Consider the following 283,759-nt stretch of genomic DNA (forward strand, 5'->3'; position numbering starts at 1 on the left):
CCATTTTCGTTGCTTCTGTTTTGTTTACCAACACATCTTTTCAATTAATTTAATAACACTTCCATTTCCCATTTTCATTACTGAAATACTAATTTCCTCTAAATTATAACATTTTCACCCTACTAATTCAACTCCTTACAGAACAAAAGGAAATAATGCAGAATATGTTGCTTCACAGAACATCTTTTTAATCACTGGAGATAAACACCTACACAATTTCAGATAACGTTATTATCCTCATCAATTCTCACACACAAATCCCAGGAAAATTATCAAAATTTTCCACAGGTTAGGTTGTTTGGTGGATGTTAATGGGAAGTATAAAAGTAGCGTAAGAAAAACCTGACAGTTTTCCCTCAGTGTAATTCTTCAGGTATTATGGATGGTACCGGCAAAACTACTAAATTTTTAAGGGGGTGGAGGGGTAAGCCAGCGGAAGGCCTCGGTCAGATGACCAAAACCTCCAGCAGCGGGTCATCATATGACTAATATCCACATCAGGAAACACTTGTCAAAAATCAGGCATGTTTTATTAATGTAACTAATATTCATATATTAGTTATGATTATTAGTAAAGTACTCCATTTTATATTTCTATTTGTTTCCAGTTTCTGCAGCCCATCATCCTGCCCTATATATTCTCTTCATGAGATTTACTATCTTCTTTTGGACATTTGTAATCAGATTTACTTTTTTTTTTTTGCTGGGAGAGAGAATCACGAAGAACAGGAGTATTTTGCATATCAAAAGAGCTAGACTCTTGCATGGCTGAGCTGGTAGACACTGTGTCTATAAACATAACTACTTGGTAATACAAAAAACATTCATCTGACATATCTGATAGCTGGAAATCACTTGAGTCTGATGAATTTGTTTGATGCATCTGGCAATTTACTTACAGATGATGTTGCAACAGTCGTGTAGCGTGAATTAAAACAATTTGCAGATGCTTCATGGGATGCCTCTTATAAGTATGTTAGAACGATCTGCTGGTTTATGGCTGTACCCCAAGGGCTTTCAGTTGTTGCCAGAACTTTATATTATTTTTCTTGTATATTTCAATACTAAATTTATTGTGCCTTACCTTAGCCCACTGTAAATCTCTCTACAATTACCCTATGAAATTCGTGGAGTGCTGTATCATCTTTTTCATTTAACCTCAACTTTCTCAACAATTTATCTCTGATGTCAAGGATTCTAGAGAAAGCAGTGTTTTGTAAAGCAGTTAAGTATCTTAATGACAAAAAACAATCTCCATAGTTACCAATCGAGTTTCGGAAGATCTTACTCGACTAGTATCTCTTTAATAATAAACTACCTGAAATCTCAAATGTAGTTAGGGAATTTCATAGGTATGGTGAACCCAGACCTGCAAAAGGCATTCAATACAGTTGATCATAATATATTGTGTAAGAGACTACATGCTGTCAGCATAGACTCTGTAAATTGGTTTAAGTCTTACCTGAGCAACATGAAAAAAATGCCAAAACCAATAATACAGGATTAAAACCCCTGTCGACAATGTGTGGGGTTCCCAAGGTAGTATCCTGGGTTCCTTACTATTTTTATGTGTATGATATGCCCTTCATTGTAAAGTGTAAGCTTCTGTTGTATGCAGATAACAGTGCTCTGATAATCTCAGGTAAAGACCCACAGGATATAATTATCACTGGAACTAGAAACCTGCAGCAAATGGTTAGCAGGCAACAGATTTTTGCAACGCCATACTCTTTAGCACGAAAGTAAATTGAGAAAAGTGAATACTTTTAATGTACAGAGTAATGGGGAATCCATCACTTCAGTACCTTCATTGAAATATATGAGAATTCCCTTTGACCAAGACAGGAGAATTGATAAGAGAACAATGTAGTAAAAAAAAGGAAATGCCGGGCTAGAGTTCCTCTACAGACAGACACTGCGTCTATTTAATGAGGTTCTTCATGGTACACTGCTCTAACCAAAAAAATAAAATGTGAAAGGCGGGTTGCAAATCACCCAAAACAAAAATGGTGAAAATCATCCTCTGCCTGGGTTCAAGAGAGCATGTAAGCCAGGGAGAATTACAACTCTGCACTCTGCCCCAGGCTCAGAAACCCCTTTCACGTGCCTTAAATATTCTATGGAGAGGGAGCATAAACACAGAGGTCATCCCGCAGTCACTAAAAACAACGGATATAGCCTCACTCCACAAAGATGGCAGTAATACAACTGTAAAGATTTACAGACCGATAGTACTAATGCCCCACATAATAAAAATCTTCGAAAGGATTCTAAGAAGCAAGTACACAACAGTTGCACAACCAAGGGTTAACTTGGTTTTAGAGCAGGTCGCTCCTGTCTCTCATAACTACGGGACCACTATGACATGGTCTTGGACGCACTGGAGGACAAATAAAATACAGACTTTGCGGAGGCCTTCGACAAGTGCGATCATGGTGTAATAGAACACAAAATGCGTGATAAAGGAATAACAATAAATAGAATACAAAAAGTAATAATAAACAGTAAAGTCAGAGGCAGCTCTGTTCCACAAGGTACTCGCTCCCATCCTTATCCTCATCCTCATATCTGATATAGACAGGAATGTAAGCCACAGCACCGTGTCCTCTGCTGACGATACCAGAATTTGCATGACTTGTCATCCATCGAGTACACTGCAAAATCTTCAAAGCGGACATTAACCAAATCTTTAAATGGGCCTCAGAAAACAATATCAAGTTCAATGAAGACAAAATTCAATTGTTCTGCTATGGAAAATTTGAGGAAACATAATTAATTAGCTACTATTGGTAATAATGTTTAATGCTGTAATTATTAATTTAATGTTAGGTCTAGCTTTTTTGTGGGAGTGATAGGGAGTGGGCATCGAGGGAGTGACAGTTTGGCGACCTACTGTGACTAAGTCCCACTTACCTCACCCAAATTACTTGCAAGTAATTTCCCACATAAAAAAAATCATATTATGTTTTGAAAATCCTAGAGGGGCTAATTCCAAATCCGCCCACGGAAATCACTCCTTGGCAGGCGGTGCAACATTCCCCCAATGGGAAGCAGGAGCACCATAAGTACACTAAGAGACAACACAGTGTCAGGGGCCCATGATTGTTCAACTGCCTCCCGGTATACATAAGGGGGATTACCAATAGACCCCTGGCTGTCTTCAAGAGCTGGACAGGCACCTAAAGTCAGCCTCTGACCAGCTGGGCTGTGGTTCGCACATCGTTCTACGTGCGGCCAACAGTAACGGCCTGGTTGATCAGGCCCTGATCTACCGAAAGGGGGCGTTGACCCCCGAAACACTCTCCAGGTATATGCTGAATGTTGTAGGTAGAATAAAGCGGCTGTAGTAAAATCATGTTAATAAACTTGCTCACGAGCAGTGTTCAATTATCTTGCTACGAATTTTGTCGAGATTAGGAACCAAAACCAGTATGGTACTAGCAGTACCTACTTATTTCCATTGGGGTCCTTGATGCCACGAGGCCATGGTGCCTGGTGGTAAAAGCTCTCGCTTCGTACGGTGAGGGTCCGGGTTCGATTCAGGGAGAAGGGATGGAAACATTGGACGTGTTTCCTTACACCGGTTGTCTGTGTTCACCCATCAATAAAATGGGTACCTGGGTGTTAGTGGACTGGTGTGGGTCGCATCCTGGGACAAAACTGACCTAATTTGCCCAAAATGCTCAGCATAACAAGCGGCTTTCTATATAGTAATATGTCATTGGTGTCAGCCATGGTCTGTATACCTTGTACATGTAAATAAAATTATTATTATTATTATTATTATTATTATTATTATTATTATTATTATTATTATTATTATTATTATTATTATTGGAGGCAAAGAGGGGAATGTATGAGAGTATAGTTTTACCAACGCTCTTATATGGGTGTGAAGCGTGGGTGATGAATGTTGCAGCGAGGAGAAGGCTGGAGGCAGTGGAGATGTCATGTCTGAGGGCAATGTGTGGTGTGAATATAATGCAGAGAATTCGTAGTTTGGAAGTTAGGAGGAGGTGCGGGATTACCAAAACTGTTGTCCAGAGGGCTGAGGAAGGGTTGTTGAGGTGGTTCGGACATGTAGAGAGAATGGAGCGAAACAGAATGACTTCAAGAGTGTATCAGTCTGTAGTGGAAGGAAGGCGGGGTAGGGGTCGGCCTAGGAAGGGTTGGAGGGAGGGGGTAAAGGAGGTTTTGTGTGCGAGGGGCTTGGACTTCCAGCAGGCATGCGTGAGCGTGTTTGATAGGAGTGAATGGAGACAAATGGTTTTTAATACTTGACGTGCTGTTGGAGTGTGAGCAAAGTAACATTTATGAAGGGATTCAGGGAAACCGGCAGGCCGGACTTGAGTCCTGGAGATTGGAAGTACAGTGCCTGCACTCTGAAGGAGGGGTGTTAATGTTGCAGTTTAAAAACTGTAGTGTAAAGCACCCTTCTGGCAAGACAGTGATGGAGTGAATGATGGTGAAAGTTTTTCTTTTTCGGGCCACCCTGCCTTGGTGGGAATCGGCCGGTGTGATAATAAAAAAAAAAAAAAAAAAAATATTATTATTATTATTATTCCTTGAATCTTGAATGCTTTCCATTTTCACCAGGTGCTGTATAAGCGCTTGGTTTAAATAATAAGATATTAAGTAAGTTTATTTAGGCACAAGTATACATAAGTACATTTATCATACATAGTGTAAATTACCTAGGATAACACCCCCCCCCAAAAAATCAAGTGACATATTTCCATTGGGGTCCTTAAGTCACCAAAAACCCCAATAGAAATAAGTCACTATAACTTTTTTGGGTTATCCTAGGTAATTTACACTGTGCATGATAATTATACTTATGTGTACCTATGCCTAAATACTTACTTAAGGCCCAAGGGTTCAGCGTGGCCGCATGAATGAAAAAAAAAAAAGTACTGCGAGGCTCTGGTGGCGGGTGTCTGAACTATGTTTGTTTTGGCGGGGAGTCACAGCTGATCCTCAGTCCCTGGCACCTCACTCCTGGCACTCCTCCTGGCACCTCACTACCCCCTGGCACTCCTCCTGGCTCAGTATTGTTTCCAGAGTTTATTATCTCACATTGTGTTGGTTATAACAACTGTGTTAAGAGTATTGTTGTCAAGGTCCACTATGGAAATTAGTCACTTCGTCTGACTCTTGGGTTATCCTGGGATTACGTTTATTCAGGTACATATAAATACACTTACATAAATTATCATACATAGCAGCATATGTGTAGATTACCTTGGATAACCAAAAAAAAGTCAATGTAACTTATTTCCATTGGGGTCCTGTCTAATGTAAAATTTACATATGACCCTTGTGGGTTTAGTGTTTTGTTCTGATTGGAATAATAATAATACATAATGTAATATATATATATATATATATATATATATATATATATATATATATATATATATATATATATATATATATATATATATATATATATATACATGTATATATATATATATTGTTGTGTACCTCCAAGATTATTGTAAAAAATTTGAAAATATGCTTAAAAAACATAAATTAGAACTTTATTCAGTTTTTTAATAAGTAAAATTTTTACTTGCATCACAGTATTAAACTTTACTTGCCAACAGATTGGGTATGAGATGCATAATAAAACTATTAACCCAACTCATTAACCCCAATGGAAATAAGTCAATGACTTTTGGGGCTAGTATGGGTAAATTATGCATGTGTTATTATGTAAAAATACCACAGTGAAAATAGGAAATAAAACCTGAGTGCCTTCATGTGCTTAAACATATTCCTCTGAAGATGTGTGTGTAAACACATGAAAGTGCTCAGGTTTTATTTTGTATTGCCACCGTGGTATTTTTACGTATTTGTAATCATGCGTTTTATTGCCATTTCTTCCATATGTTACTATATATGATAATTGTACTTGTGTACCTGTACCTAAATAAACGTGCCCAAGGGTTATCCTAGGTAATCTACACATATGCTTCTATGTATGATAATTTATGTAACTATTTATGTACACCTGTACCTGAATAAACTTTCTAAACTCACTAACCTTCAGGTTTAATAATCCAGGATAAGCCAAGCAGTGTGGCTTGGTAGGCAATGTTCTTGTCTCACACACTACGTGTCAGTAGTTCAATCCTCAGCCGGATGGAAATGTTGGGCGTATTCCCTTACACCTGTTGCCCGTTTGCCTTGCAGTAAGTAGGTACCTGGGTATTAGTTGATTGGTGTGGGTCACATCCTGAGGGACAAGATATAAAGACCACAGTGGAAGTAAGACAGTCCTCAATGGCACACTGACTTTCTTAGATTATTCTGGGTGGCTAACAATCCAGGGTTAAAAATCTCAACAAATCTTATCTTTTCTTCTCCTTTGATCCTCATCCCCTGGACCTCTGGAGGGAGGTTTCTTGATGCTTGTGAAGTGCTCTTGATAAAAAGGAAATAGAACTGCTTATCTTCCTTGGATCAAACCTAGTTGCCTCCCATTCCTTGGGTGGTCTACAACTGCTGTCTGTTTAGCTTTCCCATAAATATATTAATCTCTGCTAGGGTGTGCCCCAGGATAGTCTGGTAGCATTAAAGTATACCTGGAGAGGGTTTCAGGGATCAGTGCTCCCATGGCCCAGTCTGTGACCAGGCCTCGTACTGGATAAGGGCCCCATGGCCTTATCCACTACTAATTAATTAAAGTACTTAATTAATGCTTCTCATTCCCCCCAGGTGCTGTGTGGCTCATATGGGCTTAGCACTCCACTGTGAATATAATATCACTGCTAGGTGAACAGAGGCAGCAGGTGTCAGTAGTGGTGCATTACCTTTGTTAGATTTTACTGAGTTATCATAGGTTCGACCTACATATTGTACTACTTTGAGTTCCCACAAAAACTTCGGTACGCCGTATACAGTAAGTAAAAACTTAATGGAAGATTTTGGACCAGCAGTTGGATGCTCAAATAATATAAGCAGCGGTTGACCTGGCAAATATTTGAGGAGTGCTGCATTGCCAGATATGTCGTGGTCGTTCATTTTCGTTTTGCTTATTTGTGGGTAAATATCATTTTGTTTTTAGGTTTTTCTACTGTGGCCAAAAAAAAAAAAAAAAAAAAAAACTAGTTGCTGTCAGACCACTGCATTAATAACCTTTAAAAGGTTTGCCATGCAGCTGCCATAGTTAACTTTGCTCAGTCTTGCATACAGTCATTGAACATGTGCTTTCATAGGATTATATAACTTAACCAATAATTTGGTCAGTACTAGACTGCAGTGTTAATTGCATTTAACAAACTGTTGGCTGCCAGCCCAATAGATACTTAAAATATATAGTTTTCAAGAATATTGGGACTGGCTGAAATTGCATTTTAATTTGGCAGATGGCACTCAATTTTGTCATTGCTTAAATGGATTTTTAAAAAAAAATGACTAGCTGTGATCTCATTAATATTTTCATTAATTTGCAGGATTATAAGAAAAAGCTGAGATGTCTCTTGTGGCAGATGTTGTAGCATCAATTAGTAAGTATCCTAACTGAGATTCATGCAAACATTGAGAAAGTAAGAGACAGTAGGTAAATTAAAAGTTGGGGGGGGAGGGGAAGAAATAGAGATGTGTATTGGATTAAAAATAAAATGCTGAATGCAGGTCTACCTACTTAGAATCTAGCAAGAGGGCATTCTGGGGGTAAACGCCCCCACAGCTCAGTTGTTACCTTTGATATACCTTTGAAGAGTTTCAAGAGTTTCACTACTCTCGGAGCCCGGCCATGAGCTAGGCGCGTCAAACAGCCTGTTGCTGCTGCCCCACAGATCAGGCCGCCTGGTAAATCAGGGCCTTATCATCCAGACTGTTACTGCTGGCTGCATGTAGTTCATCATATGAATCACAGCCCAGCTGATTGGGTACTGACTTTAGGTATCTGACCAGCTTCTTCTTGAAGGCAGCCAGGGGTCTGTTGGTAATTTCCCTTATTCTAAAAGTTGGTGCATTTGTTCAGTGTATGCATGAAAGAAAGGAAGATACTTAAGGATTAGCAAAGAGCTTGTTTAGTGCTTTGTGTATGGGAAAATGAAGACGAGAGATTTTAAGAATTATAGAGGAATAAGTTTGTCAAGCATATGAATAAATCCTGTCATTCTGAGTGCAAAGATGTGTAGGTCTGTTGAGCATATGAATAAATCTTGTCATTCTGAGTGCAAAGATGTGTAGGTCTGTTGAGCATATGAATAAATCCTGTCATTCTGAGCACAAAAACTTGTAAATCTTCACTCTTTCTGATTTATTTTTATGTCTTTACTTCTGCATTTTTAGTATTTTTTGGATTGTTTACTTCAAATTGCCAGCCATCCACTTACCCAAAGACCAGTTGAGTCATTGTACTAAAGGAGAGATGGCTTGAGCTGCTATTGTTTTGGTTTTTAACTGCACTCTGCCACACTAGTCAGTCGATGCTCCCTCTCTTTTTTACACTTTGCTGACACAGCTTTTGTCTACACTTTAGGAGGTGATGATAACTTTCTTCAGGTTATCAAACATGAAGAGTCATTAACCCAGGTTTTATTCAGCCCTTCCGGTCCTCCTCCAGGTTACGACCCACATCAGCCAACTGCCTTAGGTACCGTACCTGTTTACTGATAAGTGAACATGGGCAGCATGTGGAAGGAGATTAACCTATACATCTCATTACATCTGGGAATCAAACCTGGGTCCTGAGCTACAATGCACATACTAATGAACTGAAGCACTCATGTGGCACACACTTATCACTATTTTAGAGAGATTTCAAATTTAAATACGTTAAGTTTTCTTTAGTAATTTTACACATGTATTTCAAGCAAGGGACTGTGTTAAGTGAGATATACATGCATAGGCTGTAAAGAAGCTTTAAGCCCTTGCAGTTTTGCAGGTGCCAGTAACAGTGTTGGATCTTTTGGTGCCATAGTGAAGACAGGATGTCTGGAGAAGGGTATTAAGGAAGTTTTGAGAGACAAGAGCTTGAGCATTAAGGAGGTATGAGTGAGCATATTAGACAGAAGAGTGTAGAAGAGTGCTTTTTGGAATTTAATGTAAACATTATAATACCTATTTAAGGGTTCAGGAAAATGGGTTAGCTGAACTCGAGTTTTTAATGGGGTAAGTGCAGTGTATATACATTAAAAATTGGGTGGGATTGTTGCAGTTTGGAGAACCCTCATTGGATTGTGATTAAGGATGGGACCATACCAAAATTTTTGTTGATAACATTACTTAATTTTAGGCTGATACTGAAACCACACAAATTAACCAATACCCACTGATACCAATACTGTGAACATCCCTAACTGTGATGTTTGTCTGGTAGACAGCTAGGGAATAAGTGAGGGGTTACATAGTTTGTTGTTTTCTTTGAGGAAAAGTGTGTGATGTGTTAAATATATATGCACTTGGAATATTTTTTTTTTTATATTTTATTTAAAACATGACATTACAAAAATATAATATATAAAACTCATTTAAGGCTATAAATTAACACAATCCTACCTACAGCTAACATTACACACCACACTTACAACTCCGTGTGGGTACACCCCCCCCCCCCCTCCCTGCTCCCTCATCCTATCACTTAACCCAAACCTGTTGGAGCTACCCAACAGAATTACATGATATGAACAACACTTTTATATACACATCCCTCGAAATGGTACTTAATAATCGACTACAGACCATGCAATTCATTGCACTGAACATATTATACAGACATATTACCCCCCCCCCATGGTTATCCAACCACCCCACTATTTACAACCTAACATACTATAAACAATGAATGTTGCCTAATCTAATGTCACACAGCAATGATCAAAACATTAATTTATGTAATTGTCCTAATGGTTCAGTTACATAACAATATGTATTACACAACAATGGTGATATAGAAAAGTCACAAAGACATACAAAATGACTACAAAGCCATAGGTATAAACTTAGTCTCAAAAATCCAACACATGTAAGCTTCTACACATTTAAACATGCAATTCCAGTGTTAAAAACAATAACACAGCTTCAACTATGACATTCAAGCTCTATACAGCTTATATGGACATAACATAGTGCTATTGACAACAGTACAAAAAATATAACCATGACATAAGTAACACATAAAGACTGTGCCTAGCATGCACCTAACCACAAAAACCTATAACACCACTGTTGCCCAACTTTATTTACACTATCTGACGTACATTAAACTCTTTACTCTCAAAACAAAACTGAAAATTGCAGGTCACCAGTGACGAACAATAATGCACAGACATTAATACAAACATATCACAGCATATCTCTGGACACCGTGCATGATCACAGCATCAACACTATGCAGTGCAAGGCACCTAGAAAACAAGTTGGAGCAAATACATGCAATTATTATAGCAAATCTCCAAATTACAATGTCTTTACCGTAAATCAATATTACCACACACAATATGTATAATAAGTGTATAGTCCATGTCACACAAAAAACTGGCCAGCTCCACAGGTGCTAGCACCCGTGGTCCACATATTATTCACTCACGCATCACTCATCCAACACTCACGCAAACATTTGTTGTCATCCATTACCAGGGAGGCGACCCTGTTTTCACCCATGACTTCCCTACCCCAGCAACACTTTCCAATCATACCCTCCCCTCCCTCGTATATTACAAGTCTAATAAAACCTGTAACGTAAGTTGCCTATATCCCTCTGAAAAATCCTTCACCCACCTCCTCCCATAAATTTCCTTATTTCTACATACCGTTTTATAGAACGTTACCGCTAACACCCTCCTCTTCACCTCAGTAACCTGTTTCCCCCGCAATCCCCACACTATATAGATATAATCTGCCATAATGTATCCCACAGCTCTGATTACACTTTCCTCCCAACCCCCCACGTCGAGACTTAATGCTCTCAATACAGAAATTCCTTTACCTCCTATCCTATTTATCACCCTATTTAACCACCCCTTGACACTCCTCATTCCATCACAAAAATATACTACATGAAAAGCCGACTCCTCCCCACCACATATCCCACACTCCCCCCCGACTCGTCTATCCCGTAGAACCACACTCGACGGTAAAATGCCGTGCAGAAAACGATACATTACATCCCGAACACGAGGTTGCAACCTCATCCTACTCAACCTATTCCATATACTTCCCCATGCATACATGGGGAAAATTCCCTCTACAGGCGCTACAACCCTCCCGGCTAACAATCTACACAACCATCCTATTTTAACCTTTGCTGGCTCTCGATCCCACGCCATAGCCCTCAAAACAGTTTCACACTAGTGCAACTCAACTCCTGTATACATCCGTTGCAATCTGTTATGGATCCTGGCCGAACCCCCCCCACCCACACTTTCCCTCATCACCTCCCTTTTAATGAAGACACATTTGACCCTCTGCTTTAAGTCCAGCAATCCCAGCCCCCCTTTACTAACAGGTAACATTACCACATCCCTTTTAATCCAATCACAGCTCGAACCCCACAAGAATTTAAAAACCTTCCTAAGTATGTTCGTTATTGCTGGCCCAGTTAATGGGAACACGGCTGCCACATGCCATACTTTGCTATACAGTAAGATATTAATAACAATGGCACGCTGCACAAGGGTCAAATGATAAGGTCGCAATGCACCCAAGCGTCCCTGAATCCTTTCTACCATCCTAAGCGAGTTTTCCATGCGTGCCACAGTTAAATCGTCTGCATAAATAAGACCGCAAATTTTTAACGAATTCACCTGCCTCCTCACAACTGCACTACCCCAATCAACCCTACCCGCCCAAGCTCCTAACCCCATGACCATGGATTTATCTGAATTTACTCTCATACCAGTTGCCCCTGCGAACATTTGTACTACCCCGTCTAATGTGTCCATTGACATCCCCTCCCTGATCAGAACAGTTGTATCATCCACATACCCAATTAAAACTGGCCAAACCCTCGCAACCTCACACCCTGGTCCCTCTACGTGACACATACGCTGCTCCATCAATCTATAAAAGGGGTCCTGTACGCACGCAAACAATAATTGTGACATAGGACACCCCTGCCTAAGTCCCCTACCCATTACAATCTTCCCACCCAATCGACCATTAATCTGTACCCTCGCCATTGCACCTCCATACAACGCCTCAACCCAACCCACTATTTCTTCCCCAAACCCCTGACCCCTGAGGATGGCTTTCAATGCTTTCTGATCCACTCTATCGTATGCCCCTTGCCAATCGAGTGTCACCAAACCTCCCTCCCTCCCCCCCCTTTTGCCTCCACGAAATCCCTAAGTAACCCATGCCCCTCCACCATAGACCTCCCTGGCAAACCAAACTGAGTTTTTGATACTACCCTCCCCACCACACACTTGACCCGATTTCCCAAAATTTTCGCAAACAATTTATAATCTGCGCATAACAACGAGATCGCCCGGTAATCCCGAAGCGTATACTGCCCCTTACCCTTCGGTACCAATACAACGACAGCCGTTACCTGCTTCTCACCCAGCTCACCTCTCTCCTTCATGCAATTTAATAACCTAACCAGAAAATGCCTCAATAATTCCCAATGCTGCTGATAAAACTCTGCCGGGAGTCCATCAATTCCCGGTGCTTTGCCCTTTCGCATTCCACTTAAAGCCCTCCATATTTCCCCCTCAGTTATTTCCCCACCCAGTGCTTCCCTATCACTGTTACGCAACTGACATACCACACTCCCACGCACCTGTTCTAAAACCCCATCCTCTACCCCTTCTCGTTGCCAGTACTTCTCATACCACTTGTCAGCAAACGCCCCCATTCCTTCCATAGCTTGTATGACCTGCCCCTCCCTGTACCCTCCTATCGACTCATGAACCTCCAACCATGGAATAGTCATTGCCTGCTGTCTTTGTTTCTGCCTACGCAATACGCACGATGAAGGTCTATCGCCCCATAGCACCTCTTCCACCCCCGCCTGTACCCGCACCGCTTGGAACCTCTCATCCTGTACCTCACGCAGCCTCCCTTTAATTACCATAATATCATCCATTGGATAAGTGCCCGCCACCGCCCCCCTCGCATAACAACTCCGTAATCTATCCTCCAAATAGTTAGCAAGCCCATATTTTAAAGAATTGATACATTTCCCTTCCTTTACGTAATATTGCTTAATCCGTTCTTTAACCACACCATCCCACCACATCACCACATCCTCTACCCCATTTGTCTCCGCACGTAACCCCTCCCACAGCGTTGCAAATCCCTCTATTCCCTCCTCATCACCTAACACACTTGGAAATTTCCAATAACCCCCAGATATACCTGCTAGTGACTCCCACGCCACCTCTGCTACTACCGCCCGATGATCCGAATAAGCTACTTCTATTGTACGGAAAAATGTCAACCCAACCCCTTGAGATATATACAGCCTATCCAACCTAGCAGCGTAACCCCGTCTTACAGAAGTGTGCTCTACCTCCCACGCCCCTCCTCCAACCGCATCCCACAACTGAATATCCCTCAAAAGATCTCGCAAGGCCGCCGACACGTGCCCCGCCCCTTTTGGTTCCACGTCAGCCCTCCTAATAACGCAGTTCCAGTCCCCACCAACGACGGCCACTGCAGGTAAACCACGTAAGAAGAAAACTAGTTCTTCACATAAAAAATCCCTTTTTACCCTCACATCATTTTCTGCTGGTGCATACACACTTACAAAAGATACCCTCTGCCCCATCCACCACCCATCCACGCGCAATACTCTTCCCCCCCCTCCCCCCTCACTTCTTAGCAACACAAACGGGCTTGCCTCCCTGATCAATATACCCACACCACCTTTCAGACGTGCAGATGGCAGAGTCATGACCTGAAACCCCTCCACCTCGAGCACTCTTCCCTCCTTGAAATTGTGTTCTTGCAGGAACACTACATCCACCCTATATTTATACAGAAACATTCGAAACCATTCCTTCTTCACACTATTACACAGTCCATTTACGTTCACAGTCATACACCTAAGGCCTCTTTATAGTTTCCAACCCTTCCTCCTCTCTTCATCCCAGGGCCTCCTGCCCCAGAGCCAGCACAAGGCTTCACACCATCAACCCTCCCCCCTTTTTTGCGATGCCTCTTATCGTGACTACTTCGACATTGCTCTTCCTTCCTCCCAGACCTCTGCGCCGGCGTCAGGACATCATCTGAGTCTGACGCCGCCGCTCTCTTCCTCGTGATGCCCTCTACATCCATGTTATCTTCTGAGGTTCCCTCACGATGTACCTCAACCTCCACCACGCCTCGTTCCACAGCACACGGCGACAACTCACTCTTACTAGTTGGCCCGTCAACCCTGCTATGGTTTTTATCATTACATTCCTCTAGAGGCAACGCCGTGCCTCTCACCAGCTCAGGAACAACATCCTCTGCAGGCGGCGTCAATGTCCTTAACACTTCCTGAAGCTCTTCCTCTAGAGCCTGCACTTGCACTTCTGCACTTTTCCCTTGTCTAGTAACAGATCCTTTTACATCACAGCTTACCTCACACATGCCAGTCTCCTCTTTGGAATCCTCCACCTCTTCACTCCACAAGCGCCCAAGCCCTTGCTTTCGCGTGGGGCTCTCAACAGCTATCACGCTGGTAACTGGTGCTTCACCAGTTTGTGCTGGCGCCCTTCTCAGCTTCACGCACTCTGCCGCCATATGGTCGTACGCCCCACATATTCTGCACGTACATCTCTGTCCGGCATACGATACCATAACTTGCGTCCTGAAGTCCTCCAACACAACGTAAGATGGCATGGGATGTCTCAGAGTCATCTTCAGGGAAAAGGTACCCTCCGGACGGCCCAAGGAAGCACCTGCCGTCCACTTGCCCTTTTGTGCCAGATGTACGGTTCCATATGTCTCAAAAACACTCCTGATGTCAGCCTCATCTGCCTCAAATGGGACATTACGTATCTTAACCCATGTAAAGTGGCGAGATACGTCGATCAAACGCACCTTCACAGCTGGAGTAGCGTCAAGACTCACGTCTTGGAATCTCGTCACCAAAGACTCGTACACGGACGTGGAATTCAGTTTGACGAAGATTCTGTAAGCCCCATTCAGGGCTATACCATACACCTCATCGTCCTGGATTCCATAGGTCTCCCTAATGATTGTTGGGAGTAAGACTTGCGCTGAAGAGGGTGAAATCGCCCCACGAAGCAGCTCAATACCAATGGTATTTACGCGCCTCCTCACACTTAGCGCCATGTTGATACAAGGTAGCTCGCCTGAAAACAGCAGAGGGGTGCAGAGCACAACCGCACTCTACCGTGGTCAGGCAGCGAATGTTGACTTTTAGTTTGTAAGATTGATACTTGGACTATTAAAGGTAAAGTTTTGTTGTCATGTTCCTAGCACCCATTCTACAAAAACCGATCCATTGGGCTGTTTGTGTTACTTAATACCTGATTTGACTTAGGTACAGTGGTTTATTGTTAAAAATTAGGGGCTATCAACTTGTAATCATTCAATTTCATAAACATATAGTGTAAGTATATTTTGGGTTAAAAATCCTGCCTTACACTGATTATTAGAACAAATGAAAATGAGGGGACTGAGCAAATCTCCTCTCAGTGATATCATATAAAATGACTAATTGGTTAGCAGGATAATTTGTATTTCATAATTTAATTTCTCTTTTACAATACGATTGTTATATGCAATAGTGTACAGTAATTATATTGTTAGATATTAAATGGGTAGGCTATCCATTTTTCGTCTACATACATCGGCAAAACTGGATTTCTTGCTGCTGTGAACATTGAAGGATGAACCAAGTTTTGCATAACTAAAGTAGTTTTATAATCCCAGTTTTGCTGGGTTTTAATTGATAATGAAGTTTATGTACAGCTAATGCATGATATGCTCACATGAACACATGCACGCATGTTATTCCCATAATATATAATGCAATTCTTTATTTGAGGGAGCAGAAGTGGACGAGATAAAACAGTCAAGGGAGTCGATGGACAACTGGAGGAGTTGGCAAAGCGAGCAGAAGAGGCACGTGAAGGGGTACTCCATGCTTTGGGATCACGCTACATAAAGCTAACTAACTCTTTATATGATACCAGTCATCTCCAAGAAAGTGTTAGTGCTGCCTTACATGATCTTACAAGTCTTCATGACTCTATAGATGAAGAGGTAAAGAAAAAATAGCTTATATTGATGAGATTGAAGGAAATGTACCATATTGCTGTGATCTTTATTGGTAAATATAATTTAAATTTGGTATCAAGTATTTTTTGTAAATCTGTTAATTTGTCATGTGATTTATATTTTGATGACATGATTCTCAGGTGGCTAATGGTGTTAAAGGCAGTATTGGTGAGTTTGGAGCATTGGTTCGCCGGTGGAGAGAAGTTCTTGTAGGATTAGAAGCTGCTAGCACTCTTCTTAAAATTCATACGCTTTTGGATGAAGCTCACCAAGCTCAGCTTAAACATGAATTTCTCACAACTGCAGAAAATCTGGCAAAGGTGTGATAAAATCATGAATGTCTGAAAATTAACAATGTTTTGTATCCTATATCTTTGTTGAAAGTGTTCTGCATAATACAATATTATAGTAAAGTTTTTATTGATTACAGTTGTAGATGAATGGTTACATGAATTGATTACAGTATCTGCAGCAAGCTGAACAGCAGTAAATTAAATGTTTATGTATTTTGCAAAGCACTAAACTCATATGGACCATTCAGTGATTTTATTATATAGTATGGGTATTTTTTTTTTTTTTTAACAAGTTGGCCGTCTCCCACTGAAGCAGGGTGACCCAAAAAGAAAGAAAATCCTCAAAAAGAAAATGCTTTCATCATCATTCAACACTTTTACCTCACTCACACATAATCACTGTTTTTGCAGAGGTGCTCAGAATACAACAGTTCAGAAGCATATACGTATAAAGATACACAATGTATCCCTCCAAACTGCCAATATCCCAAACCCTTCCTTTAAAGTGCAGGCATTGTACTTCCCATTTCCAGGACTCAAGTCCGTCTATATAAAAATGACCAGTTTCCCCTGAATCCTTTCACTAAGTATTACCCTGCTCGTGCTCCAACAGCTTGTCAGGTCCCAAATACCATTTGTTTCCATTCACTCCTATCTAACACGCTCATGCACACTTGCTGGAAGTCCAAGCCCCTCACCCACAAAACCTCCTTTACCCCCTCCCTCCAACCTTTTCAAGGACGACCCCTACCTCACCTTCCTTTCCCTACAGATTTATACTCTCCATGTCATTCTACTTTGATCCATTCTCTCTAAATGGCCAAACCGCCTCAACAACCTCTCTTCAGCCCTCTGACTAATACTTTTATTAACTCCACACCTTCTCCTAATTTCCACACTCCGAATTTTCTGCAAAATATTTACACCACACGTGGCCCTTAGACAGGACATCTCCACTGCCTCCAAACATCTCCTCACTGCAGCATTTACAACCCAAGCTTCACACCCATATAAGAGTGTTGGTACCACTATACTTTCATACATTCCCTTCTTTGCCTCCATAGATAACATTTTTTGTCTCCACATACACCTCAATGCACCAGTCACCTTTTTTCCTTCATCAATTCTATGATTAACCTTGTCCTTCATAAATCCATCCGCTGACACGTGAACTCCCAAATATCTGAAAACATTCACTTCTTCCATACTCCTCCTCTCCAATTTGATATCCAATTTTTCTTTTATCTAAATCATTTGATACCCTCATCACCTTACTCTTTTCTATGTATGTGTATGTTTATATATGTAAGTACGGTATTTATGTATGTACAGTATGTGATGTTATAAGTATACGTATCTTCTTTCAACAAACTGGCTGTATTCCATTGAGGCAGAGTGACCAAAAAAGAAAAACGCAAGTTTTTCTTATGAAATTTTGAAATTTATATAGGAGAATGGGTTACTAGCCCCTTGCTCCATACGTATATATAACATATTTATATTTTTTGCAGGTTGAAGTTTTATTACGGGAAGCATCAGAAAAGGAGGTGGAAGGGGAGTTAGAAATCTTAGCAACTGTACAGGAAAAAGTAATTGTTCGAAGGACGCAGCTGGTGTACACAATTGGAGAGGTAAGAAATTGCAAATGTGCTTCAGGTATATAAATGGTCTTGTCTTATAGTTGAGGTTTTATTGCAATATACAGTGCTGTTATATTGCTTGTTTTTTGTATTTGTATTTTGTTCAGAATAACTTAGTGCAATAAAAGAAACACCCCTCCCTCAAGGGAGGTTCCTTAATGCTGTTGAGGGGGCTCTTGATCTTAGGAATTACACCTATGTTCAGATTCCTTGAATTGAATCTGAATACCTTCCATTTCTCCAGGTGCTTCATAACCCCGATGGATTTAGTGCTCCCTATGAATATATTATTTATTATTATTATTAACACATCGGCCATTTCCCACCAAGGCAGAGTGGCCCATCATTCACTCCATCATTGTCTTGCTAGAGGCGTGCTTACACTACAGTTGTAAAACTGCAACACTAACACCCCTCCTTTAGAGTGCAGGCACTGTACTTCTCATCTCCAGGACTCAAGTCCGGCCTGCCGGTTTCCCGGAATCTCTTCATAAATGTTACTTTGCTCACACATCAACAGTAAGTGAAGTCATAAAAATCATTTGTCTCCATTCGCTCCTATCTAGCACACTCACGCATGCTTGCTGGAAGTCCAAGGCCCTTGCACACAAAACCTTTTTTACCTCCTCCCTCCAGCGTTTCCTAGGCCGACTCCTAGTTTGGCTTAGGGGCCGGCCAGGGAGTAATAATTGCTGATATTAATAGTGAATGTGTTTCTTTTTCAGGTCACCCTACCTTGGTGGGAGATGATAACTGTGTTAAAAATATTAATGGTGTAAAAAAGGACCAACTACCTGTATACATGTATGTATACAGTTTTGGAAATCAGTTAAAAAAAATTGCTATTACTGCATTCAATTTATAATAATGATATTCTTTTTAACACTCTAGATATCTTCTACCGAGGCTGGTTACCCTGCCTCAGTAGGAGACAAGTAATTTATACAGACTGGGTTATTAGCCCCTGTAATAATAATAATAATAATAATATAAAGTAATTATGTAAAATATCATTTTCATTTATTCGAGTATAGGTTAAGGTTTTTATAAATAAATTTCTCTAGCTTATTGATTGAAGCTTGGCAGATATAGTTGTCCTCCTTTGCTAAAGGTAGGGTTCATGATGAAATAAGATAGTCAGAATGTTATTGGATTAGACCAATCTATCTTTAGACTTAGCTGAAAGGCAGGTAAATTCATTTATTACTACAAATTATGGCTTTTCTATTTTTTCTCTATAATACAGAATTCTCTGCACACTGCTTAATTTAATGGAGACCCAGGCAGTTTTAAACTTCCATTGAGCTTCCACTCAACGGTAGTACAAGGTCTCGTCTCTCTTGTATAAGAAGCCCACTTCAATACGGTACATACTTGTGACTGGTCTCGAGTTTTCCAACTCCCACACTTTGACCAGGGACCAAGCTTCTCTGGTGCTTGCCTGGTCAACCAGGCTGTTGTTGGCAGCTTACTGGTCCAAATATCCATCACAGCCTGTTAAACTGTCACTTGGCAGAAGTAGTGATCCACTTTTCTTCCAGTTAATTATACCTGCAGTATTTCTGATAGCTGCTAACAACAGGTTGAATAGTCGAGCCTCATACTGTGCCTATGGCTTCTGTACTTTTCATCAAGTTTATTTTACATTTCTACTATATCTCTCACTCCAGTACATTACAGCCACTCCTCACTTTACAAGAGAGTTCCGTTCCTAAGACCACGTCAGTAAACAAATTCGTCGCTAAACAGAGTGTACTATAATGGTAGTGGGTTTGAGTCAACCATCTTTGGTATTGTTTTAATGTCACCTTTGCACCGTTTCTAACATTTTTAGTATATTTTTAAATGTTTATACAGTAGTGTACTGTATATTTTAATATACAGAATAGAGGAAATCAGCTCTAATATACATTATTTAGGTATGCATACTAGTCAGAGAGCCCGTCTTAAATCCAAGTCATTAGTAAACGAGTACGTCTCTAAGTGAGGAGAGGCTGTGTAGTGTTTAGGTTTGGAATAGGCCCTCCAGTACCTTCCATGTATATATGATCATGTATCTCCTTCCTCTGCTCTAGAGAATATATATTCAGTACATATTTTTTTTTTTCTTTTTGGGTCACCCTGCCTCGGTGGGAGATGGCCGATTTGTTAAAAAAAAAAGTATTTACATATTTAATATGGTATTTGAAGGCTGGAGGCAGTGGAGATGAAGTGTCTAAAGGCAATGTGCAATGTGAATATAATGCAGAGAATCATAGCTTGAAGATTAGAAGGAGATGTAGGGTTTCTAAAAGTAGTATCCAGAGGGCAGAGGAAAAGTTGTGAGGTGGTTTGAATATTTAGAGAGGATGGAACAAAATAGAATGACTTTGAGGGCACATAAATTTGGAGTGGAAGGAACGCAGAGTAGGTGTCATCTTAGGTAAGGTTGGAGGAAAGGGTAAAGGAGGTTTTGTGTGCAAGGGGTTTGGACTTTCAGCAAGCATGTGTGAGTACGTTAGATAGTAAGTGGAGACGAATGGTTTTTATGATTTGTTGGAGTGTGAGCAAAGTAACATTTATGAAAGGATTCAGAGAAACTGGTTAGCCAGGCTTGAGTCCTGGAGGTAGGAAGTACAGTGGACTCCCGCATAACGATATTATTTCAATCCAGAAGTCTGTTTGGGTGCCGTTATAGACCGAATTTGTTCCCATAAGAAATATTGTGAATTAGATTAGTCCATTTCAGACCCCTAAAAATACACCTACAAAAGCACTTACAAAAATAAACTTACATAATTGGTCGAGTTGGGAGCTGATCGTTATCCGGGGGTCCACTGTATAGTGCCTGCACTCTGAAGGAGGGGTGTTGATATATTGCAGTTCTTAAACTGTAGTGTAGGCATGCCTCTGGCAAGACTGATAGAATGAATGTTGATGAAAGTGTGTCTTTTTTTTTTTTGGGGTCACCCTGCCTCAATGGGAAATAGTTGATGTGCTAATAAAAAATAGTTACTGTTTTTAATTACAGTGATATTATATAGGTAATAATTTATGTATGTTAACCCATTTTAACCATTTTTTTTAGCATGTCAGCCGTTTCTTACTGAGGCAGGGTGACCCAAAAAAAGAAAGAAAAAACTTTCATCATTCAACACTTTCACCATCACTTGTACACTGTCTTTGCAGAGGCACTCAGATACAACAGCTTAGATGTCCCTCCAAACTGCCAGTATCCCAAACCCCTCCTTTAAAGTACAGGCATTGTACTTCCCATTTCCAGAACTCAAGTCTGGCTAACTGATTTCCCTGAAAGCCTTCACAAAACATTACCCTGCTCACACTCCAAGATCTCATCAGGTCCCAAAAACCATTCGTCTCCATTCACTCCTATCTAACACGCTCATGCACGCTTGCTGGAAGTCCAAGCCCCTCACCCACAAAACCTTCTTTACTCCCTCCCTCCAACCTTTTTGAGGATGACCTCTACCCCACCTTCCTTCCCCCTACAGATTTATACAGTTTCCAAGTCATTCTACTTTGTTCCATTCTCTGTAAATGACCAAACCACCTCAACAACCCCTCTTCAGCCCTCTGACTAGTACTTTTAGTGACTCCACACCACCTACTAATTTCCACACTATGAATTCTCTGCATAATATTTGCACAACACATTGCCCTTAGACAGGACATTTTTGCTGCCTTCAGCCACCTCTTTGCAGTAGCATTGACAACCCATGCTTCACACCCATATAAGAATGTTGGTACCACTTTACTCTCATACATTCCCTTCTTTGCCTCCATGGATAACATTATTTGTGTACACAGATATCTCAGTACACCACTCACCTTTTTTCCTTCATCAGTTCTATGGTTAACCTCATCCTTCATAAACCCATCCTAACACGTCAACTCCTAAGTATCTGAAAACATTCAATTCTTTCATACTCTCTCCCTCCAGTGTGATATCCAATTTTTCTTTATCTAAATCATTTGATACCCTCATCACCTTACTATTATTTATGTTCACTTTCAACTTTCTACCTTTACACACTGTGTCATACTAAAAAAATTAGAGGATTTAATAGGCTATTGTGGCTAGGGGCCAGTGAATCCAGAATGAGTCCTCCCTGTCACCCTGCCTCATTGGGATATGGCTGGTTTGTTGAAAAAAAAAATGAGTTATATATTTGAATTCATCTTGTACGACTTTCTATTAACACAGCCTTCACAGATGTTGATACTGTGCAAGATGTCAGTGTAATAAATGTTTAAAGACATTTTGCCCACCAGGGGATTTATAAACCTAATACAGTGGACCCTCGACATTCGATACTAATGCATTCCTGAGAGCTATCGAATGTCGAAAATATCGAAAGTCAAATTAATTTTCCCCATAAGAAATAATGGAAATCAAATTAATTTTCCCCATAAGAAATAATGGAAATCAAATTAATCCCTGCAAGACACCCAAAAGTATGAAAAAAAAAAAATTTACCACATGAAATATTAAGTTTAATGCAATAGAATAATTACAATAACAACAATAACAATAGAATAATTGACACTTATCTTTAATGAAGATCTGGTGATGATTGATGGGATGGGAGGAGGGGAGAGTGTCGAAGTTGTTACTGTTTAGAAGGGGAATCCCCTTCCATTAGGACTTGAGGTAGCAAGTCCTTTTCTGGGGTTACTTCCCTTCTTCTTTTAATGCCACTAGGACCAGCTTGAGAGTCACTGGACCTCTGTCGCCGTTCCTTTAAGATTTGTCTAAAATGGGCCATAACACTGTCATTGTAATAGTCACCAGCACGGCTTGCAATAGCTGTGTTTGGGTGATTTTCATCCATAAAGGTTTGCAGTTCAACCCACTTTGCACACATTTCCTTAATTTTTGAAGTAGGCACAATGGAGTCCAGAACTGGCATAGGCTTCTCAGGGTTAGCCCCAAACCCTTCAAAATCTTTCTTAATTTCCATACTAATTCTCACCCTTTTTACCACAGGGTTGGCACTAGAAGCTTTCTTGGGGCCCATGGTGACTTATTTTGCAGAAACAAGCACCAAAAACAGTGATAATATGGATAATATGGAATGTACTGAATGTATCCTTAGATGCGCGCACACTGGCTGGCTTGTAAACACTGGCACACACGGGGCAGTTCAGGCCACATGTGGACACGTCTCGTATGAATCGTATCGAATGTCGGGTTTTCCATCGAATGTCGAGGCGAAATTTTTGCATTAAAATGCATTGAATGTCAGATTTATCGAATGTCGATGCCATCGAATGTCAGGGATCCACTGTACAAAAACTTTATTTAGTGGAACATGATAGGATGTAGTACAGTGGTAGGATTGACATGTAATGAAGACGTAATAGTAGTAATAGCAGTGCCCAAGTAGGTGTGGGCAGTGACATTCCAGTGGACATGTGATTTTACCTGATTACTCTGTCTTGGCATGTTAAGGTTAATTGATTCAAAACTTAAGAGGCATTATTGGTTGCAATAATAAGCAAAGATTCTAGTCATGCATTTCTGGAGTTTGTCTTTTAATCATTTTGTTGTTCCATTTCATGATTTGTCTACTTAAACTTCTATATACAATGTACGCCTTTTTCATGTTCTCTCTCGTACATGCACACTATCTGTGTTCACTGGCTGCTGTCGCTGACACTGCTGCCGTTACTACAGCTGCTGATGCCGTCACCCCCACTGCTGCTGCTTCTGTTTCTGTTGCTGCTGCTTCTACTTCTGCTTTATCTTATTCTGCTGCTGGTGCTTCTTCACTCTTCCATATGCCAACTTTACTATCTCTACTACCTTCTGTTTCCCTAAAGTCTCCTTCTGTTGACTAGTGATAAAATCCCTGGTGGGACTTGATCACCAGGTTTAGCACAGGTGTGGCACATGTCTTATTCACCTTGCATTTCATGCTGTTTATGATTGTAGTGTTTCTAATTTTCCATGGTACTGCCTTATCAAGTGTGAAAGGCTGTGTTACTGCCGGAACGAAGGTGGAAATTTTCAAGAACCGGTTGGATTGATACTTGCTAGCAGTGCTAGATCAATCATGTTGTGATGGCTTTGTGTGCTTGTGGGGTGCTGGAAGCAAATGTATAGTTGACAAAGCAGTCACAGATGAAGTTTGGCCTAAAGCCAAGTTTCAAGAATACAGATCCTAAAACCATTGATACATATGTCACAGTAATTCAAAATTTTCTTTCATTTGTAGATTTGGGGTGAAACTGTCAAATGGGAGGAAGAGCGTTTAAAAGATGGATCATGTTCAGTGACACTTTTGATTTGCACTAGCGTGAATCAATCATCAGAAGACAGCCTTGAGAAGTTAAAACAAATGCTAGGAGCTTTCTACCTACTGGGTGAACTCCAGCGCAGAATTGTAGGACTTGGCAAGAATCTCATGAAGCATTTTTTTGGGTAAGGTTTATTTTTTTATACCACATAAATACTTTTGTTTCCCACAAAAGTATTTATATGATCATAAGAAAGTAGATACAGTATTGTTAAAACTATTTTCCTTGATAAGTTTTGCCTGATGAATTTTAATAATGGAATAGGAAGAATATGTATTTGTCTAGACCAGGGCTACTCAATTGGTGGCCTGCGGTCCAAATCCGGACCTTCTGAGTGTTCTAGTTGGACCGCGGGCTTCAGGAGAAAGCTTAGTTAAATAACAGCTGTTACCACTTTCAGGATCAGGTGGTACACAAGAGTGGGATTAATACATTATTCTTTCTCAATGGAATGCATACACTGAATGGAATACAGTATTCTGTCATGGCTAAATAGTGATATTTTCTTCCATTCAATGGCAATTCATATAGGTAATTATCACTTATGCAATAAAGTTGACTTTTTTGGCATTTTGGAAAAAGAGTTTTGGTCGCATATGGGCTGGGAAGTCTGGCGACCCTGGTGCAACTTTGAATTTTGGGAAAGGTGCATTTGGGTTTGTACAAGGTATGATTTTGGATTTTCTCATTTTCTCTTTAGCAAGTTTGATTTTAATTTGCTGTGCCCACCTCTTTTATGAATAATTACGTTGGTAGGGTATTTAGTATTGAATCATGTTGTGATCAAATTCTTCACATCAATGTTTAATCAAATTTGTTAAAAATTTTCCTCATTCTGGCTCTTCCTAATTTATGTAGAGTGGATATAAAGCATATTTTATTTTAATAAATACAGATAAATTTCAGTAATAAATACATATGATAATACAGAGGACAACTGCTTCACTATTATTTTATAGTCTAAATATGACTTACAGTTTTTGGGCTTTTTAATGCTCCAGATATATATTTCCATATCAAATGATATCTTTTACTAAACTAGTTATGTCTTTTTAAAGGAGATGTGGCATGTTCAAAAAGAAGTAAGTTTGATGATGAAAAGCATCAGTTCTAAGCTGTTGCCTCATATGTAGTGAATCAGTTGCCTTAGTGAAGAGCAATAATATGAAATGCCATTCTTTTTTTTTTTTTTTTTAACATAATGAAACTTTCTTTCAACACACCGGCTGTATCCCACTGAGGCGGGGTGGCCCAAAATAATAAATGAAAGTTTCTCCTTTTACATTTAGTAATATATACAGGAGAAGGGATTACTAGCTCCTTGCTCCCGGCATTTTAGTCGCCTCTTACAACACGCATGGCTTACGGAGGAAGAATTCTGTTCCACTTCCCCATGGAGAGAAGAGGAAATAAATAAGAACAAGAACTAGAAAGAAAATAGCAGAAAACCCAGAGGGGTGTGTATATATATGCTTGTATATGTATGTGTAGTGTGACCTAAGTGTAAGTAGAAGTAGCAAGACGTACCTGAAATCTCGCATGTTCATGAGACAGAATAAAAAGACACCAGCAATCCTACCATCATGTAAAACAATTACAGGCTTTCGTTTTACACTCACTTGGCAGGACGGTAGTACCTCCCTGGGTGGTTGCTGTCTACCAACCTACTTCTTTCTTTCTCTCAACACACTGGCCGTATCCCACCGAGGCGGGGTGGCCCAAAAAGAAAAACGAAAGTTTCTCCTTTTACATTTAGTAATATATACAGGAGAAGGGGTTACTAGCCCTTTGCTCCTGGCATTTTAGTCGCCTCTTACAACACGCATGGCTTACGGAGGAAGAATTCTGTTCCACTTCCCCATGGAGGTAAGAGGAAATAAACAAGAACAAGAACTAAGAACGTGTGACCTAAGTGTAAGTAGAAGTAGCAAGACGTGCCTGAAATCTTGCATGTGTATGAGACAGAATAAAAAGACACCAGCAATCCTACCATCATGTAAAACAATTACAGGCTTTCGTTTTACACTCACTTGGCAGGACGGTAGTACCTCCCTGGGCAGTTGCTGTCTACCAACCTACTACCTATACATAATGAAACATTATGTAAAAAAATGTATTCAAACCTTTGCCTACATTGGTACTTGTCCAAGTGGACCTTTGCTCATAGTAGTTGAGCAGCCCTGGTCTAGACCTTTCTTAACAGTGGAAGGTATAGACCTTTACATTTTTTTTTTTTTCAACAAGTTGGCCGTCTCCCACCGAGGCAGCCGACTTGTTGAAAAAAAAAAAAAAAGTGTGGAACAAAAATGTGGAGTTTCAGTTTCTTTCAAAAAAATCAGCTTATCTGAAATAACTGCAGAATGCTGATTCTGATCTGCCTCAAAATCTGAGGCTGATATATTTCAATTAGGGAATTCTATGGCCTGATCTTGGGCTATGTAGATGCTAGTTTGTTAATATTATTAAAAAATATGAACTTTTCCTATGCAATATGTGATATAAATGGTTTAGAAAACTGACAAGTTGAAGAATGAGACGTTTATGCAACATTTGGCAATCTTTATTGTTGAAACATTTCCACAATAAAGATTCCCAAATGTTGCACAAGTGTTTCAGTTGTCAACCCATGCAATATCTTAAGAGTGGAGCTTCTGAACAGCTTTAAGTTTAAGGTGCTAGTGTATTTTGCTTGAGGAAGGTATATACAATGCAGCCTCTCCTCACTTAACAATGGAGTTCTGTTCTTAAGACCATGTCAGTAAAGCAATTCATCGCATACTATAATGGTAGTGGGTGTGTGTCAACCATCTTTGATATTGTTTTAATGTCACCTTATCACCATTTGTAACATTTCTGGTATATTTTTAAATGTAATAAAGAGAATAGAGGAAATCAGCTCTAATATACATTATTTAGGTATTCTTATTGGTCAGAGAGCCCGTCATACATCCAAGTCATTGGTAAACAAGTACTTCGCTAGTGAAGAGATGCTGTATTCTTATTGGACTGTATAAGTCCTAATTTGCAAATTTTATAAAACAATTTGAGATATTGGCTTCTATGTTATAACTAACTAATGCCTCTTCTGACTAGCTTTGAATTTTCATAGCTGGTATTTCTTAGTGGAAAATTTGGATTTATTTTGGGCTGTGTACATGCCAATTTGCTATTTTTATTGAAGAGAATGGGACATTACATGTAGTTTCCATCCAGTAACTTTTGAATGCCTTCACGGATTACTTTCAAATTTGGAATGTTGATATTTAACTGCATTAGAGACTTATGCCACACTCAGTACTATTTTTTAATGTACATTGAGGCACAAGAGGCCATATTTATGGTATGTGGGGGCCACATTTATGGTATGTGGGGGCCACATTTATGGTATGTGGGGGCCACATTTATGGTATGTGGAGGCCATATTTAGAGTATGTGAAGGGGCCATATTTATGGTATGTGGGGGCTGTGTTTATGGTATGTGGGGGAATACCCTTTTCATATTACACAGGAACTGAAACAAGTCTGGTAATTTACATTATTTCAGACCCATCATCAATTGTAATGCTGAATTAAGAGAGATAGAGCGCAGTGATGGTTATGCCCTTCAAGTTACCCAGCCAGGAGGTTCAGTCAGCAAAGCTCCAGCAACTGTGGTGTTTAATCGCTTGCAGCAGGTTTGTTATCCTGATCTTGGTGTTCCAGTATTAGAAACAAATCTGTGCACCTCTGGCAAAACAGTGATAGTGTGAATGATGGTAAAAGTGTTTCTTTTTTTGGTCACCCTGCCTCAGTGGGAGATGGCCAGCATGTTAAAAAATAACAAGATAAAAATTAACACCATATTAATGGTAAATATTATACAAAGGTGTCTGTCTTGCTGCATATTTAGGTTTTTAACTTATTTTTGCTGTTTAACAGTCCTTTGGAATGATGTAATGAAGCAATGCAAGAAAGCTAAGCTTCTTTTTTGTAGAGAATAGATGAAGCAATATTTTGGACTACCATTTTTCCTCTTGATAGGTAATGTGAAAAAAATTGTTTAGGTGTTTGGAATGCTACATACAAGCTTGTTGAGTATCAAGATCCACACAGATGGCAAGGAAGGTGAAGCAGTGTCCCTGATGCAGCTTCTTGGTAAAAAGGTGAGTCACTGAACAATGTCACTCATGTATCCTTCTAGTACTGTACTTGTTAATCTTTATTATTATTGTTGTACCAAAGTACATGTCAGTTATTGCAACAAAGTTTTTAGGTGAAAGTTGGTATTGGTGTGCAGTACTCTTATTACTACATGGTTTTGCAAAAAAAAAAAATATATGTATATATAAAAATTCATTGATTCTATGAAGATTACAGTGTATTTAGAAATTAATCTTGGAATGATGTAATTTCAGATTGGTGCGGAATTTACAGAATTACTCATTAAAGATTGCTTAGCGGAAGCAGTACCTTATAGTAGAGCGCAGTTGAAAGACTACGAAGAAGTCAAACATACTACGGAAGACTTCCAAAAATTTCTTTGTAAAATGGGTGAGGCCTGTAATCATTTGATTTGTATTTACTAAAACCTTACAAATACAGGTACTGTAATTAGATTTTAGCACTGTATTTCTTGGTATATAACACTTTTTTTTCTTTTTGAGGATAGTTTCGTGATCTGAATGAATAATTCGGGTTGAATTTTTAAGCTTTATTAGACATAGGTATCCAACCTTTTATTCCTTCTATGAAAACTTGTTAGACAAAATTGCAGGAAACTAAACTCACTTTGGAAAACAGAAATTCCAGTCTACTTTCTGATTATCTCCAAGTTTTATTGAAACACCACCCAAAGCCCACCATCATAACCTATGATGGTGGGTTATCTGATGCCTGGCAGAGGTAGTGGGCTTGTTTCCTTTGCAAGACTTAATATAAATAATTTCCCTGTTTTCTTACTGTCACTGTCTCACTTCTTTCATAAACTCTCTATATCTCTCAACAGCTTATCACCTACAGTATTTCATACACTGGCATCACTTAACCCATTCTGTCATTTACCTTTTCCAAATGTGTGTTTCTAATTAGTAAAATTTGTTTGACATTGGCTTAATCATTCTTTCATTTGCTCATATATGGATAGATAAATTGTATGCTTTATATGATTAAGTTTTATATTTTATGTAAAAGTAAAGCATGGTCATGGCGACTATACTGTAATTCATGAGCAATATTATAAACGTGAAAGAGTTATACCAATTCAAGCAGTATGATAAATTACAAAGAATATGGCAGTAATTAAATATCTTGGATATTTGTAACCCTGCCTCGGTGGGTTACGGCCGGTTGTTGAAAAAAAATATTTGTAAAGTATTCTAGCAGGGTTATTAAGATATATATGTTTCTAGATCAATGTGATGTTGAAACTAATACTGTTAATAAGTTTTATTTCCTCAGGGTTTTATGATGTACAGGAAAAGTCAATAATAGAATATGCTGCCAATGTTGATGTTGTGTTTAGCAACAAAGCTTGTGCACATATATTAGAACAAGCTCGAGGACTGATGGAGAGACCTTTACACGTCACAGTGTGTATTACTCCAATACAAGTAGATGGCTCCCTCATTATACAGGTAATGTACCTCAAGAATATGTGGGTAATGATGATATTTCTGTGCTTTGAAATCATGCATTTAGTGTAATATTAGAGCTTCTCAAAAACTTATAATTTAAGCCAACAAGATAAACAATACAGTAGACCCTTAATTTTTTTAATAAGTCTATTTGTAGAATAAGTTTATAGAAATAGCTGGGCACTTCAGTATATGATGTGGTTTTAAGGGAACATCTTTTAAAATACAATATTGCATAAATTATAAATATGTTAAGATCTGTGCCTACCAATTCTTAATGTAAATATATATTACTTAAAATTTAATGCTTTCACTGTCTCCCATGTAGATGCATGTTATTGAGATCAGTAAATGGGTTATTGACATGAGAAAATGGGTCTGTTTGGTGGGTGTGCACAATAAAAAAAATATCCTGTTGGTTGCAGTGCATGATGGAAAATGCAAGCCTCTGGCCTTGTGTTTTGTTTAAAATGTGTATTTTGAGGTATTTTCTAGGATGATTTTTATGGTTTTATTAGCTGTTTCTTGGTATCATTTGATAAAACTGAGAACATATTAGTGAAATAGAGATGATTCTGGTCTGTTTCAGACTGGAAGTATCTTGAAATAAGCCTTGAGGGTGAGGTCAGGTGTATCATATCGACGTCTTTATTTTTCAACCGATTACGTTCATTTTTGGTGTACTATTAGAAGCTTATATTAAAGATCCTGTGCTGAAGTTTCAATCATATCGGCCAAAAAGTAAATGAAATATGCAAAATTTACGAAAAATTGCATTTGGCAGGGGGGTCCTACTCAGTGGTACTTGGAAAAGTGGTTTTGACACTTGCTGCTGATAGAACACCTCTAATTCCATCACTGTAAGTGTACCAATTCTAAAATAAACCTTATCTTCATGCTAAAAAAAAATAAGTTTCATAACTTTTTTTGTCATATTGGAAGATGTCGGTCTTGTTGCCCACATAAATCTAAAAATATTTTGGCTAGTTCAGAAAGGTACACTCTACCTTGTAAAGCAATCATTCTCCAATGTTTGTTGTGAAAATCAAGTCAATTCAATCATAAATAAAGATGGAGTGCCCCTAAATAGGTAAATAAGTTACTTTCGAGATATAGGCCGAAGCGCGCGGCACCCCAGCTGCCCGGGAAATAATTTTTTTCCCCGAAAAATTCGCTTTATTTTACAATTTTTGCGTGACCTACGAGTGTTTATTACAGTTAACCATTGTAAATTCGTTTTCTCTCATCACATGTACGAGAGAATGAACCTTCAGGGGATACACCGATAGAAATTTTTCCCTCTTGGGCATCATATTATGCTATATATTATTTTTTACGGTGTGCTTTTTATGTTTATATGCTATTATTATATTGCATATGTCATAATAGATCAATTGTGATAGATAAATAAGCCTTATAATTGATATTAGCGTGGGTATGGAATATTTATGGAACATTTTGTTGGCTGGAGGTGTCGGCCATTTTGAGTATTATACCCAGGGTACGTGACTGGTTACTTGATCATATTAGCTCCGCCCACTCTGGCATGATCTCAGATGGTGAATTTGTATTATATTAGACATAAAGATATAAGAAAACGATAAAAATAACACGGGGAAAAACGTAAACAAAGCCGAGTCAGCGCTTCTTACGCAATATGACGCGTCAGCACTGTCACCATGCCTGTTATAAATGGCTGTAATTCCTTTTAGAAACATCGTACAAGGATAATAATTATACCAGAGTGTAGCCAGAAAGTTCAGCTATTTTTTGGTAACAATAACTCCATTTTCATATTTTTTCGAATTTTTTTTTTGCTCCGCGCGCATGAACCTGACCGCTCCCTTGAAGTGGAGGAAATATTCACTTTTTGATGTTTTTTTTTTCTTCTGAGGAATAGTAGGGTCCTTTCCCATCTATCCTCTTGGCTTCTGCAGAACTTCATGAACTCTAGGAATGTAACCAGATCTTTTGCAGTTGGAAGCCTGTTAAAAAAACTATTATAAATTATAGAGTGCAATTTAAGCTGACTTTAGTCCTTGAAATACAGTTTCATATACAGTTATAGCAGTTTTACATGCTTTTAAGCTGGTTATTAAAGAATTTCCTAGGTAGTAGGTTGGTGGTCAGCAACCGCCCAGGGAGGTGCTACCGTCCTGCCAAGTGATTGTAAAACGAAAGCCTGTAATTGTTTTACATGATGGTAGGATTGCTGGTGTCTTTTTTCTGTCTCATAAACATGCAAGATTTCAGGTACGTCTTGCTACTTCTACTTACACTTAGGTCACACTACACTAACATGTACAAGCATATATATACACACCCCTCTGGGTTTTCTGGTATTTTCTTTCTAGTTCTTGTTCTTGTTTATTTCCTCTTATCTCCATGGGGAAGTGGAACAGAATTCTTCCTCCGTAAGCCATGCGTGTTGTGGGAGGCGACTAAAATGCCGGGAGCAAGGGGCTAGTAACCCCTTCTGTATAAATTACTAAATTTGAAAAGAGAAACTTTTGTTTTTCTTTTTGGGTCACCCTGCCTCGGTGGGATACGGCTGGTGTGTTGAAAGAAAGAAAGAAAGATTAAAGAATTTGATTGTATACCATGGAGCACTTTGAATTTTAGAAATTGTATTATGTCAGTGGAAGAGTTTGAAATGGAGCACTTTCTTTTGCATCACAGATGCAATAAAACTGCATTGTGTGATCAGTGAAAAGACCTCAGTACTCTCGTTGTTATATGGGCAATGATGGCACATTTCAAATCACTTGTGTTCTCATGATTTGAATAATGTTGTGTGTTCACAGTGCCTTTCAAGGCAGGAGAGATAACAGAGCTGGAAAGTGTACAGAGGTTGTATACTATCTTCATAGAACTAATAAAAGATCATAACAATTGGGAATGCATCAGACCACTTTGCTTGTTCTCTTTGAAAAAGAGAAATCTTATTTTTTCTTCTTTTAACAAACCAGCCATATCCCACCAAGGCAGGGTGGCCCCCCCAAAAATCAAAAGTTTCTCTTCTTAATTTTAGTAATGTATACAGGAAAAGGGGTTACTAGCCCCTTGCTCCTGGCATGTTAGTCACCTGTTATGACACACATAGCTTACAGAGGAAGAATTCTGTTCCACTTCCCAATGGAAATAAGAGGAAATAAACAAGAACTAGTAAGAAAATAGAAGAAAACCCAGAAGGGTGTGTATATATGTGCTTGTATATGCAAATGAAATGTAGTGTAACCTAAGTGTAAGTAGAAGTAGCAAAACGTACCTGAAATCTTGCATTTTTTTTTTTTCCTTCTTCAACAAACCAGCTGTATCCCACCAAGGCAGGGTGGCAAAAGAAAAACGAAAATTTCTCTTCTTAAATTTAGTAATTTATACAGGAGAAGGGGTTACTAGCCCCTTGCTTCCGGCCCAGTGAAGAGCAGGGGAGCCATAGATACTCTATAGAACACTGTCAAAATCTGTAGCTCAAACTCTTCAGCATATTCCTAGCAGATATCAAAAGGACAGCTGCATAGCTTCAAGTGCTGGATCAGCTAGATTATGATAGCTATGTGGGCCTACATGCTGCTAGGATGAACAGCCTGACTGACCAAGCAGTCAGCAGGAAAGCCTGGCCTAAGGATGAACTCTGGAGGTAGAATAGCCCTTGAAGCTGGTATTACATTTTTTCAGGAAGTTAGATAGCTATTAATATTAAAACTGTTTCCATTGTATTACTTATATGCATTTCATTGTTTCTCTCTTCACGCTTCCCGTCCTCTACCCTTTTAAATAGACACTTGTGTATAGTGTATACTATACTGTTTAACCTGGTTGCAGGATGAGACTGGAAAAAAGCTTGAGAAAAGCACATTGAGATTGGAGAAGTTACTTGCTGCAAAGACCTTTAATCTTCCCAAATGTCAGATTAGGTAAGCTACATTATACTTATGAACTGGTAGTGAATAAGTGGACAGATACATAGTATATTGAACTACAGTGCTTATATGCACTTAGATACAATTTTTTTAACCTAACATCTTGTAACTGCCAAGTTTTCTTGATGTATTACACAGTTATAAGTTTATCTTTTAACACATTGGCCATCTTCCACCAAGGCAGGGTGACCCAAACAAGAAGAAACACTTTCATAAAGTTTTTCTTTTTACATTCAATAATTTATTCTGGAAAAGCAGTTCCTAGCCCCTTGCTCCTGGCATTTTTGTTACCTCTTACGACATGCATAGCTTAAGAAAGAAGAATTCTCCACTTCCCGATGGAGGCAGTTATAAGTAAAGAACTCATATTTCATCTTTTTCGGACATCAGTGCTTCTGTTTGTGAGCTGGTCGAGCTCATATACGAGACAATGGAGGAAGCCTGCACCAGTTTACCTCAGTATGCTGGAAGACTGTTCTACACTGTACGCAACATCCTTACACTCTACTGTGAAGCTGTACCTACAGCCCATGCCTATGCACTAGCAACATTACCACAGCAAGCAGGTATGTTGTAGTTCAGATTAATAACTTCATTTGCTTTAGATATTGAACTATTGTGTCTTAATTTATGAAAATGATAACATTCTAACTATACAGGGATAACAGGAAGTTTTGCATATGTGATTTATGTCAGTGTTTTGGTCATACTTCTTTAAATTCAATATTGCTCTGATTACCTTAATATTGACATTTAAAGAAAGGAATCAGCACATTGGGTGCCAAGCAAATATGCAGGATCACATAAGCAATACATTAGGGATCATGAGATGAGCAGTTATGTGGCAATTTAAGAGATTGTATGCCAAATAAAAAAATACAATACACACACAAAAAAGATGTTATTAATCAAAGTTATCTGCAAAAAGGCCTGCAGTTAAAATTTTGTATAATCAAACCACACAAATTACAGAACATGGGAATTCTGGAGTTTCACTAATTAGAATTTCCTTTATTTTTGTCCTGAGGTTAACCATAAACTTTCAAGGAAGTGCTGTACTGCATGTCATATCTGCACTCTACCTTGGTGGGAGACAGCCAACGTGTTTAAAAAATATATGCAGTGGAACCTCGGTTTTCGTATGCCCCAGTTTTCATAGGATTAGGTTTTCGACGACTTTTTCTGTTGAAATTTTGTGCCAGTTTTTGTACATCACTTTGATTGTCATAGAGTTGAAAATGATCCGTACCAAACGTGTCCGCCTGCGCGCCCGCATCGTCACTTGGCCACTCAAGGGCCCACACAAAGCATCACATGCGTTTGTGACTCAGTCTGCCTTTGTTTCTGGTTGAGTGAATCCATGGGGTTGGATGTGAGTGGCCATGATGTGGAAGAGTTGGTAGATGACCACAGGGATCAGCTAACCACTGAAGAGCTGCAAGACCTTCAACTGGAACAGCAACAGGCTGCAGACGAGGAAATTACTTCAGAGGAGGAGGAAGAAAGAGAGGACAATGTGCCTTCTTCAGTGATTAAGGACATGTGTGCAAGGTGGAACGAGTCGTAAAGTTTTGTGGAGAAATATCACCCTAACAAAATTGTTGCAAGCCGTGTCTGCAGCATGTTCAATGACAATGCCTTGTTCCATTTTAGGCAAATCTTAGAGATGCCCGAAACAGACCTCTCTAGACAGATTTTTTGTGCAACAGGGTTACAGTGACTCTCAAGCTGGTCCTAGTGCCAGTAAAAGACAAAGAAGGGAAGTAACCCCGATAGGGCCTTGATACCTGAAGTCCTTATGGAGGGGGATTCTGCTTCCAAACAATAATCTCTCCTCCCTCTCCTCTACTCACCGTCTTCCATACTCCAACAAGTCTTCAATAAAGGTAAAAGTGATGTTAAATGTTCATTTATCCATTTCATTAGTTGCTTAGATTTATTTCTCATTGTTTTCTGTATGTAAAACTATAGTTATTCTCTATAAAATATATATATTTTTTTTTAATATTTTTGGGTGTCTGGAATGGATAAATTGGATTTACATTATTTCTTATGAGAAATATTGTTTCAGTTTTCATACAATTTGGTTTTCGTCAGACTTTTTAGAATGGATTAATCACGAAAACTGAGGGTTCACTGTATATCGTTTTTCATAATGAATGTTGCCTAGTATTATAAGTAAACAACTTGTCTTCTGAATAGGATGGGCATTTTCACAGGTATTACTGTTGTAGATTTCTCCCCATTCTAAAGATCTTCAGTACAGCAGTTACATATTTGTTATTGCAGGTTAGGCTAACCTTAACTAACTTTCACTATATTATATTATTGCTAACCTAAACAACAAAATACAGTACTATTATAGGTCATTTGTGACTATTATTCGATTTGAGATTTTTGTATAGCTGTAGGTGGCATGTGAGCTCAGTTATGATTAGCATCTCTAGTAAGGACAACTGTGTGGTTTGGCTTTGTTCTTGAATTTTTTTGTTACTTTTTTTTTGGACACTAACTTAAGCATCTCTCCAAAGTGACATGAAAAACACTTCTGTATGCTCAGAAAATAAAGCCTTTTATTGAGAATGATGTGCAGCTCTGACACTTGCTAGCCATTTCGGGATCAGTCTTTTGATCTTTTAAAGCTGGGCTTCATTTGTTTGTCATGCTGCAGCAGCAAGCAAGTGGAACTACACCAAACTTATTACATACATTCCTTTACACCAAATTGTACAGTATGTGTAATTGTGTATATCTAGTTGTTAAGTCATACAGTATATTGTATAAATTTTCAACTTTATACCCCTCTTTTTCACAGTTTTAAGTGTCAAATGCTGTAGTATTATATACTTTTTAGGATATTGGTTTTTGGTTAGTATCTCAAAAATGGGACTTGTGTATATGAAGTATGTTGTGATTCTCAGCAATTTTTTTTTATCCTCTTTTGGGCAAGCTCAGTAACCCATGCCTTCAGACTCATAACACATTTATAAAAGTAATAAATGCAGCATTCATTTATTAACCCGTAAACGGTCCAAATGTATATATATGTTTTTTCAACATTTGAAAGTATGTAAAAAAAGTGGATCTCCTTTTTGTTTTTCTACATTTGAAAATGTGTAAAAAACTTTGATCTACTTTTTTTTTTGTTATACAGTGGACCCCCGGTTAACGATTTTAATCCGTGCAAGAGGGCTCATCGTTATGCGAAATAATCGTTATGCGAATGAATTTTCCCCATAAGAAATAATGGAAATAAAATTAATCCGTGCAAGACGCCCAAAAGTATGAAAAAAAATTTTTTTTACCACATGAAATGTTAATTTTAATACACACAAACTGAAAAAGGCATGCACAATTAAATGACACTTACTTTTATTGAAGATCTGGTGATGATTGATGGGATGGGAGGAGGGGAGAGAGTGTGTTAGTGTTTAGAAGGGGAATCCCCTTCCATTAGGACTTGAGGTAGTAAGTCCTTTTCTGGGGTTACTTCCCTTCTTCTTTTAATGCCACTAGGGCCAGCTTCAGAGTCACTGGACTTCTTTCGCACAAGATATCTGTCCATAGTGGCCTGTACCTCTCGTTCCTTTATGACTTGCCTAAAGTGTTTCACAACATTGTCAGTGTAATAATCACCAGCACGGCTTGCAATAGCTGTGTGAGGGTGATTTTCATCCATGAAGGTTTGCACTTCAAGCCACTTAGCACAGATTTCCTTTATCTTTGTAGTAGGCAACTTCTTCAATTTCTCTCTCCCCTCCTCTGAACCAGTTTCCTCAGGTCTGGCCTCTTGCTCTTGAAGTTGATCTATCAGCTCATCAGTGGTTAGTTCTTCATTGTCCTCCTCCACCAACTCTTCCACATCCTCCCCACTAACCTCCAACCCCAAGGACTTTCCCAATGCCACAATGGATTCCTCAACTGGCACAGGATTCTCAGGGTTAGCCTCAAACCCTTCAAAATCCCTTTTGTCTACACATTCTGGCCACAGTTTCTTCCAAGCAGAGTTCAAGGTCCTCTTTGTCACTTCCTCCCAAGCCTTACCTATAAGGTTTACACAATTGAGGATATTAAAGTGATCTCTCCAAAACTCTCTTAGAGTCAGTTGAGTTTCTGAGGTCATTACAAAGCACCTTTCAAACAGAGCTTTTGTGTACAGTTTCTTGAAGTTGGAAATAACCTGCTGGTCCATGGGCTGCAGGAGAGGAGTGGTATTAGGAGGCAAAAACTTCACCTTAATGAAGCTCATGTCCCCATAAAGTCGCTCTGCCACGTCTGTAGGATGACCAGGGGCATTGTCTAACACCAGGAGGCACTTAAGTTCTAATTTCTTTTCAGTTAGGTAATTTTTCACATTGGGGGCAAATGCATGGTGTAACCAGTTATAGAAAAATTCCCTAGTGACCCATGCCTTACTGTTTGCCCTCCACAGCACACACAAATTATCCTTGAGGACATTCTTTTGCCTGAACGCTCTGGGAGTTTCAGAGTGATACACTAATAAAGGCTTCACTTTGCAATCACCAGTAGCATTGGCACACATCAACAAAGTAAGCCTGTCTTTCATAGGCTTATGTCCTGGGAGTGCCTTTTCCTCCTGAGTAATGTAGGTCCTGCTTGGCATTTTCTTCCAGAACAGGCCTGTTTCATCACAATTAAACACTTGTTCAGGTTTCAGTCCTTCAGTTTCTATGTACTCCTTGAATTCCTGCACATATTTTTCAGCCGCTTTGTGGTCCGAACTGGCAGCCTCACCATGCCTTATCACACTATGGATGCCACTACGCTTCTTAAATCTCTCAAACCAACCTTTGCTGGCCTTAAATTCACTCACATCATCACTAGTTGCAGGCATTTTTTTAATTAAATCCTCATGCAACTTCCTAGCCTTTTCACATATGATCGCTTGAGAGACGCTATCTCCTGCTATCTGTTTTTCATTTATCCACACCAATAAGAGTCTCTCAACATCTTCCATCAATTGCGATCTTTGTTTCGAAAACACAGTTGAACCTTTGGCAAGAACAGCTTCCTTGATTGTCTTTCTGGTGCCCACAATAGTAGCGATGGTTGATTGGGGTTTCTTGTACAGCTTGACTAGGTCGGCTATACGCACTCCACTTTCATACTTATCAATTATCTCTTTCTTCATCTCTATAGTAATTCTTACCCTTTGAGGTGTAGGGTTGGCACTAGAAGCTTTCTTGGGGCCCATGGTCACTTATTTTCCAGAAACAGCACCGAAAATACTGTAATAATACGAAATATTCCGAGTGTATGCTTGGATGTTACCGCGGAGGCTGGCTGGTAAACAATGGGACGGAGCGGCACATGTGAGGCTGGCTGAGGGCACATTGGACGCGTCTCGGACGAAAATCGGTATGCGGGTTTTTAATCGGTATGCGCGGCAAAAATTTTGCGATAAAAGTAATCGTTATGCGGAAAAATCGCTATGCGATGCCATCGTTATGCGGGGGTCCACTGTATTTGAAAATATGTAAAAAAAACTTAGATCTACTTTTGTAGCACTACACATGTGAACGTAGATCTGCTTGGACCGTTAATGGGTTAAGATTATAAAAAAAATTACTGAAATATAATGGAATCCTATCTGCAGTTAAGCTGTCAATAAATTATATCTAATTTATACGATTTATTTTGTCTTGTGTGTTATTCCAAATTCGTACTTTGAAATAAGTACTGCTTATATTAATTATGTAATAATTTTCACAGCTGTAGTCCACAACAACACCATGTACCTTGCTCATCATGCACTCCTCCTGGGCCACCAGTACAAAAACAGATTACCACAGGCACTCAGAGACAACACAGTTACCACTGTTGACTTGGCTCAACAGCTTCGAAAGATGGCTACTTCCACATTTTTGAAGGCTTTGAAAGGACATCGTGCCGCTCTTATTGATTCACTCAGAGAATCAGCTGGTTGGTTTTCAGTATTGTTCACACTTGATAATTTTTTTTTGGGGGGTGGGGAAGAGGCAGGATCTTGTGTGTTATCAGTTATTACATTCACTGTTGATGAAATTGAGACACATGTGCAACATCTGGGTATCTTTATTGTAGACGTTTCGCCAACCAGTGGCTTTATCAATACAAATTCCAGGACATAACTTGAAGACAGGAGAACTATGTACAGAAGATGAGGTAATCAGTCCCTCAACCTAGCAGTAGGTGCGAAGAGCACCATAGTCGTGGAGATTTTGAAGCAGAAGCAAGGCGCCTGATGCTTATATAGTAACGTCAGGTGGAAAAGGGACGGGTAGCAGACGAGAGCATAGTCACTGGTAGGCGGGATTCCCCAGTGGAAGTAGGTCCTACCCAAAGAGATGGGTTAGTTGTAGCAGTAGGTGTCGTAGTCGTGAAGGTTATGTACGTGTCCTCAGAATCAAGATTCCATGATGCTGCAGTGTCTGACAGGTTGTACAAGTATGGTATACAATACCGACAAGATGAAATTGAGACACATGTGCAACATCTGGGTATCTTTATTGTAGACGTTTCGCCAACCAGTGGCTTTATCAATACAAATTCCAGGGCACAACTTGAAGACAGGAGAACTATGTACAGAAGATGGTGCTCTTCGCACCTACTGCTAGGTTGAGGGACTGATTACCTCATCTTCTGTACATAGTTCTCCTGTCTTCAAGTTACGTCCTGGAATTTGTATTGATAAAGCCACTGGTTGGCGAAACGTCTACAATAAAGGTACCCAGATGTTGCACATGTGTCTCAGTTTCATCTTGTCGGTATTGTATACCATTCTTGTATTACATTCACTGGGGGTATAAACTTCAAGATTATTAATTTTTAATATGCAAGTCATATTATAGTTATCATAAGCACCATTTTCCACATTATAGGGAGAGTGAATATGAAAAAAAGGGGTTCAAGACATTTAAAATGACACCCATCCATCCATCTGCATTGCTTTTCCCTCTTAGCAACATCACCAAGAATCTGTACCACTACCACTCTACAGCAAATCATCCATAAATTATTTTAATTGCTTCATAGACAATTTGTGAAACATTTTTCTCCTGAGGTTTCATGGGTAAATTGTTAATCATTCACCCCATCCTAATAAACTTCTTCCACTTAGCTTTGCTCCTACTACTAAAGAGATGTTTATAGTCAGTAAATGCTTTCTCTCACACTCATGCTCAGGACCAATTATGTCTCTCTAATCTTTTTGACTTCTGTCTATTGGAAGGCTTTAAGGTACATAATAAACCTGGCAAGACAGTGATAGTGTGAATGATGGTGAAAGTGTTTCTTTTTTGGGTCACCCTGCCTCAGTGGGAGATGACCAGCATGTTAAAAAATAAACCTATAAAAATGTGTCACTGTATTTGCCCATATTCTTGGTCTTTCCACTTCTCTAAGCCTTAAAATACACTTCAGAGCATCATCCTCTCATCTCTTCATGACTTCATTATTGTCTGTTTTTCTAACACCACATCAAAATCTTTATCTGAAAAATTAGAATTACTTTGGATCTATATAGTGAAGCTTTGAAATTAATGTAGGACATAGAAATTGCTGAAATAAGGATAGCATGGTAGGGTTTGCACAAAATTAAACCATGTCACTAATCATAAATATTTATTCCTAAGTGCTAAATAGTTAACATACTTAATCTAAAAAATATTTCAGGTAAATTTTTTCATTTGTTTGAGAGCGATTTTCCTTTGAAATAATAATAATAGATTAATTATTTCATGTCTTTTGTTAATGATATTGACTACTGGAAGAGTGCAATGTGAAAATGCATTTATAACTTCATACATATAAGAGTGTTAGTTAAACCAATGTTCTTATATGGGTGTGAAGCATGGGTGGTGAATGTTACAACTAGGAGAAGGCTGGAGGCAGTGAAGATGTTGCTTTTGAGGGCAATGTGTGGTGTGAATATAATGTAGAGAATTTGTAGTTTGGAAATTAGGTGTGGGATTACCAAAACTATTATCCAGAGGGCTGAAGAGGGATTGTTGAGGTGGTTCAGAAATGTAGAGAGGATGGAACAAAATAGAATGACTTCGAGAGCGTATAAATTTAGTGGAGGGAAGGCGGGGTAGAGGTTGGCCTAGGAAAAGTTGGAGGGAGGGAGGTATGGAGGTTTTGTGTGCGAGGGGCTTGGACTTCCAGCAAGCATGCGTGAGTATGTTAGATAGGAGCGAATGGAGACAAATGGGTTTTAGGACTTGACGTGCTGTTGGAGTGTGAGCAGGGTAATGTTTATGAAGGGATTCAGCAACAGTGGCAGGCTGGACTCGAGTCATGGAAATGGGAAGTACAGTGCCTGCACTCTGAAGGAGGGGTGTTAATGTTGCAGTTTTATAACTGTAGTGTAAGTGCACCTCTGGCAAGACAGTGATAGAGTGAGTGATGGTGAAAGTTTTTCTTTTTTGGGCCACCCTACCTTGGTGGGAAATGGCCAATTTTTTTTTTTTTTTTATCACACTGGCCGATTCCCACCAAGGCAGGGTGGCCCGAAAAAGAAAAACTTTCACCATCATTCACTCCATCACTGTCTTGCCAGAAGGGTGCTTTACACTACAGTTTTTAAACTGCAACATTAACACCCCTCCTTCAGAGTGCAGGCACTGTACTTCCCATCTCCAGGACTCAAGTCCGGCCTGCCGGTTTCCCTGAATCCCTTCATAAATGTTACTTTGCTCACACTCCAACAGCACGTCAAGTATTAAAAACCATTTGTCTCCATTCACTCCTATCAAACACGCTCACGCATGCCTGCTGGAAGTCCAAGCCCCTCGCACACAAAACCTCCTTTACCCCCTCCCTCCAACCCTTCCTAGGCCGACCCCTACCCCGCCTTCCTTCCACTACAGACTGATACACTCTTGAAGTCATTCTGTTTCGCTCCATTCTCTCTACATGTCCGAACCACCTCAACAACCCTTCCTCAGCCCTCTGGACAACAGTTTTGGTAATCCCGCACCTCCTCCTAACTTCCAAACTACGAATTCTCTGCATTATATTCACACCACACATTGCCCTCAGACATGACATCTCCACTGCCTCCAGCCTTCTCCTCGCTGCAACATTCATCACCCACGCTTCACACCCATATAAGAGCGTTGGTAAAACTATACTCTCATACATTCCCCTCTTTGCCTCCAAGGACAAAGTTCTTTGTCTCCACAGACTCCTAAGTGCACCACTCACTCTTTTTCCCTCATCAATTCTATGATTCACCTCATCTTTCATATGTGTTCATAAAAACACTTTGGCCATCTCATTAATAGACTAATAGGGAAAAGGAGGTGTACAATAATGCTGATTGTCTGCAACTCCTGCATTATAAAATTAGTATTTCTTGATCGTCTAGTTGTCTTCTGTGGTGGACTTGGTCCACTGATGCAGAAGACAGCTGGAAACTAAGAATACGTTGATTGTAACAGGTATAGCCTTTCCTCACTTAAAGACAGAGTTCCATTCCTGAGACCACATCATTAGTATTATGGTAGTGAGTTTGTGTCAGCCATCTTTGATATTGTTTTAATATCACCTTTACATCGTTTATAATATTTCTGGTATATTTTTAAATGTTTATACAGTAGTGTACTGTATACAGGTCTCCCTTAACATTCGTGTTTTCCACTTTCGTGGGCTTCGAACATTCGCGAATTCCCAGCTGCCCAATCATATTTAAAATATGTCATTACATATGTTAGGAATTGTGGTGGTGACAGAGTTTGTTTGGAGACAGGACAAGATAGTCCTTCAATATGACACTAATATCAACTCTGCAGCTTGTTTATCTATCACAATTCATCTAATATGACACAATAAACAATATTCATAACATAGAAACATGACATATACTCTAAAATGAATAAAATATATCATTAAGTATGTCACGAGTGTTGCTGTGTTGTTGTTGGGTGTGTAAGGGCCACTGAGAGCATAAGCCATACATATTGGTGGTGAAGGCGGCAGCAGAGATGGTGGTGTTCTCAGTCGCCCTATATATTGGAGGAGTTAGGTTCGTGCTGTCCTTTTTCTATCGATTAATCGCTTAACTTGCTACACTATATTGCTGGCTGGCGCTATAGCCTTTATTGACTCCTGCTGCTTTAGTATCGTACATATCATAGAATCACCGAAGAAGGCACATTCTCCCCTCTCTCTCCCCTCCTCCACTTTGGTACTCTGCTATGAGTTATTTTTTGAATTCTATAGTCTTTCTCACCTTCTTTACCAAAAGGCTGGCACTAGTATAACATTTTACAATGTTTTCACATGTTTAATGATTGTTCATGGTTCAATAGGTTAAGGAAGCAGTATTCTTAGGCTAAGTAAATGCTATTATTTTATTTCCCTACATATATTGGGGGACCAAACATTCATGGTTTTTCAACATTCGCGAGGTTCTTGATCCCCTAACCCTCGCGAATGTTGAGGGAGACCTGTATTGAAATAAACAGAACGGAGGAAATCAGCTCTAATATACATTATTTAGGTGTAAAGGTAGAAAGTTGAAAGTGAACATAGAAAAGAGTAAGGTGATGAGAGTATCAAATGATTTAGATGAAGAAAACTTGGATATCAAATTGGGGAGGAGGAGTATGGAAGAAGTGAATGTTTTCATATATTTGGGAGTTGACGTGTCAGCGGACGGATTTATGAAGGTTGAGGTTAATCATAGAATTGATGAAGGAAAAAAGGTGAGTGGTGCATTGAGGTATATGTGGAGGCAAAAAATATCTATGGAGGCAAAGAAGGGAATGTATGAAAGTATAGTAGTACCAACATTTATATTGGTGTGAAGCTTGGGTTGTAAATGCTACAGTGAGGAGGCGGTTGGAGGCAGTGGAGATGTCCTGTCTAAACGCAATGTGTGGTGTAAATATTGTGCAGAAAATTCGGAGTGTGGAAGTTAGGAGAATTTGTGGAGTTAATAAAAGTATTAGTCAGGGCTGAAGAGGGTTTGTTGAGGTGGTTTGGTCATTTAGAGAGAATGGATCAAAGTAGAATGATATGGAGAGCGTATAAATCTGTAGGGGAAGGAAGGCGGAGTAGGGGTCGTCCTCGAAAAGGTTGGAGGGAGGGGGTAAAGGAGGTGTTGTGGGCGAGGGGCTTGGACTTCCAGCAAGCGTGCGTGAGCGTGTTAGATAGGAGTGAATGGAGACAAATGGTATTTGGGACCTGACGAGCTGTTGGAGTGTGAGCAGGGTAATATTTAGTGAAGGGATTCAGGGAAACCGGTTATTTTATATAACCTGACTTGAGTCCTGGAAATGGGAAGTACAATGCCTGCACTCTAAAGGAAGGGTTTGGGATATTGGCAGTTTGGAAGGATATATTGTGTATTTTTTATACGCTTTTTTTTTTTTTTTTCAACAAGTCGGCCGTCTCCCACCGAGGCAGGGTGACCCAAAAAAGAAAGAAAATCCCCAAAAAGAAAATACTTTCATCATCATTCAACACTTTCACCACAGTCACACATTATCACTGTTTTTGCAGAGGTGCTCAGAATACAACAGTTTAGAAGCATACACATATAAAGATACACAATATATCCCTCCAAACTGCCAATATCCCAAACCCCTCCTTTAAAGTGCAGGCATTGTACTTCCCATTTCCAGGACTCAAGTCCGACTATATGAAAATAACCGGTTTCCCTGAATCCCTTCACTAAATATTACCCTGCTCACACTCCAACAGATCGTCAGGTCCCAAGTACCATTTGTCTCCATTCACTCCTATCTAACACGCTCACGCACGCTTGCTGGAAGTCCAAGCCCTTCGCCCACAAAACCACCTTTACCCCCTCTCTCCAACCCTTTCGAGGACAACCCCTACCCCGCCTTCCTTCCCCTATAGATTTATATGCTTTCCATGTCATTCTACTTTGATCCATTCTCTCTAAATGACCAAACCACCTCAACAACCCCTCTTCTGCCCTCTGACTAATACTTTTATTAACTCCACACCTTTTCCTAATTTCCACACTCCGAATTTTCTGCATAATATTTACACCACACATTGCCCTTAAACAGGACATCTCCACTGCCTCCAACCGTCTCCTCGCTGCTGCATTTACCACTCAAGCTTCACACCCATATAAGAGTGTTGGTACTACTATACTTTCATGCATTCCCTTCTTTGCCTCCATAGATAACGTTTTTTGACTCCACATATACCTCAACGCACCACTCACCTTTTTTCCCTCATCAATTCTATGATTAACCTCATCCTTCATAAATCCATCCGCCGACACGTCAACTCCCAAGTACATATATCTGAAAACATTCACTTCTTCCATACTCCTCCTCCCCAATTTGATATCCAATTTTTCTTTATCTAAATCATTTGATACCCTCATCACCTTACTCTTTTCTATGTTCACTTTCAACTTTCTACGTTTACACACATTCCCAAACTCATCCACTAACCTTTGCAATTTTTCTTTAGAATCTCCCATAAGCACAGTATCATCAGCAAAAAGTAACTGTGTCAATTCCCATTTTGAATTTGATTCCCCAAAATTTAATCCCACCCCTCTCCCGAACACCCTAGCATTTACTTCCTTTACAACCCCATCTATAAATATATTAAACAACCATGGTGACATTACACATCCCTGTCTAAGACCTACTTTTACCGGGAAGTAGTCTCCCTCTCTTCTACACACCCTAACCTGAGCCTCACTATCCTCATAAAAACTCTTTACAGCATTTAATAACTTACCACCTATTCCATATACTTGCAACATCTGCCACATTGCTCCTCTATCCACTCTACCATATGCCTTTTCTAAATCTATAAATGCAATAAAAACTTCCCTACCTTTATCTAAATACTGTTCACATATATGCTTCAATGTACACACTTGATCTACACATCCCCTACCCACTCTGAAACCTCCTTGCTCATCCGCAATCCTACATTCTGTCTTACCTCTAATTCTTTCAATTATAACCCTACTGTACACTTTTCCTGGTATACTCAGTAAACTTATTCCTCTATAATTTTTACAGTCTCTTTTGTCCCCTTTCCCTTTATATAAAGGGACTATACATGCTCTCTGCCAATCCCTAGGTACCTTCCCCTCTTTCATACATTTATTAAACAAAAGTACCAACCACTCCAACACTATATCCCCCCCTGCTTTTAACATTTCTGTCATGATCCCATCAGTTCCAGCTGCTTTACCCCCTTTCATTCTACGTAATGCCTCACGTACCTCCCCCACACTTAAATTCTTCTCTTCTTCACTCCTAAAAGATGGTATACCTCCCTGACCAGTGCATGAAATTACTGCCTCTCTTTCTTCCTCAAAATATTCTTGCCATCTACCTAATACCTCCCTCTCCCCATCTACTAACTCCCCTACTCTGTTTTTAACTGACAAATCCATACTTTCCCTAGGCTTTCTTAACTTGTTTAACTCACTCCAAAATTTGTTCTTATTTTCATTAAAATTTCTTGACAGTGCCTCTCCCACTCTATCATCTGCTCTCCTTTTGCACTCTCTCACCACTCTCTTTACCTTTCTTTTACTCTCCATATACTCTGCTCTTCTTATAACACTTCTGCTTTGTAAAAACCTCTCATAAGCTACCTTTTTCTCTTTTATCACACCCTTTACTTCATCATTCCACCAATCACTCCTCTTTCCTCCTGCCCCCACCCTCCTATAACCACAAACTTCTGCCCCACATTCTAATACTGCATTTTTAAAACTATTCCAACCCTCTTCAACCCCCCCACTACTCATCTTTGCACTAGCCCACCTTTCTGCCAATAGTCGCTTATATCTCACCCGAACTTCCTCCTCCCTTAGTTTATACGCTTTCACCTCCCTCTTACTTGTTGTTGCCACCTTCCTCTTTTCCCATCTACCTCTTACTCTAACTGTAGCTACAACTAAATAATGATCCGATATATCAGTTGCCCCTCTATAAACATGTACATCCTTGAGCCTACCCATCAACCTTTTATCCACCAATACATAATCTAATAAACTACTTTCATTACATGCTACATCATACCTTGTATATTTATTTATCCTCTTTTTCATAAAATATGTATTACTTATTACCAAATCTCTTTGTACACATAGCTCAATTAAAGGCTCCCCATTTACATTTACCCCTGGCACCCCAAATTTACCTACTACTCCCTCCATAACATTTTTACCCACTTTAGCATTGAAATCCCCAACCACCATTACTGTCACACTTGATTCAAAACTCCCCACGTATATACTTCTAAACTGTTGTATTCTGGGAACCTCTGCAAAAAAAGTGATTATGTGTGAGTGAGGTGAAAGTGTTGAATGATGTTGAAAGTATTTTCTTTTTAGGGATTTCTTTCTTTTTGGGTCACCCTACCTCGGTGGGAGATGGCCAACTTGTTGAAAAAAAAAAAAAAAAGGTAAGAATACTGGTCAGGGAGCCCGTTGTAAGTCTGAGGCATCAGTAAACGAGTACGTTGCTAAATGAGGAAAGGCTGTACTACAGTACAATACTGTACAGTAGAACCCCGTATTCACTGATTCGGTATCTGCAGTTTCAGTTATCCACGGTTTACTGTGACCCAAAATACCTCTTAATTTTGCATAATAATGCCCCTAAAGTGCAAAAGTAGAGAAGCTAGCAGTTCTTCAAAACCTAATTGAAGCCTTAAAGTGCTTCCCATCAGTGAAAAAGTGATAATTTTCCACTTACTGTGCATAATTTAACAATTAAACTTTATAATGGGTATGTATAGAGCTTATAGGGTTTACTACTATCCACGGTTTCAGTATACATGGCAGGTCCTTGGTATGTGGTCATCAGGGCTGCGGTTGTATGGCATGGGCCATTTTAACTTATCAGTCATATATCAGTACAAAGTAAAGATTTTTTTTTAATTTTGTATGCTTACCATGATTTGCTGATCCTTTTTTGTTCTATAGTTGCACTTCAAAATAACAAATTTAATTACAGGTTTAGACGCAATTGGGTGTGATACAAGTGGAGCTAACAAGGCACAGCAGGGTATGCGACAGGTGATTCACCAACTTCAGCTACTTCACAGTGTCTGGCAAAATGTACTTCCTCATAATGTATATACTAAAGCCATAGGTAAATATTTCACATAATTTAATTTTTCTCCAAAGTGGTGCATTGTTACTGTATAATTGAGAAAAATTTTGTTTTAGTTTATTTCTTTCTAGAGTAGTTTTCCATTGTTACTTTTGCAGAATAAACCTACTTGGTGAGTTTTTTCTCTTAATAATTAAGTGTTAGGCTATTCTGCCAGTATGTGGCTTAATATTTCTCAAAGGGATAAAAAAGGAAAAGCATTATACTTTTATGGGTCATATAGCACTACATAAACATGTGATTTCTGATTTATTCACTGGCTACATTGACAGGTACATTGGTGGGGTCAGTAGTAGAAGAAGTGGTAGCTCGTGTGGTGAGTTTAGAGGACATATCAGCTGATGCAGCTCTTGCTCTTATTAATCTCCTCAATCTTTTGAAGGATAATGTGCCACCACTCTTTCAGGTAAGATCTACATTTTCTCTCAGTCTTGAACATTAACAGTAATGGTTGTTAAACAGAAATTATATAATCTTTAGATACAATATTAAAACTACTGAGGTTAATGTTAATCATCAGTAGTAATTCCTGCTTCATTTTTGCAAATATTCAGGGTCTGAAATCAAATAAAAAGGACAAAGTTAGTTGTGTCAGTGGGCTCCTATCAGAAGCAAATGCCATGTTTTGGGCATTTACAGAAACACACAAGGGTTGTTTTGGACATAGAGGTAGAAAACTATAACATGTATAGATGTGATAGAATTAATAGGTGACAGGGAGGAGTAGGACTCTATGTAAAAGATACTTTCTGTTGCACAGAAGTGCTGAACTCTACGAATGATATAGTAGAAATCCTTGGCATCAAAGTTGAAAATAGGAATTTGGTAATTATACTAGTGATAAATTAGACACATGTGCAACTCTTGGGTATCTTTATTGAGGAAACGTTTCGCCACACAGTGGCTTCATCAGTCCATACGTAGGAGAAACTTGAAGAACAGGAGGAGAATGAGGTAATCAGTCCCTCAACCTTGAGTCGATGTGTTCAGTCCATCAATCTTGAATAGAATACGGCATATCAGCGGAGAAGCAGCTTATAAACCGTATGGCAGGAGAGGTGCAGCAGTCATAGGTCGTGTCAAGCGAAGAATTCCTAAGTATTAAGATCCCAAGAAGTTGCAGTGTCTGACAGGTTTGTAGATGAATGGTTCAGAGAACCGACACGTTGATAGACACACAACATAAATAAACCACATAACATAAACCAAGAGCTATCAGACATATCCTGGGAATCAGACATGAGTGCCCTAAATCCTCACCAGTGCCTAGAGAAGCTGAATGCAGAAGCATGTACCATTGAGGAAGCCCAGAAGAAAATCAGATAGAGAGAGGAGATGGTACAGAAGAAGAAAATGGGTTACTGAATTGCTTAAAAACACAAATATGTTGCAACAGTGGAAAGATAGGCTTAGCCGAGAGATCAGTGAATTAGAGCAAAAGCTTAGGATGTCATACCTAACAGAAGAAGCACAAAGGGAACAAAGGGCCATACAGGATATTGCAAGAATCCCAAAATATTTCTATTCCTATGCAAATCCAAGCTGTAGAATTGGACCATTATTGAGAGGAAATTCGTATACTGACAATGAACAGGAAATGAATGAAATCCTGAAAGAACATTATGAGTTGGTGTTCAGCAACCCACTAAACGACAGCAAGGTAGAAAATGCAGAAATATTTTTCACTCCAGCAGAAGGCCGTGCAGACCAACTAACTGACATTAGTACAAATCCCATAGATATTTGAATAAGAAATGGACAACATGCCCACTCACTCAGCACCTGGACCAGATTCATATAATGCTCTATTTATAAAGAAGTGCAAAGTACCACTAGCACGAGCCCTCAGTATTCTTTGGAGAAAGAGCTTACATTTAGGTGAAATACCAGAGGCCTTAAAGAGTGCAGACATAGCTCCTTTGCATAAATTTTCAAATTCAAATTCAAAGTTTATTCTCTATAAGGATTACAATGCTGAGTTTACAGAATTTGGTTATTGTGTGGTTTACATGTAGTAAAATAATGATTACAGAGTGTACCACTAGAACACCTAGCATGGCTAGGCATTTCGGGCAGACTTAGTTTAATTCTTAATTTTAAAATATTACAAATTATGAGGTAAGTTGGTATTATGGCTAAGTGACTAAATACTAGTTTGTGAGTTTAGCAATGTGAATGCTTTTGTTTTGGCACAGTACATAGTTTCAGTATTGGAGTATCACAGGATTCATTATTTTAAGATTGAGATTAATATTTCTGTTTATGGTCAAATGGGTGAGTGAGTGTAAGTGTGAACCACCAGGTGGTATTCGTGTAGTTAGTTGACGGGGTGTATCAAGGAGATAAAATGTTTTCTAATGGTAGTTTTGAAGGTGATGAATGTGTCTGCAGTTCTAGAGTTCTCAGGTAGAGTGTTCCAGATTTTAGGGCCTTTGACATACATTGAATTTTTGTAAAGATTTAGTCGGACACAGGGAATGTCGTAGAGATGTTTGTGTCTGGTGTTATGCCTGTGGGTTCTGTCACAACTATCAAGAAAGTGTTTTAGGTCAAGGTTGATATTAGAGTTTAAGGCCCTGTAGATGTAGATTGCACAGTAGTAAGTGTGGATGTACTGAACAGGGAGTAAGTTTAGATCTATGAAGAGTGGGGGGGGGGTGTGTTCCCAGGGATGGGATTTAGTGATTATTCTTACTGCAGCTTTTTGTTGGGTTATTATTGGCTTTAGGTGTGTTGTTGCAGTTGATCCCCAAGCACAAATAGCATAGGTGAGGTATGGATAAATAAGTGAGTGGTATAGTGTTTGTAAGAAGGGCATTTTGCGGCACGTAGTATCGTATCTTGGAGAGGATCCCGACCATTTTGGATACTTTTTTTGGTTATATGTTGGATATGGGTGCTGAAATTCAGGTTGTTGTCAAGGTATAGGCCTAGGAATTTGCCCTCATTATGTCTGGTAATTAGAGTGTTGTCAATCTTAATGTTAATTTGTGCATCTCCTGCTCTGCTACCAAACATAATATAGTAGGTTTTGTCAGTGTTAAGCGTAAGTTTATTGGCTGTCATCCAAGTCGATATTTTGATCAGCTCCTCGTTAACAATGGTGTTGAGGGTGGCAAGATTAAGGTGAGAGATGACATTCTCAATAAGCCACACCAACAACGGTGGTACAGCAGCAGCAGCAGCAGCAGACGATGCTACAGCAGCAGCAGCAGCAGCAGCAGCAGCAGCAGACGATGCTACAGCAGCAGCAGCAGACGATGCTACAGCAGCAGCAGCAGACGATGCTACAGCAGCAGCAGCAGACGATGCTACAGCAGCAGCAGCAGCAGCAGACGATGCTACAGCAGCAGCAGCAGACGATGCTACAGCAGCAACTGACGATGTTACAGCACCAGCAGACGATGCTACAGCAGCAGCAGCAGCAGCAGACGATGCTACAGCAGCAGCAGCAGCAGCAGACGATGCTACAGCAGCAGCAGCAGACGATGCTACAGCAGCAACTGACGATGTTACAGCACCAGCAGACGATGCTACAGCAGCAGCAGCAGACGATGCTACAGCAGCAGCAGACGGTACTACAGCAGCAGCAGCAGCTGACGGTGGTACAGCAGCAGCAGCAGCTGTACCACCAATAGTAGCGATGGTTGATTGGGGTTTACTATACAACCTGGCCAGCTCGGAGACAAGCACTCCACTTTCATACTTATCAATGATCTTTTTCTTCATCTCCAAAGTAATTCTCACCCTTATTGCTGTAGTATCTTGGGGCCCATGGTCACTTATTTTCCAGAAAAAAAATCACCAAAAACACTGTAATAATACGAAATGTTCCGATTGTATGCTTGGATGTTACCGCGGAGGCTGGCTGGTAAACAATGCCACCGGCGGCACATGTCAGCAAACAAAGAGAATGGGCGTTTATGCACTGTAGTAGTTTTGTCAGGATAAGTTTATTGGCTGTCATTCGATATTTTGATCAGATCAAGATTGATGTCGTGTCGTCAGCAAAGAGAATATGATACGTTTGGAAGATCATTGATGTATATGAGGAAGAGCAGGAGGTAGTAGAGTACTAGCTAAAAATTAGACCAGTACCCCTAACTTCTCACATCACAAAAATCTTCGAAAGAGTGATGAGACAGCAGATTACAAATTTCATGGACCAGCACAGCCAGCATAAACCGAACCAGCATGGTTTTAGAGCAGGACGATCATGCTTGTCACAGCTGCTGAACCATAATGACAGAATTACGGAGGCATTGGAAGACAACCAAAATGCAGATGTCATATAGTAAACAGATTTGCAAAGGCGTTTGACAAATGTGATCACGGAGTGATAGCGCACAAAATGAGGACCATGGGCATTATGGGGAAGATAGGCAGATGGATTTTCGGGTTCCTAACATACAGAACACAAAAAGTAGTAGTAAACAGAGCAAGATCCAGCATCAGCGAGGTCACAAGCTCGGTGCCCCAAGGCACTGTCCTGGCACCTCTGCTGTTTCTCATCCTCATGGCAGACATACATGTAGATAAAAACACCCGTCACACTTTTGTATCATCATTTGCAGATGACACTAAATTAAGCATGAGAGTCACTACGGTAGAGGACACTGAAAAATTACAGGAAGACATAAGCAAGGTTTTCCAGTGGCCAGTGAAGAACAACATGACATTCAATGATGATAAGTTCCAGCTGCTTAGGTATGGAAAAAAAAAGAACTCAAAAGGAACAGTATATACAAAACTCAAGTGGGTCACCAAATAGAATGAAAGGAACATATAAAAGACCTGGGAATACATAATTATGTCAGCTGATCTTTCTTTTAAGGAACATAACAACACAAAGATCACGACAGCCAGGAAGATGATGGGGTGGGTATTGAGAACTTTCAAAACAAGGGAAATAATGCCGATGGTGACACTTCAAATCGCTAGTGCTCCCCATTTAGAATATTGCTCAGTGTTGATGGTCCCGTTCAAAGCAGGTGAAATATCAGAGCTGAAACAAATACAGAGATCGTTTACAGCTCACATTGAACCAGTAAAGCACCTAAATTACTGGGAATGCCTTCAAGTCTTGAACATGTACTCATTGGAGTGGAGGAGAGAGAGAGATAGTACATAATAATACATATATACCTGGAAAGTACTCGAGGGCCTGGTCCCAAATATGCACACTACCATAACAACATGCTGGAGTGAGAGATAAGGGAGGGAGTGTAAAATAAACCCAGTGAGGAGCAGGGGTGCGGTGGGGACAATAAGGGAACACTGTATCAACATCCGGGGTCCCAGACTATTCAACATCTTACCAGAAGCTATCAGAAACATGGCTGGAACAAGTGTAGAAGCCTTCAAGAGGAAACTGGACAAGTATTTTCACCAGGTGCCAGATCAACCAGGCTGTGATGGTTAAGTGGGGCAGCAGGCCTCCAGCAGCAACAGCCTGATTGACCAGGCAAGAACCAGATGAGCCTGGCCCATGGCCGGGCTCCGAGAGTAGTTAAACTCTTGAAACTTTTCAAAGGTAAGGTATGATATTTGAGCGGTGATGTACAAGTGTTACCAAGACATACAGAGGAAGTTCCATACATAACTTTCACTTGAATGCGGGAAAAGACATACAGTACCGTGCAATACATGTATATTATAAATATAATTTGTCTCCATGGGGAAGTGGAACAGAATTCTTCCTCCATAAGCCATGCATGTCATAAGAGGCGACTAAAATGCCAGGAGCAAGAGGCTAGTAACCCCTTCTCCTGTATACATTACTAAAGTTATGAAGAAGAGAAACTTTTGTGTTTCTTTTTGGGCCACCCTGCCTTGGTGGGATATGGCTTGTTTGTTGAATGAAGAAATATAAATTGTACTTTTTTAATTATTTTGATATACAGTATTTTATGTTGTTATTGCACAAAGTAATATAAAGAAAAGGTAAGTGTCTCATTAAACTTGGGGTTTAAGATCAGCATCAGAGTTAATGTGCATGTTTCCTTTATGATAGCTAGTTTTAACAAATAGTAATAAATGATATTTTCCCTTAGATATTACACATTTGCACTTTAATAGTTTTTGTTAATGAAACTTTTTTATTATGATAGTGTATATTAAATTGAAGATGCAATCTCAAGTAAGAATGTTCATTAAGTGATTTTGAAACCTTTTTCATTACTGTAGTCTGAATCATGTGTTTCTGAAGGAGTCAGGGGTGGAGAGCCAATTATTGTTCAGCCCCTTGTTAATTCTTATGCTTTTGTTTTGCTGATTCATGTTGAATTGCCAACTCTCATTCTATGTCCTTGCTACTGCTTTCTTGCTTTGTGTATATTTCATGATGAGGCAGTATTTGCTTATTTTACACACATACAGACAAGTGTAATCTCTTGCCTCTTGTTCGATTACAGAATTTACACATTAACCCTTTCACTGTCAGTCACATAGATCTACAAATAATTCATAGCATCTTCAAATTTGCTGTGAATGGCAAATTTTGTCCTAGACATGAGAGAATGTCTGTGGTGGGTGTGTAAAGTATAAAAAACAAAAATCCTGCCTCACCCAGTGAGGCACTTGGGTTAAAATAGCTACTTTATTTTTTTAGGGTGGTTTTCATGATTTTATGACTGTCTTATTGTCAGGAGAGTGAATTAATACTAGTGATATTGAAAAGATATGATTAATAAACAAAGGGAAGGTTTCTCTAGTGGCTGGTATGCCTACAAAGTTTGTTTTGGAATGTTTTTAAATTGGAATTTGTTGAAAATAGTGTAAAATGGGCCAAATTACTGACTGCTGGGTGTTTAATAAGGTAGTTCAGATGGCTGAATGGGCATTTTTGTGTGTGATCAGTGAATGGTACCAAAAAATAGGTCTCACACTGGTGAAATTGCTCTTGCGTAAAGTGCTCCTGACATCTAACTTTGTGCCTGTGTAATTCTTAAAGTATTACATCAGATTTTGCATTTATGGTGTCATTACTTTTGGTACAAGATTTGGTACCATATTAGAAGATAAAATAATTTTTTAATGGTGACGAAGAAGTGGGTCTTGACAGTGAAAGGGTTAAGTATTTATTTTGACTCTTATGCGTGAAGATATAAAAGTATAAAGATAGAAACCCGAACAGAAGGCATAACACTATTTAAGTCATAAATAACTACTGATTTATCCAAATTACAGAAAATAACTTTGTAAGTTTGTTTGGTATGTAATATTCTTTCTTTTTTTTTTAAAGGTGGAGGGTGAAACGAAAACAAATCCAGGAGATGTAATAAGGCAAGTGCGGTTGTGGGGAAAATTCTGCGAGTTAATTGTTATTTTAGGGGCTAGTCTTAGAGACATTTTAGATCGGTGGGCTGAGGGTAAAGGTCCATTAGCTAATGAGTTCACCCCAGATGAAGCAAAGCAGCTTATCAGAGCTCTCTTTCAGAACACTGATCGCAGAGCTCAGGTTTTAGCCCGGATAAAGTGATTTTCATATATTTTAACTCCACTTCCCATTTTTGTAAGATCTTTAGTGGTAAATATTTTCAACTTTTTTACATTTTTGTATACATGGTTTTTCTGACTTATACCATCTTGTAGTGAAGAGCATATTTTGATGTGCATGCATAAATTTTGTTTCAGTACTGAAGATTAAAGTGTTGGATAATTATAAACACGAGTATAAAATGGTGTTGAACCATGTGAAGTATAATTTGAATGTTATTCATAATTCATTCAAACTGTTTTTTGCAGTAAAATTTATAATAATTTTGAATTGCCCAAAGCATTTTTCCATATGAACAATAATTTGTGCCTTTTTCCAAACCTGTGATAACACACTTGGGTTGAATGAAAGAAAAAATAGCTTCTACACTAATAAATAAGTAGGTAAAAAATTATTTATTACATAATCAAATAGGCCAAAACCCTCAAAATTGGTACTGTATTTTATGAGCTGTTTAAGATTTATATACTATTTGACAAAAATGAAGTGGCTTTAAATACACACATTAGTAGTAGTTTGAACTTAGCACAAAAGATCTTTACAAAAAAGTACTAAATTTTTTTTTTTTTTACAAAATTTTCTTCCTCTGAAGATTTGTATATACAGTATCATGTAGAGGACTCGGGTCATCAGTGATTCGAGAAACCTGCATCATGCACATTAAAGGATTGTATGTGATGCAAGTTATCATGGCGAGATATAGATTTGCGACTTACGGTAAAAAAAAAAAAAAGACTAACCATAGATGTAAAAGTAATAAGGTGTATATTACTGGAAAGGTGATACATGACTAAACATTGGCAGGACTAGTTCTTGTGTACAAGAAAATAAAACTACAAGATAATTAGTGAAAAAGATACAAACAAAGGAAGCCTTTATCAGTTAATTTGCTGAAGTGCTAGCTTTATTAAGAAAACTATAGTTTCTAATCAGTGAAACCTTGTCCAGTAAATGTTCACCTTACACAGTGACTTTTACCAGAGTTAAGAGCAGACCAGATTATGTTTAGTTAGGGATCCCTAGAGGTGAAAATTTTTCCATGACAGCTAATTATTACCGAGTGGAACAAAATTTCGGAGAAACTGATGAATGCTATGTGAAACTTCAGTGCACATTTGTCATGTACATCTAATTTTAATTATTTTTACAGCTGATCATTAATTTAGTTTCTGAGAATCCCAGGAGCATGAGTATATTCCAGTGGTCTTGAAAAGCATTAACAACGCAAATATTTAAAAGTGTATCATGCCTTTGCTTATACTGTAAATATAAAATTATTTATATTCTTTATGTGGTTGTTTAATATATTTATAGATGGGGTTGTAAGAGAAGTAAATGCGAGGGTCTTGGCAAGAGGCGTGGAGTTAAAAGATAAAGAATCACACACAAAGTGGGAGTTGTCACAGCTGCTCTTTGCTGATGACACTGTGCTCTTGGGAGATTCTGAAGAGAAGTTGCAGAGATTGGTGGATGAATTTGGTAGGGTGTGCAAAAGAAGAAAATTAAAGGTGAATACAGGAAAGAGTAAGGTTATGAGGATAACAAAAAGATTAGGTGATGAAAGATTGAATATCAGATTGGAGGGAGAGAGTATGGAGGAGGTGAACGTATTCAGATATTTGGGAGTGGACATGTCAGCGGATGGGTCTATGAAAGATGAGGTGAATCATAGAATTGATGAGGGAAAAAGAGTGAGTGGTGCACTTAGGAGTCTGTGGAGACAAAGAACTTTGTCCTTGGAGGCAAAGAGGGGAATGTATGAGAGTATAGTTTTACCAACGCTCTTATATGGGTGTGAAGCGTGGGTGATGAATGTTGCAGCGAGGAGAAGGCTGGAGGCAGTGGAGATGTCATGTCTGAGGGCAATGTGTGGTGTGAATATAATGCAGAGAATTAGTAGTTTGGAAGTTAGGAGGAGGTGCGGGATTACCAAAACTGTTGTCCAGAGGGCTGAGGAAGGGTTGTTGAGGTGGTTCGGACATGTAGAGAGAATGGAGCGAAACAGAATGACTTCAAGAGTGTATCAGTCTGTAGTGGAAGGAAGGCGGGGTAGGGGTCGGCCTAGGAAGGGTTGGAGGGAGGGGGTAAAGGAGGTTTTGTGTGCGAGGGGCTTGGACTTCCAGCAGGCATGCGTGAGCGTGTTTGATAGGAGTGAATGGAGACAAATGGTTTTTAATACTTGACGTGCTGTTGGAGTGTGAGCAAAGTAACATTTATGAAGGGATTCAGGGAAACCGGCAGGCCGGACTTGAGTTCTGGAGATGGGAAGTACAGTGCCTGCACTCTGAAGGAGGGGTGTTAATGTTGCAGTTTAAAAACTGTAGTGTAAAGCACCCTTCTGGCAAGACAGTGATGGAGTGAATGATGGTGAAAGTTTTTCTTTTTCGGGCCACCCTGCCTTGGTGGGAATCGGCCGGTGTGATAATAAAAAAAAAAAAAAAAAAAATGTATTCAGTGACAGTTCTAAGTGCTATATCTTTTGACTAAATACAGTGGAACCTCAGTATGAAACTGAGGTTCATTCCAGAAGGCTGTTAGAATGCCATTCCATTTCAGTATTGAACAAGTTCTTCTCAACCAATTTTCTGTTTGGTTGGCTGTTATCACTAATCTTAGGCTCCATGGCGAGTTGTTTATACAAATAATACAGAAAAGCACCAAAAAAATGCAAAGAAACACGAAATAGTTTACAGCGAAGTTCTGACAGGTCGTATTTGTTTGGTCGAATGCTGAGCTTTGTTCGAGTAGGGAACTGGTCATATACCGAGGTTCCACTGTAATTTAACACTAGGGCATAACTGAAAGATCTGTTGACTAGAGAGAGGAGGGGGTGTAGGGCTGACCTGTAAATTAGGCCATATCAAACTCTGTACCTGGATATTCTGCTGAAATCTCTCTCAAATTTTTATTTATTTTAAGGGGAAAGCTCCAAGCCTGTAAGAGTTGTACAGTGCCCCAGGCCTGGGAGGCATTGAGGTTCAGTCTAAGAAATGAGAAAAGTCTAGTGCCCCAGATCAAGAGCCCCCTCACCAGCATCAAGGCACCTCCCTCGAGGGTCTGTATTGAATTTAGGAAGTCATAGCCTCTTCATGGACATTTAAATAATTTAGAATATATATTTTGATGCTGGTGAAGGATTCTTGATCCACAGATGTGGCTCCATCCTTGCATTGGACCTAATTGCCTCCTATTTTCCGTACTTTGTATAACTCGCATGGCTTTAGTGCTTTCCATGGAGGAGTAATATTAAATCTGATTAATGTAAAGTGCACAAAGTTGTCATTTAAATCATAAATCCTGTTTAATGTCAGATTCTTTGGTTGCTCTTGTTGTAGACTAACAGAGCAGCAGCTACTCGTGAAACAATTACTCCAACTTATATAAAAAAAAGAAGGAAAATAAATTAAAATTATTTAACTCTTCTTTATTATAAGGCTCCCTGAAAGTAACAGAAATATTTGAAGTTAATTTAACATTTGAAAGCCTAAACATCAGACCTAGAGTGATGCTATTATGATTTGTTTTCGAGGTTGTCTCCCCGATGGCAGGAGTGGAACCTACCTGGCACTCATTATATACTAAAAGCAATAACAAAAATAGTAAGTGATACTTAAATTTTGTTGATTATTGGTGTAATGATGGACTGACTGCCATTGGTTGACTACTTTCCCATGAATGTAATGTAATTAACTTAAAGGTATGCTCAGCTGTGCCTTCATATAAGATTATGTTAGGTAAAAGGGGACATGTGCAACTGACATTTTGTGCAAATGTTTCACTCTCCAGGAGCTTTGTCAAGCCATGATAAAGTTCCTGGAGAGTGAAAAATTGCCACAATAAAATATCACATTGGCTGCACTTTTGTCCTTTTACCTAACACTGTCAGTAATTCCATCAACGTTATTACTTTTAAGATTGTTTTGCTCGCAAGTTTTACCATGATGGGAACAAACCCTACTAATGCATGTATTCCATCCAGCAAAATGTAGTAGTATGAAGACAACTGCCACTAGGTCAGGTGCTGGAATGGAGTTTGGGATAATGTCACAAGTAGGCATCTGTCTATGTAGAATGAGTTGTACAAAGGGTCTGCATTACTAAAGACACCCTACTTCTGTGCTGTGGTATTGTGTGATTGACTTATTTCCAGACATTTCATTTTTTCATCAGTAATAGACAGGGTTGTAAAAAGTGAATGCTAGGGTGTTGGGGAAAGGTGTGGGATTACAAGATGAAACTAATGCAAGCTGGAAGTTGTCACAGTTGCTTTTTGTGGGAGTCTGAAGAGAAGTTGCAAAGATTGGTGGATGAATTTGGGAGATGTAAAAGAAGGAAATTAAGAGTAAACATAGGAAAGAGCAAAATGGTGAGAGCAACAAAAATTTAGGTAATGAAAGACTGGATATCATACTGAAAGAAGGGAGTATGGATTAAGTGAATGTGTTCATATATTTGGGAATGGACTTTTTGGCAGATGTCTGTGAAAGATGGTGTAAACCATAGAACTGACAAGGGGATAAAGGTAAGTGGTGCACCGATACATCAGTGGAGACAAAGAATGTTATCTATGGATGCTAGAGAGAATGGTATCAACACGTACATGGGTGTGAAGCATAGGTTGTGAATGTTGCTGTAAGGAGGAAGCTGGAGGCAGTGGAGATGTCATGTCTGAGGGCAATGTTTGTGGTGTGAATATTATGCAGAGAATTCAAAGTTGATTAGGAGGAAATGCAGGATTACTGAAAGTACAGGGTGTCCACAAAAACACTCCCTGATTTCAAACAGAGATAACATGCAACTTAATTGTAATAATATTTCACAGTTGGTAGTTTCAAATGCAGGATTTCATTCAGTTTCATGTGGTACAGGGTAGCATTAAAGGCACAATGTGCGCCCCTCTGGCTGCTCGGCAAATGTTGATGCAATACTCCAGTTCAGTTCAGTCCAGACACACTGCAGCATATCTGAAGTTATCATACAAACTGCTTCAGTGATCAAATATTTCAGCTCCTCCAGGGTTGCAAGTAATGGTGGTACGTAAACTGTGCTCTTCACGTACCCCTAAAGAAAAGTCACAAACAGTTATGTCAGGTGACCTCTGCAAGTGGCCTGAGGGGTCACCGGACCTGTTGACGACTTCTTTTTTTGGGGGTACATGAAGAGCACAGTTTATGTACCACCACTACCTGCAACCCTGGAGAAGATGAAAATTTCAGTCACTGAAGCAGTTTGCATGATAACTCCAGATATGCTGCAGAGCGTCTGGACTGAACTGGACTATCGCATCGATGTTTGCCAAGCAACCAGAGGGGCACACATTGAGTACCTTTAATGCTACCCTGTGGCACATGAAACAATGAAATCCTGCATCTGAAGCTACTAACTGTGAAAGATTATTACAATCAAGTTACATGTTATACCTGTTTGAAATCAGGGAGTGTTTTTGTGGACACCCCATATGATCCAGAGGGCTGAGGAGGGATTGTTGAGGTGATTTGGACATTTAGAGAAGATGAAACAAAACAGGATGACTTGGAGGGGGTTTAAACCTGTAGTGGAGGTACAGCAGGATAGGGGGCCCTGCCTAGGAAAGGGAGGGGGGGTAAAGGTGGTTTTGTATGCAAAGAGCCTAGACATCCAACAGGCATATGCATGTGTGTTAGACAGGAGTAGAGACAAATGGTTTTTATGACAATGAGCTGTTGGACTGTGAGCAAAGTGACATTTATGAAAGGATTCAAGGAAACCGGTTAGTGGGTCTCGAGTCCTGGAGGTGGGAAGTGCAGTACCTGCACTCTGAAGAAGTGGGGGATATTGCAGTTTGGAGGAGCATCTGAAATGCAGTTTTGGCATGCCTTTGGTAAGATAGTGATGGAGTGACTGATGGTGAATTTTTTTTTTTTTGTCACCCTGTATGTATGTATATAGTTTTGATTTGTTCCTCTGACTTGATAAAACTCTGAAAGCTTGCTTAAAGGTTTATTGTGTTGCATTTTGTTACCATAATGTCCTCCACCCAGTAATGATTACAGGTGTAATGATAGGAAATAAAAAATAACGATTTAAGAGCATATTGTTTTGTTGCCAAAGCTCAATGTACTAATTAAATTTTATCATTTACAAATTTATTCACAAGTACAGAAGTTAAACAAATAAAAATTGAAGCACAGAATGGTACTCATGGTCAAGGCTCATAATTACAGTACAAATACAGTGGACCCCCGCATAACGATTACCTCCGAATGCGACCAATTATGCAAGTGTATTTATGTAAGTGCATTTGTACGTGTATGTTTGGGGGTCTGAAATGGACTAATCTACTTCACAATATTTCTTATGGGAACAAATTCGGTCAGTACTGGCACCTGAACATACTTCTGGAGTGAAAAAATATCGTTAACCGGGGGTCCACTGTACTATAGTATGTATCCCAGGACTTCACTTACCTATATAACTATTATAAATTTCAAATGCTTAACTATTCTTTAGACCTATATCCAGAGCGTGTGTGTGTGTGTGTGTGTGTGTGTGTGTGTGTGTGTGTGTGTGTGTGTGTGTGTGTGTTGAATGCTTGACAACACAAAGAATTTTTACTAATGAAAGAGACTAATATAAAAAGCCGGAGGTTCCACAATAACCCACGTGGGTGGATGGGATGCCATCCCCAACCATATTGCCTCCTTTCTGGTGTGTTACCTGAAGGGACTGTAAATCCACAAAGATTACCTGTAATGAAGTCTGTAGTCCATTGTGATAGCAAGAGGGTTACTCATCAGGTACCTCTACTTCTCCACTGTCAACAGCAGCCTGCAATTCTTCTGGACCCTGGCCATCTATGGTACAACCAATGCTTCTGGCAGTACCCAGAATTTCCTTGATGGTACCAGCAAGAGTTTTGGCTTGGGAGCGGGGCCTCATGATGCGGGCAATATTGATCACCTCATCAAAAGTTATATTGCCATTGTGTTTAACATGTTTCACCTGTTGAGAAATTTACTCATTAATAGTCACTTGTGTTAATTTACATTAAATTATATTTTTTAGTGAATGCCATTTAAAAATATATGATACAACCAGAAAATACAGTATGCAAACATATTTGCAACCATCTCAGACCACTAATTACCCAACAAAAGGCTGCAGTTAGAATGATAACAAATTCTCACTACAGGCAGCACACTCCACCAATATTCAATACACTAAACCTACTCACCATACAAAACATCCATACTTATTACTGCACCTATTACATACATAGAACACTTAACTCTGATATTAACCCTCCCCTCAAACATCTCCTTGCCAACCTCAACAGAACACATGACCATAACACAAGGCACAGATCACTCTTTGATGTTCCTCGTGTCCATCTCACACTATGCAAAAACTCAATGCACATAAAAGGCCCTAAAATCTGGAATTCATTACCTGTAAATATAAAAGAAACACAACCTGTTTATAAATTCAAGTCTCTTCTCAAAGATTACTTACTCACCCAAAACCAAATAAATACTGAATAACTGAACATTATAAATTGTATATCTTAAATGTTTCTCACAATTATATCACATAAATGTTAAACCTAAAACCCAATCTAACTTTATTATTTTTTAAATACACTACCTAACAGAATCACTACCTAACTGAATGCAACCATATGACCTGTCTTTGTAATACTCACTTGTGCTTTATAGTTATCTGTTTACATTAATGTTTTATCACTGATTTCATCATTGCTTAGTAGCAGCGCTGTATAGTCCTTGTGGCTTAGCGCTTCTTTTTGATTATAATAATAATAATAATCATTGCTTAGTTAATCTTAAGTTAATTTTAAGCCAGCCCGTAATGCTATGCATAGTATAAGTGGCTTTGGCATACTGCTCTTATCTGTATTTTTTTTGTACCTCTGTATGTGTGCACAAATTGGAAATAAATAAAAATAAATAAATAAATAAATAAATAAAAACTTCAATGAAAATATCTATGCTGAAAATATTTGAATTGCAATACAGTACCTAAGTGGTTTATGAATTTTAACTACTATGTACGCTCTCATGATCTCCGCAATCCTTCCATTTATAGAATGGTCACTGATATTAGTAGACATTCTTTATTTGTTCGCCACCCCTGTTTACTCCGTCCCTTCTCTCTTCGCCTTCATTCGCTCTTGTCTTCTCTTCAATTACCACCTTTCTATGTACATGTAGCATCTCACTTTTCCCTACCCCCCTGGGAAGTTCCAGCTGTTCGAGTCTGTTCTTTCTCTCTCCCTTGCTCAAAAGCCCAACTGTCTACGGTTGCTTACCGCTCTCTTTTTCTTGACCACTTTCACTCTCATTCTCATGCCATTGCTGTGTACACAGATGGCTCTAAGTCTTCTGACGGCGTAGGATTCGCAGCAGTGTTTCCGGACAGCGTCGTACAAGGGCATTTACTATCTTCGGCTAGTATTTTTACTGCTGAATTGTACGCCATCCTTACAGCACTTATCCGTATTGCATCTATGCCTGTGTCATCATTTGTGGTTGTCTCAGACTCCCTTAGTGCTTTACAGGCTATACAGAAATTTGATACACCTCACCACTTAGTCCTCCGTATCCAACTTTGGCTACGCCGCATCTTTACCAAGCATAAAGATATTGTTTTTTGTTGGGTCCCTGGTCATGTTGACGTACAGGGCAATGAACAGGCAGACACTGCTGTGCGGTCAGCAGTACATGACCTACCAGTTTCATGTAGAGGTATTCCATTTACGGACTATTTTGCTGCAATATCTTCCCAACTTCACACCCGTTGGCAACAACGTTGGTCTACTATGCTCGGCAACAAACTTCAGTCTATTAAACCGAGTATAGGTTACTGGCCGTCTTCTTATCACCAGTGTCGAGGTTGGGAGACTACTCTCTCCCGTCTTTGCATTGGCCATACTCGTCTTACTCATGGATATCTCGTGGAGAGGTGCCCTGCTCCTCTCTGTGAGAATTGCCAAGTTCCATTATCAGTCAGCCACGTTCTGTTGGACTGCCCACTTTATCAACGAGCACGCAGAATTTACCTCCGTTGTCGTCTTCGCTCTGCTGCTCTCTCTTTACCTTCCCTTCTCGCTGATGGACCCACCTTTCATCCAGACTCTCATTGACTTTTTGACAACAACTGACTTACTTCACAAATTCTGATACCTTCAGCCCTTTCTACTTCAATCTCTTGCTACCCTCTACCCCCGTACTCTCCCCTGCCCCGCTGTTTTCTGTAACCTACTGATCATCCCTCCTCCCTTCTGCCATCCAATACCCTCGCTTCCTTCCCTACCCTGCAGCGCTGTATAGCCCTTGTGGCTTAGCGCTTCTTTTTGATTATAATAATATGAATTTTAACATTGCCATTATGAAATACGAAGGAGGAAGCCTCAAGAAACTAGATTACCTTTATAGTGGGGAAAGGAGATACTGGAGATTGTGCTAGAAACTACTAATCCCATGGTCACTGTTGCAATGTTTAGCAGCATAACCAAAATTGCTCATAACTGCTGCTTACTCCCATCAACTGGATGTCTGGCAGATTAGTAGCTAGGAAATATGAACCTGCAATCCACTCAGCAGTATCAGTACTGCTAGTGCTTTATGCCACCCATCCAAGTAAAATATTACTGATTGCTTTTTCTTCAATTTCCTATCCTTGACTGTGAATGCAAAGTTAGCTATTTTCTATTGTGAAAGAGGCTAAAATCTACATGCAGTTGCCCTCAGTCAAACTGTAGCTTAGTGGTGAGCAACCTGTTTCTGTTTCCCAATCTGTCAAGAAAGAAGGTTGAAACTCCATTGAATTTTACCACTTTTGGTGCTGCCTTTGAATGTGTTCCTGCTGTGTACACTACTTAGTCATTCTATTAGAAATGTGGTCCCTGACAGCTTAGAGATTGAGATATTAGAAAATACTGTATCTTTTAAAGTGCTGAATGGCCCAATTTCTAATATAATGCTGTATGAACCTAATGGGTTTAGCACTTGGTTTTTGATTATAATCTAATATAACAATAACTTCTTGAATAGTCTACTATCAGAATCGAGTCCAGCAGAGGTATGCCAGCAGTCACTTCTGCTATGTCCAACAATGGGGCCAATGGCTACCCCTTCACGAGTGCCCTTAGCCACCAGCATCCCCCCCCCCCCACTATAGGACCAAAATTGAACAGGTTATTGAAAGCTCTCTTGCCAACTATAACTTTATGCTCAGTTTTTGATAACCTCCATTCTCATTCTATTGCAGTGGTCACTGTTGGTTGTAAATTCCCTGATGTTGAGTATGCAGCAATTTTCCTTGAAAAAAAAAATCCTACAAGGTCATTTACTAATCTTGACCAGTATTTTCGCAACAGAGTTGTATGCAATTCTCTTGAGACATCGTACATTTGGCATTGATGTACACCTTGTTATTCACAGTTGACTCCTACAGTGCATTACAGGCTATCCAGACATCTGACTTCATCCCATCATCCTCCTTGCAGTTCTAACCCCTCCCCTACTCTTCAACAGGTTTACTGTTTTTTTCTATGAATACAATAAACTTAGAAATATATTTAACTATATACGCACCTTCTTTCTGTCTCTGTGTGGTTCCTTGAGGGCGCGGATAAGGAGCGCTGCAGCTGAGGGCACCACCTCCACTTGTGCCTGACGGTTTTGGATGGTGAGCTGCACTGTCACCTGCAAACTCATTTCAAACATTTTTAAGCATAACACCCAAATGCTTCTCATTCAAATGAAATGCATTACTTTGTGAGTTCTGTCAAAATGAAAGCACAGTATAAGGGAGGTTCCTTGATGACTCGATGCCAGTGTGGGGCGCTTGGCCCAGAGAATTGAATCTGACCTCCCCTTCTTTGGACTGAACCCGATTGCCTTTCATTCCCTCAGGCACTGTATGACCCCTATTGGTTTAAAGCTTCCCTTTCACCATAAATGTAATAATTTATGTCTTCTAGTGGGTTTAGTTGAAGTTTTTCATGAAAATAAATTCTCTTATGTGCTAAACATTATTATTTTTTTTTTTATCAAACTAATATGTAGGAGTTTTAATTTGCTTTTGATGCTCAGCAATAGCTACTGAAGTGAAACTTCATAATTTATAAACACAAAGGTAAACCAATTTGATGAAGTCTCATAATCTAAGGAATTAAAGTTACTCTTCTCTTCCTTGGATGACACACTGCCACCCATTCCCAAAGCACTGTATGATCATTCTGGATTCAGGGATTCTTAGGAATTAGTGTGTGTGTGTGTGTGTGTGTGTGTGCATGTGTGTGTGTGTGTGTGTGTGTGTGTGTATATATATATATATATATATATATATATATACTGTATATATATACACAGTGGACCCCCGGTTAACGATATTTTTTCACTCCAGAAGTATGTTCAGGTGCCAGTACTGACCGAATTTGTTCCCATAAGAAATATTGTGAAGTAGATTAGTCCATTTCAGACCCCCAAACATACACGTACAAACGCACTTACATAAATACACTTACATAATTGGTCGCATTCGGAGGTAATCGTTATGCGGGGGTCCACTGTATATATACAGTGGACCCCCGCTTAACGATATTTTTTCATTCCAGAAGTATGTTCAGGTGCCAGTACTGACCGAATTTGTTCCCATAAGGAATATTGTGAAGTAGGTTAGTCCATTTCAGACCCCCAAACATACACGTACAAACGCTCTTACATAAATACACTTACATAATTTGTCGCATTGGGAGGTGATCGTTAAGCGGGGGTCCACTGTATATATATATATATATATATATATATATATATATATATATATATATATATATATATATATATATATATATATATATATATATATATATATATATATATATATATATAAACCCTTGTGTTATTCTCAAAACTGAAGGCAATTTTATGGGTACAAGAAAGATTTTCCAATGCAGTATAATTTTCTCCACTTACGTGAATTGGTTATGCGATGTCCTATTTCTTTTGGTAATTCTGCACATGCAATATATACACAATATGTAATTATGGTGACCAGATCTATTCAGCAGCCTCTCCTGCTACTCTCTCTAGCCTTAACCCCATCCATCACCAAGGATTACGTTTATGCCTTGGTGCTTTTTGCTCTTCCCCTGTTGAGAGCCTCTATGCAGAAGTGAATGTTCCATCCTTGTCTGATCGCCGTGATGCCCATTGCCTTCGCTACTATGTACACTCTCACAATCTCTGCAATCCTTCCATTTATAGAATGGTCACTGATATTAGTAGACATTCTTTATTTGTTCACCGCCCCTGTTTGCTCCGTCCCTTCTCTCTTCGCCTACATTCGCTCTTGTCTTCCCTTCAATTACCACCCTTATATGTTCATGTAGTATCTCGCTTCTCCCTACCCTCCTGGGAAGTTCCAGCTGTTTGGGTCTGTTCTTTCTCACTCCCTTGCTCGAAAGCCCAACTGCCTACGGTGGCTTCCCGCTCTCTTTTTCTTGACCACTTGCACTCATTCTCATGCCATCACAGTGTACACAGATGGCTCTAAGTCTTCTGACGGCATCGGATTCGCAGCAGTGTTTCCAGACAGTGTCGTGCGAGGGCATTTACTATCTTCGGCTAGCATTTTTACTGCTGAATTGTATGCCATTCTCGCAGCACTTATTCGTATCGCATCTATGCCTGTGTCATCATTTGTGGTTGTCTCAGACTCCCTTAGTGCTCTACAGGCTATATGAAAATTTTATACACCTCACCCCCTAGTTCTCCGTATCCAACTTTGGCTACGCCGTATCTCTACCAAGCATAAAGATATTGTTTTTTGTTGGGTCCCTGGTCATGTTGACGTACAGGGCAATGAACAGGCAGACACTGCTGTGCAGTCAGCAGTACATGACCTACCAATTTCATATAGAGGTGCTCCATTTCCGGACTATTTTGCTGTAATAGCTACCCACCTTCACATCCATTGGCAACAACGTTGGTCAACTCTGCTCGGTAACAAACTTCATTCTATTAAACCGAGCATAGGTTACTGGCCGTCTTCTTGTCATCAGTGCCGAGGTTGGGAGACTACTCTCTCCCGCCTTTGCATTGGCCACACTGGTCTTACTCATGGGTATCTCATGGAGAAGCACCCTGTTCCTCTCTGTGAGCAGTGTCAAGTTCCAGTATCGATTAGCCACATTCTGTTAGACTACCCTCTCTATCAACGAGCATGCAGAATTTACCTCCAACGTCGTCTCCGCTCTACTACTCTCTCTTTACCTTCCCTTCTTGCTGATGGACCCTCCTTTAATCCTGACTCTCTCATTGACTTCTTGGCAACAACTGATTTACTCCACAAACTCTGATGATACCTTTCGCACTCCCCTCAGCCCTTTCTACCTCAATCTCTTGCTGCCCTCTACCCTTTCACCATCCACTCCCCGCTGTTCTCCGTAACCTATTACTTATCCATCTCCCTTTTGCCACCTGATACCCCCACTTCCTGCCCTGCAGCACTGTATAGCCCTTGTGGTTTAGTGCTTCTTTATTATAATAATAACAATATGTAACTGCTTACTACATTCATGAGGAAGTGCTATGGAGAGACAGTGGTATAAAATACTTATACTGCAATTGTGTCTTTTTACAAATCGTGTATCATTCTTTATAAATAATGGTTTGCCCACAAAGTGGGCTTTATTAAAATCATAAACCCAAACCTAGAGGGAGGGTGAGTACATATATGGGAGAATGGCAAGGTGCAAAGAGGCAGGCTAGAGATCAGACAAATGATGGGTGTGGGAGGTTATCTTGGGTCAGCAGGTCCATGCCAACGTTTCTCAGAACTTTTACTGTATGGGAAGATGATCTAGAAGCTTTCTGACAAGAGGCTCAGCTATGTTATAAAATCAATAGTTCTGGCATAAATTGTTGGATGCAATGACAATGTTTATTCTAGGATTCTGCCTCGCTGGTGTCCTCTTCCTTGGCAAAAGTAGTCACTGTGAAATGCTGGCATTATTCAAGACGATTTCTGCTGACATTGTTCAGAAATGATTTTGTGATCTCTGGATGTATCATATACTTATATTTGTTACAGTCATTGCAAGGGATAGTGTATACTCCTGCAGTGGTTTTGTTTTGTTAGTGGTATCCCTTCCTGGTGATTCCTTTGACAGTAGCCGAGGCAGTATTACCTGGAGTTTACCTGGAGAGAGTTCCGGGGGTCAACGCCCCCGTGGCCCGGTCTGTGACCAGACCTCCTGGTGGATCAGAGCCTGATCAACCAGGCTGTTACTGATGGCTGCACGCAAACCAACATACAAGCCACAGCCCGGCTGGTCAGGTACCGACTTTAGGTGCTTGTCCAGTGCCAGCTTGAAGACTGCCAGGGGTCTATTGGTAATCCCCCTTATGTATGCTGGGAGGCAGTTGAACAGTATGGAGGTAGGTCTGACAACAGAATTGTTAGAGAGGACTGTGAATGCTCTTTCAGCAGTATCTAGTCTGGGTGAATTAATGATTTTATGTGAATGGCCTCTGCAATCTCTAAGGTTAAGGGTAGTGAAGTTTAGAGAAGACTTGTTTGAGTTAAGAGCATTCTTTAAGGGAATTTGCTACTGCAGATATGAGAGCACACAGGAAGAGGCCAGTGATGATACCATGTATAGTTATGGTGTCACCCTGGAAGTAAGACAGTGTGTTTTGGTTGGGGGGGGTGTTATGGAAGACTTGGAAACATAGTTCATAGTCAGATTTGCAAAGAACATTGAGAAAAGGAAATGCACTGTCAATTTCCTCTTTTAGAGAAGAGTGGATTGAAGGTTTGACCTGGTTGAGCTTGTGTTGGGGTGTAAGGATGTCGCATCTTTTAAAAGTTATGACAAGTATGCATACTCATAGATGATGCAGTGTTACTACACTCCACAATAATGTTAACCAGGTCAAGCCTTCCATCCAATTTACACTTAAGATGAAGTCAATGGCACTTTACCTTTTCAATCTACCATAAACCCCAACCAATACAAACAGCTCCACTTCACTAAGCCATGATACAAAGATTTAACCTGGCATCATCAGAGGGTACTTCCTATGTGCTCTCTGTATCAGCAGTTGTGAATTCCTATCACTGAATCACCCAAACAAGACACCTGCAAAAGAATATTCACAGTCCTCCTCTATTAACAACTCTACTATCAAACATTCCCAATACTGTCTTCAACACTAAATTCTAAGCAGCCATCACTGCTACTATAATCAAGGACATCACACCTGGGATAACCAAGAACATAAAACTGCAAGAATATACACGATCCTATACAATGACCAACAAAATATATGTAGGCAAGACATATAGACCTCCACAAAGGCATTTCTGAACACCAATAAGCCAGCAGAGTTAATGACTTTTGTAATGCTTGTATTTCACATGAAACTAGTACCACCACTTTATTAATTTCTATGGAGCACCATGCATTATCAAAGAGGACGACACCCAGAGATGCAGAATCCTAGAATCGACACTCAGTGTATACAACAATTTCAACCAGAAGAGATTTTACAGCATAGCTGAGCCTATTGCCAAGCTTACAGATCATTATCCAACGTTACAGAAGTTCATAGGAGCACTAGGTTTAGCGCTTCCTTTTTATTATTATAATAATAACAATCAGAGGAGCACTTCAATGGACCTCCCAATCCAAGTCATGCACCCTACACCCACCACTTGTCTCTCCACCTTACCACACACACACACACACTCCCCGTATATATTCCCTCCTCCCTCCCTCTCTCAAAGTTTATCTGTTTGTGATTTGATAAAGCCCACTGTGTCGGCAAAGCCTCAATAATGAATTACAATATACAGCATTTGTGTTTTTTTATTACCAGGAAGCACTAAACCCATAGGGATCATATTTGTATGACCCTTTTGGTTTAGCACGTAGTTATGATAATAATAGGGATCATATAGTACCTGGAAAATGGAAGGTAATCTGGTTCAATCCAAGCTAGGATGATAGGTCTAATTCCTTGTATCAAGAGCTCCACACTGACATGAGGGGACCATAGGCTATCAGTGTGGTCCACAAAGCATACTTAAGATTCTTATGTGGAATTAAGGACTGAAGGCCTGACAGCTTAGTACAGCATGAAGACAAAATAAAAAAAAACTTACTTTGAGGATGAAGTATGTATTGATAAGGAGTGAGCACTAGTATTGGTACCTTGAGTCCCTTCCAGGCTGTGGTGGCCTTGCAGATGTCTTCACCGACCTTCTTGGGAGAAAGACCGAGAGGACCCACCTTGGGAGCCAGGGAGGACGTGGCTCCCACCTCCCCTCCCACAGCTCGCAACTTCACTGTTCAATATACATATTTTGTGTCAATTAAAGGAATGGGAATGCCATGAAGCTACATGAAGCCTTTGATGCCACCGAACTTACGTAACTGGAAGATTGAATCTGAAGAAACAAATTTGAAAAAAAAAAAATGAAAGTGATATATGTCTTTGTAGATACACACAAGACAGTGAACAAGCCTGTATTAGAGCAGACTGAAAACAGGTTATGGGATAACCATATAAATTAAACGTTTAAAAAAATAGACATTGTATTTTTCCCTACAGCAACACAAAATGTGACACAGCAATGCAGGAAGACAGGGAATCAACCAGACATACAAGTGTAAACATTATTATTATTATTATTATTATCAAAAAGAAGCGCTAAGCCACAAGGGCTATACAGCGCTGCAGGGCAGGAAGGAAGCGAGGGCATCAGGTGGCAAAAGGGAGATGGATGAGTAATAGGTTACGGATAACAGCGGGGCAGTGGATGGTGAAAGGGTAAAGGGCAGCAAGAGACTGAACTAGAAAGGGCCGAGGGGAGTGCGAAAGGTATCATCAGAGTTTGTGGAGTAAATCAGTCGTTGTCAAGAAGTCAATGAGAGAGTCAGGATTAAAGGAGGGTCCATCAGCAAGAAGGGAAGGTAAAGAGAGAGTAGTAGAACAAAGACGACGTTGGAGGTAAATTCTGCGTGCTCGTTGATAGAGAGGGTAGTCTTAACAGAATGTGGCTAATCGATACTGGAACTTGACACTGCTCACAGAGAGGAACAGGGTGCCTCTCCATGAGATACCCATGAGTAAGACGAGTGTGGCCAATGCGAAGGCGGGAGAGAGTGGTCTCCCAACCTCGGCACTGATGACAAGAAGACGGCCAGTAACCTATGCTCAGTTTAATAGAATGAAGTTTGTTACCGAGCAGAGTTGACCAACGTTGTTGCCAACGGGTGTGAAGGTGGGTAGTTATTGCAGCAAAATAGTCCAGAAATGGAACACCTCTATAGGAAATTGGTAGGTCATGTACTGCTGACTGCACAGCAGTGTCTGCCTGTTCATTGCCCTGTACGTCGACATGACCAGGGACCCAACAAAAAACAATATCTTTATGCTTGGTAGAGATACGGCGTAGCCAAAGTTGGATACGGAGAATTAGGGGGCGAGATGTATCAAATTTTCGTATAGCCTGTAGAGCACTAAGGGAGTCTGAGACTACCACAAATGATAACACAGGCATAGATGTGATACGAATAAGTGCTGCAAGAATGGCATACAATTCAGCAGTAAAAATGCTAGCCGAAGATAGTAAATGCCCCCGCACGAAGCTGTCCGGAAACACTGCTGCGAATCCGACGCCGTCTGAAGACTTAGAGCCATCTGTGTACACAGCGATGGCATGAGAATGGGAGTGGAAGTGATCAAGAAAGAGAGTGGGAAGCCACCGTAGGCAGTCGAGCTTTCGAGCAAGGGAGTGAGAAAGAACAGACCCGAACAGCTGGAACTTCCCTGGGGTGTAGGGAAAAGTGAGATGCTACATGAACATATAAAGGTGGTAACTGAAGGGAAGACAAGAGCGAATGTAGGCGAAGAGAAAAGGGACAGAGCAAACGGGCGGCGAACAAATAAAGAATGTCTACTAATATCCGTGACCATTCTATAAATGGAAGGATTGTGGAGATTGTGAGAGCGTACATAGTAGCGCAGGCAATGGGCATCACGGCGATCAGACAAGGATGGAACATTCGCTTCTGCATAGAGGCTCTCAACAGGGGAAGAGCGAAAAGCACCAACGCACAAACGTAATCCTTGGTGATGGATGGGGTTAAGGCTAGAGAGAGTAGCAGGAGAGGCCGCTGAATGTAGGTGAAGCAGAGTTCGACGATCAGCTCCCCAGGAAAGATGAGCAAGGGTTTTAAGAAGGTTTAGCCGGCTGTGACAAGTTGCCTTCAGAGAGGTAATGTGAGGTTTCCAGGATAACCTATGGTCAAAGAGAAGGCCTAGAAACCTGACTGTATCACGTTGAAGGAGGAGGTCTTGCTTCTCCAGGAGGAGATTAGGAGGCTGAAGGTCCACCTCAATGGGTCTGGGAGAGAGTGTGAGGTGGCTGGAGTTGTGGGGAATGAGGCTTCTAGCAGTGAGGTACAGTCTGTCTCTCGCTGTGAGGAGGCTGTAGGTGGGGAGGTAGCAACGGCTACCAGCAGTGAGGTGCAGTCCAGCACCTGCTACAAGTGGCGAGTGGTAACCAGTAATGGGAGGAGAGTCAGAATAAGGAAAGTTAAGAGTGAAGACCTGAAGGTAGGAAATCGCTTCTCTGTTCTTCAGGATGAATGTACTTCAGTGGCCAGTGAAGGTAAGGGTACTACTGCCCCTGCTAACAGAGGTAAGTGCATTCTTGTGGTTGGTGACTCAGGTAAGATATATTGACCGTGCTTTTTATAATAGGAATAAGATGAGAGATAGAGAGTGCCTCCCTGGAGCTGGTGTTGGGGACATAGTTAACAGGCTGGATAATATCATGTCAGGTAATGGGAACAAGCCTATTATCTGTCTCAGTGCTGGTGGAAATGATATTGGGAAGGGTAGGAGAGAAGAGCTGCTAGATAAGTACAGGTCAGCTATAGATTTCATTAAGTTTAAGGGAGGGGTCCCAATCATATGTAGCATCTTGCCTAGAAGGGGAGTAGGAAATGAATGGTTGTCTAGGGCAATTGGTGTAAATTGCTGGCTAGACAGATACTGCAAGGAACTTGCAATCCCATTCATTGACAACTGGAACAACTTTTATGGCAAACATGATATGTATGCAAGGGATGGGGTACATCTCTCTGGGGCTGGGGTGGTAGCACTTGCAAACTCAATTGAGAAGGCCATTGGTGAAATGCCTATGATTTTAAACTGATAGAAGATAGAGGTATGGGTGTGTGTGGGAAACAAGCAGGTTGCAACACTAGGGTTGGAAACAGTAAATGTATAAAAGGCATTCAGCATGAAGTTATAAATAAAGACAATAGATCAGGTCAGCAAACAAAGGGGGACAGCAGAGGCCAGCAAGGGACTAGCTCCCTTGAGGTTTACTATACTAATAGCAGGAGTGTAAGAAATAAGATAGATGAGCTAAGATTAATTGCAAGTGCAGGAAACAGATATTATTGCTATAACAAGAGACCTGGCTCAATCTGAAAGATAGAGATGCCCTCTGAATGTCACATACAAGGCTATAAATTATTCCACACTGACAGGGTCAACAGGAAGGGTGGTGGAGTAGCGATGTATTTCAGAGACAATTTAAATTGTTGTGTTAGACAAGATATAAAATTAGAAGCGTCGGCCACTGAATCTGTTTGGTTACAGCTTCTCGAGGGCCGAGAAAAACTAATTTTGGGTGTGATTTACAGGGCCCCAAATCTTGATAGGGAGTGCAGTAAACTTCTATGGGACGAAATTCGTAAGGCATCTACATACGAAAATGTTGTGCTAATGGGAGATTTCAACTATAGACAGATTGACTGGAGCAATTTGACAGGAAATTTAGTCAGGTGACTTTCTTGATACGATCCAGGATTGTTTTTTAAAACAGTTTGTGACAGAGCCAACTAGGGGAAATAACCTCCTTGACTTGGTTCTTGCCAGTAGGGAAACACTAATTAATATCTTGAGGTTAATGATGAGCTTGGGGAAAGTGATCACAAATCACTCAGTTTTAATATATCATGGAATTCCCCTAATAATGGCAATCAAGTCTCCGTCCCTGACTTTCGCTTGGCTGATTTCATAGGACTGAAAAATTACTTAGGTGGGCTGAACTGGAATGACCTGACTAAAGGGTCAGGTAGGTGGTGATGGTTGCCGATATGACGCTTTCCAGGGCATAGTTCTAGCTGCTCAGTCAAATTATGTTCCAAATAGGGAAATCAGATCAAACAAAAATGATCCTAAATGGATGAACAATAGATTAAAATATCTGATTGGTCAAGAGAGGTATATATAGGCAAATCAAAAGAGGAGAGGGGCAATTAAGAAATCGATATATTCAGTTAGAGAGAGAAATAAAAAAGGGAATTAGAAAAGCAAAAAGAGATTATGAGGTTAAAGTTGCAAGAGAATCGAAGACTAACCCTAAAGGATTCTTTCAGGTATACAGAAGTAAGATCAGGGACAAGATAGGCCCACTCAAAAGTTCCTCGGGTCAGCTCACTGACAGTGATAAGGAAATGTGTAGAATTTTTAACGCATACTTCCTCTCAGTTTTTACACAGGAGGATATCAGCGATATTCCAGAAATGATAAATTATGTAGAACAGGACGATAATAAACTGTGCACGATTAGGGTCACAAGTGACATGGTCCTTAGGCAAACAGATAAATTAAAACCTAACAAATCCCCAGGCCCTGATGAACTGTATGCAAGGGTTCTAAAGGAATGTAAAGAGGAGCTTAGCAAACCTTTGGCTAATCTTTTCAACATATCACTACAAACTGGCATGGTGCCTGATAAGTGGAAAATGACAAATGTGATACCTATTTTCAAAGCAGGTGACAGGTCCTTAGCTTCGAACTATAGACCAACAAGCCTAACCTCCATAGTGGGAAAATTTATGGAATCAATAATTGCCGAGGCAGTTCGTAGCCACCTTGAAAAGCATAAATTAATCAACGAATCTCAGCATGGTTTTACAAAGGGGCGTTCCTGCCTTACGAATTTATTAACTTTTTTCACTAAGGTATTTGAGGAGGTAGATCATGGTAATGAATATGATATTGTGTATATGGACTTCAGTAAGGCTTTTGACAGGGTCCCACATCAGAGACTATTGAGGAAAATTAAGGCACATGGAATAGGAGGAGAAATTTTTTCCTGGATAGAGGCATGGTTGACAAATAGGCAGCAGAGAGTTTGCATAAATAGGGAGAAATCAGAATGGGGAAGCGTCACGAGCGGTGTTCCACAGGGGTCAGTGTTGGGATCCCCTGCTGTTCACAATCTACATAAACGACATAGATGAGGGCATAAAGAGCGACATCAGCAAGTTTGCCGATGACACCAAAATAGGCCGTCGAATTCATTGTGACGAGGACATTAGAGCACTCCAGGAAGATTTGAATAGACTGATGCAGTGGTCGGAGAAGTGGCAGATGCAGTTTAATATAGACAAATGCAAAGTTATAAATGTTGGACAGGACAAAAACCATGCCACGTATAAACTAAATAATGTAGATCTTAATATTACGGATTGCGAAAAAGATTTAGGAGTTCTGGTTAGCAGTAATCTGAAACCAAGACAACAGTGCATAAGCGTTCGCAATAAAGCTAATAGAATCCTTGGCTTCATATCAAGAAGCATAAATAATAGGAGTCCTCAGGTTGTTCTTCAACTCTATACATCCTAGGTTAGGCCTCATTTAGATTATGCTGCACAGTTTTGGTCACCGTATTACAGAATGAATATAAATGCTCTGGAAAATGTACAAAGGAGGATGACAAAGTTGATCCCATGTATCAGAAACCTTCCCTATGAGGATAGACTAAGGGCCCTGAATCTGCACTCTCTAGAAAGACGTAGAATTAGGGGGGATATGATTGAAGTGTATAAATGGAAGACAGGAATAAATAAAGGGGATGTAAATAGTGTGCTGAAAATATCTAGCCTAGACAGGACTCTCAGCAATGGTTTTAAGTTGGAAAACTTCAGATTCAAGAAGGATATAGGAAAGTACTGGTTTGGTAATAGAGTTGTGGATGAGTGGAACAAACTCCCAAGTACAGTTATAGAGGCCAGAACGTTGTGTAGCTTTAAAAATAGGTTGGATAAATACATGAGTGGATGTGGGTGGGTGTGAGTTGGACCTGATAGCTTGTGCTACCAGGTCGGTTGCCGTGTTCCTCCCTTAAGTGAATGTGACCTGACCTGACTAGGTTGGGTGCATTGGCTTAAGCCGGTAGGAGACTTGGACCTACCTCGCATGGGCCAGTAGGCCTGCTGCAGTGCTCCTTCGTTTTTATGTTCTTAACCCTTTAAGTAAGGTGCCTTAATGCTGGTGAAGGGGTATTTAAAAAATTTAGTCACTTTCCTCAGATCAAGCCTAATTGCCAACCATTCCCTGGGGGGCTACAAGACTCCTCCGGGTTTAGCTGCCTTTCTGAGATTTTATGATAATTTATGGAGAGAACATCAATGAGCTTTGTTCTTATTTCCTATGCTTATGACAGGATGATTCAGTTTTCGGGGGTCAGATTGGTATACTCCAGCAATTTTCTTGGTAACGTAAATACTGTCTGTATATCGTTGTGATCGTCGTGGTGAAGGAATTACCTGGAGAGGGTTTCAGGGGTCAACGCCCCCGCAGCCCGGTCTGAGACCAGGCCTCATGGTGGATCAGGGTCTGATCAACCAGGATGTTACTGCTGGCCGCACGCAAGCTGACATACGAACCACAGCCCGGTTGGTCAGGTACCGACTTTAGGTGCCTGTCCAGTGCCTTCTTGAAGACAGCCAGGGGTCTATTGGTAATCCCCCCTTATGTATGCTGGGGGGGGGGCAATTGAACAGTCTTTGGTCCCAGACACTTACTGTGTTGTCTCGCAGTGTACTCGTGGCGCCCCTGCTTTTCATGGGGGAATGTTGCATCTCTTGCCGAGTCTTTTGCTTTCATATGGAGTGATTTTCGTGTGCAGGTTTGGTACCAATCCCTCCAGGATCTTCCAAGTGTATATTATCATATATTTCTCTCGCCTGCATTCAAGGGAATACAGATTAAGGACCTTCAGACGTTCCCAGTAGTTTAGGTGCCTAATCGCACTTGTGTGTGCCGTGAAAGTTCTTTGTACACTCTCCAGGTCTGCAATGTCGCCAGCCTTGAAGGGGGCCGTTAGTGTACAGCAGTATTCCAACCTAGAGAGCACAAGCGATTTGAAGAGAATCATGGGCTTGGCATCCCTAGTTCTTAAGGTTCTCATTATCCATCCTATCATTTTCCTAGCGGATGAGGTAGATACATTGTTGTGGTCTTTGAAGGCGAGATCCTTACGTGTTCTTTTAGTTCATTAGGTCTGAAGCCTATCAATTCCACTTAGGCCATTAATTAAAGCTACAATTCACATTTACACTTTTTAAATCGTATTAGATGAAGACAACAGTAGTCCTCCTTGAAATAATAGTGTATGCATACAGCTATAAACCTCCTGGTGTATATACCATTGTTTCCCTTACTATGTTAACCTTAAATCTGTCTATCGAGTACGTGGTTCATTACGGTCTCAATGTATTTAAATCCCTAAAAGAGGTTTGTGTATACACAGATATATCTCATGGTGTATATGCCGTACGCTCTCCTGCTGCTCGAGTCACTATATTTAGCTGTCCCACGCGGCAGGCTGACATGTGCCTGCCAGCGAGCATCCACACGTAGCCATACCTCCCACACTAACTTATCTCTGTAACCATGCATTTTCAGAGGGTAATTTTTGATGACATAAAAGTCATGGGCTGACCTGTGCATGCAATTAGGTTATACTCAAGTATATATGGCGGGAAACTAATCTTTTATGTCATATTAATGTCCCGTGGCTCGGTTGGTAGTGCACTCATCTCACGGGTGGAAACGTTGGGCATATGTCCTTATACCTGCTGTCCCTGACCACCTAGCAGTAATTAGGGACCTGGGTGTTAGTAGACCGTTGTGGGTGGCATCCCAGGTGGTGGCAGTATACCTTGGATAGGGCTGGGCTTTTCAAATGAATTGAGGTACGATAACAGCTCTTGGCCTGTATAAATGGTGCACAAAAAAAAATCATATGACTTCTAAATACTCTCGATTGTTTTAAAACAGACAGGTATTATGTCTATATGGACTGCAATTAAGAGCAGGCACAAAAGTTCAAACACTAAACACTACTAATGGAAATAAATCACGCTAACTTTGGTCAATTATCCAAACCTATAAATACATAATTTATTACCAATGCACATCTATCACAGTCCCTGTAAGACCCATTGTGCAAGTTTATGATACTATCTATAAATTTGTTTTAAATTTTCTGAATAAAACTTAGTTTAAAACAACTTTTTGGCCGTTTGGTTAATTGTCCAATGCTGATGCTATAACAACGCAATCAGCATATATTATCTTCGCGTAAAAGGTTTTAAATTTAACCTAGAATTGTCCAATAGAGTCTTCCACTAGAATGCTGTTACCCACATTAGCCGACTAATTCTTAGATACAAATATATATTTACTGTGCAGTAAATATAGTCAAGTGTAATTTTATGTCTAAATCACCACCTACCTGAGAATCGCTTCTCAGTTCTGCCGTCTGAGAGCCTAAAGTTTTACCACTGTTTTATCCCATAATATATTACTCACCAATCTTTATTTCTGTGGGATCAAACTTGGGCGCCATCTTAGGAGCAGGGCAGAGCTAGAGAAGATGTGATCACTGTCAAGACTGGTCTGAGAAAGGCAGAGTGGTGGCTGCCAGCCAATGTTGGCATCCAACGTGGGGGGCAGTGCGGGGGTCAGGAAGTGAGCAATGTAGGGAAATATTTAAGTGAATCAGTCGCTGATGAAAACTTGAACCCTGCATTATGAAGAGTAATCAACTTTAAGAAAGCTTGAATGAGATATAGGCAAACTCCTGATCGTAACCAAAAAAGTTAGTCCTGGGCGGGTGGAGACGACCTGGACTCTCATATACCTTATCGGACCTCTTCGCCTTTGCCCAAGTATATAGTCTCTTAACCTGAAATGGCTTGTTGCACATGCGAAACGTCTAAATGAAGTTTCCTTTAACCGCAATCTATGCCCATTATTTACAAACTGTTTACACACACGACCCCTTCAATCACATACAAGTACAAATAGTCGAGTCCTAGAGCCTGTGCCGTTTCTTGTATACGTGAATAACTTGACAGAAGGGATAGTCAGAGGTATCCCTGTTCGCAGACGACGTGAAAGTACGGAGAATACAAGCGGACGAGGACCAGGAAAGGCTACAAATGGATCCGGATAGGCTGCAGGCCTGGTTTGACAAATGGCTCCTGAAGTGTATCTCCGCCAAGTGAAAAGTTATGAAACTTAAGGATGGACAAAGAAGGCCACAAACTGAGTACACGTCCGGGGGTCAAGGCTGCAAACATCACTCAAGAAGGGCCTTGGGGTGAGTATCATACCGAGCATATCCCTTGAGGAGCACATCGACCAAATAACTGCTGCAGCAAATGAGAATCTGGCAAATATAAGAATAGCGTTTCGACCTCTAAGTAAGGAGTCATTCACCACAATGTACATCGTGTCCGTCAGGACCATATTGGAGTACGCAGCGTCAAGGCAGCCCTTTGCTGAAGTAGTTCCAGTCAGGATCAGAAATGTTACTTTTGGTTTTAATGAAAGAAGGGTTAAACTAAAACAAAAGCCATTTACATTACTTAGATGTTACATATCGCATAAAAACATTTAAAAATAAAGTTCTAAACCAATACATAGAACACTTAACTCTGACATAAACGCTCCCCTCAAACATCTCCTTACCAACCTCAACAGAACACATGACCATAACACAAGGCACAGATCACTCTTTGATGTTCCTCGTGTCCATCTCACGCAATGCAAAAACTCAATGCACATAAAAGGCCCTAAAATCTGGAATTCATTACCTGTGAATATAAAAGAAACACTGTTTATAAATTCAAGTCTCTTCTCAAAAATCACTTACTCACCCACAACTAAATAATACTGAATAATTGTATTATCATAAATTGTACCTCATTATTGTATCTCATAAATGTCAACCTGTGACCCAATCAAACTTTGTTACTATTTAACTTCATTACCTAACAGAATACTCCATTCTACTGATTACACAGCAACACAGTAAATGACCGTATGACCTGTCTTTGTAATACTCATTTGTACTAAATTGTTATCTGTTTTACAATAATTTTTGTACCACTGAATATATCATTCTTTGTTAATCTTAAGTTAATTTTAAGCCTGCCCATAATGTTCTGCATACAAGGGGCTTTGGCATGCTGCACTCTAAAAATTGTATTCCTTGCACTTCTCTGTATCATGTTCAAATAAATAAATAAATAAATATGGGTCATTGAATGCTACATGGTAAGAGAACAGGGGGTGATTTCGTTAAGGATTACAGATGTGGAAGGTTATTAAGTGTGAAGGGGGAGTCATTATTATCCTGGGGAGCGCTAAAGCAGTAGGGATTATATAGTGCCTGTGGGGAAGGGCGGAAGGCATTCAGACTTAATTCAGGGAATGGGAGCACAGATTCAATTCCCTAGATCAAGAGCCCCTAAAGTCAGTGCCGGATCAGCCGGGCTGTGGCTCGTACATTGGACTGCGTGCGGCCAGCAGTAACAGCCTGGTTAATCAGGCCCTGATCCACCGGGAGGCCTGGTCATGGACCGGGCCGCAGGGGCGTTGATCCCCGGAATAACCTCCAGGCCCCTCGCCTGCATCAAGGAACCTACCTCCCTTGAGGGGAATGGGGGAGTCATAGTTGGCGTAGTAAGTTTCAGTTAAAAGTCATAGTGAGTATGTATTAAACATGGGACATTCAGAATAGAGGGCAGAATATTTTCATGGGGAAGTGCAAAACCCGTAGGGATCATGAGCAAAGGAGGTAATTAGTTTGTTCCAAGGAAATGGAATGTTGCTCGTTCCATACTATGAAGAAGCGCTAAACCCATAGGGATCATATAGCTTCTGGGGAAAGAAATCATGTTTGATTCAAGGAATATGAAAACAGGTCCGATTCCTAAGATGAAAAGCCAGTTAATATTGAGTTCAGGTCCTGGTCTGAGTTGATCGATAATTTATTCTTTAAAATATCCAATATTAGAGAGTTGGGTGGGTTAATTTTGTGGAAATAAGAAACCTAACTTAAAATAGCCTAACGCCAGTGGTTTATATGGGAATGGCACATCTTTGTTTACTGTCGATGCGTCTTTGTTTACGTTGCTGTGATTGGCCAGACGTGTTACAAGACTCGGCACTAGAGCAAAAATGCACGATAGCAATAGTTTCCAGGGTATACGATAGATAACATACTTATATTGTATCTATCACACTGAGTTCAGATCAGGACCTGAACTCAATATTGACCTAATATACCATCACCTGTAGCCCTGGTCATGGGCCGGGCCTCGGGGGCGTTGATCCCCTGAACCCCCCCCCAGTACACCAGCATCAAGGGAAAGGGCAAGATAGGAATACAAAACTGGCCGACTTCTTCGACTACTACTATACTACACTACCTTCTATAATAATCTATTTCTGCAAAGCACATGATACAACTGATACAGACCTTAGTTTACACTACTGACATATTTTATAGAAAGCACCTAGTTATGCAGAACATTTCTGCATAACCAGGATGCGACCCACAATAGCCAACTAACACTGTGACACCCAAGTACCTACTTAAGCTATAGGAAAAATTCACCCAAACAATTATTTCCCCTTCGGGGATACCAAATTCTGGCAGTCGCTTCAAGGTACCCCCTTCGAGGATACCTAATAATATTTCTATATTCATGGGGAAGCGCTAAACCCACTGGTCGGGTCACCATATGGAAAAGACCTGGGCCAGGGCAGTACTGGCGAATCCAGAATAAACCCATACAGATCATACAATGAGAGGTTATCAAATTCTAACCAAAGAAAGGGAAGGTAGCTCCATTTCCCTGCATCAGCCTCCACCATCAAGGCATTCCCTTGTAGTAAGTTTATTTAGGCACAGGTACACAAAAGTATAATTATTATAGTGTAAATAACCTAGGATACCCCAAAACAAAAAGTCAGACCCGCTCAGCTATATGGACAACATACTTAAAAATGATTATTAAACACCAAGCGCTAAACCCACATGAATCTTACCTGTTATTGGTGGATATTAGGTTTCTCTTACACAGGATTCACACTGTGTGAGGTGAGCTCGAGGAATGGCTTCCTCGAGCCATACATACACAAAGTATGGTTGGTGGGTTTCAAGCCTAAACCATATAACCTATTCGCCACCAGTAAAAAACTTTAATCATTAAAATAGGGATTATTATTATTATTATTATAAAAAAGAAGCGCTAAGCCACAAGGGCTATACAGCGCAGATTAAAATAGGGAATAAAGAAAACTTTCAGTATATGTATACACTGAGGTATATCTCTCAAGGTATATACACTGAGATACACCTTTCACTGAATATACCCTGGCAGATGCACATCTGTGTATGCACACTAAGACACCCGTATATAACGATAGGTATCTCGGTGTATATATAGATATATCTCGGTGTATATGCTCATGTAGTGTATATTCCCAAATATACTGAAAGTGTATATACCTAAATATACACCATATATACTAAAATACACTGTTTATACTAAAATATACACTATATACTTTAGAGTATATATTCAAATAGTGTATATACTAAATTATAGTGTATATACTGTACTAAAATATACACTATGTATATACTGTAATATACTGCATATATTAGTATACTAAAATATACACTATATGTATTTAAATATTGTGTATATAGTAAAATACACTGTGTATATAGTAAACTATACTGTGTATATACTAAAATATACCATGTATCCTAAAATATACTGTGTATGTACCTGGAGAGGGTTTTGGTGGTCAACACCCCCCATGGCCCAGTCCGAGACCGGGCCTCTGTGTATATATACTAAAGTATACACTGCATAATTACAGAAAGATACACATACACCTCATTGTATATACATATGAGCAGACGTATGTATAAGATACATATACACCTCATTGTATAAACATGAGCAGATGTATGTATACACACCTGAGTGTAATGTGTATATACACTGGAGTCCACATATATACATTTGAGTAAACATGTATATACACTGAGATACACACCTCACCACACATACACTGAAGTATACTGGTTATATACTCACTCCATGTATATAACCTTGATTTTATTTAATTTTAATCTGAGAGAAGCACTACACTTGCAAGGATTACATGCTCCCTCAGGAATGGAAGGCATTCAGGTTCAATCCAAAAAAAAGAGTAGAGATCAGTTCAATTCCACAGATCAAAAGTCCTTCACTAGTGTCAAGGCACCTCTCTTGAAGGGTCAAGGAAGGAAAGGATAAGTCAGTTCCCCAGTCATCACCATACTCCCTTGAGGTTTTTGAAGCTTGAGAATCTTCTCTCAAACTATGTAAGCTGCCCCATACTGTCTACTCACCTTTCAGATGCTGCCCTCCCTTTTTTGTAATTTCATGACTGGTAATTAACTATTAAAATTTATATTCATGGCAAAGCACTAAACCCATAGGGGTCATAATCATATGGGGAATAGGTCATCAGGTTTGATACAAGGAGGATAGTTTCAATTCACTGGATTAAGGGCCCTTCACCATTATCAAGGCACTTGCCTTGAAAGGTAAAAGGGACTGAAGTAAACTTAGCACATATACAGTGGACCCCCGCATACCGTACGCATCACATAACGTTCAATCTGCATACCGCTCGCTTTTATTGCAAAAATTTTGCCTTGCATACCGCTCAAAAACCCGCTCACCGCTCTTCGTCCGAGATGCGTCCAATGTGCGCCCTTAGCCAGCCTCACATGTGCTGCCGGTGGCATTGTTTACCAGCCAGCCTCCGCGGTAACATCCAAGCATACAATCGCAACATTTCGTATTATTACAGTGTTTTTGGTGATTTTATCCGCAAAATAAGTGATCATGGGCCCCAAGAAAGCCTCTAGTGCCAACCCTACAGCAATAAGGGTGAGAATTACTATAGAGATGAAGAAAGAGATCATTGATAAGTATGAAAGTGGAGTGCGTGTCGCCGACCTGGCCAGGTTGTACAAGAAACCCAAATCAACCATCGCTACTATTGTGGGCAACAGAAAGGCAATCAAGGAAGCTGTTCTTGCCAAAGGTTTAACTGTGTTTTCGAAACAGAGATCGCAAGTGATGGAAGATGTTGAGAGACTCTTATTGGTGTGGATAAATGAAAAACAGCTAGCAGGAGATAGCGTCTCTCAAGCGATCATAAGCGAAAAGGCTAGGAAGTTGCATGAGGATTTAATTAAAAAAATGCCTGGCTCTGGTGGCCTGGTGGTTAACGCTCTCGCTTCACACGGTGAGGGCCTGGGTTCGATTCCCAGCCAGAGTAGAAACATTGGACGTGTTTCTTTCCACCTGTTGTCTATGTTCCCCATCAGTAAAATGGGTACCTGGGTGTTAGTCGACTGGTGTGGGTCGCATCCTGGGACACTGACCTAAGGAGGCCTGGTCACAGACCGGGCCGCGGGGGCGTTAACCCCCGGAACTCTCTCCAGGTAAACTCCAGGTAACTAGTGATGATGTGAGTGAATTTAAGGCCAGCAAAGGTTGGTTTGAGAGATTTAAGAAGCGTAGTGGCATACATAGTGTGATAAGGCATGGTGAGGCTGCCAGTTCGGACCACAAAGCAGCTGAAAAATATGTGCAGGAATTCAAGGAGTACATAGACAGTGAAGGACTGAAATCTGAACAAGTGTTTAATTGTGATGAAACAGGCCTGTTTTGGAAGAAAATGCCAAGCAGGACCTACATTACTCAGGAGGAAAAGGCACTCCCAGGACATAAGCCTATGAAAGACAGGCTTACTTTGTTGATGTGTTCCAATGCTACTGGTGATTGCAAAGTGAAGCCTTTATTAGTGTATCACTCTGAAACTCCCAGACCGTTCAGGCAAAAGAATGTCCTCAAGGAGAATTTGTGTGTGCTGTGGAGGGCAAACAGTAAGGCATGGGTCACTAGGGACTTTTTCTATGACTGGTTACACCATGCATTTGCCCCCAATGTGAAAGATTACCTAACTGAAAAGAAATTAGAACTTAAGTGCCTCCTGGTGTTAGACAATGCCCCTGGTCATCCTACAGACGTGGCAGAGCGACTTTATGGGGACATGAAATTCATTAAGGTGAAGTTTTTGCCTCCTAATACCACTCCTCTCCTGCAGACCATGGACCAGCAGGTTATTGCAAACTTCAAAAAACTGTACACAAAAGCTCTGTTTGAAAGGTGCTTTGTAGTGACCTCAGAAACTCAACTGACTCTAAGAGAGTTTTGGAGAGAGCACTTTAATATCCTCAATTGTGTAAACCTTATAGGTAAGGCTTGGGAGGGAGTGACTAAGAGGACCTTGAACTCTGCTTGGAAGAAACTGTGGCCAGAATGTGTAGACAAAAGGGATTTTGAAGGGTTTGAGGCTAACCCTGAGAATCCTATGCCAGTTGAGGAATCCATTATGGCACTGGGAAAGTCCTTGGGGTTGGAGGTTAGTGGGGATGATGTGGAAGAGTTGGTGGAGGAGGACAATGAAGAACTAACCACTGATGAGCTGATAGATCAACTTCAACAGCAAGAGGCCAGACCTGAGGAAACTGGTTCGAAGGAGGGGAGAGAAAAATTGAAGAAATTGCCTACTACAAAGATTAAGGAAATCTGTGCAAAGTGGCTTGAAGTGCAAACCTTTTTTGATGAAAATCACCCTCACACAGCTATTGCAAGCCGTGCTGGTGATTATTACACTGACAGTGTTGTGAAACACTTTAGGGAAGTCATAAAGGAACGAGAGGTACAGGCCACTATGGACAGATATGTTGTGCGAAAGAAGTCCAGTGACTCTGAAGCTGGTCCTAGTGGCATTAAAAGAAGAAGGGAAGTAACCCCAGAAAAGGACTCGACACCTCAAGTCTTAATGGAAGGGGATTCCCCTTCTAAACACTAACACTCTCTCTCCCTTCCTCCCATCCCATCAATCATCACCAGATCTTCAATAAAAGTAAGTGTCATGTAACTGTGCATGCCTTTTTCAGTTTGTGTGTATTAAAATTAACATTTCATGTGGTAAAATTTTTTTTTTCATACTTTTGGGTGTCTTGCACGGATTAATTTGATTTCCATTATTTCTTATGGGGAAAATTCATTCGCATACCGATCATTTCGCATAACAATGAGCCCTCTTGCACGGATTAAAGTCGCTATGCGGGGGTCCACTGTACACTGAGAGACAATTTTTTTCAGTGTGTATACCCTCTTTGATTTGGCATATTAACTTGTAGCCAAAATGTTGGGTGTCAGCAGGATCTATGAAAGCTTCAAGCAGCACATTATAAATAAGGTCAGACTCCATGGACCATTAATAATAATTCAACCACAAGCATTCAAAATCATGACAGAAGGCAGCTGAAGACTCAAGAGAACTGAGGTGGGGAACTAAACCTGTAATACACACCTACCCATGTTAGCAAATGTAAGTATTGTAATTGAACTGATGATATATTTTGTACCAACATGTAAATTATCATAATTTTAATCAAGCTTGCTGTTTCAATTGCATTTTAAGGAAAAAATTGAGCAAAACCTTGTTTTATTAGACATACAGAGAAAAGCAAGTGCAGTGTCACAAGAAACCTCTTGTAATTGAGGGCATCAATATTACATTTATGGGGGGGGGGGGAGTAAAACCCCTAGGGATCATACAACACCTGGGGGACATGATGAGAAATTTATTATTACTATACTCATGAGGAAGCACTAGACCCACTGGTGTCATGTTCATTACATGGGAGGCAGCACTAAATCATAGGTGGCAGTCAGGTTTGATCCTAGGAAGTGTAGGCCTAATTCCCTGGTTCAAGAGCCCTTCATCAACATCAAGGCCCCCAATGAAAAGTCACTAATGACTGAATATAGGAGGCCAAACAATACTACAGTACGCATAAGTTGTGAATAAGTGGCAGTACCGCTCACATCACTGGTCTGACAGGCTACTGCTAGTATTTTAATGGATATATATATATAGACAGGTAGCTGTTCCTTACATGGTCCATGAAATACAAATACTGAAATATCTATACTGCACCTGTTCTGGAGAATATTATATTCTTTGTTACATTTCTTTAATGGAAGCTATAAAAAAAAAAACAATAAAATAACAACAAACTAACCTAAAGACAGGTACCAAACATAATTAAAATAAGAAGATTTAAAGAGTTAATAGTGAAGATGTTACCTACATAGTTCACACAAGCGTGCTACCCTCTTTACAAAATAGTTGGCATGCATGTCTCAAGACAACTGGTATCAGATGATGGGATGATAAATTTCCCAACAAATTTATGCCTTATATATCCTGTAACAAAATATTTAACCCAACAAAAGGCAAAAATTAAGATTTAATTTTTTATTAATAACCACTTAGTATAGTTTTAACCCAGGTAATGTCACACTACATTTAGGCAGGGCAATAAATTTCTGATGAATTATACATATTACATTCAAAAGAGGTGCTAAACCGAAACAGCCTATTCAGTTTTGTAAAAGTTCTAATTTTAACTTCTTACATGAGTGATTCACAATACAGAATGAAAGTAAAGGATTATTTATTGATGTGACTGCCTAACATTCATCAGTAAATGAAACACATAGGTAAAAAAGACGTACTCTGATCTGATCTTTATTTTTGAGTATTTCAAACTACATGTTGCATATATATCAGTTCAGCACTGACTATACTGTCTAGTCCCTACCTTGTTCCTTCTATACTAAATATAATCACGACACTTTGAAATTACTCCCTACAACTTCATATATCTCATACAAGACTACATCATCCAGATATATAACAAAGTACACAAACTAGAAACTCTCTAAAAATAGCACATAATTTTCTAGTGAATAATTTCAGCATTTAGTTTTCATCTCTTACCATGTACAAAATGATTATTTTTGTCAAAATTCACAAGATAACCATTTTCTCCAATAACAGCAATAGACAAAACATAATATTGCTTCACTTAATTCAAAACACGTTTGCATAATGGGCAGGCCCTTAGGCACTCATGCTGGGCCTAACTGATGTGAACGACAAGCGTTCCAGTCCCTGTGTGCAAGTTGGTTGAAAACAGATATTCACCTTCATTTAAATGAACTTAGATGTATGATCATGGCTCAACCAACAGTGGCACAGGCCTAACCTGGTTACAACAAAGCCGCCCACATCTGCAGCCAAGGTTCTACCTCACCAGGTGGGGGGTTTCCGTGGCACACACATGCGAGTACAATAGTTGAAAAAACAAATGCCTATCACAGGAGGCAACTCTCCGACCTCAACATAGTATGTGCCAAATGCTCCAATGTGCAACGTTAACTTGTGCATAGTAAAAGGAGTTGATTCTCTCCAAGTTTCAAAGATAAAATAAATTTTTGCACTTTATCTTTTTTTATAAGCAAAGGAATGTTTATTACCTGGCCATGAAATACCTTCAAGGTATTTAGTCAAAACCATTAAGAAAATAATGCTATCCCATTCATGCATTCATATTGGCATTATCTAATTAATTAGACAATTCAGACTGAGAATATTAATGGAACAACTGCCACTGAATGCTAAATAATATAAAGAAATTAAATCTTTATGGTATCCTTCACAGAAGTAAATTCTAGTCAGATATCACCAGTAGCAATAGTTACACAATATATATTCAGTCTGTGACTGGAGTCTGGCATTCTGCTTATCATACAAGAGGTTTGGGACAAGGACTGCAAAATAAAATACAGCTGGAGCTCAAGGGGCAGGATGTGCTAGAGGGGGAGAGGAACCTGTTTAGGCGAGGAACTTGGGTTGCGACATGGCTGCTCCAGTCCTTCAAGACTGGGCTCTGGTAGGAATGGTTTGGAATCTGTTTCTATGCACAGAACACAGGACACTTCAGTGTAGTTAATCTGACACAGAACCAGAGTACCCACTGCACTGCCACTTACACTTGCTGACATCACAAATTTTTTAAATGATTTAGTCCTTTAAAACTAGAACAAGTGTAGCGGCAGCCAGGAGTGGCTGATAGGAGATTAACATGGATAAGGAGGTAGAAGGGTGGGTTTGGGACGGAGGCTGCGCTCCCCGCCGTCAGACTAGCATTTGACACTATCACGACATCACAGCAGCACTTTGCTGCTTGGACCTCCCAAAAGCACTTCGCATGTACACTAGAAATCAAAAGATGGAGGATTTCCCTATCATAAAAAATTCCTTTGACTGGAGAAACCTAAGAAAACAAGAGCAAAATAAGTGATTGTCATAAATGCTACAACCTCTACTACATCATCTTGATGTAGATGGGTGTGGCCACTTTGCAAACAAAGTACCTATCCTTTATTACATATCATCCTGTAAAAAAAATTGTTATTATACAATTCATTATGAAACTAGACTAAACTATCACTTGTGCGAGTGCCCTAGGAGGCCTCAACATAGGACCCACAAAACCGGGGAGCGAACCCTCTACCCTGAGGCATCATCAGGACTACAACATGAAGCATGGGAGAGTGTCTTAAGTGTATAAAATACCATGGTACCAAAATCTTTTGACGTATATATCAATAATAGCAGCAATTACACCAAATTTATACTCTCAATACACTTGAAGACACCGTAAAGTGACAGTCAGTGCTGGGGGTGGAGACCTATCATAGCCAGACCATGGAACAAGAGACTCCTTAAAGGGGGTAGCTTGTTATCACAAACTATTGATAATACTGATATTCTTTCAAAAGAAAGACACATGACCTTTGTTATGATTGGTCCCCAGGCACATCAACATTCATTATCACACTTCAAGGCCACCCAAAGGGCCTAATCATGGCACAGATATTGGCTGCAGTATGATATCCTCAAGAAAACATATCAAAAGTTAAATAAATATAAAGATATTTAAAACTTCAAAGAACTTGTCATGTTAAATTATATTTTACAATAAAATTTAGTACATCATGAAAAGCAGGAAACGGACCATGCTGCAACCTACAAAACACGACCACACCAGCACTGTCTGTCCAAAGCTGCGAGGTGGCACTGGGGTTCACATATGGCTGGGGATTTCTTTTACTGGGGGGATTTAAGGATGGAGGGAGCTGCTGAGGAGGCAATACCTAATTCTTATGCATACAGTTTACTTTTCACAACACTTCCACATGAATACACAGCAATGTACAAAAAAAGCATCTTGTTTGTAACTTCATAACTTGAAATAAACCCTTAAATAATACACCCTACATATATATAAAGGAATATGTGTATATGTATTCACCTATGTGTGTATGTGGATTGTTTTGACTCCTGGACCCAGCTCTTGCTGATATCCTGAGCACAAAATCTTTCATGTTGTGATTAGTTAGTCCTGTGAGGTACAAGCATGGTGGCAAAGTACTGTACTTTCTCATATCTGCTTGTGTGGTTAAGGTGTGGGATCCATGTTGATATATCATACTCCAAGAATGGTCTTTCTTAGATGATGTACAAAACTCCTGGATTTCCCTTATGATTCTTAAAGAAATTTACATCTCCCTATACTGTATCTGTTGCTAAAGTTATAGTGGCTATGTGCACTTCAGGCAATAGGTTTAGTGAGATCCATATCTCAATCTCCAGCAAGATTGTTTATATAAAGTACTGTATATCAAGAGCAGTATGGGGGGTCAAATACTACCTCACAAAGAAATCCCTTCATTCTAATACTATCTTATCCAATACCATCTTATTGTTTTATTTTCTATTGAAACAGTGCCTGCACTCAGCCTCCACTGTGTCACTCCCTAGTTTGATACCCTTCTTTATTACCCTTACTCTTTTACCTCTATGCTTGTCCAAGTGCTTAGATTAGTGGATAGAGGATCAAACCTCCACCACTCCTTGCAATGAATGATCCACACCAGTTTAGCACTTTGCATACAGAAACTGAAATTAAAACTGAGCCAAGTGTTTAACTCGGGTCTTTGTCCATGTTTTGTACCCTTCAAGTCAATACCCAATTATTTTATTTGTTGTGATTATATCTCCACTTTGATATAAGTGTCTTATTATGATAATAATTATATAATGTTCACTAAAAGGTGCTAAACTGGTCTAGGATATTTAATGCTTCTTTCTTGTCAAAGATCAAGTGCACAGTCTTTCCTGGTACCTTTTGTTTCTAGTTCTGGTACTAATCAGTTTCTCAAGCTTTATGTAGTTACCTATTTGCAGCTATAGGAGTAGAGCTATGTTGGTGAACCATCTTCAGTAGTTGTACCTACTGGAGCAAAGCTATGCTGGAAGAAAATTATCTTCAGTATTTGTAGCTATAGCAAAAGAGCTATACTGATGTCAAATCATAATATCTGCAGCTAAGGAAGCAGCAATGCTTCTTGTGTCACACCTTCACTGCTTGTTGTTACAGGTACAGAGCTATGCTTGTATCCCATTTCATTGTTCTACCACTCTCTGAAAAAAGCTTTCTAGTATTCCTTAGGCAATGCTTATTTAAGCAGTTTTCAAATGTGGGTAATTATATCCTATTATGTCTCCTTCTTTCCTCCTCTTTGTAACTCATATTTTGAAGTTCTGGAACCACTTTGTTTTTTTGTGTGTGCGTGCAGGCATGCATGCGTGCATGTGTGCACATGCATATGTGTGCGCATTTACATGTGTGTTTTTACGTGTGTTTGTGCATATGTGTAAGTAATTACAATACTTATTTGTAGCTACAGGTGCTACAAACAAGTACATAATTACAAATGTGCATGCATGTGGTAACAATAATACTTATGTATAAAAAAAATTAATCAAGTGCAGTAGTAGACAAAACTGATCGATGCTCATACAATGCCCCCCAGCAGCCTCCCTTGTGTTTCCTGAGCTGCCTAACGAGTCACGGGCTACAGGGAATGTCTTTTCATTATTCTATCACCTGTGAGGTAGTAACTACAAATTGGGAAGCAAAAAGACTTGGTTCAATACCACCTATTGCATAGGACAAATATACAGAATTTCTAAAAATAAAAAATACCTCTATAAAGGAGATTACAAAAAAAGCTTCTGTAAAATAAAGAGGAACTTAATATCTACCCTGATATAGTATAGTACATATGAATATCATACCTTCAATTATCACTTGTATGCACCACCAAAATTTGTGGACTTGAGTAGTTGTGCAATCAATAAGTTCTTCAGCTAAGCAGAAGAATTTAGAAAGCTGTACGCAGTGAAGGCAATGCTGCGAAACTTCCTCATTCAAGAGAGAGCAGTCTCATCGCAAAATACTGCTGAATATTTTACATACTGAACATAAAAAAAAAAAAAGAGGCTAGCCAGTGCATACAAGGTCAATCAATTGGCAAAAACAGTGTCTCAGCATTGGCTTATCAATCATTTTGCACAAGTTACTGCATAATCCTGCTCCTCTTCTTAATACCATTGCACGCTTACTATCATCCTATGATGTTTCAAACACTCTTTATGTTCTGCTACTCATAATGTTACCCTTATCAACACTGTGTGCATCAAGGCCAAGACTGACACCCATTTTCTTTTCTTATTGGTGACAAAAAAAATAATTCTTCATTTCTGGCTTATAGTAAGGCAATAAAATTCAAGAATGGGATAGACTGTGGCTTAGTATGTTCTCTATCAAAAAATATACCTCTAGATGTAGTTGAATAACTCTGTACAGTAGTTACATATCGAAAATTGCTGTGCATTATCACACTATTTCAGTATCCTAATGACTAAACAGTAAGTAGGGCTTCACAGCAACATGACATCTATATAGATCAGAAATATATACTGTATTTGTCATGAACTCTTTAAAATGCCTTTCAGAGTTCCAAGTTTCTAAAAATAAATCTCAAAATTTGGGCTAAGATTAATGATAAAGAAAATGGTATGAGCCCTGGCCTTCACACAACACAGAGCTCCTCAAGCAGGCGCTGCTCCACGTGGGGTATCAGGTCATCACTAGGCAGATTCATACTCAGTAGCACATGCTTTTGTGCACGTTTCTGTAATCTTTCTGCTAACTGCGAGGTTTGGTGACTTCCTGCACCAGATGGGCCTAAGAGAGTAGAGACAGCAGGTGGTCCGACACGTGACACCATAGCTGCCACTAATCCTCCCATACTGCCCTGCTCTGTCCCTACCCAGGCATATACACTACCTGTTAGGGTCAGCAACTGGTAGTAAATGGTGAGGTCACCATGTTGACTAATGAACTCTCGCAAACTGAGACCTGGTACAAGTTCATCCATTCTTTCTCTTGTTGGGAACTCGACACTCTTACACTGATAATGGCTGAACTGCACCACTTCAATTCTTTACTGTAATGACCACTTCAAGCTTGCTATTTCTAAAATGACCAACACAGTCTGTATTGCAAACCTTTCTTGCTTGTTGGAAGTTACTCAATTCTTAAAGAGGTCAAAGCATTAACCATCACAGTCAGGCCTCTTCACATCAATAGTTCATATTCACATTATTCATTTGTCAGTTTATCATAACATTAAAAATTATTTGCATGCATAATACTTCACTTGGCTTTTTTCCAAAGGCAATTGTACTTTTTTTTTAGTATAGTGAACAACACAGATGTTCTACAGAAGCTAACTCACTCTAAGATTTGCACATTACAAACTACACTCATATAGGCAAAGTATAGGTCTCTTGGTTCTTGTGTTTACTTGTGTTTTACGAAGTGCAGCTTGAATGATATTTGGGAAGTTAATGACTGGAGATAGGAACTTTTGCTACTTTGGGTTTGTTGTGTCTCAGATTTCACAATCAGCTTCCTTGCTTACCTCTGAAATAAATAACATGACATTAATATGTAGTGTAGTAATATTTTATGGCATACAAAACATACGTCAAAACAAATGCAAAATACAGTAATGTAAAAATTATAAGATGCATTAAGGGGGTCGTCTCTCACTACTCAGAATTTTTTATAATTGATTTTGCTTTTTTCTAGTGTTAAACAAAATTTAGTTACACTCTGAGCAATAGATCTTTTAAAATTATATTTCCTTTTTTCAAATTTTATTCAATGTTTTAGTTTTTATTCAAAACAGTCTATTTTTTATTTAAATTATTATTTAGTACTGTACCTGAATTTTTATTCAAAATTGCCTATCATCAATTTTTATTTTTATACAGTATCTAAATTTATTTATAATTGTCTATTTTCAATTTTAATTTTTATTCAATATTTTAATTTTAATTTAAAATTGTCTATCTTCACAATCATTACAAAGTTATGATTGAAACACAACTTATAACAGCCCAATCTTTAATATTAAAGGATAATTATATTCGCCAGATGCCTAACAGCACCTAGAGAAAATGTACATATTTAAGCAAACATTAGGACATATTTATTAGAGAAAGTTTCGGTCCTTGATTTTAAGTAATTTTGAAAGTCTGCCTGAAAATGTCCAAAGAACACCCTCCAGGTTCAAATATCCACATGAATGTCTGAAAATGCCCCCAGAACACCCTCCAGGTCCTTAATACCAATGGAAATAATTTACATATTTCATAATTTATTCTTTATGTTTCATTAAAATTTTTAAGACTTGTGTATATGTAAAAAACTGGGTGTTGCAAAACATTATATTAGGGCACATCAAACTGTGGAGATGTCATGTCTGAGGGCAATGTGTGGTGTGAATATAATGTAGAGAATTTGTAGTTTGGAAATTAGGAGGATGTGTGGGATTACCAAAACTATCATCCAAAAGGCTGAGGAAGGGTTGTTGAGGTGGTTTGGACATGTAGAGAGGATAGAACAATATAGAATGACTCTGAGAATGTATAAATCTGTAGTGGAGGGAAGGAGGGGTAGAGGTCGGCCTAGGAAAGGTTGGAGGGAGGAGGTAAAGGAGGGGCTTGGACTTCCAGCAAGCATGCGTTAGTGTGTTAGATAGGAGCGAATGGAGACAAATGGTTTTTAGGACTTGACATGCTGTTGGAGTGTGAGTGTGAAGGGATTCAGGGGAAACCAGCAGGCCGGACTTAAGTCATGGAGATGGGAAGTACAGTTCCTGCACTCTGAAGGAGGGGTGTTAATGTTACAGTTTTATAACTGTGGTGTAAGTGCATCTCTGGCAAGACAGTAATGGAGTGAATGATGGTGAAAGTTTTTCGTTTTTGGGCCACCCTACCTTGGTGGAAAATGGCTGTGTTAATAAAAATAATAAAATAAACATAACATCAAATTGTAATTTTACTTTATATCCAAAACTGCAAAATTTGACACCCAATTTGAAAGAATTTTTAGTTCTTGGTGATACCCACTAACTTATTTTGTGAAGAATAAAAAGGCACAATACTGTGACTGGAACAATATATATTTGTGTATTATGGTTGTACTTAGTGCTTTATATGAGGCCAACTGTTTTTTTGTTTCTCTTCACTTGAATGACTTATTAGTACCAAAGAATTCTGAAGATAATTTATAAACTGATTTTGTAGAGATTCTCCTAATTTATAGTATGTTATAGAGCAACTAGTATAAAAAAAATGTATTTTGAATTGAGCAATGTTTTGTTTTAAATGCTTTTTGTTGAATTTTTGTATTTTTTCATAAAACTTGAGCACTTTTAGGCATGATTATCAAACAGAATGACACCATAATAATATTTTCTATATTTTTTTTATTTTTGATCCCTCAAGATGATGGAGACGAGCCCCTTAATACTGCAGTATATGTACAGTATTATTCCTTTAAGTACTTAGCTTCCTATGTGTATGCAAACAAACAAACAAACAAACAAAGATCTTGCTGAGTGATTTTTGTAAACTAAAAATGCTAGACAAACTATCATTGTGCTATATTGCAGGGCAGACAACAGTGAGGCTTGGCTTGTAACATTAAACAATACTATTTCTTCAGCAATGCTGTAATACACTATGGCAAACACCATCAATTTCACAACAGTCAAAGAAGTTTCTGTAGAAATGCAATTTTTGTGTGTCCACAGATGACTGTTCAGCAAATTTCATGCTAACTTGTTGATAATATTACCCTCTTTCTTCAGTGGTATATTAAATTAATGTTTGACCAGAAATGTCATTATAATTACCTTTGTGAAATCTACTACACAGCCTTTTATGTATCTAGAAGTTTTCTGAAAAAGAAAAGAAATTAATGAATATCAGCAGGCCTACAAGTAAATAGCATCATGCAGTACTTATTAAAAATAAAAAATAATTTACACAGAAAATATGAACAGAAACATGCAAAACTTCGAGGGACAGGTCAGGAATCTACAGTCAAAAGTGAAATTTTGAGAGGCAAGGCTTCATGCTGCCATCAACTGCCACTAAAACCATCACCATGCAAAATTTCTCAGTGAGAACTCATGCTGTTCTCTCTGCTTTAATCTGGATAAAGTGTTACCTTCATCGCTACTACAGGCACCCTTGCCCTCACTTGGCCTTGCTGCAGAGAGGTCCAGAGCAGCTGCGGCCAGGCTGTTGGAGCTGCCTAGGAGAGATGAGGGGGATGCCTTGAGGGCTGAGGGGGTCTTGGATAATGGGGAACTAGCAGTAGAAGAAGCTGTCGAGGTGGGCACAGCTGACAGCTGACCAGAGTTCAACAGAGACAGTAGATTTATGTTCATGCCCAGATTACTCAAAGGGCTTGAAGATAAGTGGCTCTGATGATCACTTAAACCAGCATGAGATCCACTGCTGCTAACAGGCACACTGTTACCATTGGCTTGTGAGCTCGCACTCTGGTAAATATTCTTCATTGTTTCTACGTAGTAGCTCCTTGCTGCCTCTGAATACATAGATTTCATCAGGTCTGGGTTGGTCAACATGGTCTGCATAAGGGTTTGATTCATGGCAGCAATCATCAAAGGATTAAGTGGATTCAGGGGATTTAACAAATTCAGCATACTAGCACTAGGATTTTGTTGTTGATGCTTTTGGTGTTGCTCCAGTTGCTTTTGCTGATGCTCCATCTGCTCTCGCTGCTGCTTTTGTAATTTCTCCAACTCTTTCTCCCTAAGAACTTGTAATTCTTTCTCTCTCTGCTGCTGAAGCTCCCTTTCTCGTTCTTTCTCGGCTAACTTACGTTCTTCGTATTCCTTCATATCTTTAATATATCTTTGGCGATCCTGCTCAGAAAGCTCAACAAACTTTTGTTTTTCTACATCACCCATGTTTCTCCACAATTCTCCTGCTCTTTTACCAAAGTCGGCAAACTGTGGAAATTCTTTTCCTTCTTCCATTAGCTTTCGCTTAAAATATGCACAGAAATGCATAAATGGAGTACAAGCCTTCTTGGGCATGTCTGGTTGCCTACGCCTCTTCTTCTTCCGTCTACGTGTAGGTCCAGGAAGTGCAACTGCCTGAGGTGCCAACCGTCCAGCAGATGGACCCTGTAGCAGTGCCTCATACGACCGAATCATACTGCCATTCTGTCTAGCCTGAGCAGCAGCTGCTAGACTCCCCAGGCCCCCCAGACCCCCATGGCACCCCCCAAGACCCCCAGCACTGCCACTTGCCAGCAGCTTGAGCAGGTCCGTCTGTGATGGGGCACCACTCGTCCCATTCTCTCCACTGTAACAGCCAGAATAACAACTAACAACCACTGCACACTTCAGTCTAACAGCTTTTATACTCACCATCTCTAACAGTATCCATACTTGGACTTGACAATAACATCCTTCTACTCTTAAAAATTCTTGAATTATTTTTAAAGCTTATGAACCCCCTAAACAAGAGTCTTTGAACCAGGGATAATTCTCAGCCTCATCCACTCCATACTCACCAATACATGTAGTGTTGTTCAGTGCAGAGGAGTGAATTATATACAAATAGTGCAAAGTACCAAAGATTGTGGAAACATGGAAAATATCATGATGCTAAGCTTATCACAAGCTTGTGCCTACGATGGAAAATATCTCCATTCCTAAACCCTTGCAAAGTACATTGAAATAAGAAGTAAACATGGCAAATTCAAAGCAAGATTAAACATTAATATTGTTTAAAAAAAGCAATCCAACTGACAATAAAATGGAATTGAAAATATGAATTTTATGAGAAATCCTGACCCATCCCCTAGAAATACCTTTTTTGATATGCTGTTAGATTTTTAAACAGCAATGCTCAAAGGGATCAGACTTTAAATATGTAAGATAAACCAGGGAAAATGTTAAGTTATTAGTGGAATCCAAAAAAAAAAAAAAACATATATGAGCCAAAGAAGCTACAAACCCTTTTTGCAAAAAACACACCGTGCATCAAATGTCAGTAAACAGAGCAATCAAAACATCTGGCCAAAGATGGTAAAATAAACAGCACTGGATAAACCATTTTTTAAGTCAATGCCTATGGCATGAAAGCAATGCACTGCCAGAATTAAAAAGTCTACAATTAATACCAATTCTCAAAATGGTTGACCCAGGCAAAAAAATGGGAAAGACAAGAAATTCCCTTCCATGGTGCAAAAAAAAAAAAAGTCAAGTTCACAGAAACTGATCAAGTCAGGTTCTCTCACTCAGCCAATTACATACCAGTATCTCGCAACCTGTTCCTTTGGCACATAAAGAAGAACAAACGCATCAGATAAATGATGGGAAGATCCTAACATTAACTTTCTCAATAACTACACAACACTGAAGAATATTTCTCTTCATTATCAACAATATATTAACATTACATATTTAGTTTTCATTGCTGGTTTTCATCTGTTAATTATATACATGTGTGTTACTAACCTAGGGGAAAAAAAAGACTAAAACCTTGCCATTTAATAACAGGAATTAAAAATACTCATTAATCACATAATTAAAATGTTATGCATAAGGTTAATAATCCAAGCACAGTATTTATCCTTGGATAACTAGCCTTAGGCAATTTTGTAATCTAGCAAAATTATGAAGATTATCACTATGAGCAAAAACAATATAGTACTGTATTTATGTAAAGAAACACTTACCCATTGACAGCCTTGCCCAGCTTCTCAACAACCAGGTCATCCATGTATGTTCATATGTCAAGGTAGCTGGACCTCATGCACCTGCAACAAAAATATAAATGATGTCACAAATACAATATAAAAATTTACAAATACATATTTATGTCCACAGTACTTATACTGACAACCAAATTAAGCAAATTACTGTATTTTGAACCTGATAATGACAATCATGGCTGGGAAGCATTGCAAGGTCTTACTGCAATAACTGGAAAAACAGGAAATCTCACATAAAACAAAAACAAGAATGGTAATCTGTATATTTTAACCTCCAATTGAGGTCCTTTTTAGCAGAGCATAGAAGCAGCAGACTAACATTCTTCCTCATTTTAGTTCCATGTGGAATTTTCTCTCTCCATGATCAGTGTTTATTTCACTTTGTTCCCCTGACACAACTGCAAGTATTTTAGTTTCAATCTGCCACTAATTAACCATAAATCTTTTTCTCATTCGGGTGACTTATCTCACCCATGCTTCTCATGGTACCATGAATATGCTTTACGTACTTTAACTTCAAGCTCCTGATCCCAAAGATTTCAGATGAAATAAGTTGGACTGTATACACCCTTCAAAATCAAAAAAACTTATGCTAGTGCTCAGATTAAACATGAGCTTTCCCACAATTATCAGAAATCACAGTAACTCATCTGACACCTGATTCACTACTAGAACATTTTCAGTTTAATGAGAATCCATCTGTTTGCAAAACATATTGGCTTTATATGCAATTAAAACCTAAATTATTGCAATAACCATATTGTATTAAGAGCACTCTTAAATACGTACATATATATAGAAACATGCTGAACTGAATTTTCGTTAGATTATTATTATTATTATAATATTCACCAAAAACACTAAACACATATAGATCATTCTGCATCTACGCTTGTTAAAATTATAGATCACAAAATTCACAGTTATTTTAAGTACAGTAATGCCCAAGTTTATTTAAAGTGCAATAGATTGTACAAGCATGAAATCTAAGTATACTATCTATATTAATTACTTTTCCATCTTGCAAATATATACAGTATAACCATAAGGTATCACAAGAAATTCAACAAACTGCAATACAAAATTATTTATATGATGTAACACAGTAAGAAATATGTTACAATATTAGTTACACGAGCACCACTGGTGCTGTACCATGTGTGGATTAATTAATTATAGTGTTACTGTTTTATTTAACAGGTAAAAATAAAAGAATTTGCCATTTTTTGTAGGTAAGTAGTGTATTAAACAACAGCAATTATGATGTCATTTTTTCATTCTTTATTGCAATTCCTATATTACGTTTCCCTGATAGCAATGACTAACTTTTCTGTGCTAGCAGCTAAATGACAATAAAACGGAAAGAGCATTTTAATTAATGCATTAATCACTGTTGAAAGATCAGTGGAAGTTTAAAACACTTTTAAGCAGCTACAGACAGGTTACAAACAAAATGACTAAAATTATAATTGTTTACTATATGTCAAGCCATATAAACCTTGCTATGAGTTGGTATTATACTGATCTCAATTCATCCCCACTTTCAATTAAATAGCTTGATGATTAAAGACAAGGGGAAACAAAGACAAGGGATGATTAAGAGAGATTTTCCTAAACAATTAACTATTCCAACAGTGAAAGACATGTTCTCATTTCAATTTCTTTTATGCCATGGCAGATCTGTGAAGGTTACTTCGTTTTCGTGATTTGCATACTTCTCTGTGTTTCCTCAAAGCCAATGTAATTTTAGAGTATGTTATTCATTTCAAACCTGTATGAATTTTTTAAATAATCATTTAATAATTTAAATTCCATGGATTCTGAGGTCATTGTTGTCAACTAAAATGTTCTTGGTACTGCCACACCCTTCAAGGTATTTTAGTACGGTATATCTCAGTCAAATAATTATTCCTTTGTGCAACAAAGCTGTGGATTGATATTCATGAGACAATGAAAAAATGAGGCACTGTAATATGAAATGGATTACAGTAAGTACAGTATTTTTGTTTGTAAAGCTGAGCTTCTTTTACTGTGTGTAAAAAATTTTAAAATAAATTTTTCCCAGTCAAATTCCATTGCTACACTAATACAAGAAGCAAATGATCTCTACATATTTGCATGCATTTTAATACAGTATCATGAATCTATATTGAAGCACTTAACATGAAATACATTAATAACAATACTATATACATATAGTACACAATAATATTACAATCTTTGTTTCATAATGCTGCAACAATTATCTTGCTACATACTACTGATAGGCAATGCTTATCACTACTTTTAACTGTAAGGGAATATACCAGTGAAAGTGATGCCTTCAGAAGAAATAAATTATTGTATAATACTGCACTTCTGAATGTGAAAAGGGTTGCAGACATATTGAACAATCATATTTAGGAAAAAATGTGATTTAAAAACTATTTAAGCAACAGATTTAACAGTATCTCCACCTACACAACATAATGAACTGTGTAATGAAACATGTGAGAAAGTGAGAGAGAGAGACAGTGGTAATATATAACAACAGAGATTTCACTCTGGAAACAGTTGGTTTCTTTTATACATCCTATCCCCCCCAACCACTCCACAGGACAAAGCATCACATAATTGCTCATTCAATCTCTGATGCTTACATCCTGTGAAAGCTGCTCCTAATCGTTATATTACATACCCTGGTAATTATATTTTATACAATATTAAAATAAACTGAGTAATTTTACTGTACAGTACATGTGAAACAAAGTCTAAAGAACTAGTCATAAATACAAATTGTATGCTCATTGTATAATAAATTACATAAAACTGGAAACAGTTAATAAACATCTGTAAACACATTTTAAATGTAAAAGTCATTTGAAAAGAGGGATGTAACTAAATAAGCAACACATCATCAGCATCAGGGCCCCATCCACCACCCCTACTTCACAACCGCAGCCCAAATGAAAGACCCACAAGTGGAGTTGACAATAGAAAGCATCAGTCTCCCCTGCTTAACACTACCCTCAGTCCCCCCAGCCCCACAACCCCTTCTGCCACCCCTCGCCACTTCTGCCTCCCTTCCTCTCTTCCCCACAGTGCTCGGTCCTCTCATCCCCCCACCCCACTTTTTTGTGTAGAGAAACAAAGACAGCAAGCTCAGACGTCCCCGACTCTGAGCCTGCAATATTGATCACTCTGATGCTTAATCACACGCTGCATGGGTACGGAGCGAGGGCTTGCAGACTCACTGAACGCTTGGCTGCACACATATTGCGATTATGGCAATTAGGATTACTGTATAAAAATATTGACAGTACTGTACTTTAGAAAATTAAGATAGCTTGACAAATTGCTTAAAGGTACAGTACTTTTATTTAATGTAGTGTTATACTTTTCCTTAAAGATGAAATGATGTTAGCTATCACACACACAATTATAATTATTTTAACTGATAAAAAATCATCAATCACGAAGTCTATACATACTTGACTTTGTTTAAAGCTTTCAATGACAAAGTAACATAGCAACCTGGCCATCAAGGTTCCTAAGCAACAACATCACTAGCCTTTTCCTCAATTAAGCTTAGCAAATCTGTTTCAACTGACAAAATTTTAGATGCTGGCTAACCATATACTATTCCACTATATACTTTAAAGCAAATAACCTCAAATTTAAGATAGATTTCACAAGTGGACATTCCTATAAATAATTTAGAAAAAAGTATCTGTTCTAGATATAAATATATACTTGAATAGCTATTATGTATCACATACTGCATATATTTTCCTCCTGGAAAAGATTTTGAAAAATATAAATTAAAAGACAAAAAGGTTTATTTGTCCTATGTACAGTACACTAAACCTATGAAGTGCAGGTTGATATATATTATTATTAAGCCAAGTCAGAAGCATGTTTATGCTGTACTGACATGTGATAGAAATTAAAAGTACAGTAAGTACTGTATTCAAGTTTTGAATGACTTTCAGAAATCTTAATTCTTATTATTACTATATTTTGTTGAAAATAAGAAAAAGTTTTGGAGTGAGATTAACAAGTTAAGGAAGCCTAGAGAACAAATGGATTTGTCAGTTAAAAATAGGAGAGGAGAGTTATTAAATGGAGAGTTAGAGGTATTGGGAAGATGGAGGGAATATTTTGAGGAATTGTTAAATGTTGATGAAGATAGGGAAGCTGTGATTTCATGTATAAGGCAAGGAGGAATAACATCTTGTAGGAGTGAGGAAGAGCCAGTTGTGAGTGTGGGGGAAGTTCGTGAGGCAGTAGGTAAAATGAAAGGGGGTAAGGCAGCTGGGATTGATGGGATAAAGATAGAAATGTTAAAAGCAGGTGGGGATATAGTTTTGGAGTGGTGCAATTATTTAATAAATGTATGGAAGAGGGTAAGGTACCTAGGGATTGGCAGAGAGCATGCATAGTTCCTTTGTATAAAGGCAAAGGGGACAAAAGAGAGTGCAAAAATTATAGGGGGATAAGTCTGTTGAGTATACCTGGTAAAGTGTATGGCAGAGTTATTATTGAAAGAATTAAGAGTAAGACAGAGAATAGGATAGCAGATGAACAAGGAGGCTTTAGGAAAGGTAGGGGGTGTGTGGACCAGGTGTTTACAGTGAAACATATAAGTGAACAGTATTTAGATAAGGCTAAAGAGGTTTTTGTGGCATTTATGGATTTGGAAAAGGCATATGACAGGGTGGATAGGGGGGCAATGTGACAGATGTTGCAGGTGTATGGTGTAGGAGGTAGGTTACTGAAAGCAGTGAAGAGTTTTTACGAGGATAGTGAGGCTCAAGTTAGAGTATGTAGGAAAGAGGGAGATTATTTCCCAGTAAAAGTAGGCCTTAGACAAGGATGTGTGATGTCACCGTGGTTGTTTAATATATTTATAGATGGGATTGTAAGAGAAGTAAATGTGAGGGTCTTGGCAAGAGGCATGGAGTTAAAAGATAAAGAGTCACACATCAAGTGGGAGTTGTCACAGTTGCTCTTTGCTGATGACACTGTGGTCTTGGGAGATTCTGAAGAGAAGTTGCAGAGGTTGGTGGATAAATTTGGTAGGGTATGCAAAAGAAGAAAATTAAAAGTGAATACAGGAAAGAGTAAGGTTATGAAGATAACAAAAAGATTAGGTGATGAAAGATTGGATATCAGATTGGAGGGAGAGAGTATGGAGGAAGTGAATGTATTCAGATATTTGGGAGTGGACGTGTCAGCGGATGGGTCTATGAAAGATGAGGTGAATCATAGAATTGATGAGGGGAAAAGGGTGAGCGGTGCACTTAGGAGTCTGTGGAGACAAAGAACTTTGTCCTTGGAGGCAAAGAGGGGAATGTATGAGAGTGTAGTTTTACCAACGCTCTTATATGGGTGTGAAGCATGGGTGATGAATGTTGCAGCGAGGAGAAGGCTGGAGGCAGTGGAGATGTCATGTCTGAGGGCAATGTGTGGTGTGAATATAATGCAGAGAATTCGTAGTTTGGAAGTTAGGAGGAGGTGCAGGATTACCAAAACTGTTGTCCAAAGGGCTGAGGAAGGGTTGTTGAGGTGGTTCGGATATGTAGAGAGAATGGAGCGAAACAGAATGACTTCAAGAGTGTATCAGTCTGTAGTGGAAGGAAGGCGGGGTAGGGGTCAGCTTAGGAAAGGTTGGAGGGAGGGGGTAAAGGAGGTTTTGTGTGCGAGGGGCTTGGACTTCCAGCGGGCATGCGTGAGCGTGTTTGATAGGAGTGAATGGAGACAAATGGTTTTTAATACTTGACATGCTGTTGGAGTGTGAGCAAAGTAGCATTTATGGAGGGATTCAGGGAAACCGGCAGGCCAGACTTGAGTCCTGGAGATGGGAAGTACAGTGCCTGCACTCTGAAGGAGGGGTGTTAATGTTGCAGTTTAAAAACTGTAGTGTAAAGCACCCTTCTGGCAAGACAGTGATGGAGTGAATGATGGTGAAAGTTTTTCATTTTCAGGCCACCCTGCCTTGGTGGGAATCGGCCAGTGTGTTAAAAAAATAAAAAAATAAATTATTATTATTAGGACTTGTATTCCATGGGAATGAACTCCACCCTATCTGTGATTATTCTTTATGTATTTTATCATTACGTAACTGAATTAAGACTTTTTCCACTTGTATTTAAGCCTCCCAATAATGAGGCTCTAGTGTGTTGACTAAGTTAATTATGTGATTGTACTACTGTATATTACATTATAAATCTAAAAAAAATACAAATGTATGCTCACTTTTAATACTGTAACATTATCATTACTATTATTACTGTCTAATCATTATTATTATTGTAACATTTTCCAGTACAGCATACTACTACTGTATTCTCTTAAAGTTTCCTTTTCATGGAGTTAATTAACTTTAAAACACTGGCTTGAATCCCTTATTCTCATACTGCATATTTAAGGACCAAATCTTTCACGTCTTCCAAACATTTACTAGTATGTACTATACGTATACTCATAATATGCTCGAAATGTCAATAACCTTATGATTCAGTTTATGAGATACCTAAACTATTAGGTTATTACTGCACTCAATCTCTGCAGGGCATTTAAAAAGGATAAAATGCAGAATTAATTTAATAAAATAAAAAAACATGAAGACCTTTGTTTTATAAATCCACAAGAGATGTATGGCATCAGGGACATGGGAAGCATTCAGATTCAATCCAAGGAAGGGGAGAGTAAGTCGAATTCCTTGGATCAAGAGCCCCTCACTGGCATCAAGGCATCTATCGTGAGGAGTTATGGACTGCAGTCCAATCAATCCTTAACGGATGTATTCTAATTTGATTAACATTACAAAATTTGTACATCTAAAGCTCTAAATTATTATTGTGATTATAATTTATAAGAATTTTTTCGTAGTAGCCATACAGAGAGCAACACAAGTCCCTTAGGTACTGCACAATTAACAAGGAACTTACAAATAAAGTAAACTGCAGAACTCCTATTATCCAATGGTTTGAGTAAATTACTATTATAACATTTAAATACTATATGCTACTGGTGTAAGAAGGTTTTAGCAGGTGGTTCTGACAGGGTTATCATATTTATAAGATGCTAAAACATATGGGTCATGTAATTCCACATAGCTGTACAAGTCTTAAGATGGATTATTATTATTATTACTAAATTATTGGACCAGTACTTAACATGTACAGGGCATACACTAGATATTTTTATTATTATAATCAAGGAAAGCACTAAACTAGTAGAGGTTATACAGCACCCAGGAAATGAGAAGCAATTACATGTGATCCAAGGAAGGGGAGGATAGATACAGTTCCTTGGAGCAAGAGCCCCATCACCATCCAGGTACCTACTCGAGAGGATTTTTTTTATTATAGCAATCATGGGGAAGTAGAGAATATCTAAACCCATATTAACATACCGGCCATCTCCCACCAAGCAGGGTGACCTGGAAAAGAAGAAACACTTTCACCATCATTCACACTATCACTGTCTTGCTAGAGATGCACTGATACTACAGTTCAGATGTCTCTCCAAACTAAACTGCTAATATTCCCATCCCCCCTTCAGAGTGCAGGCATTGTGCCTGGAGAGGCATGCGAACTGTAGCTTCAGCACACCCTTGGCAAAAGAGTTATAGTGCGAGTGACAGTGAAACCGTTTCTTCTTTTTCAGGTCACCCTGCCTCGGTGGGAGATGGCCAGTGTTTAACAATAAAAAAATGGGGAAGCCTGAGGTAAGTAAGTTTATTCAGGTATACACAAATACAGTTACATAGATTATCATACATAGCAGCATATGTGTAAAGTACCTAGGATAACCCAAAAAAGTCAGACAGAGTGAATTATTTCCATTGGGGTCCTTTTACCTTATTATTATAATATAAAGGTGATAATATGTTATTATTATTCTATAAAGGAGATAACATCTTATTATACTAAAAAGACTATCTACTACATGAGGGTCATTAAGACAATCTACAATACGAGGGTCATTACTAGGAATAAGGTAAAATTACACGTGTGTTAGCTAAAAAAAATAAAAAATCATCCTTCTCCCTTTCTGTAGCTACATTCATCAGACACCTTTTGTCACTCTTCTTGAACTGGTTCATGCTATGACTGGCTTTGACATGTGCAGGCAGTCTGTTCCATTCCTTTATTGCTGTACAATAAAAGGTGTTTGAAGCCTGGCCAATGACTGTGGCTACTACAAAGTTGTGCTCTCTCCCCCTAGTACTATGATTACTTTGGTTCCCAACCTTGACAAAATTAACAGCAAGATATTTTGGACACTGTTTGTGAACAATTTTATAAACTTGATTTAACTTCAGTTGTTTTACTCTGTCTTCAACACTGTCACTGTCCTGTTGGTTTTGTACCAAATATAAACTGCGTAAGAACTTATAACATCATAACAGAACAGTCACAGACATGAGTTTGTTGTTACTGTACCTGTGTTTGCAGATACACACTGTCACAGCCATTTTATTTGAATTATCTCGCTGAAATACAAAGTAGCTGCTGTGATGTTATTGTTGATTTTAAAGGTTGAGACGGTCCTAGAACTGTACCAACCTCACCGCTAAAGGATTCGTTAACATGGACCACAGTGACGACCCCGTCACACCTCGCCAGTGACCCTGAGGAAGAAGCCTGCGAGGGCCAGGATGTCATGGTAGTCTGGCGATTTAAATTATTATTAAGGGTTTATTATGTAAGCCAGTGGGATTTATAGAGCGAATATTTCAGGACGGACCGAAGAGTCATCATTAGGTTCCTCTCCTAAGTGCGAGGTTGTCGTGAATGGATTTACAAGTTTTGGGAACGAGAGGTAATCGGGTTCGTGCCAGGGAAGGAAAAACAGGTCCAGCACCTTGAATCAGGAGACCCTCACCAGCATCAAGGAACCTCACTGGAGGAGTGCAGTTCTAACTCCTTCCAGTACAGGAAAGGAGATAGCTTTACATTATTATTATTATTATAATAAAAAAGAAAGATAGCTTTACAGTTACCGGTTACAAGAGAACTACCCCTGCAGCCCTACCTAAGATTAGGCTTCCCTTTTGTCCGCCTGATCAATCAGGCTGTGTGTGTGTCAGTTGGCACACACTATTAGGTACCATGTACCTGTTATCTGCCCAATACCTGATCAGGATAACGTTCAAAGTCTGCCCCGAGTTACGTCCAATGCCTGGCCAGAATCACGTCCAATGTCCGACCAATCATGTCCAGTGCCTGGTCAGTCACGTCCAACGCTTGGCCAGGGTGACGCTCATTTCCACCAGGATAGAGTGACGTCCAATATCCGGCTAGGGTGACATCTAATGCCTGGCCAGGATGAAGTCCAATGCTCGTACAGTGTGACGTTCAATGCTTGTCCAGGGTGACGGAGCGTGAAGGACCGGATCGAGCCCAGGGCCGAGGAACGAAAGCAAGGTGTCAGACTCTCCAGCTTGTGAGAGTAAACTTCCCACTAGACTCCCGAGGCAATCTCACGACGGTACATGTAGGAAAATAGCCCTGCCCGGAGCCTTGAGGATGGTGGCAAGAAACTGTGTCCGGCTTTTAAGGCGAAAACATCTTGGACTTTAGAAAGACAGGAGCACGAGAGAGGATAATGTCAGAGTGGAAAAAAAAGGGAAGCCCCAAGACTGGCTCAGCTAGTCCAAAGTGGACTGTGGTGGATTCTTGTGTCTTGTAATTATGAGGAAATAAGGTTACATTAAGTACCGGCTTTACCTATTGGTTATCTTTTTTTTCGACCCTAATTTATTAAAGGACAACAAAAAAGCATGAATCCATACCAAACTTTTCTCGCAGTCTCTGCTACGTGTCATGTAATTTTCTGGGGTCGACTTTTAGTTTTTTCAATGAAATATATTTTCGTGTCTATTTCCCTCATGCCTTTCGTTTCATACTGTATTAAAGTAATACGTCACACCATTCTTGTTAACTAGCAATAATAATGTCAACATCATAATCATTAAATTTCGGTGACATCATTTATGAATGCCTATAAATTCCTAAATAATTGTAAAAATATAAACAAATAAACATGTAAGTAAATGGATTCAGATTTTAATTTTGCCCCGAGGGACGAGTTTATTGGGCAATGCTCTTCATCCTGTTAATGAATATTTCTCTATAAAAACAGAATATTGTAGCCCAAACAGTTGACACGCCATTGGCGTTATCAACTCTTATCCTTGGCTGCTTCAAAGTCCGAAAAAAAAAGGAAATGAAAAAATGGGACTCTGTGGGCTTGAACCAATTGAACGGCGCTTGTCACAGCTCCATGTTCTTACATTCCACAATATTATGGCCTCTCAATGAGTAAATAATTCGAGAAAATCGTAATGAAAGATAGTAAACAATTCAAGGAAAAGGTGAAGTTCATTCCTGCAACCCAAAGAGCTTTATGGATGCCGTCTTGTGAATATGAACCCCGTCCATTTCCCTAATATGTTGTCCGGTTGCCTATGTATTGTATCTTCCTGGTCCCAAACCAGGAAGCCTGGTCTGGGACCGAAAGCGACTCTAGGTAACCACCCTGGTCAACAACAAGAACATCAACTGGGACCAGGTAAACCATGTCCTAAACGAAACATGTTGGAAAGATGTCTTAAATGACATGGATCCAAACCAGTGCTTCAACTTGAAAGGACCAACTTCCTGGCAGCCGAAGCATGTTCTAGGCATATTCCCCTAAGAAAAAAGAAGAGCAGGAGTATACTGGAGAGAGAAAGACGCTCCCTCTACAGAAGACGACGAAGAGTCACTGAGCTCCCCAGGAGTGCTAGAATATCTGATACACGAAAGAAGGTGCTGACCAGGGAAGTGGAAACTATCGAACTTAGGTTAAATGAACCAGGTAAATGTTACTGGTGTAAATACTGTGTACTTTGAATTAAAATTCACAATACCGTGGATGGAACAATTCACAAATAAATGAACAGGAACCAGGAGAGGCAGGAGGAGCTTAAAGCTATTAGTGAAATTGAAAGAAATTCAAAATATTTCTTTTCATATGCCAAAAACAAGGCAAATACCACATCTAGTATCGGGCCCTTACTCAGACAGGATGGGACTTACACAGATGACAACAAGGAAATGAGTGAAATATTGAAATCCCAGTACGACTCTGTGTTTAGTGAACCACTAATCGGTCTGAGGATCGACGACCCAAATGATTTCCTCATGAATGAGCCTCAAAACTCCATAAATGTATGCCAGATTTCCGACATTACCCTAACTCCGATAGATTTCGAAAAAGCCATTGACAACATGCCTATGCACTCAGCCCCGGGCCCAGACTCGTGGAACTCTGTTTTCATTAAGAACTGCAAGAAACCCCTCTTGCGTGCCCTAAGTACACTATGGAGGAGGAGCTTGGACATGGGTGAAATTCCACAGTCACTTAAAACAACGGATATAGCCCCACTCCATAAAGGTGGCAGCAAAGCATTAGCTAAGAACTATAGACCAATAGCTCTGACGTCCCACATCATAAAAATCTTTGAAAGAGTGCTAATAAGCAGGATTGCAAATCACCTGGATTCCCAAAATCTGCACAATCCAGGGCAACATGGGTTCAGGGCAGGTCGCTCCTGCCTCTCACAACTACTGGATCACTATGATATGGCCTTGGATGCACTGGAAGAAAATCAGAATGCAGATGTAATATACAGAGACTTTGCAAAAGCATTTGACAAATGCGATCATGGCGTAATAGCCCATAAAATACGTGCTAAAGGAATAACTGGGAAAGTGGGGAGATGGATCTTCAACTTCCTAACAAATCGAACACAAAGAGTAGTGGTCAACAGAGTTAAATCGGAGGCTGCCATAGTGAAGAGCTCTGTTCCACAAGGCACAGTACTCGCCCCCATCTTATTCCTTATCCTCATATCAGACAAAGACAGAGATATACACCACATTATTATTATAATCAAAAAGAAGCGCTAAGCCACAAGGACTATACAGGATATACACCACAGCACTGTATCATCCTTTGCCGATGATACTAGGATCTGCATGAGGCTGTCATCTGCTGACGACGCGGTTAACCTCCAAGAAGATATAAACAAAGTTTTCCAGTGGGCAACGGTAAACAATATGATGTTCAATGAGGACAAATTCCAACTACTCCGTTATGGAAAACTGGAGGAGATAATAACTAGAACAGAGTATACCACTGACTCCGGCCATACAATAGAGCGGAAAAATAATGTAAGGGACCTGGGAGTAGTAATGTCTGAGGATCTCACTTTCAAGGATCACAACAGTGCCACGATCGCACGTGCAAAGAAAATGATAGGATGGATAATGAGAACTTTCAAAACGAGAGATGCCAAGCCCATGATGATCCTTTTCAAATCACTTGTTCTCTCTAGGCTGGAATACTGCTGTACATTAACATCTCCATTCAAAGCAGGTGAAATCGCAGATCTAGAGAGTGTACAGAGATCCTTTACTGCACGTATAAGTTCTGTCAAGCACCTTAACTACTGGGAACGCTTGGAAGCACTTGACTTGTACTCGTTGGAACGCAGGAGGGAGAGATATATCATAATCTACACTTGGAAAATCTTGGAAGGAATGGTCCCAAATCTGCACACAGAAATCACTCCCTACGAAAGTAAAAGACTGGGCAGGCGATGCAAAATGCCCCCAATAAAAAGTAGGGGCGCCATTGGTACACTAAGGGAAAACACCATAAGTGTCCGGGGCCCAAAACTGTTCAACAGCCTCCCATCAAGCATTAGGGGAATTGCCAATAAGCCCCTGGCTGCCTTCAAGAGAGAGCTAGACAGATACCTAAAGTCAGTACCGGATCAGCCGGGCTGTGGCTCGTACGTTGGACTGCGTGCGGCCAGCAGTAACAGCCTAGTTGATCAGGCCCTGATCCATCGGGAGGCCTGGTCATGGACCGGGCCGCGGGGGCGTTGATCCCCGGAATAACCTCCAGGTAACCTCCAGGTCCAGGTAACCAAGCTGTAAGTACTATCGGCCTACATTATTATTATAAGCAAAGGGGAAGCACTAAACCCGTAGGATTATACAGCTATCGGCCTACAGGATGACACAACTATCACAACCCAGCTGATTCGGCACGTGTAGTAAAGCCATTCCAAGAGAGAAACGACACTGTAAAGTTTGTGGAGAACAGGACACACACTTGCACTATATCTTAGAACGTAACAGAGTAGACAGAAGAAACTTAGGACGACGTTTTGGTCGATCCTGGACCACTGTCAAGTCACAGCTCTCCTCTCAACACCAATTTATGTGGTTACAATAATAACTTTAATTTTTAAAGAGGTGAATCGGTAAGCCAGAGGAAGGCCTAAATCTTATGACCAATAGCTCCAGTGACAGTTCAAAATATAACCAAGACCCGTGTCAGGAAACATTTAACCTGTTTCCTGACGAATCATACCTAACCTAACCTAACCTCTCGTAAGTTCGGGGGTATGTTATTTGTGAATTGTTCCATCCACGGTATTGTGAATTTTAATTCTTCAGGGTACACAGTATTTACACCAGTAACATTTACCAATAATATCGATACGCTGTAAGGGCAGCTAGTGTCCCCCAAAAAAGATAGGGGTAACTGTCACCAATGGCCTGGACAACATGAAGGCCACACCACACTAGGACTGACAGTACGACTTGACTCACGAAATCGTAATGACACGATTGCAAACAAACCATACCCCGGCCGGGATTGAACCCGCGGTCAGAGAGTCTCAAAACTCCAGCTCGTCGCGTTAGCCACTAGACCAGCTACCCACAATAAGATTCGTCCAACTAGGTATATTTCTACACCATAGGAAGGTTAGCACAGGCACCACTGTGACCACAAATGCACGTTTTTACAGACGAATCCACTGGTTACTTCACGAGTGTCGTAGCAACATCCCACAGAGACAAAATTAAATAAAAGCAAAAATATATAATTTAGTTAAAACATGCTTAACTTTTTCCTTACACACGTTTTCAACTGCATCAGCATTACTGGTACCTTTAATATATATATATATATATATATATATATATATATATATATATATATATATATATATATATATATATATATATATATATATATATATATATATATATATATATATATATATATATATATATATATATATATATATATGCAATAAGATCACAGTAAACAGATGATTTCAGAATATGCAAAACAACCACTCTGAAAGAATAGAGAAATTCCAAGCGCTTTCGTGACTACTCACATTATCAAGGAACTATGATAATGTGAGTAGTCACGAAAGCGCTTGGAATTTCTCTATTCTTTCAGAGTGGTTGTTTTGCATATATATATATATATATATATATATATATATATATATATATATATATATATATATATATATATATATATATATATATATATATATATATATATATATATATGTGTGTGTGTGTGTGTGTGTGTGTGTGTGTGTGTGTGTGTATCTGTTTGTGTGTGTGTGTGTGTGTGTGTGTGTGTGTGTGTGTGTGTGTTTGTGTGTGTGTATTTATGAATACGATGACATTTAAAGGAGGTGACTATGCTGGTGAAGGGCTCTTGGTCAACGAATTGACACTACTTTTCCCTTCCTCGGATAAAACTTGATTGTCTACCGTTTTCCAGACGCTGTATCACCTCTATGCGATTAGTGCTTCTCTTTAAATAAAATAATAATATAAATAATGATACACACGAATTAGTACTTTTAAAAAACTCTCATCCGGCTTGTTATAGCATGAGATTACCATTATTGAATAATAAAATGAATTTACCATACTAACGTCAGAATACAAGAGTAAAAATACAGTTTTATTCAGGGGAAAAAATCGGTGTATTCGCAGTCCGTTTGTTAAAATTGTTATTTTTTTTTATCAACAAAGGGTGATATAGGGCGGTGCGGTTACTCTGATCTACACAGGAAGACATGTTTACCTAAAACATCCATTATATACGACTTTTTTTGTATCAGATTATTACAATCTGGGGAAGCGCGAAATCCGTAGGGGTCATACAACGTATGGGGAATAGGAATCAATCAGGTTCGAGTCAAGGAAGGAAAAGATAGGGCCACTTCTTAACTATCAGATATAGGGCATGGTACGGCTACCTTTCACTTTACACACCTTCACGCAGGTTATTCATACACTGGATTCACTGTATTATCTGCAAGTATCACTAAATCTTTTTCATCGTGACTGGAATCAAATTTTTTAAATGAATTCATTACTCATGGCAATGATCAAAACCCGTAGTTTAATACCACTATAACAGGATAGCTAAAAATTTTGGGCCCAGTCTCTGAAACCATTATGTCTCTATAATCTTTTTGACTTCCGCCCACGGTATGGTTGAAAGTGAATAAAAACCAATAAAAGCAACCCATCAAAAACTGAAATATTTTTACTCATTTTGAATTAGCACTCTTTCTCCCAAAGATATGATTCTGTGATCCTTCCGCAGACCCAGAAATATGGAGAATAAAATACCTGGTTTTAGCATTGGGGAACTTTCGGTATCAATTTTCTCCGTGTGTATCGGAATGGACACCGTACTTGCTAAACCAACAAGGACGCTACTGGTGAAAAAAGACAAATGCAATGGAGGCCTTGATTTGTATAACATTTCACACAACACTGCGCCTTTTCAAGTACATAAAAAGTGGATTCCATTACATATGTATCTTTATTCAACTACTATCGGCATCCTGACACTGTCTCCACCGAGGATCATACTGCCTGGGTATTGGGAGGAGCCAGGGTATAGTCAGGCCTAATCCGAGAAAAGGGGCGGGTTATTCCAATTCCTTGGATCAAGAGCCCATCGCCGGTATTAAGGCACCCCCACACGAGGCTAACTGTTGCTTTTCCATCAAGCTTATACAACACCTGAACCTCTTGTGATGTATGGTCCATATAAGAAGAGTTTTTTTTTTTTTTCAATATAATAACTACGCATGTTCCAGTCGCTGCACATTCCCAGAAAGGCATCCACGTATTTTACAAGCCCAGCAACTTCTACCTTAACGTACAGGGTATAGGGTAAGACACCCAGTATGTTTCTAATGCAGTTAAATATTAGTATTAAAGATGTGAAGCCTATCAAAAAGCGCCATTCACATGCTATCACATGGAAATTAATATTAAATTTTCTTCAATTAAAATGGCATATTGACACCTATACAGCCCTAGAATCAATTCGAACCTTCCACGAAGACACAACAACCAGCACTTTAATTTTCAAAGCACTCAGATGTTACATTATAAAGTTATCAGCGTTTAAGATTTGAAACAGAAAGTCTGAAGTATTCACAAATTATCGCATGAAAACCATTATTTAAATTTTAATAATTTCTTCAATAATTAAAATCGGAATTGTGAAAATAAAACTTACCATTTAAGGATGCTTTCCTGCGAACATAGATAAAGACCACTGTATGCATCTTCAGAATCAGGAATCTTGCCTAAGAAGATAAAAAAAATGAACTTACGTTCTCTCGAAAACGTAGAATATAAAGAATTTTCAACAGGGATTCAAATAACATATCTTTTCATTTTTTATTAACATATGGGCCGTTCCCTACCAAGGCAGGGTGGCCCGAAAAAGAAAAACTTTCACCATCATTCACTCCATCACTGTCTTGCCAGAGATGCACTTATACTACAGTTATAAAACTGCAACATTAACACCCCTCCTACAAAGTGCAGGCACTGTACTTCTCAACTCCAGGACTCAGCACGGCCTCCCGGTTTCCCTGACTCCCTTCATAAATATTACACTGCTCATACTCCAACAGCACGTCAAGTTCTAAAAACCATTTGTCTCCATTCACTAACATGCTCACGCATGCCCGCTGGAAGTCCAAGCCCTCGCACATAAAACCTCTTTTGTCCCCTCCCTCCAACCTCTCCTAGGCCGACCTCTACCCCGCCTTCCCTCCACTATCTATGATTTTAAAATAAAGTAAAACGCTTTTTTTAAGCCATAGAGTTGCAGGCGAATGGCACACTCTCCCACTCGGTGTTGTTAAAGCAAGTACTTGAAAAAAAACTTTGTAAGTTGGACCTGCTCCATGAGTTAGTAGGCCTGTTGATCTTCTTATTCATGTGTAAATGGACATCCATGTGTTTGAAGAAACATGAGACTTGATAATGATCGAGGACGGACTGAAATGCCATCTAGTTTTTTTTTTCATTTCCGACCTGTGAGTCATTTGTGAATTGCTCCAAATTTACAAACTAGGATATTATACTTTAAAAGTCGCTCACAAAGGTCAAAATAGCACATGAGGGAAATTTCCCTCCTCCTGTCTTAACATGGAAATTTATGTCAGAATCGCGAACAAGCGATACAGGATGAAAACATTCAACTCTCTCTGTGGTTGTTTTGCATTGTATGATAATAAGTTAACATAAGAACATAAGAACGAAGGAACACTGCAGAAGGCCTACTGGCCCATGCGAGGCAGGTCCAAGTCTCCTACCGGCTTAAGCCAATGCACCCAACCTAGTCAGGTCAGGTCACATTGACTTAAGGGAGGAACACGGCAACCGACCTGGTAGCACAAGCTATCAGGTCTAACTCACACCCACCCACATCCACTCATGTATTTATCCAACCTATTTTTAAAGCTACACAACGTTCTGGCCTCTATAACGGTACTTGGGAGTTTGTTCCACTCATCCACAACTCTATTACCAAACCAGTACTTTCCTATATCCTTCCTGAATCTGAATTTTTCCAACTTAAAACCATTGCTGCGAGTCCTGTCTAGGCTAGATATTTTCAGCACACTATTTACATCCCCTTTATTTATTCCTGTCCTAAGAACGTTCAGTTACAGCGTCGGCTCATTAAAAAAAGATAAAGCGTATTCCCGTTGCAGGAAATGTTTACATCCATGCTTCTCCTTAAGTATTAGATAATACCAGAAGACACGAAAGTGGCATTTTCTTATTAAATGGGATGAGAAGCCTACAGTAGTTCAGGTGAGCCAACGGTTACTTAACCACGATGACTTATTCCCAACACCGGTACATTAATCAGTGATACCCAACACCGGTACATTAATCAGATACCCAACACTGGTACATTAATCAGTGATACCCAACACTGGTACAGTAATCAGTGATACCCAACACCAGTACATTAATCAGTGATACCCAACACTGGTACAGTAATCAGTGATACCCAACACCGGTACATTAATCAGTGATAACACCGGTAGGTCAGTGGTTACTTTAATCACTGAGTGAATCACCTAACAGAAACCCAGGCCAGGAGACACTTTCCAATTTCCTGACGAACAAAGTGCCCAGCCAGACGACAGACCTGGTAAACCAACCACAGACAGGAAGGGAGGCATCAGCCTGTATAATCAAGAACTAACACAATGCTTAGCTTCTGAACACGTTAACACAACTGCACGGTGAATCCTAGTGTGGGAGTGAATTCGCCGAATTCTATTAGCATTGCGGTTTGTCAGAATCCACATAAGTGCATGAAACCCAATTATTTCTAATAGCTACATGCCCGCACAGATTAAACCTCTCGAATTCCGAGAAACACTAAAAAAAGAGCATGCATGGTGCGTGTCTGGGAAAGTTAATGGATTTCGGGAACTTGGGTGTATGATGAAGAACTGATGGTACAAGCCAGAGTCAGTCTTCTAACTTAAAATGTTACGTGTGTGGGTGAGAGGTAAGACTCGACCACCACACAGCTGACCTGGTTAGTCAGAGGTATTTCCTGACCATCAGCCCTTGTCAAACTGCCGTAACGTTACCCCATACCTCTACTTGCGGCTGAACTAGCCTCCTTCACAGGACTTCCTATAGCAGGTAGTGCTTTGTTCGTCTGGAAAATCTCTTGACGTGAGTCTTCGTAAGATGATGACCCGCTTATCGATTAAGCAACAGCTGACACACCAGTGCTCTGTATCACTGATGTAGCAACCACTGGCTTACCGGAACTAAGTTGTCCGCGTCTTATAATTATAGAAAGGCTTGGCACAGTGTCCTAGCAAGCTTGCTTCACAACACATACTTTAACACGCCTACATTCACTGAATATCATATAACATACCCGTGAGAACATAATGTTTAGGATACTGATAGATGAATAACACACACGTGCAACACTTCGGTATCTGTACTGTCGAAACATTGCGCCTGCGCAATAGTTTTCTTCAACAAAATGCATTAGTATATATAATGCAGTGGAGACAGTGTTACATATGTCTTTTTCATCAGCTTGTCAGTATTATATATCATCAATATAATTAGTTCTACTCTTTACACTGAACTGCATTAAAAAATTGTATGTTCACATCAGAAGTCTACTTAGGTCTTCCTGCGGTCTTCTTCCCTCTAAATTTATTATATGTCATATTTTAATGTCACCCGTAAAATAGCTGATGTTACTGTTAACTTCAATATGAAGACCATTTCTGTTTATTATGAACACTAAAAGTACCAGGTTAGAGCCCTGGGAAGGGGGGAATCCCTCTTACTCCTGTTTCCTGTTCAGTTCTAGACCATTTTTTTTAATTAAAACTGGATAATCAACAATGTGCTCCGACTCCATTATATATAATAGTTACACTGTGGGAAGAAAAACCGTCTATGTTTACCCTGTCGTTTTTCATAACAGTGCATGAGTTCAATATATAGTGTTGTTATGAGTCAGCCTGTGCTGGGAGACTTCAGTAAAGTAATGAAGATATCTTTGAGTATTACATTAAGGGTTCTTCAGCTACGGCAGCTTCAAAGGTTTCTTTTAAGCAGAGCTGGAGTTTCTATTACTTGAGAATTACCATCTCTTAGGGTAGCTTATCCCTTACACAGTAAAAATTAAATTTTTACGAGGATATATCCATCATCACAGAGCGTGAACAAACACGTCAGTATCTATTACGTACCAAGGTTCATAACAATAAAAATTATATATGGGAAAGCGAGAGAGAGCCCTTCAAGGGGGTGCCTTCATGCCGTTGTAATGCTCTACATCCAAGAAATCAACAATAATCAACATTGTGCAGCAATAATCAACATGCCAGTCATGCTGCATGAGTATGCAGGAGGACAGTTTTATCAGGATTGAAGGACTGAATAACTTTTTCAAGGCAGTCACTGACCACTTCGAACTACTTCATGTATACCAAGACCTCTGGAATTGGCGAGACGTCCCCACAATAAGGATACCCAAGTGTAGCACATGTGTCTTATTCATCTACCTGTCTGTTTTTCCCGTTCAAAGCAGGAGAAATATCAGAGCTGAAACAAATACAGAGATCGTTTACGGCTTGCACTGAGCCAGTAAAGCACCTAAATACTGGGAACGCTTTCAAGTCTTGAACATGTACTCATTGGAGCGGAGGAGAGAGAGATACATGATAATATATACCTGGAAAGTACTCGAGGGCCTGGTCCTAAATCTGCACACTGCCATAACAACATACTGGAGTGAGAGTTATGGGAGGAAGTGTAAAATAAACCCAGTGAGGAGCGGGGTGCGGTGGGGACAATAAGGGAACACTGTATCAACATCCGGGGTCCCAGACTATTCAACATCTTTCCAGAAGATATCAGAAACATGGCTGGAACAAGTGTAAGAGCCTTCAAGAGGAAACTGGACAAGTATCTTCACCAGACAGGTGCCAGATCAACCAGGCTGTGATGGATATGTGGGGCAGCGGGCCTCCAGCAGCAACAGCCTGGTTGATCAGGCAAGGACCAGACGAGCCTGGCCCATGGCCGGGCTCCGAGAGTAGTTAAACTCTCGAGACTCTTCAAAGGTATATATGTCGTGTCGAATAAGTAAAACTTGCTATTTTGGTTTAAACAGCAATGCACTTCTTGCCGAATAGAGCAAGCGAAAATTTGTGTATGCAATAATTTCGCAAAAATCATTCTGAATCTAACGAAAAAAAATATATTTCACTGTTTGTTTAGTAAATCATTATAAACTTATGTAAAATATATTTAACTGGATTAGGCTAAATTAAATTACGCTTGTTATAATAAGATTAGGTAAGTTTCCTAAGGTACTTTTGGTACAAAATCATTAAATTTTTTTATCAACATACATGAAAAAATATATCTTTAAATGCATGAGAATTTTTTTTAGAAAGAACTTAATTTTAAATGAGTTCTTGCTAATTGACCAGGTTTACCTATTCGGCACACACACACACACACACACACACACACACACACACACACACACACACACACATATATATATATATATATATATATATATATATATATATATATATATATATATATATATATATATATATATATATATATATATATATATATATATATATATATATATATATATATATATATATATATATATATATATATATATATATATATATATATATATATATATATATATATATATATATATATATATATACATATATATATATATATATATATATATATATATATATATATATACATATATATATATATATATATATATATATATATATATACATATATATATATATATATATATATATATATATATATATATATATATATATATATATATATATATATATATATATATATATATATATATATAGTATACCTGTTCAGGTATATACCTTGAAGCCTTGATAAAGCTCCCGGTGAGCGAGATTGTCTAAATAATTATCAAAATATAGCAAATTTGTCCATTTACTTCAACATAAATAAGACCAGTCCCAGATGAGATTATTGCTGGCCTCACGCACTCCAGCGTACGAACCATAGCCTGGCTTTAGCAACGTATCCAGTTCCCTCTTGAAGACAGCAATGGCGAGAGGCTGTCTGCAAATACCCCCAATGAGGAGCAAAGGGCCCCTTGCTCTTGGGCCCTCTGCTTTTCATTGGGGGTATCTGGCACTGCCTGGCGAGCCTCTTGCTTTCGTGGGGAGTGGTTTCTGTTTACAGATTTTGGAATAACCCCTCTAGGATTTTCCAGGTGTAAATTATAATGTATCTTTCTCCCTTTCGTCCCAAAGAGTACAAACCAAAGGATTTCAGATGGTTAATTGGGATTAAAGACTATCGATTACACAAAGGTTAGTAAGGCTCCATGTGACTTGTTCACCACCAGAGTATATACACTGAAAGATATACATTTCTCGGTGTATATAACCTTGATAAACAACCCAAACTCTTAAAAGCATACACCAGCACACTGCGACACCTCACTGATGAAGCAGCGTATTGTATGAAGACAAAGTATGTAGCAGCATGAAAAGAAAGTATGTAGCAGCATGAAAAGAAAGTATGTGGCAGCAAGAAAAGAAAGTATGTGGCAGCATGAAAAGAAAGTATGTAGCAGCATGAAAAGAAAGTATGTGGCAGCAAGAAAAGAAAGTATGTGGCAGCATGAAAAGAAAGTATGTGGCAGCAAGAAAAGAAAGTATGTGGCAGCAAGAAAAGAAAGTATGTGGCAGCATGAAAAGAAAGTATGTAGCAGCATGAAAAGAAAGTATGTGGCAGCAGTATGTGGCAGCAAGAAAAGAAAGTATGTGGCAGCATGAAAAGAAAGTATGTGGCAGCAAGAAAAGAAAGTATGTGGCAGCAAGAAAAGAAAGTATGTGGCAGCATGAAAAGAAAGTATGTGGCAGCAAGAAAAGAAAGTATGTGGCAGCAAGAAAAGAAAGTATGTGGCAGCATGAAAAGAAAGTATGTGGCAGCAAGAAAAGAAAGTATGTGGCAGCAAGAAAAGAAAGTATGTGGCAGCATGAAAAGAAAGTATGTGGCAGCATGAAAAGAAAGTATGTGGCAGCATGAAAAGAAAGTATGTGGCAGCATGAAAAGAAAGTATGTGGCAGCAAGAAAAGAAAGTATGTGGCAGCAAGAAAAGAAAGTATGTGGCAGCAAGAAAAGAAAGTATGTGGCAGCAAGAAAAGAAAGTATGTGGCAGCAAGAAAAGAAAGTATGTGGCAGCATGAAAAGAAAGTATGTAGCAGCATGAAAAGAAAGTATGTGGCAGCATGAAAAGAAAGTATGTAGCAGCATGAAAAGAAAGTATGTAGCAGCATGAAAAGAAAGTATGTGGCAGCAAGAAAAGAAAGTATGTGGCAGCATGAAAAGAAAGTATGTAGCAGCATGAAAAGAAAGTATGTGGCAGCATGAAAAGAAAGTATGTGGCAGCATGAAAAGAAAGTATGTAGCAGCATGAAAAGAAAGTATGTGGCAGCATGAAAAGAAAGTATGTGGCAGCAAGAAAAGAAAGTATGTGGCAGCAAGAAAAGAAAGTATGTGGCAGCATGAAAAGAAAGTATGTAGCAGCATGAAAAGAAAGTATGTGGCAGCATGAAAAGAAAGTATGTGGCAGCATGAAAAGAAAGTATGTAGCAGCATGAAAAGAAAGTATGTAGCAGCATGAAAAGAAAGTATGTAGCAGCATGAAAAGAAAGTATGTAGCAGCATGAAAAGAAAGTATGTAGCAGCATGAAAAGAAAGTATGTAGCAGCATGAAAAGAAAGTATGTAGCAGCATGGAAAGAAAGTATGTAGCAGCATGAAAAGAAAGTATGTGGCAGCATGAAAAGAAAGTATGTGGCAGCAAGAAAAGAAAGTATGTGGCAGCAAGAAAAGAAAGTATGTGGCAGCATGAAAAGAAAGTATGTGGCAGCATGAAAAGAAAGTATGTAGTAGCATGAAAAGAAAGTATGTAGCAGCATGAAAAGAAAGTATGTGGCAGCATGAAAAGAAAGTATGTGGCAGCATGAAAAGAAAGTATGTGGCAGCATGAAAAGAAAGTATGTGGCAGCATGAAAAGAAAGTATGTGGCAGCATGAAAAGAAAGTATGTGGCAGCATGAAAAGAAAGTATGTGGCAGCATGAAAAGAAAGTATGTAGCAGCATGAAAAGAAAGTATGTGGCAGCATGAAAAGAAAGTATGTAGCAGCATGAAAAGAAAGTATGTGGCAGCATGAAAAGAAAGTATGTAGCAGCATGAAAAGAAAGTATGTAGCAGCATGAAAAGAAAGTATGTAGCAGCATGAAAAGAAAGTATGTAGCAGCATGAAAAGAAAGTATGTGGCAGCATGAAAAGAAAGTATGTGGCAGCATGAAAAGAAAGTATGTAGCAGCATGAAAAGAAAGTATGTAGCAGCATGAAAAGAAAGTATGTAGCAGCATGAAAAGAAAGTATGCTAATAAAGTATGAAGACAAAGTATATACATAATATGAAGACAAAATCTGAAGTAACAATTAAGAACAACTTTCCTCGCCGTGTGAAGTTCGAGCAGGATAATGCTGTATACTGAGCGAAACACTATCCCAGGATAATGCTGTATACTGAGCGAAACACTGTCCCAGGATAATGCTGTATACTGAGCGAAACACTGTCCCAGGATAATGCTGTATACTGAGCGAAACACTGTCCCAGGATAATGCTGTATACTGAGCGAAACACTGTCCCAGGATAATGGTGTATGTAAAGTAAAAGGACACAAGTGCAACTAATGTGACATTTTATTACGGCAACGTTTCGCTCTCCAGGAGCTTTATCAAGCTTGATAAAGCTCCTGGAGAGCGAAACGTTGCCATAATAAAATGTCACATTAGTTGCACTTGTGTCCTTTTACTTTACATATTGTCGGTAATTCTACCAACTTTATTATAATGGTGTATACTGAGCGAAACACTGTCCCAATAAACGCTTGTTCTTCAACAAGGTATTGTGGTGCTATGTACAGCACCACAATAAGGTAGTGTATGTGGTGCTACGCACAGCACCACAACATGTACAAATGAAAGGTGCTCTAGTGAACACGGTATACAAAAAAGAAATACACGTTAGGCTGCGTCCGTAGCGAGGTTAATGGTGTTGAGGTCGAGGGTGTAGAGGTTTTTGTGGCGTCTGTGACCATGGTGGACACCACCATAACACCAGACATTAAGTTTGCTCCTTCCCCTCTCCCGGGACCAGGCGAGTCCCCTTACTTCCCTCCGTCGTGTTAGCTCAAATATCTGAGGGGAAAGTGACATCACGTCCCCCCTGCAACTCTTCTCACGCCAAAACTGCATGATTTATACTTGTTCACTCTCTTTGTTCTCTGCGTATTAGGTTAAGTTACATTATGTTACGCCTGTTTAACGAACAGCAGCAGCGTCATTTAGATTTTAGACCGTTAACAACAAGACGATGTTCACGTACGGGGTGAGGACATGTTCTATTAAAACGCGCAATTTCTTACACACTGGCATTTGTTCATCTTTGCCCAATGAGTGAAATATTGAAATCCCAGTACGACTCTGTGTTTAGTGAACCATTAATCGGTCTGAGGATCGACGACCCAAATGATTTCTTCATGAATGAGCCTCAAAACTCCATAAATGTATGCCAGATTTTCGACATTACCCTAACTCCGATAGATTTCGAAAAAGCCATTGACAACATGCCTATGCACTCAGCCCCGGGCCCAGACTCGTGGAACTCTGTTTTCATTAAGAACTGCAAGAAACCCCTCTCGCGTGCCCTAAGTACACTATGGAGGAGGAGCTTGGACATGGGTGAAATTCCAGTCACTTAAAACGACGGATATAGCCCCACTCCATAAAGGTGGCAGTGAAGCATTAGCTAAGAACTATAGACCAATAGCTCTGACGTCTCACATCATAAAAATCTTTGAAAGAGTGCTAAGAAGCAGGATTGCAAATCACCTGGATTCCCAAAATCTGCACAATCCAGGGCAACATGGGTTCAGGGCAGGTCGCTCCTGCCTCTCACAACTACTGGATCACTATGATATGGCCTTGGATGCAATGGAAGAAAATCAGAATGCAGATGTAATATACACAGACTTTGCAAAAGCATTTGAAAAATGCGATCATGGCGTAATAGCCCATAAAATACGTGCTAAAGGAATAACTGGGAAAGTGGGGAGATGGATCTTCAACTTCCTAACAAATCGAACACAAAGAGTAGTGGTCAACAGAGTTAAATCGGAGGCTGCCATAGTGAAGCGCTCTGTTCTACAAGGCACAGTACTCGTCCCCATCTTATTCCTCATCCTCATATCAGACATAGACAGAGATATACATCACAGCACCGTGTAATCCTTTGCGGGTGATACTAGGATCTGCATGAGGCTGTCATCTGCTGACGACGCGGTTAAACCTCCAAGAAGATATAAACAAAGTTTTCCAGTGAGCAACAATATGATGTTCAATGAGGACAAATTCCAACTACTCCGTTATGGAAAACTGGAGGAGGTAATAACTAGAACAGAGTATACTACTGACTCCGGCCATACAATAGAGCGGAAAAATAATGTAAGGGACCTGGGAGTAGTAATGTCTGAGGATCTCACTTTCAAGGATCACAACAGTGCCACGATCGCACGTGCAAAGAAAATGATATAATGGATAATGAGAACTTTCAAAACGAGAGATGCCAAGCCAATGATGATCCTTTTCAAATCACTTGTTCTCTCTAGGCTGAAATACTGCTGTACATTAACATCTCCATTCAAAGCAGGTGAAATCGCAGATCTAGAGTGTACAGAGATCCTTTACTGCACGTATAAGTTCTGTCAAGCACCTTAACTAATGGGAACGCTTGGAAGCACTTGACTTGTACTCGTTGGAACGCAGGAGGGAGAGATATATCATAATCTACACTTGGAAAATCTTGGAAGGAATGGTCCCAAATCTGCACACAGAAATCACTCCCTACGAAAGTAAAAGACTGGGCAGGCGATGCAAAATGCCCCCAATAAAAAGTAGGGGCGCCATTGGTACACTAAGGGAAAACACCATAAGTGTCCGGGGCCCAAGACTCTTCAACAGCCTCCCATCAAGCATTAGGGGAATTGCCAATAAACCCCTGGCTGCCTTCAAGAGAGAGCTGGACAGATACCTAAAGTCAGTGCCGGACCAGCCGGACTGTGGCTCGTACGTTGGACTGCGTGCGGCCAGCAGTAACAGCCTAGTTGATCAGGCCCTGATCCATCGGGAGGCCTGGTCATGGACCGGGCAGCGGGGGCGTTGATCCCCGGAATAACCTCCAGGTAACCAGGTAATGTAACTGACGGTACACGGTACTACGGAAATTAGGTCAGGTCTACCTACCTACCTGTAGGTCGTTCCGAGGGTCAACACCCCCGCGGCCAAGTCTTTGACCAGGCCTCCCGGTGGATCAAGGTTGATCAACCAGGCTGTTACCGCTGCCCGCACGTAATCCAACGTACGAACCACAGCCCAGCTGGTTGGGCTATGTTAGGTTAACATATATTAACCTATATTTACGTATTAGTAACCGGTAATATCTAAAAAACACACACGTGGCTTACGTCTAATATCGCGTTTTCTCTTAAACGCTAAAAAAAAAAGTTTTGAAAGATGTGTTGCCCTCCGGGTGAGTCTGCCCCTTCACAGCTGCTCCATCATCCTCTTTTAGCCCTTCATGCTGCAGGATCCCCAGTTCGATCCCCTTTACGGAGAGGCCTTTGTTATGGAGGGGGCCTCTGGGTAAACATATTCAACTCCGCTAGACTAGCACTCTTCAATTTACCTCACTAGTGACTACAGACGACACACCAACACCTTCACATTTGCCACGCGTGTACTGTGAGAAGCTCTCTTATACTCCACCCTGTATTAATGGTATAGTCATAGGCGGAATAAGATGCCAAAACAAGTCCTTTTTTTTTTATCTTTTTAAGCGAAGAGTCGGTGGATCGTAGGGGTGTTAAATGTGAGGGAGGTAGGCGTGTTGAGTGTAGGTGAAGTAAGTGTATGGAGTGGGTGTTAGGTAAGCGTGTTGAGTGTGAGGTAGGCGTGTTGAGTGTGAGGTAGGCGTGTTGAGTGTGGGTGAAGTAAGCGTATGGAGTGGGTGTTAGGTAAACGTGTTGAGTGTAAGGTAGGCGTGTTGAGTGTGTGTGAAGTAAGCGTATGGAGTGGGTGTTAGGTAAGCGTGTTGAGTGTGAGGTAGGCGTGTTGAGTGTGGGTGAAGTAAGCGTATGGAGTGTGTTAGGTAAGCGTGTTGAGTGTGAGGTAGGCGTGTTGAGTGTGGGTGAAGTAAGCGTATGGAGTGGGTGTTAGGTAAGCGTGTTGAGTGTGAGGTAGGCGTGTTGAGTGTGAGGTAGGCGTGTTGAGTGTGTGTGAAGTAGGCGTATGGAGTGTGTTAGGTAAGCGTGTTGAGTGTGAGGTAGGCGTGTTGAGTGTGAGGTAGGCGTGTTGAGTGTGAGGTAGGCGTGTTGAGTGTGAGGTAGGCGTGTTGAGTGTGAGGTAGGCGTGTTGAGTGTGAGGTAGGCGTGTTGAGTGTGAGGTAGGCGTGTTGAGTGTGAGGTAGGCGTGTTGAGTTTGTGTGAAGTAGGCGTATGAAGTGTGTGTTAGGTAAGCGTGTTGAGTGTGAGGTAGGCGTGTTGAGTGTGTGTGAAGTAGGCGTATGGAGTGGGTGTTAGGTAAGCGTGTTGAGTGTGAGGTAGGCGTGTTGAGTGTGTGTGAAGTAGGCGTATGGAGTGGGTGTTAGGTAAGCGTGTTGAGTGTGAGGTAGGCGTGTTGAGTGTGTGTGAAATAGGCGTATGAAGTGTGTGTTAGGTAAGCGTGTTGATTGTGAGGTAGGCGTGTTGAGTGTGAGGTAGGCGTGTTGAGTGTGTGTGAAGTAGGCGTATGGAGTGTGTTAGGTAAGCGTGTTGAGTGTGAGGTAGGCGTGTTGAGTGTGTGTGAAGTAGGCGTATGGAGTGGGTGTTAGGTAAGCGTGTTGAGTGTGAGGTAGGCGTGTTGACTGTGTGTGAAGTAGGCGTATGGAGTGTGTATTAGGTAAGCGTGTCGAGTGTTGAGTGTGAGGTAGGCGTGTTGAGTGTGAGGTAGGCGTGTTGAGTGTGTGTGAAGTAGGCGTATGGAGTGGGTGTTAGGTAAGCGTGTTAATTGTGAGGTGGGCGTGTTGAGTGTGAGGTAGGCGTGTTGAGTGTGAGGTAGTGTGTTTAGTGTGAGGTAGGCATGTTGAGTGTGACGTAGGCATGTTGAGTGTGAGGTAGGAGTGTTGAGTGTGAAGGAGGCAAGGGAAGGCAGGTGTTGGTTCCCATGGGAAAAGTGAGGTTTGCTTATGCTGGTGATGGTGCAAATCCTGTGCACTTACGCAATACACCAGTGTTCCTTGCAAAGTGCTCGGCTCATAAGTTAACTGGATATGTAGGTTACGCTTACATAAACTGCTGAAGAATGTAGGATATGTTAACATAAAGAGCTGAAAACTGCAGACTATGCTAAGAAATAACTGGAGAATGTAGAATATGCTGACATAAAAAGCTCAAGAATGTAGGCTAAGCTAGCAAACAACTGGAGAAAGTAGGCTATGCTAAACATAAACATCTGAAGAATGCTGGCTATGCTAATAAACAGCTGAAGAATGTAAGCTATGCTAACATAATCAGCTGGAGAATGTATGTCATGTTAACAGCTGAAGAATGTAAGTGTAGGCGATGCTGACAAACAGCTGGAGAATGTTGCTTATGCTAACATAAACAACAGGGGAATTTAGGCTATGCTAACATAAACAGGCTGAAGAAAGTAGGCAACGTTAACAGCCTGGTCTCAGGCCGAACTGAGAGGACAGAACAATTGAAAAGTTTACAGGAAGAGATACAATAATAAATGTTTTTTAAATCGCATGTGGTGGCTCGAAAGAACAGTGTTGACAAGATGGGTAGCGCATACAGTCTAACAGCAAGCCTTATTAAAAAAAAATGTTTCGCTCGAGCGATATGTGGTCTTAATAAAAGTTAGCCCTCTTTAAGTGTCCCTGTATTACTTAAAAGTGTGAGTGTTGTGCTGGTGTTGGTGATGGCGGCAATGGGTGAGGTAGTAATGAGGCCCATTGTCAGGATGTCCACAGTCCCGGAGTGGCGGGCCGGCTGCTGCTGCTACCCCTGCTGCTGCTGTTGCCGTTGTTGCTGCTACCGTTGCTACTGCTACCGCTGTTGCCGTTCTTGCTACCGTTGCTACTGCTACCGCTGCTGCTGTTGCTGCTGCTACTGCTGCTGCTGCTACCGCTGCTGCTGTTGCTACCACACTGTTGCTGCCGCCGCCTTTTCCACAGCTGCTTACACCAATACCACCACAACCAGATGACCTCCCACCAATACCACTACGGCTGATTCCTGCCCACCACCTTCACCAAATTTATAGCATACCTGTGACCGGCTTCGATCATACTTCTACTTTCCTAGTACGTCCTTGACTACACTTGTGGTGACTACCTGATCAACTAGGCTATTACTGCCTGTAGCTCACAAACCCACATTACCACCACAAATTGGCTGACCACAGTGCCTTCTGTAGGAACTTGTCTTATTGGGCCTTAGCTGCACAAGAATGAGACATGTAGGTCGAAAAAGCGATACACACAAAAACGTGGTTTCCTAATATGCAAATTAAAATCGAAAAAAAGTCGTGATATGTGCAGCTTTGACAAAGGTTAGAATGCCTTTTTTTTTCTTGTTCTGTAGAAAAACATTACACGGCATTTCGATCTGTTCTGAACCTTCATCAAATCACATGATAAATGTCGTCTAATGTTTGCTCTTGGACCTCTTTAAGGTGTTGACTTCCAACTGTTGAATTCCCTGGGTGAGTTGAGCTATGCCTCTTAGCCCTTAGGTTTAGTAAAGAAATTGACCTACAGCTTCGCTACCTTTAAAGTACAGACGATAAGCCTCCAAACTGTGCGTTAATAGCCAATTGTTCCAGCCACGGTATTGTGACTTATTCTCCAGGTTAGCTTAGACATGTATGGGTGTGAGTTGGACCAGTCTAACATGGACTACGACTTCGGTGTCGAGACTTATACTCCCACAGAAAGTAAAGCAGGGCGTCTTATTTTCATTGTAATCACAGGGAGACACTAAATCCGTAAGGGTCATAGAGCGCCTGGGAAATGTGAAGCAATAAAATTTAACTTTAAGAAGGGGAGGGTTGATCTAAAACAGCCAATTTTTTTCAATATATTTTTTTGTTATTAATAAATCCATCAAGTTTATAAGGACCTGGACCGCTAGCAGCAAGGTCCTGAACCGGTGAATGGATAATAACCAAAATTATTATCATATTTCAAAAGACAAACGGTAAACCAGTATGGGTCAAACAACGCAGAAACTCCAGCAGTGCAAACGATGGTAATATTTAAGCTAGGCAACGACCAGCACCACCTCTCCAACTTCTATGCAGGTCGCAGCAGCCTATTGCCCAGTGTACGTTGCAAAGTTTTTATTGTCACAACATTTCGCTGTGTAGACCATTTGATTACTCTTAATTTATTGACTTGAAAAAGCTCTATATCGCGCGAAACGTTGCCGCAATAAAAGCAGCAGCCTGGTGCCCATGGTACACTAGTACTTTACGGTGCGGGTAAGAACAGGTTTCAATTGTCACATTTCGCTCTATATAGAGCTTTTATGACTTGATAAAGCTTTGCATATAGCGAAACACTGTCACAATAAATACTTGTTACACAACTATCTACTCTTTTTTAATCGTTTCCTGTTCAAAACTACGAGGAGAGTGAGGCAGAGTGGAATATGGAACTATTTTTCCAGTAAAAGTAGACCTTATACAGGGATGTGTATCGCCGTGGTTATTTAATATATTTATAGGTGGGGTTGCAAAAGGGTGTTAGGAAGAGGTGTGAGATTAAAGAAAATGAATCGGATATGCATTAGTTGTCACAGTAGCTTTTTGGACGATGGCCTTTTTTTTTTTAGGGGGGAGGGGTCCGAAGAGAAGTGGCGAAGGTTGGTATGGACTTTATTAAGAGAGAGAGAGAGAGAGTATAAAAGAAATTAAAAGCGAACACGGAAAAGTGAATGTATGTAGATGAAAGTGAACGTGTCGATAGATGGGTTTATGAACGACGAGGCGAACCACTGAATAGATGAAAGGCGAAAAGGTAGGTGGAATGTTGAGGCGTCCGTGAAAGAAATTTATATATGAAGACCAAAACAAAGAGGCTTTTTATGAAAGGCATTATTCGAGGATAGAAGAGGGATTGTTGAGGTGGCTTGGGTATTTAGAAAGAACGCAGAATAGAATGACCAAGAGGGTGTATAAATTCGGAGTGGGTAGGAGTCGTCCCAGGAAGAATGGGAGGGCATGAAGGTTTTAAGTGGTATGAGCAACAATAGCAAGTATTAAACAAAGGCAGGTGCTCAAGCATATTTAAGTTTTCACTTATAACAGTGAGTCACCATATAACAGTGAGTTACAAAGAAACTAAAGTTAACTATAATATCTCATAAAAGAGGGAAATGTGGCTATAAACTGCAAGAGCCATAAAAGAGCTTACATAAACCCTACATAAGGAAAAACATGTGGAATATGCAGAGAAAAATTTCAGCACCAGACATACAGCCTAGGAAGGTCCTTGCAAATGCATTTGCATGGAAGATAAACCATTATGAGCAAAGATAATTAATTTACAGGCATTCCTCCCTAAAAAAATTATTTCTTACAAAGCCTACCTCGCATCTATGAGCAAGTAAAAAAAATTCTTGAAAACAGCACAAATAAGAAAAGAGTCAAGTTCCGGAAAACAAAAGCAAAAAAAAACTTTTATAACGAAAGGTTAGAATATTGCCACTGACTACAAACAAGAGGTATAGAACACCAAACTGAATAAAACTCACCAAACACCAAACAAAAGAAAAGAGAGAAATAATATCAAGAGGAGGAAATGAAAGGCAGATAAGAACTTACGAAAATTCAGAGAAAAACACAGAAAGTACAGAAATGGTCATAAATAATATCAACACGAACCATGTGTAAATATTATGAGCAATACGTAAATATGGACTAAAATACCATTATAATCACTTCAGGAAATTCAGAAATATGTTAGGAACAGGAAGCATCTCTTTAGGAAAGTGTGCAAGATTCTATCTCCCAGAGATGTGCGAAGATTCATCTGAGGAAAAACTGTGATAACCTTAAATACCTACTGTTTCACGTGAGAGGAACCAAGCGTTTCTAAAGGAAATCTTTAATTTTTTTAGGCATAGGGATAAATGAAGGTAAAAACAGAGAAAAAACTATTTAAATAAATAAAAAAACGTGGAAAAAAAGAAGCAGGACAGCCTGAGTTTCAGTCAATGGGGTAAACGAACAAGTAGGACAGCCTGAGTTTCAGTCAATGGGGTAAACGAACAAGTAGGACAGCCTGAGTTTCAGTCACTGGGGTACACGAACAAGTAGGACAGCCTGAGTTTCAGTCAATGGGGTAAACGAACAAGTAGGACAGCCTGAGTTTCAGTCACTGGGGTACACGAACAAGTAGGACAGCCTGAGTTTCAGTCAATGGGGTAAACGAACAAGTAGGACAGCCTGAGTTTCAGTCAATGGGGTAAACGAACAAGTAGGACAGCCTGAGTTTCAGTCAATGGGGTAAACGAACAAGTAGGACAGCCTGAGTTTCAGTCACTGGGGTACACGAACAAGTAGGACAGCCTGAGTTTCAGTCAATGGGGTAAACGAACAAGTAGGACAGCCTGAGTTTCAGTCAATGGGGTAAACGAACAAGTAGGACAGCCTGAGTTTCAGTCACTGGGGTACACGAACAAGTAGGACAGCCTGAGTTTCAGTCACTGGGGTACACGAACAAGTAGGACAGCCTGAGTTTCAGTCAGTGGAGTACACGAACAAGTAGGACAGCCTGAGTTTTAGTCAATGGGGTAAACGAACAAGTAGGACAGCCTGAGTTTCAGTCACTGGGGTACACGAACAAGTAGGACAGCCTGAGTTTCAGTCACTGGAGTAAACGAACAAGTAGGACAGCCTGAGTTTCAGTCACTGGAGTACACGAACAAGTAGGACAGCCTGAGTTTCAATCGCTAGAGAAAACGAAGCAAGTAGAGGAGCATAGGTTTCAGTCACTGGGGCGACAGAATAAGTCATGCAAACAAACCATACCCCGGCCGGGATTGAACCCGCGGTCATAGAGTCTCAAAACTCCAGCCCGTCGCGTTAGCCACTAGACCAGCTAGCCACTATGACCACGGGTTCAATCCCGGCCGGGGTATGGTTTGTTTGCAATCGTGTCATTACGATTTCGTGAGTCATGCAAACACCAAGCAGAGCCAGGGTGCCTACACCAGCTGCATTACGAAGAGATGCAGTTGTACTAGACAGAACAAGCATCCCAAACACAACAGCATGAGCAGGACCAATACTGAACTCAACAACACTCTCGTCAGTATTAAATTCACCAACAATATTATCAGTTCAAAACAGAACATACAGAATAGCATTCTCTATCTTTGCAAATATATAATGTATAAAAACAAAATAAAAAATATATATACAGCATGTGGGGTGGTAGTAGAAACAATATTACTTGAAATCAATTATACACATTATTCCGTTATGTTCACATTGATTTTCACAGATTTATTGCATAAACAAATTTTTACTCTCCTTATTCTGCAGAAATAACCCTTATATATATATATATATATATATATATATATATATATATATATATATATATATATATATATATATATATATATATATATATATATGTCGTGCCGAATAGGCAGAACTTGCGATCTTGGCTTAAATAGCAACGATCATCTTGCCATATAGGACAAGTGAAAATTTGTATATGCAATAATTTCGCCAAAACCATTCTGAACCTAACGAAAAAAATATATTTGATTGTGTTTGTTTAGTACTAAGTTACTGTAAACGAATTTAAAATATATTTAGTTGGGTTAGGCTAAAATAAATTGTTCTTGTTATAATAAGGTTAGGTAAGTTTTCTAAGATTCTTTTGGTGTAAAATTAAAAATTTTTACATTAACATTAATGAAAAAAATATATCTTTAAACGTATAAGAGAAAATTTCAGAAAGGACTTAATTTTAAATGAGTTCTTGCTAACTGACCAGTTTTACATATTCGGCACGACATATATATATATATATATATATATATATATATATATATATATATATATATATATATATATATATATATATATATATATATATATATATATATATATATATATATATATATATATATATATATATATATATATATATATATATATATATATATACGTCGTGCCGAATAGGCAGAACTTGCCATCTTGGCTTAAATAGCAACGCTCATCTTGCCATATAGGACAAGTGAAAATTTGTGTATGCAATAATTTCGCCAAAATCATTCTGAACCTAACGAAAAAAATATATTTCACTGTATTTGTTTAGTATTAAATTACTGTAAACAAACCTAAAATATATTTAGTTGGGTTAGGCTAAAATAAATTGTTCTTGTTATAATAAGGTTAGGTAAGTTTTCTAAGATTCTTCTGGTGCAAAATTAAAAAATTTTACATTAACATTAATGAAAAAAATATATCTTTAAATGTATAGGAGAAAATTTTAGAAAGGACTTAATTTTAAATGAGTTCTTGCTAATTGACCAGTTTTACATATTCGGCACGACACACACATACACACACACATATATATATATATATATATATATATATATATATATATATATATATATATATATATATATATATATATATATATAGAATGCGTAGTGCATTGATATAAAATTCGCCTGAGAGGTCAGAACATACAAGAGATTGAAATTGCTTGAATCCATGCTTGAAGCTCACTGGCGTGCCCGGGCTGGGAAAGAAACATGGCTTGTGAACCAGGCTGCCCAGCTTATGTGAGATTTGTGATAGCCGAGTGGTTAAGAGCGCTGCCTGGGAATCTTGTCCGTCCCAGAAGCAGTATCGAGTCCTGCTGACTGCGATCTTTCTCTGTATATACCCGCTTGTTTCTGCGGATATATATATATATATATATATATATATATATATATATATATATATATATATATAATTAAACATATTTTCTTACATAAGAAAGTATACAAAGTTTAATGAAGACACTGATGATACAAAGATGTTGGAGCATACAATATACAAGGTTTGAGGGACATGTGTATATATTCCGAGACGCCTTAGTCCACTCGGCCATCACGAGCAGTACACGTATTAGTGCATCCACGAACGAGTTTTTTAAGCAAATAATACTGCGACTAGCCGAGGATCGAACCCCCGATATTTTAGCAAACTACCCGAGAAGCCCGTTAAAATTCCGAGACGCCTATATATATGTGTGTAATTTGGAAGAAAGTAAAAAACTTAAAGAAAAATCTTAAAAGATTATCTTTGATGACGACAAATGAGAGAGAGAGAGAGAGAGAGAGAGAGAGAGAGAGAGAGAGAGAGAGAGAGAGAGAGAGAGAGAGAGAGAGAGAGAGAGAGAGAGAGAGAGAGAGAGAGAGAGAGAGAGAGAGAGAGAGAGGAGATTAATTAATCAGTGTATGAACTAGCACTCACGTGATGGAGAGTAGGAAGGTCTGACGCAGGGATGAGGTGGAAGGTGTCACCAGAAGTAGAGACGGCCGGAAGGAGAGCAGAGTCAAGCGTACTTGGGCGGGGAGGGGGATGAGAGGGTGGACGTGGGCGTGATATAAGGGCGGACGGGCGTGATATAAGGGGGGGGGAGGTGCGGGCGTGCGAGGTGAGGGGTGGGCGGTGGTGGTGGGTGCGCCGGAGCGTAGCAAGCCTAGCGACGCCAGGCCAGCGCTGCGGGACCCAGGTCTTTGTGAGTCGGCAGCTTCGCGGAAAGCATGAGTTGCACAATCAATGTAATGGCCCCGCTAACAATGGCAGTCTTGGTCAATACTCGGCGGCTCACTCCTCCTCCTCACCACCACTCTCTCTCTCTCCCTCAGTGACTGGTGGTGGCGATGCGCCGCCAACACTACTGCTCCCTCACTCACACCCCATACACCACCACCTCACACCCTCGCCCCCAACACATCACAATAGATCAATACCCCTCCTTGTCCAATTCTCAACACTTTTTATGCTTCCCTCCACTGTGCTCATTAACTTTGAGTCTAGTCAGCGTATTTATTAAAGAAGGTATGACTTGGTGTGGGTAGGTGAGAGAGACGGGTGAGTGGATATCGTCAGGGTGTGGATAGCCAATGGGTGGTATGTGTGGGCGGTATTGGGCGGGAATGGGGGTTCTGGTCAGACGAGTGGGTGTGGGCGGTACGTGAGTGTTAGTGTTGGGTGTACGGTAGTGTAGGGTGGGTGGTTGTGTGTTAGTGGATGTCGTTTGGGTGTGGGTGGTGCAGGGTGTTGGGTGGGCGTGGGACGCTGGTCAGAGACAAGGGCCACCTTTTTCCCCCTCAGCGGCCGCTGTCCGCCCCTTGCTCACCCATCTCTTGCTCAACACATTACCCGCCTCACCACACTCACCTCTGACTCACATAATGCCTCAAGTATACGCGCGGTGCCCTCTACCTCCGCTGCTAAGCATATCCCCATGAATAGGTACGGCCTACTTGGAGGTCGTAGGGCTAGGATGAAGTGAACGGCCATTTAGAGAAGAGGCTACGAGCCGAAACTCGACCCCTACAACCACAAATAGGCCGGTGGACACATAAAAGAGGCTACAGTTCAACTTCTCATCTGTCACGATCTCTTGGCCTCACCTTGAACAACGGCGTTCAAGAAGACTTTCTTTAGGTTAACAACTAGGGCTAGCCCAATAAAATATAAATATCTGAAACTGTCTCAGGAATCTACGTAGTGGCTTTGTTTTTTTTTTTTAATAGGGTGAAAACTAAGATGGCATAAACCAGATGATGATGCTTAGACAGTTAACAAGTCATTTCCGGACAAAGACCCGAGTCTGGAGATACTTCTCATGTGTCCTGACGAGAAAAGCACCACCGCCACAAAGCCAAGTAGTGTGGTTTATTTTCAGTGGAGGCTTTGATCCTCTTCCTCAAGATGCGATACATGCAAATCAACTATCACACAGGTATTTACATGCAGGGCAGCAGATGTAAACAACTGCTCACACAACTCTTCCGAAACTCAACCCGAGTCATTTCGGCTCTACCACTGACCTACTATCAGTCACCTAATTTACCTTATGGGCACAGGTGAGTATCCTATACATATCTTACTACATATGTATTTACTGTTAGAACATGTATGTCCTAAGCACATCAGTCGTGACCTACCAATGACGGGTGACCTAATGAAGTGAAACACGTCATTCACTGTTAGATTCTCAGCATCAGTTACCTCACTGCAGTTGCTTCTCACCCTCCACCACACTTCTTTGACCTATTTATTTCGCATCTTATAGCAACTGCAGCCTTCCTACCTCCTCACACCTACCATATCCATCTTCCTCCAACTCACCACGTCCTCCAACCCCCTAACATCCTCCCTACCTCCTCCAACCCACCACACTCATTGCCCCTTGTTATTATTATATTCCCCAGGAATCGCTAAACCCAGTCATACAGCGCATGGGGAATGGGGGGAAATTAGGGTTGATCTAAGGAAGGGCTGAGTATCTCAACCTTTCTGATCACGGGCCTTTCACCAGTACCAAAGCAGATAGCTTCAGTGGTGAGTGTAAAAATCTTGTGTTATTTGCATTTCCCATGCACGCACCATCAGGACCCTGCTCAGTTATTCTTGACTTCATTATTCGCCTACATCTTAGCTGCTGTTAATATAACATTCTATCTGTAATCGAATGGAGCCTAATCTTACGTAACATAACGTAACGTAACGTAACCAAACGTCCCTTCTCATCCATGCTGCAGTCTCCATCAGCGTCTTGACGCACTTCTACCTCAAGTGGCTCTTCCCGTCACTTCGTATGTCCCTGTCACCTTCCCTCAGGACCTACCCTCGGCACCTTCCTCAGCACCATCGCTTGGCATTTTCCTCAGCACTTGCCCTCAACTCCTCTCCTAAGCACCTTCCTTCGGTATCTCCCATTAACATCTCTCCTCAGCGCTTCCCCTCAACACCCTTCCTCTGCACCTCCTTTCAGTACCTCCCCTTAACACCACCCCAATCACTGTCCTCCCAGAGCTCACACTCCGCCACCATAGATTCATTGTTCAACACTGACAAAGGAAGTGCAGCCCTCGAGGTGAGGGAGGTGGTACTTCCCTCTCCTGGTGTCAGCCCCAGGGTGAGGAAGGTGGTACTGCCCTCTCCTGGTGTCAGCCCCGGGGTGAGGGAGGTGGTACTTCCCTCTCCTGGTGTCAGCCCCGGGGTGAGGAAGGTGGTACTTCCCTCTCCTGGTGTCAGCCCCGGGGTGAGGAAGGTGGTACTGCTCTCTCCTGGTGTCAGCCCCGGGGTGAGAGAGGTGGTATAGCCTTCTCTTGGTGTCAGCCCCGGGGTGTGGGAGGTGGTATTGCCCTCTCCTGGTGTCAGCCCCGGGATAAGGGAGGTGGTACGCCCTCTCTTGGTGTCAGCCCTGGGGTGAGGGAGGTGGTACAGCTCTCTTCTTGTGTCAGCCCCAGGGTGAGGGAGGTGGCATTGCCCTGCCCTGGTGTCAGCCCCAGGGTGAGGGAGGTGGCATTGCCCTGTCCTGGTGTCAGCCCCGGGGTGAGGGAGGTAGTATTGCCCTCTCCTGGTGTCAGCATCGGTTAAGAGAGTTGGTACTTCCCTCTGATGTTAGCCCCAAGTGTGGAACGTATATGTACCTATGATATACCTGTTATATCCCTGTGACCAAGACTTTTTTTAATTGAATGCCTGTTCGACCAGGTTGTTGCTGCTGACGGCCCACTGGCCCACGTATCCATCACAGCCTAGTTAATCTGGCACTTGGCAGAGGTAGTGATCCAATGTCATGAAAATTTCTATACTTGTTCCAGGAATATTTCTGATATCTGCTGGAAATAGCCTTGGACCGTGGGTGTTGATACAGGGTAATCTTATTGTATTCCATGGAGCTCCTGCTCTTCACTGGGTCTATTTGACTCAGGGACTAGACCCGACAGTATCTTCCATGTATATATATTATTAAGTATCTGTTTTCTTCGAACCAAGGAGATTCCAAATATTTTAAAGAGTTCCTAGTAGTTTAAATACTTTTTATGTTGTATGCGAGCAGTGAGCGACCTCTGTACCTTACCTAGCGTTGATGCCTCTCTTGTCTTGAAAGAAGTCCACACCAAGCAATATTCTCATTGAGAAGGCACGAGTGTAATTTGAATAGTGTCGCCTTTACAATTATTTATAAGAAGAACATAAGAACATAAGAACGAAGGAACACTGCAGAAGGCCTACTGGCCCATGCGAGGCAGGTCCAAGTCCCTACCGGCTTAAGCCAATGCACCCAACCTAGTCAGGTCAGGTCACATTGACTCAAGGGAGGAACACGGCAACCGACCCGTTAGCACAAGCTATCAGGTCTAACTCACACCCACCCACATCTACTCATGTATTTATCCAACCTATTTTTAAAGCTACACAACGTTCTGGCCTCTATAACGGTACTTGGGAGTTTGTTCCACTCATCCACAACTCTATTACCAAACCAGTACTTTCCTATATCCCTCCTGAATCTGAATTTTTCCAACTTAAAACCATTGCTGCGAGTCCTGTCTAGGCTAGATATTATCAGCACACTATTTACATCCCCTTTATTTATTCCTGTCTTCCACTTATAAACCTCAATCATATCCCCCCTAATTCTACGTCTTTCTAGAGAGTGCAGTTTCAGGGCCCTTAGTCTATCCTCATAGGGAAGGTTTCTGATACATGGGATCATCTTTGTCATCCTCCTTTGTACATTTTCCAGAGAATTTATATCCATTCTGTAATACGGTGACCAAAACTGTGCAGCATAATCTAAATGAGGCCTAACCAAGGATGTATAGAGTTGAAGAACAACCTGAGGACTCCTATTATTTATGCTTCTTGATATGAAGCCAAGGATTCTATTAGCTTTATTGCGAACACTTATGCACTGTTGTCTTGGTTTCAGATTACTGCTAACCAGAACTCCTAAATCTTTTTCGCAATCCGTAATATTAAGATCTACATTATTTAGTTTATATGTGGCATGGTTATTGTCCTGTCCAACATTTAGAACTTTGCATTTGTCTATATTAAACTGCATCTGCCACTTCTCCGACCACTGCATCAGTCTATTCAAATCTTCCTGGAGTGCTCGAATGTCCTCGTCAGAATGAATTCGACGGCCTATTTTGGTGTCATCGGCAAACTTGCCGATGTCGCTCTTTATGCCCTCATCTATGTCGTTTATGTAGATTGTGAACAGCAGGGGGCCCAACACTGACCCCTGTGGAACACCGCTCGTGACGCTTCCCCACTCTGATTTCTCCCCATTTATGCAAACTCTCTGCTGCCTATTTGTCAACCATGCCTCTATCCAGGAAAAAATTTCTCCTCCTATTCCATGTGCTTTAATTTTCCTCAATAGTCTCTGATGTGGGACCCTGTCAAAAGCCTTACTGAAGTCCATATACACAATATCATATTCGTTACCATGATCTACCTCCTCAAATACCTTAGTGAAAAAAGTTAATAAATTCGTAAGGCAGGAACGTCCCTTTGTAAAACCATGCTGAGATTCGTTGATTAATTTATGCTTTTCAAGGTGGCTACGAACTGCCTCGGCAATTATTGATTCCATAAATTTTCCCACTATGGAGGTTAGGCTTATTGGTCTATAGTTCGAAGCTAAGGACCTGTCACCTGTTTTGAAAATAGGTATCACATTTGCCATTTTCCACTTATCTGGCACCATGCCAGTTTGTAGTGATATGTTGAAAAGATTAGCCAAAGGTGTGCTAAGCTCCTCTTTACATTCCTTTAGAACCCTTGCATACAGTTCATCAGGGCCTGGGGATTTGTTAGGTTTTAATTTATCTATTTGCCTAAGGACCATGTCACTTGTGACCCTAATAGTGCACAGTTTATTATCGTCCTGTTCTACATAATTTATCATTACTGGAATATCACTGGTATCCTCCTGTGTAAAAACTGAGAGGAAGTATGTGTTAAAAATTCTACACATTTCCTTATCACTGTCAGTGAGCTGACCCGAGGAACTTTTGAGTGGGCCTATCTTGTCCCTGATCTTACTTCTGTATACCTGAAAGAATCCTTTTGGGTTAGTCTTCGATTCTCTTGCAACTTTAACCTCATAATCTCTTTTTGCTTTTCTAATTCCCTTTTTTATTTCTCTCTTTAACTGAATATATCGATTTCTTAATTGCCCCTCTCCTCTTTTGATTTGCCTATATATGCCTCTCTTTTGACCAATCAGATATTTTAATCTATTGTTCATCCATTTAGGATCATTTTTGTTTGATCTGATTTCCCTATTTGGAACATAATTTGACTGAGCAGCTAGAACTATGCCCTGGAAAGCATCATATCGGCAACCATCACCACCTACCTGACCCCTAGTCAGGTCATTCCAGTTCAGCCCACCTAAGTAATTTTTCAGTCCTATGAAATCAGCCAAGCGAAAGTCAGGGACGGAGACTTGATTGCCATTATTAGGGGAATTCCATGATATGTTAAAACTGAGTGATTTGTGATCACTCTCCCCAAGCTCATCATTAACCTCAAGATTATTAATTAGTGTTTCCCTACTGGCAAGAACCAAGTCAAGGAGGTTATTTCCCCTAGTTGGCTCTGTCACAAACTGTTTTAAAAAACAATCCTGGATCGTATCAAGAAAGTCACCCGACTCTAAATTTCCTGTCAAATTGCTCCAATCAATCTGTCTATAGTTGAAATCTCCCATTAGCACAACATTTTCGTATGTAGATGCCTTACGAATTTCGTCCCATAGAAGTTTACTGCACTCCCTATCAAGATTTGGGGCCCTGTAAATCACACCCAAAATTAGTTTTTCTCGGCCCTCGAGAAGCTGTAACCAAACAGATTCAGTGGCTGACGCTTCTAATTTAATATCTTGTCTAACACAACAATTTAAATTGTCTCTGACATACATCGCTACTCCACCACCTTTCCTGTTGACCCTGTCAGTGTGGAATAATTTATAGCCTTGTATGTGACATTCAGATGGCATCTCTCTATCTTTCAGATTGAGCCAGGTCTCTGTTATAGCAATAATATCTATGTTTCCTGCACTTGCAATTAATCTTAGCTCATCTATCTTATTTCTAACACTCCTGCTATTAGTATAGTAAACCTTAAGGGAGCTAGTCCCTTGCTGCCCTCTGCTGTCCCCCTTTGTTTTCTGACCTGTTCTATTGTCTTTATTTATAACTTCATGCTGAATGCCTTTTATACATTTACTGTTTCCAACCCTAGTGTTGCAACCTGCTTGTTTCCCACACACACCCATACCTCTATCTTCCATCAGTTTAAAATCATAGGCATTTCACCAATGGCCTTCTCAATCGAGTCTGCAAGTGCTACCACCCCTGCCCCAGAGAGATGAACCCCATCCCTTGCATACATATCATGTTTGCCATAAAAGTTGTTCCAGTTGTCAATGAAAGTTCTCATTATCTTTCCTGTAATTTTTTTTTGTCTGGTAATACTAAATTATTTAGGTTATCTCATCCAGACTCAGATTTACCAGTAGGCCATCAACCAGGCCTCCTGGTTACGTGATACAACTTATCAAGACCATAACTGACATTAATGACATACTACAAAATCTTTGATTATGCATAGCATTTCGGGCAAATTTGGTTAATTTTGTCCCTAAGATGCGACCCACACCTGTCGGCTAACACCCAGGTACCCATTTACTGCTAGGTGAACAGGAGCAGCAGGTGTTTTAAGGAAACACGTCCTAATGTTTCCACCCGTACAGGGGATCGAACCACGGATCTCAATGTGTAAGCTCAAGGTTTGTTTACAATCGTGTTAAACGATTTCGTGAGACGCTGTTATGGTAGTGTCTTGATTCAACACTAGGGCCTCCAGTATCATCCATGTGTATGTTATCGCGTATCTCTCTCGCCCTTTCTTTAGAAAATGCATTTCCAGGTCTTTGTCTTACATTAATTTCCTGTCTAGGTTTTCTTTACCATTCTTTACGTTTACATTTGCTCACGTATTCACCTCTATATAATGCAAAACTTGTGCTGGTCTACAGGCCACACTTGGCTGTTCGTGTTGCCCTGAAGGCCACACCTTGCTGCCCTGCAGGCTATACCTGGCTGTATGTGTTGCTCCGCAGGTTACACCTGGGTGTTCGTGCTGCCATGCAGGCCACACCTTGCTGCCCTGCAGGCTATACCTGGTTGCACGTGTTGGTTGCCCTACAGGCCACACCTGGCTGCCCGTGTTGCCCTGCAGGCCACGTCAGGACGTGAGCAAAATGCTACCCTGAGCCGCCGTGAGAACCCGACCGGTGATGGCTCCTGTGTACCTTCCTCCCTCACTACCACCACCCACCCTCCCTTCTCCAAGACACCTTGACATAAGACTGCTCCGTGCTTTTTCCACGGCCTCCCTCCATGGTTTCCCACCAGGGAGATGGAGATATCTTCCATCCTGAGAGAAGGTAATTCCCAAGTGATAGTAACTCCAGCTCTGCTGGAAGGAAGCCTTTGAAGCTGCCGTAGCTGAACCTTTAATGGAATACTTGATATGATATCCTCATCGCCCTACTAAAGTCTCCCAGCTCAGGTTGACACATTACAACACACTGTATGTGCCCCTTCCTACGTGATGGAATATGACAGAGGAAACTATGTAACTATCATATAGAATAGTCTAGCAGGACGCTGCGGTTGTATCAATTGTGCTAAATAAAACAAGATCCTCCAGGGCCCTCTCCAGTACCTCCTTCCAAGGCTTCCCTCCAGTACCTCCTTCCAGGGCTTCTCTCCAGTACCTCCTTCCAGGGCCGTCTCAGTAACTCTTTCCAGGGCCGTCACCAGTACCTCTTTCCAGGACCTTATCCAGTACCTTCTTCCAGGGCTCCTTTCCAGTACCTCCTTCCAGGGAAATCCTCCCCCCCCTCCCCAGCTTGAAAGCCTACCTCCAGGGCCGGCTTCAAGACTTTCTTACTCCACAGCCCGGCCTGAGACCAGGCTTTTCCAACGGTTGCGTGTTCTAGCACCCCATTGCTGTTGGCGGCCTGCTGGCCTACATATCCATCACAGGTTGGTTGAACTGACACTTAGTAAAGGTAGTGATTTTCACTTGTCCCAGCAATATTTCTGGTATCCGCTGGTAGCAGACTGAATAGTCTTGGATAATGGATATTCATGCAACGTTCTTTTATCGTACCCATGGCAAATAGTGTCACCTAATGGTGACACTATTCACAACACTTGTGCTCTCTCACAGTACTGTTCAGCGCTGACGACTGTTCAGAGCAAGATAGATACCAGAGCTGGAATAGATGCGTAGAAAAACTCTAGGAACTCATCAGAGTTACAAAAGATACAAGGATATACCATTTATTGCTTGCATAGAACCAATAAAGTATTTAAACTACTGGGAATGTCCTAGGCGTCTGCCTCCCTCCAGACGCTCCTCCAGGGGCAAAGAACCAGAAAAGTGTCCCTGCCTGTCCTGGGGATGTATGCGCTTGTTTTAAAATATAGAACACTATGTATGATAATTGTACTTATGTGTACCTGTGCCTGAATAAACTTACTCTATGTGGATAAGAGCTAGACCAAAGGAAGCTAGGGGGCACGTAGGTTCCCCTGTCTTCTAATAACATGTTCATTTTTCCCACTATAATCTACCTTGTCTATAATTACTATTCAATTCGCTGTGTCTGTTTCGTAAGGTGAAGTCCAGGATCTTTCTTTCATTCATAGTATAACTTAACAGAGGCCTGAGGTTGCAGATGTCTGAGGTTTGTTCAGACCTCTGCAACATAATTGTCATCAAAGATTTGTTAAGTTATACCATGAATTAAGGAAAGATCCTGGACTTCACCTTACGAAACAAAACAAATGCGATAGTAAGTACGGACAAGGTAGATTATAGTGGAAAAATGAACATGTTATTAGAAGAAGGGGGACTTACGTGCCTCTTAAGGGCTAGGACAAGGGTTGGTAGGGGGTAGATCTAACCCCCCCTTAGCAGGCGGACATGCTCCCCCGCACATGTGAATACTTCGTCACACTGGCTGACCCCACCTTCTCTTGACCCCCACCACCCACACCTACCGCAGAGTAACCCCCAACAAAAGTATTTGTGGGTGCAATCGCAAGGTCTCGAGTTCGATTCCCTGGCATAGAGAAACATACGGTCAATTAGTAAGTTGCGCCGTCAGGGGGGTTAATGTATTGTGCGCACGCTCATCCTGTGAGCGATGGCGCAAAATAAAAAAGAATTACAGAGGTCACAATGGGTCTTTGTTAGACCCCACTAAGCATTGTTACATCACTAGAAAGTAGGGATGGGACGATATCTTTGATGTGTGCCACGAGTTTTTCTACCTCCGGAGCCCGGCCATAGGACAGGCTCGTCTGGTGCTTGTTTGGTCAACCAGGCCCATACCGATACTTTTACCATATTTTTTGTTTTTAATTTAGAAAGTAATATTAGTTTATTTTATATATCTCATATATTACACTTACTTTATATAGAGCATGGGATACAATCTCAGAAATAAAATATCTTATTACCACTAAAAAAAAAAAAAACACTGGCCATAACTGGGTAGCACTCTGTATAATAAAACGTTTATACATCTAGTTGATGCAAAATATGGATACAACTTACCTTGTACCCCTGCTGCCCCTGCCTACCTACCTGTCAACTTAGGTGCCTGTGTGCTAAGTGACTTGTGGGGCGCATCCCGGGGAAAATGTGTTAGAAAATGCCTGTTTTTCTGTAATGTCATATCCTGTACAGGAAAAAAGACCAATCCTGTGTGTAAGAAAAGTCCAGTGCGTTCTGGAATGTTGTATTTTGTGTAAGGAAACTCTAACCTTTCAAAAGTGTCAGGTGTGTGTCAGTAAACACTACAGTCTTGTAAGTAAACACTACAGTCTTGTAAGTAAACACTCCAGTCTTGTAAGTAAACACTACAGTCTTGTAAGTAAACACTCCAGTCTTGTAAGTAAACACTACAGTCTTGTAAGTAAACACTACAGTCTTGTAAGTAAACACTGCAGTCTTGTAAGTAAACACTACAGTCTTGGAAGTAAACACTACAGTCTTGGAAATAAACACTCCAGTCTTGTAAGTAAACACTACAGTCTTGGAAGTAAACACTACAGTCTTGGAAATAAACACTCCAGTCTTGTAAGTAAACACTACAGTCTTGTAAGTAAACACTACAGTCTTGTAAGTAAACACTACAGTCTTGTAAGTAAACACTACAGTCTTGGAAGTAAACACCCCAGTCTTGTAAGTAAACACTACAGTCTTGGAAGTAAACACTACAGTCTTGTAAGTAAACACTACAGTCTTGTAAGTAAACACTACAGTCTTGTAAGTAAACACTACAGTCTTGTAAGTAAACACTACAGTCTTGTAAGTAAACACTCCAGTCTTGTAAGTAAACACTCCAGTCTTGTAAGTAAACACTCCAGTCTTGTAAGTAAACACTCCAGTCTTGTCAGTAAACACTCCAGTCTTGTCAGTAAACACTACAGTCTTGTAAGTAAACACTACAGTCTTGTAAGTAAACACTCCAGTCTTGTAAGTAAACACTCCAGTCTTGTCAGTAAACACTCCAGTCTTGGAAGTAAACACTCCAGTCTTGTAAGTAAACACTCCAGTCTTGTAAGTAAACACTCCAGTCTTGTAAGTAAACACTCCAGTCTTGTCAGTAAACACTCCAGTCTTGTCAGTAAACACTCCAGTCTTGTAAGTAAACACTCCAGTCTTGTCAGTAAACACTCCAGTCTTGTCAGTAAACACTCCAGTCTTGTCAGTAAACACTCCAGTCTTGTCAGTAAACACTCCAGTCTTGTCAGTAAACACTCCAGTCTTGTCAGTAAACACTACAGTCTTGTAAATAAACGCTCCAGTCTTGTAAACAAAAAAAAACAACAACTAACAACTGCAGCACATTGTAAAGTGGGAATGAACGCAGCAACAGTCCTACCATCACACATTATCAACATCCAGTGGGAATGAACGCAGCAACAGTCGTACCATCACACATCAACATCCAGTGGGAATGAACGCAGCAACAGTCCTACCATCACACATTATCAACATCCAGTGGGAATGAACGCAGCAACAGTCCTACCATCACACATTATCAACATCCAGTGGGAATGAACGCAGCAACAGTCCTACCATCACACATTATCAACATCCAGTGGGAATGAACGCAGCAACAGTCCTACCATCACACATTATCAACATCCAGGAAAGAATGATAATTACTGAGAAGTTATCATTATTACATTGACACAAGCCAGGACGACGTGAGGCAGGTCGCTGTGCCTCACGCAACGCCAAGGCCACAATCACATTGTCTGGCATATCTTTGATATACCTTTGATGAGTTTCCAGAGTTTTTCTACTCCCGGAGCCCGGCCATGGGCCAGGCTCGTCTGGTGCTTGCCTGGTCAACCAGGCTGTTGCTGCTGGTGGCCCGATGCCCCACATATCCATCACAGCCTGGTTGATCTAGCATCTGGCGAAGATACTTTTTCCAATTTCCTCTGGCATAAAAACGAAGACAGGCAATACTTTGATGCAATATACACAGTCTGCTAAAGATGGTAAAGACAAACATACAAACATATGGAATCCTTTATTGACGAAAATATCAATATAGATACCATGTAACTGTACGTGCCTTTACCATCGTGTTCGTATCTCATACCATTAACTGTTGACACAGGTTTTCAAGAAGTGTGCAACCTAACAACTGGACATGCGGGGAAACGTATTTTTAACCACCTAACAAACTGGATAAAAAAATGGTAAAATGAATCCACAGTGAAAAGCTTTGTTCGTTAAAACACAGTATCAGCCCCACAGTATCAGCCCCACAGTATCAGCCCCACAGTATCAGCCCCACAGTATCAGCCTCCACAGTAAGAAACTCCATTCCTCAAGGCATAGTATTTGCCGCAGCCCTCGTCACACACTAATTTCTGACATAGACACCAATCACAGCACTGTTACATTCTATGCAGATGACACTAAAAACATCCAAGCCGAAGTGTCCAAGTCTTTTATGTGGGCCACAGACAATAATATGAGGACAAATTTCGCCTTCATTGCTACAAATAAAATCGAAGAATTAACAACTAGGAAAAGGCAATTAAACCACATTTAAGAAACGTGGTTTTAGGTGTCTTAGACTGGAAAGGGAAACATTACGTGAATAAAAAATATTAAGAAACGACGTGGGAGAATAGTCTAGTCTGAGAGTAATTTTGTCATCTCTCGAAATCCGTCAAAGGTGTATCAGAGACTCTCAGGGATCGGGCAGGGTTTGAATTCATAGCAAGCCAGGCATAAAATTAACAGGCAGATACTCTCACCACTGGTTCACGGAGGGGAACACAATGTTATTCTCACAACTGCCAGACAAATGATAGGATAGATAATAAAAACCTTGAAGTCAAGAGATGCCATGATACTGTTCAAGGCGCCTGTGCTCTCTAGACTGGAATACTGATGAACACTTACAGCCTCTTTTAAGACAGGCGAAATTACAAACCTAGAGAATGTACAGAGAACTTTGCGACCTGAGCTAATTTAAACACTTGAATTACTGGGATTGCATAAACCCACCTAAATTACATTTCCTGGAATACAGGCAAGAATAATGAAAATATTTATACCTGGAAAATACTGGAGGTAACTACTGGTTCCAAAACTGCACAATGAAATTACTCCTCAGAACGGGAAGCATACCTAAGGGATACCTGAAGAATGAAAAATGAGGCACTTGTGCAACATTTGGGAATCTTTATTACGGAAGCGTTTCGATAGTCAGTGGCTTCTTCAGTCCAATACATAGAACGGTGGAATATGAGGATGTTGTCGGGGATCAGTGCCCCCACGGACCTGCCCCAGACTAAGCCTCCGGCGTGTTAAAGACTGCATAATACCCTCCTTTGATATGCATAATACCCTCCTTTGATATACCTCAACAAAAATAAACGTGAAAGGAATAACGCAATAAGCATAAAGCGCCCAGGTATGTAGGAAAAGTTGCAGTTAGTTAACGATAATTTGCAACTGCAGTTATACCTGAATGTTGCAACGTCAAGGATGGAATTGATAGCCACAATGTCGTGTCAACTATCTGGGCCGAAATGATCTGTCTTTATTGTTATGATCAGTCAAAGGAGTTATCTGATAATGGTTCCAGGGATCACCGCGGGGGCGCTGAAGTAGTTTCCATCAGGTGATCAGTCCTTCATCCTTGAAAGGGAAGGAGAGGGTGATTTAATCCATCAGTCCTGATGAATCTCATATATATTTCGGATTCACGAAGACTGATCACCCTGTGCTGCTTCATGTCGTCTCAGATTCGTCAAGACTGATCACCCCGTGCTACTTCAGGTCTTCTCAGGTTCATCAACACTGATCACCCCAAGCTACTGCATGTCTTCCAATGTCTCCAGTACCATTCTCTCTAATGGACTGATAAAGCCATTGGTTGGCGAAACATCTCCACAATAAAGAGACTAAGTATTGAACATGTGTCTTATTCGAGAACAACAGCGGATGATGACAAAAGCTCGTCGGCAAGAATTCTCAAAGGACTTGAGCAGAGGCAGTAAAGGTGTCTCTCAAGGCCACACTGCTGGAGGAACTAACGTGAACACTATGACCTTAATTCTGCCGCAAGAACAATGGTTTCAGAAGGCCTGGTACCGGTTCCCAAGGTCGGGGGTACCAAATGGGGCAACTGCCACCCCCAGACTGATGTGGCCTCTAACTACCCTACCCCTGGGAAAGTGGAATATACATCAACTGGCAGGTGATGATGGCAGCAGCAGCAGCAGCAGCAGCAGCAGCAGCAGCAGCAGCAGCAGCAGCAGCAGCAGTAGTAGTAGTAGTAGTAGTAGTAGTAGTAGTAGTAGTAGTAGTAGTAGTAGTAGTAATAGTTTTAGTAGTAGTAGTCGCCTTCGAAGGCGTATACTGTTGATATATATCTGGTGACAGTGGGAGCCAGAATTAATAGCGTTAGAGTACTAACAGCAGTAGTAGGAAAAGTAGTAGTAATAGTGGTAATAGTAGTACTAGTAGTAGTATTTAGATTTTGCCCCTGCTGGTGTGATGATAGTTGAAGCTGCTGGTAGTGGTGTGATGGTGGTAGTTGAGCCTTCTGCTGGTGGTGGTGCTGTGATGGTGGTACCTACAAATCACCACCACTTCCTGTACCACTCACTCTTTTTTGGCACCTCCAGGATTACACGGTGGGAGTGGGCGTGCCCCGCCACGGCCTCTCCTGGCTTCACATAGTGACCTTTTGCCCGGTTCGTGAGTTGTGTGTGTGTGTGTGTGTGTGTGTGTGTGTGTGTGTGTGTGTGTGTGTGTGTGTGTGTGTGTGTGTGTGTGTGTGTGTGTGTGTGTGTGTGTGTGTGTGTGTGTGTGTGTGTGTGAGTGAGAGAGAGAGAGAGAGAGAGAGAGAGAGAGAGAGAGAGAGAGAGAGAGAGAGAGAGAGAGAGAGAGAGAGAGAGAGAGAGAGAGAGAGAGAGAGAGAGAGAGAGCTGTGTGTGTGAGCTGTGTACGTGCGTGAGTTGTGTGTACGTGTGCGCGTGATTGGTATCCCCAGCAGACAGGCCATGAAGGTACCATTGGTGGATCTGCAGCAGCAGGATACACGTCAGCCCCAGGATATGCATTACGACAATCATGCAGCGTCGTCATCCATCAAAAGACGCAGCGGGTAGCCACAGACGTGCAGCGGCTACCCCTTCAGAAGTGAGGCAGGGGTGGTGGGGCATATAGGAGTCCCTGGAGGGAGGGACGGAGTCAGGTAGGGGCCTGCAGGAGCCCCAGGTCTCACCCTTCACTCCCCTGAGGGTTCAGGGTCACCCCCATTCACCTGCCACGCTGCCTACACCACCTGCCCGGATTTCCTTGCTTGTCTAGTATTCCTCACCAGCGATGGTGTCACTCCGAGTGAAGAGCATGATGTCAAAATGTGTAGCGTCGCTACGAGAACGTCTGAGCGCAACTAAGGAGAGCACCTGAACCAGGAGCCGCCACCCACATCCACGTGTCCTGGTCATAGTCCTGGTACCTGGTACCCACCGTGCTCCGGCCTTGCGTCACGCTGCACTTCAGAGCGTGAAGCGGAAAATCCACGACGCGAGAAGCAAGTCAACGAGGAAGGCGAGAGGTGAAGGCGTGCAGGCCGCATCCTGCTGTGACTAACAGCCAGAAAGGTGACGCACCCCCCTTCCTCAGCTCTCCGTGCAGGCTTCACCGCCTTCAGGCAGCACTGCAAGGGTAGAAAAACCCTCAAAATCAGTCACGGATAACACAGCCTCTTCGCTAAATCATAGGTCTACCTACAAACAGCAGCGTACTGCTCTGAGTGGAGCTTCATACCTCACCTTCTCATACCTCTCACGGCCCTGGCCTCCTGATTTGGCCTGCTCAATCAGGCTTTTGGTGCCAGCAGCACCGTAAACACTATAACCTGCCTATTCAGGAACTGACACGAACTATCAAGTTCCCTCTGTCGTTATGATAGTATATTCACTCACAGGATGAGTGACGCTGACCAATTCTGTTGTTATGGCAGTTTATCTTTGATATATATACCTTTGATATATCTTTGAAGAGTTTCGAGAGTTTCTCTACTCTCTGAGTCCGGCCATAGGCCAGGCTCGTCTGTGGTCTACCCGCAGAACATTTTTTCCATTATAAAAATTGTATATTTATATGTAAGATAAACGCCTCATAACCTAATGAGTCACAGACTGTCTGTAGGAAGCATCAAGCAAACTGTTAGACAAAAAGGATACAAGTGCAACTAATGGGACATTTTATTGTGACAATAAAATGTCGCATTAGATGCACTTGTGTCCTTTTACCTAACATATTTTTTGGTAATTCTACTTACATTATTGCATCAGGCAAACTGTCTGCAACATGCATCAGGCAAAAATCTTTTAAAAATAGCTATCAGATGTCTGTTGGTGTAAACTGTCTCCCCTTCCCGAGCTCCCCCCCTCCCGAGCTCCCCCCCCCTCCCACACACACACACAAACACACACACACACACACACACACACACACACACACACACACACACACACACACACACACACACACACACATACTGATGAGGACAAGGAAAGACTGCAAATGGATCTGGGGCAAACTGCAACTTCGGTCAGAAATCTTATTTACTTCGCTATTTATAAGATCATCTAAGAGTCTAGATCGTTGAAAAACAAAGGACCCGACAATGACCCCCGTGGAGCGCCACGTGTGACTGGTCCCTATTATTTCTCCATTTATGCAAACAGAGAAATCAAGGTACCTTGGAGAAAGAAATTAAATATAACCTGGGTCTGTCTATGTCATCAAGCATTAGAAACAATATGATGAGACGTATATGATAATTCTGAATGTCATAGGAATAAAGTTAAAGGCCTGAATAAATCTATTAGTCACTAGGATAACATGAACTTCCTAGATGAGCACATTTACAGAGCAACTTGAAACGTAAGCAGAATGAATTAGTGATGTAATGGTTTAGAAAACCGACAAGCTAAAGAATGAGACAATTGTACAACACTTGGGAATATTTTCCTCAATAAAGATTCCCAAATGTGCAAGTTGCATAAATGTCTCATTCTTCAAACAAGAGTTAGACTCAGTTGCAAGTACTTCTGGCAGTTTGCCATATACACAGACAAGAATCAAACTAAAAAGCTTATCCTGTTACCTGACAAACCTTACCTAACCTAACCAAACTAAAAAGAAAAGTATATAATCAGCCTTAGGGTCACTTTCTTGAACACTGTGTTTGAATGTCTGCTTACAGCGGAACAAAGATGAACCATATAATAACCTTTGTGATGTTACGTCAACCCGTTTTATTAATGAAAATTTAATACCATAAGAAAACAATATACCGGACATTCTAAGCAAATATCCTAAAGTTATTTGTAATAAATGGAATATCAATTGTAAATACATATCAAAATGCACTTCTGTCTTCCCTTCCGTAGCCTAGTTCCAAGGCCTTTTGTGTTTCCACGTTCTTGCACTACCCGCTTCGGGAGCAAGCATCTTACTGAATTTCAGACTAAGTTGACCCTAGTGGGTTTAGCGCTTAGTTTTTATTATAATTCAGACTAGGTCTCGAAAATAATAAAGAAAATATTAAAAGAAAAAGAGCTGGTGAATGAAGTAGAAATACGTAAGCTGTGGGTGTGAGACAGAAAGAGCAAGGGACGCGACGAGTACGGTGAAAGAGAACTAGATGAGTGTCAGAGGTCCCTGACTCTTCAATGCCCTCCTTCTATGCATAATTGGAATTACCAACAAACCTCTCGCTGTCTTCAAGAGTGAACCGAACAGGTTTTTCAAATCAGTTCCCGATCAGCCAGACGGATTTGTATGTTGGACTGTGTGCGGCCAGCAGTAACAGCCTGGTTGATCGATCAAGCTTTGATTCACTGGGAGGTCTGGTCTGGGACCAAGCCCTGGGGGTGTTGATCCCCAGAAGCATCCCTCAGGTAGTCGAACACTGTGAGTGTTTCCACTATTAATGTCGTACACTGTGAGTGTCCACCATTTAAGGTCACAAACTGCGAGTATTCCCATCACTGTAAGTCATATATAGAATAAGTGCGCCGCACACTGAGTGCAGTTAAAAATATATAAACATAAAGATAAGAGGCTCAGCAACCCTTCCTCTTCCTTTCACACACATGAGGCAACAATGTAAATTTCCCGGTAATTAGGAGCTGTACCTGACGAAGTGTGTTGTCGTGCACGCGCGAGACTCGTCGTCGAGGGTGAGGATGAAGATGAGTGGTGTAGGTGGGAAGTAAGGTCTGAGCAGGAACTGTGCACACGCCGGTAATACCAGCACATTAACTAAGGTATATGCATTATACCTTTGATATACATTGAACGGGTTCTGAGAGTTTGCCTATTCCCGCAGCCCGGCCCTGGGTCAGGCTTGTCTTGTACTTGCCTGACAAGCCTGACCCAGGACCGGATTTCTTACTTACAAGTCACCGTGTTAGAGCTTACAGTCAATCCACCCACCAGCTTGTCTGGCATTCTGTTGTCTGCCGGCAAACCAATATGGATCATACAGCACTTGAGGAACGAGAGGTAGTCAGGTATGATACAAAGGAAAGATGGTCCCGATATCTTGCATCAAGAGCCCTTCACCACCATCAGAGTACCTCGCTGGAAAGGAGAGGCGAGGAGCCTGTGTAGTCAGTCCGTCAGGGCAGGCAGCAGACCAAACTGCAAAGCTGGCAACATCGCTGGTAACTGCAACTACCTCTGCTGTGACCTACCTTTACTCTTGCAGGTGTGTATGGTGCTACTGATGCTACTTTTAATCCTTCAGGTGTGTGTGTGTGTGTGTGTGTGTGTGTGTGTGTGGTACTGTTAATTTTATGTTTTATCCTGCTACCAGGAGATACCAGAAAAACTGCTGGAATCAGTGTGGAAGCCTTCAAGAGGAAACTGGATCACTACCTCCGCAGTGTGTTAGATCAACCAGGCTGTGGCGGATATTTGAGACAGGAGACCGTCAACAGCAACAGTCTGGTCGACCAGGTATTCACTAGGGATGGGTCCTAGCCCCGGGAGTAGGAAAACTCCGGAAACAGGTCACAGGTAAATTACAGGTGCTGACGCTAACTTATGCCTCCAAATGTCTCCTGAATTTCAATGTCTACCTGTCCCTATCTCTCCCTTCTCTTAACGTAAAAGTAACTCCAGGTCCCCGGAACGAAATCTTTTAATATCTCGTCGCGCTGCTGAAGTCTCCAGGCTGAGACATTAAATTACCTCGTGTATGAACTATCCTGTGATGAAATACGACAGAAAAGACATAGCTAGCTTTCGTTCCCACCATTTAATTATCATAATGAAGAGCATAGAATCACACTGCGGGTGTTCCCTTTACGTAATTATCATAGAAAATACGGTAGCTCCACGCTGCGGGTGTTTCTAATTTATATATAAATCCTAATCTCTCTCTCTCTCTCTCTCACTCACACACACACACACACACACACACACACACACACACACACACACACACACACACACACACACACACACACATGACAGTTTGAAAAGTACAGTATGTAAGGCTAATGAAAATATACTAACGTCAGGGAAAGGTTACAAGATCTAGACAGATTCCAGTAATGGACAAACAGGTGGTTACTGAACGTCAACCCCAGCAACAGCAAGGTTATCAAATTAGGTGAAAGAGGGTGAAGACCAGACACAGAATACAGACTCGGCAGACAGGTTACAACTCCCAGACAAGGTAAACAAGCTAGTGGTAAGCATAACACCACCCAATGTTGCGTTGCTTGGCTAATTGGGCTTCAAGCCTATCGACATACGAGGTTCATGCAAGACTGCATGAAAGCTTTTCCCCACAAGTCAAGAATACTTTTATCTGCAATATAGGCCTACGGGGATCATACACCCCTGAACGTATACATGTAGCGTTGCTCTCAGTGCACACACATCAAGAAATATAACTATCAATGTATGTAGTTCTATTCGTCAGGAAACAAGACAAGTGCTTCCTGACATAAGTCTTAATCATTTAAATAACTCGTTACCTATTTGATATTTTGATTTATTTATTATCACACTGGCCGATTCCCACCAAGGCAGAGTGGCCCGAAAAAGAAAAACTTTCACCATCATTCACTCCATCACTGTCTTGCCAGAAGGGTGCTTTACACTACAGTTTTTAAACTGCAACATTAACACCCCTCCTTCAGAGTGCAGGCACTGTACTTCCCATCTCCAGGACTCAAGTCCGGCCTGCCGGTTTCCCTGAACCCCTTCATAAATGTTACTTTGCTCACACTCCAACAGCACGTCAAGTATTAAAAACCATTTGTCTCCATTCACTCCTATCAAACACGCTCACGCATGCCTGCTGGAAGTCCAAGCCCCTCGCACACAAAACCTCCTTTACCCCCTCCCTCCAACCTTTCCTAGGCCGACCCCTACCCCGCCTTCCTTCCACTACAGACTGATACACTCTTGAAGTCATTCTCTTTCGCTCCATTCTCTCTACATGTCCGAACCACCTCAACAACCCTTCCTCAGCCCTCTGGACAACAGTTTTGGTAATCCTGCACCTCCTCCTAACTTCCAAACTACGAATTCTCTGCATTATATTCACACCACACATTGCCCTCAGACATGACATCTCCACTGCCTCCAGCCTTCTCCTCGCTGCAACATTCATCACCCATGCTTCACACCCATATAAGAGCGTTGGTAAAACTATACTCTCATACATTCCCCTCTTTGCCTCCAAGGACAAAGTTCTTTGTCTCCACAGACTCCTAAGGGCACCACTCACCCTTTTCCCCTCATCAATTCTATGATTCATCTCATCTTTCATAGACCCATCCGCTGACACGTCCACTCCCAAATATCTGAATACATTCACCTCCTCCATACTCTCTCCCTCCAATCTGATATCCAATCTTTCATCACCTAATCTTTTTGTTATCCTCATAACCTTACTCTTTCCTGTATTCACCTTTAATTTTCTTCTTTTGCACACCCTACCAAATTCATCCATCAATCTCTGCAACTTCTCTTCAGAATCTCCCAAGAGCACAGTGTCATCAGCAAAGAGCAGCTGTGACAACTCCCACTTTGTGTGTGATTCTTTATCGTTTAACTCCACGCCTCTTGCCAAGACCCTCGCATTTACTTCTCTTACAACCCCATCTATAAATATATTAAACAACCACGGTGACATCACACATCCTTGTCTAAGGCCTACTTTTACTGGGAAATAATTTCCCTCTTTCCTACATACTCTAACTTGAGCCTCACTATCCTCGTAAAAACTCTTCACTGCTTTCAGTAACCTACCTCCTACACCATACACCTGCAACATCTGCCACATTGCCCCCCTATCCACCCTGTCATACGCCTTTTCCAAATCCATAAATGCCACAAAGACCTCTTTAGCGTTATCTAAATACTGTTCACTTATATGTTTCACTGTAAACACCTGGTCCACACACCCCCTACCTTTCCTAAAGCCTCCTTGTTCATCTGCTATCCTATTCTCCGTCTTACTCTTAATTCTTTCAATAATAACTCTACCATACACTTTACCAGGTATACTCAGCAGGTATATATATATATATATATATATATATATATATATATATATATATATATATATATAGATATATATATATATATATATATGACACTGTGCTCTTGGGAGATTCTGAAGAGAAGTTGCAGAGATTGGTGGATGAATTTGGTAGGGTGTGCAAAAGAAGAAAATTAAAAGTGAATACAGGAAAGAGTAAGGTTATGAGGATAACAAAAATATTAGGTGATGAAAAATTGGATATCAGATTGGAGGGAGAGAGTATGGAGGAAGTGAATGTATTCAGATATTTGGGAGTGGACGTGTCAGCGGATGGGTCTATGAAGGATGAGGTGAATCATAGAATTGATGAGGGGAAAAGGGTGAGTGGTGTACTTAGGAGTCTGTGGAGACAAAGAACTTTGTCCTTGGAGGCAAAGAGGGGAATGTATGAGAGTATAGTTTTACCAACACTCTTATATGGGTGTGAAGCATGGGTGATGAATGTTGCAGCGAGAAGGCTGGGGGCAGTGGAGATGTCATGTCTGAGGGCAATGTGTGGTGTGAATATAATGCAGAGAATTCGTAGTTTGGAAGTTAGGAGGAGGTGCGGGATTACCAAAACTGTTGTCCAGAGGGCTGAGGAAGGGTTGTTGAGGTGGTTCGGACATGTAGAGAGAATGGAGCGAAAGAGAATGACTTCAAGAGTGTATCAGTCTGTAGTGGAAGGAAGGCGGGGTAGGGGTCGGCCTAGGAAAGGTTGGAGGGAGGGGGTAAAGGAGGTTTTGTGTGCGAGGGGCTTGGACTTCCAGCAGGCGTGCGTGAGCGTGTTTGATAGGAGTGAATGGAGACGAATGGTTTTTAATACTTGACGTGCTGTTGGAGTGTGAGCAAAGTAACATTTATGAAGGGGTTCAGGGAAACCGGCAGGCCGGACTTGAGTCCTGGAGATGGGAAGTAAAGTGCCTGCACTCTGAAGGAGGGGTGTTAATGTTGCAGTTTAAAAACTGTAGTGTAAAGCACCCTTCTGGCAAGACAGTGATGGAGTGAATGATGGTGAAAGTTTTTCTTTTTCGGGCCACCCTGCCTTGGTGGGAATCGGCCAGAGTGATAATATATATATATATATATATATATATATATATATATATATATATATATATATATATATATATATATATATATATATATATATTGCGCGCGCGCGTGTGTGTGCGTGTGTGTGTGTGTGTGTGTGTGTGTGTGTGTGTGTGTGTGTGTGTGTGTGTGTGCGCGCGCGCGCAGGACAACCCTGTAGAAAAATAGTGAACTTCCAAGCGCTTTCGTGATTTCTCACATTATCAAGGAACTTAATATAAAAGATCAGCAGAAGGCATATAAGGACGAGATTACACTTTTAAGATTTTAACTTGTCGAATATATCTTAAATTCTTCAAAAAAAAAAATATTAATTATAAAAGAATCCAAAATTACATAACTTGATTCTTTTATATTTATCTCAACCATGCAATTGCTTGATACAACTTTATGCATTGTTAAGATCGCCTGTTTGCGTTTGTTTTGCATATACAAAGAGGCACTAGGGACACGCATTAGTCGAAGGGAGCATTTAGGTGTACCATACCCACCGCTGATCTATACCAGGGAACCAGCGGCTTTCTTGGGCATTATGTGCGGCCTTCTAAATGAATTATTTTTCTTGAAGTTATTATAAAATAATTAACTTTTTACAAAAAAAATCCAGTACAATAATATTTGTTTTGAATGCGGCCTTATTAGATTACAGCTAACTTTAATGCACTATCTTGGAGCCCCCCCTCCCTTTGAGAAAACGTGTCTAGGCATAAGAGAAAAATCAGAGAATTACTATGGAATTGGTCCCTGAGCTAACATGAGCGGCCTACGAAGAAAAATAAATATACACTGGAGGGAAGAACTATTAGATAACACAATTACGATGCATGAGATACTAAGGAATTGATAAAACAGAAACTCCTTAAAAGGAGACTAGGAACAAGGAGGCTTGGTAAAAACCTTGGTGGTAGATACCGACAAGTTGGTGTAGAAAAACACGTTAACAAACACTTAGGCATATTTATCAGAAAACATTTCGGTCCTGGGACCTTGATCACTTCTAATATAGACGTTAAACTTCTGTGTGCTAGAAAGTGATCAAGGTCCCAAGACCGAAACGTTTTCTAATATATCCTAGTGTTTGCTTGCGTGTTTTTTCTAAACCAACATGGAAGCTTGCCCTCAAATGAGTGTCCGTCTGAGGGTGGTTGGGAAGTGTAACGATCTGAATGAGGATATGGTGGAAGCGGTTCCCATGCGCAGTTTTAAGAACAGGAATAAGACCCATGACCCAAAAATAGACTTGATCATAATGAGCAGGGCCAAGAGCCGAGAATTGACCCTTTCAGTTACGACTAGGTAAGTACACACACTCTAAACATAACCTTCACGTTATTTACGAAGGTAAAATTTACACGCCATTCTTCGGGGTCACTTGAGTTCTCACCCCCACCCCTCCCACACACAAAAATGTTAAATATCGTTATGCAAAAATTTTATAATGTTAGTTTTTTATTTGTCACCAAAACTAACCAAGCAACCCAACATAACCCTGATTTTTTAACGTAAAATAATGTTTATCAATTTACCAAACCTATCCAAGAATACAGATACAGATAAACTTGTTTTTCTTAGGGGAAACTCTAGTGATCTCAGTTTTCATTAACTTGATAAAGATCCTCATTCTTTGCTGTAATTATTGGACAACAACAAAAATAAAGGATAGCCTGAACAATCAGAACCTCACGGAAAACACTCATTTAGTTATGCAAATCCTTACATAGGTAAGGTCAAATAACTTACATCACTCAAATTTTTTAGAAGGTTTAGTTGAAGCTGCTTGAAGAGTGGATGCAAAATAAAGAAAACGGGATTTTCATGGTTTACATAAAAAATTTGACTCTTCCTTGGGATGCCCAATGTTGGCCTGATTCCCTCAGAGATTTAATTTATAATACAAGGTATATACACCGAGAGGTATATTTCTCAACGTATATATGCTGAGAGCTTGTTTTAATCCCTATTTTAGGGATTAAAGTATTATTGCCTGGTGGTGAAAACAGGGTACGTGCAGCTTTATTTATTATTATTATTATTATTAAAGATTCGCCGGTATTCTCCCGGCCCGGGCCTTTTCCAAGTGGTGGCCCGGCCTTGGCTCCCTCTTTAGGAAGTGTCTGAGACCTAAGTCTCCCATGGGAGGAGATACAAGTACCTCCTCATCTTTGGGACCAACTGTCCCCAGGCCTAGCCACAAGCTAGGCCTCTCTGGTCTGCCATCCCCGCCACAAGGGGGCAAATGGGAATGACAGTCTTATGAGCTAAAGGCTCGGGCTCAGGCACCTACCCTACCCTAGAAGGGTTAGGCATGGTGTCGATGTGTAGCTTTATTTATTATTTATTATTAAAGATTAGCCGGTATTCTCCCGGCCCGGGCCTTTTCCAAGTGGTGGCCCGGCCTTGGCTCCCTCTTTAGGGAGTGTCTGAGACCTAAGTCTCCCATGGGAGGAGGCACAAGTACCTCCTCATCTTTGGGACCAACTGTCCCCAGGCCTAGCCACAAGCTAGGCCTCTCTGGTCTGCCATCCCCGCCCCAAGGGGGCAAATGGGAATGACAGTCTTATGAGCTAAAGGCTCTGGTTCAGGCACCTACCCTACCCTAGAAGGGTTAGGCATGGTGTCGATGTGTGTAGCTTTAGTTATTGCCCAAGTGAAGTCGATAGGCTTTTTAACCTATTAACCAACCAAACCAATTTATAGAATATTTTTTTTAACAGTTTAACTTAAAAAAAGGACGTCATTACTTTGGTCAATACTTCCATTTGTTAGTCATAATTATTAGTTTGTAAAATGCCTTGAATTTAAGTATTAGTTTTCCTCTTTTATTTATGAATTACTTTGCTTTGAAATTAAGGCTTTATTTTTCATGGAAGTCAAGAATTCCTTTTCCTTGAATTTAAGGAATGTATTTTACAAAGAATTTAAAGCTTTGCGTTTTGCATCCAGGGAAGCGTCTTTATTGCATTTATTTTATTTATTCAATGGGAAAATTCATGTAGATGTAAGTGATTCTGGGGGTGACTTAATTAAATGAGTGGCGGACGTGACCAGGTAGCGGCTGGTGGACCAGCCAGGCCGGTATAGATACTCGTGTCCCTCTCTCCTGCACTCCTTCGTGTGTCTTCGTTGAGAGAGAGAGAGAGAGAGAGAGAGAGAGAGAGAGAGAGAGAGAGAGAGAGAGAGAGAGAGAGAGAGAGAGAGAGAGAGAGAGAGAGAGAGAGAGAGAGAGAGAACCCTAAGCTTGTAAATAAAGTTAAAACCCCCCTTAACCTAACCTTGTAATACCCTGTTAAGAGAGGGAGAGAGATAGAGAAATAGATGAGGAGAGAAAGGGAGAGCCCTCGGCTTGTAAATAAGGTTAGGAACCCTTAACCTAACCTTGTAAAAACCTAAGAGAGAGAGAGAGCGAGAGAGAGAGAGAGAGAGAGACTCTCACATGTTCTCTCGTGATTACAAGTAACCATGAACAAACACTCAGGCTTCATCGTCTGTAAGTTTGGAGCAGTTGTGTTATTTATTTACCTCTAGCCTCGTGCCAGGCTGCCCTTCCTACAGAGTCGTCCAGACAAGAGAAGTTTAGAGTGGCTGAAAATAGCACCAACTATCTGGTGATTATATGCCCGACTCTTTTATGGCTTCGTATCGTAGTCTAGGCTACCACTGTTTTGGCTACCCAATTACGGAAGACTTTTGTTTTATTGCTACGGAAATTTGCAAGGCTATTCTCATCGTATACTTTAATGGAGTGCCTTCCCCCTCAACGACGGTTCCTTGATGTTGGTGAGGAGCTCTTGATTTAAGGAATTGGACCAATGATCCAATTTCTTGTATCAAGACTGAATGTCTTCCATTCCCCGAGGCACCGTATGACCCGTACGGGTTTAGTGCTCCCCCGAATTTAATAACAATAATGTGTCTTCATGTTAGTAGACCAACAGATATGCGAGATGATCGTACACGTGTAGGTGTGTTTTACAGCTTACAAGGTCATTTAAGAACACTGGAACAACTCTCGTTCTCAACTCGTTCACCCGTGACAGTCTTTTTTCAACATGGCGGCGACATGCCACTTGGTCAGTGGAAATATGCTACACAAGTCAATGATTACCCGTATCTTAGCAAAGCTCATCTGGAAAAGTGTACAAGGAATGATTTCCAATTAGTCGTTTTTAACGGATGTCTACCCGGCATCGCGCAAAACTCCGAAAATGGGCGAGAATATGATTTTTTTTTTTCATTGTTTTTTATCCTGACTTCAAATGCAATATCAGTGGCAATAACAAATGAAACAGAATCAAGAATAAAACGGTGGCAATACAAACGTAATAAAAGAACCTGAGGTCGTAAGTAATAGATAATAGATGTCTGCATAACTATATAAACAATAACTGTAAACAATCTTAAAAAAATATACATGAGAGGAAGAGTTGGATAACATTCTTTTCTGGAAATTATATACGTTATATACGTTCCTCTGTAATATTCAATTAATTGTAATTTTGATATACAGTATTGTATAGCTATATTATTTTCAAGCTACGGTATATTGGAATGGTCTGTGTATGTCTTATACGTATAAAGTTTAAATAAAATGCGTGTGCTGATTGTCTGACATATCTATGTATTAGGTATATAGAGTTTTAAATTAAATAAAAATTATATACATGAATTCCAAGCAGAAATATTTTTTGGTGCCCAGCCTAGGCACCAGAAAACATTTCTGGTGCCCAGCCTAGGCACCAAGAAAACATTTCTGGTGTCTAGGCTGGGTACCAACCTAAGCACCATAACAAGATCACCAGGTGATCTTGTTACGTAGATAATCGCCCACCATGAGAACATCAGTGTCAACTCTTCCCATGAGGATATTTTGTGGATGACAGTTGAGGGAAGTTGGCCTTGAGTAAGATTGTGATTTTTTGTCATATTCCGTGATAAAATCTTCATAGTAGGGCAGAAACTATACTTAAAGAAATCATGATAGATTGAGAGCAGGAATGGCAGTATATAAGTGATTAAAATATGCACATACTATATATATGTATACAGTGCTGCAGACTTCGTAAATGTGCCACTGTCAATTTGCAAAGCAATTTATGACAACGTAGGATAAAGGGTACGAAGAACTAAATTTCACTGAAAGTCTAAAATTATTAAGAATGATTTTAAAGTGCCTCAAGTCCGTTTCTTGACCTCCGGATTACTTTTATATCGGTTAGGTTTGGTAAGGTTCGTCAGGAAGCAGAACATGTATCTCTTGACGCGGGTCTCAGTCAGATGATGACCCTCCACCGGAGCTTTTGGTGATCTGACCGAGGCCTTCCGCTGGCTTACCGGTCCACCCCTTTAAAAAATATGGTCATAGTTATAACCATTCATTAATTATTACTTTCATATCTTGCAAGCATAGCACTGATGATTTGGTTTTGAAGTGGAGTTTTGGTGTCATTTCATTCCAACAATTTTCAATGGGATTGAGGCCAGGGCTGTTCCCTGGCCACTGGATAACGTTGATACTGTTCATTTGCAACCATTTCTTGACCTGTTCTAACATATTGCAAAGGGCAACGTCTTGCATAAAGTGTGCGATAACATGTATCTTGTTTAATGTGAGGAAATGCTCCTTAAGCGTCTCTACCGTGCATACAGACAGCAAATGATGCCGAGTAGTATGCAACCCAAATAGTGTTTTTTTTTTTTACCTGAGAAAGCAATATAAGGCTCAGGTCAGTTGTCATGGGAAGTTTTTATGGACCTGTCTAAACCTGTGGAGTTTTAGCAGGAAATCTTAAGCGGAGTGTTTACTAACAAGACTTATTCAAGAAGTTTGCCGAGCACAGCTGAGTGTTAGAAACAGTCACGAATTGCAAAGAACGAGGAATCTTTAGGCATTTTGGTGGTGAATTTATAATGGTGTGGGACAAACCGAAATGCTGCCTGAAAACATATTCACAAATTGTGGGTTAGTTATGAATTTCATCGGCCACTAACATACAGGCATCCGAGGAATGTGAAGTAATCAAGTTTGATCCAAGCAAGGGGACGGCAGCTCCAGTTACTCTAATCAAGAGAACTTTCACCAGCATCAAAGCACCTCCCCCTTCCTCTTTGAAGGGAAATCAGGTGTAGAGAGAGAGGTGGGTCTCCTCGCAGCTTACTGCTAGTGGACTGAGGCAAGGTAACACAAAGGCTTGGGTGTGTGATCAAACCTTGTGTCAGCTTGTGTCCACGCCGGATATACTCTCACGTTTCTTACTGTGTTCTCGTGTATCTGTACATATGAATGTATGCATTGTTTCGATGTATGGGTGTATGTATGTATGTATGTATGCATTGTTTAAATGTATGTATGTGTGTGCATTGTTTAAATGTTTGGGTGTATGTTTGTATTCTCATGTAATTTACCTGTAATAGGTTTTGAGTGATCTACCCTCTCAGCCCAGTCTCAGGCCAGGTTTCCCTGTTGACCGCCTAGTCAACTAAGCTGTTTGTGCTAGCGTCCAACATGCCTACACAGCCATCACAATACATCCGGCACTTACAGAACCAAGCTGTCCAGCTTCTTGAAAACCTGTCTTCATTCTTTTAATACTTCTGATATCCGCTGATAGTATGTTAAGTCTTGAACTTGGGATGTTGACACTCAGCAATTATACATACGAGGTTCCTGCTCTTTACCCAGTTTACTCCACAATTTCTCCCATGTCTTCCTTTCCAGTAAATTCAAGGAGTGTGCAGGTTAGGGATTAGGCTCCCAAATACCTTCCTTGTATATATTATCAGGTGCCTCTCTTTATCTTTGTCATAGAGAATAAATGGCACAATACCGTGACTGAAACAATACACAGGTAACGTCGTCACAAGTTTTGTATTTGTGTTGTCAGAGAGAACAATCCAAGTGCTGGGAGGTGTTCCCAGTAGTTTAGATATTTTATTGATTCTTTGTGGGCAATACACGACCTCTGTACATTTTCTAGAACCGCTGTCTCTCCTGCCTTGAAATGTGCTGTAAGCACAGAACAATATTCACATTATAAGAACATAGTGCTTTGAAAAGTACCATCATTAGTACTGTTTCTCTTGTTTTGAAAATTCCCATAAGTCTATCCAGTCATTTTCACTGCTACTGTGAATATTGTTCTGTGCTCACAGCACCTTTCAAGGCAGAAGAGACAGTGTTTCTGGAAAATGTACAGAGGTCATGTATTTTTTTCTGTATTTGCCTTACTGTTTCTTCCAAATAGCAGATTCTTTGACAATTATTCCCGTCTTCTATTTGTCCCTTATGTTACCTTTTATACCTTTGATGAGTTCCGAGAGTTTTTCTACTCCTGAGCCCGACCATGGGTCAGGCTCGTCCGGTGCTTGCCGGGTCAACCAGGGCTGTTGCTGTACTCGTTTCGAGGTCTTCGTGCCACCTATATGTAAACAATTAAAATTTGTCACCATTGAACATCACAATTTCATATGCCCACTGGAAATTTTTTTCATATATTTTTGTAGTTTTCCTGTGTCTCGTACTGAGACGACTTTCATCTTATTTTGACATCGTCTGCAAATGATTAAACAAGGCTTTCTGCCATGAGGATGAGAAACAACAGCGGCACTAGGCTCGTTCCTCAGAGTACTGAACGTTCACATGTAACTAACATTATACATTGTTTTAGTTACTACCACTAGCTGAGATCTTTTTAGAAATTTGAATACGTATTTCCCTACTTTTCCTGTTATAACTACTGACCTCATTTTTTATGAGCTGTTTATGATCGCATGTAACAAATGGCTAAAAAAAAATGGTGAAGATTATATCTGCATTTTGTCTTTCGAAGGCTTTCGTAATTTTGTCATAATGAATAGTCATGATAAGCAAGATCTTCCTGGAGCTTTTAAGTCATGTTAACATGACTTGGGTTCTCCAAATATCGGAGCTGGAACAGATTCAAAGATCATTTACGGCTCGCATAGAGCCAGTGAAGTATTTAAATTATTGGGAACGTCTTAAATCTTTAATATGTACTTGCTGGAACAGAGACATACATGATAATATATACGTGGAAAGTACTTGAGGAACTACCTTTACCTTACCTTTGAAGAGCCCGGCCATGGGCCAGGCTCATCTGGTGCTTGCCTAGTCAACCAGACTGTTGCTGCTGGAGGCCCGCTGCCCCACATATCCATCACAGCCTGGTTGATCTGGCTAGTCCCAAATCTCCACACTGCTATAACATACTGGAGCGAGAGATATGGGAGAATGTGTAGAATCAACCCAATGAAAGGCGGGAACGCCGTGAGCACAATAAAAGAACACTACATCAACATACGAGGTCCAAGACTTCTTAATATTTTGCTAAAAGATATCAGAAACACTGCTGAAACAAGTACTGAAACAAGTACAGGGTTTACACAGGCTCTGGTGAGTATGTGGGCCACCGGGCTGCCAGCAGCAACAGACTGATTGACCAGGCAAGCATCAGACAAGCCTGACTCAGCTGCAAAAGTAGGAAAACTCTCGAAGCCAATCAAAGGTAGAGGTAAAGTCAGTACTTTGTCATCTCAAAACCCTCTGAAATTTTGTTTTGTGATGTTAGTACTACTGCTACTACCCCTCCTCCCCTCAAGGAAGGTTCCTTGATGAACATCAAAATGGTATAAAATACCGACAGGTTGGTAGGTAAGACACAAAGGCAACAGTTAGGCAACTTTATTCCGAAACGTTTCGCCTACACAGTAGGCTTCTTCAGTCGAATACAGAAAGTAGGCAGGAACAGTAGAGATGTGAAGACGATGTAATCAGTCCATCACCCTTGAAGTCGTAGAATTTGAGGTTGTCAGTCCCTCAGCCTGGAGAGTTCAGTTCCATAGTCAGGAACTATCTGAAGATCAAGCGACAGTGCGGAGACTTAAATACTGTCGGAAGGAGAGGTGCATAGTAGTAGTAGTAGTAGTAGTGAGAATGTAGCCCCTGATAGGTCAGGTCCCTCTCAGATCCAACAGTTCTCACTTGAAAGGGTTGTCCAAGGTGTTTTCTGTACCAAGAGGCCATGTGTTGCAGTGTCTGACAAGATGAACATCAAAATGGTATAAAATACCTACCAACCTGTCGGTATTTTATACCATTTTGATGTTCATCTTGTCAGACACTGCAACACATGGCCTCTTGGTACAGAAAACACCTTGGACAACCCTTTCAAGTGAGAACTGTTGGATCTGAGAGGGACCTGACCTATCAGGGGCTACATTCTCACTACTACTACTACTACTATGCACCTCTCCTTCCGACAGTATTTAAGTCTCCGCACTGTCGCTTGATCTTCAGATAGTTCCTGACTATGGAACTGAACTCTCCAGGCTGAGGGACTGACAACCTCAAATTCTACGACTTCAAGGGTGATGGACTGATTACATCGTCTTCACATCTCTACTGTTCCTGCCTACTTTCTGTATTCGACTGAAGAAGCCTACTGTGTAGGCGAAACGTTTCGGAATAAAGTTGCCTAACTGTTGCCTTTGTGTCTTACCTACCAAGGTTCCTTGATGTTGGTGAGGGGCTCTTGATTTAGGGAATTTGATCTGTGCTCCAGTTCCCCGAATTAAGCCTGAATGCCTTCCACATCCCCCCAGGCGCTGTATAATCCTCCGGGTTTAGCGCTTCCCCCTTGATTATAATAATAATAATAATAATAGTAATAGTAATAATGCCCCCTCCTCCCTTTTGCCAAGAGGTGCTCTTACTGCACTTGTTAAGCTCTACTAGGATTTCGTCATTAGCAACGCATTCCAGGAATCAGGAGCATGTGCTGCGTGTATAGGCATTTGTCTATTTTTCATTAGCAAACTGAAGGGGTTGTATTAATATTAAATATATAATCTGTAGGGCAGGCTGAATTCTTGAAAAAAAAATGTGATTCTTCAATTCTCATGACTTCGAGTGGATCTCGGAACATTTTACGTAGTAGCCTCATAGAACGTAACTTTAAATTAAGTTTTTAAAAGTTTTTTATAAAGTAACCCAACAGGACCTTGTATGGATCAGCAGTGCTACTGCAGGACCTTGTATGGATCAGCAGTGCTACTGCAGGACCTTGTATGGATCAGCAGTGCTACTGCAGGACCTTGTATGGATCAGCAGTGCTACTGCAGGACCTTGTATGGATCAGCAGTGCTACTGCAGGACCTTGTATGGATCAGCAGTGCTACTGCAGGACCTTGTATGGATCAGTAGTGCTACTGCAGGATCTTGTATGGATCAGTAGTGCTACTGCAGGACCTTGTATGGATCAGCAGTGCTACTGCAGGACCTTGTATGGATCAGCAGTGCTACTGCAGGACCTTGTATGGATCAGTAGTGCTACTGCAGGACCTTGTATGGATCAGCAGTGCTACTGCAGGACCTTGTATGGATCAGTAGTGCTACTGCAGGACCTTGTATGGATCAGTAGTGCTAGTGCTACTGCAGGACCTTGTATGGATCAGTAGTGCTACTGCAGGACCTTGTATGGATCAGTAGTGCTACTGCAGGACCTTGTATGGATCAGTAGTGCTACTGCAGGACCTTGTATGGATCAGTAGTGCTACTGCAGGACCTTGTATGGATCAGTAGTGCTACTGCAGGATCAGTAGTGCTACTGCAGGACCTTGTATGGATCAGTAGTGCTACTGCAGGACCTTGTATGGATCAGTAGTGCTACTGCAGGATCTTGTATGGATTAGCAGTGCTACTGCAGGACCTTGTATGGATCAGTAGTGCTACTGCAGGATCTTGTATGGATCAGCAGTGCTACTGCAGGACCTTGTATGGATCAGTAGTGCTACTGCAGGATCTTGTATGGATCAGCAGTGCTACTGCAGGACCTTGTATGGATCAGTAGTGCTACTGCAGGATCTTGTATGGATCAGTAATGCTACTGCAGGATCTTGTATGGATCAGTAGTGCTACTGCAGGATCTTGTATGGATCAGCAGTGCTACTGCAGGACCTTGTATGGATTAGCAGTGCTACTGCAGGACCTTGTATGGATCAGCAGTGCTACTGCAGGACCTTGTGTGGATCAGCAGTGCTACTGCAGGACCTTGTATGGATCAGCAGTGCTACTGCAGGACCTTGTATGGATCAGCAGTGCTACTGCAGGACCTTGTATGGATCAGCAGTGCTACTGCAGGACCTTGTATGGATCAGTAGTGCTACTGCAGGACCTTGTATGGATCAGTAGTGCTACTGCAGGACCTTGGGTGGATCAGTAGGCCTAGTGCAGGACTTTGCTTGGATCAGTAGGCCTAGTGCAGGACCTTGCTTGGATCAGTAGGTCTAGTGCAGAACCTTGCTTGGATCAGTAGGACTATATTGCACGACCTTGGGTGGATCAGTAGGCCTAGTGCAGGACCTTGCTTGGATCAGTAGGACTATTGCAGGACCTTGGGTGGATCAGTAGGCCTGCATCAGTAGTCTCACAGTTGTTACGTTGTTTATATGACGTGTGTGGCAGCGAGATCGTGAACAATGTGACAACAGTAAGGGTGGGGGATGGGTGGAGGTAGGGGAAGAGGGAAGGAAGGATGGAGGGGCGATGGGAGTGAGGGAGGGAGGTAGGGAGGGTCGGTAATCCTTACCACCGTCAAGCTTACCCCAACCTTCCTGCCGCCCGACAACAAGGTAAGCCCTCCCCCACCCCCTCCCATCCTCCACTGTTCGCTTCCCTGTCTCCTTTTTCCTCCCTCCTCCTTCCTCCCCCCCCAACACTCCTGTCAGCAGAGGCAATACTCTCTGGGGGCTCTTACCCCCCCTCTCACTGGTCCATCACGCACCCTCCCGCGGCCATGATGGAGCTTCCGAGGGAGGGAATGAGGGAGGGGAGTATGGGAAAAGAGAGAAGGAAGGAAAGGGAGGAAATAAGGGAGGGGAGTAAGGGAAAAGAAAGAAGGAAGGAAAGGGAGGGAGAAAGAGAGAGAATGACAATATGTATAAAGGAGAGAGGAAGAAAGAGACAAAAGAAGAGAATAAGGGAGGGAGTGAAGGTTGAAGAAGGGAGAGGAAACAATGGAGGAAGGGAGAGAGGAAAGAAGGAAGGAAGCGAGGGAGGTTGTGGAAAAGGAAGCTGACCTCGGCCCCCTTCCCTCACACATACACACACGCACCTACTTTCCTCTAACCTCGGTATCACATGGCCAAATACATACATACAAGCTGGGCCAAGAGCTTAGACTTGACTCCTGCAACCACATATATGTGAGCACACACACAGTCTGCGTACCAAACAAAAGATTTAAAGAGGACTTCTCAGTGGAAACAAAGGCAATACCAGAAAGCCCAGGGAAAAGAGTACATCAGTAGGTACTGGACACCATACACACAACACGGGAAGGGGTAAAAAACACTTTTGATAGAGTTAGATACATCAAAGGCGGTGGTGCCTGACAGGGTGTCACCATGGATTCTGTGGGAGGGAGCAGAAGCACTGTCCGAGCCACTAGTTGCGATCTATAAGTCAAGGACTTCAATGGAAATAAGTCACTTTGACTTTTTTTAGGGTTATCCTGGGTTCTCTACACATATGCTGCTATGTATGATAATCTATGTAACTGCATATGTATATACCTGAATAAACACGGGTCAGTTGCCCGAGATCGGGAAGATAGGGAACACAGTAACTATATTTAGGAAAGGAGATAGGCAGAAGGCATTGAACTACAGGCCAGTTTTCTGATATGTATACCACAGACCCCACAAGACAAACAATAGTAGCTACGACAACCCAACTCCAGGTGATTTTTTAGTGGCAGGAAACGAAAAAAGAAAATGGAAGGAAATAACAAAAATAGTCCACCACCTTGGAGCCTTGTTGGACTGGAGGCGCAGCCAGTGGCCACCCATGGCCCTCCAGAATTACAACTACTGATGCCAATAACAAAATCCCCCCAACAAACACAGAATACAACCTCGTTCATATTTGTTAATATACAGGGCCTTAAGCCATCCACCAACAACAAAATACCTTTTATCAGTGGACTTCTAGAGGAGTCTAATGCAATGTTTGCAGCCTTCACAGAGACTCACACAAAAGATCACTTTGACAGTGAAATATGGATAAGTGGTTACAACCTTTTTAGATGCGACAGAAAAAACAGGCAACAAGGGGGGGGGGGGGGGTTGGCCTGTATGTCAAAGAGTCCCTTATCTGCACGGAGTTGCTGAACACCACAAATGAGGTAGTTGAAGTTCTATCAATAAAGATCGAGAACCAAAACCTAGTCATTGTGGTTGTATACAAGCCACCAGATGCAACCTCACAACAGTTCAAGGAACAGCTACTGAAAATTGATTACTGTTTGGAAAACCTTCCAGCTCCATCCCCAAACATCTTACTGCTTGGTGATTTCAACCTAAGGCATACAAAATGGAAGAATGTAGCAAATAATGTTATAGCTGAAACAATCCCCTGAGGTAGCGCAGATGAAAGGTCACACACACATGAGCTACTAAGTCTCTGCGAAAAACACACCTTAAGCCAGCAGATAGTGGAGCCAATAAGAGACATAAGAATATCAAAAACAACTAATTCCGATCACAACCTAATCGAAGTCCAGACGTACATGCAGGTGAAATCGCAGATCTAGAGAGTGTACAGAGATTCTTTACTAGACGTATAAGTTCTGTCAAGCACCTTAACTACTGGGAACGCTTGGAAGCACTTGACTTGTACTCGTTGGAATGCAGGAGGGAGAGATATATCATAATCTACACTTGGAAAATCTTGGAAGGAATGGTCCCAAATCTGCACACAGAAATCACTCCCTACGAAAGTAAAAGACTGGGCAGGCGATGCAAAATGCCACCAATAAAAAGTAGGGGCGCCATTGGTACACTAAGAGAAAACACCATAAGTGTCCGGGGCCCAAAACTGTTCAACAGCCTCCCATCAAGCATTAGGGGAATTGCCAATAAACCCCTGGCTGCCTTCAAGAGAGAGCTGGACAGATACCTAAAGTCAGTGCCGGATCAGCCGGGCTGTGGCTCGTACGTCGGACTGCGTGCGGCCAGCAGTAACAGCCTAGTTGATCAGGCCCTGATCCATCGGGAGGCCTGGTCATGGACCGGGCCGCGGGGGCGTTGATCCCCGGAATAACCTCCAGGTAACCTCCAGGGGTCCTGATCAGCAGAATGCATGTACCTGTGAAGGTGTCTTCACAAAATACAACTTCAACAACAAGAACATCAACTGGGACCAGGTAAACCATGTCCTAAACGAAACATGTTGGGAAGATGTCTTAAATGACATGGATCCAAACCAGTGCCTTGAAAGGATCAACTTCCTGGTAGCCGAAGCATGTTCTAGGCATATTCCTCTAAGAAAGAAGAAGAGCAGGAGTAAACTGGAGAGAAAAAGACGCTCCCTCTATAGAAGACGATGAAGAGTCACTGAGCTCCTCAGGAGTGCTAGAACATCTGATACACGAAAGGAGGCGCTGACCAGGGAAGTGGAAACTATCGAACTTAAGCTAAATGACTCTTACAGGAACCAGGAGAGGCAGGAGGAGCTTAGAGCTATTAGTGAAATTGAAAGAAATTCAAAATATTTCTTTTCATATGCCAAAAACAAGGCAAATACCACATCTAGTATCGGGCCCTTACTCAGACAGGATGGGACTTACACAGATGACAACAAGGAAATGAGTGAAATATTGAAATCCCAGTACGACTCTGTGTTTAGTGAACCACTAATCGGTCTGAGGATCGACGACCCAAATGATTTCTTCATGAATGAGCCTCAAAACTCCATAAATGTATGCCAGATTTCCGACATTACCCTAACTCCGATAGATTTCGAAAAAGCCATTGACAACATGCCTATGCACTCAGCCCCGGGCCCAGACTCGTGGAACTCTGTTTTCATTAAGAACTGCAAGAAACCCCTCTCGCATGCCCTAAGTACACTATGGAGGAGGAGCTTGGACATGGGTGAAATTCCACAGTCACTTAAAACAACGGATATAGCCCCACTCCATAAAGGTGGCAGCAAAGCATTAACTAAGAACTATAGACCAATAGCTCTGACGTCCCACATCATAAAAATCTTTGAAAGAGTGCTAAGAAGCAGGATTGCAAATCACCTGGATTCCCAAAATCTGCACAATCCAGGGCAACATGGGTTCAGGGCAGGTCGCTCCTGCCTCTCACAACTACTGGATCACTATGACATGGCCTTGGATGCACTGGAAGAAAATCAGAATGCAGATGTAATATACACAGACTTTGCAAAAGCATTTGACAAATGCGATCATGGCACAATAGCCCATAAAATACGTGCTAAAGGAATAACTGGGAAAGTGGGGAGATGGATCTTCAACTTCCTAACAAATCGAACACAAAGAGTAGTGGTCAACAGAGTTAAATCGGAGGCTGCCATAGTGAAGAGCTCTGTTCCACAAGGCACAGTACTCGCCCCCATCTTATTCCTTATCCTCATATCAGACATAAACAGAGATATACACCACAGCACCGTATCATCCTTTTCGGATGATACTAGGATCTGCATGAGGCTGTCATCTGCTGAGGACGCGGTTAATCTCCAAGAAGATATAAACAAAGTTTTCCAATGGGCAACGGTAAACAATATGATGTTCAATGAGGACAAATTCCAACTACTCCGTTATGGAAAACTGGAGGAGATAATAACTAGAACAGAGTATACTACTGACTCCGGCCATACAATAGAGCGGAAAACTAATGTAAGGGACCTGGGAGTAGTAATGTCTGAGGATCTCACTTTCAAGGATCACAACAGTGCCACGATCGCACGTGCAAAGAAAATGATAGGATGGATGAGAACTTTCAAAACGAGAGATGCCAAGCCCATGATGATCCTTTTCAAATCACTTGTTTTCTCTAGGCTGGAATACTGCTGTACATTAACATCTCCATTCAAAGCAGGTGAAATCGCAGATCTAGAGAGTGTACAGAGATCCTTTACTGCACGTATAAGTTCTGTCAAGCACCTTAACTACTGGGAACGCTTGGAAGCACTTGACTTGTACTCGTTGGAACGCAGGAGGGAGAGATACATCATAATCTACACTTGGAAAATCTTGGAAGGAATGGTCCCAAATCTGCACACAGAAATCACTCCCTACGAAAGTAAAAGACTGGGCAGGCGATGCAAAATGCCCCCAATAAAAAGTAGGGGCGCCATTGGTACACTAAGGGAAAACACCATAAGTGTCCGGGGCCCAAAACTGTTCAACAGCCTCCCATCAAGCATTAGGGGAATTGCCAATAAACCCCTGGCTGCCTTCAAGAGAGAGCTGGACAGATACCTAAAGTCAGTGCCGGATCAGCCGGGCTGTGGCTCGTACGTTGGACTGCGTGCGGCCAGCAGTAACAGCCTAGTTGATCAGGCCCTGATCCATCGGGAGGCCTGGTCATGGACCGGGCCGCGGGGGCGTTGATCCCCGGAATAACCTCCAGGTAACCATGTAAGATAATGGAGAAGATAATGAGGAAAGTGGTAGAACACTTGGAGAGAAGCGGTTTCATAAATATAACCAGCACGGGTTCAGAGATGGTAAGTCTTGATCTTAGAATTTTATGACAAAATAAGGAAAGTGAGGTAGGAGAGAGAGGGTTGGGTGGACTGCATTTTCTTAGACTGCAAGAAGGCATTTGATACTGTGATGAAAATTATTTTGAAAACCGACAAGTTAAGAGTGAGACACTTGTGCAATATTTGGGATTTTTTGGAAAAATAAAAATATAAATAACATAATGTGATCCTTTGATGACAAAGTTTCGCCCACACAGTGGGCGAAAGTATTTATAGGATGGAGTCAGGTGGAGAATGCTGGGTCTACCTGGAGGGCATTCCGGGGATCAACGCCCCCGCGGCCCGGTCCATGACCAGGCCCCTTGGTGGATCAGAGCCTGATCAACGAGGCTCTTACTGTTGGCCGCGCGTAGTCCAACGTACGAGCCACAGTCCGGCTGATCTGGCACTGACTTTAGGTATCTGTCAAGCTCCCTCTTGAAGACAACCAGGGGTCTATTGGCACTGGTGGGAGGCTGTTGAACAGTCTTGGGCCCCGGACGCTTATTGTGTTTTCTCTTAGTGTACCAGTGACGCCCCTACTTTTCACTGGGGGTATGTTGCAACGCCTGCCCCTACTTTTCACTGGGGGTATGTTGCAACGCCTGCCCCTACTTTTCACTGGGGGTATGTTGCAACGCCTGCCCCTACTTTTCACTGGGGGTATGTTGCAACGCCTGCCCCTACTTTTCACTGGGGGTATGTTGCAACGCCTGCCCCTACTTTTCACTGGGGGTATGTTGCAACGCCTGCCAAGTCTTTTGCTTTCGTAGGGAGTGATTGCTGTGTGCAGGTTAGTGACTAGTCCCTCCAGAATCATCCGGGTGTAGATTACGATATATCTCTTTCGCCTGCGTAGGTTGGATCTGATAAGGACCTGCACGGGACTGGCGGGTGTGTATGTAACCAGGTAACCATCACTCCAGGTAACCAGGTAACGATGAGGAATTGTCTTGGCACAAAAATATATATGCACCCACCAGTCCCGTGCTGGTCCATATCAGATCCAACCTACCCAGCATTCTCCACCTGACTCCATCCTATAAATAATCACGTACCTTTCACCCAGGTAGATCTGTTTGTGACTTAATAAAGCCCACTGTGTGGGCGAAACGTTGTCAATAAAGGAACATATTATACTACTTATGTTTATTTTTCCATTGTGTCGGTATTTTATACCATTTATTTGCATTTGTAAATCTTTACTGAGGAAAAGTTTCGCCAGCCAGTGGCTTCTTCAGTCCAATACAGAAAAGAACAGAGGGCTAGGAGTCGATGTGTTGAACACACACACGTGTCTCATTCTTCAATTTGATACTGTACCACACATGAGACTGGGGCAAAAGATTGGAGAAATACGTAGGAATAACTGGGAACGTACACCGATGGATCAAGGTACGACTGGAAACATTAGGACGTTTTTCCTTAAGACACCTGCTGTCCAGTGTTCACCGTCAGTAAAATAGGTACCTGGGTGTTAGTCGACTGGTGTGGGTCGCATCCTGGGACAAAACTGACCTAATTTGCCCGAAATGATCTGCATAACAAGAGGCTTTCTATGTAGTAATATGTCATTGACGTCAGCTACGCCTGTATACCTTGTACATGTACTTATAGAAATAAAGATTATTATTATTATTGTAATTATAGGAAGAAGAGACAAATAATTATTGCCCGGGAAGAATAACAAGCGGGGTATCACAAGGATCAGTTTATGTGACCGACATACTTGGAGTCGAGTTAAGTGCATCTCTGTTCACTGATGATGTAAAACTAATGAGAATATAAACAGACGGGGAAAGGTTGCAAATGGATCTGGACAAACTGCAGAGTTAGTCAGAAAAGTGGTTGCTTGAATCCAACCTCAGCAAATACATGGTTATGAAGATTGGGAAAGGGGCCAGAAGAACGAGTATAAACTCGGGGGGTGGGGGGAACGCAAAGGCTGCAAACCTCAAAACGTCATTCAAAGTATAAACATAGTTTCCAGCATAACACCAGAGGCTCGCACCAACCAAAAAACTTCTGTAGCCAATGGTCGCCTGGCAAATCTGAAAGTGGCCTTCAGGAATCTCAACGAGGAGTCATTCAGAGCTCTAGACTAAACCTAGTCCACTAGGTGGCAGCACAATTGTCATGGCAGCAAGGCGCAAAATACGGAAGGCCTGTCTGAGCTTACAAAAATACTGAGGAACTGATAAGAGACAGGGACAACTGTTTGAGAGGGAGGAAATGGGTGCTCGGAGGCTCAGCTGGAAGTTAAAGACACAGACGAGTCATAAGAATGTCGAAAAGTATTTCTTCAGTCTCAAGGTGTTTAAGAAATAGAAAATGAGCATAGTTTTAAGATTCCCAGACTCACTGTCCTAGCCCACGATGCTAGGAGAATGATTCCCAGACTCATTGTCCTAGCCCACGATGCTAGGAGAATGACTCCAAGACTCAGTGTCCTAGCCCACGATGCTAGGAGAATGATTCCCAGACTCATTGATGCAAGGAGAATGACTCCAAGACTCAGTGTCCTAGACGATGCACTCACTGTCCTAGCCCACGATGCTAGGAGAATGATTCCCAGACTCATTGTCCTAGCCCACGATGCTAGGAGAATGATTCCCAGACTCATTGTCCTAGCCCACGATGCTAGGAGAATGATTCCCAGACTCATTGTCCTAGCCCACGATGCTAGGAGAATGACTCCAAGACTCAGTGTCCTAGCCCACGATGCTAGGAGAATGATTCCCAGACTCACTGTCCTAGCCCACGATGATTGGAGAATGAGTCTGAACTGGCAAGTTAAGTGCCGGGTCTGAGGCTAAGCCTCGACCCTTGCAGTTGCATACAGGCGAGTAAACTCACATACACATAAAAATACCAAGTATCTATCGGCAAGTGCCTCTGACAACCAGTAACTAACACATCGACAAGTTGCGAGGCTGGACCAGGAGCTATGACTTGACCACGATACAACTACAAACTGGTAAGCAATCCCATTATTATTATTATTATTATATTCATGGGGAAGCGTTAAACACGCTGGAGTCAAAGCGCTTGGGACTGAGAAGTAATCCAAGGGCAGTTGGATGAAGAGCCTTAATTATCCTCTCTTGGTAATGGGCCAAGCCTGGCTCCGGACAAGCATGCCTGGCCAAGGACCGGGCTGCGGGGATGGGAAAACTCTCGAGAACCGTCAAAGGTATATCAAAGGTAGCGTGAACTCGGAGACGGGAATTCCTGCCTGACGACCTGGGTCAGTGAGAATGATTAGGGGGTAAGTAATCTCCTCTGGCACCACCAGTCACACTCGTGTACATTTTAACGTTTCCTGCAGCTGCTGAGCTACAGCCTTACCAGACGTACCTTTGATATACCTTTGATGAGTTTCGAGGGTGTTTCTACTCCCAGAGCCCGGCCTTGGGCCAGGGTCGTCTAGTGCTTCCCCCTTTTTATTATCAATACATCTTTCACTGCCTTGCGTACATAATCTCTGTTTTGAAAAAGCCACTGGTGGGCAAAACGTCTCTTCAAAACAAAGATACCCAGGTGTCTGGGTGTTTAATTCATCCGCATTTTATTGCTCCTAACTTATTCGTGGTTAAATATACCCTATTTACGGGTTTATGTAAAAGTTACTTAAGCCGATCCAACCCAATCTAACTTATTAAACTAACCTAACTTAAAAATAAAGGAAATAGCAATCATTTACCTTTTTTTTACACAAATTAATTTTACAGGTTAAGAGCTGTTATTCTATCTCCATTTGAAAGCCTCAGCCCTATCTAAGGTATACTGCCACCCCCAGGATGCGACTCACACCGGTCGGCTAACACCCAGGTACCTACTTATTGCTAGGTGAACAGGGGCAGCAGGTGTAAGGAAACATGCCCATACTACCTTTGATATACCTTTGACGAGTTTCGAGAGTCTTTCTACTTTCGGAGTCCGATCATAGGCCAGGCTCGTCTGGGGCTAGCCTGGTCAACCAGGCTCTTACTGCTGGTGGCCCGCAGCCCCACACATCCATCACAAAGTGCATAACGCTCAAAACAATGGTGAAGATAGATAAATTAGATACATACGCAACACTTGGGTATCTTTATTATCCATAATAAGGATACCCAAGTGTTACACATATGTCTAATTTATCAACTTGTCGATTTTCTGAATCATTTATCTATATAGTGAATACACAAATAACCCGCACATAGGAGAGAGAGAAAAGCTTATGGCGACGTTTCGGTCCAATTTGGACCATTGACAAGTCACACTGACAAGAGAATGAGTGAACCAGTGAATATACATAGGCGAAGGAGGACAGGGACGGGAGAAAGAGAGGAAGAAAAAGTAGTGGTAATGCTGGTAGTGGTGGTAGTAGTAGTAGTAGTAGTAGTAGTAGTAGTAGTAGTAGTAGTAGTAGTAGTAGTAGTAGTGGTAGTAGTAGTAGTAGTGGTGATAGTAATGGTGGCAGTGGTAGTAGTAGTGGTGGTGGTAGTGGTAGTATTGGTAGTAATGGTGGTAGTGGTAGTGATGGTAGTAGTAGTAGTAGTAGTAGTAGTAGTAGTAGTATTGTGCCTCTGTTCTTTCTACATGGTGAGGATTAACAGGAGACTACCGGAGCACCTGCAGGGGAGAGAGCTTCAACAGTATCAGTGGAAACCAACAGGGATTCAGAAACAGCTCCTGTCTGACGAATCTACTGGAGTTCAGAGACAGCTGGTGAGATACAACAAGAAAGATGTTAGGAACAAGGACACATGCGACATTTTATTGTGGCATTAGTTGCCGAAGTAGTTGTACTGTTGATAATTCTACCAACATTATTACAACAAGAAGGATAAGGATGGGTAGATCGTAATAAACAATTTGGTTTAAACCTTGGAAATAGATACCGACAAATTGGTTTAGAAAAACACGTGAGGTAACACTAGAACATATTTCCCAGCTATGTCTTCGTGTTTACTCAGGTGTCTTTCTAAACCAAGAAACAATCGGAGACGTCCCCGCCAGAGGCTGTTGCATAAGTTTGTTTTAACGAAATTAGATACATCAGCGGTATGTTGCAGCCTTATTCTATATGACAATTACAAAATCTATCCTTCCCTGTCATATATGGCAAAATACCAAAAGTCAGTACCTGATTTGCCGGGCTGTGGTTCGTATGTTGGATTACGTGCGGCCAGCTGTAACAGCCTGGTTGATCAGGTCCTGATCAACCGAGAAGCCTAGTCAAGGACTGGGCCGCGGGGGCGTTGACCCTCGGAACGACCTTCAGGTATACTCTAGGTAAATATTCCATCACGCAGGATGGGGTTTATACAAGGTGTTGAAATCTGCCAGACTGAGCTGGGAGACTTCAGTAGAGCAACGAGTAGCAGCAGTAGGTTCACCGGAACTGTCCCGGCCCGGGCCTTGTCCAGATGGTGACCCGGCGTATAGCAACGAGGATATTGTTAAATATTAAAGAAAGAATTCGTCAGCTATAGCAGCTTTAGAAGTTTCCTTCCAGCTTAGCTATAGTTACTATAACTTGGTAACTGCCATCTCTCATGACAGTCTATCCCTTACACAGGAGAAACAGATATTTTGAAGATATCTGTAAGCTAGAATAGTAAACAGAGGTAAGTAATAGGGTATAGACAGACTATTCAGGGAAGAACTACCGTCCTGTCATACATTAGTGCAAAACGGAAGCCTGTTAACATCTTGTAATTTGGCAAGATTGTTGTCATTTTCTTTCTGTCTGGCAAACACGTAAGATTAACAGGTAAATCTTACAAACCTCTACTTAAATTCAGTATATACTTAACTTTACTTCCTGTGAATTTCTTAGCAATTCTTAAGGCACATTCCCTTTCTAATTAATGAGGTCTGGTCTGAGACCGGGACATGGGGGGGATGACCCCCGTGATCACTTAAGGGAGAAAGCGTCGGAAAGGGCGAAGACAAGTGATAGATGGCAATAACTGGTTGTGTTGCAGTTCCCGGCCTGGCTGCTCAAGTCACCAAGTTTTCTAGTGAGTACATCAGCACTGCTGATCTGCTGATTCAGCAGATCAAACGAGATGAAGAATAAAGTCGGTAGGTAAGACACATAGGCAACAGTTAGGCAACTTTATTCCGAAACGTTTCGCCTACACAGTAGGCTTCTTCAGTCGAATACAGAAAGTAGGCAGGAACAGTAGAGATGAAGAAGCCTACTGTGTAGGCGAAACGTTTCGGAATAAAGTTGCCTAACTGTTGTCTATGTGTCTTACCTACCAACCTGTCAGTATTGTATACCATTTTGATGTTCAAGAATAAAGTCACAATGACGATGTTTCAGTCTCCTAAGTGCGGGCTGTGTACTGAAGAGTAAGACACATGTGCAACACCAAATGATGATTAAGACACATGTGCAACAGCTGAGTATCTGCAACACTAGTGTTACACATGTCTCTCACTCATCATCAAAAATCTAGATGGGAAACAGGAACCATGTGAACCTGGTCTGAAGGTAGCCAAGGAACGGTGAAGCATGCTTCTGTGCACCAACACAATAGGAGATCGAAGGGCAAGTCAATTTATTGTGTAGAATATCCCCATGTCTTTAAAGGGAAGGACAGAATTTCCTTAGGAGGAAGTGTACAAGAGATGAAGTGGGTAGAATATTTTCAACACAAGTCACAGATTATCTCAGACCTGGGATCACGCTAGCTGTGTTGCAGCTCCTGGTCTGGCTGCTCTCAGGGATAAAGCTGCCTGTACAAATGATATCCACTCCAGCGTGGAGTCGGCGGGAAGTCTGCCTGAGGCAGCTTCCCAGGGCCTCACCTTGCTGAGTGCACCCACGCTACACCTCACTAGCCACACACCTACACTCCACCTGCAACGTCTGGCTCTGCCCTCTGTCTATCTGGCTCCAGCCTGCTATCTATTTGACCACAGTCTGCCTTCTCTTTGTATCAAGCCTGTCACCTGTATGGCTACAGCCTGCCGTTTATCTGGCTCATATCTACCATCTCTGGCTGCAGTCTGACATTATATTTGTTGATAGTTCCGGGGTTAATCGCCCCGGAGGCTCGTTCTCAGACTCAAACCAATTAAGATATATTTATCTAAGCGTATACAGGAGTATCTTAAGATTTATCTACCATCTTACGCGTTCAGGAGACGAGGAAACGAAGATTAAAAAGCGTAAGTAACAGTTGGGTATCTTTATTGACGAAACGTTTCGCCTACACAGTAGGCTTCTTCAGCCAAATACAAAGGGAGCAGAAGAAATGAAACAAAGATGATGTAATCAGTCCATTAACCTTGGAGAAAACGTATTTGAGGTAATCAGTCCCTCAGCCTGGAGAAGTTGATCTCCATGGTCTGGAACGATATATCGTTCCAGACCATGGAACTGAACTCTTCTCCAGGCTGAGGGACTGACCACTTCAAATAATTTTTCTCCAAAGTTGATGGACTGATTACATCATCTTTGTTTCACTACACCTTTTACCTCTGTATTTGACTGAAGAAACTAGTTCGTGAGCGCTGGAAATATATGCTAGTTCGTGAGCGCTGGAAATATACGCTAGTTCGTGAGAGCTGGAAATATATGCTAGTTCGTGAGCGCTGGAAATATACGCTAGTTCGTGAGCGCTGGAAATATACGCTAGTTCGTGAGCGCTGGAAATATACGCTAGTTCGTGCGCGCTGGAAATATATGCCAGTTCGTGAGCGCTGGAAATATATGCTAGTTCGTGAGCGCTGGAAATATATGCTAGTTCGTGAGCGATGGAAATATATGCTAGTTCGTGAGCGCTGGAAATATATGCTAGTTCGTGAGCGATGGAAATATATGCTAGTTCGTGAGCGATGGAAATATATGCTAGCTCGTGAGCGATAGAAATATATGCTAGTTCGTGAGCGCTGGGAATGTTAATTTTGGCGATGCAAGAATGACTGAGTTGGGAGTGAGGCAGTAGACGTGATTGTGCAGAGCACTTGTAATTGTGTTGAAGTGTTGCAATGCTGGGGTGGTGGTGGGAGTGGTGAGCTGTGAGCAGGTGATGGCGAGGGCTAGTGGTAGGTGGGAAGGAAACATCGTAGAGTGGGAAACATTGAAGGCTGAGCAGGAAGCAGTATTCAAGTGTATATTGGAAAATAGTGAGACGCCTATGACGGCCTGCCCTGTCCTGCATTGAAAATGGGATGGGAACATTGAAAATGGGATGGGCAAATATTTTTGTTTGCGGGTGGTAGTTGAGAAAGCCCTGCCCAGTATGGGCCAATAGGCCTATTGCAGTGTTCCTCACTTCCCATGTTCTTATAACCCACAACACGAGATCTAATATGCATACCTTGTCCTTAATAATAACAATATGTATGTATAGACGTTCAAGTCACCACATAAAGCATACCACATAGTTACCAACACTCATAACCACATATATACTTTCTAAAAAAAATTCTTTAAAAAAAAAAATGCCTACCAATGCTTCATATATTTTTTACACTGTCCAGGGGAAAATATCGTCCACTAAAATCGTGTTCCAAGGGGGCGGAGCGGCCACTAACGAACCCCTTCAAAGGGAACTATCCCCTTTACCCTTTGGTTTTTTTTTGTTTTTTTAATTTTAGCTGTCTCTCTTTTTTTTCATTCCCCGTTACATGATAGCTGACAGGGGGATATATGTTGACAGTCTGTCACAGCTGTCAGCTACTTTTTCTTGCGGAACTGTTAGCTCCTGTATCTTTCAGAGCTGCCAGCGTCTGTATCAGAGCTGTCAGTCCCTCTCACCTTTCAGAACTGTCAGCACCTCTTATCTTTCAGAACTGTCAGCTCCTCTTATCTTCCAAAACTCAGCTCCTAGAGAGAGAGAGAGAGAGAGAGAGAGAGAGAGAGAGAGAGAGAGAGAGAGAGAGAGAGAGAGAGAGAGAGAGAGAGAGAGAGAGAGAGAGAGAGAGAGAGAACAGCAATGTAAGTCACATATCCCAATCATGATAGTCAGTAGCAGCAGCCAAAGTTAGTCATTTCGGTCAGTCATCACCGGACGGAGGCTCAAGCACCCCCCCCCCAATCTCCACCACTCACACGGGTTTAGAGCAGCATGCAACACAATCCAACAATGTAACACAAGGGAGACGGTACTTACAAAACTCTCGTATGGTGAACGCTGCTGGTAGCCACGGCCGTTGTGGAAGGCGTTCTTGTAGGCGGAGTCGAAGTCGTTCTGGTAGGCGTCTTGGGAGTCGTTCTAGTAAGCGTCTTGGGAGTCGTTGGCGTGGTCGTCTTTAAAGGTCGTTCCCGTAGGCGATTCTTACAGCAGCGATGGTCAAGGTGTTTTGCGCCTTCATGCGAGTCCTGACACGACACACACACGCACACACACAATTAACGTTATCTCAAGCAGGTAAACACTACACTGATGACAGTGATGATAATAGTGACAACATTGATGATAATGATGACGGCACTGATGATAATGATGCCGATAATGATGACATTATTGCTGACAATAATGATAATGCCGACATTGATGTTGATAACAACAGGCGAACATAAACTTCAAAATAACAATAATAACAATAATAATAAACAAAATTAAACTGAAGTACACAGACTAAAGAACAGCAGAGTCACATTTCAGTCAGGTCATCTTTTTTTAAACTCCCTGACTACCTCCACGACCCCCCCCACCTTCCATGACGACCTCCACCCCAACTTACTTGAAGATTACCCCCACGCCGAGACTACAACCCCCTCCTCACCCTCTCATCAGTCCTGACTTGTTCATCAGACACACGCACAGCGCCTCAAGGAGGTCAAGATGTTCTCTTTACTACTAGTGTGTGTGTGTGTGTGTGTGTGTGTGTGTGTGCTCACGTAGTTGTGGTTGCAGGAGTCGAGTCACAGCTCCTGGCCCCGCCTCTTCACTGGCCGCTACTGGGTCACTCTTCCTGCTACATGAGCTTTATCATACCTCTTCTTAAAGCTATGTATGGATCCTGCCTCCACTACATCACTTCCCAGACTATTCCACTTCCTAACAGCTCTGTGACTGAAGAAATACTTCCTAACATCCCTGTGATGTGTGTGTGTGTGTGTGTGTGTATGTGTGTGTGTGTGTGTGTGTGTGTGTGTGTGTGTGTGTGTGTGTGTGTGTGTGTGTGTGTGTGTGTGTGTGTGTGTGTGTGTGTGTGTGTGTGTGTATAAATACATGCCTTAGAGGCTACAATGAATCTCAATAAATACAGGATTCATCCTGTAAGTGGCTACTGGAATTCAACCACAGCAAATATAAGGCTACGAAAATTGTACAAGGAAAAAAGAAGACCGGAAACTAAGTATAGGTTCTGGGAACAGAGGCTAGGAATCTGACTAAAGAAAACTGACCTTGAGACATTAGTATACAACAATATTACAGCCAAGAGCGAGCAGCAGACTTGAAGAGAATCGTCATTGGCTCTGTCTTGTTTAGGCTGTTTTGAATTATCCAGTGTATCAAATATTAGTGTTTACTGTTCAAAGGGAATATAATAATAATCAAAATGACAAAGTCACAATACCGTGACTGGAATAATACACAGATAACCCACTTATAGGAGAAACTCAAGACGACGTTTCGCTCCAACTTGGACCATTAACTAGACAGAACATTAAAATGGTATAAAATACCGACAGATTGTTAGGTAAGACACATATGCAACAGTTAGGTATCTTTATTTTGAAACGTTTCGCCTACACAGTAGGCTTCTTCAGTCGAGTACAGAAAAGTTGATAGAAGCAGAAGATACATGAAGACGATGTAATCAGTCCATCACCCTTAAAGTTTTGAGGTGGTCAGTCCCTCAGTCTGGAGAAGAGCATTGTTCCGTTGTCTGAAACAATATGAAGTTGAAGTGACAGAATCGGGCCTTATATAGTGCCAGGAGGTGAGACGTAGGTTGATTTGGGAGGGCAGGTCCCTCTCAAACCCAGCCGTTCTCACTAGTAGAGGTTGTCGAAGTTGATGGTCTGTACCAAGATATCCTTGTGTTGCAGTGTCTGACAGAATGAACATATGTGTCTTATATGTGTCTTACCTAACAATCTGTCGGTATTTTATACCATTTTAATGTTCATTCTGTCAGACACTGCAACACAAGGGTATCTTGGTACAGACCATCAACTTCGACAACCTCTACTAGTGAGAACGGCTGGGTTTGAGAGGGACCTGCCCTCCCAAATCAACCTACGTCTCACTTCCTGGCACTATATAAGGCCCGATTCTGTCACTTCAACTTCATATTGTTTCAGACAACGGAACAATGCTCTTCTCCAGACTGAGGGACTGACCACCTCAAAACTTTAAGGGTGATGGACTGATTACATCGTCTTCATGTATCTTCTGCTTCTATCAACTTTTCTGTACTCGACTGAAGAAGCCTACTGTGTAGGCGAAACGTTTCAAAATAAAGATACCTAACTGTTGCATATGTGTCTTACCATTAACTAGACACTTGACTAGTTAATGGTCAAAGTCGGACCGAAACGTCGTCACAAGTTTCTTTCTCTTATATGCGAGTTATCCGTGAATAATCTAATAATCCAGCCTAGCATTTTCCTTGCGGTTGCGAAAGTAATATTGTGGCGATCCTCGAGTACATTTACAAGAGGCACATATCAACTGAATAACCTTTGCAACAAACGTTCGTTTGTCAAATCCAGGATAACCTTTCAGAAATATAAACAAAGGGTTATTAACGACCCTATATACATGTCGGGCCCTTCTTAGGGAATGAAGCGCTAGGATGGAACCCTCACCTGAGAAAGCATGTTAAATAAAGAAGGTGCTGAGGATAGCATCAAGATTAGTCCCGCTGTTAAGGGAAACTTGATGACAATGGAGGATAGAAGGGCCAGGGGTGGTAGGATAATGACGGAACATAATATGAAGAACTGAGAGGGTGGACAGAGATAGATTGTTCGAGAGGTGAAAAACGGGTACAGGAGGGCAAAATTGGAAGCCCCCCCCCCAAAAAAAAAATGAGTTGCGCGGATCTTAGGAAGCATTTCTTCAACTTAAGGAGTGTAAGGAGGCGGCAGACTTCATATACAGTTTAAGGAATATGTATGATAGGGCCTGCGAGGGTATGTGAGAGGCATGGCCAGGAGCTGAGACTCGACATGTGTAGCTAGAAATAGGCAAGTGAGAACAGACACAGAGACACAGACAAACACATACACACACACACACACACACACACACGCACACACACACACACACACACACACACACACACACACACACACACACACACACACACACACACACACACACACACACACACACACACACACACACACACACACACACACACACACACACACAGGTGAGTCACGAGCAGGAATCATGGCAGGAGGGTCAGTGGCTCGTGTGCTGAAGACACTATTTTATGAATATCACGGTCACAGATGGTAAATCCTTCCATGGTGATGGTAGCAGTGGTGATGATAGTATTGACAGTGATAATAGTGGTGGTGGTGGATTTCAGGATGGTGGCTTTAATGGTATTACTGCTCAAAGTGAAGATGGTGGTGGTAGCGGTGAGGCAGTAACAGAGACCAGGGGCAGCGTAGCAAAAAGATTAACCTTGGCTTCACTCAGGTAAACTACTGCAGCGACTACAATGGCAGGCTACCGACGGTGTGTGTGTGTGTGTGTGTGTGTGTGTGTGTGTGTGTGTGTGTGTGTGTGTGTGTGTGTGAAATTTTATAGATGAATGGAAGAGGAAGACAGTAAAGAAGGGGCGGGTAGATAAAGATGGGACGGGTAGATAAAGAAGGGACAGGTAGATAAAGAAGGGACAGGTAGTAATTAAAGAAAGGACGGGTAGTAGATAAGGATGGGGGTGGGTAGTAAAGAAGCGACGGGTAACAGATAAAGAAGGGACGAGTAGTAAAGAGATGGGTAGTAGATAAGGGAGGAGGTAGTAGATAAAGGGACGGGTAACAGACAAAGACGCGGCGGGTAGTAGGTAAAGAAACGGTAGGTGGTAGATAAAGAAAAGGAACATAGATAAGAGTTTAGGCAGAGAAATAAGAGGAGGTAAATAAAGATGCAGGCAGAAAGGGGTAGATGAAGAAGTAGACAGCCAAGATGATAAAGACGAACAGATAGTGGAAGAGGTGGTTTAACAGAGATACAGAAGAGTGGGGGGGGGGGTTAAACAGGAAGGGGGAGGAGTTACACAGAAGACCGGACCAGATCTGACTTGAAATTCCTCTGTCAATTGTCCATTAGCGAGCATAATAGCCGGAGGACATAACCAATACACGAGCTAGTGCAGTAGTCCACTGAACTCCCCGCAATGTTGTTTTTTGTATGTATAGGTCGGCAGATGGTGTATGTGTGTGTCTGAGTACTTACCTAATTGTGGTTGCAGGGGTAGGTTCACAGCCCCTGGCCCTGCCTCTTCACTGGCCGCTACTAGGTCCATTCTCTCCCTGCTCCATGAGCTTTATCATACCTCTTCTTAAAGCTATGTATGGAGACTGCTTCCACTACATCACTCTCCACACTGTTCCACTTCCTGACAACTCTATAACTGAAGAAATACTTTCTAACATCCCTGCGACACATCTGTGTGTGTGTGTGTGTGTGTGTGTGTGTGTGTACTCACCTAGTTGTACTCACCTGGTTGAGGTTGCAGGGGTCGAGTCCAAGCTCCTGGCCCCGCCTCTTCACTGGTCACTACTAGGTCACTCTCCCTAAACCATGAGCTTTATCGTACCTCTGCTTAAAGCTATGTATGGATCCTGCCTCCACTACATCGCTTCCCAAACTATTCCACTTACTGACTACTCTGTGGCTGAAGAAATACTTCCTAACATCCCTTTGATTCATCTGTGTCTTCAGCTTCCAACTGTGTCCCCGTGTTGCTGTGTCCAGTCTCTGGAACATCCTGTCTTTGTCCACCTTGTCAATTCCTCTCAGTATTTTGTAAGTCGTTATCATGTCCCCCCTATCTCTCCTGTCCTCCAGTGTCGTCAGGTTGATTTCCCTTAACCTCTCCTCATAGGACATACCTCTTAACTCTGGGACTAGTCTTGTTGCAAACCTTTGCACTTTCTCTAGTTTCTTTACATGCTTGGCTAGGTGTGGGTTCCAAACTGGTGCCGCATACTCTAATATGGGCCTAACGTACACGGTGTACAGGGTCCTGAACGACTCCTTATTAAGATGTCGGAATGCTGTTCTGAGGTTTGCCAGGCGCCCATATGCTGCGGCAGTTATTTGGTTGATGTGCGCTTCAGGAGATGTGCCTGGTGTTATACTCACCCCAAGATCTTTTTCCTTGAGTGATGTTTGTAGTCTCTGGCCCCCTAGACTGTACTCCGTCTGCGGTCTTCTTTGCCCTTCCCCAATCCTTATGACTTTGCACTTGGTGGGATTGAACTCCAGGAGCCAATTGCTGGACCAGGTCTGCAGCCTGTCCAGATCCCTTTGTAGTTCTGCCTGGTCTTCGATCGAATGAACTCTTCTCATCAACTTCACGTCATCTGCAAACAGGGACACCTCAGAGTCTATTCCTTCCGTCATGTCGTTCACAAATACCAGAAACAGCACTGGTCCTAGGACTGACCCCTGTGGGACCCCGCTGGTCACAGGTGCCCACTCTGACACCTCGCCACGTACCATTACTCGCTGCTGTCTTCCTGACAAGTATTCCCTGATCCATTGCAGTGCCTTCCCTGTTATCCCTGCTTGGTCCTCCAGTTTTTGCACTAATCTCTTGTGTGGTACTGTGTCAAAAGCCTTCTTGCAGTCCAAGAAAATGCAATCCACCCACCCCTCTCTCTCTTGTCTTACTGCTGTCACCATGTCATAGAACTCCAGTAGGTTTGTGACACAGGATTTCCCATCTCTGAAACCATGTTGTCTGCTGGTGATGAGATCATTCCTTTCTAGATGTTCCACCATTCTTCTCCTGACAATCTTTTCCATGAGTGTGTGTGTGTGTGTGTGTGTGTGTGTGTGTGTGTGTGTGTGTGTGTGTGTGTGTGTGTGTGTGTGTGTGTGTGTATGTCTGTGTGTGTGTGTATGTGCGCTCACCTAATTGTGGTCGCAGGGGTCAAGTCTCGGCTCTTGGCTCCACTTTTCTGCAGGCCGCTATTGGTTTCGCTCTTCTGGCTGCTTGAGCCCTGTCATACCTATTTTTTAAGCAATGTACGGATCCTACCTTTAGTACTTCGAGGATTAGGTCGTTTCACTTTCTGACCAATTTAAGGCAAAAGAAGTAATTCCTAACATCTTGTGACTCGCTTATGTGTGTTCGTTCTCCTGGGACCAGGAGCTTAGTCTCTACTCCCACAAACCTCTGAGAACACCCACACAAGCACATCCACACGTGTATAGCAGATATAAACACCTACATACACCCACATACACACAAGAAAAACATAAAACACCTATACATGAAAGAAAACTCAACACCAACATACACACAAACACCTAAACAGCACAGGAATAAATAGCGTTCAACAAGTGTCCCATATATGTACCGAATTTCAATAGTTACCGCTAAATTTCAGAAACAGAGACTCCCATATTGCATCGCTCAGCTTTTAAAATATAAATCCTAGCCTCCAATATCAGCGCTTCAACATACTACTCACTGTGTGTGTGTGTGTGTGTGTGTGTGTGTGTGTGTGTGTGTGTGTGTGTGTGTGTGTGTGTGTGTATGTGCGCGGTCCAAGTTTAACATGACATAAAGCAGAGTTTACACAACCCAGGTGAGGTGTACACATAATTAAAACAGTTTACTTAGAGTTGCATGCCAAATTAGGAATTTAATGACAGTAAACAAATTTCTTCTACCATCGCAATATAATAATTATTATAACAATAATGATTATAAGTGCATTATAAATAAACAATGCAATATAATAATAATAATTAACAACAACAACAATAATAATAATAATAATAATAATAATAATAATAATAATAATAATAAAATAGAATGAGGAAAGAGACGAAAGTACCTGGCTAACGCGAAAGATTTTGACAAAAAAAAAAGGATGAAAAAAAATCACCCAAATATGGGACAAGTTTGTGTTTAAAGGTCTGGCAGCAACAACTTTTTTGTGTGTTAAATACTGGTATGATGTTGTGCTTTGTTATGCGTGCCTTGCATTTCTGCTGTGATATATATATATATATATATATATATATATATATATATATATATATATATATATATATATATATATATATATATATATATATATATATATATATATATATATATATATATATTATATTGTGCTTCCTATTTTTTACTGTGTTCTGTATATATTGTTGTGTTTACTATACACAATTGTGCTACTTTGTGTAATGCTGTGCTACCCTATATATTGATATGCTACCTTTCTCACAACACACACACTAGGCAGGGACCAAGAGCTGAGCATCGACCCCTCCAGCCACGAATAAGTGACTACACACGTGAAAACTATCACACCTTTCCCAGTAGAAACCATTCCTACGAAGGAATATAGTATTTACATATTTAGATAGAAGAGTAGAACTCTGCTTATTACATTTCTTTAATCACGTCATAATTATCCTCAATTTTTGTTACATCCACAACGTTGTTCCACTGGGGTTCATGTATACAGTGGAACCTCGGTACTCGAACAGCTCCATACTCGAATAATTCGGTATTCGAACGCTAAGTTTGGTAAAATCGCTCAGTAGTCGACCGTTTTCTCGGCACTCGACCAAACAAACACGACCTGCCCGAAATTCGCTGTAAACTGTTTCGTGTTTCTTCGCATTTTTGGTGTTGTTTTATATTATTTGTATAAATAAGTCACCATGGGGCGTAAGAGAGTTAGCGATAACAGTCAACCAAAGAGAAAATTTGTTAGATCCAATTAAGTTCGAGTGCCGAGGTTCCACTGTATCTATATATACAATGAGAGTGTAAGGCCCAACAATCTGGCCCTCCACACGACTAAATAATAAAACATACCAAAAGAGACAAGCACACACTATCTTTCCAAGACACCCAACGTGACATTTTCAAACTAGGCTGTGAGGAGTAGCAAACATGTTTAGCTTAGTGGAGGGCCATTGTCAAGCGCTCACCCTGGCTGGCCAACAAGCAAATATAATTAACATATCACAAGTCACTGCAGTTTGTCTGTCTTACCGCCCCACAAGGACTGCTGCCGCACCTGAAGATGGGTTTAACCCTTTATGTACAACAACTTTGCCAATTAAAGGCATGGCGACTTTTTTTTCTTCCCTCGTGTGATAATGTAATCACTTGACTGTAAAAAAAGACTGCTGCCTGAGTACGATGACTATAGGATGAGCGCGATACTTCTGACCACCCGAGGAGGATCTATTGGTAATACAATTTTTTTTTTAATGCGATGTTTAATGTTATGGATACTGCTGCACTTCACAGTTCAATCTACTATCATTTTGCTACATTATTATTTTTTTTACGAGATTCCCATCGTCAGTGTCTTAAAAGTTTCATGGAAAATCTAACAAATACTATTTTGTTTAAGTCACATTATACCTGGCATATACCTGCGACAGGTTTCGAGAGTTTTACTACCCTCGCAGGCTTTTCAGCTGACTGCCTGTTCAACCAGACTGTTGGTGTTAGCGGCCTGCTGGCCCACATAGTCATCACAGTCTGGTTGATCTGGTTTCTTTAAAACTTCTACATTTATTCCGGCAGTTTTTCGTTACGTTAAGTTTATATAATTAAAAAAAAATACGTACATTTAGCCTGGATAAGATCAGACAGGAAACGTTGAAATATGCACGAGTATCACTAATGGTGCCCGAATGGGTCCTAGTTAGACGGTTTTACATAATCAGAGCTTAACTGCGACTCTAATATGAGCATTTATACTCTGAATTACATAACGTTACATACCGTGATGAGATGATGTGTGCGTGCGTGTGTGTACTCTCCTATATGTGGCTACAAGGCTCGAGTCACAGCTCCTGGCCCCGCCTCTTCGCTGGTCGCTACTAGGTCCATTCTCCCGGCTAAAGGAGCCTTGTCGTACCTCTATGGATCCCTCCCTACTACTCCACTCTCCAAATTGTTCCTCTTCCTGACAGCTCTAAGGCTGAAGAAATGCTTTCTAACATCCATCTGACTCTTGAGTTTTCAACTTCCAGATGTGAAACATGCTGTCCCTGTTCACCTTCTCAATTCTTCTCCTCTTTGTCGAAAAGTTATTTCTCAGATCTGCCAGACGAACATTTGCTGCGGTAGTTATTTGGTTGATGTGCGCCTCAGGGGATATGCTTAGCACGACACTCAACCCAAGGTAAGTGATATTTGCTTCCCCTGGAGCCTGTACTCCGTCTGAGGTCTTCTTTGTTCTTCTCCAACTTTGCACTTAGTAGGGCTAAATTCTAGGAGCCACTTGTGTGTGTGTGTGTGTGTGTGTGTGTGTGTGTGTGTGTGTGTGTGTGTGTGTGTGTGTGTGTGTGTGTGTGTGTGTGCCCGCGCGCACGCACAAGTGCATGTGTTTACACTTGTTTTTTATATTTCTGGAACTAGTCAGTATTTGGCGTCATTGTCGGGGACAAATAGACCTGGTTATATTTTTACGAGTTCAGCTTGCACATTATCAGGGAGTTTACACAATGCAAATGCTATGCAAATAACCACTTGTCTTGATCGTACTGTCATTACATATCCCCGAAAGGGTATATATCTTTTAAGCTTTTGCCCGAACTTTTTTTTCTTCCAGATTTTTCGTTTATAACTTCGAAATGTCCCATGCAATTTGTTTCATTATTATTATTATTATAATCAAGGGGAAGCGCTAAACCCGGAGGATTATACAGCGCCTGGGGGGGGGGGATGTGGAAGGCATTCAGGCTTAATTCGGGGAACTGGAGCACAGATCCAATTCCCTAAATCAAGAGCCCCTCACCAACATCAAGGAACCTTCCTTGAGGGGCAATTTGTTTCAGATTTACACCGGCGGTGTACTGTAACCAAGAAAAAGGTTCATGCAAGAATTATAGGTAAGTAACTTCTACTTACCTATAATTGTTGCATGATGATGTCTTCTGGTCCATTTTATACAGAATACTGGCGATTTTCGTTTATGTGTGTTAATGTAGATAAATGGTCCAGAGAACCGACAAGTTGATAAATTAGACACATGTACAACACTTGGGTATCTTTATTGTGGAAAGGTTTCGCCACACAGTGGCTTCATCAGTCCTATACGAGGAAGAATTTTGTCTTTATTGTGGAAAGGTTTCGCCACACAGTGGCTTCATCAGTCCTATACAAGGAAGAATTATGAAGATGAGAAGGAGTTTAGAGATAATCAGTGCCTCAGTCTAGAGTCGATGCAATCAGTCCATCAATCTTGATAAGACTGATTACATCGACTCCAGGCTGAGCGACTGGTTATCTCAAACTCCTCCTGAATAAAGATAAAGATACCCAAGTGTTACATACATGTCTAATATATCATTCAAGAGTGATAACCTTAGAAAGCCTCTCCTGATCACCTTCAAACTCTCAACACTTGTGTATTCTGCCAAGAACAAATTTGGGACTGTAAGCGAAGTGTGTGTGTGTGTGTGTGTGTGTGTGTGTGTGTGTGTGTGTGTGTGTGTGTGTGTGTGTGTGTGTGTGTGTGTGTGTGTGTGTGCGCCAGTGGCGTGAATAAGAGCTATTAAGAAACAGACATGAAAGTGAAGTGTATACTTAAAGCAAGCATAAGAGAGAAAGAAAAAATATGTTATTTTTGTAATAGTGTAATCTGTGCCTTGAGTGCGATAACGGTTATACTGAGGAAATAAGTTACATTGAGTGGTATAAGTTATACTGAGTAATATAAGTTATACTGAGTGTGGTAAATCATGATGGTAATGGCAGACGTCTTCTAGCAGGCCATGAGACGTTTTTTATAGCCTGCTAGTTCACATCTCCCAAATTACTAGGTGTCGTTTAATGGTATGTTCGGAGAAACGTCTTTCGCACTGCTAGGATAAACATTTTTCAACCTTGTAGGATAAGCGACTTCCAGCCTGCTAGGCTAGGATAAACGCCTTCCAACCTTGTAGGATAAGATCTTCCAGTCTGATATCATGAACGTTTTCCAGTCTGCTAGGATGAACGTTTTCCGGCCTGCTAGAATAAACGCCTTCCAACCTTGTAGGATAAGCATCTTCCAACCTTGTAGGATAAGCATCTTCCAACCTTGTTGGATAAGCATCTTCCAACCTTGTAGGATAAACATCTTCCAACCTTGTTGGATAAGCATCTTCCAACCTTGTAGGATAAACATCTTCCAACCTTGTAGGATAAGCATCTTCCAACCTGCTGGGATGAACATTTTCTAGCCTACTAAAATAAACGTTTTTCAACTTTGTAGGATAAGCGTCTTCGAGCCTGCTAAGGATAAGTCTTCCAGCCTGCTAAGATAAGCGCCTTCCAACCTTGTAGGATAAGCATGTTCCAGTCTGCTAGAACAAGCGTTTTCCAGCCTACTAGGATAAACGTTTTCCAACCTTGTTGGATAAGCGTCTTCCAGCCTGCTAGGAGACGTCTCCCAGTCAGCGAGGAGAGATTATCTCCAAATGAACACTTCACCTTCTTTTTTTAGGCTATTCCAACTTCAAAGTTTTATCACAATCGAATTATTGGAATCTCTACACCAAGTTTTTATATAGTTTTTTGCCTGGTCTGTGACTCCAGCCAGGAGTCTTGGTCTCTTTGGGGACTAAGGGAAAGGGAGGAGGGTGGGCATCCCTTGATGCTGGTAAAGGACTTTTTTTGATCCATGGGTTAGTGGAAATAGCATGGAATGTCTGAGTTTTGGAGAGGAGCTCTGAAGATTTCTTCTTCTTCTTCTTCTTCTTCTTCTTCTTCTTCTTCTTCTTATTATTATTATTATTATTATTATTATTATTATTATTATTATTATTATTATGAGTAGTAGTAGTAGTAATAGTAGTAGCAGTAGTAGTAGTAATAGTAGCAGCAGCAGCAGTAGTTATAGTAGTAGTAGCAGCAGCAGCAGAACAGCAGCAGCAGCAGCAGGAGAAAAGTAAAAGCAGCAACAACAACGGAAGCGGTAGCAGCGACAACAACGGAAGTAGTAGCAGCAACAACGGAAACAGTAAAAGCAACAGCGGAAGCAGTAGCAACAGCAACAACAACAACCCAGGCAGTACCAACAGCAACAACAATGCAGGCAGCAGCAGCATTAACGGATGCAGTACCAACAGTTGCAATGTAGAGCGGCAGTAACATAAACATCCAGAGTAGACAAGTAGCAGCAACAGCAGCAGGAACAGCAGCAGCAGCAGCAGCAGCAACAGGAACAGCAGCAGCAACAGCAGCTCAAACGAAGCAAGACAGTCACGGGGTGGAATGACTGGCAATGTTAACGCGAGCATTAATGTTACTTTTTTTTTAAATTGTAGTACTGACATGCACATATACTTATGTAAGTGCGCGTACACACGCACACCACACACATGTGAGCACACGCACACTTACAAACACTGCGAATGATAAATATCTCCACATTTCCAATAATTTCCTGGTGCTGCCCAGCATCTGCGTTGCCAAATAACCTAATCTAATATGATTTTAGCCTAATCTAACCTAACCTAATATAATTTTAAGCATAATCTAGCTTAACCTAACCTATGTTAAAGAAAAATAGTATTTGTAACTTTAAAAATGGGTGTTATGGTAATAATGTAAGAAATCCCATATGAAGATAGGTTGTGGATGTGAAGGGTAGGGAGTGTGGCAGGGAGTGAGTGTGGCAGGGAGTGAGTGGCAGGGAGTGAGTGGCAGGGAGCGAGCGGCGGGGAGTACGAATGGCAGGGAGTGTGAGTTGCTGGGAGTACGAGTGGCAGGGAGTGTGAGTGGCTAGGAGTGTGAGTGGCAGGGGTGTGACTGGCATGGGGGTGTTACTGGCAGAGGGGTGTGGGTAGTAGTGGAAGGGAGGGGGAAGTACCCCTTCTGCCGCCCGCTGCAAGGGAGACCTGTCACTTCCCCCTGACAAGCCATTTCATCCCTCACAATTCTCACACCTCACTAGCGTACTCATTCACACACCTCACTCGCTCACACACACATACACCGCATCACAGAATGATCAAACGAACAACAGAGAATATGATCACAACATACACAATACTCAGGGGTATACACAGAGTGAACAACAGACCCTACAATGGATAAGAACAAGAGGGCTGGTTGGAAATGACACCAAAATGAGCCACAGGGACTTCATAAAACTTCCCCGTACACAAAGATGCCGGGTTCGATATGGCGTTAACCGTCAATGGCCCTATAACCCAACAACAATAAGACGATGTCAGCTATTCGACTATTATTTTTAGAGCAAGCTTAACCTGTATGACCCGAAGGGGTCATACAACGCCTGGTTAACTGGAAGATATTAGATTCGACTGAAAAAAAATGAGAAGTCCAATTCCTTGAATCAAGAACCCCTCACCGGTGTCAAGGAACCTTCTTGAGAGGGAGGGGGTGGCTCAGAAAGTGGAATGAACCTAACAACACAGTGGACGTGGACTCTATCCCGGGGGTTCAAAAATCAATATGGAAGGAGCTGTTTCACGCGAGTCGGTCGAATGTTACTAGGCCGGACCTATAGTTAAAGTTCGCTCAGTTGGTAGTGCCCTCAGATCACACGCTGAGGTTCCGTGGTTCGATCCTCGGCACGGGAGGAAATGTATGACATGTTTCCTTACACACTGTTGCCCCTGTTCACCTAGCAGTAAGTGGGTACCTGGGTGTTAGCAGATTTACGTGGGTTGCATCCCAGGGTAAGCGGACTTTGAAATGAGATGAGGTATAGATAACAGCTTTCAGTCTTTAAATTGAATTAATAAAAAAAATGGCTGATGTACACAACCATACCACCTACAATTCAACAACTAAACCACCTACAATTCAACAATCAATTGGCTGATATACACAACCATACCACCTACAATTCAACAACTAAACCACCTACAATTCAACAATCAATTGGCTGATATACACAACCATACCACCTACAATTCAACAACTAAACCACCTACAATTCAACAATCAATTGGCTGATATACACAACCATACCACCTACAATTCAACAACTATATTTTATTAAAAAGTACATCACAGCACATAAAAATAACAAAACAGGCCTTATCTGTCAACAAATGTAATAAGCTTTCCATGACCATATAATACCACATACAAATGTAATAATTATACATCATGTAACAAATATTATCTAAGGAAAACACAAACAGTAACCAAAGGAGAGAATTTATACATACTGCTGTACTAACTACAGCAAAAGTAAAACCAGATATTCTGTACTATGACTGAACGTTATAAGGTACTAACTCAAAAGAGGACAGTATGTTACATACCGTAACCCTACAACCTAACCCCCCCCTTCCCCAGACAGAACCTCCCCCTATCTGAAAAATGCAACAACTAAACCACCTACAATTCAACAATCATATCAACCACAATTCTATACCTACACCACCTCTAGATGTGTCTGTGACTTGATAAAGCCCACTGAGTGGGCGAAGCCTTGTCAATAAAGGATCGCATTGCACTGCATTTGTCTTTATAACTAACTACGCTACCTAGAATTCAGTATCCACACCACCTACAATTCAGCACCCACACCACCTACAATTCAACACCTACATTCTCCCCTTCCCCTATCCGTCTTCACCCACAAGGAGACATGATCACAACATGCATAATTATATAATGAATTGATAAGCATAATAGGGACAGACTATTTAAACTAAGAGGACCACGATAAAGGGGACACTTGTGGAAGCTAAAGACACAGATAAATTATAAGAATGTAAAGAAGTATTTTTTTTTTAGTTTCATGAAGATTAATTAAAGGGGGGAATAATTTGGACAAGGCTGTGGTTGGAGACAAAGTCATTTCACAAGTTATAAATTTACACGTAGCCTTACTGCCCTATGTATTTCTTAACAGTTTTTATTCCTGTAATATTTCCTATTTAAAAGGCCTGCTCTGAGACCGAGCCGCAGGGGAAATTATCCCCATGAAACCTTTACATATAGCTTTAATGAGTTTTGTGAGTTTTCCTACTCTGTTTGGTGCTTGCCTGGCCAACTAGGCTGTTTCTGCTGGCAGCCCGCTGGGCCACATATCCATCACAGCCTGGTTGATATAGCAGATATAATTATTGCCGTGTGTACATATGACTCTGTACATATAAGTGCGTACATGTGAGTGTTGGTGGGAGTGGCCGGCCGCTGGGAACAGATGGCGTCGCCTTGGTCAATAACTGGAGTTAAAAGTGGGTGTTGATCAGTGTAGCGAGGGAGGGAAGCTTCCCTCTCTCCCTCCAGCATGGAGGAGGAGGAGGAGGAGGAAGAGGACGAGATGGAGGACAAGGTGGAAGAAGGGGCAACTCGATTATGACAGCGATAGTAATAACGATAACTATTTCCCAAGAAAATACATTAGCTACAATAGGTCACAGGTGGCAGATCACAGGTCACGGGTTCATTAAGTGTGTATTTCTTACAAGTAAACTCTTGTAACTCTACACAGCATCTCGAAGTCTTTAATTAAAGACTAACACAGGTTGGGTAATGGGGGTTGAAAGCCTATCGACTACACGAGACTCATTCATTAATGCTGCACAGTAATAGATTCACTCCCAAACAATACTTTACTTCCTCAAATAACGATTAAAATAATCTCTCAGTATATATACTTAGAAATAAATACCCCACCTCAGGGTATACCTCAGGGTATACCTCAGGGTATATATTCTGCAACTAACGTTGACATTTGCAATACCAATAAAAATATATTGGACACATGCATATAAATGTAGCACACACTGTAATATAAAATTAAATACTGTTGTATTTTTTTAATTAATTGAAAGACGGGATATTAAAATTTGATGTTAAGTTGATATTTTACTTCAAAAGAATTAAAAAGCAAATACGAATGTAATGATCTAATAAATGTTGAAGTTAGGATTAAATTTAATTAAAAATTGAACACGGTATAATCTATAACTTGGAAGTAAAGGTTTAATAATGGCAATTTAAGAAATTATATTTAAAAGTTCAGGAAAATACAAGTATAATTGTTAAAGCTTTTGTTTGAATCTTGTAAGTAACAATTTTTAATTCATCTTGTAAGTTATTCCACATTATTGAAAGTTTTAATAGAGTTCCTACATAAGTTGAGGCTAAAGCGGGGAATATCAAAGAGGTATTTGTTTCTGGCGTGTTGCCTCTGTGCTCTGCCACAACTCTCATAGCAAGCCTAACCCAGGGTCAGGCTGCTGCAGCACGTAAATGTATCGAGACGCGTCAGAAGTGCATCGAAGATATCATAAGAACATAAGAACATAAGAACGAAGGAACACTGCAGAAGGCCTACTGGCCCATGCGAGGCAGGTCCAAGTCTCCTACCGGCTTAAGCCAAAGCACCCAACCTAGACAGGTCAGGTCACATTGACTTAAGGGAGGAACACGGCAACCGACCTGTTAGCACAAGCTATCAGGTCTAACTCACACCCACCCACATCTACTCATGTATTTATCCAACCTATTTTTAAAGCTACACAACGTTCTGGCCTCTATAACGGTACTTGGGAGTTTGTTCCACTCATCCACAACTCTATTACCAAACCAGTACTTTCCTATATCCTTCCTGAATCTGAATTTTTCCAACTTAAAACCATTGCTGCGAGTCCTGTCTAGGCTAGCTATTTTCAGCACACTATTTACATCCCCTTTATTTATTCCTGTCTTCCACTTATACACCTCAATCATATCCCCCCTAATTCTACGTCTTTCTAGAGAGTGCAGTTTCAGGGCCCTTAGTCTATCCTCATAGGGAAGGTTTCTGATACATGGGATCATCTTTGTCATCCTCCTTTGTACATTTTCCAGAGAATTTATATCCATTCTATAATACGGTGACCAAAACTGTGCAGCATAATCTAAATGAGGCCTAACCAAGGATGTATAGAGTTGAAGAACAACCTGAGGACTCCTATTATTTATGCTTCTTGATATGAAGCCAAGGATTCTATTAGCTTTATTGCGAACACTTATGCACTGTTGTCTTGGTTTCAGATTACTGCTAACCAGAACTCCTAAATCTTTTTCGCAATCCGTAATATTAAGATCTACATTATTTAGTTTATATGTGGCATGGTTATTGTCCTGTCCAACATTTAGAACTTTGCATTTGTCTATATTAAACTGCATCTGCCACTTCTCCGACCACTGCATCAGTCTATTCAAATCTTCCTGGAGTGCTCGAATGTCCTCGTCAGAATGAATTCGACGGCCTATTTTGGTGTCATCGGCAAACTTGCCGATGTCGCTCTTTATGCCCTCATCTATGTCATATCAAAGGAAGTGTCTACGTCAACCTCAGCATTACGGTCGTGTTTGGAAGATATGAACAGTACTGTTCCATTAAGGTTTAGTAGGTTGACGGCCGAATAAATGATAGTGTGTTGCCTAAAATTTGAGTTTGTGGTAGTTCTCGTGGCTGCCTTTTGTGGTGGGGTAATTACGCTGAGGTGGATAGTTGAATTATAACCCCAAGCACAGTTTCCCTAGGTACCTTTGATATATATATATACCTTTGATGAGTTTCGAGTCTTACTACTCCCTGAGCCGGGCCATGGGCCTGGTGAAGTAGGGACAAACGAGAAAGTATATGGAGGAGGAGGACCTCCTTCCATCATGAAGGAGGACCTACTTCCATCATGAAGGAGGACCTACTTCCATCAAGGAGGAGGAGGTGGTTGCCCTCCCTCTCGTCTTCATACACTGCCCCCAACATCACTTGATCACGTCACACTAGTTTAAAAAACGCGATTTCCCAGTGAACCTCCACTATGGTCCCTTTTAGAACATCTCTCCCCTTCACAGCTAGTGTTCTGCACCCCCCAGTAACCCACTCAGCTAATGGCATGGGTCTATTCCTCCTCCCAACTAAGCTAGAGGGGAGTTCTGGCTCCCCCACTCAGCTAGCAGACCTCCCCCTTTCCAACCCAGACAAAAGGCATTCGTCATCAGCGCGTCGGAACAGTACAAGCCTGAGCCTGGCGTCTCCCCGCATCCAGCATCCACCCTGACACACGACACACTCATCCCTGCATCTGACACCCTCCCAGACACTATTTGCATCCACCTGCAGCACAGCCCCTTCCATACCTAGCCTACCAACGCATCATCCGTAAAAGCAACACCACTAGCATACCTCTGATATACATTTGATGAGTTACGAGTCTTTCAGCTCCCAGAAGCACTAGATGAGCCCGGCCTTGGGCCAGGCTCATCTAGTGCACCCACTCAGCTTGGCGTTCTTCCGGCATATTTACACTTCTCCCACACTCTTCACACCTCACCTACACATCATCTACTCACCTTATCTACGCGCTTACTCCTCACACCTTAGCCTCACTTATTCTCACTCCCTGATGCCACAAACGCCCTTTGGACCAGTCTTCAATGCTACACACTAACCTAGTCTATTTACCGCCGCCACACACACACAATACACACACACACACACACACACACACACACACACACACACACACACACACACACACACACACACACACACACACACACACACACACACACACACACACACACACACACACACACAGGGATAACAGGGAAGGCACTACAATGGATCAGGGAATACTTGTCAGGAAGACAGCAGCGAGTCATGGTACGTGGCGAGGTGTCAGAGTGGGCACCTGTGACCAGCGGGGTCCCACAGGGGTCAGTCCTAGGACCAGTGCTGTTTCTGTTATTTGTGAACGACATGACGGAAGGAATCGACTCTGAGGTGTCCCTGTTTGCAGATGACGTGAAGTTGATGAGAAGAATTCACTCGATCGAAGACCAGGCAGAACTACAAAGGGATCTGGACAGGCTGCAGACCTGGTCCAGCAATTGGCTCCTGGAGTTCAATCTCACCAAGTGCAAAGTCATGAAGATTGGGGAAGGGTAAAGAAGACCGCAGACGGAGTACAGTCTAGGGGGTCAGAGACTACAAACCTCACTCAAGGAAAAAGATCTTGGGGTGAGTATAACACCAGGCACATCTCCTGAAGCGCACATCAACCAAATAACTGCTGCAGCATATGGGCGTCTAGCAAACCTCAGAACAGCATTCCGACATCTTAATAAGGAATCGTTCAGGACCCTGTACACCATGTACGTTAGGCCCATATTGGAGTATGCGGCACCAGTTTGGAACCCACACCTAGCCAAGCACGTAAAGAAACTAGAGAAAGTGCAAAGGTTTGCAACAAGACTAGTCCCAGAGCTAAGAGGTATGTCCTACGAGGAGAGGTTAAGGGAAATCAACCTGACGACACTGGAGGACAGGAGAGAGAGGGGGGACATGATATCGACATACAAAATACTGAGAGGAATTGACAAGGTGGACAAAGACAGGATGTTCCAGAGATTGGACAAAGTAACAAGGGGACACAGTTGGAGGTTGAAGACACAGATGAATCACAGGGATGGTAGGAAGCATTTCTTCAGCCACAGAGCAGTCAGTAAGTGGAATAGTTTGGGAAGCGATGCAGTGGAGGTAGGATCCATACATAGCTCTAAGCAGAGGCACGATAAAGCTCACGGTTCAGGGAGAGTGACCCAGCAGCGATCAGTGAAGAGGCGGGGCCAGGAGCTCGGACTCGACCCCCGCAACCTCAACTAGGTGAGTACAACTAGGTGAGTACACACACACACATACACACACTGCAGCTACCCTTACAAATTTACCATCATGTTTAATGAGTTATACAGACATTTAGTCAAACTTAATTCTAAACCCGTGCTAAAGATAAATGCCTAAACCGGTGTTTGAACAACACACACATAAGGACCTCACGTTTGTATCAAGACTCAGTTTACACAATAGAACCTGGAATGGGAGCTAATCGTGTTTGGTCTGAGGAAGAGGAGTAGCTCCTTACGAAAGTATGCTCTACCTCCCACGCCCCCATCAAGAGCCCCTTACATCACATGTTCCTTCCTTCGAAGGAACATGTGATATAAGGGGCGGAGGAATGTAAGGAAGATGTGTGTTAGTGTACTAACTTATATTATGTGGTTACATGGGTCGGTTCATAGCTCGTAGTGTGTGATGTGGTAAAAAAAAATAGAATATTAAATCCGTCTCGAAGAGAAATATCAATAATCCTTCTGGAGGCTATGGGTCCTCACACTTGCTCCTTGAGGTGGACCCCCCCATTTATATTTATGTTTACATAAATGTGCATGTTAATAAAAACGGTTGTAATACGTCTGGCAACAAGGTGCCCGAGAAAAATATAACAGGAAACGTTCGAATCTGAACGTTCATCACTCGTGATGCGAGAACGTATTGCCCAAAGTGGAACGCATTTGATGAAGATATATCATAATTCAGTCCTGGAAAATACTGAGAGGTTGGTTCCACATTTGCACACTGAAATTACTCCTTACGAGAACAGGAGTCGTGGTTGTTGATGCAAAACATCCCCAGTGAAAAAACAGGAGCGCATTATGTACACAAATGCCTCGGTAAGTAAACTGATATCTAGTAAGCACGCTGATACTGTAATTAGTACGCTGATAACTTAGTAAGTGTACTAATGCCTCAATAAGTACGCTGATACTTCAGTAAATATGCTGATACCTCGATAATTACACTGATACCTCAATAAGTATGAAGGGTAGTGAAAGCAGTCACTAACAGTCAGGCGGGTCAGAGACCAGGCCGTGATTAGCAGAGGAAGGATGAAGACTCTACTAACTCCTGAAATCTATCAAAGATACTCGTTGTGAAGACTGATTCACATGGATTTAGTATAAAAAAGAAGATATATCGAGGCAACGGACTTTTTATATTTCCCATTTAATTATATGGGGAATTACCCATAGTCTGACGGACTAAAAAGAAAATAATTTAATAAATTTTAACAACGTATATGAGAGTAATTTGACGCGACTAAATGTAATTAGAAAATAGATGAGGTGAATATGTTGTGTATGTTACTTTGACCACTGAGAGATTTTGAGAAGTAAGATTACTACTCCTGCAGCTTGGCTCTGGGCCAGGCTTGTCTTGTGCTTGCAAGGTCAACCAGGCTGTTGCTGCTGGTGGCCCACTGCCCCACATCCGACACATCCTGCTTGATCTGGCACACCGCATCTGGCATAAATCAACAAATAATAAAAAAAAAAAACATAAAACATAGATAAGATTCGCGAATATCGTTATGACAAGATTGTTAACGACTCACAGATTGTAGGGATCGAACTCAGGGCTGACCAATGCACTAACCACTGTACCATGCTAGCCTAAAATACAACCGTAGGAAGGTTATTATGGGCCCCACTGAGACCACCATGCAGGTTTCTTTACTGACGAATCTCACACCAGCATGGTAAAAAGCACCATGGCTGTGGCAAGCTGCATTATGGTCACAGTGGCCCATGCTAACCTTCCTAGCCCGGCACAGTACTGTGGTTAGCGTACTGAACAGTCAGTTCTAGGATTGGTTTACACACTCAAACCTCATTCCACTCTTACGTAAATAAACACGAATAGTAGTACGTACAAAATAATACGTTTCTGAAGTGTTATAAATATTGTCAGATAAGCGTGTTTGAACAAGATCACACACACACACACACACACACACACACACACACACACACACACACACACACACACACGCACACAGCATCATCTGCTTCACAATCTCTCAGAGTTCACCAAAGAAATTGTTGCATAAATTCAACGCCAAACGTCAAGTTCATTTTCTTCGATGGATATAAACAAGAGAAACGTAGAGTAGCTAGGTGTGTGTGTGTGTGTGTGTGTGTGTGTGTGTGTGTGTGTGTGTGTGTGTGTGTGTGTGTGTGTGTGTGTGTGTGTGTGTGTGTGTGTGTGTGTGTGTGTGTGTGTGTGTGTGTGTGTGTGTGTGTACAGAGAGAGAGGGGGGGAGTTTTACCTGACATCTTATAATACTTTGTGTCGTCTTCAGCACATCCAATCCCCACGTCAACACCTGCTGCTGCTGCTTGCGCGCACAGGCACACACATGGTAACGGAAACAACAGACCAAGTGTCTGTCGAGAAGTACCTCTGATATGGACACGTGTCTCACCCCCGACACACACATATACGTCACACGCTCCTCATCTACATATACACAAGGGTTCAGGAATTGTGAATAGACCCCTGCAACCACATATAGGTGAGTACACGCACACACAAGTCCCTCCTGCCTTTCGTAATTGATACACCATTACGAGATGGTCTTGAGTGCTCTTTGAAGACAAGCAAAATGCGAAGGTAGTATACATAGTCTTTGCAAAAACCTTTGATAAGTGCGATCATGGGGTAACAGTACACAAAGTGCGTGCAAAAGGAATACTGGGAAGGTGGATAAAGAGTAATAGTAAACAGTGAAATCAGTGGCTGCTACAGTTTAAAGTTCTGTCCCCCAAGGCATGGTACTCGCCCCACTTCTCTTTCTCATTCTCATTCCTGACACAGACAGGAACGTTCATCATAGCACTCTATCATCCCTTGCAGACGATACTAGAATTTGTATTAAAGTGGCATCCATAGAAGACACAACGAGCCTCCAAGCTGATACAAACCAAGTCTTCCAATAAGTTACTAACAACAGTATGATAAATAAAAAGGCACAAAACAGTGACTGGAACAATACACAAATAACCCACTTGTTTTTCTTATATGCAGGTTATCTGTGTAAAAAATATAATGTTCAATGAAGATAAATTTCAATTATTACGTTACGGAAGAATGGAAGAAATAAAAATAAGATCGGAGCACAAGATAAACTCAAATCACTTAAGAGAACGTAAGTCAAATGTGAGATCAAAGAGCACAACAATGTTATTATCGCAACTGCAAAAAAAAATGAAGGGTTGGGTAACTAGAATCTTCAAAACAAGAGATGCCAAGCCAGTGATGATACTCTTCAGGTCACACTCTCTCTCTCTCTCTCTCTAGGCTGGAATATTGCTGTGTATTAACGGCCCCCTTCCAAGTAGGCGAAATTGCTGAACTGGAAAATGTAAAGAGAACCTTTACAGCTTGTATAAATTTAGTCAAGCACTTAAATTACTGGGAGCACTTGAGGTCCCTAGAATTGTATTCCTTAGAACGTCAGCGAGAAAGATACATAATCTACGCCTGGGTGATACTAAAGGGATTGGTAAGAAACCTTCACACTGAAATTACTGCTTATAAACTCGAGAGGCTTGACAGACGGTGCAGATACCGCCAATGAAATGCAGGGGAACGATGAGTACACTGAGAAAGAGCTCAATAAATGTTAAGGGGCCACAACTCTTCAAATACCCTTCATGTATAAGGGGGATTACCAACAAACCCCTAGGCGCCTTCAAGTGGGAACTCGACAGATTCCTCAAAACAGTCCTGCTCAGCCGGGTTGTGGTGCATACTGCTACTTACCTGGAGGTTACCTGGAGGTTATTCCGGGGATCAACGCCCCCGCGGCCCGGTCCATGACCAGGCCTCCCGATGGATCAGGGCCTGATCAACTAGGCTGTTACTGCTGCTTACTGCCACTATTACTACTTACTGACACTACTACTACTTACTGACGCTACTACTACTTACTGACACTACTACTACTACTTACTGACACTACTATTACTAATACTACTCCCTCCTCCCATTGTACCACTCCCGTCCCCCTCCCCAGTATCGTCTATGTTTTGGCTCCCTTCTCTTCACGCTTGTGCGACTAGTTAATGGTCCAAGTCGGACCGAAACGTCGTTGCAAGTTTTAGTCTCATACGTGCAAGTTAGCTATGTATTAACAGCTTATTTTGGATAGGTCAGTGTGGCCCCCAGCGGCCCAGTCCCAGACTGGGCCGCTGGGGCGGTGACCTACGGAAATGGCTGTAGGTAAACACATACATACCTCACTAACCCCCCCCCACACACACCTACTTACAATAGTAGCGGCCAACAGGAGCTGAAACTCGAACCTATAACCATAATTAGGCAAGTAAATTAGATGGGCACACACACACACACACACACACACACACACACACACACACACACACACACACACACACACACACACACACACACACACACACACGCACACACACACACACACACACACACACACACACACACACACACACACACACACACACACACACACACACACACACACACACACACACACACACACACACACACAGATCAAGTGTCTTATCGACAAGTGCCTTTGACAGAATGGTAAGTGACAAGAACAATGGAACACAACTGGAAGTTAACAACTCAGATGAGTCACAGGGATGTTAGGAAGCATTTCTTTAGCTTTAGAGTTGTCATGAAGTGGAACAATTGGAGAGTAGTGGAGACAGGATCCATACACAGCTTTAAGAAGAAGTACGATAAGGCTCTTGGAGCAGGGAGGGTGGACCTAGTAGCGACCAGCGAAGAGGGGCCAGGAGCTGTGAATCGACCCCTGAAAACACAAATAGGTGAGTACACACAAACACACAGGGGGACCAGGAGCTGTGAATCGACCCCTGTAACTACAAATTGGTGAGTACACACACTCAAACACTTACACACAAACACACACACACAGGGGCCAGGAGCTAAGACTCGACCCCTGCAACCACAAATAGGTGAGTACACACACACACACACACACACACACACACACACACACACACACACCAGGGGAGGGCTCAAGCCGCAGCGCTTGGCATCACACTTGATGTCCTCCCCTCTTCTACCTCCTCTCGGCGGCCTCCCCTCATCTGACTCCCCTTACTCACTCCTAGCCACCTTTGTTCCCACTCCTGCTCCTGTACACACAAGCACACACGTACTCTTTTATCTCTTCCCCTCCCACCTCTTCTCTCTCTCTCTCTCTCTCTCTCTCTCTCTCTCTCTCTCTCTCTCTCTCTCTCTCTCTCAGTATCGCTACTGCAAAAGTCAAACACTGGGAGCGTGAAGCAGCAGTACCAGCCTGGTTGATCAAGTCTTAATCCACTAAGAGCCCTGTTCAGGGATCGAGCCGTGAGGACATTGATCCTGGAAAGCATCCTTCACGGGTAACTAGTGCCTCCGTGGTTCTCCTCTCTCTAGTGTTGTGAACGTGTTATTGTGTACACATTAAAGAAAATATCCTTGTCATCTATAACATCCTAGATGACAGGATTAGGATTAATATGTTCCTCAAATTATCCCTTTAGAATGACCTTAAAATATCAAGCATAAGTACAGTATTTCTACTCAATATTGTGTAGATTTACAGAATTTTGGATATTATATTGCCTAGAAACACAATATAACTCCTGTTATTTATATATAGGACGGGTGTGAATGTTGCAGTTTTATAACTGTAGTGTGAGCATGTAACTGGCAAGACAGTGATGGAGCGAATGATGATGAAAGTTTTTCTTTTTCGGACCACCCTGCCTTGGTGGGACACGACCTATGCGTTAATAAAAAAATAATTTATACTATATTGTGTTATATTTTAATAAAGTATTTCTACTCAATATTGTGTAGATTTATACAAATTGTGTAGATTTATATTGCACAGAAACACAAAATAAATCAAGTTAGTGATATACAGCCGGGCCCCGCGTTACAGTGCTTCGTTTTACAGCATTTCGCTAATGCAGCTGTTGTCCATTATACCCATTCTTCATTTATTCAAACTTCCTACAATATATTCACAACTCGCTATATGCTAAAGAGGAAAATATTTTAAGATAAGTAATGTGTATACTGTAATAACATATTTACACTTATCATATATCTGGTGAGCAACAGAGCTAGGCCTAAAAATTAATATACGTGGAGTTTACCCCGAAACCCTCTCCAAGTAAACTCCAGGTATATGTATTTTTAGGCCTAGCTCTATTGCTCACTAGATATATGATAAGTGTAAATATGTTATTAGGCTTCTGTATGCATTTGACAGTGAAAGAAAAACTTTCACTTTACAGAGATTTTATCTGTACAGCAGTAGTCCAGAACCTAACCTGCTGTATAAGCGGGGCCTGCCTGTAAATATTGTACCTAAAACTGTCAATTAATAAGTCTGTTCTTCCGGAAGAATATCTGGAGAACAGTTTTATGTTCAACCTATTAAAAGTGCAAGAAAGGTGGATATACCGCAAGTCTGGAGCTACACTTCTTGTCCTAGGATCAAACCTGTTTCCCCAGATTGGTCTGTTGCTTATGGTCGGCAGGCATCCATGGTCTTTACAGCCTGGTTCATCTGGTACCAAAGGCCTAGTTGATCAGCGGTCAAGAAGGAGGCCTGGTCTGAGGACGGTTAGAGACACTAAGAGGTGTGTATCTCTTAGTGCATATATACTGAGAGGGATATATATTAGTGTATATACACTAAGAGAAATGTATATCTATACGCGTCAAGAGGTATGTATGTGTGTATCTATATCGAGGTAGTTATCTCTGTATATACACCGAGAGGTATGTCTCTCTCAGCATATACTGAATGAGTTATGCATCTCTCAGTGTACATATACTCAGAGTTTACTGTAATTCTGTTTTAGTGTACTGAAGTATCCTTGACTAATGGTGTACAAGTTACATGCAACCGCAATGACCCTCGTGCAGTATATACACTTTACACTCCATAAACCCGTCAACCATATATGCGTTGGTACAAGGTTGAAGAGGGTTCAACCAATGATGCTGACACAGTGAACATTACCTAACAACATGCTGACACAGTGTTAAGAACATTACAGTTGTTTGTTGTTCTTGATTCGCCGGTACTTTGAACACTGCAGTAGGCCTATTGGCCCGTGGTAGGCAGGTCCAATATACATCCACCCACACTCACTCATGTACCCGTCCATTTTATATTCAAAGCTACTCCAGATTCTCGCTTCAGTGACGGTACCTGTTAGTTTGTACCGCTCAAAATAACAATAACAACAACAACAACAACAACAACAATAATAATAATAATAATAATAATAATAATAATAATAATAATAATAATAGCAATAATAAATCTCCATGGGGAAGTGGAGAAGAATCCTTCCTCTGCAAGCCATGGTGCTGTAAACGGCGACTAAAATACTGGGAGCAAGGGGCTAGTAACCCTTTCTCCTGTATATGGAGTAATGTTCTGGTTTGGAGTTCTTCATTCTTCCTATATTTAAAAAGCTGAAACTTGTCGCCACTGAGCATAATGTTATTTTCATTTGCCCATTGGAAAACTTCGTGGTTCTTTGTAACTTTTCAGTATCTTCTACTGAGGCAACTTTCATTCTTATTTTGGTATCATGTGCAATGCATGATAAGAAGCTGTGTCAGTGTTTTTATGTCTGACATTTCTGACAGACTTTGCTCTGATTACTACCAATGTGTCCTCTTTGTTAATTTTTTTTAATACCTATTTCCGTACTTTTCCTGTTATACTTATTGACCTTATTTTACGGGCTATCAGTCCATGGTCACGGTTGTCGAATACCTTTGCAAAGTCAGTGCAGACATCTGCACTTTGGTGCAGATGTGGTCAACATCTGTCCTAAATTCATGTTTTACTTAGACTGTGTAGACCATGATTGTCAATAAAAACAATAAGATGGTGTCGCAGCTCCTTACAAAGGTTTTTATGATGTATGATGCTAATGCTACTGATCTGTGATTTTTGTTGCCTCTTTTCGTAATGCAGGGAAGAGGTGTGGGATTGCCACCTAGTAGACCTTGATTCATCGTACTGCAAGGGAAGAGGTGTGGGATTGCCACCTAGTAGACCTTGATTCATCGTACTGCAAGGGAAGAGGTGTGGGATTGCCACCTAGTAGACCTGATTCATCGTACTGCAAGGGAAGAGGTGTGGGATTGCCACCTAGTAGACCTGATTCATCGTACTGCAAGGGAAGAGGTGTGGGATTGCCACCTAGTAGACCTTGATTCATCGTACTGCAAGGGAAGAGGTGTGGGATTGCCACCTAGTAGACCTTGATTCATCGTACTGCAAGGGAAGAGGTGTGGGATTGCCACCTAGTAGACCTGATTCATCGTACTGCAAGGGAAGAGGTGTGGGATTGCCACCTAGTAACCTTGATTCATCGTACTGCAAGGGAAGAGGTGTGGGATTGCCACCTAGTAGACCTTGATTCATCGTACTGCAAGGGAAGAGGTGTGGGATTGCCACCTAGTAGACCTTGATTCATCGTACTGCAAGGGAAAAGGTGTGGGATTGCCACCTAGCAGACCTTGATTCATCGTACTGCAAGGGAAGAGGTGTGGGATTGCCACCTAGTAGACCTGATTCATCGTACTGCAAGGGAAGAGGTATGGGATTGCCAGCTAGTAGACCTGATTCATCGTACTGCAAGGGAAGATGTGTGGGATTGCCACCTAGTAGACCTTGATTCATCGTACTGCAAAGGAAGAGGTGTGGGATTGCCACCTAGTAGACCTGATTCATCGTACTGCAAGGGAAGAGGTGTGGGATTGCCAGCTAGTGGACCTTGATTCATCGTACTGCAAGGGAAGAGGTGTGGGATTGCCACCTTGTAGACCTTGATTCATCGTACTGCAAGGGAAGAGGTGTGGGATTGCCAGCTAGTGGACCCTGGTTTATCGTAATGCAGGGAAAATGTGTGGGATTGCCAGGTAGTGGACCCTGGTTTGTCGTAATGAGGGGAAGAGGTGTGGGATTGCCACCTAGAAGACCCTGGTTCATCGTAATGCAGGGTAAAGGTGTGGTATTGCCACCTGGTGGACCCTGGTTCATGGTGGTGCAGGTGTATAAGTATGAAGTCGACACCTGGCAGAACCTGGCTCAATGTGGTGCAGGTATAAAAGAATAACAAAAAAAGGCACAATAGCGTGACTGGAACGATACACAAATAACCCGCACATAGAAGAGAGGAGCTTACTACGACGTTTCGGTCCGACTTGGACCATTTACAAAGTCACTTTGTAAATGGTCCAAGTCGGACCGAAACGTCGTAGTAAGCTCCTCTCTTCTATGTGCGGGTTATTTGTGTACAGGTATAAAAGGTGTGGGGTGTGTACCATGGGTAAAAGGTGTAGAGTTGCTCATTGGAGAACTCTGGTTCGAGCCCAAATACCCTGCCTGATTTCGAGGGTTCTTCCACTCCAACTGACTAGGCTGTTGCCAGACTCCCTCGTTGACTGCCGATCAACCAAGTTGTCGCTGCAAGCAACCCGCAGGCCTTCATAGCCATCACAATTTCCTTGATACAGGTTTATGAACGCTTTGTAATCATACTTTAGTGAACTAAGTGAAAGGGACAAACGTCTATACAAACTAAGGCATGGGGAAATCCTAGAGTAAACAAAGATGGATTATTTTTCCCCAAGGAGAGTGGATGTGTAAAATGATGGTCACCCCGGCCAAACACTGTACACGATCAGGCATTTGAAGGCCATTCTACACGTCATCATTGAAGGTTCCACTGTACACGTCACTAATGAAGGTTGCACTGTACACGTCACTAACGAAGGTTGCACTGTACACGTCACTAATGAAGGTTGCATTCTACACGTCATCAATCAACTGCACTCTACAAGATCAGTGCACAGGTTAGTGAGAAGACAAACTAAACATGGTCATCTCTTCAGTTTAAGATGTAGAGTGTATTAGTCTCATAGATATATCTACATGTAAACATTTCCTCGCTCCCTACCTCTTCCCTTCTCTTACATACAAACATCATCTCCCTCTTTCTCTGTCTGCTTGCCTCTCCCTCTCTCTTCAGACCAGGTTTTATCTGCCCCCTTCCCCCCTAAGCCCCTGCCTTCCCCTCCCCCTCCCTCTTACCTCTCCGTGGCATTGAGGCGCCTTTCTCACCAGTGTAAGCAAGGTGCCCCCCCTTCCTCAGTGGTGCTGGCTCCGACGACTGCCCCCTCCTTCCTACCCCCTCTTTCTCTCTCTCTCTCTTCCCTCTCCCCTCGGCGGCGGCCGCCGCCCCCTCCGTTCCCTCACACCCCTCCAGCATCTATTCCAGGCGCGGCGAGTGTGGGTCTCTTGCCAGAAGTCCTCCAGCTGGCCGCCCGAGACGCACACGCACATAAAAAGGCATTTCTACTGCGGGCACCAGCGTCTTCGATCTATGCTTGGTCCTGCTGCCTCCTCCTCCTCCTCCTCCACCGTCACCGCCGCCGTCGCCCCCTCCTACCCCCTCCTCCTCTCCCTCTCTCCATCTTCTTCACTACTGGCCCTCCGCTTTTGGCAGACACTCATCCACTCTTTTACGCCACTCTTTTATCCATCTCTGAGGGGTTCATGCGCGACTTGCCTCCTCACCTCCCCCCTTCTCTCCCCCTTCCGTCACCAGGATTTTATCTGGTATGAGACCCAGCCAGTGTGATGAAGCATGACGGGAAAACAGCTACCTTTTCAAGAATAAATCACAATACAATAGCTGGAACATTATTAACCCACAGTTCCCCCTCTCCAGATCGTGGATTAATAACCAATGGTTTACTTTTGTTCCGACAATATAACCAGTATTCAATTTAGAAGCCACACACGACAGATGAACTGAATTTTCCTTAAAAAATAATCAAAAACAAATGTCTGGGCCAACGCGGCAACTCTCATTCTCTCTAACCTTACATCAACACAACTTCCATTTTCACCTCGTATTCCCTGTCATCTTTACTCCCTGTATAACGAACTTAAGACGGCGCACGAACTGCTAATACTCCCACTACCTGCGTACCACACTACCTGAGGAGTCCCACACTACAGGAGTCCCACACTACCCGAGGAGTACCACACTACCCGAGGAGTCCCACACTACCCGAGGAGTCCCACACTACCTGAGGAGTACCACACTACCCGAGGAGTCCCACACTACCTGAGGAGTCCCACACTACAGGAGTCCCACACTACCCGAGGCGTCCCACACTACCCGAGGAGTCCCACACTACCTGAGGAGTCCCATACTACCCGAGGAGTCCCACACTACCTGAGGAGTCCCACACTACCTGAGGAGTCCCATACTACCCGAGGAGCCCCACACTACCTGAGGAGTCCCACACTACCTGAGGAGTCCCATACTACCCGAGGAGTCCCACACTACCCGAGGAGACCCACACTACCCGAGGAGTCCAACACTACATGAGGAGTCCCACACTAACTGAGGAGTCCCATACTACCCGAGGAGTCCCACACTACCTGAGGAGTCCCACACTACCTGAGGAGTCCCACACTACCTGAGGAGTCCCACACTACCTGAGGAGTCCCACACTACCTGAGGAGTCCCAACTACCCGAGGAGTCCCACACTACGTGAGTACCATACTATCATCCTTTGCAGACGATACTAGAATTTGCATGAGAGTGGCATCCACTGAGGACACAGCAAATCTCCAAGCTGATATAAACCAAGTCTTCCAGTGTGCCACTGAAGACAATATGACTTTCGTAAATGATACAGTAATACGGACAAGCTGTGGAATACATCACTTAATAATAATACACAAATAACCCGCACATAGGAGACAGAGAAGCTTATAACATTTGGGTCCATCTTCGACATATGAATGGTCCAGGTCGGACCGAAACGTTGTCATAAGCTTTTCTCTATGTGCAGGTTGTTTGTGTATTGTTCCAGTCATGGTATTGTGCCTTTGTGTTATTTAATAATAATAATAATAATAATAATAATAATAATAATAATAATAATTTTATTTTAGTGATACAATGTGTGTACATTCAGTTGTTAACGCAGAAAACTCATAGTTATTCAGAGCATTTCCGTACACTTCAGAAAACTTTTCCTTCAATAAATGTGCTGAAATATGCATAATATTCTTATTTACAAAATGATGTCCAACGAGGACAAATTTAAGTTACTCTGATATGGAAATACCGAAGTAATAATTCTGAGTAAAAGTAAAGAAAAAATTCGGAATGGGTGAGGTTAGAACCCATGGCAAGTGAGTCACTCGCCATGGGTTCAAACCCCACCCGTTCCGTGGTTTGTTTGCAATCGTGTTATTACAACTTCGTGAGTGCTGTAAGAGTGTAAAATGCACTCAGTAAGTGGCAATGGAATGTAAGGGACGGAGTAACGACGTCGAAAGACCTTATGTTCAAGGATCACAAATGTTACTATCACAACAAGGAAAATGAAACGCTAGATAACTAGAACCTTGAAAAACGAGATGCCAAGACAAAACTGATGCACTGCACACTAACAGCCCCTTTTATGGAAGGCGAAACCTGCACATCTGTAGAATGTACAGACAGCTTTCACTACACGTAACAATTCAGTCAAACATCTACATTATTTCGAAAGCCCGAAATCCCTTGAACATTATTCCTTGGAATCTAAGAAAGATCTATCAGAGTTTACTACTGGAAAAATCTGGAGGGACTTATCCCCAATCTGAGCACCGATATTACTTTCTCAGAGACAAGATGCTCGGCAGAAGGTACAGAATACCTCAGAGAAAAGCAAGGGTGCAACCAGTACACAAAAAGGTAACCCAGTAAGTGTACACACACACACACACACACATACACACACACACATACACACACACACACACACACACACACACACACACACACACACACACACACACACACACACACACACACACACACACACACACACACACACAGTTGTCAGGAAGTGGAACAGTCTGGAGAGTGATATAGCGGAGACAGGATCCATACATAGCTTTAAGAAGAGGTGTGATAAAGCTCTTGGAGCAGGGAGAGAGTGGACCTAGTAGCGACCAGTGAAGAGCTGGGGCCACGAGCCATGAATCAACCCCTGCAATCACAAGTAGGCAAGTACACACACACACACACACACACACACACACACACACACACACACACACACACACACACACACACACACACACACACACACACACACACACACACACACACACACAAGGAGAATTACCAACAAACCCCTGGCTGTCTTCAAGAGGCGACTTGATAATCTCCTTCTGGAAGTTCCTGATCAGACGAGCAATATTCTTTATGCTGGACTGCAAACAACTAGCAACAATAGAAAATTGACTGACTAGGCATTCAACCAGGTCTGATATAAGACCGAGCAGGTGAAGCGATGATCCTCAGAACCTTCCGCAGATAGACAAGAGATAGATAGGTGGGCGTGCCCTCCTGGGGAGTACCACAAGAGCACAGGACACAGTGGTAGCAGCATAACAGAGGCGGCAATAGTGAAACACAATGCAAAAATCGTTACGGCTTGCTCGTGATGGTCGGGTTCTGCAAGGTGGTGACAAGACACTGCTGGAGCTGAGGTGTGAGGGATGGTGGTAGTGGTGGTGGTGGTAGTTGTAATAATGATGATGGTGGTGGTGCTGGTAGTAGTAATGATGGTGGTGATGGTGTTAGTAGTAGTAGTAGTAATGATGGTGGTGGTGCTGCTGGTAGTAGTAATGATGATGATGATAGTGGTGGTGGTGGTGGTAGCAGTAAATGATGGTGGTAGTAGCAATAGTGGTAGTAGTGATGGTGATAGTGGTAGTAGGTGGTGGTGGTAGGTAGTGTGGCATGTACAGACCGGATACGACTCAGCAGTGGTCGTGCCCCAATGATAACACAAGTCATCGATGTCTGTGTGTACCTGGATTCTTCCACTCATAGTCCTCCCACCTCCTTCAATGTTGGAGCTCTCTCTCTCTCTCTCTCTCTCTCTCTCTCTCTCTCTCTCTCTCTCTCTCTCTCTCTCTCTCTCTCTCCCTCCCTTCCCCTCTTCCTCTACCAATGCATCAGTATTAGATATATAAAAAGCACTTTCCAAAATTTTAACACCAGTATGTGACCACAAAAGACTCTCATACAAGAATTTAACACTACTAACAACTCATGCATCCCCTAGAATTTACTCCAAAACCAGCAATCACAAAGTATTACCAGAGAATTTTTAAAATGTAAGAAAGCCGGGAAGCCGTGGACACAATAAGAGAACGACGTATCAACATCCGTGGGCCCAGACTATACCAGAAGCTATTAGAAACAGTGCCGGAGCAAGTGTAGAAGATAACTGGATAACTGGATAAGTACCTATGCCAAGTGCCAGATCAATCGGGCTGCGAGAGGAGGCTGCCAGCAGTAACAGTCTGGTTGACCAGGCAAGCACCAGACAAACCTGGCCTAGGGCCGAGCTGTGGGAGTAGGAAAACTCTGGAAACCCGTCAAAGGTATACAAAGATAAGGCCTAGAAGTGAATTTAAGAGCTCTAAAGAGCTTATATATTAGGTAAATTAAGAGTGGACTTAAATGAGCACCTTGAAATAATTATAGTTCCCCCTGTTTTATCACATTTTGTTTCGCTACTTTATTGCTATTGTTTATACTGGCGAGTAACCGACCTGTATACGGTTGTCGTTTGTACTGGTGAGTATCCGACCTGTATGCCGTTGTTGTATTGGTGAGTAACCGTCCTGTATACTATTGTTTGTACTGGTGAGTAACCGACCTGTATACTATTGTTTGTACTGGTGAGTAACCGGCCTGTATACTGTTGTTTGTACAGGCGAGTAACCGGCCTGTATACTGTTTTTTGTACAGGCGAGTAACCGACCTGTATACTGCTGTTTGTACTGGTGAGTAACAGACCTGTATACTGTTGTTTATACTGGCGAGTAACCAACCTGTATACCGTTGTTTGTACTGGTGAGTAACCGACCTGAATACTGTTTGTATTGGTGAGTAACAGACCTGTATACTATTGTTTGTACTGGGGAGTAACCGACCTGTATACCGTTGTTTGTACTGGTGAGTAACCGACCTGTATATTGTTTGTACTGGTGAGTAACCAACCTGTATACTGTTTGTACCGGTAAGTAACCAACCTGTATACCGTTGTTTGTACTGGTGAGTAACCGACCTGTATACCATTCTTTGTACTGGTGAGTAACCGACCTGTATACTGTTTGTACTGGTGAGTAACCGACCTGTATACCGTTGTTTGTACTGGTGAATAACCCACCTCTATACTGTTGTCTGTACTGGTAACCGACTTGTATACTGTTGTTGCTTGTACTGGTGAGTAAACAACCTGTGTCACAAAACGAAGCAACATGATTTCATGGCTGGCTTGTTGTTTCTTACTTTTAAGTCTCAGTTCTTTCTCATATAATGTTGATAATATTTTCTGTCTGATCTGGATCTGACATCTTTGTTTTCTGAGGATGGATCAGGTTGTAAACAGATTTAGATGTTATGCAGTTGAGAATAAATCCAGGAGTAATACAGGTGAGAATAAATCCAGGTGGCATACAGGTGAAAATAAATCCAGGTGTCATACAGGTGAGAATAAATCCAGGTGTCATACAGGTGAGAATAAATCCAGGTGTCATACAAGAATAAATCCAGGTGTCATACAGGTGAGAATTGCATGTACACGGAAGATTTATATATATATTTTTTCCTGGATTCACACGGTTACGTGTTTGCTGCGTCACTGGCACCAAGTCGACGTATCCTCATTTTACGACGTTGGTTTCCTGAAGTTCTGCCAAACGTCAACTTCTTAACGTTTCCTGCGAATTTCTTGTTATTTTCTTTCTTTTAGACTACTCTAGGTTGGTATGGGGTAGTCTAGGTTGGGTTAAGCTAGGCTAAGTTGGGTGGGGCTAATCTAGGTTGGGCTAGGCTAGTTACGTTGGAATTGACTAGCATAGGTTGGGTTGGGCTAGTCTATGTTGGGCTAGGCTAGTCTACGTTGGAATAGGTTAGTATGGGTTGGGTTGGGCTAGTCTAGGTTGGAATAGGCTCGTATAGGTTGGGTTGGGCTAGTCTAGGTTGGGTTGGGCTAGTCTAGGTTGGGCTAGGCTGGGCTGGGTTGGGATAGGCTAGTCTGGCTGCTTTGGAGTACGTTGCATAAATATATATTTAAAATACACTACTTTCCTATGTCTGGTAACAGTGTGGCTGAAGAACGCTATATAAACTATTTTCAGTTCCAATTCCTTGGCTCAAAAGCCCTTATAATGAAGGCAGAAGAAGAAAAAAGACAATGAGCTGTGGAGAGTTTTAATGAGAATAATTAATTATAACGCTTGACGCCTCGTACTGTTTCTTAATTATTGTCGAGAGATGAGAATGTCCTACTCATAGCACATACATCACCAGCTATCTTATTCAGCACATACATGACCAGCTGTCTTATTCACAGCACATACATCAACAGCTGTCTTATAGCACATACATCACTACCTATCTTATTCATAGCACATACATCACCAGCTATCTTATTCATAGCATATACATCACCAGCTATCTTATTCATCACCAGCTATCTTACTCATAGAGCACATAACCACCTGCCTTCCCAACAGAACGTTCGTTTGCGAACGAGTTACAATGCATCAATTTCTGCTTCCCACTGTTACAATACAAAACTCAGGAAGCCAGCATAACACAACGAAAGGAACAAGTGAAAGACTTGGGTGTTATAATGTCAGTTGACCTATCATCAGAGGACACAATAAGGCAAATATTGTGAAAGTTAGAAAAATGACTGGGCGGAAAACGAGAACTTTCAAAACAAGAGAAATATTGATAATGGTGACACTATTCAAATCGTGATCTCTTGCCTGAAGTACTGTTCAGTGTTGACAGCTCCATTCAGGGCTGGGACAGATACACAAATCAATATTAGGGAAGCCTAAAAGTACTGAATATGCACTCAGGAGCGGAGAAAAGAGATATATGATAACATGCACATGATAGACACTGGAGGGCCTAGTCCCAAACGTACACATTACCATAACAACGTAGTGTAGTGAGAGTTATGGGAGGATGTGTCAAGTAAACCCGGTGAAGAGCTAAGGGGGCACAGTACGAGAATATTATATCAACATCCGTGGGTCTATACTATTCAACATCTTACCACAGCATATCAGACACACTGCTGGAACAAGTGTAGAAGTCTTCAAGAGCAACCTTGACAAGTACATACGTCCGCCAAGTACCAGATCAACCAGGCTGTGATGCATATGTGGGCCAGAGAGCAGCCAGCATCAACAGCCTCGTTGACCAGACAAGGAATGCCTGACCCCGGGCCGGGCCGTCAGAGTAGGAAACTCCCTAAACAGGTCACTGGTAAATTATATAGCTCTTTAGTTTCAAAGCTTAATTTTGGGGGGCTGTAATATTATTTTCACACCGACCTTCTCTCACCGAGGTAGGGTGACCCGAAAAAGAAAAATAATTTTCTCCATCATTCATTCAACTGCTGTCCTGCCACAAGCGTGCTGACATGACAGTTCAGATGACCCTCTGCATGGAACATCTGCACCTCTCCTTCAGAGTGCAGGTACTGTACTTCCCACCTCTAGAACTCAGGTCCTGCAGATACGAGCGTTTAACCCATCAAGTTTTGGACGAGAGATGGTACGGGAAAACAGACCACTGGACAACCCATGCTCATTGTATCCAGTTATTTTTTCCGCAATTCCCAACGTCTTTTCTGAACGCGGCCCGTTAACTTGCAAATATTATTTTTATGTGATAAATAAGGTTACATAACCCCCCAAAAATTATTTATCTACAAAAATAAATAATGACCGCAGCATATAAGAGTGTCAAAGCAGCACCAGAAAACATTCACACTGGCACGAGTAGAAAGAACACTTAATACAAGAATGGACTGATGGAAGAATGTTTTCAGTAGATTCTCCTAGCCACGGAGATGTTATCATCCTAGACTCTCCCAGCTATGGAGATATCATATTAAACTCTCCTATCCACGGAGATGTTATCATGCTAAGAGGTCCTAGCACAGAGATGAAATGTTATCATGCTAGGAGGTCCTAGCACGGAGATGTTATCATGCTAGGAGGTCCTAGCACGGAGATGTTATCATACTAAACTAGCCACAGAGATGTTACTATACTAGATTCTCCTAGCCACGGAGATGCTATACGCTACGCGCTGAAAGTGTGTAACCAAAACAGGACTCGCAGCCATGGAATCACGTTGGACAAATTTACATTTAGAGAGGATATAGGAAAATACTGGTTTGGCAATACAGTTGTAGATGAGTGAAATAAACTCCCAGGTACCATCACTGAGGCGAGAACTTTGAATAGTTTTAAATATAGAAGAGTGTGACTGAGTGTAAGTCGGACTTGCCTAGCATGGGCCAACAAGCCGATTGCAGTGTTCCTTCATTATTATGGTCTGTTCTAGACACGGAGATATTATCATCCTCAAATAATGATATATACACACACAAAGAAATCGCGTTAAAAAGATACTTGCTATTAGCTGCATGTATATCCAAGTCAGATACAAGTGCAACAGTTGGATATTTTAGTGTCGAAACTTTTCGCCTTCTCTGTAGGCTTCTTCGGTCGAATAGAGTTGACGAATATTAAAAACAGCAGAAGCAGTGGAGAGGTAAAGATTGCGTGATCAGACCATCATGTTTCAAGTAGGCTGCCTTCAAGAGAGAGCTGGGCAGATACCTAAAGTCAGTGCCGGATCAGCCGGGCTGTGGCTCGTACGTTGGACTGCGTGCGGCCAGCAGTAACAGCCTGGTTGATCAGGCCCTGATCCACCGGAAGGCCTGGTCATGGACCAGGCCGCGGGGGCGTTGATCCCCGGAATAACCTCCAGGTATCCAGATGTACATTACTATTATAATGGTCTAATGCAGTACTCCCCAACCCTTTAGTATGAATGGTCCAATTTGAAAAGTCAAATTTAAAAAAGGGGCCGCATTTTGTAAATTGTATGAATAATAACAATAATATTTTGTAATTGTTAATACTGTGCAGTGTGGAATCTACATAAAAGTGAATTCATAATTTCAATATATATATATATATATATATATATATATATATATATATATATATATATATATATATATATATATATATATATATAATATCACAGTAAACAGGTGATTTTAAAATATGCAAAACAACCACTGTGAAAGAGTAGTGAAATTCCAAGCGCTTTCGTGACCACTCACAATGTCAAGGAACTATGATATACACACGTATATGCCGTGCTGAATAGGTAAAATTGGCCAATTAGCAAGAACTCAAAATTCAGTCCTTTCTAAAATTTTCTATTATACGTTTAGAGATATATTTTTTCATTTATGTTAACGTAAAAATTAATAACTGTGTACCAAAAGAACCTTAGAAAACTTACCTAACCTTATTATAACAAGCTCAATTTAATTTAGCCTAATCCAACTAAATATATTTTAGGTAAGTTTACAATAGTTTAATAATAAAACACAATGAAATATATTTTTTTCGTTAGGTTCAGAATGACTTTTCCGAAATTATTGCATACACAAATTTTCGCTTGCCTTATTCGGCAAGAAGAGCGCTGCTATTTAAACCAAAATCGCAAGTTTTACCTATTCGGCACTACATATATCCGGTAATTATCGCTCCTGCGGCCCGTTCCCAGACCAACCCTACTAACGTACATAACAACTAAGATTTACTAAAACAGACAAAAAACTAATTTCCAAAACGGCCTGAAAAGTTCCGTGCGCTCTGCACTTAACATTATCCTTTTAAGAGACTAGAGTCTACCACCTCATTTACAACGTAAGATTGGTAATAATGCTGGAACAGAGTAATTACGCGTAAGTGGAATAGATCAGCAAGCGTGTTAGACAGTTTCTAATACTTTATAAGTTTGTGTTGAACCTACCTGTGACATACCTGTGACCCGCTTCAAGAAATATTCTACTCTTGCAGCCAGGCCCCAGTGTTTATACAAATAGTGGAGTACATCTCAGTATATACACACACACTTAATTTAATACCTAGTATATTGGATATTATAGTACCTTTGACAAACAAGCACTCAGTTTACTAGATAATATAACACTCGGTGTACTAGATAATACAAGTCTTCAGTATATTGGACAGGACAAGCACTCAGTGTAAAGGACAAGCACTGTACAGTAGACAAGCACTCAGTGCACTAACCAAGCATTCAATACACTACACGAGAACTCAATGAATGCACTGGATAAGCACTCGGTGCACTAAACAGGCACTCTGTATTAAACAATCACTCAGTGCACTTAAAGAGCACTCAGCTCACTAGATAAGCACTCGGTGTACTAGACAAGCACTCGGTGTACTAGACAAGCACTCAGTGTACTAGACAAGCACTCAATGTACTAGACAAGCACTCAGTGTACTAGACAGGACAAGCACTCACTTCACCATGACAAAAGGTTTAGACTCTAGAGATGTCCTTGAAAACGCAATAACGGCGGCCCTGACCCTCCTACACAATGGAGGCGACACAGCCATGGTCAAAACTAACGTCTGCTCGTACTAACACACATCAATAATACCTTTGAGGTAACGCAGGGGAGTCAAAGGTACGTACACCGAGGTGCATATCGATGTATACACACTGAATTTCCTTTTAACTATGCAAATCTTATTAGTAACTAATATTAACTAAGCCTAGCCTTTTGACAGTCCCACACAAAAGACTTAAAAAAGCGGGATTATTATTATTATTATTATCATTATCATGGGGAGCGCTAAACCCGTAGGGAAAAAGTGACAACAAATGGTATAGGGTAAAATATCTTTTCATAGATAGAGGCATGACTAACAAATTGGTAGCATGAACGGCGTAAAATCAGAATGGAAATCAGTCACAAGTGGCATTCCATAAGGATTAATTTTAGGCCCCTTGTTTTTATAAATTACATAAATGACCTTGACAAGGTAATAAAAGGTGATATACTGAAGACACAAAAATAGGATGTACAACAGATTCAGAGGAATATACCACTAACCACTTTTCATGGTCCGAAAAGTGGCAGATGCAGTTCAGTGTAGATAAATGCTAAAGCTTTATCCTCAGGAACGTTACCTGGAGGTTACCTGGAGGTTATTCCGGGGATCAACGCCCCCGCGGCCCGGTCCATGACCAGGCCTCCCGATGGATCAGGGCCTGATCAACTAGGCTGTTACTGCTGGCCGCACGCAGTCCAACGTACGAGCCACAGCCCGGCTGATCCGGCACTGACTTTAGGTATCTGTCCAGCTCTCTCTTGAAGGCAGCCAGGGGTTTATTGGCAATTCCCCTAATGCTTGATGGGAGGCTGTTGAACAGTTTTGGGCCCCGGACACTTATGGTGTTTTCTCTTAGTGTACCAATGGCGCCCCTACTTTTTATTGGCGGCATTTTGCATCGCCTGCCCAGTCTTTTACTTTCGTAGGGAGTGATTTCTGTGTGCAGATTTGGGACCATTCCTTCCAAGATTTTCCAAGTGTAGATTATGATATATCTCTCCCTCCTGCGTTCCAACGAGTACAAGTCAAGTGCTTCCAAGCGTTCCCAGTAGTTAAGGTGCTTGACAGAACTTATCCGTGCAGTAAAGGATCTCTGTACACTCTCTAGATCTGCGATTTCACCTGCTTTGAATGGAGATGTTAATGTACAGCAGTATTCCAGCCTAGAGAGAACAAGTGATTTGAAAAGGATCATCATGGGCTTGGCATCTCTCGTTTTGAAAGTTCTCATTATCCATCCTATCATTTTCTTTGCACGTGCGATCGTGGCACTGTTGTGATCCTTGAAAGTGAGATCCTCAGACATTACTACTCCCAGGTCCCTTACATTATTTTTCCGCTCTATTGTATGGCCGGAGTTAGTAGTATACTCTGTTCTAGTTATTATCTCCTCCAGTTTTCCATAACGGAGTAGTTGGAATTTGTCTTCATTGAACATCATATTGTTTACCGTTGCCCACTGGAAAACTTTGTTTATATCTTCTTGGAGGTTAACCGCGTCCTCAGCAGATGACAGCCTCATGCAGATCCTAGTATCATCCGCAAAGGATGATACGGTGCTGTGACACTTATTTAGAATATGAAGATTGAATTGAGAACCTCACTGCATCGTAAAAGTAGCAAACGTCTGTGACATACCTGTGACCAATTGCCAGGGTTATGCCTTTGTAGCCAGGTCCGAGACCAGGTTTCTTTATTCCCTAACTGATCAACTAGTCTGTTGCTTTGCGCTTGTAAACCCAGGAGAAAAATAAATAAAAATAGAACTCAAAAATTGTCAAAGCTATACCAAAAATATTATAAAGCATTGGTTTATTATTTGTTATTGGATTCATGGGGGAATGTAAAGTCACAGAAGACCCACAGCACCTGGTAAATGGGAGGTAATCAGGTTCGATCCAAGGAAGGGGAGGATAGTTTCAATATTGGCAAGAAGTAGAGATAATATTGATAAGGTTCTTGTGAGAACTCACGTTTAATTTCATTTCTTATTCTTGCAGTATTTCCTTTCCATTTTTGGAAATCTGGTCTGAGACCGGGAACCATTAAAGGATAACACATAACATGGTAAAACTAGTGAGAAGAAGGATAGTGACAGAACAGGTGATGGGCGGTGCGCTGTGAAGTTTCCCACATTATAGACCAAACCATGGCCAAAACACGGTTTATTACCAAGGATATAGGGAAATACTGGTTTGTCAGATGTAGGTGACTTGAACACACAAGGCCTGGTCTCAGACCGGACAGCGGGGTTACCCCTCGAGATCCTCTCCAGGTATACTCCCAGATAGCGTCTTTGAGGCGAGAATTTTAGGTAGCTTTAAATACAGAAAGTCAGGTCTACGAGTGGGTGTGGTTGAGTGCGAACTGAACCTTCCTAGCATGTGCCAACATACATAAAAACAAAAGAAGGAACACTGCAGCAGGCCTACTGGCCCATGCGACGCAGGTGTAGGTCTCCTACCGGTGTAAGCCAATGCCTCAACCTAGTCAGGTTAGGTCAAATTCACTTAAGGAAGGAATGCTTCAGTGCTCAGGAAAAAAGTAGACTTAAGATTTTTGGAGAGATCAATTGTGGATAGAGTATACCGACAGTGTTTAATGCCTGGCGGGCGAAACGTTTTCACAATAAAATGCCATAAGCCGTATTATGTATCTTATTTACATACATTAACTGTGAAGATAGCAGGAGAGTATATTAGGCTGCAAAAAACATGGTTTATTCTGAATCTCCCTTATGTCTTTCAGTACAGATGCCCATGATGATTCTTAGCCTATCCATCCATTAGTTTTTGGACTGTTCTAGGGGTCTGAATGATCTGTCTGCGGTAGTCTTTTCACTTCAGGTTATTACTCTCCCCCAGCACCCTTCCCTGCATACCTGGAGGTTACCTGGAGGTTATTCCGGGGATCAACGCCCCCGCGGCCCGGTCCACGACCAGGCCTCCCGATGGATCAGGGCCTGATCAACCAGGCTGTTACTGCTGGCCGCACGCAGTCCAACGTACGAGCCACAGCCCGGCTGATCCGGCACTGACTTTAGGTATCTGTCCAGCTCTCTCTTGAAGGCAGCCAGGGGTTTATTGGCAATTCCCCTAATGCTTGATGGGAGGCTGTTGAACAGTTTTGGGCCCCGGACACTTATGGTGTTTTCTCTTAGTGTACCAATGGCGCCCCTACTTTTTATTGGCGGCATTTTGCATCGCCTGCCCAGTCTTTTACTTTCGTAGGGAGTGATTTCTGTGTGCAGAAACTGTGTGCAAAAACTGCACTACCTGACTCACCAACTTTGAGTAACTTCAAATAGAGATTAGCTGAGTACATGAGTAGGTGTGGTTAGATGTGAATTGGATCAGCCTACTCACGAATAACTTGCACTTAAAAGAGGAAACTTATGGCGACGTTTTGGTCGGTCCTGGACCATTATCAGGTCACAACTAACAAGTTAATTATGATTTGATAATGATCCAGGACAGACCGAAACGTTATCTATAACGTTCCTTTCTAAGTGCGCATTATTGATGAACTGTGAACAACACTTGTGTGCAGTTAAGAACATTAATGGGTCTCAAGTGGCTTCATCAGCCCTAATGAAGACAACTTTTCCATTAATAAATGTCTTGAACTCAAGATACCTGTAGTTTCGTTACAATAATGTATACAGTACAGACAAGATGAGGAATTAGACACGTCTCTAATTCCTTGTCGACAGTTTGTCAGTATCACCATATCAAGGACAACTAATTGTGAACTGTTCCAGTCATGGTATTGTGTTTATTCTTTATTATACCTAGACATGCCTAGCATGTCCACTGTCCATTTGTTCTTAACTCTACATAACCACACTTATAACCCCATTCACACTGACTCCCAAACACACTAATAATACACAACAAACTCGCACTCCATTCCTACCTATCATCATACCCTATTCACGCTTTCACACACCACTATCCCACCAGACAAAATATACCCCAAAACATACAACCTAAACCACTTAGCACACCCTCCATTTCCCGATATCACCTACAAACCTAATAGCACACTGCTGACCTGATCTGACCTGAAAATGGTGTGTGGGGTCTACGCCCCTGCGGCCCGGTATCCAGACGACGACGACGACGACGACGACGACGACGACGACGACGACGACGACAACGGCGACGAAAATAAGAGACCCAAGCAGTGTGGTTTATTTCCTTTGGGTCTGTTAGATCCTTCCCTAGGAAGCAATTCACAACAAGGTGACCAACGGCAGCATTTCGCATTACACCCAGACCGAATAGTGATTAGACACAGGATTTAAAATGATAATTAATGCCGTATTTCCAAGAAATTACAACACAGTGCGAGAAGGGGAAAGGAAGATTATTACTAATATAATAATAATTATTATTATATTCATTAGAGGGCCCTAAATACATAATGGTCATATAGAACCTGAGTAATGGGAGGCAATATGGCTTGATCCGAAGAAAGGGAGGATGGTTTAATACTTTTAATAGAGTCCATTACCAGCATCACGGCAATCCCCCCCCCCCTCCAGAGAGAGGGATGGGATGTGGCCTTACTGTTAAGGAAACAATGGAAATTCGAAGACATATCTATCCCACACTGTGGGGTAGTCTCAAAATACACAATATGGAAAATAACAAAGAAGCCTAACAATAGATGCAGCAATCAAAAACTCGCTGTTATCTGGGGATTATCTTCCTCACGGCCCGGTCTCAGACCAGGCGGCCTACCTTGGAAAGGAAATGTTACGGGATTAAGTTATTACGAAGCAAGGAGGAAAATAAAAATAAGTGTATACTGAATGTAAGTAGAAGTCTGTAGGATTTACCTGTCATCCTACGTGTTTATAAGAGAAAGAAAAGATCAGTAATCCTGCAGTACAAAAACATTTAACAGATATCCATTTCATTTGACAAAGAGGTTAGTATCTCCCAGTATGGTTGTTGTCTACCAACCTACCACCTGACAACCACTGAACAACATATCTAGAGCAAACACTGAAAACAAGGCTTCTGTATAAAAGAGACACGTATGAAACGTCAGGTAATTATATGGAAACGTTTCGCCATCCAGAGGCTTTATATAATCCAATGATTGATCAAGGGACTCGGTGGAAATAAGTGACAATGTTTGACTATTGGGTTATAGGTCTAGGTTAAATTATACTTAATTTAATATGAAAACCATTATAAAAGTTTCAAATTATATACGAGGCTTAATAAGGCAACTATAAAAATGTAAACTTGCATATTGAACCTGAATAAAATCTTAGCAATTTATATTATCGCAAGAATGACTGGACACAATAGAATCTTCGTAACAGTCAACTCTCGCACCAATAGCGATAAACGTGAAAATTTGGTTTCCTGGTTAAACTTACTCAGCTCACATACTAGGTAAGTAAAGTTTGTCAGGAAACAGTACAAGTGTTGCCTGACTCGGGTCTTAGGCATATGATGACCCGTAGATGGAACCTTTGGTCATCTGACCGAGGCCTTCCACTGGCTTATCTGTCCACCCCTTTAAAAATTATGGTTATGATTATAACTATTAGGGGGGGGGGCGGAGTCTGATTTTCGGACGAGTGGAAACGCTGGGTATCTTTTCTTACACCTGTTACCCCTGTTATCTAGCAGTAAGTAGGTACCTGTGTGCTGAGTGACTCGTGCAGATCACATACATGGAGACAGAACCCCCAGTGGTAATAAGTCTGATGACCTGTCTTTATTGAATTATCCTGGGTTACTAGCCTCCAGATTAATCCGAAAAGAAAAATTCTTTTCCTTCTCTTCCTCCTCCTCCTTCTTCTTCTTCTCCTTCTTCTCCTCCTTATCCTTCTACATCTTAATAGGTAAACCAAAAGGACTATGACCACCCAAATGAGCCGTCAAGTTTTATTTGTGTAAATGGAAAAATGGGCCGAGCTAAAGGAATGGAAATCCTGTATTCACGGGGAAGCGCTAAACCCGTAGATATAATATAGTGCCTCTGAAATGAGAATTGATTAGATTTGATCCATGGAAAAGTAAGTGGCTCAAACACATGCAATATTTGTTCGGGTGGAAGGCTTCTGTTCCTCACAGACTGGGATCACATTCTTGGTTTATTCATTTCCAGCAGTCCTTTCTGAATATTAATTTATTTGTAATAATAATTGGATTCAAAACGTATCGTTTCTTTATACATAAGAAAGATAAATTTTCAAAAAATTTTAAAGTTCACTGTACAGTTTATATTTTTTTTATTTTAAAGGTATTTAAATTATTATAGTCGTTATTAACATAATTTTCCGAGAATTTTACAATGGAAATAAGTTACACAGTTGGACTTTACTGGATTATTCTAAGGTGAAATCTACATATTGCGATACCATTCTTGTATGTTTACATCAGTATGGCCTCACAACCATTGTAAAAATACTACCATCCTTTACAACATGTAGATTTTCGTGACTATTACTATCCTTATGATATGATTATTACTACATATTATTATCGCAGGATCACCATAAACTAGTACCCTGAAATATTAGTTTACATTTAGGCCTCATACATGCATACATAATCAGAGACCTTTATACTAAACCCGTATGAGTCAGACAGCGCTGAGGGTAGGGAGTGTGAAGGTTAAGACTGGGCGAGGGGAGAGTGAAGGCACACTTCCTACCCTCATCACTTTCTACATCTCACTATCTCAGATCCTATCATTACTTTTCTACGTCGGTTTTCTGACGTAACATACAACGTCATTTTTTAACGTTTCGAGTATTTTCATATACAGTTTTTCGTAAGTTAATTTAGGTTAGGGAAGATACACCCCGAGGTGTCTACCTATCTACCTGGAGGGCATTCCGGTGATCAACGCCCCCGCGGCCCAGTCCACGACCAGGTCTCCCGGTGGATCAGGGCCTGATCAACGAGGCTGTTACTGCTGGCCGCACGTAGTCCAACGTCCAGGAAGGTAGGTAGACGAACCACAGCCCGGCTGATCCGGCACCGACTTTAGGCATCTGTCCAGCTTTCTCTTGAAGACAACCAGGGGTCTATTGGTAATGCCCCTTATGGCTGGTGGGAGGCTATTGAACAGTCTTGGGCCCCGGACAATTATTGTCTTTTCTCTTAGTGTACCAGTGGCGCCCCTAATTTTCACTGGAGGTATGTTACATCGCCTGCCAAGTATGCTGGGCATTTTATTTTAATCCATATTGTAAGGATTACGGTATTCTTGACTGGTGATGAACAGGTGATATGCAGCCTTAATGACCCTCACGTAGTCAATAGGTTTTAAATCTCATTAACCAATCCGAGAAAAATAAACAGGAAACATTAGGATCTGAACGTTAGTCGTTAGTGGCGCGGGAAGTGGTGGCTACCCCCTACCTCGCTGTCGGTGGCTGGTCAGTACTTGGTAGATAACACATTCAAGTGTTTAAATACAGCAAAGCATGGAATACTTATGAGTGTCCGCGATAGTGTGGGTTACGTGTTGCCACATACGACAAATTCACAGTCTGATGTGACTTGATAATAGTCCAGCACTGACCGATAATAACAATAATAATAATAATAATAATAATAATAATAATAATAATAATAATAATAATTTTTATTTAGTTTTATGATATGTGCTGCCACCAACACTCATTAAAGCCAGAGATCACAGTGATCTCCCTCACACCTCCATCCTAAACCCTCAGTGATCCTCCCCTCCACATCACACCTCACTCCCCCACCAGCCCAGCCCCAACATCCCCCATACACGTGCTCCTCACCTACCACGTGCCTTTACCCCCCTCCCCCTCTGCTCGGTGAGTACGAACACCTGAAATATTATCAAGTCTCTATTAAGTTTAGAATTTATTAAGCCAAGGGTAGGTAAGAAGGGTGAGGGGGGAGGAGACGAGGACAAGGAGGGAGGACGAGGAAGAGAAGGCTACGATATCGCCTCAGGATTTGTACATATACCTGTGTCCTCTGAAACTGGAAGGATTTTAGACCCCCCAAAAAATGTTTTTGTGTATGTTTGGGGAGGGGGCAGTGGACCGCCAATAGGAAGAGCCTGGTTGATCAGGTGGTCAACAAGGCCTGGCAGGAAAACAGTAAAACTCTCAAACCCAGTCACAGGTCAACCTAGCTACTAAAAAAACCATACCACGGGTGGTGACTTGAACCGGCTGCCTATTTTGCATACAGGTTCAAGCGAAGTTGGATGGTTCCGTACCGCGAAGGTGTGCGGTATTAGTGATACTGAATTAAATGGTACTTTAGTGCGGGATAATGTTGATGTTGCTACTACCAGGTAGGTAGACCACTCAAGATGCCGGTTATTTGTCAGTGGTTCTGGGAATTATCTTCCCCACGGTCCAGTCTCAGACCAGGCCTAGGTTGGAAGGGAAATACTATTACAGGATTGAGAACTATTAAGTAGCACAGGAAAGTAAACGTATGTATATGCTGAATGTAAGTAATACTGTGTAAGATTTACCTGTCAACTTGTGTGCTCACCAGACAGGAAAGATCAGCACTCCTGCCAGACAATTTTTTTTTAGGTTTCCATTTCACACCTTAATCCCTATTTTAGAGAATAAATTATTCTTGATTGCTAGTGTACAGATTATGTGCAACCTCTCGTGCTGTCGATAAAATTTTAACCTAGCAAAACAACCTATACTTTACCCAACACTTGAATCATTCCATCAGATCAAAGTTTTCTTACAAGAACTGGCATTTTCCTTCTCATGACGACTGACTTCCAGGAAATCTATTTATTTTTTGTAACAAATATAGGTATAACCGCACTGTGCGTCCACCGCGATCTATAAGACATTTCACAAGGTCAGAGCATAACCCAGTCACAGCCAGCTTGATGCACGTGCACATTTCAACGTTGCCTGGGGTTACATAAACACTGCCCTACCAGACTTCTCAAAGTCTGGTAGGGCAGTGTTTATGTCTGGTAGGGCATATATTTTTTTTAATTTGCTGATTTGTGGTTAAATACACGTCTTTATATGTTTGTGTAACCTGCCCAAAACTAATAAAAAATAAAAGATTTTTCTATTTTATTTCACGAAACATTCAGAAATTGATGCCGGTAATCGCGAAATAAAAATGATAAAATGTATTACTATTATTAAATTATGGGGAACACTAAACCCGTAGGGGTCATACAGCGCTTGTGAGACGGGCAGGAATTCAAGCTCGATTCAATAACTGGAGCACAGATCAAGACCCCCCTCACCAGCATCAAGGAACCTCCCATGAGGGTAATAGAATGAACAATAATATCTCTATCCCTACCAGATTCATCCATGACTCACGAAATCGTGGTAACACGATTGTAAACAAACCATGGTACGGGTGGGGCTCAAACTCGCGGAAAGTGAGTCGTAAAACTCCAAAGTCAGCGCGTAACTGGGCCTGGCTATAATAAGATTCATCCAACTAGGTATGTCTATACACCATAGGGAGGTTAGCATGGGCCCCACTGTGACCACAAATGCAAGTTATGTAAAATAGAGGTCAGAAATGCACCGCATACTCTGAACGAGGCCTTACCAGTGATAGATTTACAGTGCAACCTTGACATTCTTTTACCTACAACACAGCGATTGTGACTAACAGGCGTTTAGCGTTTGTTCATTTTTTTAATAATAAGTTACAGTTCTTTATACATATATAATCAAGTAATTAGCATTACTGGTTATCTATCAGTGAATTTATTTATTCCTTCATGTAGGTTATGTAGACTGTGAACAAGAATGGACTCAGCGCAGACAATTACGAATTATTATTATTATTATAATCAGGGGGAAGAGCTAAACCCGGAGGATTATACAGCGCCTGAGGGGGGGGGGGATGTGGAAGGCATTCAGGCTTAATTCGGGGACGAAACTCCACTTATTACTTTTTTTTTTTTCGCCGTTGAGTTTACAAGCTAAGAGAATGTATCCCACCTCAGCTCTTGTCAAAAGCCAGCATTATCATTCTAAGGTATACTAAGCACAAGTAACCCGCACATAGGATAAAGAAATTTATGACGACGTTTCGATCCGACTTGGATCATTAACTTATCACACAGTGTTTAACTAGTTAATGGCCCAAGTCGGACCGAAACGTCGTCATAAGTTTCTTCTCCTATGTGCAGGTTATTTGTGTACTGTTCCAGTCACGGTATTGTGCCTTCTTGTTCTTGAAGGTACACTAACACCCAGACGCGACTCAAGAATGCTAAACTCCAAGTAACTATTTACTACTAGGTCAACATCCAGATTTCTCTCCATTTAGCCCCTCAAGGAAGGTTCCTTGATGTTGGTGAGGGGCTCTTGATTTAGGGAATTGGATCTGTGCTCCAGTTCCCCGAATTAAGTCTGAATGCCTTCCACATCCCCCCAGGCGCTGTATAATCCTCCGGGTTTAGCGCTTCCCCCTTGATTATAATAATAATAATAATAATAATCTCTCCATTTATGAACTCTGTTACCCATCGGTCAGCCAGAACTCGATTAAGGAGTGAACTTCAATACCGTGCCGCCACTTTTTTAAGTCAGTCTTTATATGGGATTCTATTAAAGGCTACACTCAACACTTCAAATTTCATAGCAAAAAAAGTCAATAAATCGCCAGGCAAAAAAAAAAAAAATTAAGTGAAGCTCTTTTGAAAATGTTGCTTTTAATTGATGAATGATACAGTAAGATACAACATTGTATTAAATTGAAAAAGCTGATGGTTGTATGTTTTCTAATGCACTTTTATTTATTCTGTAAAATGAAAAGAACTGTTCCGCATAATCTAAATGAGGCCTTGCTAATTAATAATGTGCAGACCTGTGGAATAACTTTTGGATTCTGTTGCTTATATGTAATTTACCTGAAGCCTAAGAATCTATTAGCCTTATTACGGACGCTTAGGCACTGCTGTCTTGACTTCAGATTTCTCCTTACAAAAACTTGTTCCGCATGTATCTATTTCTGAACTAGTGCTTACCTGTTTATTTTCTAAATGTAAATTTTGCAAGGCGATCAGCAACAGTCTGACTGGCCAGAGATTGGGACCGGAATTAGAGGATAAAGAAACTAGCCTTCATCACCATTTGTGCTGAATGACCCGCAGGGGTTTGGCGCTTCGTGAAATATGCTGTACCACTAAACTTTTGCATTCTGTATTTACTGACAGATAGTGTCTTGTATTTATTTTATCTGTTCTTGGACTGGTTCTTGGTTTTATCGTTCTCGTGGTCATTACTTATGCGAATATTATACAAAGCAGTTATACTATATTTCACAAATATTTCTTATACTCGGGGGGAAGGCACCAAACCCGTAGGTGACTATGCGGTAAATATATAAGAACTAAAACAGCAGCACTGTGTGTCGGTGGGTTTGAATTCTACTTGCCTAGCATGGGCCAATAGGCGTACTGCAATTTCTTTATTCTTGTTGTCTTGTGTTCCATGCTAGGCTAGTCCCCAACCACGCCTACCATTCCCACACAAGTATATGTCAAAGCCTATTTTTTAGCCTTCCAGAGTGAGGCTACATGACAGTTTGTTTCACTTCTGCAGTTGTTACTAACTATGCTTTCCTCAATAATTTACAAAATGGATTTGTCAATTTGAATCCGCAGTGTTGGAGTTTTGTCTGTGTTATATAATGGTGAGTAAAACACATGTGCAACACTTAGGCATATTTTTTGAATCATATACGGAAAACCTAATAACTGCAGCACAAAAAATATTATATATAAAGAACGGAAAAAATAAGGTATAAAAAATTACAGGAACCTCACGTTAAATTATAAATTAAAGCGCTGAAATAATTGGCAAAGAGCAACAATACCACGAACTCACTCCTGGAACATCGTAATCTAAATTATATTCATGAGGAAGGACTAAACCAGTGAAGGTTATACTGGTTAAATGGTAGGCGAGAGAACCTATGACAGGTTTCGAGAGTTTTCCTACTCCCGCAGCCAAGTCCTGGACCAGGCTTGTCTGGTGCTTGCCTGAACAACCTGGCTGTTGCTGCCGCTGGCCTACCAAAATTTATCATGTATCGGCGACCTTGCCGAGGAAGTGGGGGTGTTCGAATTGTTTAGAACTAAGATACTTCACTAGGATCGAGGCAACCCTCTTTGAAGGACATTATTCTAAAACACTGAACCGCGAGTAACTATGCGGGAAATGCCCTGGAAATGGAAGATCAACGCAAACAATTAGACATTCTATTCAACCGCATCGAAATATTTTGTTAAGACAAATCAAACATAAAAAATACACTGAAAACGCAAACACTGAAATACATGGGAAGTAATTGTAACATGAATAATAACACTGAAATGCAATTAGGCGGATCATCTTACAATTAGGGCAGACGTCAGGTGATTTTCCCGAATAAATAAATCTACAACCAATGCAACAAACACACTGGTAAATCAACACAATAAAATGCAAGTAACACCGGAAAATCAACACTGAAATGCACTTAAAAATTTGCACAAAAACTTGAAAATATACAGCGAGATACACTTGAAAATTAACACAAACACTTGAAAATTATCATGCATTATAAAACCAGCATTAAACACAATAAAGCGGCATGGTATATCCTCTAAACAAGGAAGACAAGCTTCCAACACAGGGAGGAGTCACCACTGACCTGGACCAGCTCTTTAAAAGACATCTCTTCTGACACCCAAACACGGTAACAGCATAAGCATTTTATTAAAAAAGATAAAAAATGAAAATACTAAAACATTTTACTGGAAACGTTACTGTCCTGCGACCTTGGTCACTCAAGTGATTTCATTTTGTCCGTATCACATAACATTTTTTACATTGAGCAGTTTATATTTGTTATATCTAGATGTTGAACAGCTGGAAGTGACTGTCGAGGTGTTACAGGTTTGGCTGGTACCATCATGCCCGGCACTATCTTCCTACACTTAATTAGTATTAATCATTATCACCTTCATAGGAAAGTGATAAATAAACCCATAACTCCTCGACGCTGGTGAGAGGCTCTTGATGCAAGGAGCTGGACTTATCCCCCCCCCCAATGCCTCCCATTTCCCCAGGTGTTATGACCCCCTCATTAAAGTAAACATGTGTCGTACTACGCTTTGGAAATGGGAGGGAACTAGATTTGATACGAGGAAGGGGAAGGTAAATCCAACTCTCTGCATCAACTAATATTAATTAAAATTTAACAAAAAAAATAACCTAGGCTCCTCGAATCATTGCCTTCATACCTTCACTTTTATTCTCCCAGCATAAAAATTTCAGCCAGATGGTAACTCCCAGGTAATAAGGACTCCATCCCTGCTATAACGAAACCTTTAAAACTATCAGCTAATGAAGCATGAGGGAAATGTTTGATATCCTCCCATCTTGCCAATTATAAATTAATGTTACATTGTGCTCAGTTTGTTTGGTGTTACGTAATGTTAAGTACAGTAGATTTTTGTGATGTTCAAGCTGGTTGTCGCGAGGTCACTGCAACAATGAATTTACACTGTATCTCTAGGTATGATGTATTTTGCGATATATAGATGTAGTTTAGTAATTTTTTTGGTATATTTTCTACTTTTTGTAGTCTTGCTCTCTGATGCTTTAAGACATCTTCATAAATTCCAATTCTCGTGTATGGGACGTCATGATGTGAAATGGTAACAGAAGTAAAAGTAACTCCAGCTCTCCTGGATCATATTTTTTGAAGCTTCTGTTGCTACTAAACAATTAATGAAATGCTTGACGATATCCTCCTTGTCCTGCTGAAGTCTCCCACTTCAGGCTGAGTTATTACTTTATGTAGTTCCCACACTGTAACTGTTCTTATGCTATATAAAGTAAGGCAGCCGCACACTGCGTTATACAAAGTATTGCTTAATAAAAATAAAAAATAGGCGACACTTTCAAAGATACCCAAAAATAAGCTCTCTCTATGAAGTCCAGAAATACATTTTCCTTTCCTCTATAACAGCGATTGCTGTCCCTCGCTTTTCACCGCAATGGCAACGTTTCTTTCCGCAAATTCGATAGAAAAAATTAAGAAAATACTCTCTCCTTTATATCCAAGGTTGGAGTGAGAATTTTAATTTACTGAGCTGAATGCAAACCAAAAATGTGCGAATGTTTTTTATTGTACCAACAAGATATTTTTTTCTTTTTTGTTGAGCGGGATAAATTTAAGTCGTAAACTGTGTGAGAAGCAACTGCAAGGGAGTGAGTTGGGAGTAGTGGTCATGTTTTGCCTCTGTGTATCCGGCATCATGGAAAAAGGCTAAAATATGACGGCGATTTCCGTCCAAGTTTATCGGAGATGTAAACTTGGAAGTCCACATTACCTAGTCATGATGTGAGGTAGCATTTCCCCACAATTTTGCTGAGTTACAGCACGTGAAGTTCGGGATTGGCCAAAGGGCGCCACTCTCCTGCCGAAGAGCACACAACCTCTTCCCCCTTTCCCCGAGTCGCTGTTCTGCCTTTACAGTGGCATCAGCTTCTCCTGTAGCAGCTAGGGTACAACAGCAGTGTTGTCCGCCTGGCCAGGCTCACACCGCGTGCTGCTGTTTCCACCATAACTCGCAACACCTTACGTAACATGTTGTCGCTACACCCACAACAAGAGTACAGCACGTGGCTCACTCTACGCTCTCGCCGTACCCTTACAATTTTGACACGGATGGTTCGGCCAGCGGTCATACATGATATGATGCAGGTCATTGATTTCCTGAAATCTGACACTGGTTCATAATCAGCTGTTGTTACTGGCCCAAACACTGTAAGATATTGTCACTGAATTTTAGCGTCGTTAGACATACACACGTATTTACTTGGTTTTCGTTAAAGTAGAAAGCATCACGACAATATTTCACCCCCTCATAAAGCTGGAGCAGTGTTGTGACACTCACTAGGATGTTTTACCGTCAAAGGAGGCGAGGATGATAGAGAGCCCGAGATGTTGAGCAGTACTGAGGAGAAGGCGTCACGCCAGAGGAACAAGACACTGTGGGTTAAGACGGAGACTTTGGAGCGGCGACCATGCGTGGCGTGGGAGTTGTGGTCGAGGAGAGCAGGCCAGGCAGCAGGGACAAGACCCGCTTGTCCAGACACCGTACGAGTGCAGGCCGGAAACGGTGCGGGGGTGGTAGGTGGGCGGGGGTGACTACTTGGAGGGGTGGGGGTCAAGACGTGATCCCTCTAACCCCCCATTAGCCACCACCATCACCCTGCTGCTGCTGCCTCCCCCTTCCCCCCTCCATCAGGATCCCTAGAACCCCTCCCCCCTCCACCTCCACCACCTACAGCCCTTTGTCCCTCGGCCTCCCCTAGACCCACCCCTCACCCCTGCCACCCTACTCCCCCAACCCCTGCCTCACCGCATCCCCTTCCTCTAACCCCGATGGTCACTGTCACTGTCCAAGCGTAGCTCACCTCATCTCGTAAGTAATCAATACCACTGGCAGTACACGCTACTACCACACACTAAACGCACACTGTATCTATATATATATATACGTATAAATTCACACTTACAATCCAGCGAGAGAGCAACTAGAGAACACAGCCACGCAACACCAGCACCAAGCCTTGCGTGTTGGGGCCTACGCGGTGTGCAACGGTGGCGACCAAGCCTGCGACTGCTGGTGATGGTGGTGAAGGCAGCCGGGCGCTCTAAGCCGGGGAGTAGGGCCCCTGCTGCCGCCTCTCTTGCCTGCCTCCCACCCGACCAGTATTATCCGCAATCGTGGAAATGTTTCCTCCATTGGTTTCGTGATTTGAACTTCCCAAGTTTGTTTTTCCCGTTCTAGTATGTTTATCTTCGGACAGTGTGGTGAGTTCCTATGCTAATTACTCAAAAGACAACAGTAGTGCCCATCTAGGTGCCTCATAATCATAGAGGCCATCAATCATCACGCGACCATAAATCAATTACAATTCTAAACTCCAAACGAAAACGCGTAAAATTCTCGCGCGCGCGGCCCGGTCACATGGCGGGGAGGGGGACATTGGGGAGGGGGGAGGACTCAAGCTTTGAAAAGAGTGAAGCTGGGCTGGCTGGCTGGCTGGCTTGCGTCCCTCCCAACGTCCTACTTCAATCACACCAAACAAATACTGCTACAATCACCCAGCAAGGCGGACCCAGAGGCTGGCGCGCAGCGCCTTCGTTTCTATTATTGATATTTTCACACTTTTGCTTAAGGAAACTTCAATACATTCAACATAAAGTTAAGGAGAGGACAATAGTCTTTCACATACTCACAGTTAAAACAGACGTAATTGCACAGAGATCAGTAAAATAGACCACTTTCCACGAGTGATAAAATCTGTGCGTCCCCTGTCAATTCACAAAGAGCAAGTTCGATCGTCAGTTATTTAGTGCGCGGGCGGAGGGAGGCGCCCGCTGGTTGGTTCCCACGACCTAGGCCACGCCCACGCATCCCCGCGCCAAATACGACTCTTGAAGGCCTTACTACCTTACCCAACTGCCCCAAACAGTTTTTTTTTTTGCCTAATTACTCTCGTATTAATGTAGGTAGAGGCAGGCTGTAGTTACTCCTCAGGAGATGGCATCTGTGTGGTGTTGTAAGGGTCGTCTTGCTCTCTGCCATGTTGCAATACCCAGAAGGTAAGGGACACTAAATGTAGTTTGGTAAAGCATCGCCAAACCTCATTTGAGGATGACAAAGAGGTGCTACCTCTGTGGTGTCACATTGGTCTTGCTATACGTTGGCACCTTCAGAAGTGAGCTTTCTTTCCCGTCCTGTGGCGTATGTCGATGTCACGAGAGCCCAGCTAGACGTCGGAAGCCTCAGAGGTGATGTAAACTGACGTCACAGGAACCCAGCTAGATATCGGAAGCCTTAGAAGTGGTGTAAATGACGTCACGGGAGCCCCACTATACGTTGGGGACCCTTCTTAGAAGTGGTCTTTCTTTCCCGTGCTGTGGCAACGGTCACATGAGGACAGGAGCCGCGGTTACTAAGACAGGGCAGCGACGTAACGCAAGGGAGCGTGGAAGTACCGCGTGGTTGCTGCTGGGAGGCCGGGCCAGGGGGTGGGAGAAAAGTAGCTTGGGTTTCCTCAGCAGGCCATGTGTCCTAACCTCCCTCCCACGACACATGTGGGCGTCCCTCTCTCCCCCGTCAATGGTAGCATACACGGAGACCCATGGCCTGCCTGGCCGTCCTCGAAGTGACATACTCTTACTTGTACGTTCGTACACACGCACTTATTCACGTACGGGTGCATGCGTGCACGCGCCTAATAAATAAGTTTATTTAGGTACAGGTATACATAAATACAGTTAAACAAATTATCATACATATGTGTAAATTGCATAAGAACATAAGAAAGAAGGAACACTGCAGCAGGCCTACTGGCCCATGCGAGGCAGGTCCAAGTCCCCTACCGGATTATTACCTAGTATAACCCCAAAAAAGTTAGTGACTTATTTCCAGTGGGTTCCTCGTACCTATCTTCCTATCTAATTTCCACACGGCCAGACGCACCCAAAAATGGAAATACACTCACCGCCACTCATTCAGTAGTAGTCTTGTCAGCACATAATTAAAAAATTCTCCGTTGGGTCTTACCACTTAATGCAGTTTCTGGTGTCTTAACGAGTTGCCGTGTTCCTTCCTTAAGTGAATGTGACCTGACCTTACTAGGTTGGGGCATTGGCTTAAGCCGGTAGGAGACTTGGACCTGCCTCGTATGGGCCAGTAGGCCTGCTGTAGTATTCCTTCTTTCTTATGCTCTTATCCATTGATGTGATGGCAGCAGATGGTAACCATTTCTCGTAGCCCTGAAAGAATGAGACGGATTTCCAGAGGAGGCAGTACACAAATAACATGGTCCAAGTCGGACCGAAACGTCGTCGTAAGCTTCTCTCTTTTATGTGCGGGTTATTTGTGTATCGTTCCAGTCACGGTATTGTGCCTTTTTGTTATTTATTCAGAGGAGGCAGCCTCGTGCAAATTCAAAATAATTTTAAACTTTATAAATATAATTTTTTTTAGGTTCACAGCATTATTGTCGCATGTATCATCAAAGTGACCGATTACATTATCATTATTTTTAAAAAGACAAATATGGCTCATATCACGCTAGGTTTAGTCTGTCTAGCCTCGTGATAACATCAAAATGTACTGGAGATAAGTTTTGCCCTGAAGTTTTTAGATTAAATTATAAACAGCATTTAAGATGAGAAAAGTATTATTACCTAAAGTCGGTGCCGGATCAGCCGGGCTGTGGCTCGTACGTCGGACTGCGTGCGGCCAGCAGTAACAGCCTAGTTGATCAGGCCCTGATCCATCGGGAGGCCTGGTCGTGGACCGGGCCGCGGGGGCGTTGATCCCCGGAATAACCTCCAGGTAACCTCCAGGTAACCAGGTAACTACGACTATTACTACTACCAACACCACTACTACTACTGATACTACTACTACTACTACTACTACTGCTACTACTACTACTACTGCTACTACTACTACTACTACTACTACTACTACTACTACTACTGCTGCTGCTGCTGCTGCTACTACTACTACTACTGCTACTACTGCTACTACTACTACTACTACTACTACTACTACTACTACTACTACTACTACTACTGTGACTAGAACTAACACATTTACGACTGCTTATGGTAATTAAATAGTAATAATAACACTGACATAAGGAAAAGAAATACTAATGAGCAGTACATGAGTGCTGATAAGCACAGCATTTTCCATTATGCAAATTACTCGCTAATACAAAAGCTAAATTCACCAAAATGTAATCAATACACACACACACACACACACACACACACACACACACACACACACACACACACACACACACACACACACACACATATATATATATACACACACACAGCTGTCAGGAAGTGGAATAGCATGGGCAGTGATGTAGTGGAGGCAGGATCCATACATAGCTTTAAGAAGAAGTATGATAAAGCTCACGGAGCAGGAAGAGTGATCAGGTAGCGGCCAGGTGAAGAGGCGGGGCCAGGAGTTGTGAATCGGCCCTCGCAACCACAACTAGGTGAATGAGTACACACACACACAAAATCAAATGCATATCAAAAGGTATAGGCTACAAGATCACGCTTTGACTGCGGCAACGTTTCGCTGTGTAGAGTTTTACACAGCTCTACACAGAGCGAAACGTTGTCCCAATAAAAGCATGCTTTGCAACGAGTGTACCTTTTTCTCTATTGTGGGCAGTGTTTCATTGTGATGCAGGGAGCCGGGGTGAGAAACGAAGTGTCAGAAAAAGGAAAGTCTCTCAGAAGCGGATTCCCACAAGGGTACGTTCTTGGGTCCCATTCTATTCCTGGTACACTTCAACGACCTCCCAGGTAGTGGTGTTTTGTTCGTCAGGAAGAAAGATCTCCTAACGTGGTTGTTAGTAAAATCATTACCCCGCGCAGTGATTAAACATCTGTTGGTGTACCGGTGCTGGTTATCAGTGATAATCTGAAGGATGCCTAAAGGATGTTTTCGGGGGTCGCCGCCCCCGTTGCCCGGTTCCAGATCAAGGCCTGATCAACCAGGCTGTTTTTGCAGGCCGCATGTAGTCCAAAGTACGAACCACAGCCCGGCTGATCAGGAACTGATTTAAATAACTTATCAGGCACCCTCTTGGAGATAGCCAAGATTTATTATATAATTATAATCACGGGGAGCGATAAACCCGTAGGATTATACAGCGCATGTTGAGGGATGGAAGGTAATCAGGCTCAATTCAGGGAACCGGAGCACAGATCCAATTCCCTATAACAAGAGCCCCTCACCAGCGTCAAGGAACCTCCCTTGAGGGAAGAGATAGCCAGGAGTCTGTTGGTAATCCCCATCATGTATGACGGGAGACTGTTGAAGAGTCTTGGGCTTCTTACGCTTATCGTATTACCTCATAGTGTACTCGTGAAACTCTGCCTTGCATTTGGGATATTTTTCACCGTTCTTTTTAAACCAGTGATGGTAGTGTTAGAAAAATCGCCCTTAGCTCGCAATCGTAGAACCCGGATTTGATCCTGGGGCGGGCGAAGGCCTGGTCATGACTCTTTATACCTGTTATTGTTCACATAGCAGTAAGTAGGTAGCTGGAGGTCAACACACACACACACACACACACACACACACACACACACACACACACACACACACACACACACACACACACACACACACACACACACACACACACACACACACACACACACACACACACACACACAACATGAATTAAAGACAAAAAAAACTCTTGTCCACGCGCGTTTTTTTTTATTGGGGGATATTTAAATTTATTATTTAAAGTTTTATTGTAGGGCCCCGTGGACGTCCACGTTTTTTTAATAGAGACCTTAAACCATTGTAACCTTATAAAACACTCCATATATCAGTCTAAACCACACTCCCTTCCGAAGTGGTTTAATGCTAAGATACCATACAATTTTATTATTATTATTATTATTATTATTATTATTTGTTACTACATAATAATAATAATAATAACCATTATTATTATTATTATTTGTTACTATATTAAAATTTTATAATAATAATGATAATAATAAAATAACAGTAATGTAATATATATATATATATATATATATATATATATATATATATATATATATATATATATATTATTTTTATTTTTATTATTATTATTATTATTATTATTATTATTATTATATATTAAAAATAATAATAATAATAATAATAATAATAATAATAATAATAATAATAATAATAATAATAGCGTAATATGAATTATTATTATTATTATTATTATTATTATTATTATTATTATTATTATTATTATTATTATTATTATTATTATTATAGAAATAGGTAGATAGGTAGGTGAGTCACGTTGATTGGCTTTCTCGGATTACCTGCAACATACCTGAAGGATGTTTTCTGGGGGTCAGCGCTCCCCCCCCCGGTCCAGTCCCAGGGTTATCCTGGATTACTAACCTTTGAAATTAATACTGTGTTCTTCCCCCCCCCACACCCACACACACACACACACACACACATTACAGGAAAGGCACTGCAATGGATCAGAGAATATCTGACAGGGAGGCAACAACGAGTCATGGTACGCGACGAGGTGTCAGAGTAGGCGCCTGTGACAAGCGGGGTTCCACAGGGGTCAGTCCTAGGACCTGTGCTGTTCTTGGTATATGTGAACGACATAACGGAAGGGATAGACTAAGAAGTGTCCTTGTTTGCAGATGATGCGAAGTTAATGAGAAGAATCAAACCGGATGAGGATCAGGCAAGACTACAAAAAGACCTGGACAGGCTACAAGCCTGGTCCAGCAACTGGCTCCTTGAGTTTAACCCTGCCAAATGCAAAGTCATGAAGATTGGGGAAGGGCAAAGAAGACCGCAGACACAATATAGTTTAGATGGCCAAAGACTGCAAACCTCACTCAAGGAAAAAGATCTGGGGGTGAGTATAACACCGAGCATATCTCCGGAGGCGCACATCAATCAGATAACTGCTGCAGCATACGAGCACCTGGCAAACCTACGGATAGCGTTCCGATACCTCAGTAAGGATTCGTTCAAGACTCTGTACACCATTTACGTCAGGCCCATACTGGAGTATGCAGCACCAGTTTGGAATCCACACCTAGTCAAGCACGTCAAGAAATTAGAGAAAGTGCAAAGGTTTGCAACAAGACTAGTCCCAGAGCTACGGGGATTGTCCTACGAAGAAAGGTTGAGGGAAATCGGCCTGACAACACTGGAGGACAGGAGGGTCAGGGGAGACATGATAACGACATATAAAATACTGCGCGGAATAGACAAGGTGGACAAAGACGGGATGTTCCAGAGAAGGGACACAGACACAAGAGGTCACAATTGGAAGTTGAAGACTCAGATGAATCAAAGGGATGTTAGGAAGTATTTCTTCAGTCATAGAGTAGTCAGGCCGTGGAATAGCCTAGAAAGTGACGTAGTGGAGGCGGGAACCATACATAGTTTTAAGGCGAGGTATGATAGAGCTCATGGGGCAGGGAGAGAGAGGACCTAGTAGCAATCAGCGAAGAGGCGGGGCCAGGAGCTGTGACTCGACCCCTGCAACCACAAATAGGTGAGTACACACACACACACACTATGACTCGATCCCTGCAACCACAATTAGGTGAGCAAATTTATATATATCAAGCAGGTAGGTAGCCCGAGTAGTTCCCTGTAACTGTTACTCCTGGATTTCTTACGTGTTTCTGCAACATTGCAAGCTCCTGATGATGTGTTGATTGCAACATGAAAGGCCTAGAGCTATCATTCAACTCCCCCATGGTTATTTTGCATGCATGAATATATATATATATATATATATATATATATATATATATATATATATATATATATATATATATATATATATATATATATATACCTGGAGGTTACCTGGAGGTTATTCCGGGGATCAACGCCCCCGCGGCCCGGTCCACGACCAGGCCTTACGATGGATCAGGGCCTGATCAACTAGGCTGTTACTGCTGGCCGCACGCAGTCCGACGTACGAGCCACAGCCCGGCTGATCCGGCACCGACTTTAGGTATCTGTCCAGCTCTCTCTTGAAGGCAGCCAGGGGTTTATTGGCAATTCCCCTAATGCTTGATGGGAGGCTGTTGAATAGTTTTGGGCCCCGGACACTTATGGTGTTTTCTCTTAGTGTACCAATGGCGCCCCTAATTTTTATTGGCGGCATTTTGCATCGCCTGCCCAGTCTTTTACTTTCGTAGGGAGTGATTTCTGTGTGCAGATTTGGGACCATTCCTTCCAAGATTTTCCAAGTGTAGATTATGATATATCTCTCCCTCCTGCGTTCCAACGAGTACAAGTCAAGTGCTTCCAAGCGTTCCCAGTAGTTAAGGTGCTTGACAGAACTTATACGTGCAGTAAAGGATCTCTGTACACTCTCTAGATCTGCGATTTCACCTGCTTTGTATGGAGATGTTAATGTACAGCAGTATTCCAGCCTAGAGAGAACAAGTGATTTGAAAAGGATCATCATGGGCTTGGCATCTCTCGTTTTGAAAGTTCTCATTATCCATCCTATCATTTTCTTTGCACGTGCGATCGTGGCACTGTTGTGATCCTTGAAAGTGAGATCCTCAGACATTACTACTCCCAGATCCCTTACATTATTTTTCCGCTCTATTGTATGGCCGGAGTCAGTAGTATACTCTGTTCTAGTTATTATCTCCTCCAGTTTTCCATAACGGAGTAGTTGGAATTTGTCCTCATTTGCCCTCATATATATATATATATATATATATATATATATATATATATATATATATATATATATATATATATATATATATATATATATATATATATATATATATATATATATATATATATGTTAACACACTGGCCGATTCCCACCAAGGCAGGGTGGCCCGAAAAAGAAAAACTTTCACCATCATTCACTCCATCCCTGTCTTGCCAGAAGGGTGCATTACACTACAGTTTTTAAGCTGCACCATTAACATCCCTCCTTCAGAGTGCAGGCACTGTACTTCCCATCTCCAGGACTCAAGTCCGGCCTGCCGGTTTCCCTGAATCCCTTCATAAATGTTACTTTGCTCACACTCCAACAGCACGTCAAGTATTAAAAACTATTTGTCTCCATTCACTCCTATCAAACACGCTCACGCATGCCTGCTGGAAGTCCAAGCCCCTCGCACACAAAACCTCCTTTACCACCTCCCTCCAACCTTTCCTAGGCCGACTCCTTCCCCGCCTTCCTTCCACTACAGACTGATACACTCTTGAAGTCATTCTGTTTCGCTCCATTCTCTCTACATGTCCGAACCACCTCAACAACCCTTCCTCAGCCCTCTGGACAACAGTTTTGGTAATCCCGCACCTCCTCCTAACTTCCAAACTACGAATTCTCTGCATTATATTCACACCACACATTGCCCTCAGACATGACTTCTCCACTGCCTCCAGCCTTCTCCTCGCTGCAACATTCATCACCCATGCTTCACACCCATATAAGAGCGTTGGTAAAACTATACTCTCATACATTCCCCTCTTTGCCTCCAAGGACAAAGTTCTTTGTCTCCACAGACTCCTAAGTGCACCGCTCACCCTTTTCCCCTCATCAATTCTATGATTCACCTCATCTTTCATAGACCCATCCGCTGACACGTCCACTTCCAAATATCTGAATACATTCACCTCCTCCATACTCTCTCCCTCCAATCTGATATCCAATCTTTCATCACCTAATATTTTTGTTATCCTCATAACCTTACTCTTTCCTGTATTCACTTTTAATTTTCTTCTTTTCCATACCCTACCAAATTCATCCACCAACCTCTGCAACTTCTCTTCAGAATCTCCCAAGAGCACAGTGTCATCAGCTAAGAGCAACTGTGACAACTCCCACTTTATGTGTGATTCTTTATCTTTTAACTCCACGCCTCTTGCCAAGACCCTCGCATTTACTTCTTTTACAACCCCATCTATAAATATATTAAACAACCACGGTGACATCACACATCCTTGTCTAAGGCCTACTTTTACTGGGAAATAATCTCCCTCTTTCCTACATACTCTAACTTGAGCCTCACTATCCTCGTAAAAACTCTTCACTGCTTTCAGTAACCTACCTCCTACACCATACACCTGCAACATCTGCCACATTGCCCCCCTATCCACCCTGTCATACGCCTTTTCCAAATCCATAAATGCCACAAAAACCGCTTTAGCCTTATCTAAATACTGTTCACTTATATGTTTCTCTGTTAACACCTGGTCCACACACCCCCTACCTTTCCTAAAGCCTCCTTGTTCATCTGCTATCCTATTCTCTGTCTTACTCTTAATTCTTTCAATAATAACTCTACCATACAATTTACCAGGTATACCCAACAGACTTATCCCCCTATAATTTTTGCACTCTCTTTTGTCCCCTTTGCCTTTATACAAAGGAACTATGCATGCTCTCTGCCAATCCCTAGGTACCTTACCCTCTTCCATACATTTATTAAATAATTGCACCAACCACTCCAAAACTATATCCCCACCTGCTTTTAACATTTCTATCTTTATCCCATCAATCCCGGCTGCCTTACCCCCTTTCATTTTACCTACTGCCTCACGAACTTCCCCCACACTCACAACTGGCTCTTCCTCACTCCTACAAGATGTTATTCCTCCTTGCCCTATACAGGAAATCACAGCTTCCCTGTCTTCATCAACGTTTAACAATTCCTCAAAATATTCCCTCCATCTTCCCAATACCTCTAACTCTCCATTTAATAACTCTCCTCTCCTATTTTTAACTGACAAATCCATTTGTTCTCTAGGCTTCCTTAACTTGTTAATCTCACTCCAAAACTTTTTCTTATTTTCAACAAAATTTGTTGATAACATCTCATCCACTCTCTCATTTGCTCTCTTTTTACATTGCTTCACCACTCTCTTAACCTCTCTCTTTTTCTCCATATACTCTCCCCTCCTTGCATCACTTCTACTTTGCAAAAACTTCTCATATGCTAACTTTTTCTCCCTTACTACTCTCTTTACATCATCATTCCACCAATCGCTCCTCTTCCCTCCCGCACCCACTTTCCTGTAACCACAAACTTCTGCTGAACACTCTAACACTACATTTTTAAACCTACCCCATACCTCTTCAACCCCATTGCCTATGCTCTCATTAGCCCCTCTATCCTCCAATAGCTGTTTATGTCTTACCCTAACTGCCCCCTCTTTTAGTTTATAAACCTTCACCTCTCTCTTCCCTGATGCTTCTATTCTCCTTGTATCCCATCTACCTTTTACTCTCAGTGTAGCTACAACTAAAAAGTGATCTGATATATCTGTGGCCCCTCTATAAACATGTACATCCTGAAGTCTACTCAACAGTCTTTTATCTACCAATACATAATCCAACAAACTACTGTCATTTCGCCCTACATCATATCTTGTATACTTATTTATCCTCTTTTTCTTAAAATATGTATTACCTATAACTAAACCCCTTTCTATACAAAGTTCAATCAAAGGGCTCCCATTATCATTTACACCTGGCACCCCAAACTTACCTACTACACCCTCTCTAAAAGTTTCTCCTACTTTAGCATTCAGGTCCCCTACCACAATTACTCTCTCACTTGGTTCAAAGGCTCCTATACATTCACTTAACATCTCCCAAAATATCTCTCTCTCCTCTACATTCCTCTCTTCTCCAGGTGCATACACGCTTATTATGACCCACTTTTTGCATCCAACCTTTACTTTAATCCACATAATTCTTGAATTTACACATTCATATTCTCTTTTCTCCTTCCATAACTGATCCTTCAGCATTACTGCTACCCCTTCCTTAGCTCTAACTCTCTCAGATACTCCAACGGAGAGAGAGAGAGAGAGAGAGAGAGAGAGAGAGAGAGAGAGAGAGAGAGAGAGAGAGAGAGAGAGAGAGAGAGAGACAGACAGACAGACAGACAGACAGAGCGGGGCGTCCGAGCTTGGCCTGTGTCTCGCTGATGAAGATTAATCAACAGGAATTCGTATCTGTTCCGAAAATCCTCATGTTGGTTGTATTTTGAGCTGGCCTGGAGGTAGACCTACTTCATCCACCCTCAGCTCGTGAGAGAGAGAGAGAGAGAGAGAGAGAGAGAGAGAGAGAGAGAGGTAATATAAAAAGTCATATAAGCATGTTACTACAACTATATAATATTTTATTATTGCGTTCTTATTGACGTAAGGCTCTGAACCAGTGTGGTTTATTCAGCACCAGTGGTGGACACTTCAAGAAGTGGCTTAGTTTGGGATTCTTCGAGAAGTGGCTTAGTCTGGGACACTTCGAGAAGTGGCTTAGTTTGGGACACTTCGAGAAGTGGCTTAGTCTGGGACACTTCGAGAAGTGACATTTTCGTGTCGTATCTTAAATTGCAATTTTCTTTGTCCTGTAATCTGTGGTAAACATGGCCGCCCAAGAGTAGCAATAGCAGCAGTAGCAACAGTAGCAGTAGCAACAGCAGCAAAGTAGCGGGAGCAGCAGCAGAAACGGCGCCAACAGTAAAAGCCACAGCAGCAGTAACAGGAGAAGCAACAGGAACAGCAACAGCAGCAGCAGTAGCTCCAACATAAGGGACCAATACGTATCGATGCAAAAATTGCTTTACACCAAACCAGGTCAGCGGTTGCATGTCAGGTGATTCCAGGACCACCACCACCCACCCCGAGACACGCAGGACCACCACAATCACCCAACCTCTGGACACGTAGGAACACCACCCACCCACGCTCCTAACCCTTATTTCCATGCTCCTGGCACTTATTACTGTTCCTAACACGATCTCATTGAAATAAAATCTAAGAAACATGTATAGAGATACCAAGAAATAGTCAACATGAAGGATTATTGAACAAGTTTAGCTTCAACAGCCAAAGAATTGATTGGGAGCAGATAAGTAGAATATTATCAGACGTTCCTGGGGAAGTGATCCTAAACTACTTAAACTCACACCCGTGCTTGGAAAACCTGAATGCAACAGTTTTTACGGGGTTGGTACGTTCCTTTGAACAAGTCAGAAAGAACTTCGGCCTGGTCACAGACCAGGCCGCGGGGGCGTTGACCCCCGAAAATGTCTCCAGGTAACTGCGAAAGAAGGAAAGGGATTACAGAAATGTACAAATATTAAAATATATCACAACGAAGGAAAGATAACATATAATGGGAGATTACATAAGAATGTAAGAAAGAAGGAACACTGCAGCACGCGTACTGGCCCATGAGAGGCAGGTCCAAGTCTCATACCGGCTTAAGCTAATGATCCAACTTAGTCAGGTCAGGTCACATCCACTTAAGGAAGGAGCACGGCAGATTACCAACATGTTACAGAAGCTAAGACATACCCACCAGATGCAAGAAGAGCATAAGGGACAAAAAGTCGTTCAAGAATAGCGAAAAAACATATATATTTTTACACATATACAAAATGACCACCTCTGGAATTGGCCCACTACTAACAGAAGGTTCATCCACTGACGACAAAAAATGAGCGAAATCTTGAAAAAACCATTATGAATCAATGTTCACTGATCCACTAAATAACATGATATTGGAAGATCCACAAAGTTTTTTTTTATTACCTCTGTCTACTGATAGATGATCTATCTGACGTAAACACAAGTCACTAGAAAACATGCCCATACATACGGCACCAGGATCAGAGATGCCAACTACCACTATCACCAACACTCGGCATATCCTGGAGAAAGCACTAGATCTAGATGAAATCCCAGATGTCCTAAAGAGTGCAGACATACCTCCTCTGCACAAAGGCGCCAGTTGAGCCCTGGCCAAAAAATATATATAGGACAGTGGTGCGAGCATCACACATCATAAAAATCTTTAGGAGGGTGGTGAGACGCCAATTTACTTATTTTTTTTTTTAACCATGACATTTATAATCCAGATAATGAGCTTAAAGCAGGGAGATCATGTTTGCCACAACTACTGGATCACTGTGATGAAATTACGGAGTCTGGAAGAACTAAAAAATGTTAAAGTAGCGTACATAGACTTCATTTAGGAATTTGACAAGTGCAATCATGGAATGACAGCGTAAAATGATCATTAGGTATAACAGTAAAAGTAGGCAAATGGATTAGCAATTTCCCAAAGAATAAAACACTAAGAGTAGTAGTAAACAATGTAAAAATCTAGTTTTGGCGTTGTTTAAAACTCAGAACACCAGGGCACGGTCTTGGAGCTTCTGCTGTTTCTCGTTCTCATAAACAGAAGTAAAACTACAAACCATAGCTTTGTATTATTCTTTGTGGATGACACAAAAATCAGCATGAAAGTCACGTCAGTGGAGGACATCGGAAAAAAACTGCAGAATACAAAGTCTTTAAGTGGGCGATAAAAAATAACATGCTCTTCAATGTGGACAAATTCCAATTCCTTGAAAATGGCAAACATGAGGAACTCAAAAGAACGGTATACAAAATGCAATAGGGTCGCTCCCATGATGTCAGCTGATTTATATTCTAAAGAACATAATAAAACAAATACTATGAAGGTCAGGAAAATAAGTGGGTAGATAATGAGAACTTTCAAAACAAGAGAACTAATGTGAATAGTAACACTTCAAATCACTTGTGCTCTCTCACCTGGAGTACTGATCACCGTTGACAGTTCCATTCAAAGTGAGTGAGATAGAAGAGCTGTAAAAATGCAGAGAGCATTTACTACCTATGTAGAGCCAATAACGCATTTAAACTACTGGGAATGTCCCAAAGTACTGTAATTGTACTCTCTGGAAAGAACCCAAGAGAGATATGTTATAATACACACACTGAAGATAGAGAAGAACCTGGTTCCAAATCTGCAGACCACCATTACAACATGGGAGGATGTATAAAACCGATCCAGTGAACAGCAGAGAGCCACGGGTATAAGAGGAAAACACTGTGCCAACATCCATGAGCTTGGATTATTTAATCTGTTGCCAGTAGATATAATTTTTTTTTGCTAGAACCAGTGTACTGGTCTTCAAGAGAAAACGGATTACTGCCTCAGTGGCGTACTAGATTAACTAAGCTGTTATCAAAGTGTGAGCTGAAGGGTCGCCAACAGTAACAGATTGGTGGTTTACAAGACAATCACCAGGGAGGCCTGGCTACGGGTCGGGACGCCGGAGTAGGAAAACCCACGAAACAGATCACAGGTAAATTTATTAGCGCTCATTCCCACGCTCCTTATATGTTTTCCCACGTTCCTAATACGTACTTATATCCACGCTCCTAACATCTACCAGTATAGGCGAGTCCCCTAACACCTGCTGTCTCTGTTCAACTAGCAGTAAATAGGTATATGTGCGGGGATGGGGGTGGCACTCTGAGGTAGGAAATAAGGACTCCAACGTAAATAAGCCATACTGCTTGGCTTTATTGAATTGCCCTGGGTTATTAACCCCGGAGAGTTAATAACCTGATTACCTTTCTTCTTTCTTCTTCTTCTTCTTCTTCTTCTTCTTCTTCTTCTTCTTCTTCTTCTTCTTCTTCTTCTTCTTCTTCTTCTTCTTCTTCTTCTTCTTCTTCTTTTCTTCTTCTTCTTCTTCTTCTTCTTCTTCTTCTTCTTCTTCTTCTTCTTCTTCTTCTTCTTCTTCTTCTTCTTCTTCTTCTTCTTCTTCTTCTTCTTCTTTTTTTTTTTTTTCTTCTTCTTCTTCTTCTTCTTCTTCTTCTTCTTCTTCTTCTTCTTCTTCTTCTTCTTCTTCTTCTTCTTCTTCTTCTTCTTCTTCTTCTTCTTCTTCTTTTTCTTCTTCTTCTTCTTCTTCTTCTTCTTCTTCTTCTTCTCCCGTATTCTTGTTGCTGTTATTATTGTTATTGTAAATATTCTTATTGATGTAATTCTTTTGTTATCACTGTTGTTTTGATTGTTGTTATTGTTTACATACTGGGATGTGGGAACTCTACCTGCTGATAGCTACCTGCATTTATTCCCAGGGGTCACCGCTCCCACTGCCTGGTCTCAGACCAGGCCTCCCGGTTGTTGGCCTACCAAGGTGTTGGTGCCTGTCACCTGCAGTCCAACATATGCACTACGTCCTGCCTAATCAGGACTAGAGGAACGTATCAAGTTTTTTCTTGAAGATAGACAAGGGTTTGTTTGTAATTCCTCTTATGCATGGAGGAATGATGTTGAAAAGTCGAGGTCCCCTTAGACTTACTAAATTTTCTCTTATTGCACCCATCGTGCCCCTGCTTTTCGTCGGAGGTATTTTGCATTATTTGCCAAATTTTTGCTTTCACGTAGAAAGATTTCAGTGCATATGTTTGGAACCAGTCCCTCCAGACTTTTCCAGGTGTAGATTATAATGTATCCTGCTCGCCTACATTTCCAGGGGTACAGCTAGAGGAATTTCAAGCCGTCTCAGTAGTTCAGATACTTGATTGAATTTATACGAACAGTGAAGGTTCCGTACATTTTCCAGTTCTGCAATTTCTTCCACTTCGAAGAGGGCCGTTAGTATGCAGCAATATTCCAGCCTGGAGAGAACAAGTGATTTGAAGAGAATCATCATTGGCTCAGCATCTCTTGTTTTGATTATTCTAGTTACCCAGCCTATCATTTTGCTTGCGGATGCAATGATAATATTTTTGTGAACTTTGAATGTGAGATCCTCTGACCTTATCACTTTCCAAGTGTCTCGCATGCAACTCCTGCTTTATTGAATGATTCGAATTTCTTTTGTACTCCATTTCCGTTTGTAATTCTTCAATCTTTCCACAGAATATTAAGTGAATGTTGTCCTCGTTGAGCACCATATTGTTGTCTGTAGCTGTGAAACATGAAGACTGTCTCCGTCATCTTGTTGCGACCATAGTATCTAGAAGTATTAATCCCCGATATACTTGCCCTGGTCTGGTGATCTCAGCTCTATGAACAAGCACATGACAGAGTTCTCATGGGAAAACCTGATCTAGGGAAAGGATAAGTTTGACTTATAAGCTGGAGTAGTGAGGAGTCAACAAGACTTGATGGGGAGCCTCTGTTGTAGATAGACTAGAGGCTGTGTGTGAGGACTTGGACAGCTGTTCTCTCTCTGGGTTGGAGAGGTGGAACTTGCCTGTGAGAGCTAGTGTACTCACCTAGTTGTGGTTGCAGGGGTCGATTCACAGCTCCAGGTCCCGCCTCTTCACTGGTCGTTACTAGATCACTCTTCCTGCTCCATGAGCTTTATCATACCTCTTCTTAAAGTTATGTACGGATCCTGCCTCCACTATATTACTTCCCAGACTATTCCACTTCCTGACAACTCTGTAACTGAAGAAATATTTCCTAACTTCCCTGTGATTCACCTGATTCTTCAACTTCCAACTGTGACCCCTTGTTGCTGTGTCCCATCTCTGGAGCATCCTGTCTCTGTCCACCTTGTCGATTCCTCTCAGTATTTTATGTTATCATGTCCTCCCTATCTCTCCTGTCCTCCAGTGTCGTCAGGTCGATTTCCCTTAACCTCTCCTCGTAGGACATACCCCCTAGTTCCGGGACTAGTCTTGTTGCAAACCATTGCACTTTCTTTAGTTTTCTTACGTGCTTGGCTAGGTGTGAGCTAGTACTAGCGGAGGCTGGCCTCTGTTTTATACGGTAAACAAGTTCCACTCAGTAATAATGGTCGAATTACTGATGAAGCGTTTGGTAAAAGGACACAGATACCACTAATGTGACATTTAATTGTTCCAACGTTTCGCTCTCCAGGAGCTTTGTCAAGCCTTTATGACTTGACAAAGCTCCTGGAGAGCGAAACGTTGCAACAATAAAATGTCCCAATAGTTGTTTCTGTATCCCTTTTCCTAACAATGTTCCACTCTAAATTCAATCTCCCTTACTATTTAATCCCCTTGAGTTGCATCCCTGAATAAGAGTTTATAAGATAATTGTCAATGAAGTTAAATTTTATATTTTTTTCTTTTAAGTATCAGAGTGGATAGTGTTTATTTTAACCCATGACTGTCTTATTATTAATTACATTCTTCAACTGGTCAGTGTTTTTCTAACTTAATTTAAAAAAGAGCTGTAAGGGGGGGATTTCTTTTTCGGGATAGTGAGGGTGGTAAAGTATACATCCATGTTCATTCTGGTTAGCCTGGCCCACTGAACGTAACTATGACCATAATTTTAAAGGGGTGGACCGGTAAGCCAGCGGAATACCTCGGTCAGATGACCAAAAGTACCAACGGTGGGGCATCATATGACTAAGACCCGCGTCAGGAAACACTTGTCCTGTTTCCTGACGAACCTTACCTAACGTAGCCTCGTCCACAGGAAGACCTGTTGTTTATCTAGAAGTTTTCATTATGTTCTCGATGGACGCTACTTCCATACCAATTCTAGCATCACTAGCAAAGGGTGAGGCTGTTCAGTGATTTACGTCCCTGTCTATGTCAGATATAAAAATAAGAAACAGAAGTGGAGCGAGTACTGTGGCTTGAGGAACAGTAGTCCGTTTATTAAGGCATCTCCAGTACTTTCTTTAGTGGTCAGTGAGAGAATTTATCCAGTTTTTCATAAATAGTTTCGTAGGAGAGGGGGAGAGCTGATGTAGGTAACAGCTCATAGCTTGTAAGTAAAGTTAGGAACCCTAAACCTAACCTTGTTAAACCCTGTGTAGGAGAGAGAGAGAGAGAGAGAGAGAGAGAGAGAGAGAGAGAGAGAGAGAGAGAGAGAGAGAGAGAGAGAGAGAGAGAGAGAGAGAGAGAGAGAGAGAGAGAGAGAGAGAGTATAATAAGGTTGCGTGTCAGAGAGAGAGCAGAGGTCTCAAGATAGCCTCCCAGGTAAAATAATAGACTGGGCTTGTCTGGGCTAAGCTGAAGACACAAATAACAACATTTTCCAGGGTAGGTTGCTCGGTCCAAGACCAGGATGGGTTGCTCAGTCCAGGACGAGGATGGGTTGCTCTGTCCAGGACCAGGGTGGTTTGCTCTGTCCAGGACCAGGGTGGGTTGCTCAGTCCAGGACGAGGATGGGTTGCTCTGTCCAGGACCAGGGTGGGTTGCTCTGTCCAGGACCAGGGTGGGTTGCTCTGTCCAGGACCAGGGTGGGTTGCTTGGCCCAGGGCCAGGATGGGTTGCTCTGTCCAGGACCAGGGTGGGTTGCTCGATCCAGGACCAGGATGGGTTGCTCTGTCCAGGACCAGGGTGGGTTACTTGGCCCAGGACCAGGAGGGGTTGCACGGTCCAGGACCAGGGTAGAGGCCACCGTTACCAACAACATTTATACTACCACTATACTCAGACCTCTCCTGTCAGTGAACAGTCGCACAGTTACATCACAAAACCATCAGGCTGCAAGTGATGCTCTGAACATTTCTCACTCGTTTTCACTTAGTCTCACTTTCACTCGCTATATTCACATTCATACTCATGATATTATTCATTTACTTGCAACTCAAAGACGGATACACGTTCCAACTTCCTATTAGAAGTGTAGACCATTGTGAAAAGACTATAATTTTTGAATATCAAAATGGTATACAATACCGACAGGTTGGTAGGTAAGACACATAGGCAACAGTTAGGCAACTTTATTCCGAAACGTTTCGCCTACACAGTAGGCTTCTTCAGTCGAATACAGAAAGTAGGCAGGAACAGTAGAGATGTGAAGACGATGTAATCAGTCCATCACCTTTGAAGTCGTAGAATTTTGAGGTTGTCAGTCCCTCAGCCTGGAGAAGTTCAGTTCCATAGTCAGGAACTATCTGAAGATCAAGCGACAGTGCGGAGACTTCTCCAGGCTGAGGGACTGACAACCTCAAAATTCTACGACTTCAAGGGTGATGGACTGATTACATCGTCTTCACATCTCTACTGTTCCTGCCTACTTTCTGTATTCGACTGAAGAAGCCTACTGTGTAGGCGAAACGTTTCGGAATAAAGTTGCCTATGTGTCTTACCTACCAACCTGGCGGTATTGTATACCATTTTGATATTCATCTTGTCAGACACTGCAACACATGGCCTCTTGGTACAGAAAACACCTTGGACAACCCTTTCAAGTGAGAACTGTTGGATCTGAGAGGGACCTGACCTCTCAGTGGCTACATTCTCACTACTACTACTACTACTACTACTACTACTACTACTACTACTACTACTACTACTACTACTACTACTACTACTACTACTACTACTACTACTACTACTCTGCACCTCTCCATCCGACAGTATTTAAGTCTCCGCACTGTCGCTTGATCTTCAGATAGTTCCTGACTATGGAACTGAACGTCTCCAGGCTGAGGGACTGACAACCTCGAAATTCTACGACTTCAAGGGTGATGGACTGATTACATCGTCTTCACATCTCTACTGTTCCTGCCTACTTTCTGTATTCGACTGAAGAAGCCTACTGTGTAGGCGAAACGTTTCGGAATAAAGTTGCCTAACTGTTGCCTATGTGTCTTACCTACTATAATTTTTACGGGGTTTTCGAAAATAAAGTTCCTGTGGGTCTCACTGTCGTGTGGTGTAGTTTAAAGACAATAATTAAAATGGATGACAATAAAATTAAAATATTTTCTGTGGCCTCCCTAAGCTCCTCCTTTAGTTGGTTGCTACAGCTCTGTGTTGTCAGTGTATACCTTTATGTTGGGAGGTGTAGTGTGAGTGTTGTATTGAGCCTTCAGTGAATGTGTCTTGATGTTGAAGTGTTTGTTGAAGCAGGTGTCTGTTGAGGCAGGTGTAGTGTCAGTGTTGTACTGACGCTTCAGTGAGTGTCTTCATACTGGGGAAGGAAGTAGGTGTGGTGCTACCTGTAAGTTACCTGGAAATGATTTCATGGGTCACTTGCCCCGCTGCCCGGTTCTAGACCAGGCTTCCCGGTTGCTGGCCTAATCGAGAAGGCTGTTGGTGTCAGCTGTACGTAAACCAATGTATACACCACACCCCGGCTAATCAGGAACTGACTTGGCAAACTTCTGAAGTTTTTCCCTGAAGATAGCTAAGTGTTAGTTTTTAATTTCCTTTATGAATGGAGGGAGTGTGTTGAAGTCTTGGTTCCCTTACACTTATGTTATCCCTTAGTGTACTCAGCGAGGCCCTACTTTTCATTGACATTAGTTTGCACCGTTTTTCAAGCCTCTTGCTTTCATATGGAGTGATTTCAGTGTGTAGGTTTGGAACCAATCACTCCAGAATTTTCCAGGTACAGATTATAATGTATTTTTCTCACTTACGTTCTATTTAGTACAGCGTAGTAGATAAGTGTGAGTGTGGTGTAAGTGTGGTGGAAGTGTGAATGTGGTGTGTGTGTGAGTGTGAATGTGGTATGGGTATGAGTGTGAATGTGGTGTGGGTGTGAGTGTGATGTAAGTGTAAGTGTGGTGTAGGTGTAAGTGTGGTGTAAATGTAAGTGTGGTATAAGTATACCCTAGAGAGGGAGCAGGTCACAACACAGGAGCATCACAACACACCACCATAATATGTACCTTGAAGTCTAAAAAAAGAGCGTCACCCGACAGTTGCTTCCGGGGAAGTTGACATGATCAAACGCTATTAAGGATAGGGATGATATAAAAAAACGCCGATTATCCCAGCCAGCCACCGACATTGTTGATTACTAATAATCCCCGGCCAGTGGTCCGAACCCGGCGCCGGCCTTCCCGGCTCCGGTCACAAGCTGGTCCGACTCCGGGGCCGCTAAAGCGGCTTTACCTCCCTGGCCAGGCATCCCACTTACCCATCACGCCGACCATTCCTAACCAACCTATACTTAAGAAGAGCATGGACCGGCCGCCCACCTCATCATTATTTATAGCTTCCTACTGACATTAGTCTCGCGGTGCCTGACATTCCTGGCCATTTCCCACGTTTCCCAAGCGACACCAGTTCCTCTCTGACCTGAGCATCCTAGCCACATGGCTAACATTGTGGCCCGGCCACCTGGCTGACACTGGTCCAGCCACTTGGCTGACACTGTGGTCCAGCCACATGGCTAATACAACGTTGAACTAAAACCATTGAGACGTGGAGGAAATATTGTAGTAAGTTTATTTAGACACATATACACATACGTAAGTACAATTATCATACATATTGTAAAATACCTAGGATAATCCAAAACAAGTCAATGCGAAAACCATGGCAGTACCGAGGACACCGTGCAATAGGCTATGAAAAAATAATGAGGAGACCTTGAAGGTGTGGAGTAGGCTTTGAAGGCATGGAGTAGGCCTGGAAGGTATGGAGTTGGCTTGGAAGACATGGAGTAGGCTTGTAAGGCGTGGACTAGGCTTGGAAGATATGGAATAGGCTTGAAAGGTATGGAATAGGCTTGGAAGGCGTGGAGTAGGCTTGAAAGATATAGAGTAGGCTTGAGAGGTGTGGAGTAGGCTTGGAAGGCATGGAGTAGGCGTGGAGGAGGCCTGGCGCGCCGACGTTGAAATACAATGTCCCGCGGTGGTTTTTCGAGGTTGGCGGGGCCTTCCAATCATGGAACAGTCATCAAGAGAATGGGCCTGTGCAACACGGCGTGGTGGGCATGGAGGGGTGTGGGTATCCTCACAGATGGTGGCTAGGCTTGGGCACCTAGCCTCGTGACCGGCAGGGTGGGCGTTTGAGGGATAGGGAAGGCGAGGGTATCGTGAGAAATGGTGGGTAGGCTGGGGCACCTACCCTCGTGATTGCCTATATTGTCGGTACAGTAAGTAAAGATGGTGGTACCTCGGCTCCCTCACCTTGATGCTGGCGATGGGCTCTTGATCCAAGGGATGGAATCTACCCACCCTTCCTTGGGTCAAACCTTGTTGCTTCCCGTTCCACTGGTGACGTATGATTTGTAAGGGTTTAGCGCATTCCCATGAATGTAGTTATAAGTGTGGTGTCCCGAAGTCAATATTGTTTGAACGATTTAGGTTGGTGTGTGTGTGTAATCACTTATTTGTGCTTGCAAGCGTCGATTCATAGCTCCTGGCCCCGCCTCTTCCCTGGTCGCTGCTGTGTGTTTGTTTACTCACCTATTGGCACTCACCTATCTGTGGCTGCAGGGGTCGCCTCTCCGCTAGCCACTAGCTGGTTTCCTCTCTATTGAGTGAGCTCTATCATACCTATTCTTCAGACTATATGGAACCTTCTTTTACCACTTCTCTGTGTAGTCATTTCGTTTCCTGACTACTCTTATGTTAAAGAAGTGTTCCTAATATCCCTGTGTATTCCTGCTCTTGTATTCCTGATTCCTTCTTTTCGATCATACTCACTCTGTCCACCCAGTCACTTTCTCTCAGTATTTTATATATATTGTAATCTTGTTGCCCCGGTTTTTCTGTCCTCCAGTGTCGTCAGGTTTAGCTCTAACCTCTTATAGTTTATAACCTCAGCTCTGGGACTAGTCTTCTTGAAAGCCTTTGCATCTTTTTCCAGCTTCTTGATAAGCTTTATCAGCTGTGGGTTACATACTGGCGCTGCATACTCGTGAATAATTCCTTGTTGAGGTTACGTAAAGTGAGGTTTTCAGCCTCTTCCCCTCGAGTCTTCTTACTCCTTCCCTAATTTGTACAACCTTGTATTTGCTGGGTCTGAAGTCAAGCAACCACTTATCTGACTAATGTTGTAATTTGTCTAAATCCATTTGTAGCCTTTCCTAGACCTCATCGCCTTTTTTATTCTCACTAATTGTACATCATCTGCAAACAGTAATACATTCTACACTCTTTTGCTATGTTATTGACATACACCAGAAACAACACCGGTCGTAATACCTACCCTTGTGAAACCCCCGCTTGTTGTGGTTTGCAGTTCTGGCATTTTTTCTGGGACAGTCACTCTTTGTTTCCTTCTCATAACAGGTACAACATCAACATCACATGTCTTCTTGTAGTCCGAGAATATATAACGCACCCCCTCATTCTCTCTCTCTCTCTCTCTCTCTCTCTCTCTCTCTCTCTCTCTCTCTCTCTCTCTCTCTCTCTCTCTCTCTCTCTCTCTCTCTCTCTCTCTCTCTCTCCCCTGTCTCATTGCTCTTACTTTCTCATATAACGCCAGTAGGTTTGCGAGACAAGTTTTCTTATCTCTAAACCCGTGCTGGTTATTGTTTATAAAACACTTCTCTCTAAGTGCCCCACCACTTATGTGTAAGTGTGTATGCGTGTGTGTGTGTGTGTATGTGTGTGTGTGTGTGTGTGTGTGTGTGTGTGTTTGGGGCGGGGCCCTCCACCTATCAAATCTTGCCCCTGATGGTCAACCAGGGCTCCGAGGACCACGTTAAGACCCCTGTCTACCTACCTGCCTCCCTCATGTCTACCTTCCTATTTACCTCCTACCTACCCTCCTAGCTCTCTTCCTGCAGCAGTACTTGTCTACCTGTGCACCTACCTACCTATGTATATGACAGTTCATAAACCGACTTTTCAGTCTTGAGCTCATTTTCTCACTCTCTCACATGGGACGGCGACACATCTATGAGAAGCAGCATTCACTTAGCACATCTCGCGGACCCGTCAACTCAAGTGTTCAGTTGATTGCTTGATAGATGTGCAGTACTCCATCTTGTCTTGTGAGTGTGTGTAATCACTCAGCTGTGTTTGAGAGGGGTCGAATCTCAGCTCGTGGCCCTCCGCCTCTTAAACCACAATCGCCGGTACTATTGCTTCCTGGTTTCGTGGGTCCCATCATACCTATTCTTTAAACTGTGTATTAAGGTTGGCTTCATTACCTCCTCATTTAGCTTACCACCCAGAGGCTGAAAAAGTATTTCCTTATATCTGTGTTGGGTACTTGTGCCCTTATTACCATCTATGACCCCTCGCCTCTATGACTCTTGTGTGAGTGTGAATGTGTGTGTATATGTGTGTGTGTGTGTGTGTGTGTGTGTGTGTGTGTGTGTGTGTGTGTGTGTGTGTGTGTGTGTGTGTGTGTGTGTGTGTGTGTGTGTGTGTGTGTGTGTATGTGTGTGTTTATGTGTATGTGTGTGTGTGTGTGTGTGTGTGTGTGTGTGTGTGTGTGTGTGTGTGTGTGTGTGTGTGTGTGTGTGTGTGTGTGTGTTTATGTGTGTGTGTGTGTGTGTGTGTGTGTGTGTGTGTGTGTGTGTGTGTGTGTGTGTGTGTGTATGTGTGTGTGTGTGATATTTCAACACTCAAACACCCCCTCCCCCTTCTTCCTTGATACCGAAAGAAGGTTCTTGATCCGAGGAATTGATACTATACTCCTCTTCCTTGAAGTTAACCTGACTACTCATTCCCCAGGCTGTGACCCCTACATGTTTAGCGTTTCCCATGATTATATTAGACCTATCATTTATTAACATTGTATTATTATTATTATTATTATTATTATTATTATTATTATTATTATTATTATTATTGTTATTATTATTATTATTATTATTAGTGCTATTATTACTATTATTTTTGTTGTTATTATAATTATTATTATCATACTCATCATTATCATCTTGGGAAAGCGCAAAGGCCGTAAGGGTCATGAAGCGTCTGGAACAGGTGTGGCAATCAGGTTTGTTCCGGGGAAGGGGAGGCCAGGTAGAGGCTTCAACAACACCTGTCATACACAGTGCCCACCTGGCCTAATTTCTGGCCGGAAGACGCCCATTATACCCCAAGACGGGCAGCCAACGGCAGCTGGACTCTCTCTTCCTCTACTGAATACGTCTGACTCGTCCAACACAGGGCCTATTGCTGATACATTCTTTTAGGCCTATATACTGTTTTTCCATACGGTTTAGAGAGCAAGTTTATTAAAAAAATATGATAATTTGTTTGTGCACAAATTAAAGAGTTAATTCTGGCATTTACAAGCATCTTGTAACAAACATGTCGTAGCGGAATTAAATACCCAGAGCAACACATCAGACAGTAACATAAGAACATAAGAAAGAAGGAACACTGCAGCAGGCCTACTGGCCCATGCGAGGCAGGTCCAAGTCTCCTAAAGGCTTAAGCCAATGCCCCAACCTAGTCAGGGCAGGTCACATTCACTTAAGGAAGGAACACAACAACTGGCCTAGTAGCACAAGCTAATCAGGTCCAACTCACACCCACCCACATCCACTCATGTATTTATCTAACCTATTTTTAAAACTACACAACATTTTAGCCTCAATAACTGTACTTGGGAGTTTGTTCCACTCATCCACAACTCTATTACCAAACCAGTGCTTTCCTATATCCTTCCTGAATCTGAATTTTTCCAACTTAAAACCATTGCTACGAGTCCTGTCTAGGCTAGATATTTTCAGCACGTTATTTACATCCCCTTTATTTATTCCTGTCTTCCATTTATACACCTCGATCATATGCCCCCTAATTCTACGTCTTTCTAGAGAGTGCAGATTCAGGGGCCTTAGTCTATCCTCATAGGGAAGGTTTCTGATACATGGGATCAACTTTGTCATCCTCCTCTGAACGTTTTCCAGAGCATTTATATCCATTCTATAATACGGTGACCAAAACTGTGCAGCATAATCTAAATGAGGCCTAACCAAGGATGTATCGAGTTGAAGAACAACCTGAGGACTCCTATTATTTATGCTACTTGATATGAAGCCAAGGATTCCGTTAGCTTTATTGCGAACACTTATGCACTGTTGTCTTGGTTTCAGATTACTGCTAACCAAACTCCTAAATCTTGTTCGTAATCCGTAATATTAAGATCAACATTATTGAGTTTATATGTGGCATGGTTACTACAAAGACATACATAACAAAGACACAACAAATCACAACATTAATATACACAAGTAAACAATATAATTATACGAGATGAGACAAAAATAGAAAGAGAGAGAGAGAGAGAGAGAGAGAGAGAGAGAGAGAGAGAGAGAGAGAGAGAGAGAGAGAGAGAGAGAGAGAGAGAGAGAGAGAGAGAGAGAGAGAGTCTTGACAATGACACCAAGATGGAGCATCATACAGACACACAGAAAACGTAATTATCATGGAAAACGGGACAAAGATTTCCAATAGATTTCTATCCATGTTGGGCCCTTGTGTACTCACCTATTTGTACTCACCTATTTGTGGTTGCAGGGGTCGATTCATAGCTCCTGGCCCTGCCTCTTCACTGATTGCTACTAGATCCTCTCTCTCCCTGCTCCATGAGCTTTATCATACCTCGCCTTAAAACTATGTATGGTTCCCGCCTCCACTACTTCACTTTCTAGACTATTCCACGACTTGACTACTCTATGACTGAAGAAATACTTCCTAACGTCCCTGTGACTCGTCTGAGTCTTCAGCTTCCAGTTGTGACCCCTTGTCCCTGTGTCCCCTCTCTGGAACATCCTATCTCTGTCCACCTTGTCTATTCCCCGCAGTATCTTGTATGTCGTTATCATGTCTCCCCTGACCCTTCTGTCCTCCAGTGTCGTCAGTCCGATTTCCCTTAACCTTTCCTCGTACGACATATTCCTGAGCTCTGGGACTAGCCTTGTTGGAAACCTTTGTACTTTCTCTAACTTCTTGACGTGCTTGACCAGGTGTGGGTTCCAGACTGGTGCTGCATACTCCAGTATGGGCCTAACATACACAGTGTACAGTGTCTTGAACGATTCCTTATTAAGGTATCGGAACGCTATTCTCAGGTTTGCCAGGCGCCCGTATGCTGCAGCGGTTATTTGGTTGATGTGTGCCTCCGGTGATGTGCTCGGTGTTATGGTCACCCCAAGGTCTTTCTCCCTGAGTGAGGTCTGTAGTCTTTGTCCACCTAGCCTATACTCTGTCTGCGGTCTTCTTTGCTCCTCCCCAATCTTCATGACTTTGCATTTGGCTGGATTGAATTCGAGAAGCAAGTTACTGGACCACACATGTCCAGCCTGTCCAGGTCTCTTTGCAGTCCTGCCTCATCCTCGTCCGATTTAATTCTTCTCATCAACTTCACGTCATCTGCGAACAGGGACACTTCAGAGTCTATTCCTTCCATCATGTCGTTCACATATATCAAAAATAGCACTGGTCCTAGAACTGACCCCCGTGGGACCCCGCTCGTAACAGGCGCCCACTGTGATACCTCTTCACGTACCATGACTCGTTGCTGCCTCCCTGTGCGTGTGTGTGTGTGTGTGTGTGTGTGTGTGTGTGTGTGTGTGTGTGTGTGTGTGTGTGTGTGTGTGTGTGTACTCACGGAGTTGTGTTTGCGAGGGTTTGGCTGTCTCAGCTCCTGGCCCCGTCTTTTAAAATGCAATCAACGGCACCATTGGTTCCAGGCCTCATAGGCACTGTTGTACCTACTCTTGAAGCTGAGTACTGAACTTCGACTCCATCACTTTACCGTCTATTACATCTCACTCTCCTAATACTGTAACCAAGGGCTGAAAAAGTGCTTCCTAACATCCCTAAGGTTTACCAATCATAATCTTCAACCTGTGTCCCTTTCTCACTAGTATTCTTAAATAGCCTAGCCATATCTGGACCTAGACAATGTGCCCTAGACATGATACCCTGGACCTAATACATGATACAAGTAGCACTTGTGTCCTTTTACCTAACATGATACCCTGGGCGTGATGCCCCCATGACTACCCCGCTGCCCGGTCCCAGACCAGATCTGGTGGATCAAGACCTGATCAACCAGACTTTTACTATTGACCGCACGGGGTCAACAGTAAGAAACTGATTTGAACTTACCAAGTTCTTTCTTGAAGACAGCCCAAGGTCTATGTAAGAAAGAAATAAACAGCAGGCTTCAAGTTCTACCCAAGAGTGTGAATGCACTCCCTGTCCTTGTAATAACAGCGAAGGGGAAAGAAGTTCCACCCGGGACGTGTCCACATCACAGGACAATTCTCCCCACAATCGTTATGTTCGGATGGGATGATTAGCACAGTCTCCCAATCACGTGTTGGGAATGATTGGGCACTATGAGAACGGAGGCAGGTTGTAATCACTGCGTTTTTGAATGGGATTACCAATGTTCTTTTTTTCCTGCTCCATTTTTTGTGGGTGGGCAGGGAAAGGATGACACTAAGAGTCACGTAGGAGGTCGATGGAACAGATGAAGAACGGAAGAGAGAGAGAGAGAGAAGTGGGGGAGTATGTTGATAACCTCAGTGGTCAGGTGAGTGTACAGGAAGGTGTAGTAGTAGTAATAATAGTACTACTGCTATTAGTAGTAGTAGTAGAAGTAATAGCAGCAGTAGTAGTAGTAGCAGTAGTACAAGTAGTAGTAGAGCTACTAATACTAATAGTAGTAGTAGTAGAAGCAGTAGTAGTAGTAGTAGTAGCAGTAGTAGTAGTAGTAGTAGCAGCAGCAGCAACAACAACAACAACAACAGCAGCAGCAGCAGTAGTGGTAGTAATAGTAGTAGTAGTAGTAGTAGTAGTAGTAGTAGTAGTAGTAGTAGTAGTAGTAGTAGTAGTAGTAGCAGTAGTAGTAGTGGTGGTGGTGGTAGTAGAATAAACAGGAGAGAGGTGGGGAAGGAGTGGGAGCAGGCTTGAGGTTGCCTGAGTGTTAATTCCTCGTGAGTACTGACCATTAAAGTAATAAGAAGCAAAGATAACAAGAGACCCTTAAGTAGAGGAGACACGGGGAGAGGGGGGAGACTCCAGGACCAGGGAGACACGTGGGAGGGGGAGACACCTGGGTCAGGGAGACACGGGGGGAGGGAAAACATGGGGGAAGGAGATACACAGGGAAAGGGGAAGGAACTGAGAGCACTACTGGTAAAGAGTCTAGCTTTATTGGGATTGTCTAGAGAAGTGAGGAAGGGGGGAATGGATTGAAAGTGGTTAGAAGGAGGAAGAAGAGCTGAGGCAGGAGAGAGTTGAGGTAGGAAAGGGCTGAAGCAGGAGAGGGTTGAGGCAGGAGAGGGCTGAGGCAGGAGTGAGCTGAGGCAGGAGAGGGCCGAGGTCATTGGAACCTGATCACTGTAGTAGTAGTAGTAGTAGTAGTAGTAGTAGTAGTAGTAGCAGTAGTAGTAGTAGTAGTAGTAGTAGTAGTAGTAGTAGTAGTAGGTAGTGCGGTAGTATGCTAGGTGAGTGGTAGTAGTAGTGGCAGTAGGTAGTGGTAGTAGTAGGTAGGTAGTAGTGCGTGGTGGTGTGTGATAGTAGGTAGTAGGTAGTAGTGGCAGTGGTGGTGGTGGTGGATAGGTGGCGGTGGTGGTGCTGGTGGTGGTGGTGGTGGTGGCGGTGGTGGTGGTGGGGTGGTGGTGGTATGGTGCGTGGTGGTGGTGGTGGCAGGTGGTGGTGGTGGTGTGGTGCGTGGTGGTGGTGGTGGTAGGTGGTGGTGGTGGTGGTGATGGTGCGTGGTGGTGGTAGGTGTGGTGGTGGTGTGGTGTGGTGCGTGGTGGTGGTAGTGTGGTAGTAGGTGGCAGTAGGTAGTAGGTGGTAGTAATGGTGCGTGGTAGTAGTGGTGGTTGTGGTAGTAGGTAGGTAGTAGGTAGTAGTAGTAGCAGTAGTAGCAGTAGTAGTAGTAGTAATAATACGTAGTAGTAGTAGTAGTAGTAGTAGTAGTAGTAGTAGTAGTAGTAGTAGTAGTAGTAGTAGTAGTAGTAGTAGTAGTAGTAATAGTAGCAGTAGTAGCAGTAGTAGTAGTAGTAATAGTACGTAGTAGTAGTAGTAGTCATTAACCGACTTTAGGAACGTATTAAGTTCCCTCCTGAAGACAGTTGGTAATCTTCTTTTTGTATGATACTGGGCATGATATTGGGCAGATGCAGATGCAGTTTAATATAGACAAATGCAAAGTTCTAAATGTTGGACAGGACAATAACCATGCCACATATAAACTAAATAATGTAGATCTTAATATTACGGATTGCGAAAAAGATTTAGGAGTTCTGGTTAGCAGTAATCTGAAACCAAGACAACAGTGCATAAGTGTTCGCAATAAAGCTAATAGAATCCTTGGCTTCATATCTAGAAGTATAAATAATAGGAGTCCTCAGGTTGTTCTTCAACTCTATATATCCTTGGTTAGGCCTCATTTAGATTATCCTGCACAGTTTTGGTCACCGTATTACAGAATGGATATAAATGCTCTGGAAAACGTACAGAGGAGGATGACAAAGTTGATCCCATGTATCAGAAACCTTCCCTATGAGGATAGACTAAGGTCCCTGAACCTGCACTCTCTAGAAAGGCGTAGAATTAGGGGGGATATAATTGAGGTGTATAAATGGAAGACAGGAATAAACAAAGGGGATGCAAATAGCGTGCTGAAAATATCTAGCCTAGACAGGACTCGTAGCAATGGTTTTAAGTTGGAAAAATTCAGATTCAGGAAGGATATAGGAAAGCACTGGTTTGGTAATAGAGTTGTGGATGAGTGGAACAAACTCCCAAGTACAGTTATAGAGGCTAAAATGTTGTGTAGTTTTAAAAATAGGTTAGATAAATACATGAGTGGGTGTGGGTGGGTGTGAGTTAGACCTGACTAGCTTGTGCTACAGGGTCAGTTGCCGTGTTCTTTCCTTAAGTGAATGTGACCTGACCTGACTAGGTTGTGTGCATTGGCTTAAGCCGGTAGGAGACTTGGACCTGCCTCGCATGGGCCAATAGGCCTGCTGCAGTGTTCCTTCTTTCTTATGTTCTTATGTTCTTATGATATTGGGCGTGATATTAGGCATGATTACTGGACTACATTATACATCTGTTCGACCTTTTTCTGGATTAGTTTCTGAAGTTGTTTCATGGGATGAATTTTAATTAGTGGGATGAATTGTAAAGGACCTGCCTAGTATGGGCCAATAGGCCTGCTGCAGTGTTCCTCCTTTCTTATGTTCTTATGTTAAGAACATAAGAACATAAGAAAGGAGGAACACTGCAGCAGGCCTGTTAATTCTATTATAATGGGGTAGAGTATGTTTATGTCTTAATCTGTAGTCATGTACCACAAGGACAAGAGAGAGAGAGAGAGAGAGAGAGAGAGAGAGAGAGAGAGAGAGAGAGAGAGAGAGAGAGATGAAAGAGGAACGTAATGATAGTGTAGGTAGGAGAGGTAAGTGTGCTGGTGCAGAGAAACGGGATGATAAAGAAGAAAGGCAGAATGGGAGAGGGAGGAAAGGGAGAGTAAATGAGACACATAGGAGAGGGTGGATATGAAGGGGTGTGGGGAATGTAGCGGGGTGTTGGAGAAGCATGTCTGAAAGAAAGAATGGGGGGAAAGGCAGTGGGGGGGGGAGATGGTTGAGTTTTAGGGGGAATGTGGTCCAGATGCTTGGTGAATGGGGTATGGGAGGGGTGTAGGGGATCAATGGGTGTGGAGTGGTGGCTGGGGAGGGGGTATTGGTTCAGCAGGGGACTTCCAGAAAGAACATAGGTGGGGGTGGGTGGGTAAAGGGGGGGGTGTTCTTGAGATGGGGATATGGGACATTTCTTGGTGCCCAGGGTAACGGCTCTTCTTACAGGACACATGCCCCATTTTCTTCAACTGGGGAAATTTCAAATCTAGGCAGGAGGCATCCCATATACCCACCCACCCATCTGCCCACCCATAAGTAAGTTTATTTAGGCACAGCTGCACACATAAATACACATAGTGTAAATTACCTAGAATAACCCTCAAAAAAGTCAGTGACTTAATTCTATTGCGGTCCTCGTGACCATCAATCCTGACGATATCCTCACTGCACTACCGAAATCTCACAGCTCAGGCAGACAGACCTCAACTCAGACAGTGTTATGTGATTAAATATGACAGGGAAACAGCCACTTTTTGTTTCCACCATATAACCATCACATAGAATATGGTAACAGCACAATGCTGATGTACCTAATTTTGAAGTTGTCGTAGCTGATCAACCTTTAATTGAGCACTTGATGATATCCTCATTGCCCTACTGAAATCTCCCAGCTCAGGCTGACACCACTAAAGTCTCCCAACTCAGACACCACTGAAGTCTCCCAGCACAGACTGGGAGACTTCAACACTGGGTATATAACCCATCCTGCGCGATGGAATATGACGGGAGAACATAGCGAGCCTTTGTTTGAACCATATAACTACCATCATATAGAATAGGTTAACAGCACACTGCCGATGTATTCTATTTCGCTAAATAAACAAATCAACCCGCCCACATGCCGCCCAAATACACCCACTCACCCGCCCAGATAAGCAACTGACGCAAGAATTTGCAACTAGCATATCAGTGACAACTACTTAACAAATTCTAATGGTCCTTCCATTAAAATTGTATGTTAGACTAACACCTGTCTAGTGTTTATTGTGTGTTCAGGACGGTGTTAATGTTAACACCTGTGTAGTGTTTGTTGTGTGTTCAGGACGGTGTTAATGTTAGACTAACACCTGTCTAGTGTTTGTTGTGTGTTCAGGACGGTGTTAACGTTAGACTAACATCTGTCTAGTGTTTATTGTGTGTTCAGGACGGTGTTAATGTTAGACTAACACCTGTCTAGTGTTTGTTGTGTGTTCAGGACGGTGTTAATGTTAGACTAACACCTGTCTAGTGTTTGCTGTGTGTTCAGGACGGTGTTAATGCTAGACTAACACCTGTCTAGTGTTTGTTGTGTGTTCAGGACGGCGTTAATGTTAGACTAACACCTGTGTAGTGTTTGTTGTGTGTTCAGGACGGTGTTAATGTTAGACTAACACCTGTCTAGTGTTTGTTGTGTGTTCAGGACGGTGTTAATGTTAGACTAACACCTGTCTAGTGTTTCAGTAATAATAATAATACAACTGTGATAATATTTATAAAAAGCAGTATATAGGAATGTATATTTTTGTTAATAATAATAATAATAATAATAATAATAATAATAATAATAATAATAATAATAATAATAATAATAATAATAATAATAATAATAATGATATTAATAATAATAGTAACAGTAATAATAATAATAATAATAATAATAATAATAATAATAATAATAATAATAATAATAATAATAATACCTGGAGGTTACCTGGAGTAATAATAATAATAATAATAATAATAATAATAATAATAATAATAATAATAATAATAATAATAATAATAATAATAATAATGTTGATTTCATTGTTTGTATTATTCTCTCTCTCTCTCTCTCTCTTCTTTCTTTCTCTCTCAATACACAAAAAATGAAAAGCTTTTTCAATAATGGCTGACAAATAAGTGTGATTCCCTATGTTAATGTATAGCACTGCTCTCTATGTGGTCTTCCCTTCCTCCCTCACCTCCCCAACACCCCTCAAACCCCCCGGTGTGTGAGGCGATGTTGTCCCCTCCCGTTTACACCCACCCGGTGTGAGGGGCGACGTCCCCCTCTCCCCGGAGGGGCGGAGACTGGGGAGATGAGAAAAGTTCTGTGGGAGGTCCAGTTACTGCATTGGTAAATCCACTCTCTCCCTTCATCGAGAAGGGAGTGGACCTAGTAGCGACAAGCGAAGAGGAGGGGCCAGGAGCTATGAATCGACCCCTGTAACCACAACTAGGTGAGCACACACACACACACACACACACACACGAGGTGTCAGTGGGGGCACCTGTGACGAGTGGGGTCCCACAGGGGTCAGTCCTAGGACCAGTGCTGTTTCTGGTATTTGTGAACGACATGACGGAAGAAACAGACTCCAAAGTGTCCCTGTTTACAGATGATGTGAAGTCGATGAGAAGAATTCATTCGGACGAAGACCAGGCAGAACTACAAAGGGATCTGGACAGGCTGCAGACCTGGTCCAGCAATTGGCTCCTGGAGTTCAACCCCACCAAGTGCAAAGTCATGAAGATTGGGGAAGGGCAAAGAAAACCGCAGACGGAGTATAGTCTAGGAGGCCAGAGGCTACAAACCTCACTCAAGGAAAAAGATCTTGGGGTGAGTATAACACCAGGCACATCTGAGGCGCACATCAACCAAATAACTGCTGCAGCATATGAGCGCCTAGCAAACCTAAGAACAGTGTTCCGACATCTTAATAAGGAATCGTTCAGGACCCTGTACACTGTGTACGTTAGGCCCATATTGAAGTATGCGGCGCCAGTTTGGAACCCACACCTAGCCAAACACGTCAAGAAACTAGAGAAAATGCAAAGGTTTGCAACAAGACTAGTCCCAGAGCTAAGAGATATGTCCTACGAGGAAAGGTTAAGGGAAATCAACCTGATGACACTGGAGGACAGGAGAGATAGGGGGGACATGATAACGACATAAAATACTGAGAGGAATTGACAAGGCGGACAGAGATGGGACACAGCAACAAGGGGACACAGTTGGAAGCTAAGACACAGATGAATCACAGGGATGTTAGGAAGTATTTCTGCGGTCACCGAGCAGTCAAGAAGTGGAATAGTTTGGGAAGCGATGTAGAGGAGGCAGGATCCATACATAGCTTTAAGCAGAGGTATGGTAAAGTTCACGGTTCAGGGAGAGTGACCCAGTAGCGACCAGAAAAGAGGCGGGGCCAGGAGCTATGACTCGACCCCTGCAATCACAACTAAGTGAGTACACACATACACATCGCCTACGGTAAGAACACAAGTCTGTTTTACCTCAAGTATCAAAACCACTTATTACGAGACTTCCATTCGTATTTAGTTTATTAGACATGATAACAGAGGTTATCCAAGGCATAATGACAGGCGTAGTCCTGCTACAGTGAATCTCTGAAACGATAATAACTAACAAAATAACAGCGTTCACACAAGAGAGGTGATATCATAGCCTAGTAGCAACTCTGATGGATAACACTGGAATTGTCACTCACTTGTGTGAGTTATAAACTGGTGCAGTTCTGGTCAGTTTTACTTACGTAGCCTGAGGATGTATGAGGGTGCTATTACGACATTATTGATTAGTTAATACTGGATTATTAGGGCTTTATTAGTGAGTTAATACAGGACTATTAAGACTTTATTAGTGAGTTAGTACAGGACTGTTAGGGCTCTATTAGCGAGTTAATACAAGACTGTTAGGGCTCTATTAGTGAGTTAATACAGGACTACTAGAATTTTATTAGTGATAATGGAGGATTATCAGGACTTTACTGATGAGAGAATTCAGGACTACTAAATCTTTACTAACGATAGAATATGGAACTATCGTGGTCTCACGATAGTTCTGTATTCACGATAGTTCTGTATTCTGTATTTCAGTCAGGTGGAGAAGATGAAAGAGGTAAACCTGCAGGGTTTTTTTATCCAGTTCCTCGGATCAAGATCCCCCTCGCTTTCCGGGAAGGGAGGGATATATATATATATATATATATATATGAGCTTTTAAAAGAGCATATTGTTTTTTTCTTCTGCGCCTAATTCTAAAATTTAAAAAAGTTGGACATTTCGGAGTTCTCCATGTGAGTCTGTCATTATTTATAAAGGTCAATGCCCCCCCCCTATCTTTGGGGGGGCACTTGAGATATTGAGTTTTTAAAATTCTGCGCTCTGTGACCCCATGTGGTTTTAGCGCTTGTTTTCTAATAGAATAATAATGAAAACAAATTTATGCTCGAGTTTTGGCAGTTCTGTGCTGGTTCACAGCAGCTGGTGGTTCACAGCAGCTGGTGGTTCACAGCAGCTGGTGGTTCACAGCACCTGCTGGCTCACAGCAGCTGGTGGTTCACAGCAGCTGGTGGTTCACAGCACCTGCTGGCTCACAGCAGCTGGTGGTTCACAGCACCTGCTGGCTCACAGCAACTGGTGGTTCACAGCACCTGCTGGCTCACAGCAACTGGTGGTTCACAGCACCTGCTGGCTCACAGCAACTGGTGGTTCACAGCACCTGCTGGCTCACAGCAACTGGTGGTTCACAGCACCTGCTGGCTCACAGCAACTGGTGGTTCACAGCACCTGCTGGCTCACAGCAACTGGTGGTTCACAGCACCTGCTGGCTCACAGCAACTGGTGGTTCACAGCACCTGCTGGCTCACAGCAACTGGTGGTTCACAGCACCTGCTGGCTCACAGCAACTGGTGGTTCACAGCACCTGCTGGCTCACAGCAGCTGGTGGTTCACAGCACCTGCTGGCTCACAGCAACTGGTGGTTCACAGCACCTGCTGGCTCACAGCAACTGGTGGTTCACAGCACCTGCTGGCTCACAGCAACTGGTGGTTCACAGCACCTGCTGGCTCACAGCAACTGGTGGTTCACAGCACCTGCTGGCTCACAGCAACTGGTGGTTCACAGCACCTGCTGGCTCACAGCAACTGGTGGTTCACAGCACCTGCTGGCTCACAGCAACTGGTGGTTCACAGCACCTGCTGGTTTACAGCAACTGGTGGTTCACAGCACCTGCTGGCTCACAGCAACTGGTGGTTCACAGCACCTGCTGGTTTACAGAATCAGTAAATTATCAAGGTCCTAGAACCTGCAGATCTCTCCGAAAGTTGCAGTTTTATGACAGGTTCAATGATCTCTACTTAGGTCTCACCTCCTCCAGGTTATGTCGGAAAGGCCCCACCTCCTCCAGGTTATGTCACAAAAGCCTCACCTCCTCCAGGTTATGACAGAAAGGTGTAACCTTCTCCAGGTTATGTCAGAAAGGTCTCACCTCCAGGTTATGTCAGAAAGGTGTCACCTCCTCCAGGTTATATCGGAAAGGTCCCACCTCCTCCAGGTTATGTCAAAAGGCCCCCACCTCCTCAAGGTTGTGTCAGGAAGGTCCCACCTCCAGGTTATGTCAGAAAGGTTTCACCTCCTCCAGGTTGTGTCAGGAGGCCCCACCTCCTCCAGGGTGTGTTAGAAAGGTCCCACCTCCTTCAGATTGTGTCAGGAAGGTCCCACCGCCCTAGAGTGTGTCAGGAAGGTCCCACCTCCCCAGATTGTGTCAGGAGGGTCCCATCTCACCCGTATTGTTTGAGAAAGGGCTTACCTCTACCATATTGTCTCAGGATGGTCCTAGGCCCCGTCAGGACCCAGATAGGACACAATGTACCAACACGCCCGGCAGGAGCGAGAGTGCGGCGCCTTGTGCATGCGTGGTCCTTTCCCTGTCGCTAGCGTCGGTAAGTGTGTCGTAATACCCGTGTTTGAGTGTCCTCGTCGGCGGAGAATTGTTGATGGTCATCAAACATCGTATTCAGGCGGTCGTTGCGAATCTCCACCAGCCGGAAACCGGTGAAAATTGTCAACAATTTGGCCTGGTGTTTGAGGACGCTCTCAGTGTCCTTACCTGTTTGTGTCTTTCTTAAGGTTTTTATAAATAGCGAATCCTCGATATAACGGACTCTGAACCCTGTCATCGTCCTTACCTGTTTGTGTCTGAAATTTTTTTTAATACGACCAGCGATCACATAAAGCTATTTTATATTGAGCGATTTCTTGAAAATGCGATTACAAAAAAAAGGGGGTCAAAGAAACTGAATGGTACATATTATTAAGGCCCTTTCACGTTTTATTTATTCTTTGCTTCCCAGTTTTTTTAATTTCATTTACAAAAAAATCTCACTATACAGAGGAGCTACCCCTCGATATAACTTACTTCCATATAACGGACTTCATTAATAATAACCGGAAAAGTTATGACGATAAGCTCTTGAATTAGGCTGGTCTTGATAAAAGAACTCAGAACTACCCTTTCCTTTGGATCAAATCTGATTTCCTCCCCTTACCAAGAGTTAATAATAATAATAATAATAATAATAATAATAATAATAATAATAATAATAATAATAATAATAATAATAATAATAATAATAATAATAGAGATTCAGTGTAAAATACTCGCTCGTCCAGGAGTTATCACTAGGTGATCTAAGGTGTGCAGAAGTCACCTGGTTGAGCCCTCATGTACTTGTCCCCATGATTGTTCCCCATCACTGTCTCACCTTCACCTGGTGCCAGTACCACGTCCTGGCCCCCATCACTGCCTCACTTTCACCTGGTACCAGCACCACGTCCTGGTCCCCATGATTGTTCCCCATCAGTGTTTCACCTTCACCTGGTAATACTACCACCACTTGCTCCCCATGGCATCTGGTTCAAGAAACTCATGTCTCCTACCTTGAATACATCATCGCCTTTCGACTGAGTACGCGTGTGTGCGTGTGCGTGTGCGTGTGCGTGTGCGTGCGTGTGTACTTACCTAGTTGTGTGTATGTGTGTACTCACCTAGTTGTACTCACCTAGTTGAGGTTGCGGGGGTCGAGTCCGAGCTCCTGGCCCCGCCTCTTCACTGATCGCTACTACGTCACTCTCCCTGAACCGTGAGCTTTATCATACCTCTGCTTAAAGCTATGTATGGATCCTGCCTCCACTACATCGCTTCCCAAACTATTCCACTTACTGACTACTCTGTGGCTGAAGAAATACTTCCTAACATCCCTGTGATTCATCTGTGTCTTCAACTTCCAACTGTGTCCCCTTGTTACTGCGTCCAATCTCTGGAACATCCTGTCTTTGTCCACCTTGTCAATTCCTCTCAGTATTTTGTGTGTGTGTGTGTGTGTGTGTGTGTGTGTGTGTGTGTGTGTGTGTGTGTGTGTGTGTGTGTGTGTGTGTGTAATTACCTACTCGTTTAAATTTCCAAAAGTTTTTGGATTTAATGCTTCCTCTTTAAAATCGTTGCATTGGGCAGTCACTCTGCAAAGAAAAATCTAGTATCCCTTCGGCTGTACTTTTTACCTCAATTTACAGCTGTGGTCTCTTGTCATCTCTGTTACAGGCACTAAAATATCTTCCGCTATGTTTTCATGTCCTTCTATTACCTTACTTGTATGTGGTTAATATATCTCCTCTTTTCCTCCTCTCAGCCATTTTATTGCTCTTCTTTGAACCCTTTCTAACTTATGCACATATATTTTAAGGTGACAGCAACACACAGGTGAAGGACAAGACACATAGCTGGAGAACAAGACACAGCTGGAGAACAAGACACACAGTTGGAGAACAAGACACACAGTTGGAGAACAAGACACACAGCTGGAGAACAAGACACACAGCTGGAGAACAAGACACACAGATGGAGAACAAGACAAACAGTTGGAGAACAAGACACACAGCTGGAGAACAAGACACACAGCTGAAGAACAAGACACACAGCTGGAGAACAAGACACACAGATGGAGAACAAGACAAACAGTTGGAGAACAAGACACACAGTTGGAGAACAAGACACACAGTTGGAGAACAAGACACACAGCTGGAGAACAAGACACACAGCTGGAGAACAAGACACACAGATGGAGAACAAGACAAACAGTTGGAGAACAAGACACACAGTTGGAGAACAAGACACACAGTTGGAGAACAAGACACACAGCTGGAGAACAAGACACACAGATGGAGAACAAGACAAACAGTTGGAGAACAAGACACACAGTTGGAGAACAAGACACACAGTTGGAGAACAAGACACACAGTTGGAGAACAAGACACACAGCTGGAGAACAAGACACACAGCTGGAGAACAAGACACACAGTTGGAGAACAAGACACAGCTGGAGAACAAGACACACAGTTGGAGAACAAGACACACAGTTGGAGAACAAGACACACAGCTGGAGAACAAGACACACAGTTGGAGAACAAGACACACAGTTGGAGAACAAGACACACAGTTGGAGAACAAGACACACAGTTGGAGAACAAGACACACAGTTGGAGAACAAGACACACAGCTGGAGAACAAGACACACAGTTGGAGAACAAGACACACAGTTGGAGAACAAGACACACAGTTGGAGAACAAGACACACAGCTGGAGAACAAGACACACAGTTGGAGAACAAGACACACAGTTGGAGAACAAGACACACAGTTGGAGAACAAGACACACAGCTGGAGAACAAGACACACAGTTGGAGAACAAGACACACAGTTGGAGAACAAGACACACAGTTGGAGAACAAGACACACAGTTGGAGAACAAGACACACAGCTGGAGAACAAGACACACAGTTGGAGAACAAGACACACAGTTGGAGAACAAGACACACAGCTGGAGAACAAGACACACAGTTGGAGAACAAGACACACAGCTGGAGAACAAGACACACAGTTGGAGAACAAGACACACAGTTGGAGAACAAGACACACAGTTGGAGAACAAGACACACAGTTGGAGAACAAGACACACAGTTGGAGAACAAGACACAGTTGGAGAACAAGACACACAGCTGGAGAACAAGACACACAGTTGGAGAACAAGACACACAGTTGGAGAACAAGACACACAGTTGGAGAACAAGACACACAGTTGGAGAACAAGACACACAGTTGGAGAACAAGACACACAGCTGGAGAACAAGACACACAGTTGGAGAACAAGACACACAGTTGGAGAACAAGACACACAGTTGGAGAACAAGACGCACAGTTGGAGAACAAGACACACAGGTGAAGAACAAGACGCACAGCTGGAGAACAAGACACACAGCTGGAGAACAAGACACACAGTTGGAGAACAAGACACACAGTTGGAGAACAAGACACACAGTTGGAGAACAAGACACACAGTTGGAGAACAAGACACACAGTTGGAGAACAAGACACACAGCTGGAGAACAAGACACACAGTTGGAGAACAAGACACACAGCTGGAGAACAAGACACACAGTTGGAGAACAAGACACACAGTTGGAGAACAAGACACACAGTTGGAGAACAAGACACACAGTTGGAGAACAAGACACACAGTTGGAGAACAAGACACACAGCTGGAGAACAAGACACACAGTTGGAGAACAAGACACACAGTTGGAGAACAAGACACACAGTTGGAGAACAAGACACACAGTTGGAGAACAAGACACACAGCTGGAGAACAAGACACACAGTTGGAGAACAAGATACACAGTTGGAGAACAAGACACACAGCTGGAGAACAAGACACACAGCTGGAGAACAAGAAACACAGCTGGAGAACAAGAAACACAAACACAGCTGGAGAACAAAACACACAGCTGGAGAACAAGTAACACAGCTGAAGAACAAGACACACAGCTGGAGAACAAAACACACAGCTGGAGAACAAGTAACACAGCTGAAGAACAAGACACACAGTTGGAGAACAAAACACACAGCTGGAGAACAAGAAACACAGCCAGAGAACAAAACACACAGCTTTAGAACAAGAAACACAGCTGAAGAACAAGAAACACAGCCAGAGAACAAAACACACAGCTGAAGAACAAGAAACACAGCTGGAGAACAAGAAACACAGCTGAAGAACAAGAAACACAGCCAGAGAACAAAACACACAGCTGGAGAACAAGAAACACAGCCAGAGAACAAAACACACAGCTGAAGAACAAGAAACACAGCCAGAGAACAAAACACACAGCTGGAGAACAAGAAACACAGCTGAAGAACAAGAAACACAGCCAGAG

The 283,759-nt window shown here is 41.6% G+C and overlaps 3 protein-coding genes across 26 annotated transcripts; 1 reads left to right on the forward strand and 2 right to left on the reverse strand.

Annotated features, from left to right (window-relative positions):
- Window positions 1–4,923: 4,923 nt before the first annotated feature.
- On the forward strand, window positions 4,924–57,372 carry Zw10 (Zeste-white 10). 5 transcript variants are annotated; one of them, XM_053797094.2, is made up of 17 exons: window positions 4,948–5,048; window positions 6,053–6,194; window positions 7,458–7,511; window positions 15,959–16,176; window positions 16,332–16,511; window positions 17,996–18,115; window positions 24,343–24,548; window positions 27,969–28,098; window positions 28,468–28,566; window positions 28,819–28,954; window positions 29,861–30,036; window positions 33,862–33,953; window positions 34,350–34,525; window positions 39,693–39,902; window positions 48,938–49,075; window positions 49,369–49,502; window positions 56,340–57,372. In XM_053797094.2, exons 3-17 carry the CDS (start codon window positions 7,478–7,480, stop codon window positions 56,574–56,576), a joined length of 2,286 nt encoding a protein of 761 aa, XP_053653069.1. In that variant the 5' UTR covers window positions 4,948–5,048; window positions 6,053–6,194; window positions 7,458–7,477; the 3' UTR covers window positions 56,577–57,372. The 5 variants fall into 5 exon arrangements, with proteins under 5 accessions (XP_053653067.1, XP_053653069.1, XP_069958056.1 ...); XM_070101955.1 differs by lacking the exon at window positions 6,053–6,194 and adding an exon at window positions 6,721–6,904 and having other exon boundaries at window positions 4,975–5,048; XM_053797092.2 differs by lacking the exon at window positions 6,053–6,194 and having other exon boundaries at window positions 4,924–5,048.
- On the reverse strand, window positions 49,331–81,442 carry LOC128702696 (large ribosomal subunit protein uL11). 2 transcript variants are annotated; one of them, XM_053797098.2, is made up of 5 exons: window positions 81,290–81,442; window positions 72,814–72,947; window positions 67,187–67,297; window positions 63,321–63,575; window positions 49,331–49,653 (listed from the first exon to the last, which is right to left on the reverse strand). In XM_053797098.2, exons 1-4 carry the CDS (start codon window positions 81,324–81,326, stop codon window positions 63,360–63,362), a joined length of 498 nt encoding a protein of 165 aa, XP_053653073.1. In that variant the 5' UTR covers window positions 81,327–81,442; the 3' UTR covers window positions 49,331–49,653; window positions 63,321–63,359. The 2 variants fall into 2 exon arrangements, with proteins under 2 accessions (XP_053653073.1, XP_053653072.1); XM_053797097.2 differs by lacking the exon at window positions 49,331–49,653 and adding an exon at window positions 60,004–60,033.
- An 8,999-nt stretch (window positions 81,443–90,441) lies between these two features.
- On the reverse strand, window positions 90,442–243,429 carry LOC128702693 (putative uncharacterized protein DDB_G0271982). Of its 19 annotated transcripts, none has more exons than XM_053797077.2 (6): window positions 242,564–242,986; window positions 186,735–186,943; window positions 118,200–118,269; window positions 101,757–101,837; window positions 99,207–100,375; window positions 90,442–96,608 (listed from the first exon to the last, which is right to left on the reverse strand). In XM_053797077.2, exons 4-6 carry the CDS (start codon window positions 101,798–101,800, stop codon window positions 96,577–96,579), a joined length of 1,245 nt encoding a protein of 414 aa, XP_053653052.1. In that variant the 5' UTR covers window positions 101,801–101,837; window positions 118,200–118,269; window positions 186,735–186,943; window positions 242,564–242,986; the 3' UTR covers window positions 90,442–96,576. The 19 variants fall into 19 exon arrangements, with proteins under 19 accessions (XP_053653052.1, XP_053653066.1, XP_053653065.1 ...); XM_053797091.2 differs by lacking the exon at window positions 118,200–118,269 and adding an exon at window positions 98,890–98,934 and having other exon boundaries at window positions 99,240–100,375; window positions 242,564–242,984; XM_053797090.2 differs by lacking the exon at window positions 118,200–118,269 and adding an exon at window positions 98,890–98,934 and having other exon boundaries at window positions 242,564–242,982.
- Between the last annotated feature and the right edge of the window lie 40,330 nt (window positions 243,430–283,759).

The sequence above is a fragment of the Cherax quadricarinatus genome, chromosome 79 (assembly GCF_038502225.1).
Source record: "Cherax quadricarinatus isolate ZL_2023a chromosome 79, ASM3850222v1, whole genome shotgun sequence".
Classification (NCBI taxonomy): domain Eukaryota; kingdom Metazoa; phylum Arthropoda; class Malacostraca; order Decapoda; family Parastacidae; genus Cherax; species Cherax quadricarinatus.

What these genes read in the sequence shown, in the direction of transcription:
- LOC128702696 (XM_053797098.2), bottom strand. Translation starts at nt 81,326, where the DNA reads ATGGCGCCCAAGTTTGATCCCACAGAAATAAAGATTG. An exon ending in TCCCACAGAAATAAAGATTG is followed by an intron (nt 72,948 to 81,289) that starts GTGAGTAATATA and finishes TATATTGAACAG; the next exon opens with TGAAGTTGCGAGCTGTGGGA. An exon ending in CACACAGAGACAGAAAGAAG is followed by an intron (nt 63,576 to 67,186) that starts GTGCGTATATAG and finishes ATTTCTCAACAG; the next exon opens with GTGAAACATGTTAAACACAA.
- Zw10 (XM_070101952.1), top strand. Translation starts at nt 13,355, where the DNA reads ATGATCCGAATAAGCTACTTCTATTGTACGGAAAAATGTCAACCCAAC. An exon ending in CTGCAGAAAATCTGGCAAAG is followed by an intron (nt 16,512 to 17,995) that starts GTGTGATAAAAT and finishes TATTTTTTGCAG; the next exon opens with GTTGAAGTTTTATTACGGGA. An exon ending in TTCACTCAGAGAATCAGCTG is followed by an intron (nt 39,903 to 48,937) that starts GTTGGTTTTCAG and finishes ATTTAATTACAG; the next exon opens with GTTTAGACGCAATTGGGTGT.
- LOC128702693 (XM_053797078.2), bottom strand. Translation starts at nt 101,800, where the DNA reads ATGGATGACCTGGTTGTTGAGAAGCTGGGCAAGGCTGTCAATGG. An exon ending in CTGGGCAAGGCTGTCAATGG is followed by an intron (nt 100,376 to 101,756) that starts GTAAGTGTTTCT and finishes TGGCTGTTACAG; the next exon opens with TGGAGAGAATGGGACGAGTG. An exon ending in TGCCTGTAGTAGCGATGAAG is followed by an intron (nt 96,609 to 99,206) that starts GTAACACTTTAT and finishes TATTTATTTCAG; the next exon opens with AGGTAAGCAAGGAAGCTGAT.